This window comes from Dendrobates tinctorius, unplaced genomic scaffold (genome assembly GCF_039654945.1).
Source record: "Dendrobates tinctorius isolate UK_male_01 unplaced genomic scaffold, ASM3965494v1 ptg000424l, whole genome shotgun sequence".
In the NCBI taxonomy this organism is placed as follows: domain Eukaryota; kingdom Metazoa; phylum Chordata; class Amphibia; order Anura; family Dendrobatidae; genus Dendrobates; species Dendrobates tinctorius.
The window spans coordinates 1,124,626-1,412,983 of NW_027362088.1; the positions used below are offsets into that span (position 1 = coordinate 1,124,626).

General features: G+C 51.2%; 4 protein-coding genes and 1 long non-coding RNA gene across 6 annotated transcripts; 3 read left to right on the plus strand and 2 right to left on the minus strand.

Annotated features, from left to right (window-relative positions):
- The first annotated feature begins 11,342 nt into the window (after window positions 1-11,342).
- On the plus strand, window positions 11,343-28,936 carry CLDN7 (claudin 7). Its single transcript, XM_073564065.1, has 4 exons — window positions 11,343-11,599; window positions 27,545-27,709; window positions 27,786-27,870; window positions 28,186-28,936. The coding sequence occupies exons 1-4, from the start codon at window positions 11,377-11,379 to the stop codon at window positions 28,358-28,360; spliced, it is 648 nt and encodes a 215-aa protein (XP_073420166.1). The 5' UTR covers window positions 11,343-11,376; the 3' UTR covers window positions 28,361-28,936.
- A 33,157-nt stretch (window positions 28,937-62,093) lies between these two features.
- LOC141076760 (uncharacterized) lies at window positions 62,094-74,815 on the minus strand. Its single transcript, XM_073564052.1, has 3 exons — window positions 74,806-74,815; window positions 62,314-66,013; window positions 62,094-62,243 (listed from the first exon to the last, which is right to left on the minus strand). Exons 1-3 carry the CDS (start codon window positions 74,813-74,815, stop codon window positions 62,150-62,152), a joined length of 3,804 nt encoding a protein of 1,267 aa, XP_073420153.1. The 3' UTR covers window positions 62,094-62,149.
- ELP5 (elongator acetyltransferase complex subunit 5) lies at window positions 74,720-107,952 on the plus strand. Its single transcript, XM_073564066.1, has 8 exons — window positions 74,720-74,868; window positions 74,939-74,999; window positions 99,698-99,778; window positions 103,004-103,227; window positions 103,312-103,475; window positions 103,579-103,659; window positions 106,442-106,542; window positions 107,697-107,952. The coding sequence occupies exons 1-8, from the start codon at window positions 74,814-74,816 to the stop codon at window positions 107,803-107,805; spliced, it is 876 nt and encodes a 291-aa protein (XP_073420167.1). The 5' UTR covers window positions 74,720-74,813; the 3' UTR covers window positions 107,806-107,952.
- A 23,235-nt stretch (window positions 107,953-131,187) lies between these two features.
- Window positions 131,188-224,089, plus strand: CTDNEP1 (CTD nuclear envelope phosphatase 1). Of its 2 annotated transcripts, none has more exons than XM_073564072.1 (8): window positions 131,188-131,532; window positions 200,573-200,639; window positions 200,851-200,969; window positions 202,722-202,793; window positions 202,862-202,978; window positions 204,741-204,852; window positions 205,242-205,326; window positions 223,740-224,089. In XM_073564072.1, exons 1-8 carry the CDS (start codon window positions 131,218-131,220, stop codon window positions 223,798-223,800), a joined length of 948 nt encoding a protein of 315 aa, XP_073420173.1. In that variant the 5' UTR covers window positions 131,188-131,217; the 3' UTR covers window positions 223,801-224,089. The 2 variants fall into 2 exon arrangements, with proteins under 2 accessions (XP_073420173.1, XP_073420172.1); XM_073564071.1 differs by having other exon boundaries at window positions 131,194-131,541.
- LOC141076770 (uncharacterized) lies at window positions 154,463-158,260 on the minus strand. The gene is made up of 2 exons (XR_012227520.1): window positions 157,942-158,260; window positions 154,463-155,653 (listed from the first exon to the last, which is right to left on the minus strand). It is a non-coding gene; the product is annotated as an uncharacterized lncRNA (long non-coding RNA).
- Window positions 224,090-288,358: the final 64,269 nt, after the last annotated feature.

Genomic DNA, 288,358 nt, shown 5'->3' on the forward strand with positions numbered 1-288,358 from the left:
TGGGGCTCCAGCGGCATCAGCGCGCCGGAGCGCGCGAAGACCTCATCACCGTATCACCAACTGGGCCCAGCAACTTCTACGCCTAGAGATCGCCAACCCAAACTGCGAGGGACATCTGAACGGCTAAGTTGACTTTATAGTTTAAGGACCCATAGTCGGCCATTCCGCGGCCCTATAGTGACCGGCCGTTGCCGGGAGTAGTCGTGTTCTAACGGTGGTGTGTGCCTGTATAGAGCCCCTGCGAGGGCAACCACTGTTACCCCTTCTGTTTGCTGATCAGGCTGGGGCTGAGGAAAGCTCCCTCTTGCCCTATAAAGGTTAATACAAAAAACATCTACCGTCTTGCGACTCGTCACTGCATCCTGCGCACCTGCAAGTACCACACACCAACTGCGTCAAGGTCTGCATTTTGTCACGGAAGCGCATGACATACTCCACAACAGACACTTCTGAAGGGTTCTGCTCTTCTTCCCTGGATTCCCTCACCAACTCAAGGGGTCCACAGACTCGCCTGCCATACAGGAACTCGAAGGGGGAGAACCCGTCGAGACCTGCGGAACCCCTCGGTAAGCAAATAGCAGGTGTGGGAGGTACCGCTCCCAGTCGCGCCCTTGGGTCTCAACCAGCATTCTTAGCATGTGTTTGAGGGTACCGTTGAAGCACTCACACAAGCCATTGGTCTGTGAGTGATACGCATTCGATACCAGACACTTCACCTGTATTTTCTTACAGAGAGCCTCCATTAGGCAAGACATGAATTGAGTCCCCGTGAAGGAGGGACCTTGACGTCACTTCTGGCTGCCTCCAGCCAGGAGTTCTAGGCTGCTCTGCACTCAGATGCTAACCTGAAGACTTTGAGAAACCTCGCGGAGAAGCCCACCTCCAAGCCTGATAAGGAGAGGGTGTTCTGGGAACAATGGAGGTTGTACCGGGAGACAGTCCCCGGTAAATCCCAAAAGGAGCGGTTGAGGGAAAGACACCTGGTCATCCCCTACCAATTTAGGGGTGAGTTGTTACAGATTGCCCATGAACTTACACTTGGGGATCAGCAAAACTAAGGCCTGCCGCTCCTGTATCACCTGTCAAAGAGTGGGGAAGTCGGGGCCTGCCCCCAAAGCTCCCCTGATCTCTTTGCCCGTGATAGATAAGCCTTTCCAGAGGATCCCTGTGGACATTGTGGGACCACTCCACTTGCCATACCCGGCAGCTCTGGAAAGCTCTACATCCTTACTGTGGTAGACTGGTAGACTATGCTACCCGGTGGCAGTAGCTCTGTCCTCAGCTAGGGCGGATAAGGTGGCTGATGCCCTGTTGGCCATATTTTCAAGGGTAGGATTTCCCAGGGAGATGCTTACCGCTCAAGGGACCCAATTCATGTCTTGCCTAATGGAGGCTCTCTGTAAGAAAATGCAGGTGACGCACCTGGTATCGAGTGCGTATCACCCACAGACTAATGGTTTGTGTGAACACTTCAACGGTACCCTCAAACAGATGCTCCGCATACTGGTTGAGACCCAAGGGTGCGACTGGGAGCGGTACCTCCCACACCTGCTGTTCGCTTACAGAGAAGTTCCGCAGGCCTCGACCGGGTTCTCCCCTTTCAAGCTCCTGTATGGTAGATGAGTCCGGGGACCCCTTGGGTTGATAAGAGAATCCTGGGAAGATGAGCCAAACCCCACAGAAGTGTCCATCGTGGATTATGTCGTGCGCTTCCGTGACAAGATGCAGACCTTGACGCAGTTGGTGCATGACAACATGACGCTGGCTCAGGCTGACCAGAAGCACTGGTACGACCAGAACGCCCGGGAGCGGACCTACCAGGTGGGTCAAAAGGTGTGGGTGCTGGTCCCCGTACCAACGGATAAGCTTCAGGCAGCCTGGGAAGGCCCATACGTCGTCCACCAACAGCTCAACCCGGTCACCTACGTGGTCACGCTTGACCACGCTCGGGGTAGGCGCAAGGCCTTTCACGTCAACATGGTGCAGGCTCAGGCTGACCATAAGCACTGGTACGGCCAGAACGCCCGGGAGTGGACCTACCAGGTGGGTCAAACGGAGAAAAATGGAGACACCAATTGTTGCATAAATAGACACAATTTTATTAATTGCAAAAGGACATATATTGGGACGAGCCAAAAAAATAAAATAGTCACATAATGAGTGCAGATGGCGGGAGAATAATGACCATTACCCAGGAAAGAAAGGCCGGTATAGCCCTATTGTCAGTGACCCCTGGGCAGAGGCAGCTGAGGCCACATGCCACCAGAAATGTCAGGTAGCAATGCACATGGAAGGGGATAGGCACCCTGCCATACCAATGACAGATCGACCACCAGAAGGCAAAGAAAGGCCAGGCTCCCCCGTAATAATGACCCCAGGCCAGGCTCCTCCATGATACGGACCCCAGGCCAGGCGCCTCGTAATAACGACCCCAGGCCAGGCTCCTCCGTAATACGGACCCCAGGCCAGGCTCAGCACACAAATGTAGAGCTCCATAATACGGACCCCAGACCAGGCTCCTCCATGATATGGACCCCAGGCCAGGCTCAGCACACAAATGTACAGCTCCATAATACGGACCCCAGGCCAGGTGCCTCCGTAATAACGACCCCAGGCCAGGCTCCTCCATAATACAGACCCCAGACCATGCTCCTCCGTAACACGGACCCCATGCCAGGCTCCTCCATGATACGGACCCCAGGCCAGGCTCAGCACACAAATGTATAGCTCCATAATACGGACCCCAGGCCAGGCGCCTCCATAATAACGACCCCAGGCCAGGCTCCTCCGTAATACGGACCCCAAGCCAGGCTCCTCCGTAATACGGAACCCAGGCCAGGTTCAGCACACAAATGTACAACTCCATAATACGGACCTCAGGCCAGGCTACTCCGTCATAACGACCCCAGGCCAGTCTCCTCCGTAATACGAACCCCAGGCCAGGCTCAGCACACAAGTGTACAGCTCCATAATATGGACCCCAGACCAGGCTCCTCCATAATACGGACCCCAGACCAGGCTCCTCCATAATACGGACCCCAGACCAGGAGCCTAAGTAATATGGACCCCAGGCCAGGCTCCTCCATAATACGGACCCCAGACCATGCTCCTCCGCAATACGGACCCCAGACAAGGCTCCTCCATAATACGGACCCCAGGCCAGGCTCCTCCATAATACGGACCCCAGGCCAGGCTCCTCCATAATACGGACCCCAGGCCAGGCTCCTCCATAATACGGACCCCAGGCCAGGCTCCTCCATAATACGGACCCCAGGCCAGGCTCCTCCATAATACGGACCCCAGGCCAGGCTCCTGCATAATACGGACCCCAGGCCAGGCTCCTGCATAATACGGACCCCAGACCAGGTGCCTAAGTAATATGTACCCCAGGCCAGGCTCCTTCATAATATGGACCATAGGCCAGGCTCCTCCGTAATACGGACCCCAGACAAGGCTCCCGTCTAGTATATAACCTGTCCTCTTCATACATCCGCCCTAATCTCTTGAAAACTCCAACACATCGGTACCTGCAATGTTGTCATAGTGACCGGTGGCCGCAGTGGTTTCACAGTGATCGGTAGTTGCAGTGTTGTCACGGTGACCGGAGTGTTGTCACGGTGACCGAAGTGTTGTCACGGTGACCGGTGGCCATAGTGTTGTCATAGTGACCAGTGGTTGCAGTGTTATGACGGTGACCGGTGGCAGCAGTGTTGTCATGGTGACCGGTGGCCGTGGTGTTGTGACAGTGACCGGTGGCCGTGGTGTTGTGACAGTGACCGGTGGCAGCAGTGTTGTCATGGTGACCGGTGGTCGCGGTGTTGTCATGGTGACCGGTGGCAGCAGTGTTGTGACAGTGACCGGTGGCAGCAGTGTTGTGACGGTGACCGGTGGCAGTGGTGTTGTGACGGTGACCGGTGGCAGCAGTGTTGTGACGGTGACCGGTGGTCGCGGTGTTGTCATGGTGACCGGTGGCAGCAGCGCTGTGACGGTGACCGGTGGCCGCAGTGTTGTGACAGTGACCGGTGGCAGCAGTGTTGTGATGGTGACCGGTGGCAGCAGTGTTGTGACGGTGACCGGTGGCAGCAGTGTTGTCATGGTGACCGGTGGTCGCGGTGTTGTCATGGTGACCGGTGGCCGCAGTGTTGTGACGGTGACCGGTGGCAGCGGTGTTGTGACGGTGACCGGTGGCAGCAGTGTTGTGACGGTGACCGGTGGCCGCAGTGTTGTGACGGTGACCGGTGGCAGCAGTGTTGTGACAGTGACCGGTGGCAGCGGTGTTGTGACGGTGGCAGCGGTGTTGTGACGGTGACCGGTGGCAGCGGTGTTGTGACGGTGACCGGTGGCAGCGGTGTTGTGACGGTGACCGGTGGCAGCGGTGTTGTGACGGTGACCGGTGGCAGCGGTGTTGCGACGGTGACCGGTGGCAGCGGTGTTGTGACGGTGACCGGTGGCAGCGGTGTTGTGATGGTGACCGGTGGCAGCGGTGTTGTGATGGTGACCGGTGGCAGCAGTGTTGTGACCGGTGGCCGTGGTGTTGTGACAGTGACCGGTGGCCGCAGTGTTGTGACAGTGACCGGTGGCAGCAGTGTTGTGACAGTGACCGGTGGCCGCAGTGTTGTGACAGTGACCGGTGGCCGCAGTGTTGTGACCGGTGGCCGCAGTGTTGTGATGGTGACCGGTGGCTGCAGTGTTGTGACAGTGACCGGTGGCCGCAGTGTTGTGACAGTGACCGGTGGCAGCAGTGTTGTGACAGTGACCGGTGGCCGCAGTGTTGTGACAGTGACCGGTGGCAGCAGTGTTGTGACAGTGACCGGTGGCCGCAGTGTTGTGACCGGTGGCCGCAGTGTTGTGACAGTGTCCGGTGGCCGCAGTGTTGTGACAGTGACCGGTGGCAGCAGTGTTGTGACAGTGACCGGTGGCAGCGGTGTTGTGACGGTGACTGGTGGCAGCAGTGTTGTGATGGTGACCGGTGGCAGCAGTGTTGTGACAGTGACCGGTGGCAGCAGTGTTGTGACAGTGACCGGTGGCCGCAGTGTTGTGACCGGTGGCCGCAGTGTTGTGACAGTGACCGGTGGCCGTGGTGTTGTGACATTGACCGGTGGCAGCAGTGTTGTCATGGTGACCGGTGGTCGCGGTGTTGTCATGGTGACCGGTGGCCGCAGTGTTGTGACGGTGACCGGTGGCAGCAGTGTTGTGACGGTGACCGGTGGCAGCGGTGTTGTGACGGTGACCGGTGGCAGCTGTGTTGTGACGGTGACCGGTGGCCGCAGTGTTGTGACGGTGACCGGTGGCAGCAGTGTTGTGACGGTGACCGGTGGCAGCGGTGTTGTGACGGTGGCAGCGGTGTTGTGACGGTGACCGGTGGCAGCGGTGTTGTGACGGTGACCGGTGGCAGCGGTGTTGTGACGGTGACCGGTGGCAGCGGTGTTGTGACGGTGACCGGTGGCAGCAGTGTTGTGACGGTGACCGGTGGCCGCAGTGTTGTGTCAGTGACCGGTGGCAGCAGAGTTGTGACGGTGACCGGTGGCCGCAGTGTTGTGACAGTGACCGGTGGCAGCAGTGTTGTGACAGTGACCGGTGGCCGCAGTGTTGTGACAGTGACCGGTGGCAGCAGTGTTGTGACAGTGACCGGTGGCAGCGGTGTTGTGACAGTGACCGGTGGCAGCTGTGTTGTGACAGTGACCGGTGGCAGCGGTGTTGTGACAGTGACCGGTGGCCGCGGTGTTGTGACAGTGACCGGTGGCAGCAGTGTTGTGACAGTGACCGGTGGTCGCAGTGTTGTGACAGTGACCGGTGGCCGCAGTGTTGTGACGGTGACCGGTGGCAGCAGTGTTGTGACGGTGACCGGTGGCCGCAGTGTTGTGTCGGTGACCGGTGGCAGCAGTGTTGTGACAGTGACCGGTGGCCGCAGTGTTGTGACAGTGACCGGTGGCCGCAGTGTTGTGTCAGTGACCGGTGGCAGCAGTGTTGTGACAGTGACCGGTGGCAGCAGTGTTGTGACAGTGACCGGTGGCCGCAGTGTTGTGACAGTGACCGGTGGCAGCAGTGTTGTGACAGTGACCGGTGGCAGCAGTGTTGTGACAGTGACCGGTGGCAGCAGTGTTGTGACAGTGACCGGTGGCCGCAGTGTTGTGACAGTGACCGGTGGCCGCAGTGTTGTGTCAGTGACCGGTGGCAGCAGTGTTGTGACAGTGACCGGTGGCCGCAGTGTTGTGACAGTGACCGGTGGCAGCAGTGTTGTGACAGTGACCGGTGGCAGCAGTGTTGTGATAGTGACCGGTGGCCGCAGTGTTGTGACAGTGACCGGTGGCCGCAGTGTTGTGTCAGTGACCGGTGGCAGCAGTGTTGTGACAGTGACCGGTGGCAGCACTGTTGTGACAGTGACCGGTGGCCGCAGTGTTGTGACAGTGACCGGTGGCCGCAGTGTTGTGTCAGTGACCGGTGGCAGCAGTGTTGTGACGGTGACCGGTGGCCGCAGTGTTGTGTCGGTGACCGGTGGCAGCAGTGTTGTGACAGTGACCGGTGGCCGCAGTGTTGTGACAGTGACCGGTGGCCGCAGTGTTGTGTCAGTGACCGGTGGCCGCAGTGTTGTGTCAGTGACCGGTGGCAGCAGTGTTGTGACGGTGACCGGTGGCCGCAGTGTTGTGACGGTGACCGGTGGCCGCAGTGTTGTGACAGTGACCGGTGGCAGCAGTGTTGTGACAGTGACCGGTGGCCGCAGTGTTGTGACAGTGACCGGTGGCCGCAGTGTTGTGTCAGTGACCGGTGGCAGCAGTGTTGTGACGGTGACCGGTGGCCGCAGTGTTGTGTCGGTGACCGGTGGCCGCAGTGTTGTGACAGTGACCGGTGGCCGCGGTGTTGTGACAGTGACCGGTGGCAGCAGTGTTGTGACAGTGACCGGTGGCAGCAGTGTTGTGACAGTGACCGGTGGCAGCAGTGTTGTGACAGTGACCGGTGGCCGCAGTGTTGTGACAGTGACCGGTGGCCGCGGTGTTGTGAGGGTGACCGGTGGCCGCAGTGATGTGACGGTGACCGGTGGCAGCAGTGTTGTGACAGTGACCGGTGGCAGCAGTGTTGTGACCGGTGGCCGCAGTGTTGTGACAGTGACCGGTGGCCGCAGTGTTGTGACAGTGACCGGTGGCCGCAGTGTTGTGACAGTGACCGGTGGCAGCAGTGTTGTGACAGTGACCGGTGGCAGCAGTGTTGTGACAGTGACCGGTGGCCGCAGTGTTGTGACAGTGACCGGTGGCCGCAGTGTTGTGTCAGTGACCGGTGGCAGCAGTGTTGTGACAGTGACCGGTGGCAGCAGTGTTGTGACAGTGACCGGTGGCCGCAGTGTTGTGACAGTGACCGGTGGCCGCAGTGTTGTGACATTGACCGGTGGCCACAGTGTTGTGTCAGTGACCGGTGGCCGCAGTGTTGTGACAGTGACCGGTGGCAGCAGTGTTAGCAGTGTTGTGACAGTGACCGGTGGCCGCAGTGTTGTGTCAGTGACCGGTGGCAGCAGTGTTGTGACAGTGACCGGTGGCAGCAGTGTTGTGACAGTGACCGGTGGCCGCAGTGTTGTGACAGTGACCGGTGGCCGCAGTGTTGTGACAGTGACCGGTGGCCGCAGTGTTGTGTCAGTGACCGGTGGCCGCAGTGTTGTGACAGTGACCGGTGGCAGCAGTGTTGTGACGGTGACCGGTGGCAGCAGTGTTGTGACGGTGACCGGTGGCCGCAGGTTGTGACGGTGACCGGTGGCCGCAGTGTTGTGTCAGTGACCGGTGGCAGCAGTGTTGTGACGGTGACCGGTGGCAGCAGTGTTGTGACAGTGACCGGTGGCCGCAGTGTTGTGACAGTGACCGGTGGCCGCAGTGTTGTGACAGTGACCGGTGGCCACAGTGTTGTGACAGTGACCGGTGGCCGCAGTGTTGTGTCGGTGACCGGTGGCAGCAGTGTTGTGACAGTGACCGGTGGCCGCAGTGTTGTGTCAGTGACCGGTGGCCGCAGTGTTGTGACGGTGACCGGTGGCAGCAGTGTTGTGATGGTGACCGGTGGCAGCAGTGTTGTGACAGTGACCGGTGGCAGCAGTGTTGTGACAGTGACCGGTGGCCGCGGTGTTGTGACAGTGACCGGTGGCCGCAGTGTTGTGTCAGTGACCGGTGGCCGCAGTGTTGTGACAGTGACCGGTGGCAGCAGTGTTGTGACAGTGACCGGTGGCCGCAGTGTTGTGACAGTGACCGGTGGCAGCAGTGTTGTGACAGTGACCGGTGGCAGCAGTGTTGTGACAGTGACCGGTGGCCGCAGTGTTGTGACAGTGACCGGTGGCCGCGGTGTTGTGTCAGTGACCGGTGGCAGCAGTGTTGTGACAGTGACCGGTGGCAGCAGTGTTGTGACAGTGACCGGTGGCAGCAGTGTTGTCATGGTGACCGGTGGCCGCAGTGTTGTGACGGTGACCGGTGGCCGCAGTGTTGTGACAGTGACCGGTGGCAGCAGTGTTGTGACAGTGACCGGTGGCCGCAGTGTTGTGACAGTGACCGGTGGCAGCAGTGTTGTGACAGTGACCGGTGGCAGCAGTGTTGTGACAGTGACCGGTGGCCGCAGTGTTGTGACAGTGACCGGTGGCCGCAGTGTTGTGACAGTGACCGGTGGCAGCAGTGTTGTGACAGTGACCGGTGGCCGCAGTGTTGTGACAGTGACCGGTGGCCGCAGTGTTGTGTCAGTGACCGGTGGCAGCAGTGTTGTGACAGTGACCGGTGGCAGCAGTGTTGTGACAATGACCGGTGGCCGCAGTGTTGTGACAGTGACCGGTGGCCGCAGTGTTGTGACAGTGACCGGTGGCCGCAGTGTTGTGTCAGTGACCGGTGGCCGCAGTGTTGTGACAGTGACCGGTGGCCGCAGTGTTGTGTCAGTGACCGGTGGCCGCAGTGTTGTGACGGTGACCGGTGGCAGCAGTGTTGTGACGGTGACCGGTGGCAGCAGTGTTGTGACAGTGACCGGTGGCAGCAGTGTTGTGACAGTGACCGGTGGCCGCGGTGTTGTGACAGTGACCGGTGGCCGCAGTGTTGTGTCAGTGACCGGTGGCCGCAGTGTTGTGACAGTGACCGGTGGCAGCAGTGTTGTGACAGTGACCGGTGGCCGCAGTGTTGTGACAGTGACCGGTGGCAGCAGTGTTGTGACAGTGACCGGTGGCAGCAGTGTTGTGTCAGTGACCGGTGGCCGCAGTGTTGTGACAGTGACCGGTGGCCGCAGTGTTGTGACAGTGACCGGTGGCAGCAGTGTTGTGACAGTGACCGGTGGCAGCAGTGTTGTCACGGTGACCGGTGGCCGCAGTGTTGTGACAGTGACCGGTGGCCGCAGTGTTGTGACAGTGACCGGTGGCCGCAGTGTTGTGACAGTGACCGGTGGCCGCAGTGTTGTGACAGTGACCGGTGGCAGCAGTGTTGTGACAGTGACCGGTGGCCGCAGTGTTGTGTCGGTGACCGGTGGCCGCAGTGTTGTGACAGTGACCGGTGGCCGCAGTGTTGTGACAGTGACCGGTGGCCGCAGTGTTGTGACAGTGACCGGTGGCCGCAGTGTTGTGACAGTGACCGGTGGCAGCAGTGTTGTGACAGTGACCGGTGGCCGCAGTGTTGTGACAGTGACCGGTGGCAGCAGTGTTGTGACAGTGACCGGTGGCCGCAGTGTTGTGACAGTGACCGGTGGCCGCAGTGTTGTGACAGTGACCGGTGGCAGCAGTGTTGTGACAGTGACCGGTGGCCGCAGTGTTGTGACAGTGACCGGTGGCCGCAGTGTTGTGACAGTGACCGGTGGCAGCAGTGTTGTGACAGTGACCGGTGGCCGCAGTGTTGTGACAGTGACCGGTGGCCGCAGTGTTGTGACAGTGACCGGTGGCCGCAGTGTTGTGACAGTGACCGGTGGCAGCAGTGTTGTAACAGTGACCGGTGGCCGCAGTGTTGTGACAGTGACTGGTGGCCGCAGTGTTGTGACAGTGACCGGTGGCCGCAGTGTTGTGACAGTGACCGGTGGCCGCAGTGTTGTGACAGTGACCGGTGGCAGCAGTGTTGTGACAGTGACCGGTGGCCGCGGTGTTGTGACAGTGACCGGTGGCCGCAGTGTTGTGACAGTGACCGGTGGCCGCAGTGTTGTGACAGTGACCGGTGGCCGCAGTGTTGTGACAGTGACCGGTGGCAGCAGTGTTGTGACAGTGACCGGTGGCAGCGGTGTTGTGACAGTGACCGGTGGCCGCAGTGTTGTGACAGTGACCGGTGGCAGCAGTGTTGTGTCAGTGACCGGTGGCAGCAGTGTTGTGACAGTGACCGGTGGCCGCAGTGTTGTGACAGTGACCGGTGGCAGCAGTGTTGTGACAGTGACCGGTGGCCGCAGTGTTGTGACAGTGACCGGTGGCAGCGGTGTTGTGACAGTGACCGGTGGCCGCGGTGTTGTGACAGTGACCGGTGGCCGCAGTGTTGTGACAGTGACCGGTGGCCGCAGTGTTGTGACAGTGACCGGTGGCCGCAGTGTTGTGACAGTGACCGGTGGCAGCAGTGTTGTGACAGTGACCGGTGGCCGCAGTGTTGTGACAGTGACCGGTGGCCGCAGTGTTGTGACAGTGACCGGTGGCAGCAGTGTTGTGACAGTGACCGGTGGCAGCAGTGTTGTGACAGTGACCGGTGGCAGCGGTGTTGTGACAGTGACCGGTGGCCGCAGTGTTGTGACAGTGACCGGTGGCAGCAGTGTTGTGTCAGTGACCGGTGGCAGCAGTGTTGTGACAGTGACCGGTGGCCGCAGTGTTGTGACAGTGACCGGTGGCAGCAGTGTTGTGACAGTGACCGGTGGCCGCAGTGTTGTGACAGTGACCGGTGGCAGCGGTGTTGTGACAGTGACCGGTGGCCGCAGTGTTGTGACAGTGACCGGTGGCCGCAGTGTTGTGACAGTGACCGGTGGCCGCAGTGTTGTGACAGTGACCGGTGGCCGCAGTGTTGTGACAGTGACCGGTGGCAGCAGTGTTGTGACAGTGACCGGTGGCCGCAGTGTTGTCATGGTGACCGGTGGCCGCAGTGTTGTGTCAGTGACCGGTGGCCGCAGTGTTGTGTCAGTGACCGGTGGCCGCAGTGTTGTCATGGTGACCGGTGGCCGCAGTGTTGTGACAGTGACCGGTGGCAGCAGTGTTGTGTCAGTGACCGGTGGCCGCAGTGTTGTCATGGTGACCGGCTGATACCGGGGAGCAGGCCGCCGGTTTCCGTTCGCTTCAGCTCTCGGTGACGTCACGGTTTCTCTCTGCGGTCAGCACGCGGCTCTCTCGGTGACGTCAGCGGGGGCGGGGCGCGGTATATAAGGCCGCTCCTGGCGCAGGTGCGCTCAGTGCTCCTCTTCTCCTCCGCGGCGCAGGCGATGGCGAACTCCGGGCTGCAGATCTTGGGCTTCATGATGGCGCTGCTCGGCTGGATCGGGCTGGTCGCCGCCACCATCATGCCCCAGTGGCGGATGTCCTCGTACGCGGGCGACTCCATCATCACCGCCATCGCCATCTACCAGGGGCTGTGGATGAGCTGCGCCACCCAGAGCACCGGGCAGATCCAGTGCAAGGTGTACGACTCCATGCTGCAGCTGGACGGTGAGCGGGGGGGGTGAGCTGTACCTGTGTGCGGGGGGGATATACCCGGGGGGGGGGTGAGCTGTACCTGTGTGCGGGGGGGGATATACCCGGGGGGGGGGGTGAGCTGTACCTGTGTGCGGGGGGGATATACCGGGGGGGGGGGGGTGAGCTGTACCTGTGTGCGGGGGGGGGGGGGGGGATATACGCGTGGGGGGGGGGTGAGCTGTACCTGTGTGCGGGGGTGGGGATATACCCGGGGGGTGAGCTGTACCTGTGTGCGGGGGTGGGGATATACCCGGGGGGGTGGGGTGGGGATATACCCGGGGGGGGGGGGGGGGGTGAGCTGTACCTGTGTGCGGGGGTGGGGATATACCCGGGGGGGGGGGGGGTGAGCTGTACCTGTGTGCGGGGGTGGGGATATACCCGGGGGGTGAGCTGTACCTGTGTGCGGGGGTGGGGATATACCCGGGGGGGGGGGGGGGGTGAGCTGTACCTGTGTGCGGGGGTGGGGATATACCCGGGGGGGTGGGGTGGGGATATACCCGGGGGGGGGGTGAGCTGTACCTGTGTGCGGGGGTGGGGATATACCCGGGGGGGGGTGAGCTGTACCTGTGTGCGGGGGTGGGGATATACCCGGGGGGTGAGCTGTACCTGTGTGCGGGGGTGGGGATATACCCGGGGGGGTGGGGTGGGGATATACCCGGGGGGGGGGGGGGGGGTGAGCTGTACCTGTGTGCGGGGGTGGGGATATACCCGGGGGGGGGGGGGGTGAGCTGTACCTGTGTGCGGGGGTGGGGATATACCCGGGGGGTGAGCTGTACCTGTGTGCGGGGGTGGGGATATACCCGGGGGGGTGGGGTGGGGATATACCCGGGGGGGGGTGAGCTGTACCTGTGTGCGGGGGTGGGGATATACCTGGGGGGGGGGGTGAGCTGTACCTGTGTGCGGGGGTGGGGATATATCCGGGGGGGGCGTGAGCTGTACCTGTGTGCGGGGGTGGGGATATATCCGGGGGGGGCGTGAGCTGTACCTGTGTGCGGGGGTGGGGATATACCCGGGGGGGGCGTGAGCTGTACCTGTGTGCAGGGGGGTTATACCCGGGGGGGTGAGCTGTACCTGTGTGCGGGGGGGATATACCCGGGGGGGGGGTTATACCCGGGGGGGGTGAGCTGTACCTGTGTGCGGGGGGGAGATACCCGGGGGGGGTGAGCTGTACCTGTGTGCGGGGGGGAGATACCGGGGGGGGGATGAGCTGTACCTGTGTGTGGTGGGGGATATACCGGGGGGGGGGGGTCTGCTGTGCCAGTGTGCATACATGGGGTACGTCAGGGGTCTTGCTGCCCTCCGTTGGTTCCCTCTCCGGTGGCTGCACCTGCAGCAGGTGTGTGGGGGGGGTGCCGCCTTTTCCGCAGTTGCCCCTGGTGGGGGTGGAGGAGCTCTCTGGGAGCGGCCGTGTCCTTGTGGGGGGGGGTGAGCTGTACCTGTGTGCGGGGGTGGGGATATACCCGGGGGGTGAGCTGTACCTGTGTGCGGGGGTGGGGATATACCCGGGGGGGTGGGGTGGGGATATACCCGGGGGGGGGGGGGTGAGCTGTACCTGTGTGCGGGGGTGGGGATATACCCGGGGGGGTGGGGTGGGGATATACCCGGGGGGGGGGGTGAGCTGTACATGTGTGCGGGGGTGGGGATATACCCGGGGGGGGGTGAGCTGTACCTGTGTGCGGGGGTGGGGATATACCTGGGGGGGGGGTGAGCTGTACCTGTGTGCGGGGGTGGGGATATATCCGGGGGGGGCGTGAGCTGTACCTGTGTGCGGGGGTGGGGATATACCCGGGGGGGGCGTGAGCTGTACCTGTGTGCAGGGGGGTTATACCCGGGGGGGTGAGCTGTACCTATGTGCGGGGGGGGGGAGATACCGGGGGGGGTGAGCTGTACCTGTGTGCGGGGGGGATATACCGGGGGGGGGGGGTGAGCTGTACCTGTGTGCGGGGGGGATATACCCGGGGGGGGGGGGTTATACCCGGGGGGGGTGAGCTGTACCTGTGTGCGGGGGGGAGATACCGGGGGGGGGGATGAGCTGTACCTGTGTGCGGGGGGGATATACCCGGGGGGGTGTCTGCTGTACCTGTGTGTGGTGGGGGATATACCGGGGGGGGGGGGGGTCTGCTGTGCCGGTGTGCATACATGGGGTACGTCGGGGGTCTTGCTGCCCTCCGTTGGTTCCCTCTCCGGTGGCTGCACCTGCAGCAGGTGTGTGGGGGGGGGTGCCGCCTTTTCCGCAGTTGCCCCCGGTGGGGGTGGAGGAGCTCTCTGGGAGCGGCCGTGTCCTTGTGAAGGCTGAAACCTGTCAGACCGGTTGTGTAATGGAGCCTCCCCTCCCCCACTGGAACCAGAGCTGAGCTGGGACTGGTGTGGAAACCGCCGCTCCTCCGGTACCGGTGACCCTGGCAGCAGCCCTGGCCCACAGCGCGGTGGTGACACCTGCCAGCGAGCGCCCGTTTCTCCTTATCTCTGGCTGATAAGTCACAAGGATTGATAAGAGGTTATCTGAGGGCGCGATAAGTGTGCCGCTATATGGCGGAGGTGACTGTGCCGCTATATGGTTTTGATCAATAATTCTGCACAGAGCAGCGGCACCCGGCTGTGTGTGTAATATTGCTGTATAGCGGTGTCTGGCTGTGTGTGTAATATCGCTGTATAGCGGTGTCTGGCTGTGTGTGTAATATCGCTGTATAGCGGTGTCTGGCTGTGTGTGTAATATCGCTGTATAGCGGTGTCTGGCTGTGTGTAATATCGCTGTATAGTGGTGTCTGGCTGTGTGTGTAATATCGCTGTATAGTGGTGTCTGGCTGTGTGTGTAATATCGATGTATAGCGGTGTCTGGCTGTGTGTGTAATATCGCTGTATAGCGGTGTCTGGCTGTGTGTAATATCGCTGTATAGCGGTGTCTGGCTGTGTGTGTAATATCGCTGTATAGTGGTGTCTGGCTGTGTGTGTAATATCGCTGTATAGCGGTGTCTGGCTGTGTGTAATATCGCTGTATAGTGGTGTCTGGCTGTGTGTGTAATATCGCTGTATAGTGGTGTCTGGCTGTGTGTGTAATATTGCTGTATAGCGGTGTCTGGCTGTGTGTGTAATATCGCTGTATAGCGGTGTCTGGCTGTGTGTGTAGTATCGCTGTATAGCGGTGTCTGGCTGTGTGTGTAATATCGCTGTATAGCGGTGTCTGGCTGTGTGTGTAATATCGCTGTATAGTGGTGTCTGGCTGTGTGTGTAATATCGCTGTATAGTGGTGTCTGGCTGTGTGTGTAATATCGCTGTATAGCGGTGTCTGGCTGTGTGTGTAATATTGCTGTATAGTAGTGTCTGGCTGTGTGTGTAATATTGCTGTATAGTAGTGTCTGGCTGTGTGTGTAATATCGCTGTATAGTGGTGTCTGGCTGTGTGTGTAATATCGCTGTATAGTGGTGTCTGGCTGTGTGTGTAATATCGCTGTATAGCGGTGTCTGGCTGTGTGTAATATCGCTGTATAGTGGTGTCTGGCTGTGTGTGTAATATCGCTGTATAGTGGTGTCTGGCTGTGTGTGTAATATCGCTGTATAGCGGTGTCTGGCTGTGTGTGTAATATCGCTGTATAGTGGTGTCTGGCTGTGTGTGTAATATTGCTGTATAGTAGTGTCTGGCTGTGTGTGTAATATCGCTGTATAGTGGTGTCTGGCTGTGTGTGTAATATCGCTGTATAGTGGTGTCTGGCTGTGTGTGTAATATCGCTGTATAGTGGTGTCTGGCTGTGTGTGTAATATCGCTGTATAGCGGTGTCTGGCTGTGTGTAATATCGCTGTATAGCGGTGTCTGGCTGTGTGTGTAATATCGCTGTATAGTGGTGTCTGGCTGTGTGTAATATCGCTGTATAGCGGTGTCTGGCTGTGTGTGTAATATCGCTGTATAGTGGTGTCTGGCTGTGTGTGTAATATCGCTGTATAGCGGTGTCTGGCTGTGTGTGTAATATTGCTGTATAGTAGTGTCTGGCTGTGTGTGTAATATCGCTGTATAGTGGTGTCTGGCTGTGTGTGTAATATCGCTGTATAGTGGTGTCTGGCTGTGTGTAATATCGCTGTATAGTGGTGTCTGGCTGTGTGTGTAATATCGCTGTATAGTGGTGTCTGGCTGTGTGTGTAATATCGCTGTATAGTGGTGTCTGGCTGTGTGTGTAATATCGCTGTATAGTGGTGTCTGGCTGTGTGTAATATCGCTGTATAGCGGTGTCTGGCTGTGTGTAATATCGCTGTATAGCGGTGTCTGGCTGTGTGTAATATCGCTGTATAGTGGTGTCTGGCTGTGTGTGTAATATCGCTGTATAGTGGTGTCTGGCTGTGTGTGTAATATCGCTGTATAGTGGTGTCTGGCTGTGTGTGTAATATTGCTGTATAGCGGTGTCTGGCTGTGTGTAATATCGCTGTATAGCGGTGTCTGGCTGTGTGTAATATCGCTGTATAGCGGTGTCTGGCTGTGTGTAATATCGCTGTATAGTGGTGTCTGGCTGTGTGTGTAATATCGCTGTATAGTGGTGTCTGGCTGTGTGTGTAATATCGCTGTATAGTGGTGTCTGGCTGTGTGTGTAATATCGCTGTATAGCGGTGTCTGGCTGTGTGTAATATCGCTGTATAGTGGTGTCTGGCTGTGTGTAATATCGCTGTATAGCGGTGTCTGGCTGTGTGTAATATCGCTGTATAGCGGTGTCTGGCTGTGTGTAATATCGCTGTATAGTGGTGTCTGGCTGTGTGTAATATCGCTGTATAGTGGTGTCTGGCTGTGTGTAATATCGCTGTATAGCGGTGTCTGGCTGTGTGTAATATCGCTGTATAGTGGTGTCTGGCTGTGTGTAATATCGCTGTATAGTGCCTTGTTCTCATGACGCACCGCCATATAGATTATAACTTTTAATGTAGAAATAAATGTGATGTTTTATATCCTGAATTTGTTGTCGCTGGAGACTTCTGTTCTTCCTCTGTATCCTGTGAAGGTTGTAGTCGTCCTCCTCCTCTGGAGGGGATGGTGGTGTTGGTCCCTCTCCTGTGTTGATGGTGAGGGTTGTAGTCCTCCTCTGGAGGGGATGGTGGTGTTGATCCCTCTCCTGTGTTGATGATGAGGGTTGTAGTCCTCCTCTCTGGAGGGGATGGTGGTGTTGGTCCCTCTCCTGTGTTGATGATGAGGGTTGTAGTCCTCCTCTCTGGAGGGGATGGTGGTGTTGATCCCTCTCCTGTGTTGATGATGAGGGTTGTAGTCCTCCTCTCTGGAGGGGATGGTGGTGTTGGTCCCTCTCCTGTGTTGATGGTGAAGGTTGTAGTCCTCCTCTCTGGAGGGGATGGTGGTGTTGATCCCTCTCCTGTGTTGATGATGAGGGTTGTAGTCCTCCTCTGGAGGGGATGGTGGTGTTGGTCCCTCTCCTGTGTTGATGGTGAGGGTTGTAGTCCTCCTCTCTGGAGGGGATGGTGGTGTTGGTCTCTCTCCTGTGTTGATGGTGAGGGTTGTAGTCCTCCTCTCTGGAGGGGATGGTGGTGTTGATCCCTCTCCTGTGTTGATGATGAGGGTTGTAGTCCTCCTCCTCTGGAGGGGATGGTGGTGTTGGTCCCTCTCCTGTGTTGATGGTGAGGGTTGTAGTCCTCCTCCTCTGGAGGGGATGGTGGTGTTGGTCCCTCTCCTGTGTTGATGGTGAGGGTTGTAGTCCTCCTCCTCTGGAGGGGATGGTGGTGTTGGTCCTTCTCCTGTGATGGTGAGGGTTGTAGTCCTCCTCTGGAGGGGATGGTGGTGTTGGTCCCTCTCCTGTGTTGATGGTGAGGGTTGTAGTCCTCCTCCTCTGGAGGGGATGGTGGTGTTGGTCCCTCTCCTGTGTTGATGGTGAGGGTTGTGGGTTGTAGTCCTCCTCTCTGGAGGGGATGGTGGTGTTGATCCCTCTCCTGTGTTGATGATGAGGGTTGTAGTCCTCCTCTGGAGGGGATGGTGGTGTTGGTCCCTCTCCTGTGTTGATGGTGAGGGTTGTAGTCCTCCTCCTCTGGAGGGGATGGTGGTGTTGGTCCTTCTCCTGTGATGGTGAGGGTTGTAGTCCTCCTCTGGAGGGGATGGTGGTGTTGGTCCCTCTCCTGTGTTGATGGTGAGGGTTGTAGTCCTCCTCCTCTGGAGGGGATGGTGGTGTTGGTCCCTCTCCTGTGTTGATGGTGAGGGTTGTAGTCCTCCTCCTCTGGAGGGGATGGTGGTGTTGGTCCCTCTCCTGTGTTGATGGTGAGGGTTGTAGTCCTCCTCCTCTGGAGGGGATGGTGGTGTTGGTCCCTCTCCTGTGTTGATGGTGAGGGTTGTAGTCCTCCTCCTCTGGAGGGGATGGTGGTGTTGGTCCCTCTCCTGTGTTGATGGTGAGGGTTGTAGTCCTCTCTGGAGGGGATGGTGGTGTTGGTCCCTCTCCTGTGTTGATGGTGAGGGTTGTAGTCCTCCTCTGGAGGGGATGGTGGTGTTGGTCCTTCTCCTGTGATGGTGAGGGTTGTAGTCCTCCTCTGGAGGGGATGGTGGTGTTGGTCCCTCTCCTGTGTTGATGGTGAGGGTTGTAGTCCTCCTCCTCTGGAGGGGATGGTGGTGTTGGTCCCTCTCCTGTGTTGATGGTGAGGGTTGTAGTCCTCTCTGGAGGGGATGGTGGTGTTGGTCCCTCTCCTGTGTTGATGGTGAGGGTTGTAGTCCTCTCTGGAGGGGATGATGTGGAAGTTCCCTTGTGTAGGGGGGAGGGGAGGCTGACTCCAGTTTCTATGAAACTCCTCACCCTCCTCCTCCTCCTCCGAGACACCTGGGTGTGACACCGCACAGGGAAGTGTGGCCTCGTCCTCTCATGGGGCTGAGTCACCGCCATACAGTGTCCTGAGTGTCACAATGAGGGCAGCCAAAACTGGGGACTGCTGGGTATTGGGGGTTGTGGGAGACAGAGGGTGAAGGTAACCTGAACAGGGGGGCAGCTGCCGCCATGGGGGGGTGAGGGTGGTGATGACGGTTGATGCTGCGGTTGGGTGAGGCGGGTGACCCTGTACTGGAGGTCAGTGATGGAGGAAGGGGTCAGCTCTGCGGTGAGTGAGGAAGTTGGGCAGGGGGTTACTGCGATGGTGGGGCGGCTGGCCGGTGCCCCCGGGTGATGGTGGGGCGGCTGGCCGGTGCCCCTGGCGCTGGGAGAGGGTGCTGTAGTGAGGTTATACAGAAACTCCAGGTAGACGGCCACATACTTTCTCCTTGTAACAATTTTATTTCTATAGAGCCAACCTATTCTGCAGCAATTCTGGTTATAGAGGGGACTTGTACAGTCGCTAGACTTTACAGCATAACAATAGACACATAGATCACCAGATGCCGGAGGGGTGAGGGCCCCGATCACCAGATGCCGGAGGGGTGAGGGCCCCGCTGCTCACAAGCTTACAATCTATGAGGAAATGGAGGAGACTCGAAAGGTGAATGGTATCAATTGCTTTCATTGTTCGGATCAGCCATAATGTAAGAGTCGGGTGTTCCTGTTGCCGCATGAACCAGTTAACAGTCTAAATATGTAACGGTACAGACACAGAGGGCTAATAGATGCATAAAGCATGTGAGAACACGATGCGAGGAACCTGGTTATGGTAAAAATTCTGAATGGGCCACACAGGGATAGATTAGGGTAATGCATTGAGGTGGTAGGCCAGTCTGAGGAAAAGCCTTTTTGGGGCATGCTAAAAACTGTGGGGATTAATCGTATTAACCTGGGTAGTGCATTCCAAAGAATTGGTGCGGCATGTGAGAAGTCTTGGAGACGGGAGTGGGAGGTTCTTATTATTGAGGATGCTAACCTCAGGTCATCAGCAGAACTGAGGGCGCGGGTAGGGTGGTAGGCTGAGATGAGGGAGGAGATGTAGGGTGGTGCTGAGCCATGGAGGGCTTTGTGGGTGAGGGTAGTACATTTATATTCAATTCTGAAGTGGATGGGTAACCAGTGTAAAGACTGGCACAAGGTAGAGGTGTCGGTGTAATGGATGGGTAACCTGTGCAATGACTGGTGTTTTGTAGTATTGCAGGCGTGATGTCAGGAGTAGAGGTGTATAATTGGGTGTCATCAGCATAGATATGGTATTCCTCAGTCCACAAGTTCCCAATCTGAGATCAGTAGTTCCACTGCCCCCATACTAGGTGATGCCCACAGTCTCCCAACTTCTGGTTGGCCCACAGCTTTTGGCATCTCCAGCCAGTATAGTGTGCAGTCACAACCTGCTCCAGACGATGGATATCACGACCGTAGCTCATGCATACCCTCCAGACAATAAGATTTCTTTGTTGGTCCTCAATGCCCAAAGCTGCGCCCCCAGATTTGAGCCTGGCCCTTGGGAAACACTTCCCTCCCAAAGCTAACTGCATTGGTGGGGGGTCTCACATAGGCTAAGGGTACCGTTACGCATAGCGACGCTCCAGCGATCCCGACAACGATACGATCTGGTAAGAAACGCTGGTACCTCGCTACATGGACGCTAGTAAGCTGTCAAACAGTCAGATCTACTCAACGACGCAGCAACGATCCGGCGATCCGTATAACGACCTCGGCGGTCGTTGGGACCTTCTCATACAGCAGGGATTCTGAACTATTCCAGCCTGCGTCCCTGAGTTCTGTGTCGCCAACGAGGTCTGTCAAATACAGCGATGCGCGCTGGCCTGCGGGACGCCAACGATCAAAAAATGGCCCAGGACATTCGAGCATGGTCAGCGATATCCAGCGGGGGGCCGGTCGCCGCTATGTGTCATGTAACGAGATCGCTGGCGAGGTCGCTGTTGCATCACAATCTGTGACTCTTCAGCGATCTCGCTATGTGTGACAGGGCCTTAAGCCCCATCATCTGTGACGGCTCCCCTGGGTCTATCTCCATCCACACAATGGGCCTAAGGCTGGTAGAACAATGATTGCTTTACATTTACCTTTAGCAATCTCCTGTCTGGCCTTAGCTATACATAAGGGTCCCGTCACATTTAGCGATGCACCAGCGATCTCGACCACGATATGACACGGTCAGGATCGCTGGTGCATTGCTAAGTGGTCGCTAGTGAGCTGTCAAACAGGCAGATCTCGCGGGCGTTACCTGTCAGACGCGGCGATGAAGACATCCTCCCACCCGTGTCCATCGTCGGCACCACAGCAGGAAGCCGCCGACGAGAAATGGACCAGGCCGATCTCGCGTGATCAGCGATAACCAGTGGGGGAGCAGGTCGGAGGTAAGTATCATACATAGCGATATCGCTAGCAATCTCGCTTAGTGTGACGGGGCCTTAAGATCCGGCCTGCTCGTCTTCCTCTGACTGTCACTGAAACATTGATTCTTGAGGATGAACTGACGAGCAAGAGAATAATATCTAATAAAATACGACAATATCAATATAACCGGTTCTCTGTCCTGGAAAGTCTGCATCCCATAGAGCTGTGGACTCCACTCTACATTGGTACAATAGTCTTTAGTCTGTGGCCATCGCCTCACGCTTGGTATTGAGGCTTCTCCATGGGCGCGGCTCATGCAGGAGCTGTGGTTGCTGGGATCTGGACCCCCGGTCAGCATTGTGATGTGACAGGTGTGTGCATGCGGCGGTGTTCTCTGAGGAATGTGGACCTGGTGTCCTCTCTGGTGAGGAATGTCGGGGCTGTCGGGACACGTTCGGCTGTAGGGACATGGTGGTCCTGGGAGGAAGCTGGCTTGTGAGGCCTGAGCTCCTGTGAATATTCCCACCAGCATCGGCCATCACTTACCACTGACCTGATCCAGACACAACACAATCCTCGCACTGATCTGTCCCCCACCTACTCACCAATCAACTTCAGAGGTCGGTCCCCAGCCATTGATGCCCATCGCTTCCTGCCCATGGGCACTGAGGACTGGATGCCGATATGGTGGGTGGCGCTTAGGATCACATTGTGTTTTGCAGCCTGTCACGGGGTTCTTCTCTGGTATCACACAATCAACAGAGCAAGCGAAGAGTGAACAATTCCAAGACCTTTATTCAGGCAAAAATCCGAAAAGGTCCATATTCAGTCCACCACACAAAGGATAAGATAGTCCAGAATAAGAATGCAGTCCAGTATCAGGATAAAATGTCCAGGGATACGAGATTCCACAACTCTAGCACAGAGGATAAAATGGGTCCTTCTCTCTGAAATGCAGCCTTTTCACAATCTTGTCTCTATTGGAACTGACCTGTCCAGCTGCCGTTCTCCCCCCCCCCCCCCCCCACCCCCTTCCTTGTCCAGGGGTAGTCCAACAAGTTGCCTCCCAGAGGAGAACAAAGGGCCTTAGGGATTAATGCACTACAGGGGGTCATCAAGAGACAGATACAGTGAGGCTGTAGGCTTACAATGTAATAAGAAAAACACTATGAAAATAACTGGAATTGTTAAAAATAGGAATATTCAAAAAATGACATCCACATAACACATCAAACCATCACAACCTCTCCCGACCCCCCCCACCCCCCTATAATAAGTGAGCACGCCGTGAAGTCTACACAGACCTCTGGCCTGCTCACTTTAGTCCACATTGCTCAGTTATTTATAATTCCTTGTACAGTGGCAGGGGTAGGTCGGCCTGGGGAGCCTATGCTTCTTCTTGTCGAGACAGACCATCGGCGTTCTGGTGTTGTCTTCCCCGCTTGTATTGGATGGAGAAGCTGTAGGGTTGTAAGGACAAGCTCCACTGCAGCAATCTTCCATTGTCCCGATACGCGATTCAGCCATGTGAGGGGGTTGTGGTCTGTAACAATTGTAAAGTCTCTGCCATACAAGTAGGGCTGCAATTTTTTTAGCGCCCATACGATGGCAAGGCACTCCTTTTCAATAGTGGCATAGGCAACTTCCCGATCCAGTAGTTTCCGACTGGCAAAAGCAACAGGATGTTCTTCCCCGGCAGCGTTCACTTGGCTAAGTACTGCCCCAATCCCAAAGGTGGATGCATCTGTCTGCACGAGGAACCTGCGTTTATAATCCGGGGCAGCCAAGACAGGAGCAGTGACGAGGGCAGTCTTTAACGCTGAAAAGGCATCCTCGCATGCCGTCGTCCACGTCACATTCCTAGGCATGTTCTTGCGGGTCAGGTCGGTTAGGGGCTTGGCCAAGGTGCTGAAATTAGAAACAAATTTGCGATAGTAACCAGCAGTTCCTAAAAAACGCAAGTACCTGCTTTTTAGTCTGGGGTCTACACCAGTTGCTAATGGCTTCCACCTTGGCAGGCTCAGGCCTTAGTGTCCCACCCCCCTACTCTATGCCCGAGGTACTGCACCTCAGCCATCCCTATTTGGCACTTATCAGGGCGAATGGTCAGTCCTGCAGTAAGGATACAGTCCAGCACTATGCCCAAGTGTTTAAGATGTTCCTCCCAGGTTGTGCTAAAAATGGCGATGTCGTCTAAGTAAGCACAGGCAAAGTCCTGACATTGTTGTAACAGTCGATCCACCAGTCTCTGGAAAGTAGCGGGGGCAGTTATCCTAAAGGGCATTCTCAGGAACTCATAAAGCCCAAATGGAGCAATGGAGGCTGAGCGCTCCCGAGCGTCCTCCGTTAGGGGTATCTGCCAGTACCCCTTGCTCAAGTCTAACGTGGTCACAAATTGGGCACTGGCCAGACGATCCAATAGATCATCAATCCTGGGCATGGGATAAGCATCACTCTTGGTGGCATCATTTAGTCATCTGTAATCAACGCAGAATCGTGTTGTACCATCCTTCTTGGGGACCAGGACGACAGGAGAGGCCCAAGAACTGTGAGATGGCTGAATAACTCCCAGCTGTTTCATCTCCTCCAGTTCGTTCTTTATCATGCCTTGAACAGCCTCTGGAACCCGGTAGGCAGCGTGCTGGATGGGGCGTTGTCCGGGGGTTCCCACATGGTGGCTGGTGAGAGTAGTCTTCCCTGGCTTTGAGGAGAAAGCAGCAGCCCTCGGCCTTAGTACGGCGACAATATCGTCCTTTTGTATATCCGATATATGGGAGCCCAGGGGCACTTGTTCCAGTGATCCTCCCGCTTGGGCAACCTGGAGGAGATCTGGGAGATACTTGTCGGCGGTAGCACTAGGGGGGTGGCAGACAGCTAGAACAGGCAGAGATCGGTCGTGGTAGTCTTTCAGCATGTTAGTGTGGACGGTTTTCTGTCATCGACCACTAGAGTCCAGGGCAATAACAGTGTCATTAATTTTCTTGACAACCTGGTAAGGGCCTTCCCACACTGCTTGAAGCTTGTTGGCAGGGGAAGCAGTAATCATGAGCACTTGCTGTCCTTCCATAAATTCCCAGTTCCTGGCATTACGGTCATACCAGGTTTTTTGTCTGGACTGGGCCATTCGCTGATGTTCTTTAGCGAAGGTAGCTAGCTGGGCGAGACTGTCTCTGAGCTCTAGAACATAGGGAACGATGGGCATTCCGGTATCTGAGATGTCTCCCTCCAAATGTTCTTTCAGAAGAGTGAGAGGCCCACGGACCTTCCGGCTAAACAGTAGTTCGAAGGGAGAGAACCCTGTGGACTCTTGGGGAACCTCCCGATAGGCGAAGAGGAGATGTGGCAGGTACTTTTCCCAGTCTTTTTCAACATCAACAAAAGCCCTCAGCATATTTTTTAGGGTTCCCTTAAAGCGTTCACATAGTCCGTTGGTCTGCGGGTGGTATGGGGTGGTGCGAATGGCTCGAACACCACAGGTATGCCATAGGGACTGGACCAGATCTGACATGAACTGAGTGCCTTGATCTGACGATATTTCACTAGGAAACCCTACCCGGGTAAAGATGGTCACAAGGGCCTCCACTACCTTTACTGCTGTAATACTGACAGGGCCACAGCTTCAGGATACCTAGTGGTATAATCCACCACGGTCAGGATATATTTTTTCCCCTACCTGCTGGGGTGGGCCAGAGGACCTATGATGTCGACGGCTACACGTTGAAATAGTTCCTCAATTATGGACAGGGATTGCAGGGGTACCTTATGTCGAGCTCCTGGACAATGGGACAATGAGTTGCCTGGTCGTGTCAGGGTTGCCCTGGTCACTGCCCTTTGTTACACGATAATACAGTCTGTTTTCTCGAATGAAGCCATCCCCATTATCTCCCATGTGCCCAGTTTCTGCCTTTCGCCTAAGGGCTGCTAAGGTAGTGTCACCATCTATTTCTCTCCTAAACTCCTCTCTGTCCCAAGACTCTCCCAATGTAGTAGCAGCGAACGTATTGCTTACCGACTCTGATGCGGTTCGTGGTGGTTGCTCCCCGGTGGGGTCCGGATGACAGTGCTTGAAGGGCCTGTAGTCGGGTGACTGCTCCCACAAATTGGGGAGTTACAGTGCCAATGTCATTCCCAAGGAGGATATCTGCAGGAAGTCCTCCCATAACTCCAATCCAACACAGTGTGTTTCTCCACAACCATAATCCAAACGCACAGAAGCTCGCTGTATATATTTGCGGGCACCGCCTGCCAGGACAATGGGAATTCCCACGCCCTGGTAAATTGCCTCGGGTCGAACCACACGGGGGTCAGCGATAGTCAAGAATGCCCCCGTGTCTCTAAATCCTGACACTTTGTATCCATCAATAAAGACATCCTGCAGGTGGCGTTGCCGTTGCTCTGAGTAGCTAAAGGACAGAGGCTGGAGTCCGTACACTCCAGGAGGGGTATCTATGGTGCCGTGGTCCACTCTGGTGGGGGTGGTGGTAGCTCTTCCTCAGGTGTGGTGGAATGTGCAAGATGCACTGGACGAGGTGGGGCTCCCTCTGAATCTTGGAGGGACAGCCAGACTGCAAGTGTCCAGGTTGCCCACACCCATAACACCTTTGTGATACCCCCAGGTCGTGGTCGGAACTGTTGGGGCCTAGGATTGTGAGGCGTGATTGTCATCGGCTTGCGACTAGGTGAAAGGGCAGATATAATTGGAGAGGGGAGGGGCGCGGGAGCAGGCCGTGGTTCATTGTCCAGAAGCCTTCTCCATTGCAGCCGGATAGTAAGGGCTTCATCGGCCAGGGCTGCAGCTCTATCCACGGTACACGGCGTGCGCTCCCGGACCCATTCCCGTACCTCTGCAGGGCACTTGGCAAGAAATTGTTCTATAAGGAACGCCTGTATAACATCTTCCACAGTAAAGGCGTTTTCTGCTTCCAGCCATCTCCGACATGCCTCGGACATCTTATGTGCATACATCCTAAACGATCCCCCCCGTGGTGCATGGGAGGTCTCGGAACTTGGCCCTATATGAGTCTGGGGTGATAGCATGGTAATCCAGGATAGTCCGCTTTACAATGTTATAATCCCGATTCCGCAGTGCATCAATGGTTCGGTAAGCCTCCGCCAAGCTTCCGTTCTGGAGCCCCACTAACAAACGCATCCAGCTAGAGTGGGGCACCTCCATCACAGCACACTGCTGCTCAAAGTCTTTGAAGAACCCCTCCACATCTCCAGAAGCCTCATCAAATGGCTTAAACTCTGTCCGGGTGATCCGTACAGGCTCCCGGATTGTTGGGGTTACACTCCACATTGCGCTGCTCCATTGCTTCCTGTCTCCGCTGTGCCCGGCGGGCAGCCTCCTCCTTGTACTCCTGAGAGACACCGGGGCCCAGAACCGCCATCTCTTCATACCACACCAACCACTGGCTTTTCTGGATGGGGATCCCTGTCTCCAGTGCTCGTCCTTCAGACATCTCGGAGGAGGTGGCTGGGCTAGCGCCCACCAGTAGATCGATTAAGGCCTCTTTAGTCAGTCCCTGGTAGTTCAGGCCCAGGTCTCTGGCTCTCTCCTGTAAAATGCATACAGTCCAATTTCTGCACTCACTCTGTGGGTGGTTCTCCATTGGGTGACGCTCTGTTGATCCCACTGCTGCCATCAGTTGTCACGGGGTCCTTCTCTGGTATCACACAATCAACAGAGCAAGCAAAGAGTGAACAATTCCAAGACATTTATTCAGGCAAAAATACGAAAAGGTCCATATTCAGTCCACCACACAAAGGATAAGATAGTCCAGAATAAGAATGCAGTCCAGTATCAGGATAAAATGTCCAGGGAAACGAGATTCCACAACTCTAGCATCCAGAGGATAAAAATGGGTCCTTCTCTCTGAAATGCAGTCTTTACACCATCTTGTCTCTACCGGAACTGACCTGTCCAGCTGCCGTTCCCCATCCCTATTCCTTGTCCAGGGGTAGTCCAACAAGTTGCCTCCCAGAGGAGAACAAAAGGTCTTGGGGATTAATGCACTACAGGGGGTCATCAAGAGACAGATACAGTGAGGCTGTAGGCTTACAATGTAATAAGAAAAACACTATGAAACTAACTGGAATTGTTAAATAGGAATATACAAAAAATGACATCCACATAACATCACACCGCCCGTTCAACGCATAGCATTGACTGGCTGCGTTAACAGTATAGCATAACGTGATCGTGTTATGCTATACCCGCTAGCGCAGATGATTCATCTGCGCTAGCGGTGACGGAAACTCAGACACTGCAGCACGCGTCCGAGGCTCCGTCACTGAATGACGGCACATCGCGAGCGCATGCGCCACATAATGGAGGGGGTTAATGGCAGCGTTAACTGACTGCCTAAACGCAATGTGACCCCAGCCTAAATGTGCCATGATGGTGAATATTGAGCTTGGATATGCTGCCACACTACTGGTGGGCAAGGTTTGGAGGCTGTGCCATGGATTATTGTGAGAACAGACATGGCGGTTGGGCACAGTGTGACTACAGGGGTATGGCTATGTAATTGGGGAGCCCGGTACATGCCTGGATGTTGGGGGAGACCATGTAATGGAGGAGCTTTAGACACATGGTATGTAAGGTTGGATGAGATGGGAGCACGCCTGGGGTGGAGTTTGGGGGGCCGTTGGAATAGTCGAGTGATGGGTGAGCTGTATATTTGTGTGGATGTGTAACGTGACTTCCTCTGCCCTCACAGCTGCTCTCCAGGCCACACGAGCGCTCATGGTGGTCTCTATCGTGGTCGGCATCTTTGGTTTAGCGGTTTCAGCCACGGGTATGAAATGCACCAAATGTGGTGGTGACGACAAAGTGAAGAAGGCCCGGATTGCAATGACTGGTGGCTTTGTCTTCCTTCTGGCTGGTGAGTACCTAACCTTATGCCTGCTGGCCCTCTTGACCTTCTGCGAGCACCCTGACATTTCCATCTTGTCTTCCAGGTCTGGCTGCCCTCATCGCCTGCTCATGGTACGGCAATCAGATCATCCGGGACTTCTACAACCCTCTCACGCCAATCAACACAAAGTGAGTTCCTGCCACGTGACCTCGGTACATGGAGGATTAGCCTGATGGGTGACCAGTCCAAGTTAGAACATTTATTGGGGTCAATGGACTGAACTGGTTTCCAGGTCACCAAGATGTAGCCTGGTGTCACTGCTTGTAGGAGATGGTGGCAGCTTGTAGCACAGCTGTCCTGAGGGAGGGAATGGGCACACTGGTGGGTGGGTTACACTGGTGGCTGCAGCTTGTAGCATGGCTGTCCTGGGGGATGCTGGTGGCTGCGGCAACTGTATCTTTGTGGTCTTGGAGGCCTTGTCTGACCTCTCTCCTTTCTCGCAGGTACGAGTTTGGCGCGGGAGTGTTCCTTGGCTGGGCTGGCTCTCTCCTGGTAATTCTTGGTGGTGCACTCTTGTCCTGCTCATGTCCTCGCAAAAAGAATTACGGCAACCGCGGCTACCCCAAAGGTGGAGGTGCAAGAACCAAAGCCCCCTCAAGCGGCAAGGATTATGTGTGACCCTGTGGCAAGTGCCCGGCTCCTCTCCTAGGTTCCGTCACCGCTGCCACATGCTGCATTTCACATTGGCCTGCAGTGGGTGCCTCATCCTAACGTGGAGGAGACTATGGGTGGCCTTACTGCTCCCTCCACAACTAAAGACTTGCCCTGAACGTGGTTGTGCCGGGCGGGGGCCGCTGTGGCTCCAGGACCGGTGTTGCACCATTTTTTTTTTTTTTTTTTTTTTTTTTTTTTCACATCCCAGCCTCCGCAAGGTTGTTCTTGCAGTTTAACTTTATTGTATGTAATATTGGGGTGGGGGAGGGGGTAGAAGTTACTGTGAGGGTCCGCGCTCTCGTGGGTGGGGGGGTCGGTGCCTTATTGGTAGCAGTTACTATGAACGTCTGCGCTCTCGCAGGGGGTCGGTGCCTTATTGGTACACTTTGCTGTGAGGGTCTGTACTCTCGCAGGGGCCCGGTGCCTTATTGATGTTACTGTGAGGGTCCGTGCTCTTGTGGGGTAGGGGATCGGTGACTTATCTCCTTCTTACAAATTGTACTTTTTAATGTTTTTGTAAATAAATGTTTTGACTAGAAATGGCTGTGTCACGAGATGGATTTTTACGTAGGGCAATGGCCCGGCGTCTTAAGACGGTGGTACTCTCATCCATGGTGGTTTTTCCCCTGATCTCATCCCCTCCAGGGTGACATGTCTGGTCAGTGACTATGAGCTGATGTTCTCGTTCCAAGTTCATCCAAACACAATCTTAAATGGAGCCGATGCCTGGAGATTCCCACCCCACATGTGTGCCTCAGACCCCTGACACGTGACCTCCAATGGAGACCAGGTCTGGTGCCTCTGCCCAGTCATAAGTATTTGCTGACTTGTGTAGATGCTTGGACCTCACGGTATGGGGGGATCACTATATTGCCATTCCCCACCATGAGTCAGATGGTCCGTCTTTATTACCAGGGGTGATGCCTTCTGTAAGGGGGTGCCACGTCGCTGCAGTGGGGGCACCTGGTGTAGAGGGCTCAGGCCCTTAGTCTTTGCCTGGGAAGGTGTTTCTCCGGTACATCTTAGACCACCTCTTTGGAGAACTTTCTTGTATATTTTGGGGTCTCTAGGCCGGCTGTCACTACTGAGCTGCCTACATGCACATTCACACTGAGGTTTTTACACGGACTCTTCCAGTTTACAAAACAAAGTGTCTTAGAAGCTGGTTGTAGAACATGTAGTTCCTAAAGCAGATTCATTGTGTGGGTTACACAGTGGGGGGGCATCTGGCCAGCACCCAATTGTGCGAGTTCTCCCACTTATACAGATGAGAGCGGCCTGTAATTGACGTCATAGGTAGACCACAACTGAGAGACAAAATAAGAAAACAAATCCAGAAAATCACCTTGTCTGATTTGGGAAGATTTATTTTGCAAATTATGGTGGAAAATAAGTATTTGGTCACCTAAAAACATGCAGGATATCTGGCTCACAGACCAGTAACGTCTTCTTTAAGAGGCTCCTCTGTCCTACTTATGTATGTCATTGAGATGTGTGGGGGGGTGTGCGCATGTATAGAATTTTTTTTCATAGAGTTCCACATGGCGGAATAGCTGCTAAATCAATTGCCGGCTTCTGTAAAATCATTCCCCAACCCGACCTGAAATGACACATGGTTACATATTATAAACCATGTCATATCAACACAAATTATAGATGTCAGTGTTTAATCCATTTAGTAGTTTGTGTTTGGAAATCTAGGGGTTAAATTTAAAGCTATAATCGTGGGGAAAAAAAATTGTGTGGGCTTTCGTGCAATTTTCTCTGCCTTAAAGGGAAAGTCAGTGAGTGAGGGTAGATATTAATAGCCTAGAGAGGGACCATTGTTTTTGGCTCCAGCCACCCCAGGAAAGGTGCATCTATGAGATGCGCCTTTTCTGGCACTTACCCTCTCTATTCCCATGGCCTTTATTGGTGGCTCATGGGTTAATAATGGGTTAGTGACATTAAGCCGGGTTAATAATAACGAGGTGTCAATAAGATGCCTATCCATTATTAATCCTAGAATAAAGGTAAACACACTAATTACACATTTTAATGAAATACAAAGTTTTTGACAATTTATTCTGCCGATCCAAAAAACCCTTCTGTAAAAAAAAAAACACTATCCATAAATCTTCCCCCATTCAGTCAGGTCCCCCGCTGCAATCCAGCACAAGGGGTTAACTAGTTTACAACTGGGACCGATGCTAATGTGACCGACCACTGCAGAATGAATGAAATGTCTGTGCAGGCGCCCCAGCTGACCGGGGATGAACTAACCAGCGTGGGAAAGTTTCTGAACTATAAATATGTGTATATATCGATTCTAACATGTCTGTGTGATTTTACGGTACAGCGCACTGAATTGCCGGCTTTGAGGAAAAAAAAAAAATCTGTCAAAACGGATGGAAAAATTGATGCGCCGGATCCGCTGGCCAACGGATTGTGACTGATGGCAAAAAACTGATGTGTGACAGTAGCCTAGCACGGAGGCTCGGTATCACCAAGTATTCAGTGTTGAGCACAATGTCAGCGCCTCCCAGGTCCAGCAGCGTGGATGGGATTTATAGAATGCTCACCGGGTGTGTAAATCCATACCGTCGCTGTGTCCTGTGCCGCCGTTCACCGCACAATATCTGCATGTAGAAACCTCCGGTAATCGTGCAAGATCAACGAAGTCTTGTTTCAGCCGAACACCAATAAGCGGCTTTATGTAAGACACGACGCCAAAAACCACAGCAACGGAAATACAAGTAACCAGAAGGGGGTGAAAATCTGCAGTGTCTGAAACTCCCCAGATTCTTTTCAGGGGGCTGGACAACAATAAGGCACATGCGTTTACACATAAACAGCAAAGTGGAACAGACTTCGGCCCCAGAAAATGCATTTCAAGTGACACTGATTTCCTGCAGGGGTTAGTTACAATGGCCGGAGCATGTGTCTCCGAAAGAAGACTATGAATATTGGGGGTTTGGCTAAATCCGAAACTGTTGAGACATACGTTTTCAGTGTCAGACGAAATGGTGAAGAACATCCAAGTAACTGTAATCCCTGGCTATAGGCCACAAATCCATAGTGGCCAGATAACAACTGATAGAAGCCATGCCATGTTTGATCTCTGGGGAAAGGTAAAATCATGATGGCAAATATGGCAGTGATCTGGAACTTCTGCAGACGTCCAGAGTGGAGTTATCAACTTGCGATTTTAATAAAAATCTGAAGGGCTGAGGACGTCCCACAAGCTGGCATGCGTGAGATCATCATGGAAGGGTGGGTGCAACGCAGGTGCTAATAGAAGATCTAGCTGAATTATGATCTGTGTTCCTGTAGAGGGATATAAATCACGTAAGCTGATTGGACAGCTGTCTGCTGCCCTCTCAAAGATCACAGCGGGTGGATCTGTGCGACCTCCCTGGCTGCGATAACTGTGACCTAAATAATGCATCCATCACTTGCTTTCCATGACGTTTCCTTCTTGCTGATGCTGTTTCTATGGTCAGTGTATGTCGGTATTATCCGGTAGTTTGGTTTCGTTGTAGATGCAAGAAATATCTGGATTTCCATACCTGCCTCTTTCATGGGCCCCTAGGCATCATTGTGGGGTGTAGAAGACATTGGCATCATGGCGGAGCACGGAACATGCTGGTATCATTGTTGGATTCAGAAAGCATGAGCATCATGGTGCAGTCTGAAAAAAGCTGGTATCGTGTGTACAGAAGGCATCACCATCGTGGTGGGGTCCGGAAGGTGCTGGTATCATTGTGTGTACAGAAGGCATCACCATCGTGGTGGGATCCAGAAGATGCTGGTATCATTGTGTGTACAGAAGGCATCACCATCGTGGTGGGGTCCGGAAGGTGCTGGTATCATTGTGTGTACAGAAGGCATCACCATCGTGGTGGGATCCAGAAGATGCTGGTATCATTGTGTGTACAGAAGACATTGGCATAATTGTGGGATCCGGAAGATGCTGGTATCATTGTGTGGTCCAGAAGACATCGACATGGTGGTGGGGTACAGAAGACTTTGGTATAATTTTGTGTGCTGAAGACCTCACCATTGTGGTGGGGTCCGGATGATGCTGGTATGCACCCCCACAGTGATAAGACATCACCATCGTGGTGGGGTCCAGAAGATGCTCGTATCATTGTGGGGTGCAGAAGACATTGGCATCATGGAGTGGTCTTGAAGATGCTGGTATCATTGTGGGGTCCAGAAGACATCGGACTCATGGAGGGGTCCGGGAGGTGCCGGTATTACTGTGAAGTCGGTGGGACAATGGGGTCCAGTAAATGTCACCATTACCAAGGGCTCTGGGAGGTGTCACCATGTTGGGGAAGTTCTCCTCAAGCCTCTCTTGATCTCATACAGGGGTGCAGCAGTTTCGAGAGGGCATCTAAGAAGCAGGAAAATAAACAACCCTTAAGAGAACTACACGTCCTAAGCACGAAAAGACGTCACTACACTGCAGTAATATCATGGCACACGAATAGGCAATAGTGTAACGCCCTCTGGTGGCCAAACCATGAACTGCAGGATGCAGCATGGCTGATATGACTGAGATATAACGTGAGCTGTGGTGTGGAGGAGTGTGTACGGAGGAGCGGTGTAGAAGCGTATGTGTGGCGTGGAGGAGTGTGTACGGAGGAGCGGTGTAGAAGCGTATGTGTGGCGTGGAGGAGTGTGTACGGAGGAGCGGTGTAGAAGCGTATGTGTGGCGTGGAGGAGTGTGTACGGAGGAGCGGTGTAGAAGCGTATGTGTGGCGTGGAGGAGTGTGTACGGAGGAGCGGTGTAGAAGCGTATGTGTGGCGTGGAGGAGTGTGTACGGAGGAGCGGTGTAGAAGCGTATGTACGGAGGTGCGGCGTGGAGGAGTGTGTACGGAGGAGCGGTGTAGAAGCGTATGTACAGAGGTGCGGTGTGGAGGAGTGTGTACGGAGGAGCGGTGTAGAAGCGTATGTACGGAGGTGGAGACATGTACGGAGGTGCGACGTGGAGGAGTGGTGTAGAGACGTGTGGACGAAGGTGAGCTGTAAAGAAGCATGCAGAGAGGTGCGGTGTAGAAGCGTATGTACGGAGGTGCGGCGTGGAGGAGTATATACGGAGGTGCGGTGTAGAGATGTGTGGACGAAGGTGAGCTGTACAGAAGCATGCAGAGAGGTGCGGTGTAGAAGTGTATGTACGGTGGTGCGGTGTAGAAGTGTATGTACGGAGGTGCGGCGTGGAGGAGTGTGTACGGAGGTGCGGCGTGGATACGTGTGGATGAAGGTGAGCTGTAGAGAAGCATGCAGAGAGGTGCGGTGTAGAAGTGTATGTACGGTGGTGCGGTGTAGAAGTGTATGTACGGAGGTGCGGCGTGGAGGAGTGTGTACGGAGGTGCGGCGTGGAGGAGTGTGTACGGAGGTACGGCGTGGAGGAGTGTGTACGGAGGTGCGGCGTGGAGGAGTGTGGATGAAGGTGAGCTGTAGAGAAGCATGCAGAGAGGTGCGGTGTAGAAGCGTATGTACGGAGGTGCGGCGTGGAGGAGTGTGTACGGAGGTGCGGCGTGGAGGAGTGTGTACGGAGGTACGGCGTGGAGGAGTGTGTACGGAGGTGCGGCGTGGAGGAGTGTGTACGGAGGTGCGGCGTGGAGGAGTGTGTACGGAGGTACGGCGTGGAGGAGTGTGTACGGAGGTGCGGCGTGGAGGAGTGTGTACGGAGGTGCGGCGTGGAGGAGTGTGTACGGAGGTGCGGTGTAGAGGCTGTCACAAATTTGTCATGCATATAATCCCCATAACTTTTGTTTGGACTTTCAGTTCCTGTTAGGAACTTTGCCGCTCTCTGGTGCCCCCTTATCCTCAGGTCAGTCAGGGAACTGCACCTAGGATAAATAGTTGCTGGAAAGGCTGCCTTGTCGCGTACTGGCTATCGGGCGCTCTGCAGTGAAGGTGGTGTGTACACTACCGTTGAAAAGTTTAGGGTCACTTAGGAATTTCCTTTATTTTTTTTGTAATGAAGTTGCATATTACAAGTTACAATCGTTGCATTGAATTGTTAGAACATATTGAACCTGCTTATCACCTAAGCCTGAATAGAAGCAGAAATAAGCTTAACACATATAACGTCCTCCAACCCCCTTCCCGCCACCTTTTCATGGATCACACTGAGATCAGACGCCTTCTCTCCACCGGTTCCTCCATACAGCTCATGTAACACGTTTCAGTTTTCCCAGATTCACCCAAACCCTCTGACACCACTCCGAATCCACAAAGGCGCTCATGAAGGCTTGACGTTCTCTGGTGGTCAGGGACGTTTCTACACTCTCCATTTTATCTTTATTTCTGTCTGTTTCTCTTTTTCCCAAACATAAGACCGATGTTAACCCTTCCTTGGTCTCTTTTATCCCTGGGAGTGTTTCCGCTAGCCAGTGTCGCAGACGTCTTGTCACCATTGCAGTGGTGTGGAACAAGTCATCTCGCCGTCCCCCTCTTGTTTTACCCGTCGTACACAATGGATCTACTTCTACCCATATCCCACAGATCTTCAGTTACAGATCCTGGACTGTTAACCAGAGTTGTGTCCTGGGACGTGACCACAGTCCATGTTCTGTGTCTGTTTTGGGCATTGTACATTTTGGGCAGCTCGTCTGCCTATCAGGATTCTGCGGAGTCGGAGGTATATTGAAGCCACCTATTGTTTTGTGCATCATTCTGAACTATCTCTCCATTGTTCATTCCTTCTTACCAGTTCCCAGCCCCGCAGAATCTTATGCTCAAGTTCTTCCTCATGTATGTTTTTCCCATTTGTGAAATATTTTGCCCTTCCCTGAAGGGTGTGATATGTCCCTCAGCATCTCATATATTGAGGTGATAGATATTTCTCCAATGTCTTTGGTAGCCAAGTCCTCCCATATTTCTGAATCGATTTCCTCCCTCACATCCTGAAGGTCTAATACATAATGCTTTGGCTATATAACATCAGATGAAATCTCTGCAGCTCAGATTTGTCTATCGCTTCCAATCCCACCAACCAGCGGCCTTCTTGTAGATGTAGTAATAAATAATAATAATAATAATAATCTTTATTTATATAGCGCCAACATATTCCGCAGCGCTTTACAGTTTAACAGTTTCAAAACACAAGTCATAAGTAACAACGTTAACAATACAATAATTAAAGCAAAATAAGACGAAATAAGACGACCCTGCTCGTGAGAGCGTACAATCTACAATGAGGTGAGGGAGATACAAAGTACAGGGGCGTATATACAATGGTGTATGTACAATGATGGTCCAGCCATCTTGCGGGAGTGAAGGATGGATGGAGATAGTGAATGGGCTACACACGCACACTTACACAGAGAATGACTTTGATTAGTGAATGTGATAGGCCGCTCTGAACAGGTGTGTTTTGAGGGAGCACCTAAAACTATGCAAATTGTGGATAGTCCTGATTTCTTGGGGTAGAGCATTCCAGAGGATAGGAGCAGCACGGGAGAAGTCTTGGAGTCGGGAGTGGGAGGTACGGATTAGTGCAGAGGTTAGTCGAAAGTCGTTTGCAGAGCGCAGCGATCGGCTAGGCCGATAGACAGAAATGAGAGAAGAGATGTAAGGGGGTGCCGCACTGTGGAGAGCTTTGTGGGTGAGAACAAGTACTTTGAATTGGATCCTATAATGAATGGGCAGCCAATGTAAGGACTGGCGAAGAGTGGACGCGTCCGAGTACCGATTACCCAGATGGACGATCCTGGCTGCTGCATTAAGTATGCACTGGAGAGGGGATAGTCGAGTGACCGGGAGGCCAATTAATAGAGCGTTGCAGTAATCCAGGCGGGAGTGGATCAATGCTACACTAAGGGTTTTTGTTGTTTCCATAGTGAGAAAAGGGCGGATTCTAGAGATGTTCTTTAGGTGTAAGCGGCAAGAGCGGGCAAGAGATTGTATATGGGATGTAAAGGAGAGATTGGTGTCAAACATAACACCCAGACAGTAAGTCCCCTAGCGTCTGTATACCTTTCCCCAACCACTCTGTGTAGAATTTCTTTTCTTTTCCTAATCTAAAGGCAGGAGATGCCCAAGGATTCAGGTGTTTCGACACTCTCCACGACATGTTTAGTTTTTTCTTACTGCCTTCCATGTGGCAATGGTATCTGTACATATTACCGAATGTTTAATGTTTGGCGGTATGTGTGACAGCGGCGTATGTAGCAGCGCCGTCAGGTCCCACAAACCACAAAATTCCGTTTCCAATTTGTAGTCAGTATATCGCCCCGTTTTTTTAATCCAGTCTTTTACATTCCTCATTAAACACGATAAATTAAATCCCCTAATATTTGGCAATCCCGCGCCCCCTCCCTCCTTTGTGTGCATTACAGTTCTTATAGCCAGTCTCGGCCTTTTACCCCTCCAGATGAATTTAGAAAAGGCCCTGTTTAATCTGAGAACATCTGCGTGACTAACATTGGGATAGTTTGCATTGGGTACAGTAATCTCGCAGAGCTTGTCCTCTTGATTAGGTGGCAGCGGCCCAGCAGCGAGAGGGGCAGATTTCCCACCTCTCCAACTCCTTCTCTGCTTTGTCTGATAGGCTTATAATTGAGATCATAAATCTGTTTCGGCGTTCTCCCCAAATACATTCCCAAGTACTTTATAGATGTTGTCGCTTTCGGGATACCCCATTATATTACTCTCCTGGCCACGTTTTACCTCACTCCTCATGGACAGAATCTCACATTTAGACTTAAACGAAAGCCCGAGAATTTTCCAAACTTTTCAATTTCAAGCAGCAACATAGGGAGATCTTCCTCTGGGTTGTTCATGAACAGAATTATGTCATCTGCAAATAGGGCATTTTTGATTGTCTCATTTCCCACCTTTATCCCTTTGTAGGAACTGCAATCACTTAAATATCTCGACATAGGTTCTGTCGCCAAATTAAACAGTAAGGGGGACAGCGGCCACCCCTGCCTCGTTCCCTTTTCAGCTCGAAGGCATCTGAGAGAAACCCCGGCGTGTATACCCTTGATTTGGGATTCTGATATAGTTCCGCCAAAAACTGTCTAAACGGACCTACCAGATTTATTCTCTCCAACACTTGACCCAGCCATGGCCACCTCACATTATCGAACGCTTTTTCTGCGTCCAGTGTGACCATCGCTGGATCCTCTCCTTTATCCAGATGCTTCCCTCTAATCTTGTCTAGCAGTAACATGGCGTTCCTTATATTAGTAGCGGCTGATCTTCCCTTCACACAACCGGTTTGTTGCTTTGATATCAATCTAGGCAGTATCCTAGCCAGCCTGTCTGCCATTATCTTTGAGAGAAGTTTAACATCTTGGTTTATTAATGACATCGGTCTATATCTTTCCTTCCTCGCCATCACTGAAACCTGGCTCCCTCCCTCTGACACAGCCTCTCCAGCTGCGCTCTCCTATGGCGGACTCCATCTCTCTCACACCCCTCGCCCCAGCAATAAACGTGGTGGAGGAGTTGGCTTGCTCCTGTCTGATACCTGCTCCTTTACCCCAATTCCTCTGCCACCCTCCGCTACTCTTCCCTCGTTCGAGGTGCACTCCGTCCGCATCCATTCCCCCTCCAACCTCCAACTGGCTGTCATCTACCGCCCCCCAGAACTAGCCATCTCCACCTTTCTCGACCACTTCACCACCTGGCTACTCCATTTCCTTTCTGCTGACATCCCCGCCATCATCATGGGCGACTTCAACATCCCTATTGACACTTCCACTCTGGCTGCCTCTAAACTTCTATCGCTCACGGCTTCCCTCGGCCTCACTCAATGGTCCTCTGCGGCCACTCACAAAGATGGTCACACGCTGGACCTTATCTTCACCCGTCTCTGTTCCCTCACTAATCTCAATAACTCACCCCTCCCCCTGTCTGACCACAACCTACTGACATTCTCTTCCCTCTCCTCTCGCACTGAGCAACCCCCGCTCCATAATCTCGCTCACCCTCGCAGGAATCTCAAACACCTCAATTTACAATCACTCTCTGAATCCCTTCTCCCCCTTACAGACATAGCTTCCCTTCATGACACAGATGCTGCTGCCACCTTTTATAACACCACAATAACAGCAACACTTGATTCGGCCGCCCCCCTCATGCAGAGCAAAACTCAAACAATCAACAGGCAGCCCTGGCTGACCAGCCTGACCAAAGAACTGCGACGGGTTTCCAGGGCCGCTGAGCGGAGACAGAAAAGAACCCATTCTACTGAGCACTTCAGCGCATACAAGCAGTCCCTTGCCAGCTTTAAGTCCACGCTCTCTGCTGCAAAACAAACTTACTTCACATCTCTCATATCCTCCGTCTCATAACCCTAAACAGCTCTTCAACACTTTCAATTCTCTACTCCTTCCCACAGCACCTCCTCCCCCTCCTCTCATCTCTGCTGAAGACTTTGCCTCCTTCTTTAAGCAGAAGATCGACAAGATCAGACAAAACTTTGGCCCGCAGCCCCCATGCCCCTCTTAGCCGCTCAGCCCTGTTCTGCAAAAGCCAGCTTCTCCACCATGACAGAAGATCAGCTCTCCACCCTTCTGTCAAGATTACACCTCACCACTTGTGCCCTCGACCCACTCCTGTCCCACCTCATCCCTAACTTGGCCACAGTCCTCATCCCATCTCTAACACACCTTTTCAACCTTTCACTTACAAATGGTGTCTTTCCCTCATCCTTCAAACATACCTCAATCACACCCATCCTCAAAAAGCCCTCCATTGACCATCCTCTGTGTCTATCGCCCGATATCTCTTCTCCCTTATGCCTCAAAACTACTGGAACAGCATGTATATCTTGAACTGTCCTCCCACCTCTCCTCCTGTTCCCTCTTTGACCGGTTACAATCTGGCTTCCGACCGCATCACTCAACTGAAACTGCCCTAACTAAAGTCACTAACGACTTACTAACTGCCAAGAGCAAGCGACACTACTCTGTCCTCCTTCTCCTGGACCTGTCCTCTGCCTTCAACACCGTAGACCATTCCCTCCTGCTACAGACTCTCATCTCTTGGCATCACAGACTTGGCCCTATCCTGGATCTCATCATACCTAACGGACCGAACATTCACTGTCTCACTCTCACACACCACCTCCTCACCTCGCCCCCTGTCTGGTGGTGTTCCCCAAGGCTCTGTCCTAGGACCCCTACTATTCTCCATCTATACCTTCGGCTTGGGACAGCTCATAGAATCCCACGGTTTGCAGTACCACCTCTGCCGATGGACCCAGCCTCGCCTCCTTACTGAATGAAATCCCACAATGTGTCTGCTCTCTCAGCCTTCTTGTCTGCTCGCTTTCTCAAACTGAACATGGACAAAACAGAATTCATCATCTTTCCCCCATCTCACTCTACCCCTCATCTCACTCTACCCCTCCACCAGACCTATCCATCAATGTCAATGGCTGCTCTCTTTCCCCAGTCCTGCACGCTCGGTGCCTTGGGGTGATCCTCGACTCTGCGCTGTCTTTCAAACCACATATCCAAGCCCTCGCCTCATCCTGCCGCCTGAAATGCAAAAAATTTTCCTGGATCAGCTCATTCCTCAACCACGAAACCACAAAAACACTAGTGCATGCTCTTATCATCTCCCACCTCGACTACTGCAACCTCCTACTCTCAGGCCTCCCCTCTAGCACTCTGGCTCCGCTCCAGTCCATCCTACACTCTGTTGCCTGACTAATCCACCTGTCTCCCCGCTATTCCCCAGCCTCCCCCCTATGCCAGGACCCTTCACTGGCTTCCTATTGCCCAGAGGCTCCAATTCAAAACCCTAACCATGACATACAAAACCATCCACAACCTGTCTCCTCCATACATCTGTGACATGGTCTCTAGGTACCTACCCGCACACAACCTTCGATCATCTCAAGATCTCCTTCTCTACTCCCCCCTTATCTCTTCTTCCCACAACCGCATACAAGACTTCTCCCGTGCTTCCCCCATACTCTGGAACTCCCTACCGCAAGACATCAGACTCTCACCATCAACGGAAACCTTCACGAAGAACCTGAAGACCCACATGTTCCGACAAGCCTACAGCCTGCAATGATCCTCGGTCTCTGAACCACCGCACGACCTGCTCTACTATCTCCTACTGTATCCTCACCCATCCCTGTAGACTGTGAGCCCTCGCTGGCAGGGTCCCCTCTCCTTATGTACTTGTGTGTCCCTTGTCTTACACTTGTTATTAATCTTGTATATATTACACTTGTCTATATTTCCCCTTTTGACATGTAAAGCGCCATGGAATAAATGGCGCTATATAAATGCATAATAATAATAATATATCCGAAAGGGTTTTCCAAGTCCTCCCCTCCCTTTGGGAAAAGCTTTATGTAGGCCGTATTCATCCCTTCTGACATAGCTTCCCAAAATGTGATTATGTAAATCTTTAAGCGTGGGAACTATTTTCTCACTCAGCGCCTTATAAAATGAACCGTTAAAGCCATCGGGCCCTGGAGCCTTATTGGCCCCAGTCCTTTTATTGCCATACTGATTTCTTCCTCCGTCAGTTTAGGGATATCAGCTCTACCCAGCCATGTCTCCCCGCTACACCCTGATGGTCCTCATCCTTGTATAGCCTGGCATAGGATTTGCCAGCACTCTGTTTATCTCTTTGGGATTAGTCGGTCGTTGTCCTTTTTTATCTCTAATTGCCATTATAGATGTACCCACATATCTTCCCCTAGCCAGATTAGCCAGTGTTCTCCCTGCTTTGTCACCATACCGACTTCATTCTACCTCCCAGTGATTCCTATAGAATTGCTCTTTTTTCCGCCCATTCTTCGTTTTTGGCCGCATCCATTTGTCTTTATCCTCATCCAGTAGTGAGTTCTTCTACTTTGTATGGCTGCTCCTAACTTCGCTGTTAAGTGCTGCTCTTGTACTCGTTTTTTTGTTCTCTGCGTGTGAGCCATGATGTTTCCCCTTCACTGTTATAGTCTCGGGTCAGGTTTGTTCTCCTCATTGTACATTGTAAACTCTGTCCACCATTCCCCCATCCGTCTCACAAAATCCGGCTCTCGTCATGTTTCCTGGGAATCGCCATAGATAGTCCGGCCCTTTCTGATGTGCGTCAGCTAAGTCTAGAGATCTAGGACCATCATCAGATATCACCAGGTCCTCAATATTGAGATCACACATTTTGTGTAGTATCTGACACACAGAACATGTCTATTCTCCACCCTGTGGGCATGAGAGTAGTGTGAGATTCCCGCTCCATGGGGTGTGACGTTCTCCACGCCTCTCTCGGCTGTGAATTCGATGTCATATCTTCCACATAACCTTCTTCCCCCCTATATCTCTTCCCTCCTCCTGGATTTAATCTTATTAAGCTCCTTTCCTGTCCTCGTCCTCCTCATTAGTCTCCTCCTGTGATTATGCTGTTATCAGCCAGGAGTTGGTTCTGTGAGGACATAGAACATTTCTTCTGATTTATGTTCGGGGCGTATATATATTGTACGGGGTGATACTCTCACTATCTCTAATTTCAGACGGATGACCCTTCCCTCCTGCTCCATTTCTACGGATGAATCTCTGTGTGCCAATACTTTATGTATCAGTATTAGGACTCCTGCTTCTCTGTCTACCGAGCTAGAACCATAAACTTCTCCCACCCACAATGTCTGCATTCTAGAAAAGTCTTCTTTACCCAAGTGTGTCTCCTGGAGCGAGGCTATACAGTGGGGCAAAAAAGTATTTAGTCAGTCAGCAATAGTGCAAGTTCCACCACTTAAAAAGATGAGAGGCGTCTGTAATTTACATCATAGGTAGACCTCAACTATGGGAGACAAACTGAGAAAAAAAAATCCAGAAAATCACATTGTCGGTTTTTTTTTCATTTTATTTGCATATTATGGTGGAAAATAAGTATTTGGTCAGAAACAAAATTTCATCTCAATACTTTGTGATATATCCTTTGTTGGCAATGACAGAGGTCAAACGTTTTCTGTAAGTCTTCACAAGGTTGCCACACACTGTTGTTGGTATGTTGGCCCATTCCTCCATGCAGATCTCCTCTAGAGCAGTGATGTTTTGGGCTTTTCGCTTGGCAACACGGACTTTCAACTCCCTCCAAAGGTTTTCTATAGGGTTGAGATCTGGAGACTTGCTAGGCCACTCCAGGACCTTGAAATGCTTCTTACGAAGCCACTCCTTCGTTGCCCTGGCGGTGTGCTTTGGATCATTGTCATGTTGAAAGACCCAGCCAAGTTTCATCTTCAATGCCCTTGCTGATGGAAGGAGGTTTTCACTCAAAATCTCACGATACATGGCCCCATTCATTCTTTCATGTACCCGGATCAGTCGTCCTGGCCCCTTTGCAGAGAAACAGCACCAAAGCATGATGTTTCCACCACCATGCTTTACAGTAGGTATGGTGTTTGATGGATGCAACTCAGTATTCTTTTTCCTCCAAACACGACAAGTTGTGTTTCTACCAAACAGTTCCAGTTTGGTTTCATCAGACCATAGGACATTCTCCCAAAACTCCTCTGGATCATCCAAATGCTCTCTAGCAAACTTCAGACGGGCCCGGACATGTACAGGCTTAAGCAGTGGGACACGTCTGGCACTGCAGGATCTGAGTCCATGGTGGCGTAGTGTGTTACTTATGGTAGGCCTTGTTACATTGGTCCCAGCTCTCTGCAGTTCATTCACTAGGTCCCCCCGCGTGGTTCTGGGATTTTTGCTCACCGTTCTTGTGATCATTCTGACCCCACGGGGTGGGATTTTGCGTGGAGCCCCAGATGGAGGGAGATTATCAGTGGTCTTGTATGTCTTCCATTTTCTAATTATTGCTCCCACAGTTGATTTCTTCACTCCAAGCTGGTTGGCTATTGCAGATTCAGTCTTCCCAGCCTGGTGCAGGGCTACAATTTTGTTTCTGGTGTCCTTTGACAGCTCTTTGGTCTTCACCATAGTGGAGTTTGGAGTCAGACTGTATGAGGGTGTGCACAGGTGTCTTTTTATACTGATAACAAGTTTAAACAGGTGCCATTACTACAGGTAATGAGTGGAGGAAAGAGGAGACTCTTAAAGAAGAAGTTACAGGTCTGTGAGAGCCAGAAATCTTGATTGCTTGTTTCTGACCAAATACTTATTTTCCACCATAATATGCAAATAAAATGAAAAAAAAACAGACAATGTGATTTTCTGGATTTTTTTTTCTCAGTTTGTCTCCCATAGTTGAGGTCTACCTATGATGTAAATTACAGACGCCTCTCATCTTTTTAAGTGGTGGAACTTGCACTATTGCTGACTGACTAAATACTTTTTTGCCCCACTGTATCTGCTTTCAGTCTTCTCAGGTGGCGAAGTATCATCATCCTTTTATGTGCTGAGTGCAACCCTTTTACGTTCCATGTTATTAATCTAACCATTATTAATTGCACAATGGTTTCTCCTGTGAGGACGAGTGAAGCTTCTCCCTCTCAGGTATGGACGGCCAGTCAGTAATAAAATAGGACAATAGCGGTGGACTCATGAACTTTAACCTCCCCCCTTCTCATCTCACCCTCTCTCCATACAACAACCTCTTTGTTGACTCCTCTTTTTTCTGCCATTATCCAAACCAAGAGAGAAGCAATTTCCCGCCCGCCTATTATCCTGTATTTATCATGTTGTACCTATTTTATATCCATTCTCTATCTGAGCCCGGACCCTCATGTAACCTGGAAACTCCAAAATCTTAGATCAACATCTATTCCCCTTAATTTATCCTATCGATTTCCTAACATCTTAATATTCACAACCGTATTATCTTAAAGTCCTTCTCATCTCTCCTTTTTGAGGTCAGAGAGGTATAAAAATACTTCACTCCCACCCCCTTCATCCCCCCAAGCAGTATCCCCCAATGTGAACCCAGCATTTGTGTGATACTTCCCCCTGGAAGATATCTGAATTTAACACAAAATACTCCCCTCAGCATTCAATGAAGATCTTCTACCTGGTCTACACATCACATCTGGTCGTCATTATCCCAACTTCATATATGTCCATAAACCTGGAAGTCACAAATTCAGCCAGTATGATCAGCTCACAGACCAATTAAATCAGCACCCCAAAGTCTCCATTCAGTCCAACAGAACCTGTGAAAAGAAAGAAGATGGAAAAAATAGAAATAGAAGGGGGGGATCTCTCCACCAGCTGTCCTGTAGTCTTCCTTGAACATACAGAGTTCCGTCTGATAGTGACCCAGTCGGGTGAATATACCTGTGAATTTCTACGTTTTGTGCACCACCATGTGGCTCACAGATGATATCCCTTATTACTGTACGTCTTCCTATTTTAGGTGATTGGGAGTGTACGTAGTCTTTCTATAGCTCAACCTGGACCACAAAAATGTCTCCCTTCCATCTTCAGCTCTGTCTGTGCATCTGCTCCCTTGCAGCTCTGCCTGCTCTGCGTTCCCTAGCCACTCTGCCTGCTCCGCGTTCCCTAGCCGCTCTGCCTGCTCCGCGCTCCCTAGCCACTCTGCCTGCTCCGCGCTCCCTAGCCGCTCTGCCTGCTCCGCGCTCCCTAGCCACTCTGCCTGCTCCGCGCTTCCTAGCCGCTCTGCCTGCACCTGCAGCTCCGCCTGCTCCGCGCTCCTGCAGCTCCGCCTGCTCAGGCGGCTCCGCCTGCTCCGCACTCCTGCGGCTCTGCAGATTCCGCACTCCTGCGGCTCCGCCTGCTCCGCACTCCGGCGGCTCAGTTCCTAACCTGTTCCAACATATTCCACTCCTTCCTGCCTGTATCCATACCTGCACCTCCTGTGTGAACAGGTCCCATCCTGTTCCTTCATGCACCACACCTGCTTGCCCTGTGTCTCCAAGCCGTGCCTGCTTGCCCTGTGTCTCCAAGCCGTGCCTGCTTGCCCTGTGTCTCCAAGCCGTGCCTGCTTGCCCTGTGTCTCAGCCGTGCCCGCTTGCCCAGTGTCTCAGCCTGCCTGTTAGTCATACCTGTCCAAGTGACTTGTCCCCGAGTGGGATCAGCAGCCACAACCAGACACCACCCTGGAGTGGCACCTGACAGCTACCTGCCGCACAAGCCTGACCTCACCATCAGAGGCTCCAGTGAAGACCGAGGTAGCTGTCGTAGTCACGCCCCTTCCAGGGTAGTCTGGTTTGTGGCACAGTGGGGCCACAACCCCCCCGGCTCGCGCCATTCAGCCAAGGCGCGAGCGTGACTGTTTGCACAGGCCATGGTCCCCGCTGAGTCCCATGTCCTTCCGCCTGCAGAGCGTCATGAACTTGTATGCCAGTATGAGCAACCAGAGGAATTTGTTCCGTCCTGCGTGGTTCCGATTGTGGAGACCTCTGAACCAATCATCGTCTCCAATGCCCTCTACAATCAGCTCCTGGCCTACGAAGAGCACGACCCAGCAGACCCGCCTAGGTTCTATGGGGACCCTAAAGAGTGCCAAGGGTTCCTGAAAAAGTGCCTGCACTACATCCTGCAGAATGCAGCTTGTTTCCCCTCTGACCGGGTCAAGGTGGGATACATCATGTCCTAACTAGCTGGTGATGCCTGGATGTGGATCTGTCCCCTTTGGGAAGCAGGGGACCCTGTCGTCATGAGCCTGGGGGCCTTCCTGGTGGCCATCTAAAGTGTTCGACATACCTCGTCCAACTGCTCTTGAAAAGTCTTCCCCTCCTAGCTTCCAGAGACAGACCAGACAAGAGGAACCTGTGGGTGAATCATCTGAACCGCCTGTGACCGTCCCTGACACTCCTGTTCCACAGCCTGCCAAGTCGGCCTCCCGTGTAAGATCCAAGCGGTCTAAGAAAAAGCGGCTGGCAAGCCTGCAGCCACAATCAGGTCTGGTGAAGGAACATCCTGACTGTCTCTGTCCTGTGAAGCCAATGACTGTTTCTCTGTCTTCAGGGAGCTTTGGTGTGTATAAACCGACAGCCATACGGAGTCAGTGTGTGGTCTCTGTCGTACAGCTCCTGAAGCCGGCATGGGTGTTGTCTCGAGATAGCCGAGCCCTACTTGAGAACAGTCTAGTCCTGCAAGGACAGCTACAGCTCCAGGTCGGAGCCTTATACATGAGGAAGTTCATCTTCCACTTGCTGACTGGTATGCCTATGGGTCTTTCTGATCCAGAGATTCTAGTACCCGTTTATGTCTGGAGACCCAGCAGGGCACCACACTTGAAACAACCAAGTGACAAGAGGTGTCTGGTTCCCTTGCATCAGATTCAGTCAGCCAAATCGTCGTCTTTATCCAGTCTGCTGGTCGTCGAGTCTAGGGGTGATGACGCCTCCGAAGAGGGCGAAGCGGAGGTCTCCTCGTCACACGTCTCCAGCAATGATGCCAGTGATCTGCTCCCTAGAGCATCCCTGCCTCCTGATTGTCTTCCTCAGGATAAAGGGCTGAAGATGGATCCTGAGTGGATGCCCTCGGCTCCTCTATGGCCAGTGGGTGAAGGTCCCAAGATGGAGCATTACTCATCCTCTAACCTGAAAAAGGGGCCCCAGTTTTTTCTGAGTAACACCTTGAAATGGCTCCCTGTATGTATGCCTCCAGCTTCCATATGGCAGGTAGATGCAGAGGTGGGAACAGCGGCCTACGTATCTCCGTTGTTCACTCACCTGGAGGAGATCCAATTTTCTTTGGATAATGGGCTAAAAATGGACTCTGTGCAGGTGTCTTCAGTTTCTGGCTGGCCGGCTGATGTAGGGGCGAAGTCTGAAGCTGTCAGGGCCCCGCTTTTTGCCAGTCTGGAGGAAGAAGTCCTTGTACCCTCTGTGTTGGAAGCTATTGGGCACCAAGAAATTTGGCACTCTGGGATTCTTGATGACACACATACTCCACCCTACCTGAAGGATGTCGTGTCAACCTGGACTGTGTGTGGTCCCATACTACTTCAGGTCATTCTGGCAGGCTTGAGGAAGAGGGGCCGTAAAGGGGGGGGTACTGTAACAACCCTGCTGGCGTCACTGCATGGCCTCCCATCCCTCGCACATCAACTTACTCACTGCTCCGCGTCATGCTGTGAATTCTGTCTATTGCCAGCCCTGTGCTCTGTGCCTCTGCTCTCCATGTTTCCTGACTGTGTGTATAGGGGGGCGGCGCCAGGACTCTCTGGTTCTTATGCAGTCAGGGTGCACCTGGCTAATCTGTCCCTGACCAATCACCTAGAGCCCTTGACTATTTAGTTCGCCACACCCACTTAAACATTGCCTGTGCAATGTCTAATCTCAGTATCTTGCTGCTGAGGAAGCCAGGCCCTGTCCTGTGTATCTCCTCCTTCTCTGGAGGAATACTTCTTGTCTTGCTTTGTACCTTGTCTGCCTGCCAGGAGGCTGAATATCCGGGCCCTTGAGTCTTGGTCCCAGTACCTTGTCTGTACTCTGTCCTACCTTAGTCTCCCTTTCTCCTTGTCTGTGGCTTCCTTCCCTGCTGTGTCTTTCCTTGTGTCCTCCCTGTCTGTACATCCGCACCCTTGCAGCTCTGTCTGTGCATCTGCTCCCTTGCAGCTCTGCTCTCTTGCAGCTCTGCCTGCTCTGCTCTCTTGCAGCTCTGCCTGCTCGGCTCCCTAGCCGCTCCGCCTGCTCCGCGCTCCCTAGCCGCTCCGCCTGCTCCGCGCTCCCTAGCCGCTCCGCCTGCTCCGCACTCCTGCGACTCCGCCGCCTCCGCACTCCTGCGGCTCCGCACTCCTGCAGCTCCGCCTACTCAGCACTCCTGCGGCTCCGCACTCCTGCGGCTCCGCCTACTCAGCACTCCTGCGGCTCCGCCTACTCAGCACTCCTGCGGCTCAGTTCCTAACCTGTTCCAACATATTCCACTCCTTCCTGCTGGTATCCATACCTGCACCTCCTGTGTGAACAGGTCCAAACCTGTTCATGCACCACACCTGCTTGCCCTGTGTCTCCAAGCCGTGCCCGCTTGCCCAGTGCCTCCAAGCCGTGCCCGCTTGCCCAGTGCCTCCAAGCCGTGCCTGCTTGCCCAGTGTCTCAGCCTGCTTGTCACTCGCACCTGTCCAGGTGTCCTGTCCCCGAGTGGGATCAGCAGCCACAGCCAGACACCACCCTGGAGTGGCACCCGACAGCTACCTGCCGCACAAGCCTGACCTCACCATCAGAGGCTCCAGTGAAGACCAAGGTAGCTGCCGTAGTCACGCCCCTTCCAGGGTAGTCTGGTTTGTGGCACAGTGGGGCCACAACCTCCCGGCTCGCGCCATTCAGCCAAGGCGCGAGCGTGACAGATATCATTCAGCTGCTGTGTTTATTGTCTCTGGGAGGCCTATCATTTTCAGATTTCTTCTGCGTGACCTGTTCTCCAGATCCTCTAGTTTATCCGCAGTGTAGGAGGCTTGTTTCTTTAAGTCACTGACTTGTTTTTCTAGCTGAATAACTTTGTCCTCCGCCTCAGAGATTCTCTGCTCGGCTTCCTGCAGTTTCTGCTCCTGATGAGTCATCTTGCTTTGCAGCTCATTAGTGGTAGATTGGATCATGTCAGCCACTGCCTGCTTAAAGTCTTCAGCCAGGTATGATGCCATTTCTTTTGCTAGCTGTTTAAAGTTTAATGAGCCATGAGCATGTAGCTGTGTTTCCAGTGTGCCTCCTGTCTCCACTGTCTCCCCCTGGCTGAAATGTCCTTTCTCTGGGGCTTCCTCCTCCCGTTCTATCTCCTCATTCCTCATGTGCTTGCCCTGTTTGTGCCTGTGTCTCCGTCGCCATTACTGTGCTCCCACTCTGCAGGCCTCCTCCGACCTCCTCCTCCCTCTGCTCCTTCCGTGCGCCTCTCGCGACAAACCGATCCATGTTGCAGACGGTCCCGGATGGTCTCACGATTATCCCAGTACCTTTTGTGAGTCAGGGCTCTGTGTAAATGCAGAGTATTTGCGGCGGTCAGCAGGAGCTCCCTCACATGTGTCTGCACATGGCGGCGCCGGAATAGGAAGTTTCCTTATTTTTTAAAGAAAAGCAGTTTTTTCCAATGAAGCTGACATTAATTGATTCAGAAATACACTCTATACATTGTTACTGGGGTAAATGACTATTCCAGCTGCAAACGTCTGGTTTGTAATGCAATATCTTCATAGGTGTATAGAGGCCCATTTCCAACAACCATCACTCCAGTGTTCTTATGGTACTTTGTGTTTGCTAACTGTGTAAGAAGGCTAATGGATGGTTAGAATACCCTTGAAAACCCTTGTGCAAGTATGTTAGCACAGCTGATTAGAGAAGCTATAAACCTGACCTTCCTTTGAGCTAGTTGAGAATCTGCAGCATTACATTTGTTGGTTCCATTAAACTCTCAAAATGGCCAGAAGAAAAGAACTTTCATGTGAAACTCGACAGTCTATTCTTGGAAATGAAGGCTATTCCATGCGAGAAACTGCCAAGAAACTGAGGATTTCCTACAATGGTGTGTACTACTCCCTTCAGAGAGCACAAACAGGCTCTAACCAGAGTAGGAAGAGAAGTGCGAGGCCCTGCTGCACAACTGAGCAACAAGACATGTACAATCAGAGAAGTACATTAGTCTGTAATTTGAGAAATCGACGCCTCACAGGTCCAAACAAGTGTTTGGGAGAAAACACCATGTGCACAACTGCCGAGGTGGGTTCCCAAACCATATAACCAGGAGGACCAGGCTCGCGCTCTCCCTGCCATGTGTTAAGAGTCATCTGCCTCTTAGCAGTATATGAATTACAGGCTTCATAGGGACATTTACAAGACGCCCTCCGTTAACTACATTTAATATCTAAGCACGTAACTGATGAAGGTCTATACTGACCGAAACGTTTTCTGGTACTACAATAAATTGTTCCACTAAGCACTAAGTTGAGTGCCAGGTTTTCATTTTATCAAACAGGTGTTTGGATCACACAGAAGAACATTTGTGAGACGCAGAACAACTGAAAAGATGCTGGAAGAGTGCCTGACGCCATCTGTCAAGCATGGTGGAGGTAAAGTGATGGTTTGGGGTTGCTTTGGTGCTGGTAAAGTGGGAGATTTGTACAAGGTAAAAGGGATTTTGAATAAGGAAGACTATCACTCCATTTTGCAATGCCATGCCATACCCTGTGGACAGCGCTTGATTGGAGCCAATTTCATCCTACAACAGGACAATGACCCAAAGCACACCTCCAAATTATACCAGAACTATTTAGGGAATGTAATGGAGTGGCCAGCGCAGTCACCAGATGTCAACCCCATTGAGCTGTTGTGGGAGCAGCTTGACCGTATGGTACGCAAAAAGTGCCCATCATGCCAAACCAACTTGTGGGAGGGGCTTCTAGAAGCATGGGGTGAAATTTCCCCAGATTACCTCAGCAAATTAACTGCTAGAATGCCAAAGGTCTGCAATGCTGGAATTGCTGCAAAAGGAGCATTCTGTGACGAAAGCAAAGTTTGAAGGTAAAAATTATTATTTCAAATAAAAATATTTTTTTCCAACCTTGTCAATGTCTGGATGAGATTTTACATTCATTTATCAACTCACTTGATTAATAAAAGTCTGAGTTTTCATGGAAAGCACAAAATTGTCTGGGTGACCCCCAAATTTTGAACGGTAGTGTATATCCCCAGTCCCAGGCAGGGAATACACACATAAACCTCCGATCCGTCCCTGCCAAGGTTCTCCAATACCACCAGGATGCTTTGCTGCCACCAGTTCCTCTTTTGATACTAAAGCCTAATTTGGGTCAGTAACCAACTCAAGGTAGCGTGATTTGGTGCGGAGAACGTGTCGGTAGAGCAAAAGAATGAAGCTAGTAAATTTATAAGTTTACTCCAGGAAATAACGGCAGTGTTTATAAGAATACAAAAGATATTACAAAAGGAGACACAATACAGTATGTACAGTTAGAAAAAAAAGGGGTTAAAATAAGAAACTTACTACATCTCAGTCACTGGTATGATGACGTGTCGATAAAGGGTAGGAGAAGCTTCTCAAGGAAAAATGGTTAATCAAGCACGGCAAGTTGTTTAGCTGGCTCTCCGGGCATCTGACACCTCCACCAATTCAGCATTTCAGTTTTATGCTTTGCCCCAAAACCAATGGATTCCTCCCTAGCTGACCTCACATGGTGGGCTGTGTGGTTGCCCCCCCAGTTGTCACGGATTTATTATATCCCTCCAATTGTCATAAATTTATTATTAGTGGTCGTGAGTCATATAACCACCCACAACTTTGGTTTCCATCTTCAGTTCCGGTATTGGAACTTGCAGCTCTCTGGCGCCACCCTTATCCTCAGGTCAGTCAGGGAACTACACCTAGGATAAGTAGTCGCCAGAAAGGCTGACTTGCTGTGTACTAGTTATTGGGCACTCTGCAGTGAAAGTGGTATGCATGTCCCCAGACCCAGGGGAGGTAACACACACATAAAACCTCCGTTCCATTACTGCCAGAGTCTCCCAAATCCCCAGAACAATGTGCTGCCACCAGCTCCTCGTTCTACATAAAAATCAATATTAGGTCAGGAGCCAGCCCACACGGTAGCGTAAATTTTAGCGCAGGGAACGTGGAGATACGTATAGAGCAAGGAAAACAAAACTAGTAAATTTTATAGATTTACTCCAGAAAATATAGGCAGTGTTTACAAAAATATAAAATATGTTACAAATGAGACAAGTTACAGTATATACAGACAATTACAAAATAAAATGGATTAAAATATGAAACTTACATATCTCATTCAATGGCACGCCACGTGGAGGAGGGGGGCCTCCCCCAAGGGAAAATCGTCTATCAGCACAGCTTCCTAGTTGGTACCCCGGGCAAATGACAACTTCCTACTTGAGCCCCGTAGTCTTATGCCTTTCCCTGGGTGACCTCACTGGGTTGGCGGAGCTATGGAATGCACTCCCCTTTTGAAAGTTACTAACAAACTTCTGAGAGCTATAACTCCGGCTGCGAGGCTCACAGCTTACCGGCAGGAGTGTTTTTCTGACAAAATTAGCTTTCATTTAAGTCTAAACATGCTGTGGCTGTGTGGTATGGTTGGGTAGAAATCCATTTCTCGGATTCTGGTGGTCGCTGAAGTTTCAAAACCCACCTGTGGATAACTTTCCTTATGCAGATTACAAAAATATAGGTTTCCTACCTCTGAATATTCTGGGTTATTATATTTGATCTGAAATAGACAAAGGAACCATGTGCTTTTACACAAAGGCTGAGTTAGCTGATCACAAACCACATTCCCGAGGGAGGGGCAAGAGTGAGGTAGAATTACATGCAGGCAGAGAGAACTGCAGCTTTGGGCCTGGACAACACAAATGTAATGGGGGAAGGGCAGCAAGTCCTCTTACAAACCAAGGAGATGCAGCAGAAAGCACGGTATGTGTAATTGAAACCATGAAAAATGAATATTTTCCTGACACCTCCCCCTTTTAGACTGCGCTACAGAGGCAGGACCTCTTGATACTCCTCCATGCGCATCTCGACATGCTCGCCCCGGCGGGACAACCCATCTCCAATGCAATGCTCGCTGCCCTTTTTAGGGGGTCATGGTAAAGTCATACTGTTGGAGGGCAAGGCTCCAGCATAGCAACCTTCCGTTGGTACCAGACACATTGTGCAGCCAAGCTCATGGGGTTGTGTTGTGAGTTCATTTTCCCCTCCGTCACTGAGGCCTGGTGAACTCCCTATTCTAGTGAAGGAAGGTAGTGAGCCTGATTATCAGGCACCTGGGACTAATGAAGACGATTGGCTGAGTGGAGTCACTGACTGGATTTAAGGCAGCCTACGCCCTTTCTGCCCTGCGGGTGATTTCTCTGTGGACTCTTGGACACCAGTCTGATTCCTGCTCTCCTAAAGCTAAGTTTTCTGTTTTGCCTTTTTGCATCTAAGATTTGTTTTTGTTTTTCTTGCTTTTTGGATTCTGCCACTCCCTGCTGGAGTGTGCAGTGTTCCGTGAGCTCTGTCTTCTGAAGGTACCTGAGTGCTGATTTAGTTTTTGAAGCTTAGTTGCTTAGGGCCATTTTTATATCAGCTTGTTGGCTTTTTCTCTGATAGGGTTTTGGCAGATTTCAGACAGCAGCCTTCCTATCCGTTCCTATCTAGGTAGTTTTTGGGCCCCGTCTTTGCTCAGCCTGTCTTTCTGTCTGTGTAAGTGTTTTCATCTTGCTTCACCGTCATTATATGTGGGGGGCTGCCTATTGCTTTGGGGTCTGCTCTGGGGCAGTTAGATTTCCCCTTTCCTTCTTTAGGCCTATGTATCTCTCCGGCTGTGATCGAGGGGTCTAGGTCATCGTACGAACCCCCCACGGCTACTGCTAGTTGTGTTGATAGGTTCAGGGGTCTGCAATCCGATAGCTGCCAACTTCTCTGGTTTTCAGGACTTAGCTAGAATTTCTGTTTTTGCCTCCTACGGTGACTCAATCATAACAGAATCACCCGCCTAACCGCAGATCCTGGGGTACTCAATAGCAGGAAAGAATTGTGTTTAAAAAAAAAAAAAAAGTGTGTATTCTTTCCTCTATATCTCTGAGGCCGTAGTGGGAATTTTTTTTTTTTCTCTCAATGGAGATAAAGCAAGTGTCTGATCGTGTGGAGCAGCTCGCTGCTGAAGTGCGAGGAATTTCCGCCTACCTTGCTCGTTCACATGCTGTTGAACCAAAGATTCCTACACCTGATGTATTTTTTGGGGATCGATTTAAATTTTTGAGTTTCAAAAATAATTGTAAATTATTTTTTGCTTTGAAGCCTAACTCGTCAGGGAGCCCCGCGCAGCAGGTTAAAATTGTCATCTCTTTGCTGCGCGGCGATCCCCAGGATTGGGCGTTTTCTTTGAAACCAGATGACCCTATTCTGACTAATGTGAACGCATTTTTTCAAGCCTTGGGGTTGCTGTACGACGAACCTAATGCTATTGATCAGGCTGAAAAGACCCTGTTAGCATTGAACCAGGGTCGAGAATCTGCAGAGTTGTACTGTCAAAAGTTCCGAAAGTGGGCGGTCCTTACTACCTGGAATGATAGTTCGTAAAAGATACTATGGTGAGATTTCCTGTTCCCTCTGGTCTGGACGATTCTATGTCATTAGCCATTCAGGTTGATCGGCGTTTACGTGAACGCAGGATTACACGAGAGGTGTTGCCACCGGTTGAACAGACGTCTGAACCTATGCAATGTGATAGAGTTTTGTCTAAGGCGCAACGTCAGGAATTCAGAAGGCGTAATAAGTTGTGTTTTTTCTGTGGAGATGCCTCACATGTTATTTCTGTTTGTCCTAAACGTGAGAAACGCTTTGCACACACGTTTTCTGTTGGTGGGGTTCAGCCTAAGTTTCTTTTGGCGATTACTCTGATCTGTTCCCTGTCCACATTTTCCGCCAAGGCTTTTGTGGATTCGGGAGCAGCGCTAAACCTAATGGACTTGGATTTTGCTAAACGTTGTGGATTTCCGTTGACACTTCTGCAGATGCCTATCCCTTTAAGGGGGATTGATGCTACCCCTCTGGCTAAAAATAAACCTCAGTTTTGGACCCAGTTGGTCATGCGGGTCGCCCCAGACCACCAAGAAAATTGCAGATTTTTGGTGTTGCATGGTCTGCATGATGCCGTTGTTCTGGGGTTTCCCTGGTTGCAGATCCATAATCCAGTTTTGGATTGGAAGTCTGTGTCTGTGGTGAGTTGGGGTTGCCGGTGTACCTTTAGTGAGGCTCCGTTTTTTTCCACCTCTCCTCAGTCGCATGAGGTTCCTGACTATTTGGCGGACTACTATGATGTATTTAGTGAGAATGAGTCTGCGTCCTTGCCTCCTCATAGGAGTTATGACTGTGCAATTGAACTAAACCCGGGGTGTAAATTTCCTAAGGGTCGGCTCTTCAATTTATCTGTACCCGAGCACGAGGCTATGCGGTCCTATATTAAGGAGGCGTTGGAGAAGGGTCATATTAGACCATCCTCTTCACCCTTAGGTGCTGGTTTTTTTTTGTAGCCAAAAAGGATGGTTCTTTAAGGCCTTGTATTGATTATCGTGCCCTCAATAAAATTACTATTAAATATCAGTATCCGTTACCCCTGATCTCGGATCTATTCTCTAGAGTCAGAGGTGCTTGCTGGTTTACCAAGCTTGACCTCAGGGGGGCGTATAATCTTATCCGCATTAAGCAGGGGGATGAATGGAAGACGGCGTTTAATACTCCGGAGGGACATTTTGAGTACCTGGTGATGCCTTTTGGGCTCACTAATGCCCCTTCTGTCTTCCAGTGCTTCATGAACGATATTTTCCGAGACTTTGTCGATAAATTTTTGATTATCTATCTGGATGATATATTGATCTTCTCCAAGGATTGGGATTCTCATGTGGAACATGTTCGGACTGTGTTCCGGATCTTGAGAGAGAATTCTCTGTATGTCAAAGGATCAAAATGCCTTTTTGGAGTACAGAGAATTTCTTTTTTGGGATTTATTTTGTCTCCGTCAACTATTGAAATGGACCCGGCCAAGGTACAGGCCATTTATGATTGGGTTCAGCCCACTTCTTTGAAGGTCCTCCAGAAGTTTTTGGGTTTTGCTAATTTTTATCGGAAATTTATAGCAAAATTTTCTAGTATTGCCAAACCATTGACTGACCTGACCAGGAAGGGTGCGGATGTGTTGAATTGGTCTCCGGAGGCGGTTGCTTCCTTTCAGGAGCTGAAGCGAAGATTTACCTCCTCCCCGGTTCTGCGGCAACCTGATGTCTCTCTCCCGTTCCAGGTAGAGGTGGATGCTTCTGAGATTGGTGCAGGAGCGGTGTTGTCCCAAACGGATCCGGTAACATCTAAAATGAATCCCTGTGCTTTCTTTTCCCGTAAGTTCTCTTCATCTGAACGTAATTATGATGTGGGGAATCGGGAACTGTTGGCCATGAAATGGGCATTTGAGGAGTGGAGACATTGGTTGGAGGGAGCCAAACATCAAGTTGTGGTCCTCACTGACCACAAAAATTTGATTTACCTAGAGTCGGCTAAACGCTTGAACCCTAGACAGGCTAGGTGGGCCTTGTTTTTACACGTTTTGATTTTGTGGTCTCTTTCCTTCCTGGAACTAAGAATGTCAAGGCAGACGCCCTCTCTAGGGAGTTTCTTTGCTGATTCTCCTGTGGTGACCAAGCCTGCCACCATCTTAGGCGAAGGGGTAGTTCTTTCTGCCATCTCGCCCGATTTGAGACTTGCTCTGCAGGAGTTCCAGGACAAACCTGAGCATTGCCCCAGTGGAAAGTTGTATGTTCCTGACCAGTGGAAGAAGAGAGTGATGTCTGAAGTTCATTGCTCTGCATTGGCTGGTCATCCAGGTATTTTTGGTACTAGAGATCTGGTGAGTCGCTCTTTTTGGTGGCCCACCTTGTCTCATGATGTCAGGAATTTTGTGCAGTCCTGTGGGACTTGCTCCCGGTCTAAATCTTGTTCTCGCTCTAGTGGGTTGTTGATGCCTTTGCCGATCCCCAGGAGGCCATGGACCCATATTTCAATGGATTTCATCTCTGATATGCCGGTCTCTCAAAGAATGACTGTTATTTGGGTGATTTGTGATAGGTTCTCTAAGATGGTTCATCTTGTACCACTCCCTAAGTTGCCATCTTCCTCTGAGTTGGTGCCTCTGTTTTTGCAACAGGTGGTTCGCTTGCACGGGATTCCTGAGAACATTGTATCTGACAGAGGAGTTCAATTTGTGTCTAAATTTTGGAGGACGTTCTGTTCCAAGTTGGGAATTCAGTTGTCCTTCTCCTCTGCTTTTCACCCTCAGACCAATGGGCCGACAGAGAGAACAAACCAGACCTTGGAGTCGTATTTGAGATGTTTTATTTCCGCTGATCAGGATGATTGGGTTTCATTTTTGCCCTTGGCCGAATTTGCTTTAAATAATAGAGCTAGTTCTGCCACTTTGATGTCACCTTTTTTTTGTAACTTTGGTTTTCACCCTCGATTTTCTTCAGGGCAGGTGGAGCCTTCTGCCTGCCCAGGTGTTGACACTGTGGTGGAGAGAATGCACCAGATCTGGGACCAAGTGGTGGATAAGTTATCTCTCTCCCAGGAAAAGGCCCAGCGGTTTTCCAATCGACATAGGACCATTGGTCCCCAGTTTAAGAATGGTGATATGGTGTGGTTATCATCAAAAAATATTGCTATGAAGGTGGCTTCTCCGAAGTTTAAGCCTAGATTTATTGGACCTTACAAGATTTTGGAGTTTATTAATCCGGTCTCTTTTCGTTTGGCCCTTCCTGTCACATTTAAGATCCATAATGTGTTCCATAAGTCATTGTTGAAGAGGTTTGTTGAGCCGGTTGTGCCTGAGGTGGCACCTCCGGACCCTGTATTGGTTGAAGGTAACTTGAAATATGAGGTAGAGAAAATTCTGGATTCCCGTCTGGCTAGACGGAGACTCCAGTATTTGGTTAAGTGGAAGGGTTATGGTCAGGAGGATAATTCCTGGGTCTCTGCCTCTGATATTCATGCCAAAAGATTGGTGCGTGCCTTTCATCGGGCTCACCCTGATCGCCCTGGTGGCGTTGTCGAGGGTTCGGTGACCCCTCCTCAAGGGGGGGGTACTGTTGTGAGTTCATTTTCCCCTCCGTCACTGAGGCCTGGTGAACTCCCTATTCTAGTGAAGGTAGTGAGCCTGATTATCAGACACCTGGGACTAATGAAGACGACTGGCTGAGTGGAGTCACTGACTGGATTTAAGGCAGCCGACGCCCTTTCTGCCCTGCGGGTGATTCTCTGTGGACTCTTGGACACCAGTCTGATTCCTGTTCTCCTAAAGCTAAGTTTTCTGTTTTGCCTTTTTGCATCTAAGATTTGTTTTTGTTTTTCTTGCTTTTTGGATTCTGCCACTCCCTGCTGGAGTGTGCAGTGTTCCGTGAGCTCTGTCTTCTGAAGGTACCTGAGTGCTGATTTAGTTTTTGAAGCTTAGTTGCTTAGGGCCATTTTTATATCAGCTTGTTGGCTTTTTCTCTGATAGGGTTTTGGCAGATTGCAGACAGCAGCCTTCCTATCCGTTCCTATCTAGGTAGTTTTTGGGCCCCGTCTTTGCTCAGCCTGTCTTTCTGTCTGTGTTAGTGTTTTCATCTTGCTTCACCGTCATTATATGTGGGGGGCTGCCTATTGCTTTGGGGTCTGCTCTGGGGCAGTTAGATTTCCCCTTTCCTTCTTTAGGCCTATGTATCTCTCCGGCTGTGATCGAGGGGTCTAGGTCATCGTAGGAACCCCCCACGGCTACTGCTAGTTGTGTTGATAGGTTCAGGGGTCTGCAATCTGATAGTTGCCAACTTCTCTGGTTTTCAGGACTTAGCTAGAATTTCTGTTTTTGCCTCCTACGGTGACTCAATCATAACAGGGTTGTGGTCGGTCACCACAGTGAAGGTCCATCTGTACAGTTAGGGCTGCAAATGTTGCAGGGCCTAAATCATGGCCAGGAACTCCTCTATGGTGGAATAGGTCACTTCCCTCGACAGAAGCTTCCGGCTCAGGTACAACATGGGGTGCTATTGATTCCCCGAGTCGACCTGGCTGAGCACAGCACCAAGGCCAAACTCGCTGACGTCGGTCTGTACCAAGAACGGCCGACTGCTGTCACCTGTAGGCTGTCACCTGCCTGTAGCACAGGAGAGCTGCTTATGGCTGTTTTCAAAGCCCTAAAGGCCACCTCACAGTCGTCTGTCCAGTTGACTGTATGGGGTAGCTTTTTCCTGGTGAGGTCTGTCAAGGGCTTCGCAAGGCTGCTATAGTTTTGTACAAAGAGCCTATAGTACCCTGCAGTACCCAGGAAGGACATCACCTGCTTCTTGGTCCTGGGCGTGGGCCAGGAAGTGATAGCGTCAATTTCCGCAGGCTCTGGACTCATAGGACCCCCGCCTACCAGGTGCCCCAGGTAATGGACCTCTCTCATGCCCATCTGGCACTTTCCCAGCTTGATGGTCAGGCCTGCTTGGTGTATGCCCGAGCACCTCCTGAAAATGCTGAAGGTGTTCCTCCCAGTTGGATCTGAAGATGGCAATGTCATACAGGTACGCCAACGTACACCTCCCCTGTCCCTGAAGCAGGTAGTTGACCATCCGCTGGAATGTGGCAGGGGCATTCTTCATGCCAAAAGGCATGACCGTGGACTTGTATAGTCCGGACAGGGTGATAAAAGCTGATCTCTCCTGCGCCGCAGGGCTCAGGGGAATCTGTCAATATCCCCAATTCAGATCCAAAATGGATAGATAGTGCGTGCCGGCTAACCACTCAAGCAGCTCCTCGATGCATGGCATTGGGTGTGCATCAGAGGCTGTGATGGTGTTGAGCTCCCTGTAGTTCACACAGAACCGGGTGGTCCGATCCTTCTTTGGCACCAGGACTATAGGTGAGGCCCACGCGCTCTTGGACCATTGAATCACCTCCAGCTGCAACATCTCATCGATCTCCTGGCGCATGATGTGCTGCACCTTATCAGAGATCCAATAGGGTGTCCGCCTTAGGGGGGCATGATTCCCGGTGTCAACTTCATGGACCGCTACCTCAGTCCTTCCGTGTCGATTGGTAAACACAACCCAGAAGGGTCCCAGAGTGGGTCGCAGCTGCGACCACTGGGATGCGGATAGCAAGGTGCTTACCTCCACGTCCTCTATGGACCCACCGACCTTAGCTTGGGCCAGCACGTCCAGGAGGGGGTCTTTTTACCTGTCCTTGGGCAGGTTGCAGACCGGTAGGACGCAGGCTTCACATTCTTGATGAGCCTTCATCACATTAACGTGGAAGGCCTTGCGGCTACAACGAACGTGGTCAAGAGTGACCACTTAGGTGACTGGGTTGAGCTGCTGGTGTACGACGTACAGGCCTTCTCAAGGCTCCTGAAGCTTATCCTTTGGTACGGGGACCAGCACCCACACTGTTATGAATAGGTCACCGGGGAGGATGGCAGGAATAGGCTAGGCCACCAGGAAGCCAGAAAGGTTGGTAACTTAGCGGATTGCAGACCCCTAATCCTAACAGCACAACTAGCAGTAGCTGTGGCGCGTTCTTACGATGCCCTAGACGCCTCGGCACAGCCAGAGAACTAACTAAGCCTAAAGCAAGAAAGGTGAAATCTAAACTGCCCCGGAGTAGAACCCCAAAGGAATAGATAGCCCCCAAACATATTGTCAGTGAGACAAGATGAGTCACAAACAGACAGAAAATAGACTGAGCAAATAATGGGGCCCACACTGACTAGATAGGATAGGAAAGGAAAGACACTGTCTGCAATCACGCAAAAACCCTGAAAAATCCAACACGTCTGATGTACAAAAACACTGAGGTCTCACAACCTCTCCCCCACTATATCAGCATTCTGGTGAAACTGGCAGCAAAGCAAAAGAGACTAAAATATAACAGGGGACTAAACAAATTGACACAAGCTGCAACATATGGAGCGGGGTCCAGCACAGCCCCAGCAGGGCGCACAGCAAAGCAGAAAGAGGCAAAACCAGATCAGATGCAAAGGATTAGCAAATGAACAACTTAACTGAAAAATGCAGGATCAGGCAGGAGACAGCAGACCTCAGAATGCACAGGAAGAACTAATCACCAGCAACAACTGACGGAAGCCTGCTCACTTATATCCTCCCAATCAGTAACCCATGATTTCCAATCGTCGTCGTCAGGTGGCAGACTTCTATAAACCCGGCCAGCTCCACTACCCGCAATAACCACCAGAGGGAGCCCCGACTCAGAAGTCCGATCAAGAGAATTCACAACACCACACCTTCTGACCCACCTGGTCGGTCCGTTCCCAGGCGATCTGGTCGTACCAGTGCTTCTGGTCAGCCTGAGCCTGGACCATGTTGTCATGCAATAACTGCATCAAGGTTTGCATCTTGTCACGGAAGGGCATGACATACTCCACGATGAACACTTCTGAAGGGCTCGGCTCTTCTTCCCAAGGTTCCCTTAACAACCCAAGAGGCCCCCGGACTTGCCTGCTGTACAGGAGCTCGAAGGGGGAAAACCCCGTTGAGGCCTGCGGAACCTCTCGGTAAACAAATAGCAGGTGTGGGAGGTACCACTCCCAGTCACACCTTGGGTCTCAACCAGCATTCATAGCATCTGTTGGAGGATACCGATGAAGTGCTCACACAAGCAATTGGTTTGGGGGTGATGCGCCCTCGATACCAGACGCTTCATCTGTATTTCCTCACAGAGAACCTCCATTAGGCGAGACAAAAATTGAGTCCCCTGGTCGGTAAGCATCTCCTTGGGAAATCCTACTCGTGAAAAGATGGCCAACAGGGCATCCGCCACCTTATCCGCCCTAGTTGAGGACAGAGCCACTGCCTCCGGGTACCAGATAGCGTAGTCTACCACGGTGAGGATGTATTGCTTTCCAGAGCTGCTAGGTATGGCCAGTGGGCCCACAATGTCTACAGCAATCCTCTGGAAAGGCTCCTCTATAACTGTCAAAGAGATCAGGGGAGCCTTAAGAGCAGGCCCCGACTTCCCCACGCTGACAGGTGATACAGGAGCGGCAGTAGTTTGTTACATCTATCCCCAATTTCGGCCAATAGAAGTGTTGACGACGGGCCTTAGTTTTGCTGATTCCCAAGTGTCCAGCGAGTGGAATCTCATAGGCAATCTGTAACAACTCACCTCTAAATTGGTAGGGGACGACCAGCTGTCTTTCCCTCAACCACTCCTTTTGGAATTTACTGGGAACTGTCTCCCGGTACAACTTCCCTCGTTTCCAGAACACCCTCTCCTTATTAGTCTCGGAGGTGGACATCTCAGCGAGGTGTCACAAGGTCTCCAGGCTTGTTCAAAGGTCTCCTGTGAGGAGCGTAAGAAAGACAGGGAGAGGAGGATCATAGAGGCGGTGGGAGGAGCGTTCTCCCCTCATGCTCCGCCCCTGGTCACGTGTCCTCTCACCTCTGCACGGCGGCCACGATCAGGCTGTGCAGTACTCGGCGGCCGCTGATGGTGGCGCTGTCTGCGGAGAGAGGTGACAGAGTTACTGAGGCGCCGGGAGCGCAGAGCGGAGCTGGAGGCAGTGACGTCACCTGTCAGCAGTGTCAGCCCCCGGGCGGCGCCGCTCACCACTGCCGGTAACAACATGGCAGAGAGTCCACAGCCGGCCCAGCCCTGAGAGGTCACGTGATAGGAGTAAAGGGGTGGAGCCAGCAGGAGGGATGGAGATTGGCTGATGATAAGGATAAGTGATTGGAGGTCTGCTCCTCCTGTGTGTGTGATCGGAGGTCTGCTCCTCCTGTGTGTGTGTGTGATCGGAGGTCTGCTCCTCCTGTGTGTGTGATCGGAGGTCTGCTCCTCCTGTGTGTGTGTGTGATCGGAGGTCTGCTCCTCCTGTGTGTGTGTTATCGGAGGTCTGCTCCCCCTGTGTGTGTGTGATCGGAGGTCTGCTCCCCCTGTGTGTGTGTGATCGGAGGTCTGCTCCTCCTGTGTGTGTGTGATCGGAGGTCTGCTCCCCCTGTGTGTGTGTGATCGGAGGTCTGCTCCTCCTGTGTGTGTGTGATCGGAGGTCTGCTCCTCCTGTGTGTGTGTGATCGGAGGTCTGCTCCTCCTGTGTGTGTGATCGGAGGTCTGCTCCTCCTGTGTGTGTGTGATCGGAGGTCTGCTCCTCCTGTGTGTGTGTGATCGGAGGTCTGCTCCTCCTGTGTGTGTGTGATCGGAGGTCTGCTCCTCCTGTGTGTGTGTGATCGGAGGTCTGCTCCTCCTGTGTGTGTGTGATCGGAGGTCTGCTCCTCCTGTGTGTGTGTGATCGGAGGTCTGCTCCTCCTGTGTGTGTGTGTGATCGGAGGTCTGCTCCTCCTGTGTGTGTGTGATCGGAGGTCTGCTCCTCCTGTGTGTGTGTGATCGGAGGTCTGCTCCTCCTGTGTGTGTGTGATCGGAGGTCTGCTCCTCCTGTGTGTGTGTGATCGGAGGTCTGCTCCTCCTGTGTGTGTGTGATCGGAGGTCTGCTCCTCCTGTGTGTGTGTGATCGGAGGTCTGCTCCCGCTGTGTGTGTGTGATCGGAGGTCTGCTCCCGCTGTGTGTGTGTGATCGGAGGTCTGCTCCTCCTGTGTGTGTGTGATCGGAGGTCTGCTCCTCCTGTGTGTGTGTGATCGGAGGTCTGCTCCTCCTGTGTGTGTGTGATCGGAGGTCTGCTCCTCCTGTGTGTGTGTGATTGGAGGTCTGCTCCTCCTGTGTGTGTGTGATCGGAGGTCTGCTCCCCCTGTGTGTGATCGGAGGTCTGCTCCCGCTGTGTGTGTGTGATCGGAGGTCTGCTCCCCCTGTGTGTGTGTGATCGGAGGTCTGCTCCCCCTGTGTGTGTGTGATCGGAGGTCTGCTCCTCCTGTGTGTGTGATCGGAGGTCTGCTCCCGCTGTGTGTGTGTGATCGGAGGTCTGCTCCTCCTGTGTGTGTGTGATCGGAGGTCTGCTCCCCCTGTGTGTGTGTGATCGGAGGTCTGCTCCTCCTGTGTGTGTGATCGGAGGTCTGCTCCTCCTGTGTGTGTGTGATCGGAGGTCTGCTCCTCCTGTGTGTGTGTGATCGGAGGTCTGCTCCTCCTGTGTGTGTGTGATCGGAGGTCTGCTCCTCCTGTGTGTGTGTGATCGGAGGTCTGCTCCCCCTGTGTGTGATCGGAGGTCTGCTCCCGCTGTGTGTGTGTGATCGGAGGTCTGCTCCTCCTGTGTGTGTGTGATCGGAGGTATGCTCCTCCTGTGTGTGTGTGATCGGAGGTCTGCTCCTCCTGTGTGTGTGTGATCGGAGGTCTGCTCCTCCTGTGTGTGTGTGATCGGAGGTCTGCTCCTCCTGTGTGTGTGTGATTGGAGGTCTGCTCCTCCTGTGTGTGTGATCGGAGGTCTGCTCCTCCTGTGTGTGTGATCGGAGGTCTGCTCCTCCTGTGTGTGTGTGATCGGAGGTCTGCTCCTCCTGTGTGTGTGTGATCGGAGGTCTGCTCCTCCTGTGTGTGTGTGATCGGAGGTCTGCTCCTCCTGTGTGTGTGATCGGAGGTCTGCTCCTCCTGTGTGTGTGTGATCGGAGGTCTGCTCCTCCTGTGTGTGTGTGATCGGAGGTCTGCTCCTCCTGTGTGTGTGTGATCGGAGGTCTGCTCCTCCTGTGTGTGTGTGATCGGAGGTCTGCTCCTCCTGTGTGTGTGTGATTGGAGGTCTGCTCCTCCTGTGTGTGTGTGATCGGAGGTCTGCTCCCCCTGTGTGTGTGATCGGAGGTCTGCTCCTCCTGTGTGTGTGATCGGAGGTCTGCTCCCCCTGTGTGTGTGTGATCGGAGGTCTGCTCCCCCTGTGTGTGTGTGATCGGAGGTCTGCTCCTCCTGTGTGTGTGTGATCGGAGGTCTGCTCCTCCTGTGTGTGTGTGATCGGAGGTCTGCTCCTCCTGTGTGTGTGTGATCGGAGGTCTGCTCCTCCTGTGTGTGTGATCGGAGGTCTGCTCCCCCTGTGTGTGTGTGATCGGAGGTCTGCTCCCCCTGTGTGTGTGATCGGAGGTCTGCTCCTCCTGTGTGTGTGTGATCGGAGGTCTGCTCCTCCTGTGTGTGTGATCGGAGGTCTGCTCCTCCTGTGTGTGTGTGATCGGAGGTCTGCTCCTCCTGTGTGTGTGTGATCGGAGGTCTGCTCCTCCTGTGTGTGTGATCGGAGGTCTGCTCCCCCTGTGTGTGTGTGATCGGAGGTCTGCTCCCCCTGTGTGTGTGATCGGAGGTCTGCTCCTCCTGTGTGTGTGTGATCGGAGGTCTGCTCCTCCTGTGTGTGTGATCGGAGGTCTGCTCCCCCTGTGTGTGTGTGATCGGAGGTCTGCTCCTCCTGTGTGTGTGTGTGTGATCGGAGGTCTGCTCCTCCTGTGTGTGTGTGTGATCTGAGGTCTGCTCCTCCTATGTGTGTGATCGGAGGTCTGCTCCCCCTGTGTGTGTGTGATCGGAGGTCTGCTCCTCCTGTGTGTGTGTGTGTGATCGGAGGTCTGCTCCTCCTGTGTGTGATCTGAGGTCTGCTCCTCCTGTGTGTGTGATCGGAGGTCTGCTCCCCCTGTGTGTGTGTGATCGGAGGTCTGCTCCCCCTGTGTGTGTGTGATCGGAGGTCTGCTCCTCCTGTGTGTGTGTGATCGGAGGTCTGCTCCTCCTGTGTGTGTGTGATCGGAGGTCTGCTCCTCCTGTGTGATTGGAGGTCTGCTCCTCCTGTGTGTGTGATCGGAGGTCTGCTCCCCCTGTGTGTGTGTGATCGGAGGTCTGCTCCCCCTGTGTGTGTGATCGGAGGTCTGCTCCTCCTGTGTGTGTGTGATCGGAGGTCTGCTCCTCCTGTGTGTGTGATCGGAGGTCTGCTCCCCCTGTGTGTGTGTGATCGGAGGTCTGCTCCTCCTGTGTGTGTGTGATCGGAGGTCTGCTCCTCCTGTGTGTGTGTGATCGGAGGTCTGCTCCTCCTGTGTGTGTGATCGGAGGTCTGCTCCTCCTGTGTGTGTGTGTGATCGGAGGTCTGCTCCTCCTGTGTGTGTGTGTGTGATCGGAGGTCTGCTCCTCCTGTGTGTGTGTGTGATCGGAGGTCTGCTCCTCCTGTGTGTGTGTGATCGGAGGTCTGCTCCTCCTGTGTGTGTGATCGGAGGTCTGCTCCTCCTGTGTGTGTGATCGGAGGTCTGCTCCTCCTGTGTGTGTGTGATCGGAGGTCTGCTCCTCCTGTGTGTGTGTGATCGGAGGTCTGCTCCTCCTGTGTGTGTGTGATCGGAGGTCTGCTCCTCCTGTGTGTGTGTGATCGGAGGTCTGCTCCTCCTGTGTGTGTGTGATCGGAGGTCTGCTCCTCCTGTGTGTGTGTGATCGGAGGTCTGCTCCTCCTGTGTGTGTGTGATCGGAGGTCTGCTCCTCCTGTGTGTGTGTGATCGGAGGTCTGCTCCCCCTGTGTGTGTGATCGGAGGTCTGCTCCTCCTGTGTGTGTGATCGGAGGTCTGCTCCCCCTGTGTGTGTGTGATCGGAGGTCTGCTCCCCCTGTGTGTGATCGGAGGTCTGCTCCCCCTGTGTGTGTGTGATCGGAGGTCTGCTCCTCCTGTGTGTGTGTGATCGGAGGTCTGCTCCTCCTGTGTGTGTGATTGGAGGTCTGCTCCTCCTGTGTGTGTGATCGGAGGTCTGCTCCCCCTGTGTGTGTGTGATCGGAGGTCTGCTCCCCCTGTGTGTGTGATCGGAGGTCTGCTCCCCCTGTGTGTGTGATCGGAGGTCTGCTCCTCCTGTGTGTGTGATCGGAGGTCTGCTCCCCCTGTGTGTGTGTGATCGGAGGTCTGCTCCTCCTGTGTGTGTGTGATCGGAGGTCTGCTCCTCCTGTGTGTGTGTGATCGGAGGTCTGCTCCTCCTGTGTGTGTGTGATCGGAGGTCTGCTCCTCCTGTGTGTGTGATCGGAGGTCTGCTCCTCCTGTGTGTGTGATCGGAGGTCTGCTCCTCCTGTGTGTGTGATCGGAGGTCTGCTCCTCCTGTGTGTGTGTGATCGGAGGTCTGCTCCTCCTGTGTGTGTGATCGGAGGTCTGCTCCTCCTGTGTGTGTGTGATCGGAGGTCTGCTCCTCCTGTGTGTGTGATCGGAGGTCTGCTCCTCCTGTGTGTGTGATCGGAGGTCTGCTCCCCCTGTGTGTGTGTGATCGGAGGTCTGCTCCTCCTGTGTGTGTGTGATCGGAGGTCTGCTCCTCCTGTGTGTGTGTGATCGGAGGTCTGCTCCTCCTGTGTGTGTGTGATCGGAGGTCTGCTCCTCCTGTGTGTGTGATCGGAGGTCTGCTCCTCCTGTGTGTGTGTGATCGGAGGTCTGCTCCTCCTGTGTGTGTGTGATCGGAGGTCTGCTCCTCCTGTGTGTGTGATCGGAGGTCTGCTCCTCCTGTGTGTGTGTGATCGGAGGTCTGCTCCTCCTGTGTGTGTGTGATCGGAGGTCTGCTCCTCCTGTGTGTGTGATCGGAGGTCTGCTCCCCCTGTGTGTGTGTGATCGGAGGTCTGCTCCCCCTGTGTGTGTGTGATCGGAGGTCTGCTCCTCCTGTGTGTGTGTGATCGGAGGTCTGCTCCTCCTGTGTGTGTGATCGGAGGTCTGCTCCCCCTGTGTGTGTGTGATCGGAGGTCTGCTCCTCCTGTGTGTGTGATCGGAGGTCTGCTCCTCCTGTGTGTGTGATCGGAGGTCTGCTCCTCCTGTGTGTGTGATCGGAGGTCTGCTCCTCCTGTGTGTGTGTGTGATCGGAGGTCTGCTCCTCCTGTGTGTGTGTGATCGGAGGTCTGCTCCTCCTGTGTGTGTGATCGGAGGTCTGCTCCTCCTGTGTGTGTGATCGGAGGTCTGCTCCTCCTGTGTGTGTGATCGGAGGTCTGCTCCTCCTGTGTGTGTGTGTGATCGGAGGTCTGCTCCTCCTGTGTGTGTGTGATCGGAGGTCTGCTCCTCCTGTGTGTGTGATCGGAGGTCTGCTCCCCCTGTGTGTGTGTGATCGGAGGTCTGCTCCTCCTGTGTGTGTGTGATCGGAGGTCTGCTCCTCCTGTGTGTGTGATCGGAGGTCTGCTCCCCCTGTGTGTGTGTGATCGGAGGTCTGCTCCTCCTGTGTGTGTGTGATCGGAGGTCTGCTCCCCCTGTGTGTGTGTGATCGGAGGTCTGCTCCCCCTGTGTGTGTGTGATCGGAGGTCTGCTCCTCCTGTGTGTGTGATCGGAGGTCTGCTCCCCCTGTGTGTGTGTGATCGGAGGTCTGCTCCTCCTGTGTGTGTGTGATCGGAGGTCTGCTCCTCCTGTGTGTGTGTGATCGGAGGTCTGCTCCTCCTGTGTGTGTGTGATCGGAGGTCTGCTCCTCCTGTGTGTGTGTGATCGGAGGTCTGCTCCTCCTGTGTGTGTGATCGGAGGTCTGCTCCCCCTGTGTGTGTGTGATCGGAGGTCTGCTCCTCCTGTGTGTGTGATCGGAGGTCTGCTCCCCCTGTGTGTGTGTGATCGGAGGTCTGCTCCTCCTGTGTGTGTGTGATCGGAGGTCTGCTCCTCCTGTGTGTGTGTGATCGGAGGTCTGCTCCTCCTGTGTGTGTGTGATCGGAGGTCTGCTCCTCCTGTGTGTGTGTGATCGGAGGTCTGCTCCTCCTGTGTGTGTGTGATCGGAGGTCTGCTCCTCCTGTGTGTGTGATCGGAGGTCTGCTCCTCCTGTGTGTGTGTGATCGGAGGTCTGCTCCTCCTGTGTGTGTGATCGGAGGTCTGCTCCTCCTGTGTGTGTGTGATCGGAGGTCTGCTCCTCCTGTGTGTGTGATCGGAGGTCTGCTCCTCCTGTGTGTGTGTGATCGGAGGTCTGCTCCTCCTGTGTGTGTGATCGGAGGTCTGCTCCTCCTGTGTGTGTGATCGGAGGTCTGCTCCCCCTGTGTGTGTGATCGGAGGTCTGCTCCTCCTGTGTGTGTGTGTGTGATCGGAGGTCTGCTCCTCCTGTGTGTGTGATCGGAGGTCTGCTCCTCCTGTGTGTGTGTGATCGGAGGTCTGCTCCTCCTGTGTGTGTGTGATCGGAGGTCTGCTCCTCCTGTGTGTGTGATCGGAGGTCTGCTCCCCCTGTGTGTGTGATCGGAGGTCTGCTCCTCCTGTGTGTGTGTGATCGGAGGTCTGCTCCTCCTGTGTGTGTGTGTGTGATCGGAGGTCTGCTCCTCCTGTGTGTGTGATCGGAGGTCTGCTCCTCCTGTGTGTGTGATCGGAGGTCTGCTCCTCCTGTGTGTGTGTGATCGGAGGTCTGCTCCCCCTGTGTGTGTGTGATCGGAGGTCTGCTCCTCCTGTGTGTGTGTGATCGGAGGTCTGCTCCCCCTGTGTGTGTGTGATCGGAGGTCTGCTCCTCCTGTGTGTGTGTGATCGGAGGTCTGCTCCTCCTGTGTGTGTGTGATCGGAGGTCTGCTCCCCCTGTGTGTGTGATCGGAGGTCTGCTCCTCCTGTGTGTGTGTGATCGGAGGTCTGCTCCTCCTGTGTGTGTGATCTGAGGTCTGCTCCCCCTGTGTGTGTGATCGGAGGTCTGCTCCCCCTGTGTGTGTGTGATCGGAGGTCTGCTCCTCCTGTGTGTGTGATCGGAGGTCTGCTCCCCCTGTGTGTGTGTGATCGGAGGTCTGCTCCTCCTGTGTGTGTGATCGGAGGTCTGCTCCTCCTGTGTGTGTGATCGGAGGTCTGCTCCTCCTGTGTGTGTGATCGGAGGTCTGCTCCTCCTGTGTGTGTGATCGGAGGTCTGCTCCTCCTGTGTGTGTGTGATCGGAGGTCTGCTCCTCCTGTGTGTGTGATCGGAGGTCTGCTCCCCCTGTGTGTGTGTGATCGGAGGTCTGCTCCTCCTGTGTGTGTGATCGGAGGTCTGCTCCTCCTGTGTGTGTGATCGGAGGTCTGCTCCTCCTGTGTGTGTGATCGGAGGTCTGCTCCTCCTGTGTGTGTGATCGGAGGTCTGCTCCTCCTGTGTGTGTGTGATTGGAGGTCTGCTCCCCCTGTGTGTGTGTGATCGGAGGTCTGCTCCTCCTGTGTGTGTGTGATCGGAGGTCTGCTCCCCCTGTGTGTGTGTGATCGGAGGTCTGCTCCTCCTGTGTGTGTGTGATCGGAGGTCTGCTCCCCCTGTGTGTGTGTGATCGGAGGTCTGCTCCTCCTGTGTGTGTGTGATCGGAGGTCTGCTCCTCCTGTGTGTGTGTGATCGGAGGTCTGCTCCTCCTGTGTGTGTGTGATCGGAGGTCTGCTCCCCCTGTGTGTGTGTGATCGGAGGTCTGCTCCTCCTGTGTGTGTGTGATCGGAGGTCTGCTCCCCCTGTGTGTGTGTGATCGGAGGTCTGCTCCCCCTGTGTGTGTGTGATCGGAGGTCTGCTCCCCCTGTGTGTGTGTGATCGGAGGTCTGCTCCTCCTGTGTGTGTGATCGGAGGTCTGCTCCTCCTGTGTGTGTGATCGGAGGTCGGCTCCTCCTGTGTGTGTGATCGGAGGTCTGCTCCTCCTGTGTGTGTGATCGGAGGTCTGCTCCTCCTGTGTGTGTGATCGGAGGTCTGCTCCCCCTGTGTGTGTGTGATCGGAGGTCTGCTCCTCCTGTGTGTGTGTGATCGGAGGTCTGCTCCCCCTGTGTGTGTGTGATCGGAGGTCTGCTCCTCCTGTGTGTGTGTGATCGGAGGTCTGCTCCCCCTGTGTGTGTGTGATCGGAGGTCTGCTCCTCCTGTGTGTGTGTGATCGGAGGTCTGCTCCTCCTGTGTGTGTGTGATCGGAGGTCTGCTCCTCCTGTGTGTGTGATCGGAGGTCTGCTCCCCCTGTGTGTGTGTGATCGGAGGTCTGCTCCTCCTGTGTGTGTGATCGGAGGTCTGCTCCTCCTGTGTGTGTGTGATCGGAGGTCTGCTCCTCCTGTGTGTGTGTGATCGGAGGTCTGCTCCTCCTGTGTGTGTGTGATCGGAGGTCTGCTCCTCCTGTGTGTGTGTGATCGGAGGTCTGCTCCTCCTGTGTGTGTGATCGGAGGTCTGCTCCCCCTGTGTGTGTGTGATCGGAGGTCTGCTCCTCCTGTGTGTGTGTGATCGGAGGTCTGCTCCTCCTGTGTGTGTGTGATCGGAGGTCTGCTCCTCCTGTGTGTGTGTGATCGGAGGTCTGCTCCTCCTGTGTGTGTGTGATCGGAGGTCTGCTCCTCCTGTGTGTGTGTGATCGGAGGTCTGCTCCTCCTGTGTGTGTGTGATTGGAGGTCTGCTCCTCCTGTGTGTGTGTGATCGGAGGTCTGCTCCCCCTGTGTGTGTGTGATCGGAGGTCTGCTCCTCCTGTGTGTGTGTGATCGGAGGTCTGCTCCTCCTGTGTGTGTGTGATCGGAGGTCTGCTCCTCCTGTGTGTGTGTGATTGGAGGTCTGCTCCTCCTGTGTGTGTGTGATTGGAGGTCTGCTCCCCCTGTGTGTGTGTGATCGGAGGTCTGCTCCTCCTGTGTGTGTGATCGGAGGTCTGCTCCCGCTGTGTGTGTGTGATCGGAGGTCTGCTCCTCCTGTGTGTGTGTGATCGGAGGTCTGCTCCTCCTGTGTGTGTGTGATCGGAGGTCTGCTCCTCCTGTGTGTGTGTGATCGGAGGTCTGCTCCTCCTGTGTGTGTGTGATCGGAGGTCTGCTCCTCCTGTGTGTGTGTGATCGGAGGTCTGCTCCTCCTGTGTGTGTGTGATCGGAGGTCTGCTCCTCCTGTGTGTGTGTGATCGGAGGTCTGCTCCTCCTGTGTGTGTGTGATCGGAGGTCTGCTCCTCCTGTGTGTGTGTGATTGGAGGTCTGCTCCCCCTGTGTGTGTGTGATCGGAGGTCTGCTCCTCCTGTGTGTGTGTGATCGGAGGTCTGCTCCTCCTGTGTGTGTGTGATCGGAGGTCTGCTCCTCCTGTGTGTGTGTGATTGGAGGTCTGCTCCTCCTGTGTGTGTGTGATTGGAGGTCTGCTCCTCCTGTGTGTGTGATCGGAGGTCTGCTCCTCCTGTGTGTGTGTGATCGGAGGTCTGCTCCTCCTGTGTGTGTGTGATCGGAGGTCTGCTCCTCCTGTGTGTGTGATCGGAGGTCTGCTCCCGCTGTGTGTGTGTGATCGGAGGTCTGCTCCCGCTGTGTGTGTGTGATCGGAGGTCTGCTCCTCCTGTGTGTGTGTGATCGGAGGTCTGCTCCTCCTGTGTGTGTGTGATCGGAGGTCTGCTCCTCCTGTGTGTGTGTGATCGGAGGTCTGCTCCTCCTGTGTGTGTGTGATCGGAGGTCTGCTCCTCCTGTGTGTGTGTGATCGGAGGTCTGCTCCTCCTGTGTGTGTGTGATCGGAGGTCTGCTCCTCCTGTGTGTGTGTGATCGGAGGTCTGCTCCTCCTGTGTGTGTGTGATCGGAGGTCTGCTCCCGCTGTGTGTGTGTGATCGGAGGTCTGCTCCCGCTGTGTGTGTGTGATCGGAGGTCTGCTCCTCCTGTGTGTGTGTGATCGGAGGTCTGCTCCTCCTGTGTGTGTGTGATCGGAGGTCTGCTCCTCCTGTGTGTGTGTGATCGGAGGTCTGCTCCTCCTGTGTGTGTGTGATTGGAGGTCTGCTCCTCCTGTGTGTGTGTGATCGGAGGTCTGCTCCCCCTGTGTGTGATCGGAGGTCTGCTCCCGCTGTGTGTGTGTGATCGGAGGTCTGCTCCCCCTGTGTGTGTGTGATCGGAGGTCTGCTCCCCCTGTGTGTGTGTGATCGGAGGTCTGCTCCTCCTGTGTGTGTGATCGGAGGTCTGCTCCCGCTGTGTGTGTGTGATCGGAGGTCTGCTCCTCCTGTGTGTGTGTGATCGGAGGTCTGCTCCCCCTGTGTGTGTGTGATCGGAGGTCTGCTCCTCCTGTGTGTGTGATCGGAGGTCTGCTCCTCCTGTGTGTGTGTGATCGGAGGTCTGCTCCTCCTGTGTGTGTGTGATCGGAGGTCTGCTCCTCCTGTGTGTGTGTGATCGGAGGTCTGCTCCTCCTGTGTGTGTGTGATCGGAGGTCTGCTCCCCCTGTGTGTGATCGGAGGTCTGCTCCCGCTGTGTGTGTGTGATCGGAGGTCTGCTCCCGCTGTGTGTGTGTGATCGGAGGTCTGCTCCTCCTGTGTGTGTGTGATCGGAGGTCTGCTCCTCCTGTGTGTGTGTGATCGGAGGTCTGCTCCTCCTGTGTGTGTGTGATCGGAGGTCTGCTCCTCCTGTGTGTGTGTGATCGGAGGTCTGCTCCCCCTGTGTGTGTGTGATCGGAGGTCTGCTCCTCCTGTGTGTGTGTGATCGGAGGTCTGCTCCTCCTGTGTGTGTGTGATCGGAGGTCTGCTCCTCCTGTGTGTGTGTGATCGGAGGTCTGCTCCTCCTGTGTGTGTGTGATCGGAGGTCTGCTCCTCCTGTGTGTGTGTGATCGGAGGTCTGCTCCTCCTGTGTGTGTGATCGGAGGTCTGCTCCCGCTGTGTGTGTGTGATCGGAGGTCTGCTCCCCCTGTGTGTGTGTGATCGGAGGTCTGCTCCTCCTGTGTGTGTGTGATCGGAGGTCTGCTCCTCCTGTGTGTGTGATCGGAGGTCTGCTCCTCCTGTGTGTGTGTGATCGGAGGTCTGCTCCTCCTGTGTGTGTGATCGGAGGTCTGCTCCTCCTGTGTGTGTGTGATCGGAGGTCTGCTCCTCCTGTGTGTGTGTGATCGGAGGTCTGCTCCTCCTGTGTGTGTGTGATCGGAGGTCTGCTCCTCCTGTGTGTGTGTGATCGGAGGTCTGCTCCTCCTGTGTGTGTGTGATCGGAGGTCTGCTCCTCCTGTGTGTGTGTGTGATCGGAGGTCTGCTCCCCCTGTGTGTGTGTGATCGGAGGTCTGCTCCTCCTGTGTGTGTGTGTGATCGGAGGTCTGCTCCTCCTGTGTGTGTGTGTGATCGGAGGTCTGCTCCCCCTGTGTGTGTGTGATCGGAGGTCTGCTCCTCCTGTGTGTGTGTGATCGGAGGTCTGCTCCTCCTGTGTGTGTGTGATCGGAGGTCTGCTCCTCCTGTGTGTGTGTGATCGGAGGTCTGCTCCTCCTGTGTGTGTGTGATCGGAGGTCTGCTCCTCCTGTGTGTGTGTGATCGGAGGTCTGCTCCTCCTGTGTGTGTGTGTGATCGGAGGTCTGCTCCTCCTGTGTGTGTGATCGGAGGTCTGCTCCTCCTGTGTGTGTGTGATCGGAGGTCTGCTCCTCCTGTGTGTGTGTGATCGGAGGTCTGCTCCTCCTGTGTGTGTGTGATCGGAGGTCTGCTCCTCCTGTGTGTGTGATCGGAGGTCTGCTCCTCCTGTGTGTGTGTGTGTGATCGGAGGTCTGCTCCTCCTGTGTGTGTGTGATCGGAGGTCTGCTCCTCCTGTGTGTGTGTGATCGGAGGTCTGCTCCTCCTGTGTGTGTGTGATCGGAGGTCTGCTCCTCCTGTGTGTGTGTGATCGGAGGTCTGCTCCTCCTGTGTGTGTGTGATCGGAGGTCTGCTCCTCCTGTGTGTGTGATCGGAGGTCTGCTCCTCCTGTGTGTGTGTGATCGGAGGTCTGCTCCTCCTGTGTGTGTGTGATCGGAGGTCTGCTCCTCCTGTGTGTGTGATCGGAGGTCTGCTCCCCCTGTGTGTGTGTGATCGGAGGTCTGCTCCTCCTGTGTTTGTGTGATCGGAGGTCTGCTCCCCCTGTGTGTGTGATCGGAGGTCTGCTCCTCCTGTGTGTGTGATCGGAGGTCTGCTCCTCCTGTGTGTGTGATCGGAGGTCTGCTCCCCCTGTGTGTGTGTGATCGGAGGTCTGCTCCTCCTGTGTGTGTGATCGGAGGTCTGCTCCTCCTGTGTGTGTGTGATCGGAGGTCTGCTCCTCCTGTGTGTGTGTGATCGGAGGTCTGCTCCTCCTGTGTGTGTGATCGGAGGTCTGCTCCTCCTGTGTGTGTGATCGGAGGTCTGCTCCTCCTGTGTGTGTGATCGGAGGTCTGCTCCTCCTGTGTGTGTGATCGGAGGTCTGCTCCTCCTGTGTGTGTGTGATCGGAGGTCTGCTCCTCCTGTGTGTGTGTGATCGGAGGTCTGCTCCTCCTGTGTGTGTGATCGGAGGTCTGCTCCCCCTGTGTGTGTGTGATCGGAGGTCACATCAGCCAATCTCCATCCCTCCTGCTGGCTCCACCCCTTTACTCCTATCACGTGACCTCTCAGGGCAGGGCCGGCTGTGGACTCTCCGCCATGTTGTTACCGGCAGTGGTGAGCGGCGCCGCCCGGGGGCTGACACTGCTGACAGGTGACGTCACTGCCTCCAGCTCCGCTCTGCGCTCCTGGCGCCTCAGTAACTCTGTCACCTCTCTCCGCAGACAGCGCCACCATCAGCGGCCGCCGAGTACTGCACAGCCTGATCGTGGCCGCCGTGCAGAGGTGAGAGGACACGTGACCAGGGGCGGAGCATGAGGGGAGAACGCTCCTCCCACCGCCTCTATGATCCTCCTCCTCCCTGTCTTTCTTACTCTCCTCCTCCCTGTCTTTCTTCCTCTCCTCCTCTCCCTGTCTTTCTTACTCTCCTCCTCCCTGTCTTTCTTACGCTCCTCCTCTCCCTGTCTTTCTTCCTCTCCTCCTCTCCCTGTCTTTCTTACTCTCCTCCTCTCCCTGTCTTTCTTCCTCTCCTCCTCTCCCTGTCTTTCTTACTCTCCTCCTCCTCCCTGTCTTTCTTACTCTCCTCCTCCCTGTCTTTCTTACTCTCCTCCTCTCCCTGTCTTTCTTACTCTCCTCCTCTCCCTGTCTTTCTTACTCTCCTCCTCTCCCTGTCTTTCTTACTCTCCTCCTCTCCCTGTCTTTCTTACTCTCCTCCTCCCTGTCTTTCTTACTCTCCTCCTCTCCCTGTCTTTCTTACTCTCCTCCTCTCCCTGTCTTTCTTACTCTCCTCCTCTCCCTGTCTTTCTTACTCTCCTCCTCTCCCTGTCTTTCTTACTCTCCTCCTCTCCCTGTCTTTCTTACTCTCCTCCTCTCCCTGTCTTTCTTCCTCTCCTCCTCTCCCTGTCTTTCTTACTCTCCTCCTCCTCCCTGTCTTTCTTACTCTCCTCCTCCCTGTCTTTCTTACTCTCCTCCTCTCCCTGTCTTTCTTACTCTCCTCCTCTCCCTGTCTTTCTTACTCTCCTCCTCTCCCTGTCTTTCTTACTCTCCTCCTCTCCCTGTCTTTCTTACTCTCCTCCTCCCTGTCTTTCTTACACTCCTCCTCTCCCTGTCTTTCTTACTCTCCTCCTCTCCCTGTCTTTCTTACTCTCCTCCTCTCCCTGTCTTTCTTACTCTCCTCCTCCCTGTCTTTCTTACTCTCCTCCTCTCCATCTTTCTTACTCTCCTCCTCCCTGTCTTTCTTACTCTCCTCCTCCCTGTCTTTCTTACTCTCCTCCTCTCCCTGTCTTTCTTACTCTCCTCCTCTCCCTGTCTTTCTTACTCTCCTCCTCCCTGTCTTTCTTACTCTCCTCCTCTCCATCTTTCTTACTCTCCTCCTCCCTGTCTTTCTTACGCTCCTCCTCTCCCTGTCTTTCTTCCTCTCCTCCTCTCCCTGTCTTTCTTACTCTCCTCCTCTCCCTGTCTTTCTTACTCTCCTCCTCCCTGTCTTTCTTACTCTCCTCCTCCCTGTCTTTCTTACTCTCCTCCTCTCCGTCTTTCTTACTCTCCTCCTCCCTGTCTTTCTTACGCTCCTCCTCTCCCTGTCTTTCTTACGCTCCTCCTCTCCCTGTCTTTCTTACTCTCCTCCTCTCCCTGTCTTTCTTACTCTCCTCCTCCCTGTCTTTCTTACGCTCCTCCTCTCCGTCTTTCTTACGCTCCTCCTCCCTGTCTTTCTTACTCTCCTCCTCTCCCTGTCTTTCTTACGCTCCTCCTCCCTGTCTTTCTGACGCTCCTCCTCCCTGTCTTTCTTACGCTCCTCCTCCTCCCTGTCTTTCTTACACTCCTCCTCTCCCTGTCTTTCTTACTCTCCTCCTCCCCCTGTCTTTCTTACGCTCCTTCTCCTCCCTGTCTTTCTTACTCTCCTCCTCCTCCCTGTCTTTCTTACTATCCTCCTCTCCCTGTCTTTCTTACTCTCCTCCTCTCCGTCTTTCTTACTCTCCTCCTCCCTGTCTTTCTTACGCGCCTCCTCTCCGTCTTTCTTACTCGCCTCCTCCCTGTCTTTCTTACGCTCCTCCTCTCCGTCTTTCTTACTCTCCTCCTCCCTGTCTTTCTTACGCTCCTCTTCTCCCTGTCTTTCTTACGCTGCTCCTCTCCGTCTTTCTTACGCTGCTCCTCTCCGTCTTTCTTACGCTGCTCCTCTCCGTCTTTCTTACGCTCCTCCTCTCCCTGTCTTTCTTACGCTCCTCCTCCTCCCTGTCTTTCTTACTCTCCTCCTCCTCCCTGTCTTTCTTACTCTCCTCCTCTCCCTGTCTTTCTTACTCTCCTCCTCTCCGTCTTTCTTACTCTCCTCCTCCCTGTCTTTCTTATGCTCCTCTTCTCCCTGTCTTTCTTACGCTGCTCCTCTCCATCTTTCTTACGCTCCTCCTCTCCCTGTCTTTCTTACGCTCCTCCTCTCCCTGTCTTTCTTACGCTCCTCCTCTCCCTGTCTTTCTTACGCTCCTCCTTTCCCTGTCTTTCTTACGCTCCTCCTCTCCCTGTCTTTCTTACGCTCCTCCTCTCCGTCTTTCTTACTCTCCTCCTCCCTGTCTTTCTTACGCTCCTCCTCCCTGTCTTTCTTACGCTCCTCCTCCTCCCTGTCTTTCTTACGCTCCTCCTCCTCCCTGTCTTTCTTACGCTCCTCCTCTCCCTGTCTTTCTTACTCTCCTCCTCCCCCTGTCTTTCTTACGCTCCTCCTCCTCCCTGTCTTTCTTACGCTCCTCCTCCTCCCTGTCTTTCTTACGCTCCTCCTCCTCCCTGTCTTTGTTACTCTCCTCCTCCCTGCCTTTCTTACTCTCCTCCTCCTCCCTGCCTTTCTTACGCTCCTCCTCTCCCTGTCTTTCTTACGCACCTCCTCCCTGCCTTTCTTACTCTCCTCCTCCTCCGTCTTTCTTATTCTCCTCCTCCTCCCTGTCTTTCTTACGCTCCTCCTCCCTGCCTTTCTTACTCTCCTCCTCCTCCCTGTCTTTCTTACTCTCCTCCTCCTCCCTGTCTTTCTTACTCTCCTCCTCCCTGCCTTTCTTACGCACCTCCTACCTGCCTTTCTTACTCTCCTCCTCCTCCGTCTTTCTTACTCTCCTCCTCCTCCCTGTCTTTCTTACGCTCCTCCTCCCTTCCTTTCTTACTCTCCTCCTCCGTCTTTCTTACGCTCCTCCTCCCTGCCTTTCTTACTCTCCTCCTCCTCCCTACCTTTCTTACGCTCCTCCTCTCCCTGTCTTTCTTACGCTCCTCCTCTCCCTGTCTTTCTTACGCTCCTCCTCTCCCTCTTTCTTACGCTCCTCTTCTCCCTGTCTTTCTTCCTCTCCTCCTCCTCCCTGCCTTTCTTAAGCTCCACTTCCCTGTCTTTCTTACTCTCCTCCTCTCCCTGTCTTTCTTCCTCTCCTCCTCCTCCCTGTCTTTCTTACGCTCCTCCTCTCCCTGTCTTTCTTACTCTCCTCCTCCTCCCTGTCTTTCTTACGCTCCTCCTCCCTGTCTTTCTTACGCTCCTCCTCTCCGTCTTTCTTACGCTCCTCCTCCCTGTCTTTCTTACGCTCCTCCTCCCTGTCTTTCTTACGCTCCTCCTCCCTGTCTTTCTTACTCTCCTCCTCTCCCTGTCTTTCTTACTCTCCTCCTCTCCGTCTTTCTTACGCTCCTTTTCTTACGCTCCTCTTCTCCCTGTCTTTCTTCCTCTCCTCCTCCTCCCTGCCTTTCTTACGCTCCTCCTCCCTGTCTTTCTTACGCTGCTCCTATCCCTGCCTTTCTTACGCTCCTCCTCCTCCCTGTCTTTCTTACGCTCTTCCTCCTCCCTGTCTTTCTTACGCTCCTCCTCCATCTTTCTTACGCTCCTCCTCTCCCTGCCTTTCTTACGCTCCTCCTCCGTCTTTCTTACGCTCCTCCTCTCCGTCTTTCTTACGCTCCTCCTCTCCCTGTCTTTCTTACGCTCCTCCTCCCCCTGCCTTTCTTACGCTCCTCCTCTCCCTGCCTTTCTTACGCTCCTCCTCTCCGTCTTTCTTACGCTCCTCCTCCCTGTCTTTCTTACGCTCCTCCTCCCTGCCTTTCTTACACTCCTCCTCTCCCTGCCTTTCTTACGCTCCTCCTCTCCCTGCCTTTCTTACGCTCCTCCTCTCTGTCTTTCTTACGCTCCTCCTCTCCCTGTCTTTCTTACGCTCCTCCTCCCTGTCTTTCTTACGCTCCTCCTCCCCTGCCTTTCTTACGCTCCTCCTCTCCCTGCCTTTCTTACGCTCCTCCTCTCCCTGCCTTTCTTACTCTCCTCCTCCTCCGTCTTTCTTACGCTCCTCCTCTCCCTGCCTTTCTTACTCTCCTCTTCTCCCTGTCTTTCTTACGCTCCTCCTCCCTGTCTTTCTTACGCTCCTCCTCCCTGTCTTTCTCACTTTCCTCCTCTCCCTGTCTTTCTTACTCTCCTCCTCCCTGTCTTTCTTACGCTCCTCCTCTCCCTGTCTTTCTTACGCTCCTCCTCCCTGTCTTTCTTACGCTCCTCTTCTCCGTCTTTCTTATGCTCCTCCTCCCTGTCTTTCTTATGCTCCTCCTCCCTGTCTTTCTTACGCTCCTCCTCCCTGTCTTTCTTACGCTCCTCCTCCCTGTGTTTCTTACGCTCCTCCTCCCTGTCTCTTACTCTCCTCCTCTCCCTGTCTTTCTTACTCTCCTCCTCTCCGTCTTTCTTACGCTCCTCTTCTCCGTCTTTCTTCCTCTCCTCCTCCTCCCTGCCTTTCTTACGATCCTCCTCCCTGGCTTTCTTACGCTGCTCCTCTCCCTGCCTTTCTTACGCTCCTCCTCCCTGTCTTTCTTACTCTCCTCCTCTCCCTGTCTTTCTTACTCTCCTCCTCTCCGTCTTTCTTACGCTCCTCTTCTCCGTCTTTCTTCCTCTCCTCCTCCTCCTCCGTCTTTCTTACGCTCCTCCCTGTCTTTCTTACTCTCCTCCTCTCCCTGTCTTTCTTACTCTCCTCCTCTCCGTCTTTCTTACTCTCCTCCTCTCCCTGTCTTTCTTACTCTCCTCCTCTCCGTCTTTCTTACTCTCCTCCTCTCCCTGTCTTTCTTACGCTCCTCCTCTCCCTGTCTTTCTTACGCTGCTCCTCTCCGTCTTTCTTACGCTCCTCCTCCGTCATTCTTACTCTCCTCCTCTCCCTGTCTTTCTAACTCTCCTCCTCTCCCTGTCTTTCTTACGCTCCTCCTCTCCCTGTCTTTCTTACGCTCCTCCTCCGTCTTTCTTACTCTCCTCCTCTCCCTGTCTTTCTTACTCTCCTCCTCTCCCTGTCTTTCTTACTCTCCTCCTCTCCGTCTTTCTTACGCTCCTCTTCTCCCTGTCTTTCTTACGCTCCTCCTCCTCCCTGTCTTTCTTACGCTCCTCCTCTCCCTGTCTTTCTTACGCTCCTCCTCCCCCTGCCTTTCTTACGCTCCTCCTCTCCCTGCCTTTCTTACGCTCCTCCTCTCCCTGTCTTTCTTACGCTCCTCCTCCCTGTCTTTCTTACGCTCCTCCTCCCTGCCTTTCTTACGCTCCTCCTCTCCGTGCCTTTCTTACTCTCCTCCTCTCCCTGTCTTTCTTATGCTCCTCCTCTCCCTGCCTTTCTTACGCTCCTCCTCCCTGTCTTTCTTACGCTCCTCCTCCCCCTGCCTTTCTTACGCTCCTCCTCTCCCTGCCTTTCTTACTCTCCTCCTCCTCCCTGTCTTTCTTACGCTCCTCCTCCCTGTCTTTCTTACGCTCCTCCTCTCCGTCTTTCTTATTCTCCTCCTCTCCCTGTCTTTCTTTCGCTCCTCTTCTCCGTCTTTCTTATGCTCCTCCTCCCTGTCTTTCTTATGCTCCTCCTCCCTGTCTTTCTTACGCTCCTCCTCCCTGTCTTTCTTACGCTCCTCCTCCCTGTGTTTCTTAAGCTCCTCCTCCCTGTCTTTCTTACTCTCCTCCTCTCCCTGTCTTTCTTACTCTCCTCCTCTCCGTCTTTCTTACGCTCCTCTTCTCCGTCTTTCTTCCTCTCCTCCTCCTCCCTGCCTTTCTTACGATCCTCCTCCCTGGCTTTCTTACGCTGCTCCTCTCCCTGCCTTTCTTACGCTCCTCCTCCCTGTCTTTCTTACTCTCCTCCTCTCCCTGTCTTTCTTACTCTCCTCCTCTCCGTCTTTCTTACGCTCCTCTTCTCCGTCTTTCTTCCTCTCCTCCTCCTCCTCCGTCTTTCTTACGCTCCTCCCTGTCTTTCTTACTCTCCTCCTCTCCCTGTCTTTCTTACTCTCCTCCTCTCCGTCTTTCTTACTCTCCTCCTCTCCCTGTCTTTCTTACTCTCCTCCTCTCCGTCTTTCTTACTCTCCTCCTCTCCCTGTCTTTCTTACGCTCCTCCTCTCCCTGTCTTTCTTACGCTGCTCCTCTCCGTCTTTCTTACGCTCCTCCTCCGTCATTCTTACTCTCCTCCTCTCCCTCTTTCTAACTCTCCTCCTCTCCCTGTCTTTCTTACGCTCCTCCTCTCCCTGTCTTTCTTACGCTCCTCCTCCGTCTTTCTTACTCTCCTCCTCTCCCTGTCTTTCTTACTCTCCTCCTCTCCCTGTCTTTCTTACTCTCCTCCTCTCCGTCTTTCTTACGCTCCTCTTCTCCCTGTCTTTCTTACGCTCCTCCTCCTCCCTGTCTTTCTTACGCTCCTCCTCTCCCTGTCTTTCTTACGCTCCTCCTCCCCCTGCCTTTCTTATGCTCCTCCTCTCCCTGCCTTTCTTACGCTCCTCCTCTCCCTGTCTTTCTTACGCTCCTCCTCCCTGTCTTTCTTACGCTCCTCCTCCCTGCCTTTCTTACGCTCCTCCTCTCCCTGCCTTTCTTACTCTCCTCCTCTCCCTGTCTTTCTTATGCTCCTCCTCTCCCTGCCTTTCTTACGCTCCTCCTCCCTGTCTTTCTTACGTTCCTCCTCTCCCTGCCTTTCTTACGCTCCTCCTCTCCCTGCCTTTCTTACTCTCCTCCTCTCCGTCTTTCTTACGCTCCTCCTCTCCCTGTCTTTCTTACGCTCCTCCTCTCCGTCTTTCTTCCTCTCCTCCTCCTCCCTGCCTTTCTTAAGCTCCACTTCCCTTTCTTTCTTACTCTCCTCCTCTCCCTGTCTTTCTTCCTCTCCTCCTCCTCCCTGTCTTTCTTACGCTCCTCCTCTCCCTGTCTTTCTTACTCTCCTCCTCCCTGTCTTTCTTACGCTCCTCCTCCCTGTCTTTCTTACGCTCCTCCTCTCTGTCTTTCTTACGCTCCTCCTCCCTGTCTTTCTTACGCTCCTCCTCCCTGTCTTTCTTACTCTCCTCCTCTTTGTCTTTCTTACTCTCCTCCTCTCCGTCTTTCTTACGCTCCTCTTCTCCCTGTCTTTCTTCCTCTCCTCCTCCTCCCTGCCTTTCTTACGCTCCTCCTCCCTGTCTTTCTTACGCTGCTCCTCTCCCTGCCTTTCTTACGCTCCTCCCTGTCTTTCTTACTCTCCTCCTCCGTCTTTCTTACTCTCCTCCTCCCCGTCTTTCTTACACTCCTCCTCCTCCCGGTCTTTCTTACGCTCCTCCTCTCCCTGTCTTTCTTACTCTCCTCCTCCCTGCCTTTCTTACGCTCCTCCTCCCGGTCTTTCTTACGCTCCTCCTCCCGGTCTTTCTTACGCTCCTCCTCCGTCTTTCTTACGCTCCTCCTCCCTGTCTTTCTTACGCTCCTCCTCCTCCGTCTTTCTTACGCTCCTCCTCCTCCGTCTTTCTTACGCTCCTCCTCTCCCTCCCTGCCTTTCTTACGCTCCTCTTCCCTGTCTTTCTTACTCTCCTCCTCTCCGTCTTTCTTACTCTCCTCCTCTCCGTCTTTCTTACGCTCCTCTTCTCCCTGTCTTTCTTCCTCTCCTCCTCCTCCCTGCCTTTCTTACGCTCCTCCTCCCTGCCTTTCTTACGCTGCTCCTCTCCCTGCCTTTCTTACCCTCCTCCCTGTCTTTCTTACTCTCCTCCTTCGTCTTTCTTACTCTCCTCCTCCCTGTCTTTCTTACACTCCTCCTCCTCCCGGTCTTTCTTACGCTCCTCCTCTCCCTGTCTTTCTTACTCTCCTCCTCCCTGCCTTTCTTACGCTCCTCCTCCCGGTCTTTCTTACGCTCCTCCTCCGTCTTTCTTACGCTCCTCCTCCTCCGTCTTTCTTACGCTCCTCCTCTCCCTCCCTTTCTTACGCTCCTCCTCCTCCCTGTCTTTCTTACACTCCTCCTCTCCCTGTCTTTCTTACGCTCCTCTTCTCCCTGTCTTTCTTACACTCCTCCTCCCCCTGCCTTTCTTACACTCCTCCCCCTGCCTTTCTTACGCTCCTCCTCCCCGTCTTTCTTACGCTCCTCCTCCCTGTTTTTCTTACGCTCCTCCTCCCTGCCTTTCTTACGCTCCTCCTCTCCCTGCCTTTCTTACTCTCCTCCTCCTCCCTGCCTTTCTTACGCTCCTCCTCTCCCTGTCTTTCTTACGCACCTCCTCTCCCTGTCTTTCTTACGCACCTCCTCTCCCTGTCTTTCTTACGCTCCTCCTCTCCCTATCTTTCTTGCACTCCTCCTCCCTGTGTTTCTTACGCTCCTCCTCTCCCTGTATTTCTTACGCTCCTCCTCTCCCTGTCTTTCTTACTCTCCTCCTCCGTCTTTCTTACTCTCCTCCTCCCTGTCTTTCTTACTCTCCTCCTCCCTGTCTTTCTTACTCTCCTCCTCCCTGTCTTTCTTACACTCCTCCTCCTCCCGGTCTTTCTTACGCTCCTCCTCTCCCTGTCTTTCTTACTCTCCTCCTCCCTGCCTTTCTTACGCTCCTCCTCCCTGTCTTTCTTACGCTCCTCCTCCGTCTTTCTTACGCTCCTCCCTGTCTTTCTTACGCTCCTCCCTGTCTTTCTTACGCTCCTCCTCCGTCTTTCTTACGCTCCTCCTCTCCCTCCCTGCCTTTCTTACGCTCCTCCTCTCCCTCCCTGCCTTTCTTACACTCCTCCTCTCCCTGTCTTTCTTACGCTCCTCTTCTCCCTGTCTTTCTTACACTCCTCCTCCCCCTGCCTTTCTTACGCTCCTCCTCCCTGTCTTTCTTACGCTCCTCCTCCCTGCCTTTCTTACGCTCCTCCTCTCCCTGCCTTTCTTACTCTCCTCCTCTCCCTGTCTTTCTTACGCTCCTCCTCTCCCTGTCTTTCTTACGCTCCTCCTCTCCCTGTCTTTCTTACGCTCCTCCTCTCCCTGTCTTTCTTACGCTCCTCCTCCCCCTGCCTTTCTTATGCTCCTCCTCTCCCTGCCTTTCTTACGCTCCTCCTCCCTATTGTTCTTACGCTCCTCCTCCCTGCCTTTCTTACGCTCCTCCTCTCCCTGCCTTTCTTACTCTCCTCCTCCTCCCCCTGCCTTTCTTACTCTCCTCCTCCTCCGTCTTTCTTACGCTCCTCCTCTCCCTGTCTTTCTTACGCTCCTCTCCCTGTCTTTCTTACGCTCCTCCTCTGTCTTTCTTACGCTCCTCCTCCCTGTCTTTCTTACTCTCCTCCTCTCCCTGCCTTTCTTACGCTCCTCCTCTCCCTGCCTTTCTTACTCTCCTCCTCTCCCTGTCTTTCTTACGCTCCTCCTCCCTGTCTTTCTTACTCTCCTCCTCTCCCTGCCTTTCTTACGCTCCTCCTCTCCGTCTTTCTTACGCTCCTCCTCCTCCCTTTCTTACGCTCCTCCTCCCTGTCTTTCTTACGCTCCTCCTCTCCCTGCCTTTCTTACGCTCCTCCTCTCCCTGCCTTTCTTACGCTCCTCCTCTCCCTGTCTTTCTTACACTCCTCCTCTCCCTGTCTTTCTTAAGCTCCTCCTCTCCGTCTTTCTTACTCTCCTCCTCTCCGTCTTTCTTACGCTCCTCTTCTCCGTCTTTCTTCCTCTCCTCCTCCTCCCTACCTTTCTTACGCTCCTCCTCCCTGTCTTTCTTACGCTGCTCCTCTCCCTGCCTTTCTTACGCTCCTCCTCCCTGTCTTTCTTACTCTCCTCCTCTCCCTGTCTTTCTTCCTCTCCTCCTCCTCCCTGTCTTTCTTACGCTCCTCCTCCCTGTCTTTCTTACGCTCCTCCTCTCCGTCTTTCTTACGCTCCTCCTCTCCCTGTCTTTCTTACGCTCCTCCTCTCCCTGTCTTTCTTACGCTCCTCCTCTCCCTGTCTTTCTTACGCTCCTCCTCCCTGTCTTTCTTACGCTCCTCCTCTCCGTCTTTCTTACGCTCCTCCTCTCCCTGTCTTTCTTACGCTCCTCCTCTCCCTGTCTTTCTTACGCTCCTCCTCTCCCTGTCTTTCTTACGCTCCTCCTCCCTGTCTTTCTTACTCTCCTCCTCTCCCTGCCTTTCTTACGCTCCTCCTCTCCCTGCCTTTCTTACTCTCCTCCTCTCCCTGTCTTTCTAACGCTCCTCTTCTCCCTGTCTTTCTTCCTCTCCTCCTCCCTGGCTTTCTTACGCTGCTCCTCTCCCTGCCTTTCTTACGCTCCTCCTCCGTCTTTCTTACGCTCCTTCTCTCCCTGCCTTTCTTACTCTCCTCCTCCTCCCCCTGCCTTTCTTACTCTCCTCCTCCGTCTTTCTTACGCTCCTCCTCTCCCTGTCTTTCTTACGCTCCTCCTCTCCGTCTTTCTTACATTCCTCCTCCCTGTCTTTCTTACGCTCCTCCTCCCTGTCTTTCTTACGCTCCTCCTCTCCCTGCCTTTCTTACGCTCCTCCTCTCCCTGTCTTTCTTACGCTCCTCCTCCCTGTCTTTCTTACTCTCCTCCTCTCCCTGCCTTTCTTACGCTCCTCCTCTCCCTGTCTTTCTTACTCTCCTCCTCCTCCCTGTCTTTCTTACGCTCCTCCTCCGTCTTTCTTACGCTCCTCCTCCCTGTCTTTCTTACGCTCCTCCTCTCCCTGCCTTTCTTACGCTCCTCCTCTCCCTGCCTTTCTTACACTCCTCCTCTCCGTCTTTCTTACTCTCCTCCTCCTCCGTCTTTCTTACGCTCCTCCTCCCTGTCTTTCTTGCGCTCCTCCTCCCTGCCTTTCTTACTCTCCTCCTCCTCCCTGCCTTTCTTACGCTCCTCCTCTCCCTGTCTTTCTTACGCACCTCCTCTCCCTGTCTTTCTTACGCTCCTCCTCTCCGTCTTTCTTACTCTCCTCCTCTCCGTCTTTCTTACTCTCCTCCTCTCCGTCTTTCTTACTCTCCTCCTCTCCGTCTTTCTAACGCTCCTCTTCTCCCTGTCTTTCTTCCTCTCCTCCTCCCTGGCTTTCTTACGCTCCTCCTCCCTGTCTTTCTTACGCTGCTCCTCTCCCTGCCTTTCTTACGCTCCTCCCTGTCTTTCTTACTCTCCTCCTCCGTCATTCTTACTCTCCTCCTCTCCCTCTTTCTAACTCTCCTCCTCTCCCTGTCTTTCTTACGCTCCTCCTCTCCCTGTCTTTCTTACGCTCCTCCTCTCCCTGTCTTACGCTCCTCCTCTCCCTGTCTTTCTTACTCTCCTCCTCTCCCTGTCTTTCTTACTCTCCTCCTCTCCGTCTTTCTTACGCTCCTCTTCTCCCTGTCTTTCTTACGCTCCTCCTCCTCCCTGTCTTTCTTACGCTCCTCCTCTCCCTGTCTTTCTTACGCTCCTCCTCCCCCTGCCTTTCTTATGCTCCTCCTCTCCCTGCCTTTCTTACGCTCCTCCTCTCCCTGTCTTTCTTACGCTCCTCCTCCCTGTCTTTCTTACGCTCCTCCTCCCTGCCTTTCTTACGCTCCTCCTCTCCCTGCCTTTCTTACTCTCCTCCTCTCCCTGTCTTTCTTATGCTCCTCCTCTCCCTGCCTTTCTTACGCTCCTCCTCCCTGTCTTTCTTACGCTCCTCCTCTCCGTCTTTCTTATTCTCCTCCTCTCCCTGTCTTTCTTTCGCTCCTCTTCTCCGTCTTTCTTATGCTCCTCCTCCCTGTCTTTCTTATGCTCCTCCTCCCTGTCTTTCTTACGCTCCTCCTCCCTGTCTTTCTTACGCTCCTCCTCCCTGTGTTTCTTACGCTCCTCCTCCCTGTCTTTCTTACTCTCCTCCTCTCCCTGTCTTTCTTACTCTCCTCCTCTCCGTCTTTCTTACGCTCCTCTTCTCCGTCTTTCTTCCTCTCCTCCTCCTCCCTGCCTTTCTTACGATCCTCCTCCCTGGCTTTCTTACGCTGCTCCTCTCCCTGCCTTTCTTACGCTCCTCCTCCCTGTCTTTCTTACTCTCCTCCTCTCCCTGTCTTTCTTACTCTCCTCCTCTCCCTGTCTTTCTTACTCTCCTCCTCTCCGTCTTTCTTACGCTCCTCTTCTCCGTCTTTCTTCCTCTCCTCCTCCTCCTCCGTCTTTCTTACGCTCCTCCCTGTCTTTCTTACTCTCCTCCTCTCCCTGTCTTTCTTACTCTCCTCCTCTCCGTCTTTCTTACTCTCCTCCTCTCCCTGTCTTTCTTACTCTCCTCCTCTCCGTCTTTCTTACTCTCCTCCTCTCCCTGTCTTTCTTACGCTCCTCCTCTCCCTGTCTTTCTTACGCTGCTCCTCTCCGTCTTTCTTACGCTCCTCCTCCGTCATTCTTACTCTCCTCCTCTCCCTCTTTCTAACTCTCCTCCTCTCCCTGTCTTTCTTACGCTCCTCCTCTCCCTGTCTTTCTTACGCTCCTCCTCCGTCTTTCTTACTCTCCTCCTCTCCCTGTCTTTCTTACTCTCCTCCTCTCCCTGTCTTTCTTACTCTCCTCCTCTCCCTGTCTTTCTTACTCTCCTCCTCTCCGTCTTTCTTACGCTCCTCTTCTCCCTGTCTTTCTTACGCTCCTCCTCCTCCCTGTCTTTCTTACGCTCCTCCTCTCCCTGTCTTTCTTACGCTCCTCCTCCCCCTGCCTTTCTTATGCTCCTCCTCTCCCTGCCTTTCTTACGCTCCTCCTCTCCCTGTCTTTCTTACGCTCCTCCTCCCTGTCTTTCTTACGCTCCTCCTCCCTGCCTTTCTTACGCTCCTCCTCTCCCTGCCTTTCTTACTCTCCTCCTCTCCCTGTCTTTCTTATGCTCCTCCTCTCCCTGCCTTTCTTACGCTCCTCCTCCCTGTCTTTCTTACGTTCCTCCTCTCCCTGCCTTTCTTACGCTCCTCCTCTCCCTGCCTTTCTTACTCTCCTCCTCTCCGTCTTTCTTACGCTCCTCCTCTCCCTGTCTTTCTTACGCTCCTCCTCTCCGTCTTTCTTCCTCTCCTCCTCCTCCCTGCCTTTCTTAAGCTCCACTTCCCTTTCTTTCTTACTCTCCTCCTCTCCCTGTCTTTCTTCCTCTCCTCCTCCTCCCTGTCTTTCTTACGCTCCTCCTCTCCCTGTCTTTCTTACTCTCCTCCTCCCTGTCTTTCTTACGCTCCTCCTCCCTGTCTTTCTTACGCTCCTCCTCTCTGTCTTTCTTACGCTCCTCCTCCCTGTCTTTCTTACGCTCCTCCTCCCTGTCTTTCTTACTCTCCTCCTCTTTGTCTTTCTTACTCTCCTCCTCTCCGTCTTTCTTACGCTCCTCTTCTCCCTGTCTTTCTTCCTCTCCTCCTCCTCCCTGCCTTTCTTACGCTCCTCCTCCCTGTCTTTCTTACGCTGCTCCTCTCCCTGCCTTTCTTACACTCCTCCCTGTCTTTCTTACTCTCCTCCTCCGTCTTTCTTACTCTCCTCCTCCCTGTCTTTCTTACACTCCTCCTCCTCCCGGTCTTTCTTACGCTCCTCCTCTCCCTGTCTTTCTTACTCTCCTCCTCCCTGCCTTTCTTACGCTCCTCCTCCCGGTCTTTCTTACGCTCCTCCTCCCGGTCTTTCTTACGCTCCTCCTCCGTCTTTCTTACGCTCCTCCTCCCTGTCTTTCTTACGCTCCTCCTCCTCCGTCTTTCTTACGCTCCTCCTCCTCCGTCTTTCTTACGCTCCTCCTCTCCCTCCCTGCCTTTCTTACGCTCCTCTTCCCTGTCTTTCTTACTCTCCTCCTCTCCGTCTTTCTTACTCTCCTCCTCTCCGTCTTTCTTACGCTCCTCTTCTCCCTGTCTTTCTTCCTCTCCTCCTCCTCCCTGCCTTTCTTACGCTCCTCCTCCCTGCCTTTCTTACGCTGCTCCTCTCCCTGCCTTTCTTACCCTCCTCCCTGTCTTTCTTACTCTCCTCCTTCGTCTTTCTTACTCTCCTCCTCCCTGTCTTTCTTACACTCCTCCTCCTCCCGGTCTTTCTTACGCTCCTCCTCTCCCTGTCTTTCTTACTCTCCTCCTCCCTGCCTTTCTTACGCTCCTCCTCCCGGTCTTTCTTACGCTCCTCCTCCGTCTTTCTTACGCTCCTCCTCCTCCGTCTTTCTTACGCTCCTCCTCTCCCTCCCTTTCTTACGCTCCTCCTCCTCCCTGTCTTTCTTACACTCCTCCTCTCCCTGTCTTTCTTACGCTCCTCTTCTCCCTGTCTTTCTTACACTCCTCCTCCCCCTGCCTTTCTTACACTCCTCCCCCTGCCTTTCTTACGCTCCTCCTCCCCGTCTTTCTTACGCTCCTCCTCCCTGTTTTTCTTACGCTCCTCCTCCCTGCCTTTCTTACGCTCCTCCTCTCCCTGCCTTTCTTACTCTCCTCCTCCTCCCTGCCTTTCTTACGCTCCTCCTCTCCCTGTCTTTCTTACGCACCTCCTCTCCCTGTCTTTCTTACGCACCTCCTCTCCCTGTCTTTCTTACGCTCCTCCTCTCCCTGTCTTTCTTACACTCCTCCTCCCTGTGTTTCTTACGCTCCTCCTCTCCCTGTATTTCTTACGCTCCTCCTCTCCCTGTCTTTCTTACTCTCCTCCTCCGTCTTTCTTGCTCTCCTCCTCCCTGTCTTTCTTACTCTCCTCCTCCCTGTCTTTCTTACTCTCCTCCTCCCTGTCTTTCTTACACTCCTCCTCCTCCCGGTCTTTCTTACGCTCCTCCTCTCCCTGTCTTTCTTACTCTCCTCCTCCCTGCCTTTCTTACGCTCCTCCTCCCTGTCTTTCTTACGCTCCTCCTCCGTCTTTCTTACGCTCCTCCCTGTCTTTCTTACGCTCCTCCCTGTCTTTCTTACGCTCCTCCTCCGTCTTTCTTACGCTCCTCCTCTCCCTCCCTGCCTTTCTTACGCTCCTCCTCTCCCTCCCTGCCTTTCTTACACTCCTCCTCTCCCTGTCTTTCTTACGCTCCTCTTCTCCCTGTCTTTCTTACACTCCTCCTCCCCCTGCCTTTCTTACGCTCCTCCTCCCTGTCTTTCTTACGCTCCTCCTCCCTGCCTTTCTTACGCTCCTCCTCTCCCTGCCTTTCTTACTCTCCTCCTCTCCCTGTCTTTCTTACGCTCCTCCTCTCCCTGTCTTTCTTACGCTCCTCCTCTCCCTGTCTTTCTTACGCTCCTCCTCTCCCTGTCTTTCTTACGCTCCTCCTCTCCCTGTCTTTCTTACGCTCCTCCTCCCCCTGCCTTTCTTATGCTCCTCCTCTCCCTGCCTTTCTTACGCTCCTCCTCCCTATTGTTCTTACGCTCCTCCTCCCTGCCTTTCTTACGCTCCTCCTCTCCCTGCCTTTCTTACTCTCCTCCTCCTCCCCCTGCCTTTCTTACTCTCCTCCTCCTCCGTCTTTCTTACGCTCCTCCTCTCCCTGTCTTTCTTACGCTCCTCTCCCTGTCTTTCTTACGCTCCTCCTCTGTCTTTCTTACGCTCCTCCTCCCTGTCTTTCTTACTCTCCTCCTCTCCCTGCCTTTCTTACGCTCCTCCTCTCCCTGCCTTTCTTACTCTCCTCCTCTCCCTGTCTTTCTTACGCTCCTCCTCCCTGTCTTTCTTACTCTCCTCCTCTCCCTGCCTTTCTTACGCTCCTCCTCTCCCTGTCTTTCTTACTCTCCTCCTCCTCCCTTTCTTACGCTCCTCCTCCCTGTCTTTCTTACGCTCCTCCTCTCCCTGCCTTTCTTACGCTCCTCCTCTCCCTGCCTTTCTTACGCTCCTCCTCTCCCTGTCTTTCTTACACTCCTCCTCTCCCTGTCTTTCTTAAGCTCCTCCTCTCCGTCTTTCTTACTCTCCTCCTCTCCGTCTTTCTTACGCTCCTCTTCTCCGTCTTTCTTCCTCTCCTCCTCCTCCCTACCTTTCTTACGCTCCTCCTCCCTGTCTTTCTTACGCTGCTCCTCTCCCTGCCTTTCTTACGCTCCTCCTCCCTGTCTTTCTTACTCTCCTCCTCTCCCTGTCTTTCTTCCTCTCCTCCTCCTCCCTGTCTTTCTTACGCTCCTCCTCCCTGTCTTTCTTACGCTCCTCCTCTCCGTCTTTCTTACGCTCCTCCTCTCCCTGTCTTTCTTACGCTCCTCCTCTCCCTGTCTTTCTTACGCTCCTCCTCCCTGTCTTTCTTACTCTCCTCCTCTCCCTGCCTTTCTTACGCTCCTCCTCTCCCTGCCTTTCTTACTCTCCTCCTCTCCCTGTCTTTCTAACGCTCCTCTTCTCCCTGTCTTTCTTCCTCTCCTCCTCCCTGGCTTTCTTACGCTGCTCCTCTCCCTGCCTTTCTTACGCTCCTCCTCCGTCTTTCTTACGCTCCTTCTCTCCCTGCCTTTCTTACTCTCCTCCTCCTCCCCCTGCCTTTCTTACTCTCCTCCTCCGTCTTTCTTACGCTCCTCCTCTCCCTGTCTTTCTTACGCTCCTCCTCTCCGTCTTTCTTACATTCCTCCTCCCTGTCTTTCTTACGCTCCTCCTCCCTGTCTTTCTTACGCTCCTCCTCTCCCTGCCTTTCTTACGCTCCTCCTCTCCCTGTCTTTCTTACGCTCCTCCTCCCTGTCTTTCTTACTCTCCTCCTCTCCCTGCCTTTCTTACGCTCCTCCTCTCCCTGTCTTTCTTACTCTCCTCCTCCTCCCTGTCTTTCTTACGCTCCTCCTCCGTCTTTCTTACGCTCCTCCTCCCTGTCTTTCTTACGCTCCTCCTCTCCCTGCCTTTCTTACGCTCCTCCTCTCCCTGCCTTTCTTACACTCCTCCTCTCCGTCTTTCTTACTCTCCTCCTCCTCCGTCTTTCTTACGCTCCTCCTCCCTGTCTTTCTTGCGCTCCTCCTCCCTGCCTTTCTTACTCTCCTCCTCCTCCCTGCCTTTCTTACGCTCCTCCTCTCCCTGTCTTTCTTACGCACCTCCTCTCCCTGTCTTTCTTACGCTCCTCCTCTCCGTCTTTCTTACTCTCCTCCTCTCCGTCTTTCTTACTCTCCTCCTCTCCGTCTTTCTTACTCTCCTCCTCTCCGTCTTTCTAACGCTCCTCTTCTCCCTGTCTTTCTTCCTCTCCTCCTCCCTGGCTTTCTTACGCTCCTCCTCCCTGTCTTTCTTACGCTGCTCCTCTCCCTGCCTTTCTTACGCTCCTCCCTGTCTTTCTTACTCTCCTCCTCCGTCATTCTTACTCTCCTCCTCTCCCTCTTTCTAACTCTCCTCCTCTCCCTGTCTTTCTTACGCTCCTCCTCTCCCTGTCTTTCTTACGCTCCTCCTCTCCCTGTCTTACTCTCCTCCTCTCCCTGTCTTTCTTACTCTCCTCCTCTCCCTGTCTTTCTTACTCTCCTCCTCTCCGTCTTTCTTACGCTCCTCTTCTCCCTGTCTTTCTTACGCTCCTCCTCCTCCCTGTCTTTCTTACGCTCCTCCTCTCCCTGTCTTTCTTACGCTCCTCCTCCCCCTGCCTTTCTTATGCTCCTCCTCTCCCTGCCTTTCTTACGCTCCTCCTCTCCCTGTCTTTCTTACGCTCCTCCTCCCTGTCTTTCTTACGCTCCTCCTCCCTGCCTTTCTTACGCTCCTCCTCTCCCTGCCTTTCTTACTCTCCTCCTCTCCCTGTCTTTCTTATGCTCCTCCTCTCCCTGCCTTTCTTACGCTCCTCCTCCCTGTCTTTCTTACGTTCCTCCTCTCCCTGCCTTTCTTACGCTCCTCCTCTCCCTGCCTTTCTTACTCTCCTCCTCTCCGTCTTTCTTACGCTCCTCCTCTCCCTGTCTTTCTTACGCTCCTCCTCTCCGTCTTACTTCCTCTCCTCCTCCTCCCTGCCTTTCTTAAGCTCCACTTCCCTTTCTTTCTTACTCTCCTCCTCTCCCTGTCTTTCTTCCTCTCCTCCTCCTCCCTGTCTTTCTTACGCTCCTCCTCTCCCTGTCTTTCTTACTCTCCTCCTCCCTGTCTTTCTTACGCTCCTCCTCCCTGTCTTTCTTACTCTCCTCCTCTTTGTCTTTCTTACTCTCCTCCTCTCCGTCTTTCTTACGCTCCTCTTCTCCCTGTCTTTCTTCCTCTCCTCCTCCTCCCTGCCTTTCTTACGCTCCTCCTCCCTGTCTTTCTTACGCTGCTCCTCTCCCTGCCTTTCTTACGCTCCTCCCTGTCTTTCTTACTCTCCTCCTCCGTCTTTCTTACTCTCCTCCTCCCTGTCTTTCTTACACTCCTCCTCCTCCCGGTCTTTCTTACGCTCCTCCTCTCCCTGTCTTTCTTACTCTCCTCCTCCCTGCCTTTCTTACGCTCCTCCTCCCGGTCTTTCTTACGCTCCTCCTCCCGGTCTTTCTTACGCTCCTCCTCCGTCTTTCTTACGCTCCTCCTCCCTGTCTTTCTTACGCTCCTCCTCCTCCGTCTTTCTTACGCTCCTCCTCCTCCGTCTTTCTTACGCTCCTCCTCTCCCTCCCTGCCTTTCTTACGCTCCTCTTCCCTGTCTTTCTTACTCTCCTCCTCTCCGTCTTTCTTACTCTCCTCCTCTCCGTCTTTCTTACGCTCCTCTTCTCCCTGTCTTTCTTCCTCTCCTCCTCCTCCCTGCCTTTCTTACGCTCCTCCTCCCTGCCTTTCTTACGCTGCTCCTCTCCCTGCCTTTCTTACCCTCCTCCCTGTCTTTCTTACTCTCCTCCTTCGTCTTTCTTACTCTCCTCCTCCCTGTCTTTCTTACACTCCTCCTCCTCCCGGTCTTTCTTACGCTCCTCCTCTCCCTGTCTTTCTTAATCTCCTCCTCCCTGCCTTTCTTACGCTCCTCCTCCCGGTCTTTCTTACGCTCCTCCTCCGTCTTTCTTACGCTCCTCCTCCTCCGTCTTTCTTACGCTCCTCCTCTCCCTCCCTTTCTTACGCTCCTCCTCCTCCCTGTCTTTCTTACACTCCTCCTCTCCCTGTCTTTCTTACGCTCCTCTTCTCCCTGTCTTTCTTACACTCCTCCTCCCCCTGCCTTTCTTACACTCCTCCCCCTGCCTTTCTTATGCTCCTCCTCCCCGTCTTTCTTACGCTCCTCCTCCCTGTTTTTCTTACGCTCCTCCTCCCTGCCTTTCTTACGCTCCTCCTCTCCCTGCCTTTCTTACTCTCCTCCTCCTCCCTGCCTTTCTTACGCTCCTCCTCTCCCTGTCTTTCTTACGCACCTCCTCTCCCTGTCTTTCTTACGCACCTCCTCTCCCTGTCTTTCTTACGCTCCTCCTCTCCCTGTCTTTCTTACACTCCTCCTCCCTGTGTTTCTTACGCTCCTCCTCTCCCTGTATTTCTTACGCTCCTCCTCTCCCTGTCTTTCTTACTCTCCTCCTCCGTCTTTCTTACTCTCCTCCTCCCTGTCTTTCTTACTCTCCTCCTCCCTGTCTTTCTTACTCTCCTCCTCCCTGTCTTTCTTACACTCCTCCTCCTCCCGGTCTTTCTTACGCTCCTCCTCTCCCTGTCTTTCTTACTCTCCTCCTCCCTGCCTTTCTTACGCTCCTCCTCCCTGTCTTTCTTACGCTCCTCCTCCGTCTTTCTTACGCTCCTCCCTGTCTTTCTTACGCTCCTCCCTGTCTTTCTTACGCTCCTCCTCCGTCTTTCTTACGCTCCTCCTCTCCCTCCCTGCCTTTCTTACGCTCCTCCTCTCCCTCCCTGCCTTTCTTACACTCCTCCTCTCCCTGTCTTTCTTACGCTCCTCTTCTCCCTGTCTTTCTTACACTCCTCCTCCCCCTGCCTTTCTTACGCTCCTCCTCCCTGTCTTTCTTACGCTCCTCCTCCCTGCCTTTCTTACGCTCCTCCTCTCCCTGCCTTTCTTACTCTCCTCCTCTCCCTGTCTTTCTTACGCTCCTCCTCTCCCTGTCTTTCTTACGCTCCTCCTCTCCCTGTCTTTCTTACGCTCCTCCTCTCCCTGTCTTTCTTACGCTCCTCCTCTCCCTGTCTTTCTTACGCTCCTCCTCCCCCTGCCTTTCTTATGCTCCTCCTCTCCCTGCCTTTCTTACGCTCCTCCTCCCTATTGTTCTTACGCTCCTCCTCCCTGCCTTTCTTACGCTCCTCCTCTCCCTGCCTTTCTTACTCTCCTCCTCCTCCCCCTGCCTTTCTTACTCTCCTCCTCCTCCGTCTTTCTTACGCTCCTCCTCTCCCTGTCTTTCTTACGCTCCTCTCCCTGTCTTTCTTACGCTCCTCCTCTGTCTTTCTTACGCTCCTCCTCCCTGTCTTTCTTACTCTCCTCCTCTCCCTGCCTTTCTTACGCTCCTCCTCTCCCTGCCTTTCTTACTCTCCTCCTCTCCCTGTCTTTCTTACGCTCCTCCTCCCTGTCTTTCTTACTCTCCTCCTCTCCCTGCCTTTCTTACGCTCCTCCTCTCCCTGTCTTTCTTACTCTCCTCCTCCTCCCTTTCTTACGCTCCTCCTCCCTGTCTTTCTTACGCTCCTCCTCTCCCTGCCTTTCTTACGCTCCTCCTCTCCCTGCCTTTCTTACACTCCTCCTCTCCCTGTCTTTCTTAAGCTCCTCCTCTCCGTCTTTCTTACTCTCCTCCTCTCCGTCTTTCTTACGCTCCTCTTCTCCGTCTTTCTTCCTCTCCTCCTCCTCCCTACCTTTCTTACGCTCCTCCTCCCTGTCTTTCTTACGCTGCTCCTCTCCCTGCCTTTCTTACGCTCCTCCTCCCTGTCTTTCTTACTCTCCTCCTCTCCCTGTCTTTCTTCCTCTCCTCCTCCTCCCTGTCTTTCTTACGCTCCTCCTCCCTGTCTTTCTTACGCTCCTCCTCTCCGTCTTTCTTACGCTCCTCCTCTCCCTGTCTTTCTTACGCTCCTCCTCCCTGTCTTTCTTACTCTCCTCCTCTCCCTGTCTTTCTAACGCTCCTCTTCTCCCTGTCTTTCTTCCTCTCCTCCTCCCTGGCTTTCTTACGCTGCTCCTCTCCCTGCCTTTCTTACGCTCCTCCTCCGTCTTTCTTACGCTCCTTCTCTCCCTGCCTTTCTTACTCTCCTCCTCCTCCCCCTGCCTTTCTTACTCTCCTCCTCCGTCTTTCTTACGCTCCTCCTCTCCCTGTCTTTCTTACGCTCCTCCTCTCCGTCTTTCTTACATTCCTCCTCCCTGTCTTTCTTACGCTCCTCCTCCCTGTCTTTCTTACTCTCCTCCTCTCCCTGCCTTTCTTACGCTCCTCCTCTCCCTGTCTTTCTTACGCTCCTCCTCCCTGTCTTTCTTACTCTCCTCCTCTCCCTGCCTTTCTTACGCTCCTCCTCTCCCTGTCTTTCTTACTCTCCTCCTCCTCCCTGTCTTTCTTACGCTCCTCCTCCGTCTTTCTTACGCTCCTCCTCCCTGTCTTTCTTACGCTCCTCCTCTCCCTGCCTTTCTTACGCTCCTCCTCTCCCTGCCTTTCTTACACTCCTCCTCTCCGTCTTTCTTACTCTCCTCCTCCTCCGTCTTTCTTACGCTCCTCCTCCCTGTCTTTCTTGCGCTCCTCCTCCCTGCCTTTCTTACTCTCCTCCTCCTCCCTGCCTTTCTTACGCTCCTCCTCTCCCTGTCTTTCTTACGCACCTCCTCTCCCTGTCTTTCTTACGCTCCTCCTCTCCGTCTTTCTTACTCTCCTCCTCTCCGTCTTTCTTACTCTCCTCCTCTCCGTCTTTCTTACTCTCCTCCTCTCCGTCTTTCTAACGCTCCTCTTCTCCCTGTCTTTCTTCCTCTCCTCCTCCCTGGCTTTCTTACGCTGCTCCTCTCCCTGCCTTTCTTACGCTCCTCCTCCCTGTCTTTCTTACGCTCCTCCTCTCCCTGCCTTTTTTACTCTCCTCCTCCTCCCCCTGCCTTTCTTACTCTCCTCCTCCCCCGTCTTTCTTACGCTCTTCCTCTCCGTCTTTCTTACGCTCCTCCTCTCCGTCTTTCTTACGCTCCTCCTCCCTGTCTTTCTTACGCTCCTCCTCCCTGTCTTTCTTACTCTCCTCCTCTCCCTGCCTTTCTTACGCTCCTCCTCTCCCTGCCTTTCTTACTCTCCTCCTCTCCCTGTCTTTCTTACGCTCCTCCTCCCTGTCTTTCTTACGCTCCTCCTCCGTCTTTCTTACTCTCCTCCTCTCCCTGCCTTTCTTACGCTCCTCCTCTCCCTGTCTTTCTTACTCTCCTCCTCCTCCCTTTCTTACGCTCCTCCTCCCTGTCTTTCTTACGCTCCTCCTCTCCCTGCCTTTCTTACGCTCCTCCTCTCCCTGCCTTTCTTACGCTCCTCCTCTCCCTGCCTTTCTTACTCTCCTCCTCCTCCGTCTTTCTTACTCTCCTCCTCCTCCGTCTTTCTTACGCTCCTCCTCCCTGTCTTTCTTGCGCTCCTCCTCCCTGCCTTTCTTACTCTCCTCCTCCTCCCTGCCTTTCTTACGCTCCTCCTCTCTCTGTCTTTCTTACGCACCTCCTCTCCGTCTTTCTTACGCTCCTCCTCTCCGTCTTTCTTACTCTCCTCCTCTCCGTCTTTCTTACGCTCCTCTTCTCCCTGTCTTTCTTCCTCTCCTCCTCCTCCCTACCTTTCTTACGCTCCTCCTCCCTGTCTTTCTTACGCTGCTCCTCTCCCTGCCTTTCTTACGCTCCTCCTCCCTGTCTTTCTTACGCTCCTCCTCTCCGTCTTTCTTACGCTCCTCCTCTCCGTCTTTCTTACGCTCCTCCTCTCCCTGTCTTTCTTACTCTCCTCCTCCGTCTTTCTTATGCTCCTCCTCCCTGTCTTTCTTACGCTCCTCCTCTCCCTGTCTTTCTTACGCTCCTCCTCCCTGTCTTTCTTGCGCTCCTCCTCCCTGCCTTTCTTACGCTCCTCCTCCCTGTCTTTCTTACTCTCCTCCTCTCCCTGTCTTTCTTACTCTCCTCCTCTCCGTCTTTCTAACGCTCCTCTTCTCCCTGTCTTTCTTCCTCTCCTCCTCCTCCCTGCCTTTCTTACGCTCCTCCTCCCTGGCTTTCTTACGCTGCTCCTCTCCCTGCCTTTCTTACGCTCCTCCTCCCTGTCTTTCTTTCTCTCCTCCTCTCCGTCTTTCTTACGCTCCTCTTCTCTGTCTTTCTTCCTCTCCTCCTCCTCCTCCCTGTCTTTCTTACTCTCCTCCTCTCCCTGTCTTTCTTACTCTCCTCCTCTCCGTCTTTCTTACACTCCTCTTCTCCCTGTCTTTCTTACTCTCCTCCTCTCCGTCTTTCTTACGCTCCTCCTCTCCCTGTCTTTCTTACGCTCCTCCTCTCCCTGTCTTTCTTACGCTCCTCCTCTCCCTGTCTTTCTTACGCTGCTCCTCTCCGTCTTTCTTACTCTCCTCCTCTCCGTCTTTCTTACGCTCCTCCTCTCCCTGTCTTTCTTACGCTCCTCCTCTCCCTGTCTTTCTTACGCTCCTCCTCTCCCTGTCTTTCTTACGCTCCTCCTCTCCCTGTCTTTCTTACGCTCCTCCTCCGTCTTTCTTACGCTCCTCCTCCGTCTTTCTTACTCTCCTCCTCTCCCTGTCTTTCTTACGCTCCTCCTCCGTCTTTCTTACGCTCCTCCTCCTCCCTGTCTTTCTTACGCTCCTCCTCCTCCCTGTCTGTCTTACGCTCCTCCTCCCTGCCTTTGTTACTCTCCTCCTCCCTGCCTTTCTTACTCTCCTCCTCCTCCCTGCCTTTCTTACGCTCCTCCTCTCCCTGTCTTTCTTACGCTGCTCCTCTCCGTCTTTCTTACTCTCCTCCTCTCCGTCTTTCTTACGCTCCTCCTCTCCCTGTCTTTCTTACGCTCCTCCTCTCCCTGTCTTTCTTACGCTCCTCCTCTCCCTGTCTTTCTTACGCTCCTCCTCTCCCTGTCTTTCTTACGCTCCTCCTCTCCCTGTCTTTCTTACGCTCCTCCTCCGTCTTTCTTACGCTCCTCCTCCGTCTTTCTTACTCTCCTCCTCTCCCTGTCTTTCTTACGCTCCTCCTCCGTCTTTCTTACGCTCCTCCTCCTCCCTGTCTTTCTTACGCTCCTCCTCCTCCCTGTCTGTCTTACGCTCCTCCTCCCTGCCTTTGTTACTCTCCTCCTCCCTGCCTTTCTTACTCTCCTCCTCCTCCCTGCCTTTCTTACGCTCCTCCTCTCCCTGTCTTTCTTACGCACCTCCTCCCTGCCTTTCTTACTCTCCTCCTCCTCCGTCTTTCTTACTCTCCTCCTCCGTCTTTCTTACGCTCCTCCTCCCTGCCTTTCTTACTCTCCTCCTCCATCTTTCTTACGCTCCTCCTCCCTGCCTTTCTTACTCTCCTCCTCCTCCCTGTCTTTCTTACGCACCTCCTCTCCCTGTCTTTCTTACGCACCTCCTCTCTGTCTTTCTTACGCGCCTCTTCTCCCTGTCTTTCTTACGCTCCTCCTCTCCGTCTTTCTTACGCTCCTCCTCTCCGTCTTTCTTACGCTCCTCTTCTCCCTTTCTTCCTCTCCTCCTCCTCCCTGCCTTTCTTACGCTCCTCCTCCGTCTTTCTTACTCTCCTCTCCGTCTTTCTTACTCTCCTCCTCTCCGTCTTTCTTCCTCTCCTCCTCCTCCCTGTCTTTCTTACTCTCCTCCTCTCCCTGTCTTTCTTACTCTCCTCCTCCCTGTCTTTCTTTCGCTCCTCCTCTCCCTGTCTTTCTTACGCTCCTTCTTGCTCCCTGTCTCTTTCGCTCCGCTTCTTCCCTGCCTCTCTTATGTTCCTCCTCCTTGTTTCCCTAGCGCTCCTCATCGCTGCTCCTCTCTCCCCTTTCTCTCTGGACATGCTGTGTAGCAGACATTCTCCCGGGCTGCATTGTGTTCCCACATCCTTAGTCGCAGCGTTTCAGCTGTGTCCCCCAAGTGGGCTGTCACCCGCCAGATTGTTGTCCTCTTCTTTCCTGGCTATCGCTGTAGCTGTCTAAGACACCATTCACTACTGATGGCACAGGAAGCACGAGCGCTCCGTGGCGGGGGATTATCTGGGGAGTGGCGGCATCAGAGCACTGGTACCATGGCGCATGGGAGCTGAGTTACATTCTCACGTGTTACTTCGGTTTGTGTTGTTATAGGGCTGAACGAGTCCATGTCTTCACTTATGAAACTCCTGAAGAAGAGTTCCTGGAAGGTTTACCACAGGAGATATCATCCAGGTGAGCGGCCTCACCATCAATGGCCAAGAGGAGGACATAGCTGAGGGAGGGAGAGGGAAGGATGAGAGGCAGGGGAGTGGGGAAGGAAGAGATGAGGTTGGGGGAGTGGGAAGGGAAAAGATTACGTCGGGGGAGTGGGGAAGGAAGAGATGAGGTCTGGGGAGTGGGAAAGGAAGAGATGAGGTTCAGGGGAGTGGGGAAGGAAGAGATGAGGTCGGGGGAGTGGGGAAGGAAGAGATGAGGTTTGGGGGAGTGGGGAAGGAAGTGATGAGGTGTGGGGAAGGAAGAGATGAGGTCGGGGGAGTGGTGAAGGAAGAGATGAGGTCCAGGGAGTGGGGAAGGTCGAAGAAGTGGGGAAGGAAGAGATCAGGGGAGTGGGGAAGGAAGAGATGAGGTTGGGAGAGTGGGGAAGGAGGTCGGGAGAGTCGGGAAGGAAGATATGAGTTCGGGGGAGTGGGGAAGGAAGAGATGAGGTTTGGGGGAGTGGGGAAGGAAGAGATGAGGTCTGGGAGTGGGGAAGGAAGAGATGAGGTTTGGGGGAGTGGGGAAGGAAGAGATGAGTGGGGAAGGAAGAGATGAGGTCTGGGAGTGGGAAAGGAAGAGATGAGGTTGGGGGAGTGGGGAAGAGATGAGGTCTGGGAGTGGGAAAGGAAGAGATGAGGTTCAGGGGAGTGGGGAAGGAAGAGATGAGGTTCAGGGGAGTGAGGAAGGAAGAGATGAGGTCGGGGGAGTGAGGAAGGAAGAGATGAGGTCGGGGGAGTGAGGAAGGAAGAGATGAGGTCGGGGGAGTGAGGAAGGAAGAGATGAGGTCCAGGGAGTGGGGAAGGTCGAAGGAGTGGGGAAGGAAGAGATGAGTTCGGGGGAGTGGGGAAGGAAGAGATGAGGTTTGGGGAGTGGGGAAGGAAGAGATGAGGTTTGGGGAGTGGGGAAGGAAGAGATGAGGTCCAGGGAGTGGGGAAGGAAGAGATGAGGTCCAGGGAGTGGGGAATGTCGAAGAAGGGGGGAAGGAATAGATGAGGTCCAGGGAGTGGGGAAGGGGGAAGGAAGAGATGAGGTTGGGGGAGTGGGGAAGGAGGTCAGGAGAGTGGGGAAGGAAGAGATGAGGTCTGGGAGTGGGAAAGGAAGAGATGAGGTTCAGGGGAGTGGGGAAGGAAGAGATGAGGTCGGGGGAGTGAGGAAGGAAGAGATGAGGTCGGGGGAGTGAGGAAGGAAGAGATGAGGTCGGGGGAGTGAGGAAGGAAGAGATGAGGTCCGGGGAGTGGGGAAGGAAGAGATGAGGTCCAGGGAGTGGGGAAGGTCGAAGGAGTGGGGAAGGAAGAGATGAGTTCGGGGGAGTGGGGAAGGAAGAGATGAGGTTTGGGGAGTGGGGAAGGAAGAGATTAGGTCGGGGGAGTGGTGAAGGAAGAGATGAGGTCCAGGGAGTGGGGAATGTCGAAGAAGGGGGGAAGGAATAGATGAGGTCCAGGGAGTGGGGAAGGGGGAAGGAAGAGATGAGGTTGGGGGAGTGGGGAAGGAGGTCAGGAGAGTGGGGAAGGAAGAGATGAGTTCGGGGGAGTGGGGAAGGAAGAGATGAGGTTTGGGGGAGTGGGGAAGGAAGAGATGAGGTTTGGGGGAGTGGGGAAGGAAGAGATGAGGTTTGGGGGAGTGGGGAAGGAAGAGATGAGGTTTGGGGGAGTGGGGAAGGAAGAGATGAAGTCCAGGGAGTGGGGAAGGTCGAAGAAGTGGGGAAGAAAGAGATCAGGGGAGTGGGGAAGGAAGAGATGAGTTCGGGAGAGTGGGGAAGGAAGAGATGAGTTCGGGGGAGTGGGGAAGGAAGAGATGAGGTCGGAGAGGTGGTAAGGGAATGGGGAAGGAGGAAAGGAGGTGAGCTGAGTCGGGAAAGAGGACAGGTGGTCGAGGGAGTGGGGAAGGAGGAGAGGCAGTCAGGGCGTGGGGAAGGAGGGGAGGCAGTCAGGAGAGTGGGGAAGGAGGAGAGGAGGCAGGGAAATTGTGAAGGAGGAGAGGAGGCAGGGGGAGTGGGGAAGTAGGAGAGAAGGCAGGGGAATGGGGAAGGAGAGGAAATGGGAAAGGAGGAGAGGAGATCAGAGAAGTGAAAAGAGTTAAGGAGATGTGAGGAAGGAGGGGAGGAGGCAGGGGAATGGGGAAAGAGGGCAGGAGTGAGAATGGGGAAGGAGGGGAGGCAAGGGAATGGGGATTGGGGAAGGAGGAGAGGAGATGGAGGAAGTGGGGATGGAGGAGAGGCGGTCGGGGGAGTGGGGAAGGAGGAGAGGTGGTCGGGAGAGTGGGGACGGAGGAGAGGAGGTCGGAGGAGTGGGGAACGAGGTGAGGATATCTGAGGACAGGTGGTCGGGGAGTGGGGAACGAGTAGAGGCGGATGGAGGAGTGGGGAACAAGGAGAGGCGGCCGGGGGGTGGGGAATGAGAAGAGGCGGTTGGAGGAGTGGGGAACAAGGAGAGGCGGTCGGGGAAGTGGGGAACGAGGAGAGGCGGTCAGGGGAGTGGGGAATGAGGAGAGGCGGTCAGGGGAGTGGGGAACAACGAAAGGGGTTGGGAGTGGGGAAGGAAGAGAGGAGGCAGGGGAATGGGGAAATTGGAGGAGGGGGAGTTGTAAAGGAGGGGGAGTGGGGATGGAGGATAGGAGGTCGAGGGAGTAGGAGAGAAGGCAGGGGAATAGAGGAGGAAAAAGGGGAGAAGGGGAAGTTGTAAAGGAGAGTGTCTGGGAAGGAGGAGAGGAGATCGAGGGAGTGAGGAACGAGATCTGAGGAGTGGGGAAGGAGGGGAGGAGGCAAGGGAAAGAGAAGAGATTGAGGTAATGGTGAAGGAGAAGAGATTGAGGTAGTGGTGAAGAGGAGGTCCGGGAAGTGGGGAAGGAGGAAAGAAGGTGGTAATGGGAAGTTGTAAAGGATGGGGCATGGGGAAGGAGGAGGGGAGGCAGGAGAATGGGGAAGGAGGCAAGAAGGCAGGGGAAAAGGGAGGAGAGTGAGTTGTAAAGGAAGGTGAGTGGGGAAGGAGGAGAGAAGGTCAGGGGAATGGAGAAGGAAGACAGATGGTTGAATGAATGGGGAAGGAGAAATGGAGGCAGGGGAATGGGGAAGGAGAAAAGGAGGCAGGAGAAAGGTGAGGAGGGGGAGTTGGGAAGGAGGAGAGGACAGTGGTGATGGCTTTGGGCTCAGTGTAAGGTGACCGCACGCTGTCTTTGTGTGACCTATGTCTTCCTCCTCCTCAGCCTCACACTCCATGATGGATTCTCCAACCCTCTGAGCTGGGAGACAACGCCTCCTTCTCTGACTCTGCGCGACCTCTCCGTACAGGGGATACGGCAGCAGGTGGGTGATGCCGGCGGCCCCCTCACCATTGTCCTGGACTCTCTGAGCTGGATCCTGGCACGATGTCCGCTTACCAGTGTCTGCCGCCTGTTGCGAGAGCTGAGTGCACCGCGGAGCGAGCCAGGTGAGAGCGCCATGGCTGATGTCACATGACAGCGATGGCAGCCGGTGTAGAACAGGTAAGTGATGATTGTGCTGACACTCACAGGCGACACGTGTGTTGTGGCGCTGCTCCACGCTGACCTGCATGACCCTGCCGTCCTGCCATCTGTCCGTCTGCTTGCTGACACCGACATCCACCTCACTGACCCTGGAGGGAAGGCGACAGCTACCGTCACCCACCGCAATCCGAGTGGCCGAGTGGTCACCCATGTAAGTGCTACACGTGGCTCATCCCTAGGAGGACAGGGTAATGTGCACCGGTCTCTAGTGCCCTCTGGTGTCTGCCAGCGGTGATATCAGCTTTGTGCTGCAGGTGCAAAGTTTCCAGGTGCGGGACGACTTCTCTCTGGACACAGATAGTGAAGATGGAAGAGAACCAGAGCATGGAGCACAGGTGCAGTCACGGGGAGGAGGGCGGGAGTGTAGGTGGTAGAAGGAGAACAGGAAAGGAGGTGGTGGGGAGGAAACCGGGAGTGGAAGTGGTAGGGAGGAGGCCGGGAGTGTGGGGGGGGTCCAGGAAAAGAGGTAGTAGGGAGTTTGTGAGGGGGGGGTGGAGGCCTGGAGTCTAGGTGGTAGGGAGGAGGAGGACAGGAGTGTGGGGAGAGGATGCCTGGAGTGGAGGTGCTGGTAGAAGGCTGAGAGTGAGGGTAGGAGGCCAGGAGTGAAGGAGTAGACCAGGAGTGGAGGTTGGTAGGGAGGAGGCAGGAAATGGGGGGGAGGAGGCCAGTAGTGGGTGTGGAGGTGGTATTGAGGAGGCTGAGTGGAAGGAGGAGGGCAGGAGTGGGTGTGGAGGTGGTAGGGAGGAGGCTGAGAGTAGGGGAAGGAGACCAGGAGTGGAGGTGGTAGGGAGGAGGCTTTGAGTGGGGGAAGACCAGTAGTGGAGGTGGTAGGGAGGAGGCCAGGAGTGGAGGTGGTAGGGAGAAGGCTGAGAGTGGGGGGAGGCCAGTAGTGGAGGTGGTAGAGAGGAGGCTGAGAGTGCATCTGGGAGTGGGAGGAGGAGGTCAGGAGTGGAGGTGTCTGGGAGTGGGGGAGGAGACCAGGAATGGAGGTGGTAGGGAGGAGGCCAGGAGTAGGGGATGGTAGAGAGGAGGAGGTCAGGAGTGGGGGGGTGGAGGCCAGTGTGGAGTTGGTAGGGAGGAGGCTCAGAATCAGTGGAGGAGGCCAGGAGTGGAGTTGGTAGGGAGGAGGCTGAGAGTGGGGGGAGGCCAGGAGTGGAGGGTGGTGGGGAGGAGGCTGGGAGAGGGGGGTGGTAGGGAGGAGGCTGGGAGTGGGGGAGGAGGCCAGGGGTGGGGGTGGTAGGGAGGAGGCTGCGAATGGGGGAGGAGGCCAGGAGTGGGGGTAGTAGGGGGGAGGCTGCGAGTGGGGGAGGCCAGGAGGGGGGGTAGTAGGGAGGAGGCTGGGAGTGGGGGAGGAGGCCAAGACTAGGGGTAGTAAGGAGGAACCCAGGAGTGGGGGAGGAGGCCAGCAGTGGGGGAGGAGTCGGGGAGAAGGCCGGGAGTCGGGGGTAGGGAGGAGGCTGGGAGTGGGGGTAGTAAGGAGGAGGCTGGCAGTGGGGGGAGGAGGCCGGGAGTGGGGGGTAGTAGGGAGGAGGCTGGGAGTGGGGGAGGAGGCCAGGACTAGGAGTAGTAGGGAGGAGGCTGGGAGTGGGGGAGGAGGCTGGTAGTCGGGGAGGTGGCCAGGAGTGGAGGGTAGTAGGGAGGCCGGAAGTGGGGGGTAGAGGGGAGGAGGCTGGGAGTGGGGGAGGAGGCCAGGAGTAGGGGAGGAGGCCAGGAGTGGAGATGGTAGGGAGGAGGCCAGGAGTGGAGGTAGTAGGGAGGAGGCTAGGAGTGGGGGAGGAGGCTAGGAGTGGAGGTGGTAGGGAGGAGGCTAGGAGTGGAGGTGGTAGGGAGGAGGCCAGGAGTGGAAGTGGTAGGGAGGAGGCCGGGAGTGGGGGAAGAGGCCAGGAGTGGAGATGGTAGGGAGGAGGCCAGGAGTGGAGAGTAGTAGGGAGGAGGCTGGGAGTGGGGGAGGCCGGGAGTGGGGGGAAGTAGGGAGGAGGCTGGCAGTGGTGGGGAGGAGGCCAGGACTGGGGGAGGTGGCCAGGAGTGGGGGGTAGTAGGGAGGAGGCTGGGAGTGGGGGAGGAGGCCAGGAGTGGAGATGGTAGGGAGGAGGCCAGGAGTGGAGGTAGTAGGGAGGAGGCCAGGAGTGGGGGAGGAGGCCAGGAGTGGGGGTGGTAGGGAGGAGGCCAGGAGTGGAGGTAGTAGGGAGGAGGCTGGGAGTGCGGGAGGAGGCTAGGAGTGGAGGCGGTAGGGAGGAGGCCAGGAGTGGAGGCAGTAGGGAGGAGGCTGGGAGTGCAGGAGGAGGCTAGGAGTGGAGGTGGTAGGGAGGAGGCCAGGAGTGGAGGTAGTAGGGAGGAGGCCAGGAGTGGGGGAAGAGGCCAGGAGTGGAGATGGTAGGGATGAGGCCAGGAGTGGAGGGTAGTGGGGAGGAGGCTGGGAGTGGGGGTAGTAGGGAGCAGGCTGGCAGTGGTGGGGGGAGGCCAGGACTGGGGGAGGTGGCCAGGAGTGGGGGGTAGTAGGGAGGAGGCTGGGAGTGGGGGAGGAGGCTGGGAGTGGGGGAGGAGGCCGGAAGTGGGGGGTAGAAGGGAGGAGGCCAGGAGTGGAGATGGTAGGGAGGAGGCCAGGAGTGGAGGTAGTAGGGAGGAGGCTAGGAGTGGGGGAGGAGGCTAGGAGTGGAGGTGGTAGGGAGGAGGCTAGGAGTGGAGGTGGTAGGGAGGCCAGGAGTGGAGGTAGTAGGGAGGAAGCTGGGAGTGCGGGAGGAGGCTGGGAGTGGAGGTGGTAGGGAGGAGGCCAGGAGTGGAGGTAGTAGGGAGGAGGCCGGGAGTGGGGGAGGAGGCCAGGAGTGGGGGGGAGGAGGCGGCCAGGAGTGGGGGAGGAGGCTAGGAGTGGAGGTGGTAGGGAGGAGGCCAAGAGTGAAGGTAGTAGGGAGGAGGCTAGGAGTGGAGGTGGTAGGAAGGAGGCTGGGAATGGGGGAGGAGGCTAGGAGTGGAGGTGGTAGGGAGGAGGACAGGAGTGGAGGTAGTAGGGAGGAGGCTGGGAGTGGGGAGGAGGCCGGGAGTGGGGGAGGAGGCCAGGAGTGGGGGGTGCTAGGGATGACTGGCCGGCAGATGAGCGGATGTCTTCCCCCGTCTCCTCAGGTGGACCCCACAATCAACCTAACATTTAATCTGCGTCTCTCTGAAGACGAGCGTGCAGGAAGAGAGTCTGCGACCCTGCCGTACACATTCACTGACAGCAAGTAAGGCGCGTGCATGTGTAATGGGGGGGGGGCGTGTGTGATGGGGACACTGTGCGTGTGTCCTTGCTCAGGACAGCTGATAAGTTACTGATCGCAGGGGTCTTGACCACCGAGACCCGCACTGATAGGCAAAACCTGCCGGCCATTGCACTGTCCCTGTTGGGAGATACAAGATGGAGCGGCCTTCGCTCTGTGGGGCTGCTGGATAATGCCACGCACAGTGGCCCTGTAGTAAATGATGGGAGCAGCGGCCGTATCCTGACGAGGAGAAACATTCCCTGTTCTGCCGATCGATGCAGTCTCATCTGTCAGACCCCATCATGAACACATTAGCCTACAGCGAAGGGGCAGACCCCTTTTATTGTGACCCTTGGGGTTGCTTTAATCTTACAGGGTGGACCTCATAGGATTGTGTACCCCTGATATACAATGTGTGTATTATGCCCCACCCCTGATTACATCACATAGGTATTATGCACCGCCCAATGGTGTGGCCCACCCCCGAGTACATTACAGGCGGTGTGCCGCACCCCCGAGCACAGGACGGGCGGTGCGGCCCGCTCCGGGGTACAGGACAGGCGGTGCGGCCCGCTCCGGGGTACAGGACAGGCGGTGCGGCCCGCTCCGGGGTACAGGACAGGCGGTGCGGCCCGCTCCGGGGTACAGGACAGGCGGTGCGGCCCGCTCCGGGGTACAGGACAGGCGGTGCGGCCCGCTCCGGGGTACAGGACAGGCGGTGCGGCCCGCTCCGGGGTACAGGACAGGCGGTGCGGCCCGCCCCGGGGTACAGGACAGGCGGTGCGGCCCGCCCCGGGGTACAGGACAGGCAGTGCGGCCCGCCCCGGGGTACAGGACAGGCGGTGCGGCCCGCCTCGGAGTACAGTACAGGCGGTGCGGCCCGCTTCGGAGTACAGTACAGGCGGTGTGGCCCGCTGCGGCCTGCTGCGGAGTACAGTACAGGCGGTGTGGCCCGCTGCGGAGTACAGTACAGGCGGTGTGGCCCGCTTCGGAGTACAGTACAGGCGGTGTGGCCAGCTGCGGAGTACAGTACAGGCGGTGTGGCCCGCTCCGGAGTCCATTACGGGCACGCACCACCACCCCCGAGTACATCCCACACAGGCTGGTCGGTAATTGCACTCCTCCTCTCTCTGCAGGAAGCTTTCTCTCCTTCACTCCTCGTCCGGATCTGCCAGGATCTTCTATGATCCAGATCCATCTGATGCTGCGGATGATGAGGATCCTGACGATGACCTGGATGTGTGATGCCTGCTATGCCCACCCCTCGAGTCTCCTCATCCAAGGCTTCTGATATCGCTGGAGATTGGGGTACCCCTGGGGGTCGCCTCACACCTCTGGCAGCTCTGAACACCTGCTGCATCCTGTATATATGTAAATAAAGATGTAATTCTGCCCCGTGTGTGATATGTGGGGCATGGGAGATGTCACATGATCAGACACCAGGCTCTTCCTATACTGACTGACCCAAAACCCCCCCATCACCTTCCGCGTGGGTATTATGTGGTGGGGAGGGGAGATATCACATGATCAGATACTGACCCCCATCCTATGCTACGTCTACAGGCCAGATGGCTGCTCTCACAGAGTGGATTACGGGGTCAGAGCTGAGTCTACAGCCGGACGGCCACTCACAGGGTAGGTTAAGGTGTCAGAGCTGAGTCTCCAGTTCGAGCCAGGCAGCTGCTCTCACAGAGTGGGTTACGGGGTCAGAGCCGAGTCTACGGGTCGGACGGTCGCTCTCAGAGTGGGGTACAGGGTCAGAGCCGAGTCTACGAGCCAGACAGCTGCTCTCACAGAGTGGGTTTCGGGGTCAGAGTCAAGTCTACGAGCCAGACGGCCACTCACAGAGCAGGGTACGGGGTCAGAGCCGAGTCTACGGGTCAGATGGCTGCTCTCACAGAGTGGGGTACGGGGTCAGAGCCGAGTCTACAGGTCGGATGGCTGCTCTCACAGAGTGGGTTACGGGGTCAGAGTCGAGTCTACGAGCCAGACAGCTGCTCTCACAGTGTGGGGTACGGGGTCAGAGCCGAGTCTACAGGTCGGATGGCTGCTCTCACAGAGTGGGTTACGGGGTCAGAGTCGAGTCTACGAGCCAGACAGCTGCTCTCACAGAGTGGGTTACGGGGTCAGAGCCGAGTCTACAGGCCGGACGGCTGCTCTCACAGAGTGGGGTACGGTGTCAGAGCCGAATCTACAGGCCGGAGGACAGCTGCTCTCACAGAGTGGGGTACGGGGTCAGAGTCGAGTCTACGAGCCAGACAGCTGCTCTCACAGTGTGGGGTACGGGGTCAGAGCCGAGTCTACAGGTCGGATGGCTGCTCTCACAGAGTGGGTTACGGGGTCAGAGCCGAGTCTACAGGCCAGACGGCTGCTCTCACAGAGTGGGGTACGGGGTCAGAGTCAAGTCTACAGGCCAGACGGCTGCTCTCACAGAGTGGGGTACGGGGTCAGAGCAGAGTCTACCGGTCGGACGGTCGCTCTCACAGAGTGGGTTACGGGGTCAGAGCCGAGTCTACAGGTCGGATGGCTGCTCTCACAGAGTGGGGTACGGGGTCAGAGTCAAGTCTACAGGCCAGACGGCTGCTCTCACAGAGTGGGTTACGGGGTCAGAGACGAGTCTACCGGTCGGACGGTCGCTCTCACAGAGTGGGGTACGGGGTCAGAGTCGAGTCTACAGGCCGGATGGCTGCTCTCAGAGTGGGGTACAGGGTCAGTCAAGTCTACAGGCCGGACGGCTGCTCTCACAGAGTGGGGTACGGGGTCAAAGTCAAGTCTACAGGCCGGACGGCTGCTCTCACAGAGTGGTGTTGTGAGTTCATTCTCTGGTTCACCAGTTGTGAGTTCTCCTTCCAGACTCCCTCTGGTGGTAACAGGAGGTAGTGAGGCTAATTTGATCGGTGGAGATCTGCCACCTGAGGATGAGGATTGGACCTCAGGAGTCTCAGATTGGATTTAAGACAGCCGACGCCCTATTCAGTTGCTGGTGATTCCTTCTGGCTTGTCAGCTCTTGGTTTTCAGCTCTGTTCCAGTCATCTAAAGATAAGTTTTTCTGCTAATGTTCACACTTGATTTTGTTGGTCTATTCAGTTTTTTGTGTGGTCAGCCAGTCCCGGCTGGGGGCTGTGCTGAATTTCCACTCTTATTTATCAGTATTTTGCCAATTTGCTTTTTGTCCCTTACTAGTTTGGTCTCTTTTTGCTCTGTCTCAGAATATTTCAGAGTGCTGATATAGTGGGAGAAGTCTAGTGACTTCAGGGTTAATTTTGCTATCAGAAGTGTTGGACATTATTTTTGTAGGGTTTTTTGCAGGTTGCAGACAGTGTCTTTCCTTTCCTTTCTAGTTAGTTTGGGCCCCATCGTTTGCTCAGCCTATTTTCCTGCCTGTGTTTGTGCCTTCATCTTGTTTCACCATCAATACATGTGTGGGGGCTGTCTATTCCTTTGGGGTCTGCTCTGGGGCAGTTAGTTTTCCCCTTTTCATGCTTCAGGCTTATTTAGTCCTCCGGCTGTGAAGAAGCGTCTAGGAACATCGTAGGTACGCTCCACGGCTGCTGCTAGTTGTGTGGTAAGATCAGGGATCTGCAATCTGCATAAACCTTTCTGGTTTTCTGTGACTTAGCTTGTTTTGCTTTTTTCTCCTCGGTGACCCATTCATAACAGAATCACCAGCCATACTGAAGATTCTAGGGTACTCAAAAGCAGGAAAAAGTTGTTAAAAAAAATCCTCCTACGGCCCCAGAGAAAAAGAGGAAAAAATATATTAAAAAAAAATTGACACTTTTTTTTTTTTCCTAATGGAGATTAAGCAATTGTCTGATCGTGTGGAGCAGCTGGCTGCTGAAGTGCGGGGAATTTCCACCTATCTCGCTCATTCACATGCTGCTGAACCTAAGATCCCTACTCCTGATGTGTGTTCTGGGGATCGGTCTAAATTTATGAATTTTAAGAATAATTGTAAATTATTTCTGGCCTTGAAGCCTAACTCATCGGGGAGCTCTGTGCAGCAGGTTAAAATTGTCATCTCCTTGCTGCGCGGCGATCACCAGGATTGGGCTTTTTCTCTGACACCTGAAGATCCTATTCTGACTATTGTGGATGCATTTTTTTCAAGCCTTGGGGTTATTGTATGATGAACCTAATGCTGTTGATCAAGCTGAGAGAACCCTGTTGGCATTAAACCAGGGTCAGGATCCTGCAGAGCTGTACTGTCAAAAATTCCGAAAGTGGGCGTGTGATGGTGTGATATGCTATGTGGATGTCATTTTTTGTATATTCCTATTTTTCTATTTCAGTTATTTTCATAGTGTTTTTCTTATTACATTGTAAGTCTACAGCCTCAATGTATCTGTCTCTTGATGACCCCCCTGTAGTGCATTAATCCCTAAGGCCCTTTGTTCTCCTCTGGGAGGCCTGGAAACTGACCCAACTTGTTTGACTACCCCTGGACAAGGAAGGGGGTGGGGAGAACAGCAGCTGGACAACTCAGTTCCGGTGTGGACAGGATCGTGTACAGATAGCACTTCAGAGAGAGAAGGACCCATTTTATCCTCTGGTGCTAAAGTTTTGGAATCTCGTTTCCCTGGACATTTTATCAAGGTTAGATTTCAGAAAGGCAGATTTTAAGGGATTCAGAAAGAGAATTGGAGGGATCCAATGGCTGGATATCCTTAAAGACAAAAATGTCCAGGAAGGATGGGAAATCTTGAAAAATGAAATTCTCAAAGCACAGTTGTTAACAATTCCGAAAAGAGGGAAGAATAGGAAGCATTTAAGGAAACCAGGATGGATGAACACAGAACTTAAGCACATGCTAAAAAGGAAGAAAAAAATGTTTATAAAATGGAAAAAGGGAGGCATATCTAAAGAAGAATATAATGCTGTCTGCAGAACCTGCAGGGCACAAATCAGATTATCTAAAGCTGAAAATGAATTGAGGCTTGCAAGAGATGTCAAAAGCAATAATAAAGGATTTTGGGGATATGTCAAAAGTAAAAGAAAAGTCAAAGATGCTATAGGATTTTTACAGGATGAAATGGTAAGACAGGATGTTGAGAAGGCTGAACTTTTAAATTCCTATTTTGCATCTGTTTTCTCTCAGAAAGGAAATGTAACATCAACTGTTCTTCACTGTCCTATTAAGGGAATAGAAAAATCCAGGATATCTATAAACAGAAAGATAGTAAGGAAACACTTAGCTAACCTAAATGAATTCAAGTCTCCAGGTCCAGATGAATTACACCCCAGAGTACTGAAGGAGATAGCAGAAGAAATTTTTGAACCCCTCTCCATAATCTTTGAAAATTCTTGGAGAACAGGAGAAGTGCCGGAAGACTGGAGAAGAGCAAATGTTGTTCCTATCTTCAAAAAGGGGAAGAAGGTGGACCCAGGGAATTATAGGCCGATGAGTCTGACTTCTATACCAGGAAAGATCTTTGAACAAATTATTAAACAACATGTATGTCAGTACCTGGATAAGAATAAAGTGATTAAACAGAGTCAGCATGGGTTTGTAACTAATAAGTCATGTCAGACTAACTTAATTTCCTTCTATGACGGAATCACTGATTGGGTGGATCAAGGAAATGCTGTAGATATAGTATATCTTGACTTCAGCAAAGCATTTGACAAAGTCTCTCATACAATCCTTATTGAAAAAATGACTAAGTATGGAATGGACAAGGCAACTGTTAGGTGGATTCATAACTGGCTTAGTGATCGGACCCAAAGAGTGGTCGTAAATGGCTGCACATCCAGTTGGAAGAATGTCTCAAGTGGGGTACCACAGGGCTCTGTCCTGGGCCCTGTATTGTTCAACATCTTTATCAACGATTTAGATGAAGGAATTGAGGGTAAACTGATTAAATTTGCTGATGACACAAAGCTAGGAGGGATAGCTAATACTAGAGAAGAGAGAGAGAGGATTCAAAAAGATTTAAATAAACTGGAGAAGTGGGCAGCAACTAACAGAATGGTTTTTAACAGGGAGAAATGCAAAGTACTACATCTGGGCAATAAAAATGAAAAAAGCATACATAGAATGGGAGGAATAGGGCTAAGTGACAGCACATGTGAAAAAGACTTGGGTATACTAATAGATCACAGACTGAATATGAGTCAACAGTGTGATGCAGCAGCAAAAAAGGCAAATGCAATTCTAGGATGTATTAACAGAAGCATACAGTCTAGATCACGTGAAGTCATTATTTCCCTCTACTCCTCTTTGGTCAGACCTCATCTGGAATATTGTGTCCAGTTTTGGGCACCACATTTTAAAAAAGACATCAACAAACTGGAGCAAGTTCAGAAAAGAGCGACCAGAATGGTGACCGGTCTGCAAACCCTGTCTTATGAGGAAAGGTTGCAGGATTTGGGAATGTTTAGTTTGCAAAAGAGAAGACTGAGAGGAGACTTAATAGCTGTCTACAAATATCTAAAGGGCTGTCACATTGTAGAAGGATCAACTTTATTCTCATTTGCACAAGGAAAGACTAGAAGCAATGGGATGAAACTGAATGGGAAGAGACACAGATTAGATATTAGAAAAAACTTTTTGACAGTTAGAGTGATCAATGAGTGGAACAGGCTGCCACGAGAAGTGGTGAGTTCTCCTTCAATGGAAGTCTTCAAACAGAGGCTGGACAGACATCTGACTGGGATGATTTAGCGAATCCTGCTTTGAGCAGGGGGTTGGACCAGATGGCCCAGGAGGTCCCTTCCAACTCTACGATTCTATGATTCTATGATACTGGACTGCATTCTTATTCTGGACTATCTTATCCTTTGTGTGGTGGATTGAATATGGACCTTTTCGTATTTTTGCCTGAATAAAGGTCTTGGAATTGTTCACTCTTCGCTTGCTCTGTTGATTGTGTGATACCAGAGAAGGACCCCGTGACAACTGGTGGCAGCAGTGGGATCAACAGAGCCTAACCCAATGGAGTACCACCCACAGAGTACAGAAATTGGACTGTATGCATTTTACAGGAGAGAGCCAGAGACCTGAGCCTGAACTACCAGGGACTGACTAAAGAGGCCTTAATCGATCTACTGGTGGGCGCTAGCCCGGCCACCTCCTCCCAGATGTCTGAAGGACGAGCACTGGAGACAGGGATCCCCATCCAGAAAAGCCAGTGGTTGGTGTGGTATGAAGAGATGGCGGTTCTGGGCCCCGGCGTCTCTCAGGAGTACAAGGAGGATGCTGCCCGCCGGGCACAGCGGAGACAGGAAGCAATGGAGCTTGAAAAAGGGAGTAACGCAATGTGGAGTGTAACCCCAACAATTCGGGAGCCTGTACGGATCACCCGGACAGAGTTTAAGCCATTTGATGAGGCTTCTGGAGATGTGGAGGGGTTCTTCAAAGACTTGGAGCAGCAGTGTACTGTGATGGAGGTGCCCCACTCTAGCTGGATGCGTTTGTTAGTGGGGCTCCTGAATGGAAGCTTGGCGGAGGCTTACCGAACCATTGATGCACTGCGGAATCGGGATTATAACATTGTAAAGCGGACTATCCTGGATTACCATGCTATCACCCCAGACTCATATAGGGCCAAGTTCCGAGACCTCCCATGCACCACGGGGGGGGATCATTTAGGATGTATGCACATAAGATGTCCGAGGCATGTAGGAGATGGCTGGAAGCAGAAAACGCCTTTACTGTGGAAGATGTTATACAGGCGTTCCTTATAGAACAATTTCTTGCCAAGTGCCCTGCAGAGGTACAGGAATGTGTCCGGGAGCGCACGCCGTGTACCGTGGATAGAGCTGCAGCCCTGGCCGATGAAGCCCTTACTATCCGGCCACAATGGAGGAGGCTTCTGGACAATGAACCACGGCCTGCTCCCACGCCCCGTCCCCCTCCAATTATATCTGCTCTTCCACCTAGTCGCAAGCCGATGACAATCACGCCTCACAATCCTAGGCCCCAACAGTTCCGACCACGACCTGGGGGTATCACAGAGAGGTGTTATGGGTGTGGGCAACCTGGACATTTGCAGTCTGGCTGTCCCTCCAGGATTCGGATGGAGCCCCACGCAGCCCCACCTCGTCCAGTGCATCTTGTACATTCCAGCACACCTGAGGAAGAGCTACCACCCCCCCCACCAGAGTGGACCACCGACCACGGCACCATAGATACCCCTCCTGGAGTGTACGGATTCCGGCCTCTGTCCTTTAGCTACTCAGAGCAACGGCAATGCCACCTGCAGGATGTCTTTATTGATGGATACAAAGCGTCAGGATTTAGAGACACGGGGGCATTCTTGACTATCGCTGACCCCCGTGTGGTTCGACCCGAGGCAATTTACCAGGGTCCGGGAATTCCCATTGTCCTGGCGGGCGGTGCCCGCAAATATATACAGCGAGCTTCTGTGCGTTTGGATTATGGTTGTGGAGAAAAACTGTGTTGGATTGGAGTTATGGGAGGACTTCCTGATGAAGGGGGCATGAGACCCCTGAAACGCGTAGAATAAAACCACTGCAATCATACAGCACTCTCCTGGAATTTGTCTAAAGCGGCAGCGCGGAATATAGCTACAAACTCCCTTGAGAACGACATTGGGGAGTTACAGTGCCAATTTGTGGGAGCAGTCACCCGACTACAGGCCCTTCAAGCACTACGTCATCCGGACCCCACCGGGGAGCAACCACCACGAACCGCATCAGAGTCGGTAAGCAATACGTTCGCTGCTACTACATTGGGAGAGTCTTGGGACAGAGAGGAGTTTAGGAGAGAAATAGAGGGTGACACTACCTTAGCAGCCCTTAGGCGAAAGGCAGAAACTGGGCACATGGGAGATAATGGGGATGGCTTCACACGAGAAAACGGACTATTATCGTGTAACAAAGGGCAGTGACCAGGGCAACCCTGACGCAACGACCAGGCAACTCATTGTCCCTCAGAAGTACAGGGCACAGCTACTTCAACTGGCCCATGACATCCCCTTGGCTGGGCATCAAGGGAGAAAAAGGACTGAAAAGAGACTCACCCAAAGTTTTTACTGGCCGGGCGTCTCGCAGTCGGTAGCGCATTATTGCCGCACCTGTGATGTGTGCCAGCGAATGCGGCATCCAGGAGCTCGACATAAGGTACCCCTGCAATCCCTGCCCATAATTGAGGAACCATTTCAACGTGTAGCCGTCGACATCATAGGTCCTCTGGCCCACCCCAGGTCAGGGAAAAAATATATCCTGACCGTGGTGGATTATGCCACTAGGTATCCTGAAGCTGTGGCCCTGTCCAGTATTACAGCAGTAAAGGTAGCCGAGGCCCTTGTTACCATCTTTACCCAGGTAGGGTTTCCTTGGGAAATATTGTCGGATCAAGGCACTCAGTTCATGTCAGATCTGGTCCAGTCCCTATGGCATACCTGTGGTGTTCGAGCCATTCGCACCACCCCATACCACCCGCAGACCAACGGACTATGAACGCTTTAATGGAACCCTAAAAAATATGCTGAGGGCTTTTGTTGACGTTGAAAAAGACTGGGAAAAGTACCTGCTACATCTCTTCGCCTATCGGGAGGTTCCCCAAGAGTCCACAGGGTTCTCTCCCTTCGAACTACTGTTTAGCCGGAAGGTCCGTGGGCCTCTCACTCTTCTGAAAGAACATTTGGAGGGAGACATCTCAGATACCGGAATGCCCATCGTTCCCTATGTTCTAGAGCTCAGAGACCGTCTCGCGCAGCTAGCTACCTTCGCTAAAGAACATTAGCGAATGGCCCAGTCCAGACAAAAAACCTGGTATGACCGTAATGCCAGGAACCGGGAATTTATGGAAGGACAGCAAGTGCTCATGATTACTGCTTCCCCTGCCAACAAGCTTCAAGCAGTGTGGGAAGGCCCTTATCAGGCTGTCAAGAAAATTAATGACACTATGTTATTGCCCTGGACTCGTGGTCGACGACAGAAAACCGTCCACATTAACATGCTGAAAGACTACCACGACCGATCTCTGCCTGTTCTAGCTGTCTGACACCCCCCCTAGTGATACCGCCGACGAGTATCTCCCAGATCTCCAAGTTGCCCAAGCGGGAGGATCACTGGAACAAGTTCCCCTGGGCTCCCATTTATCGGATATACAAACGGACGATATTGTCGCCGTACTAAGGCCGAGGGCTGCTGCTTTCTCCTCAAAGCCGGGGAAGACTACTCTCACCAGTCATCATGTGGAAACCCCCGGACAACGCCCCATCCAGCAGGCTGCCTACCGGGTTCCAGAGGCTGTTCAAGGCATGATAAAGAACGAACTGGAGGAGATGAAACAGCTGGGAGTTATTCAGCCATCTCACAGTTCTTGGGCCTCTCCTGTCGTCCTGGTCCCCAAGAAGGATGGTACAACACGATTCTGCGTTGATTACAGATGACTAAATGATGCCACCAAGAGTGATGCTTATCCTATGCCCAGGATTGATGATCTATTGGATCGTCTGGCCAGTGCCCAATTTGTGACCACGTTAGACTTGAGCAAGGGGTACTGGCAGATACCCCTAACGGAGGACGCTCGGGAGCGCTCAGCCTTCATTACTCCATTTGGGCTTTATGAGTTCCTGGGAATGCCCTTTGGGATGAAAACTGCCCCCGCTACTTTCCAGAGACTGGTGGATCGACTGTTACAACAATGTCAGGACTTTGCCTGTGCTAACTTAGACGACATTGCCATTTTTAGCACAACCTGGGAGAAACATCTTAAACACTTGGGCATAGTGCTGGACTGTATCCTTACTGCAGGACTGACCATTCGCCCTGATAAGTGCCAAATAGCGATGGCTGAGGTGCAGTACCTCGGGCATAGAGTAGGGGGTGGGACACCAAGGCCAGAGCCTGCCAAGGTGGAAGCCATTAGCAACTAGTGTAGACCCCAGATTAAAAAGCAGGTACTTGCGTTTTTAGGAACTGATGGTTACTATCGCAAATTTGTTTCGATTTTCAGCACCTTGGCAAAGCCCCTAACCGACCTGACCCGCAAGAACATGCCTAGGAATGTGACGTGGACGCCTGCATGCGAGGATGCCTTTTCAGCGTTAAAGACTGCCCTCGTCACTGCTCCTGTCTTGGCTGCCCCGGATTATAAACGCAGGTTCCTCGTGCAGACAGATGCATCAACCTTTGGGATTGGGGCAGTACTTAGCCAAGTGAATGCCGCTGGAGAAGAACATCCTGTTGCTTTTGCCAGTCGGAAACTACTGGATCGGGAAGTTGCCTATGCCACTATTGAAAAGGAGTGCCTTACCATCATATGGGCGCTAAAAAAATTGCAGCCCTACTTGTATGGCAGAGACTTCACAATTGTTACAGGCCACAACCCCCTCACATGGCTGAATCGCGTATCGGGACAATGGAAGATTGCTGCAGTGGAGCTTGTCCTTACAACCCTACTGCTTCTCCATCCAATACAAGCGGGGAAGCCAACACCAGAATGCTGATGGACTGTCTCGACAAGAAGAACCATAGGCTCCCCAGGCCAACCTACCCCTGCCACTGTACAAGGAACTATAAATAACAGCAATGAGGACTAAAGTGAGCAGGCCAGAGGTCTGTGTAGACTTCACGGCGTGCTCACTTATTATAGGGGGGTGGGGGGGGTCGGGAGAGGTTGTGATGGTGTGATATGTTATGTGGATGTCATTTTTTGTATATTCCTATTTTTAACAATTCCAGTTATTTTCAGTGTTTTTCTTATTACATTGTAAGTCTACAGCCTCACTGTATCTGTCTCTTGATGACCCCCTGTAGTGCATTAATCCCTAAGGCCTTTTGTTCTCCTCTGGGAGGCAACTTGTTTGACTACCCCTGGACAAGGAAGGGGGTGGGGGGAAGAACGGCAGCTGGACAAGTCAGTTCCAGTAGAGACAAGATGGTGAAAAGCCTGCATTTCAGAGAGAAGGACCCATTTTTATCCTCTGGTGCTAGAGTGTTTTGGAATCTCATTTCCCTGGACATTTTATCCTGATACTGGACTGCATTCTTATTCTGGACTATCTTATCCTTTGTGTGGTGGACTGAATATGGACCTTTTCGGATTTTTGCCTGAATAAAGGTCTTGGAATTGTTCACTCTTCGCTAGCTCTGTTGATTGTGTGATACCAGAGAAGTACCCCGTGACAGGGACGGACACATTATCACTATATAACGCGGGGGACGGACACATTATCACTATATAACGCGGGGGACGGACACATTATGACTATATAACGCGGGGGACGGACACATTATGACTATATAACGCGGGGGACGGACACATTATCACTATATAACGCGGGGGACGGACACATTATCACTATATAACGCGGGGGACGGACACATTATCACTATATAACGCGGGGGACGGACACATTATCACTATATAACGCGGGGGACGGACACATTATCACTATATAACGCGGGGGACGGACACATTATGACTATATAACACGGGGGACGGACACATTATGACTATATAACACGGGGGACGGACACATTATCACTATATAACGCGGGGGACGGACACATTATCACTATATAACGCGGGGGACGGACACATTATCACTATATAACGCGGGGGACGGACACATTATCACTATATAACGCGGGGGACGGACACATTATCACTATATAACGCGGGGGACGGACACATTATCACTATATAACGCGGGGGACGGACACATTATCCCTATATAACACGGGGACGGACACATTATCACTATATAACACGGGGGACGGACACATTATCACTATATAACACGGGGACGGACACATTATCACTATATAACGCGGGGACGGACACATTATCACTATATAACGCGGGGACGGACACATTATCACTATATAACACGGGGGACGGACACATTATCACTATATAACGCTGGGACGGACACATTATCACTATATAACGCGGGGGACGGACACATTATCACTATATAACGCGGGGGACGGACACATTATCACTATATAACGCTGGGACGGACACATTATCACTATATAACGCGGGGGACGGACACATTATCACTATATAACGCGGGGGACGGACACATTATCACTATATAACACGGGGACGGACACATTATCACTATATAACACGGGGGACGGACACATTATCACTATATAACACGGGGGACGGACACATTATCACTATATAACACGGGGGACGGACACATTATCACTATATAACGCGGGGGACGGACACATTATCACTATATAACGCGGGGGACGGACACATTATCACTATATAACACGGGGGACGGACACATTATCACTATATAACACGGGGGACGGACACATTATCACTATATAACGCGGGGACGGACACATTATCACTATATAACGCGGGGGACGGACACATTATCACTATATAACGCGGGGACGGACACATTATCACTATATAACGCGGGGACGGACACATCACTATATAACGCGGGGACGGACACATTATCACTATATAACGCGGGGGACGGACACATTATCACTATATAACGCGGGGACGGACACATTATCACTATATGGAATGGACAAGGCAACTGTTAGGTGGATTCATAACTGGCTTAGTGATCGGACCCAAAGAGTGGTCGTAAATGGCTGCACATCCAATTGGAAGAATGTCTCAAGTGGGGTACCACAGGGCTCTGTCCTGGGCCCTGTATTGTTCAACATCTTTATCAACGATTTAGATGAAGGAATTGAGGGTAATCTGATTAAATTTGCTGATGACACAAAGCTAGGAGGGATAGCTAATACTAGAGAAGAGAGAGAGAGAGAGGAATCAAAAAGATTTAAATAAACTGGAGAAGTGGGCAGCAACTAACAGAATGGTTTTTAACAGGGAGAAATGCAAAGTACTACATCTGGGCAATAAAAATGAAAAAAGCATATACAGAATGGGAGGAATAGGGCTAAGTGACAGCACATGTGAAAAAGACTTGGGTATACTAATAGATCACAGACTGAATATGAGTCAACAGTGTGATGCAGCAGCAAAAAAGGCAAATGCAATTCTAGGATGTATTAACAGAAGCATACAGTCTAGATCACGTGAAGTCATTATTTCCCTCTACTCCTCTTTGGTCAGACCTCATCTGGAATATTGTGTCCAGTTTTGGGCACCACATTTTAAAAAAGACATCAACAAACTGGAGCAAGTTCAGAAAAGAGCGACCAGAATGGTGACCGGTCTGCAAACCCTGTCTTATGAGGAAAGGTTGCAGGATTTGGGAATGTTTAGTTTGCAAAAGAGAAGACTGAGAGGAGACTTAATAGCTGTCTACAAATATCTAAAGGGCTGTCACATTGTAGAAGGATCAACTTTATTCTCATTTGCACAAGGAAAGACTAGAAGCAATGGGATGAAACTAAAGGGGAGGAGACACAGATTAGATATTAGAAAAAACTTTTTGACAGTTAGAGTGATCAATGAGAGGAACAGGCTGCCACGAGAAGTGGTAAGTTCTCCTTCAATGGAAGTCTTCAAACAGAGGCTGGACAGACATCTGACTGGGATGATTTAGCGAATCCTGCTTTGAGCAGGGGGTTGGACCAGATGGCCCAGGAGGTCCCTTCCAACTCTAACGATTCTATGATAACGCGGGGGACGGACACATTATCACTATATAACACGGGGGACGGACACATCACTATATAACGCGGGGGACGGACACATTATCACTATATAAGGCTGGTTTCACACTTGCGGTTTTTTTCGCGGTATTTTAGCGCTAAATAGCGCATGCGTTTTTTTCCTATACTTTGCATGGGATGCACTTATGTGCGCATACACATGCGTTTCTACGCGTTTTTCCGCGCATGCGTTTTTTTGCGGTATGCGCTCGGGCGCACAAAATGCAACCTGTTGCATTTTTTGGGCGTCCGACTTGCCTCAAAAAAAACGCATGCGCGCGCAATGCGTTTTTTTACAGCAAGACACCCATTATAAGTCTATGGTGAGCATATGTGCGCATTGGCATGCTTATGTATGCGTTTTTTTTGCACATGCGTTTTTTTTTTACCATTAGTTTAGACAATGGAATTTAGGGGTTTGGGTTAGAGTTAGGGGTAGTTAAGGGGGTTTAGGGTTAGGGTTAGGATCAGGGTATGGTTTGGTTAAGGGTTAGGGTCAGGGTTAGGGTATGGTTTGGTTAAGGGTTAGGGTCAGGGTTAGGGTCAGGGTATGGTTTGGTTAAGGGTCAGGGTTAGGTTTAGGATCAGGGTATGGTTTGGTTAAGGGTTAGGGTTAGGGTCAGGGTTAGGGTTAGGATCAGGGTATGGTTTGGTTAAGGGTTAGGGTTAGGGTATGGTTTGGTTAAGGGTATGGTTTGGTTAAGGGTTAGGGTCAGGGTTAGTAAAGTCATGGTTTGGGTTAGTGTGAGGGGCCACCTAATGTTGGAAAAAAACGCAAACGCGGTAAAAACACACTAAAAACGCATACAAACGCATAAAAACGCTACGTTTTTTTCATGCATGCTCATAAAAATGCTTGAAAAAAACGCAGCATCTGTATGCGTTTGTATGCGTTTTTTCAATGCGTTTTTTTGCGGGAAAAACGCGCTGCAAAAAAAAGCAAGTGTGAAACTAGCCTTACGCGGGGACGGACACATTATCACTATATAACACGGGGGACGGACACATTATCACTATATAACACGGGGGACGGACACATTATCACTATATAACACGGGGACGGACACATTATCACTATATAACGCGGGGGACGGACACATTATCACTATATAACACGTGGACGGACACATTATCACTATATAACACGGGGGACGGACACATTATCACTATATAACGCGGGGACGGACACATTATCACTATATAACACGGGGGACGGACACATTATCACTATATAACACGTGGACGGACACATTATCACTATATAACACGGGGGACGGACACATTATCACTATATAACACGGGGGACGGACACATTATCACTATATAACACGGGGGACGGACACATTATCACTATATAACACGGGGGACGGACACATTATCACTATATAACACGGGGACGGACACATTATCACTATATAACGCGGGGGACGGACACATTATCACTATATAACGCGGGGACGGACACATTATCACTATATAACACGGGGGACGGACACATTATCACTATATAACGCGGGGGACGGACACATTATCACTAAATAACACGGGGGACGGACACATTATTACTATATAACACGGGGGACGGACACATTATCACTATATAACACGGGGGACGGACACATTATCACTATATAACACGGGGGACGGACACATTATCACTATATAACACGGGGGACGGACACATTATCACTATATAACACGGGGGACGGACACATTATCACTATATAACACGGGGGACGGACACATTATCACTATATAACACGGGGGACGGACACATTATCACTATATAACGCGGGGACGGACACATTATCACTATATAACGCGGGGACGGACACATTATCACTATATAACGCGGGGGACGGACACATTATCACTATATACCGCGGGGACGGGCACATTATCACTATATAACACGGGGACGGACACATTATCACTATATAACACGGGGGACGGACACATTATCACTATATAACGCGGGGGACGGACACATTATCACTATATAACGCGGGGGACGGACACATTATCACTATATAACGCGGGGGACGGACACATTATCACTATATAACGCGGGGACGGACACATTATCACTATATAACACGTGGACGGACACATTATCACTATATAACGCGGGGACGGACACATTATCACTATATAACACGGGGGACGGACACATTATCACTATATAACACGGGGGACGGACACATTATCGCTATATAACACGGGGGACGGACACATTATCGCTATATAACGCGGGGGACGGACACATTATCACTATATAACGCGGGGGACGGACACATTATCACTATATAACGCGGGGAAGGACACACATTACTCCAAAGACATACTGATAGGGAATTTAGATTGTGAGCCCCCATCGGGGACAGTGATGAAAATGTGTGCAAAACTGTAAAGCGCTACAGAATATGTTAGCGCTATATAAAAATAAAGATTATTATTATTATTATCACTATATAACACGGGGACGGACACATTATCACTATATAACGCGGGGGACGGACACATTATCACTATATAACACGGGGACGGACACATTATCACTATATAACGCGGGACACATTATCACTATATAACGCGGGGGACGGACACATTATCACTATATAACGCGGGGGACGGACACATTATCACTATATAACGCGGGGGACGGACACATTATCACTATATAACGCGGGGGACGGACACATTATCACTATATAACGCGGGGGACGGACACATTATCACTATATAACACGTGGACGGACACATTATCACTATATAACACGGGGGACGGACACATTATCACTATATAACACGTGGACGGACACATTATCACTATATAACGCGGGGGACGGACACATTATCACTATATAACACGTGGACGGACACATTATCACTATATAACGCGGAGGACGGACACATTATCACTATATAACACGGGGGACGGACACATTATCACTATATAACGCGGAGGACGCGTTATATAGTGATAATGTGTCCGTCCCCCGCGTTATATAGTGATAATGTGTCCGTCCACGTGTTATATAGTGATAATGTGTCCGTCCCCCGTGTTATATAGTGATAATGTGTCCGTCCACGCGTTATATAGTGATAATGTGTCCGTCCCCCGCGTTATATAGTGATAATATGTCCGTCCCCGCGTTATATAGTGATAATGTGTCCGTCCCCCCGCGTTATATAGTGATAATGTGTCCGTCCACGTGTTATATAGTGATAATGTGTCCGTCCCCCCGCGTTATATAGTGATAATGTGTCCGTCCCCCCGCGTTATATAGTGATAATGTGTCCGTCCACGTGTTATATAGTGATAATGTGTCCGTCCCCCCGCGTTATATAGTGATAATGTGTCCGTCCCCCCGTGTTATATAGTGATAATGTGTCCGTCCCCCGTGTTATATAGTGATAATGTGTCCGTCCCCGTGTTATATAGTGATAATGTGTCCGTCCCCCGCGTTATATAGTGATAATGTGTCCGTCCCCCGCGTTATATAGTGATAATGTGTCCGTCCCCCGCGTTATATAGTGATAATGTGTCCGTCCCCCGTGTTATATAGTGATAATGTGTCCGTCCCCCGTGTTATATAGTGATAATGTGTCCGTCCCCCGTGTTATATAGTGATAATGTGTCCGTCCCCCGCGTTATATAGTGATAATGTGTCCGTCCCCCCGCGTTATATAGTGATAATGTGTCCGTCCCCCCGCGTTATATAGTGATAATGTGTCCGTCCCCCGTGTTATATAGTGATAATGTGTCCGTCCCCCGTGTTATATAGTGATAATGTGTCCGTCCCCGTGTTATATAGTGATAATGTGTCCGTCCCCGCGTTATATAGTGATAATGTGTCCGTCCCCGCGTTATATAGTGATAATGTGTCCGTCCCCCGCGTTATATAGTGATAATGTGTCCGTCCCCGCGTTATATAGTGATAATGTGTCCGTCCACGTGTTATATAGTGATAATGTGTCCGTCCCCCGCGTTATATAGTGATAATGTGTCCGTCCCCCGCGTTATATAGTGATAATGTGTCCGTCCACGTGTTATATAGTGATAATGTGTCCGTCCCCCGCGTTATATAGTGATAATGTGTCCGTCCCCCGCGTTATATAGTGATAATGTGTCCGTCCCCGCGTTATATAGTGATAATGTGTCCGTCCACGCGTTATTTAGTGATAATGTGTCCGTCCCCGCGTTATATAGTGATAATGTGTCCGTCCACGTGTTATATAGTGATAATGTGTCCGTCCCCCGCGTTATATAGTGATAATGTGTCCGTCCCCCGCGTTATATAGTGATAATGTGTCCGTCCCCCGTGTTATATAGTGATAATGTGTCCGTCCCCCGTGTTATATAGTGATAATGTGTCCGTCCCCGTGTTATATAGTGATAATGTGTCCGTCCCCCGCGTTATATAGTGATAATGTGTCCGTCCCCCGCGTTATATAGTGATAATGTGTCCGTCCCCCGCGTTATATAGTGATAATGTGTCCGTCCCCCGCGTTATATAGTGATAATGTGTCCGTCCCCCGTGTTATATAGTGATAATGTGTCCGTCCACGCGTTATATAGTGATAATGTGTCCGTCCCCGCGTTATATAGTGATAATGTGTCCGTCCCCCGCGTTATATAGTGATAATGTGTCCGTCCCCCGCGTTATATAGTGATAATGTGTCCGTCCCCGTGTTATATAGTGATAATGTGTCCGTCCCCCGTGTTATATAGTGATAATGTGTCCGTCCACGTGTTATATAGTGATAATGTGTCCGTCCACGTGTTATATAGTGATAATGTGTCCGTCCCCCGCGTTATATAGTGATAATGTGTCCGTCCCCCGTGTTATATAGTGATAATGTGTCCGTCCCCCGTGTTACATAGTGATAATGTGTCCGTCCATGTGTTATATAGTGATAATGTGTCCGTCCCCCGTGTTATATAGTGATAATGTGTCCGTCCCCCGTGTTATATAGTGATAATGTGTCCGTCCCCCGTGTTATATAGTGATAATGTGTCCGTCCCCCGTGTTATATAGTGATAATGTGTCCGTCCACGTGTTATATAGTGATAATGTGTCCGTCCACGCGTTATATAGTGATAATGTGTCCGTCCCCGCGTTATATAGTGATAATGTGTCCGTCCCCGCGTTATATAGTGATAATGTGTCCGTCCCCGCGTTATATAGTGATAATGTGTCCGTCCCCGCGTTATATAGTGATAATGTGTCCGTCCCCCGCGTTATATAGTGATAATGTGTCCGTCCCCGCGTTATATAGTGATAATGTGTCCGTCCCCGTGTTATATAGTGATAATGTGTCCGTCCCCGCGTTATATAGTGATAATGTGTCCGTCCCCCGCGTTATATAGTGATAATGTGTCCGTCCCCCGCGTTATATAGTGATAATGTGTCCGTCCCCCGCGTTATATAGTGATAATGTGTCCGTCCCCCGCGTTATATAGTGATAATGTGTCCGTCCCCGCGTTATATAGTGATAATGTGTCCGTCCCCGCGTTATATAGTGATAATGTGTCCGTCCCCGCGTTATATAGTGATAATGTGTCCGTCCCCGCGTTATATAGTGATAATGTGTCCGTCCCCGCGTTATATAGTGATAATGTGTCCGTCCCCCGCGTTATATAGTGATAATGTGTCCGTCCCCCGCGTTATATAGTGATAATGTGTCCGTCCCCCGCGTTATATAGTGATAATGTGTCCGTCCCCCGTGTTATATAGTGATAATGTGTCCGTCCCCCGCGTTATATAGTGATAATGTGTCCGTCCCCCGCGTTATATAGTGATAATGTGTCCGTCCACGTGTTATATAGTGATAATGTGTCCGTCCCCCGTGTTATATAGTGATAATGTGTCCGTCCACGTGTTATATAGTGATAATGTGTCCGTCCCCCGCGTTATATAGTGATAATGTGGACGGACACATTATCACTATATAACGCGGGGGGACGGACACATTATCACTATATAACGCGGGGGGACGGACACATTATCACTATATAACACGGGGGACGGACACATTATCACTATATAACACGGGGACGGACACATTATCACTATATAACGCGGGGACGGACACATTATCACTATATAACGCGGGGACGGACACATTATCACTATATAACGCGGAGGACGGACACATTATCACTATATAACACGGGGACGGACACATTATCACTATATAACACGGGGACGGACACATTATCACTATATAACACGGGGACGGACACATTATCACTATATAACACGGGGACGGACACATTATCACTATATAACACGTGGACGGACACATTATCACTATATAACGCGGGGACGGACACATTATCACTATATAACGCGGGGACGGACACATTATCACTATATAACGCGGGGACGGACACATTATCACTATATAACGCGGGGACGGACACATTATCACTATATAACACGGGGACGGACACATTATCACTATATAACGCGGGGACGGACACATTATCACTATATAACGCGGGGACGGACACATTATCACTATATAACGCGGGGACGGACACATTATCACTATATAACGCGGAGGACGGACACATTATCACTATATAACGCGGAGGACGGACACATTATCACTATATAACGCGGGGACGGACACATTATCACTATATAACGCGGAGGACGGACACATTATCACTATATAACGCGGGGACGGACACATTATCACTATATAACGCGGGGGACGGACACATTATCACTATATAACACGGGGGACGGACACATTATCACTATATAACGCGGGGGACGGACACATTATCACTATATAACGCGGGGGACGGACACATTATCACTATATAACGCGGGGACGGACACATTATCACTATATAACGCGGGGACGGACACATTATCACTATATAACGCGGGGGACGGACACATTATCACTATATAACGCGGGGGACGGACACATTATCACTATATAACGCGGGGACGGACACATTATCACTATATAACGCGGAGGACGGACACATTATCACTATATAACACGTGGACGGACACATTATCACTATATAACGCGGGGACGGACACATTATCACTATATAACGCGGGGACGGACACATTATCACTATATAACGCGGGGACGGACACATTATCACTATATAACGCGGGGGACGGACACATTATCACTATATAACGCGGGGGACGGACACATTATCACTATATAACGCGGGGACGGACACATTATCACTATATAACGCGGAGGACGGACACATTATCACTATATAACACGTGGACGGACACATTATCACTATATAACGCGGGGACGGACACATTATCACTATATAACGCGGGGACGGACACATTATCACTATATAACGCGGGGGACGGACACATTATCACTATATAACGCGTGGACGGACACATTATCACTATATAACGCGGGGACGGACACATTATCACTATATAACGCGGGGGACGGACACATTATCACTATATAACGCGGGGACGGACACATTATCACTATATAACGCGGGGACGGACACATTATCACTATATAACACGGGGGACGGACACATTATCACTATATAACACGGGGACGGACACATTATCACTATATAACACGGGGGACGGACACATTATCACTATATAACACGGGGACGGACACATTATCACTATATAACACGGGGGACGGACACATTATCACTATATAACGCGGGGACGGACACATTATCACTATATAACACGTGGACGGACACATTATCACTATATAACGCGGGGGACGGACACATTATCACTATATAACACGGGGGACGGACACATTATCACTATATAACACGTGGACGGACACATTATCACTATATAACACGGGGGACGGACACATTATCACTATATAACACGGGGACGGACACATTATCACTATATAACACGTGGACGGACACATTATCACTATATAACGCGGGGGACGGACACATTATCACTATATAACACGTGGACGGACACATTATCACTATATAACGCGGGGACGGACACATTATCACTATATAACACGGGGGACGGACACATTATCACTATATAACACGGGGACGGACACATTATCACTATATAACACGGGGGACGGACACATTATCACTATATAACGCGGGGACGGACACATTATCACTATATAACACGGGGGACGGACACATTATCACTATATAACACGGGGACGGACACATTATCACTATATAACGCGGGGACGGACACATTATCACTATATAACGCGGGGACGGACACATTATCACTATATAACGCGGGGACGGACACATTATCACTATATAACACGGGGGACGGACACATTATCACTATATAACACGGGGGACGGACACATTATCACTATATAACACGGGGGACGGACACATTATCACTATATAACGCGGGGACGGACACATTATCACTATATAACGCGGAGGACGGACACATTATCACTATATAACGCGGGGGACGGACACATTATCACTATATAACGCGGGGGACGGACACATTATCACTATATAACGCGGGGGACGGACACATTATCACTATATAACGCGGGGACGAACACATTATCACTATATAACACGGGGGACGGACACATTATCACTATATAACACGGGGGACGGACACATTATCACTATATAACACGGGGGACGGACACATTATCATTATATAACACGGGGACGGACACATTATCACTATATAACACGGGGGACGGACACATTATCATTATATAACACGGGGACGGACACATTATCACTATATAACGCGGGGGACGGACACATTATCACTATATAACGCGGGGACGGACACATTATCACTATATAACACGGGGGACGGACACATTATCACTATATAACACGGGGGACGGACACATTATCACTATATAACACGGGGGACGGACACATTATCATTATATAACGCGGGGACGGACACATTATCACTATATAACACGGGGGACGGACACATTATCACTATATAACACGGGGGACGGACACATTATCACTATATAACACGGGGGACGGACACATTATCACTATATAACACGGGGGACGGACACATTATCACTATATAACACGGGGGACGGACACATTATCACTATATAACGCGGGGACGGACACATTATCACTATATAACAGGGGGACGGACACATTATCACTATATAACGCGGGGACGGACACATTATCACTATATAACACGTGGACGGACACATTATCACTATATAACACGGGGGACGGACACATTATCACTATATAACACGGGGGACGGACACATTATCACTATATAACACGGGGGACGGACACATTATCACTATATAACACGGGGGACGGACACATTATCACTATATAACACGGGGGACGGACACATTATCACTATATAACACGGGGGACGGACACATTATCACTATATAACACGGGGGACGGACACATTATCATTATATAACACGGGGACGGACACATTATCACTATATAACACGGGGGACGGACACATTATCATTATATAACACGGGGACGGACACATTATCACTATATAACGCGGGGGACGGACACATTATCACTATATAACGCGGGGACGGACACATTATCACTATATAACACGGGGGACGGACACATTATCACTATATAACACGGGGGACGGACACATTATCACTATATAACACGGGGGACGGACACATTATCACTATATAACGCGGGGACGGACACATTATCACTATATAACAGGGGGACGGACACATTATCACTATATAACGCGGGGACGGACACATTATCACTATATAACACGTGGACGGACACATTATCACTATATAACACGGGGGACGGACACATTATCACTATATAACACGGGGGACGGACACATTATCACTATATAACACGGGGGACGGACACATTTTCCTCACATATAGACATTTCTGTCAGGAGACATGCTGCTCTCCCGCACACCTCCGGCTGTACAGTTTTGTTCCCGCTGCACATAATCTTTATATACGCGGAGGAGTCAAGTTAAAGACAGGGCGCATGCGTGCTAAAACGAAGACGCCTCCGATAAAGGGACGCATGCGCATCACACATCCTGGAGAGCATGCTCCGTACAGTGTCGTGTGTTTCGCGCAGTCGCAATGAGAAGCCGGCAGTGAATCCGCGCAGGCGCAGTGGTGACGTGTCCGGAGCGGAAGTGACGCGGGCGCTCAGCCATGGCGGCTGTCAGACGGCTCCGCGGCGGTCCTGTGGCCGCAATGTGAGAGGAGGACGCGGCCTCCCTCCGCCCGCTGCCCAAGCCGGACCCCTCACCTGCTCGCCCGGGATGATGCGGGCTCCGGGACTGCTCGGCCTGCGAGGATTCCTGGCGTTCACGGCCAAACTGTGGAGCTTCCTGCTGTATCTGCTGAGGAGACAGGTCCGCACCGTGAGTATCCGCCGCAGGGAGCCCCGGGCCGAGAGCGTGGGGAGCAGCGACATGCGAGAGCGCCGAGCGTGGGGAGCAGCGACATGCGAGAGCGTGGGGAGCGGCGAGCGCGTGGGGAGCAGCGACATACGAGAGCGGCGAGAGCGTGGGGAGCTGCGAGAGCGTGGGGAGCAGCGACATGCGAGAGCGCCGAGCGTGGGGAGCAGCGACATACGAGAGCGTGGGGAGCGGCGAGCGCGTGGGGAGCAGCGACATACGAGAGCGGCGAGAGCGTGGGGAGCTGCGAGAGCGTGGGGAGCAGCGACATACGAGAGCGTGGGGAGCATCGAGCGAGTGGGGAACAGCGACATGCGAGAGCGCCGAGCGTGGGGAGCGGCGAGAGCGTGGGGAGCTGCGAGAGCGTGGGGAGCAGCGACATGCGAGAGCGCCGAGCGCGTGGGGAGCAGCGACATGCGAGAGCGCCGAGCGCGTGGGGAGCAGCGACATGCGAGAGCGCCGAGCGCGTGGGGAGCAGCGACATGCGAGAGAGCCGAGCGCGTGGGGAGCAGCGACATGCGAGAGCGCCGAGCGCGTGGGGAGCAGCGACATGCGAGAGCGCCGAGCGCGTGGGGAGCAGCGACATGCGAGAGCGCCGAGCGCGTGGGGAGCAGCGACATGCGAGAGCGCCGAGCGCGTGGGGAGCAGCGACATGCGAGAGCGCCGAGCGCGTGGGGAGCAGCGACATGCGAGAGCGCCGAGCGCGTGGGGAGCAGCGACATGCGAGAGCGCCGAGCGCGTGGGGAGCAGCGACATGCGAGAGCGCCGAGCGCGTGGGGAGCAGCGACATGCGAGAGCGCCGAGCGCGTGGGGAGCAGCGACATGCGAGAGCGCCGAGCGCGTGGGGAGCAGCGACATGCGAGAGCGCCGAGCGCGTGGGGAGCAGCGACATGCGAGAGCGCCGAGCGCGTGGGGAGCAGCGACATGCGAGAGCGCCGAGCGCGTGGGGAGCAGCGACATGCGAGAGCGCCGAGCGCGTGGGGAGCAGCGACATGCGAGAGCGCCGAGCGCGTGGGGAGCAGCGACATGCGAGAGCGCCGAGCGCGTGGGGAGCAGCGACATGCGAGAGCGCCGAGCGCGTGGGGAGCAGCGACATGCGAGAGCGCCGAGCGCGTGGGGAGCAGCGACATGCGAGAGCGCCGAGCGCGTGGGGAGCAGCGACATGCGAGAGCGCCGAGCGCGTGGGGAGCAGCGACATGCGAGAGCGCCGAGCGCCTGGGGAGCAGCGACATGCGAGAGCGCCGAGCGCGTGGGGATCAGCGACCTATGAGAGCGCCGAGCGTGGGGATCAGCGACCTATGAGAGCGCCGAGCGTGGGGATCAGCGACCTATGAGAGCGCCGAGCGTGGGGATCAGCGACCTATGAGAGCGCCGAGCGTGGGGATCAGCGACCTATGAGAGCGCCGAGCGTGGGGATCAGCGACCTATGAGAGCGCCGAGCGTGGGGATCAGCGACCTATGAGAGCGCCGAGCGTGGGGATCAGCGACCTATGAGAGCGCCGAGCGTGGGGATCAGCGACCTATGAGAGCGCCGAGCGTGGGGATCAGCGACCTATGAGAGCGCCGAGCGTGGGGATCAGCGACCTATGAGAGCGCCGAGCGTGGGGATCAGCGACCTATGAGAGCGCCGAGCGTGGGGATCAGCGACCTATGAGAGCGCCGAGCGTGGGGATCAGCGACCTATGAGAGCGCCGAGCGTGGGGATCAGCGACCTACGAGAGCGCCGAGCGTGGGGATCAGCGACCTACGAGAGCGCCGAGCGTGGGGATCAGCGACCTACGAGAGCGCCGAGCGTGGGGATCAGCGACCTACGAGAGCGCCGAGCGTGGGGATCAGCGACCTACGAGAGCGCCGAGCGTGGGGATCAGCGACCTACGAGAGCGCCGAGCGTGGGGATCAGCGACCTACGAGAGCGCCGAGCGTGGGGAGCAGCGAGATGCGAGAGCGCCGAGCGTGGGGAGCAGCGAGATGCGAGAGCGCCGAGCGTGGGGAGCAGCGAGAGCGCCGAGCGTGGGGAGCAGCGACATGCGAGAGCGCCGAGCGTGGGGAGCAGCGACATGCGAGAGAGCCGAGCGTGGGGAGCAGCGACATGCGAGAGCGCCGAGCGTGGGGAGCAGCGACATGCGAGAGCGCCGAGCGTGGGAAATGTTACCTGCGAGAATGAAATGAAAGCGGAAAGTCTGAACTTCAACTGCATCTGTATTTTATTGTTTAAAATTCATTGTGGTAATGTCTAGAACCAAAATTAGAAAAATGTTCTCTGTCCAAATATATATGGACCTAACTGTATAGTGTATGACGACCGGGGGCGGTGTGTGTGTATATAGTGTATAGTGACCGGGGGGCGGTGTGTGTATATAGTGTATAATGACCGGGGGGCAGTGTGTGTATATAGTGTATAGTGACCGGGGGCGGTGTGTGTGTATATAGTGTATAGTGACCGGGGGCGGTGTGTGTATATAGTGTATAATGACCGGGGGGCGGTGTGTGTGTATATAGTGTATAGTGACCGGGGGCGGTGTGTGTGTGTATATAGTGTATAGTGACCGGGGGCGGTGTGTGTGTATATAGTGTATAGTGACCGGGGGCGGTGTGTGTATATAGTGTATAGTGACCGTGGGCGGTGTGTGTGTATATAGTGTATAGTGACCGGGGGCGGTGTGTGTGTATATAGTGTATAGTGACCGGGGGCGGTGTGTGTGTATATAGTGTATAGTGACCGGGGGGCGGTGTGTGTATATAGTGTATAATGACCGGGGGGCGGTGTGTGTGTATATAGTGTATAGTGACCGGGGGCGGTGTGTGTGTATATAGTGTATAATGACCGGGGGCGGTGTGTGTGTATATAGTGTATAATGACCGGGGGCGGTGTGTGTGTATATAGTGTATAGTGACCGGGGGCGGTGTGTGTATATTGTGTATAATGACCGGGGGCGGTGTGTGTGTATATAGTGTATAGTGACCGGGGGGCGGTGTGTGTGTGTGTGTGTATATAGTGTATAATGACCGGGGGCGGTGTGTGTGTATATAGTGTATAATGACCGGGGGCGGTGTGTGTGTATATAGTGTATAGTGACCGGGGGCGGTGTGTGTGTATATAGTGTATAGTGACCGGGGGGCGGTGTGTGTGTGTGTATATAGTGTATAGTGACCGGGTGCGGTGTGTATATAGTGTATAATGACCGGGGGCGGTGTGTGTGTATATAGTGTATAGTGACCGGGGGCGGTGTGTGTGTGTATATAGTGACCGGGGGCGGTGTGTGTGTGAGTGTGTGTATATAGTGTATAATGACCGGGGGCGGTGTGTGTGTATATAGTGTATAATGACCGTGGGCGGTGTGTGTATATAGTGTATAGTAACCGTGGGGGGTGTATATAGTGTATAGTGACCGGGGGCGGTGTGTGTGTATAGTGTATAATGACCGGGGGCGGAGTGTGTATATAGTGTATAGTGACCGGGGGCGGTGTGTGTGTATATAGTGTATAGTGACCGGGGGGCGGTGTGTGTATATATTGTATAGTGACCGGGGGCGGTGTGTGTGTGTATATAGTATATAGTGACCGGGGGCGGTGTGTGTGTGTATATAGTGTATAGTGACCGGGGGCGGTGTGTGTGTATATAGTGTATAGTGACCGGGGGCGGTGTGTGTGTGTATATAGTGTATAGTGACCGGGGGCGGTGTGTGTGTGTATATAGTGTATAGTGACCGGGGGCGGTGTGTGTGTGTGTGTGTGTGTGTGTATATAGTGTATAATGACCGGGGGCGGTGTGTGTATATAGTGTATAGTAACCGGGGGGGGGGGGGGGTATATAGTGTATAGTAACCGTGGGGGGTGTATATAGTGTATAGTGACCGGGGGCGGTGTGTGTGTGTGTGTATAGTATATAATGACCGGGGGCGGTGTGTGTGTTTATAGTGTATAATGACTGGGGGCGGTGTGTGTATATAGTGTATAATGACCGGGGGCGGTGTGTGTGTTTATAGTGTATAATGACCGGGGGCGGTGTGTGTGTATATAGTGTATAGTGACAGGGTGCGGTGTGTGTATATAGTGTATAATGACCGGGGGGCGGTGTGTGTGTATATAGTGTATAGTGACCGGGGGCGGTGTGTGTGTATATAGTGTATAATGACCGGGGGCGGTGTGTGTGTATATAGTGTATAGTGACCGGGGGCGGGGTGTGTATAGTGACCGGGGGGCGGTGTGTGTGTATATAGTGTATAGTAACCGGGGGGGTGTGTGTGTATATAGTGTATAATGACCGGGGGCGGTGTGTGTGTATATAGTGTATAATGACCGGGGGCGGTGTGTGTATATAGTGTATAGTAACCGTGGGGTGTGTATATAGTGTATAGTAACCGTGGGGGGTGTATATAGTGTATAGTGACCGGGGGCGGTGTGTGTGTGTATATAGTGTATAGTGACCGGGGGCGGTGTGTGTGTATATAGTGTATAGTGACCGGGGGGCGGTGTGTGTGTGTATATAGTGTATAGTGACCGGGGGGCGGTGTGTGTGTGTATATAGTGTATAGTGACCGGGGGCGGTGTGTGTGTGTATATAGTGTATAGTGACCGGGGGGCGGTGTGTGTGTGTATATAGTGTATAGTGACCGGGGGCGGTGTGTGTGTGTATATAGTGTATAGTGACCGGGGGCGGTGTGTGTGTATATAGTGTATAGTGACCGGGGGCGGTGTGTGTGTATATAGTGTATAGTGACCGGGGGCGGTGTGTGTGTGTATATAGTGTATAGTGACCGGGGGCGGTGTGTGTGTGTGTGTATATAGTGTATAATGACCGGGGGCGGTGTGTGTATATAGTGTATAGTAACCGGGGGGGGGGGTATATAGTGTATAGTAACCGTGGGGGGTGTATATAGTGTATAGTGACCGGGGGCGGTGTGTGTGTATGTAGTGTATAATGACCGGGGGCGGTGTGTGTATATAGTGTATAGTGACCGGGGGCGGTGTGTGTATATAGTGTATAATGACCGGGGGGCGGTGTGTGTGTATATAGTGTATAGTGACCGGGGGGCGGTGTGTGTGTATATAGTGTATAATGACCGGGGGCGGTGTGTGTGTATATAGTGTATAGTGACCGGGGGCGGTGTGTGTGTATATAGTGTATAGTGACCGGGGGCGGTGTGTGTGTATATAGTGTATAGTGACCGGGGGCGGTGTGTGTGTGTGTGTATATAGTGTATAGTGACCGGGGGCGGTGTGTGTGTATATAGTGTATAGTGACCGGGGGCGGTGTGTGTGTGTGTGTATATAGTGTATAGTGACCGGGGGCGGTGTGTGTGTGTGTATATAGTGTATAATGACCGGAGTGCGGTGTGTATATAGTGTATAGTGACAGGGTGCGGTGTGTGTGAGTGTATAGTGACCAGGGGGCGGTGTGTGTATCTAGTGTATAGTAACCGGGGGGCGGTGTGTGTGTATATAGTGTATAGTGACCGGAGGGCGGTGTGAGTATATAGTGACCGGGGGAGGTGTATGTGTATATAGTGTATAATGACCGGGGGCGGTGTGTGTATATAGTGTATAGTGACCGGGGGGCGGTGTGTGTATATAGTGTATAGTGACCGGGGGCGGTGTGTGTGTATATAGTGTATAGTGACCGGGGGCGGTGTGTGTGTGTATATAGTGTATAGTAACCGGGGGCGGTGTGTGTGTGTATATAGTGTATAGTGACCGGGGGCGGTGTGTGTGTGTATATAGTGTATAGTGACCGGGGGCGGTGTGTGTATATAGTGTATAGTGACCGGAGGGCGGTGTGTGTATATAGTGTATAGTGACAGGGTGCGGTGTGTGTGTGTATATAGTGTATAGTGACCGGGGGCGGTGTGCGTGTGTATATAGTGTATAGTGACCGGAGGGCGGTGTGTGTATATAGTGTATAGTGACCGGGGGCGGTGTGTGTGTGTGTATATAGTGTATAGTGACCGGGGGCGGTGTGTGTGTGTATATAGTGTATAGTAACCGGAGGGGCGGTGTGTGTATATAGTGTATAGTGACCGGAGGGCGGTGTGTGTATATAGTGTATAGTAACCGGGGGGCGGTGTGTATCTAGTGTATAGTAACCGGGGGGCGGTGTGTGTGTATATAGTGTATAGTGACCGGGGGGCGGTGTGTGTATATAGTCTATAATGACCGGGGGGGCGGTGTGTGTATATAGTGTATAATGACCGGGGGGCGGTGTGTGTATATAGTGTATAATGACCAGGGGGCGGTGTGTGTATATAGTGTATAGTGACCGGGGGGCGGTGTGTGTGTATATAGTGTGTAATGACCGGGGGGCGGTGTGTGTATATAGTGTATAATGACCGGGGGTGGTGTGTGTGAGTGTATAGTGACCGGGAGCAGTGTGTGTATATAGTGTAAGTGACCGGGGGCGGTGTGTGTGTATATAGTGTATAGTGACCGGGGGGGGTGTATAATGACAGGGGGCGGTGTGTGTATAGTGTATAATGACCGGGGGCGGTGTGTATATAGTGTATAGTGACCGGGGGGGGTGTATAATGACAGGGGGCGGTGTGTGTATAGTGTATAATGACCGGGGGCGGTGTGTATATAGTGTATAGTGACCGGGGGCGGTGTGTGTGTATATAGTCTATAATGACCGGGGGGCGGTGTGTGTATATAGTGTATAATGACCGGGGGGCGGTGTGTGTATATAGTCTATAATGACCGGGGGGCGGTGTGTGTGTATATAGTGTATAGTGACCGGGGGGGCGGTGTGTGTGTATATAGTGTGTAATGACCGGGGGGCGGTGTGTGTATATAGTGTATAATGACCGGGGGCGGTTTGTGTGTATATAGTGTATAGTGACCGGGGGTGGTGTGTGTGAGTGTATAGTGACCGGGAGCAGTGTGTGTATATAGTGTAAGTGACCGGGGGCGGTGTGTGTGTATATAGTGTATAGTAACCGGGGGGGGGGGATGTGTGTGTATATAGTGTATAGTAACCGGGGGCGGTGTGTGTGCATATAGTGTATAGTGACCTGGGGCGGTGTGTGTGTATATACTGTATAATGACCGGGGGCGGTGTGTTTGTATTTAGTGTATAATGACCGGGGGGGGGGGGGTGTATCAGGGCTGTGGAGTCGGAGTCGGTGCTCATTTTGGTGGAGTTGGAGTCGGTATAAAATGGACCGACTCCGACTCCTAAAATATATAATAAATTGGGTGCAGTAATTCAATGCAGAATATGCTGAATATTTTTTCATAGGAGTTTGGGAAAGTTATGAAATGTCCTATAAATGGCTGTTATATTCCTGATCTAAGGCTACATTCACACACAGCGTTTTTCCTGTGTTTTTTGAGGATATGTTTTTCAGCTGCAAAAGCAGATCATCTTTTTAAAAAACTGCATCACCTGAAAGGTTTTTGAGCTCATAGATAATGTTTTCAATAGCAAAAGCAGATTAGAAATCTGCTCTATCTATATATCCATTTATCCATATCTGTCTATCCATATCGTATCTGTACCAAAAAGAATGAAAACCGGGTAGTACACCAATATATATTCTGTTCTATCTAAACATCTTGATTATTGGATCATAAAAATGATTAAATGTCTGAGGTTCACATTGTACTACAATAAATTTTTCACTTAAATATAAGCAATATGTGTCGGAGTCGGAGTCGTGGAGTCGGAGTCGGTGTAAGGGAAATTGAGGAGTCGGAGTCGCAGGTTTGGCTTACCGACTCCACAGCCCTGGTGTGTATATAGTGTATAGTGACCAGGGGGGGGGGTGTATATAGTGTATAGTGACCGGGGGGGGGGTGTGTATAGTGACCGGGGGCGGTGTGTGTGTATATAGTGTATAATGACCGGGGGGCGGTTTGTGTGTGTATAGTGTATAGTGACCGGGGGCGGTGTGTGTGTATATAGTGTATAATGACCGGGGGGCGGTGTGTGTGTATATAGTGTATAGTGACCGGGGGCGGTGTGTGTGTATATAGTGTATGGTAACCGGGGGCGGTGTGTGTATATATAGTGTATAGTGACCGGGGGCGGTGTGTGTGTATATAGTGTATAATGACCGGGGGGGCGGTGTGTGTGTATATAGTGTATAGTGACCGGGGGCGGTGTGTGTGTGTATATAGTGTATGGTAACCGGGGGCGGTGTGTGTATATAGTGTATAGTGACCGGGGGCGGTGTGTGTGTGTATATAGTGTATAGTGACCGGGGGGCGGTGTGTGTGTATATAGTGTATAGTGACCGGGGGCGGTGAGTGTATATAGCGTATAGTGACCGGGGGCGGTGTGTGTGTATATAGTGTATAGTGACCGGGGGGGGTGTGTGTGTATAGTGTATGGTAACCGGGGGGCGGTTACCATATAATGTATACTATACCTGGGGCGGTGTATAATGACCGGGGGGGGGGGGGGGTGTGTGTATAGTGACCGGGGGCGGTGTGTGTATATAGTGTATAATGACCGGGGGGCGGTGTGTGTGTATATAGTGTATAATGACCGGGGGGGCGGTGTGTGTGTATATAGTGACCGGGGGCGGTGTGTGTGTATATAGTGTATAGTGACCGGGAGCGGTGTGTGTGTATATAGTGTATAGTGACCGGGGGCGGTGTGTGTGTGTATATAGTGTATGGTAACCGGGGGCGGTGTGTGTATATATAGTGTATAGTGACTGGGAGCGGTGTGTGTGTATATAGTGTATAGTAACCGGGGGCGGTGTGTGTATATATAGTGTATAGTGACCGGGGGCGGTGTGTGTGTATATAGTGTATAGTGACCGGGTGCGGGGTGTGTGTGTATAGTGACCGGGGGCGGTGTGTGTGTATATAGTGTATAGTGACCGGGGGCGGTGTGTGTGTATATAGTGTATGGTAACCGGGGGCGGTGTGTTTATATATAGTGTATAGTGACCGGGGGCGGTGTGTGTGTATATAGTGTATAGTGACCGGGGGCGGTGTGTGTGTATATAGTGTATAGTGACCGGGGGCGGTGTGTGTGTATATAGTGTATAGTGACCGGGGGCGGTGTGTGTGTATATAGTGTATAGTGACCGGGGGCGGTGTGTGTGTATATAGTGTATAGTGACCGGGGGCGGTGTGTGTGTATATAGTGTATAGTGACCGGGAGCGGTGTGTGTATATAGTGTATAGTGACCGGGGGGCGTTGTGTGTGTATATAATGTATAGTAACCGGGGGGGATGTGTGTGTATATAGTGTACAGTAACCGGGGGCGGTGTGTGTATATAGTGTATAGTAACCGGGGGTGGTGTGTGTGTGTGTATATAGTGTATAGTGACCGGGAGCGGTGTGTGTGTATATAGTGTATAGTAACCGGGGGCGGTGTGTGTATATATAGTGTATAGTGACCGGGGGCGGTGTGTGTATATAGTGTATAGTGACCGGGGGCGGTGTGTGTGTATATAGTGTATAGTGACCGGGGGCGGTGTGTGTGTATATAGTGTATAGTGACCTGGGGCGGTGTGTGTGTATATAGTGTATAGTGACCGGGGGCGGTGTGTGTGTATATAGTGTATAGTGACCGGGGGGCGGTGTGTGTATATATAGTGTATAGTGACCGGGGGCGGTGTGTGTGTATATAGTGTATAGTGACCGGGGGCGGTGTCTGTGTATATAGTGTATAGTGACCGGGGGGCGGTGTGTGTATATATAGTGTATAGTGACCGGGGGCGGTGTGTGTGTATAGTGACCGGGGGCGGTGTGTGTGTATATAGTGTATAGTGACCGGGGGCGGTGTGTGTGTATATAGTGTATAGTGACCGGGGGCGGTGTGTGTGTATATAGTGTATAGTGACCGGGGGCGGTGTGTGTGTATATAGTGTATAGTGACCGGGGGCGGTGTGTGTGTATATAGTGTATAGTGACCGGGGGCGGTGTGTGTGTATATAGTGTATAGTGACCGGGGGGCGTTGTGTGTGTATATAGTGTATAGTAACCGGGGGGGGATGTGTGTGTATATAGTGTACAGTAACCGGGGGCGGTGTGTGTATATAGTGTATAGTGACCGGGGGTGGTGTGTGTGTGTGTATATAGTGTATAGTGACCGGGGGTGGTGTGTGTGTATATAGTGTATAGTGACCGGGGGCGGTGTGTGTATATAGTGTATAATGACCGGGGGGCGGGGTGTGTGTGTATAATGACCGGGGGCGGTGTGTGTGTATATAGTGTATAGTGACCGGGGGGCGGTGTGTGTATATAGTGTATAGTGACCGGGGGTGGTGTGTGTGTATATAGTGACCGGGGGTGGTGTGTGTGTATATAGTGTATACTGACCGGGGGTGGTGTGTGTGTGTGTATATAGTGTATAGTGACCGGGGGGGGCGGTGTGTGTATATAGTGTATAATGACCGGGGGGCGGTGTGTGTATATAGTGTATAATGACCGGGGGGCGGTGTGTGTATATAGTGTATAATGACCGGGGGGCGGTGTGTGTGTATGTAGTGTATAATGACCGGGGGGCGGTGTGTGTATATAATATGTATAATGACCGGAGGGCGGTGTGTGTGTATATAGTGTATAATGACCGGGGGCGGTGTCTGTGTATAGTGTATATTAACCGGGGGGGGGGGGGGGGGGGTGTATAGTGTATAATGACCGGGGGCGGTGTGTGTGTGTATAGTGTATAATGACCGGAGACGGTGTGTGTGTGTGTGTGTATAGTGTATAATGACCGGGGGCGGTGTGTGTATATATAGTGTATAGTGACCGGGGGCGGTGTGTGTGTATAGTGTATATTGACCAGAGGGCGGTGTGTGTGTATATAGTGTATAATGACCGGGGGCGGGGTGTGTGTATATAGTGTATAGTGACCGGGGGCGGTGTGTGTGTATATAGTGTATAGTGACCGGGGGCGGTGTGTGTGTATATAGTGTATAGTGACCGGGGGCGGTGTGTGTGTATATAGTGACCGGGGGCGGTGTGTGTGTATATAGTGTATAGCGACCAGAGGGCGGTGTGTGTGTGTATATAGTATATAAAGACCGGGGGCGGTGTGTGTATATAGTGTATAGTAACCGTGGGGCGTGTATATAGTGTATAGTGACCGGGGGCGGTGTGTGTGTGTGTGTGTGTGTGTATATAGTGTATAGTGACCGGGGGCGGTGTGTGTGTGTGTGTGTGTATATAGTGTATAATGACCGGGGGCGGTGTGTGTATATAATGTATAGTAACCAGGGGGTGTGTGTGTGTATATAGTGTATAGTAACAGTGGGGGGTGTATATAGTGTATAGTGACCGGGGGCGGTGTGTGTGTGTGTATAGTGTATAATGACCGGGGGCGGTGTGTGTGTTTATAGTGTATAATGACCGGGGGCGGTGTGTGTATATAGTGTATAGTGACCGGGGGCGGTGTGTGTGTGTATATAGTGTATAATGACCGGGGGCGGTGTGTGTGTATATAGTGTATAGTGACCGGGGGCGGTGTGTGTGTATATAGTGTATAATGACCGGGGGCGGTGTGTGTGTATATAGTGTATAGTGACCGGGGGCGGTGTGTGTGTATATAGTGTATAATGACCGGGGGCGGTGTGTGTATATAGTGTATAGTGACCGGGGGCGGTGTGTGTGTGTATATAGTGTATAATGACCGGGGGCGGTGTGTGTGTATATAGTGTATAGTGACCGGGGGCGGTGTGTGTGTATATAGTGTATAATGACCGGGGGCGGTGTGTGTGTGTATATAGTGTATAGTGACCGGGGGCGGTGTGTGTGTATATAGTGTATAGTGACCGGGGGCGGTGTGTGTGTTTATAGTGTATAATGACCGGGGGCGGTGTGTGTGTGTATATAGTGTATAATGACCGGGGACGGTGTGTGTATATAGTGTATAATGACCGGGGGCGGTGTGTGTGTGTGTATATAGTGTATAGTGACCGGGGGCGGTGTGTGTGTATATAGTGTATAGTAACCGGGGGGGTGTATATAGTGTATAGTAACCGTGGGGGGGTGTATAGTGACCGGGGGCGGTGTGTGTGTGTGTGTATATAGTGTATAGTGACCGGGGGGCGGTGTGTGTATATAGTGTATAATGACCGGGGGGCGGTGTGTGTGTATATAGTGTATAATGACCGGGGGGGCGGTGTGTGTGTGTATATAGTGTATAATGACCGGGGACGGTTTGTGTGTATATAGTGTATAATGACCGGGGGCGGTGTGTGTATATAGTGTATAATGACCGGGGGCGGTGTGTGTGTATATAGTGTATAATGACCGGGGGGCGGTGTGTGTATATATTATGTATAATGACCGGAGGGCGGTGTGTGTATATAGTGTATAATGACCGGGGCGGTGTCTGTGTATAATGACCGGGGGCGGTGTATGTGTATATAGTGTATAATGACCGGGGGCGGTGTATGTGTATATAGTGTATAATGACCGGGGGCGGTGTGTGTGTGTATATAGTGTATAGTGACCGGGGGGCGGTGTGTGTATATAGTGTATAGTGACCGGGGGCGGTGTGTGTGTGTATAGTGACCGGGGGGCGGTGTGTGTATATAGTGTATAGTAACCGTGTGTGTGTGTGTATATAGTGTATAGTAACCGGGGGGGGGGGGTGTATATAGTGTATAGTGACCGTGGGCGGTGTGTGTATATAGTGTATAATGACCGGGGGGCGGTGTGTGTATATAGTGTATAATGACCGGGGGGCGGTGTGTGTGTATATAGTGTATAATGACCGGGGGCGGTTTGTGTGTATATAGTGTATAGTGACCGGGGGGTGGTGTGTGTGTGTGTATAGTGTATAATGACCGGGGGCGGTGTGTGTGTATATAGTGTATAGTGACCGGGAGCAGTGTGTGTATATAGTGTATAGTGACCGGGGGCGGTGTGTGTGTATATAGTGTATAGTGACCGGGGGCGGTGTGTGTGTGTATATAGTGTATAGTAACCGGGGGGGCGGTGTGTGTATATAGTGTATAATGACCGGGGGGCGGTGTGTGTATATAGTGTATAGTGACCGGGGGCGGTGTGTGTGTATATAGTGTATAGTAATCGGGGGGGCGGTGTGTGTATATAGTGTATAATGACCGGGGGGCGGTGTGTGTATATAGTGTATAGTGACAGGGGGCGGTGTGTGTGTATATAGTGTATAATGACCGGGGGCGGTGTGTGTGTATATAGTGTATAGTAACCGGGGGGGGTGTGTGTGTATATAGTGTATAGTGACCGGGGGCGGTGTGTGTGTATATAGTGTATAGTGACCGGGGGCGGTGTGTGTGTGTGTATATAGTGTATAGTAACCGGGGGGGCGGTGTGTGTATATAGTGTATAATGACCGGGGGGCGGTGTGTGTATATAGTGTATAGTGACCGGGGGCGGTGTGTGTGTGTATATAGTGTATAGTAACCGGGGGGGCGGTGTGTGTATATAGTGTATAATGACCGGGGGGCGGTGTGTGTATATAGTGTATAGTGACAGGGGGCGGTGTGTGTGTATATAGTGTATAATGACCGGGGGGCGGTGTGTGTATATAGTGTATAGTAACCGGGGGGGGGGGTGTATATAGTGTATAGTAACCGGGGGGGGGTGTGTATATAGTGTATAGTAACCGGGGGGGGGGGGGGTGTATATAGTGTATAATGACCGGGGGCGGAGTGTGTATATATAGTGTATAGTGACCGGGGGCGGTGTGTGTGTATATAGTGTATAATGACCGGGTGGCGGTGTGTGTATATAGTGTATAATGACCGGGGGGCGGTGTGTGTGTGTGTATATAGTGTATAGTAACCGGGGGGCGATGTGTGTATATAGTGTATAATGACCGGGTGGCGGTGTGTGTATATAGTGTATAGTAACCAGGGGGTGTGTGTGTATATAGTGTATAATGACCGGGGGCGGTGTGTGTATATAGTGTATAGTAACCGGGGGGTGTGTGTGTATATAGTGTATAATGACCGGGGGCGGTGTGTGTATATAGTGTATAGTAACCGGGGGGGGGTGTGTGTATATAGTGTATAGTAACCGGGGGGCGGTGTGTGTATATAGTGTATAATGACCGGGGGCGGTGTGTGTATATAGTGTATAGTAACCGGGGGGTGTGTGTGTATATAGTGTATAATGACCGGGGGCGGAGTGTGTATATAGTGTATAGTAACCGGGGGGTGTGTGTGTATATAGTGTATAATGACCGGGGGCGGTGTGTGTATATAGTGTATAGTAACCGGGGGGTGTGTGTGTATATAGTGTATAATGACTGGGGGGCGGTGTGTGTATATAGTGTATAGTAACCGGGGGGTGTGTGTGTATATAGTGTATAATGACCGGGGGCGGAGTGTGTATATATAGTGTATAGTGACCGGGGGGGTCTATATAGTGTATAATGACCGGGTGGTGGCGGTGTGTGTGTATATAGTGTATAGTAACCGGGGGGGGGGGTGTATATAGTGCATAGTAACCGGGGGGTGTGTGTGTATATAGTGTATAATGACTGGGGGGCGGTGTGTGTATATAGTGTATAGTAACCGGGGGGTGTGTGTGTATATAGTGTATAATGACCGGGGGCGGAGTGTGTATATATAGTGTATAGTGACCGGGGGGGTGTATATAGTGTATAATGACCGGGTGGTGGCGGTGTGTGTGTATATAGTGTATAGTAACCGGGGGGGGGGGTGTATATAGTGTATAGTAACCGGGGGCGGTGTGTGTGTATATAGTGTATAGTGACCTGGGGCGGTGTGTGTATATAGTGTATAATGACCGGGGGCGGTGTGTGTATATAGTGTATAATCACCGGGGGGGGGGGTGTATCAGGGCTGTGGAGTCGGAGTCGGTGCTCATTTTGGTGGAGTTGGAGTCGGTATAAAATGGAGCGACTCCGACTCCTAAAATATATAATAAATTGGGTACAGTAATTCAATGCAGAATGTGCTGAATATTTTTTCATAGGAGTTTGGGAAAGTTATGAAATGTCCTATAAATGACTGTTGTATTCCTGATCTAAGGCTACATTCACACACAGCGTTTCTCCTGTGTTTTTTGAGGATATGTTTTTCAGCTGCAAAAGCAGATCATCTTTTTAAAAAACTGCATCACCTGAAAGGTTTTTGAGCTCATAGATAATGTTTTCAATAGCAAAAGCAGATTAGAAATCTGCTCTATCCATTTATCCATATCTGTCTATCCAAATCGTATCTGTACCAAAAAGAATGAAAACCGGGTAGTACACCAATATATATTCTGTTCTATCTAAACATCTTGATTATTGGATCATAAAAATGATTAAATGTCTGAGGTTCACATTGTACTACAATAAATTTTTCACTTAAATATAAGCAATATGTGTGGGAGTCTTGGAGTCGGAGTCGTGGAGTTGGAGTCGGAGTCGGTGTAAGGGAAATTGAGGACTCGGAGTCGCAGGTTTGGCTTACCGACTCCACAGCCCTGGTGTGTATATAGTGTATAGTGACCGGGGGGGGGGGGGGGGGTGTATATAGTGTATAGTGACCGGGGGCGGTGTGTGTGTATATAGTGTATAATGACCGGGGGGCGGTGTGTGTATATAGTGTATGGTAACCGGGGGCGGTGTGTGTATATATAGTGTATAGTGACCGGGGGCGGTGTGTGTGTATATAGTGTATAATGACCGGGGGGCGGTGTGTGTGTATATAGTGTATAGTGACCGGGGGCGGTGTGTGTGTATATAGTGTATAGTGACCGGGGGCGGTGTGTGTGTATATAGTGTATAGTGACCGGGGGCGGTGTGTGTGTATATAGTGTATAGTGACCGGGGGCGGTGTGTGTGTATATAGTGTATAGTGACCGGGAGCGGTGTGTGTGTGTATATAGTGTATAGTGACCGGGGGGGCGGTGTGTGTGTGTATAGTGACCGGGGGGCGGTGTGTGTGTATATAGTGTATAGTGACCGGAGGCGGTGTGTGTGTATATAGTGTATAGTGACCGGGGGGCGGTGTGTGTGTATATAGTGTATAGTGACCGGGGGGCGGTGTGTGTGTATATAGTGTATAGTGACCGGGGGCGGTGTGTGTGTATATAGTGTATAGTGACCGGGGGCGGTGTGTGTGTGTATAGTGTATAGTGACCGGGGGGGGGTGTGTGTATAGTGTATGGTAACCGGGGGGCGGTTACCATATAATGTATACTATACCTGGGGCGGTGTATAATGACCGGGGGGTGTGTGTGTATATAGTGTATAATGACCGGGGGGCGGTGTGTGTGTATATAGTGTATAGTGACCGGGGGCGGTGTGTGTGTATATAGTGTATAGTGACCGGGAGCGGTGTGTGTGTGTATATAGTGTATAGTGACCGGGGGGGCGGTGTGTGTGTGTATAGTGACCGGGGGGCGGTGTGTGTGTATATAGTGTATAGTGACCGGGGGCGGTGTGTGTGTATATAGTGTATAGTGACCGGGGGGCGGTGTGTGTGTATATAGTGTATAGTGACCGGGGGCGGTGTGTGTGTATATAGTGTATAGTGACCGGGGGCGGTGTGTGTGTATATAGTGTATAGTGACCGGGGGGGGGGTGTGTGTGTATAGTGTATGGTAACCGGGGGGCGGTTACCATATAATGTATACTATACCTGGGGCGGTGTATAATGACCGGGGGGGGTGTGTGTATATAGTGTATAATGACCGGGGGGCGGTGTGTGTGTATATAGTGTTTAGTGACCGGGGGCGGTGTGTGTGTATATAGTGTATAGTGACCGGGGGCGGTGTGTGTGTATATAGTGTATAGTGACCGGGGGCGGTGTGTGTGTATATAGTGTATGGTAACCGGGGGCGGTGTGTGTGTGTATATAGTGTATAGTGACCGGGGGCGGTGTGTGTGTATATATAGTGTATAGTGACCGGGAGCGGTGTGTGTGTATATAGTGTATAGTAACCGGGGGCGGTGTGTGTATATATAGTGTATAGTGACCGGGGGCGGTGTGTGTGTATATAGTGTATAGTGACCGGGTGCGGTGTGTGTGTATATAGTGTATAGTGACCGGGGGCGGTGTGTGTGTATATAGTGTATAGTGACCGGGGGCGGTGTGTGTGTATATAGTGTATAGTGACCGGGAGCGGTGTGTGTATATATAGTGTATAGTGACCGGGGGCGGTGTGTGTATATAGTGTATAGTGACCGGGTGCGGTGTGTGTGTATATAGTGTATGGTAACCGGGGGCGGTGTGTGTGTATATAGTGTATAGTGACCGGGAGCGGTGTGTGTGTATATAGTGTATAGTGACCGGGGGCGGTGTGTGTATATATAGTGTATAGTGACCGGGGGCGGTGTGTGTGTATATAGTGTATAGTGACCGGGGGCGGTGTGTGTATATAGTGTATAGTGACCGGGGGCGGTGTGTGTGTATATAGTGTATAGTGACCGGGGGCGGTGTGTGTATATATAGTGTATAGTGACCGGGGGCGGTGTGTGTGTATATAGTGTATAATCACCGGGGGGCGGTGTGTGTGTATATAGTGTATAGTGACCGGGGGCGGTGTGTGTGTATATAGTGTATAGTGACCGGGGGCGGTGTGTGTATATAGTGTATAGTAACCGGGGGCGGTGTGTGTGTATATAGTGTATAATGACCGGGGGCGGTGTGTGTGTATTTAGTGTATAGTGACCGGGGGCGGTGTGTGTGTATATAGTGTATAATGACCGGGGGGTGTGTATATAGTGTATAGTGACCGGGGGCGGTGTGTGTGTATATAGTGTATAATGACCGTGGGGTGTGTATATAGTGTATAGTAACCGGGGGCGGTGTGTGTATATATAGTGTATAGTGACCGGGGGCGGTGTGTGTGTATATAGTGTATAGTGACCGGGTGCGGTGTGTGTGTATATAGTGTATAGTGACCGGGGGCGGTGTGTGTGTATATAGTGTATAGTGACCGGGGGCGGTGTGTGTGTATATAGTGTATAGTGACCGGGGGCGGTGTGTGTGTATATAGTGTATAGTGACCGGGAGCGGTGTGTGTGTATATAGTGTATAGTGACCGGGGACGGTGTGTGTGTATATAGTGTATAGTGACCGGGGGCGGTGTGTGTATATATAGTGTATAGTGACCGGGGGAGGTGTGTGTGTATATAGTGTATAGTGACCGGGGGCGGTGTGTGTGTATATAGTGTATAGTGACCGGGGGCGGTGTGTGTGTATATAGTGTATAGTGACCGGGGGCGGTGTGTGTGTATATAGTGTATAGTGACAGGGGGCGGTGTGTGTATATAGTGTATAGTGACCGGGGCGGTGTGTGTGTATATAGTGTATAGTGACCGGGGGAGATGTGTGTGTGTGTATATAGTGTATAGTGACCGGGGGCGATGTGTGTGTATATAGTGTATAGTGACCGGGGGGCGGTGTGTGTATATAGTGTATAGTGACCGGGGGCGATGTGTGTGTATATAGTGTATAGTGACCGGGGGCGGTGTGTGTGTATATAGTGTATAGTGACCGGGGGGCGGTGTGTGTATGTAGTGTATAGTGACCGGGGGGCGGTGTGTGTGTATATAGTGTATAGTGACCGGGGGGGGGGGATGTGTGTGTATATAGTGTAAAGTAACCGGGGGCGGTGTGTGTATATAGTGTATGGTAACCGGGGGGGTGGATGTGTGTGTATATAGTCTATAGTAACCGGGGGCGGTGTGTGTATATAGTGTATAGTAACCGGGGGCGGTGTGTGTGTATATAGTGTATAATGACCGGGGGCGGTGTGTGTGTATATAGTGTATAGTGACCGGGGGCGGTGTGTGTGTATATAGTGTATAGTGACCGGGGGCGGTGTGTGTGTTTATAGTGTATAATGACCGGGGGGCGGTGTGTGTGTGTGTATATAGTGTATAGTGACGGGGGGCGGTGTGTGTGTGTATATAGTGTATAGTGACCGGGGGCGGTGTGTGTGTATATAGTGTATAGTGACCGGGAGCGGGGTGTGTGTATATAGTGTATAGTGACCGGGGGCGGTGTGTGTGTATATAGTGTATAGTGACCGGGGGCGGTGTGTGTGTATATAGTGTATAGTGACCGGGAGCGGGGTGTGTGTATATAGTGTATAGTGACCGGGGGCGGTGTGTGTGTATATAGTGTATGGTAACCGGGGGCGGTGTGTGTATATATATATATATATATAGTGTATACTGACCGGGAGCGGTGTGTGTATATAGTGTATAGTAACCGGGGGCGGTGTGTGTATATATAGTGTATAGTGACCGGGGGCGGTGTGTGTGTATATAGTGTATAGTAACCGGGGGGGGTGGTTGTATATAGTGTATAATGACAGGGGGCGGTGTGTGTGTATAGTGTATAATGACCGGGGGCGGTGTGTGTGTGTATATAGTGTATAGTGACCGGGAGGCGGTGTGTGTGTATATATTGTATAGTGACCGGGGGCGGTGTGTGTGTATAGTGTATAATGACCGGGGGCGGTGTGTGTGTATAGTGTATAATGACCGGGGGCGGTGTGTGTGTGTATATATTGTATAGTGACCGGGAGGCGGTGTGTGTGTATATAGTGTATAGTGACCGGGAGGCGGTGTGTGTGTGTATATAGTGTATAGTGACCGGGGGGCAGTGTGTATTTATATAGTGTATAGTAACCGGGGGGGGGTGTATATAATGTTTTGTGGGCGGTGTGTGTATATAGTGTATAGTAACTGGGGGGGTGTGTGTATATAGTGTATAGTGACCGGGGGGCGGTGTGTGTATATAGTGTATAATGACCGGGGGGCGGTGTGTGTATATAGTGTATAGTGACCGGTGGGCGGTGTGTGTGTGTATAATGACCGGTGGCGGTGTGTGTATATAATGTATAGTGACCGGGGGCGGTGTGTGTGTATAATGACCGGGGGCGGTGTGTATATATAGTGTATAGTGACCGGGGGGGCGGTGTGTGTGTGTGTATAATGACCGGGGGCGGTCTGTGTATATAATGTATAGTGACCGGGGGGCGGTGTGTGTGTGTATGATGACCGGGGGCGGTGTGTGTATATAGTGTATAGTGACCGGTGGGCGGTGTGTGTATATAATGTTTTGTGACCGGGGGGCGGTGTGTCTATATAGTGTATAGTGACCAAGGGCGGTGTGTGTGTATATAGTGTATAGTAACCGGGGGGGTGTGTGTGTATATAGTGTATAGTAACCGGGGGGGGGGTGTATATACACCGGTCACTATATACACACACACCACCCCCGGTCACTATACACTATATACACACACACCACCCCCGGTCACTATACACTATATACACACACCGCCCCCGGTCACTATACACTATATACACACACCGCCCCCGGTCGCTATACACTATATACACCCCCCCCCGGTTACTATATAGTGTATAGTGACCGGGGGTGGTGTGTGTGTGTGTGTATATAGTGTATAGTGACCGGGGGTGGTGTGTGTATATAGTGTATAGTGACCGGGGGCGGTGTGTGTATATAGTGTATAATGACCGGGGGGCGGGGTGTGTGTGTATAATGACCGGGGGCGGTGTGTGTGTATATAGTGTATAGTGACCGGGGGGCGGTGTGTGTATATAGTGTATAGTGACCGGGGGTGGTGTGTGTGTATATAGTGACCGGGGGTGGTGTGTGTGTATATAGTGTATACTGACCGGGGGTGGTGTGTGTATATATAGTGTATAGTGACCGGGGGGGCGGTGTGTGTATATAGTGTATAGTGACCGGGGGGGCGGTGTGTGTATATAGTGTATAATGACCGGGGGGCGGTGTGTGTATATAGTGTATAATGACCGGGGGGCGGTGTGTGTATATAGTGTATAATGACCAGGGGGCGGTGTGTGTATATAGTGTATAATGACCGGGGGGGGGCGGTGTGTGTATATAGTGTATAATGACCGGGGGGCGGTGTGTGTATATAGTGTATAATGACCAGGGGGCGGTGTGTGTATATAGTGTATAATGACCGGGGGGCGGTGTGTGTATATAGTGTATAATGACCGGGGGGCGGTGTGTGTGTATATAGTGTATAATGACCGGGGGTGTGTGTGTATATAGTGTATAATGACCGGGGGTGTGTGTGTGTATATAGTGTATAATGACCGGGGGGCGGTGTGTGTGTATATAGTGTATAATGACCGGGGGGCGGTGTGTGTGTATATAGTGTATAATGACCGGGGGGCGGTGTGTGTGTATATAGTGTATAATGACCGGGGGGCGGTGTGTGTATATATTATGTATAATGACCGGGGGGCGGTGTGTGTATATATTATGTATAATGACCGGAGGGCGGTGTGTGTGTATATAGTGTATAATGACCGGAGGGCGGTGTGTGTGTATATAGTGTATAATGACCGGGGGCGGTGTGTGTATATAGTGTATAGTAACCGGGGGGGGGGTGTATAGTGTATAATGACCGGGGGCGGTGTGTGTATAGTGTATAATGACCGGAGACGTTGTGTGTGTGTGTGTATAGTGTATAGTGACCGGGTGCGGTGTGTGTATATATAGTGTATAGTGACCGGGGGCGGTGTGTGTGTATATAGTGTATAGTGACCGGGGGCGGTGTGTGTATATAGTGTATATTGACCAGGGGGCGGTGTGTGTGTATATAGTGTATAATGACCGGGGGCGGTGTGTGTGTGTATATAGTGTATAGTGACCGGGGGCGGTGTGTGTGTATAGAGTGTATAGTGACCGGGGGAGGTGTGTGTGTATATAGTGTATAGCGACCAGAGGGCGGTGTGTGTGTATATAGTGTATAGTGACCAGGGGGCGGTGTGTGTGTATATAGTGTATAATGACCGGGGGCGGTGTGTGTATATAGTGTATAGTAACCGTGGGGCGTGTATATAGTGTATAGTGACCGGGGGCGGTGTGTGTGTGTATATAGTGTATAGTGACCGGGGGCGGGGTGTGTGTATATAGTGTATAATGACCGGGGGCGGTGTGTGTATATAATGTATAGTAACCGGGGGGGGGGTGTATATAGTATATAGTAACCGTGGGGGGTGTATATAGTGTATAGTGACCGGGGGCGGTGTGTGTGTATATAGTGTATAGTGACCGGGGGCGGTGTGTGTGTATATAGTGTATAATGACCGGGGGGCGGTGTGTGTGTGTGTATAGTGTATAGTGACCGGGGGCGGTGTGTGTGTTTATAGTGTATAATGACCGGGGGCGGTCTGTGTGTATATAGTGTATAGTGACCGGGGGCGGTGTGTGTGTTTATAGTGTATAATGACCGGGGGCGGTGTGTGTGTATATAGTGTATAGTGACCGGGGGCGGTGTGTGTGTTTATAGTGTATAATGACCGGGGGCGGTGTGTGTATATAGTGTATAATGACCGGGGGCGGTGTGTGTGTGTGTATATAGTGTATAGTGACCGGGGGCGGTGTGTGTGTATATAGTGTATAATGACCGGGGGCGGTGTGTGTGTATATAGTGTATAGTAACCGTGGGGGGTGTATAGTGACCGGGGGCGGTGTGTGTGTGTATATAGTGTATAGTGACCGGGGGGCGGTGTGTGTGTGTATATAGTGTATAGTGACCGGGGGCGGTGTGTGTGTATATAGTGTATAGTGACCGGGGGGCGGTGTGTGTGTGTATATAGTGTATAGTGACCGGGGGCGGTGTGTGTGTATATATAGTGTATAATGACCGGGGGCGGTGTGTGTGTATATAGTGTATAGTAACCGTGGGGGGTGTATAGTGACCGGGGGCGGTGTGTGTGTGTATATAGTGTATAGTGACCGGGGGCGGTGTGTGTATATAGTGTATAATGACCGGGTGGCGGTGTGTGTGTATATAGTGTATAATGACCGGGGACGGTTTGTGTGTATATAGTGTATAATGACCGGGGGCGGTGTGTGTATATAGTGTATAATGACCGGGGGCGGTGTGTGTGTATATAGTGTATAATGACCGGGGGGCGGTGTGACGGGAGTATTCTCCAGAGCAAGGAGGGACAACAGGCCTGGGAATAATCCAACAGATTTATTGACCAAAAAAAACAGGAACAACACGAAGGTAATTTGCAGAGTCCCAAAATAAGTCCACAGGAAACTGATTCGGGGGCACCTCCCGACAATCCTTGTGCCAGATCACAAAACCATAGTCCTTTAAGAGTCCCAGAAATCCACCACGATCACACAGAGGCCGAAGCTTCCTCAGACAGCCTCGTCCTTCTCTTTTAGCATCCAACTCACATCTGATCTTAAAGCAAGAATGTATTGTCAGGGCTCCTGGGATCAGTCCATCTGAAGGGGGGTAGGGGTCACACCTACTATTCAATGGTTTGGTCCATCAGAAGATTCTAGAAATGTAAGGGCTCCACTTAGTCTACAGGATGTGTATTGTAGGTTATCTTCTGCTTAGGAAAACAATAGCCAAAGTTCCACTAGCTGTTGACACAAGCCTAAATTAGATTATGGTCCAGGTACATCACAAGACATTGCAAAGTATTGGGGGAAGGAGACATGGTTAATTTACAGCAAATGAACCAGAGGAAAGTTAAATGACATATTATACAAAATACAGGACAGGGCAAGACTGCAAATCATGACAATCCCTTCCCCTCCCAATTTGTGTACGTACTAGGGACCTCTACAGGTCACTGGTTAAGTACACACAGGCATGGCTGACAGGACTCAGGGCTCCTCTTGCCTGGACAGTCCATCTGCATTTTGGTGTTGGCTGCCTCTTCTATACTGTATGGTAAAGTTATAGGGCTGCAGTGCCAGGCTCCATCGTAGTAAGCGTCCATTGTCCCCAGAGACTCTGTTCAGCCAGGTGAGGGGATTGTGATCAGTAATGACAGTGAATTCTCGTCCATACAGATACGGCCTTAGTTTCCTAAGGGCCCACACTACAGCCAGACATTCTTTTTCAACAGTTGCATAGGCCACTTCTCGGTCCAGCAGTTTCCGGCTGAGGTAGGCAATGGGGTGCTCGTCCCCAGCTGCATTCACCTGGCTGAGGACAGCTCCCAGTCCATAAGCAGAGGCGTCCGTCTGCACAATGAATCTCCTCTTGTAGTCTGGAGCAGCCAGAACAGGGTCACAGACCAGAGCGTCCTTCAGCTGGTTAAAAGCCTCATCACAGGCTGGAGTCCAGATCACCAGCCGGGGCATCGTTTTCTTGGTCAGGTCGGTAAGAGGCTTGGCCACAGTGCTGAAATGAGAAACAAATTTTCGGTAATAACTGGCAGTGCCCAAAAAAGCCATAACTTGTTTCTTAGTTTGGGGTACAGGCCAGTCTCTAATAGCCTGGATTTTGGCAGGTTCGGGACGGAGCTTCCCTCCTCCTACTCTATGCCCTAGGTACTGGACTTCACCCATCCCCAATTGGCATTTATCTGGTCGAATGGTTAGGCCTGCTGCAAGAAGCAGGTCAAGAATAACGGCTACTTGGTTCAGATGTTCCTCCCACGTCTGGCTGAAGATAGCGATATCATCCAAGTTGGCACAAGCAAAGTCACCACATCCCCGGAGGATCTGGTCCACCATTCTCTGGAAGGTGGCCGGGGCATTCTTCATTCCAAAGGGCATATTTAGGAATTCATACAGACCAAAGGGGGTTATAAAAGCGGACTGTTCTCTCCCCTCCTCCGTCAGAGGGATTTGCCAGTATCCCTTACTGAGATCAAAGATAGTGACATATCGGGATCCAGCCAGTCGGTCTAGAAGTTCGTCAATACGAGGCATTGGGTTAGGATCACTGACGGTATGGTCGTTTAGTCGTCGATAGTCCACACAAAATCGAGTACTCCCATCCTTCTTGGGTACTAACACCACAGGAGAGGCCCAAGGGCTATGGGAGGCCTGGATTACCCCAAGCTGTAGCATCTCCTCCAGTTCGTGCTGCATGGTGTTTCGAACTGATTCAGGTACCCGGTAAGGAGCCTGTTGTATGGGACGGATGCCCTGAGTGTCCACATGATGTTGGGTGACGGTGGTTCGACCTGGTTGGGATGAGAAAGCAGCACGTCTCTGTTGAAGCACTCCCAGCATCTGGTTTTTCTGTAAGGAATCCAGGTGATCTCCCAGAGGAACCTGTTCCACAGTGGATGGGGCTCTCGCTGCTTCCACAAGATCAGGTAGGGAGTCCTCATCCTCTTGACCGTCCTCTGAAGCTAGCCGACAGCTTGCTATCATTGGAAGGGTCCGGTCATGGTACTCCTTAATCATATTCACATGGACAGTCTTTTGTCTTAGCCCCTGATCATCTAAAGCAAGAAGGTAATTGGTGTCATTCAGTTTTCTGAGAACCCGGAAGGGACCCTCCCATGTTGTCTGCAGTTTATTCTGCCGATGGGGAACAATCATTAAGACCTGTTGTCCTTCTACAAACTCCCGGTAGCGTGCTTTACGGTCATACCATGTCTTCTGTCTGGTTTGAGCCATCCGCACATGACTCTGGGCAAAACTAGCAAGTTGGGCCAGGGTTTCTTGCAGCTTTAGGACATAAGGGACAACAGGGGCCCCTGTATCTTCAACTTGCCCCTCCCAGTATTCCTTGAGCAGGGTTAAGGGTCCTCGGACCTTTCTTCCAAAGAGTAGTTCAAAGGGGGAGAACCCAGTGGACTCCTGGGGAACTTCCCGATAGGCAAACAAGAGATGGGGTAGGTACTTCTCCCAGTTTGAATCTCTGTCAGTGAAGGCCCTCAGCATATTCTTCAGAGTGCCATTAAATCGTTCACAAAGTCCATTTGTTTGGGGATGATACGGGGTCGTGCGGATCGCTCGTACTCCACAGGTGCGCCACAGACACTGGACCAGCTCTGACATGAACTGGGAGCCTTGGTCCGACAAGATCTCACTGGGAAATCCTACTCTGGTGAAAATGGTAACCAGGGCCTCGGCCACCTTGGCTGCAGAAATACTTGACAAGGCCACCGCTTCTGGATATCGGGTGGCATAGTCCACAACAGTGAGAATGTACTGCTTTCCAGATTTACTTGGTTTAGCCAGAGGTCCAATGATATCAACAGCTACTCTTTGAAAGGGTTCTTCTATTATAGGGAGCGGTTGCAGGGGTGCCTTTGGGTGATCTCCGGGTCGCCCTCTACGCTGACATATGTCGCAAGTTCGGCAGAAATGCGCCACTGCTTGGGAAATCCCAGGCCAATAGAAAGATTGAGTCAATCGCCTCTCGGTGCGGGTTTTGCCTTGATGGCCAGCAGTAGGAATATCATGAGCAAGGTGTAATAGGGGAATTCTGTATTTCTGAGGAACAATCAGCTGTTTGCTATAAGTCCAGGGCTTATCTAGGGAGTCGGCATTGGTAACCCGATACAGAAGTCCATTTTCTCTGATAATTCTTTCTCCATTCTCCCCTAGCTGCCCTATTTCAGCTCGAGCTCTAAAACTAGCTAGGGTGGGGTCAGTCTCCACTTCTTGTCTAAACTGAACTTTATCCCAGGTAACATTCATATTATCCCCACAAGAAGAATCACTCACCGGCTGTGACGGCAGTTCTGGTGGCCTCATTTCCATGGATGGGTTGTACACGTCCACATTTGCTGCTCTCTTGGCTTGACTTCGGGTTACCGCACCGACAAAGTGGCAATGAAGATTCCCCACATCATTTCCTAGAAGAACGTCTGCAGGGAGGCCGCTCATCACACCGACCATGCATTGTTTGGCCCCAAAGCCATAATCCAGGGTCACACTCGCTCTTGGAATATATCTCTGGGTACCTCCAGCCAATTCAATGGCAATTCCTGGTCCCTTTTGAATTGCTTCTGGTTGAATTACTCGGGGATCGGCTATGGTGAGAAAAGCCCCAGTGTCACGGAAGCCAACAACTTTTTGACCATCCAGCACGACCTCCTGTAGATGTTTGTGCTGAAGATCAGAAGAACAGGTGGCTGGGGCTCGCACCCCATAGACTCCTGGTAGGGAAGCCAGGATATCAGAGTCACTTGGCAAGTCATCAGGCACTGAATCCATCTCTTCTCCAGGTGAGGGGGTCTGTAGATAATGAACAGGCAAAGGCGGTCTGTAGGTGTTCTGCCTCCGTACACCTGGACATTGGAATTGCATATGCCCGGGCTGCCCACATCCATAGCATCTGCGCTCTGGGATTCTTCCTCCACGTCGTAGTCCCAAAGGTGGAGCAGGAGTAATGCGAGGCACAGTCACACGAAGGTCACCATGAGTTGATGGTCTAGTGGGATGGTGAATATTGGAGGCAGAAGGACCAGGGGCCGCCAGCGTTGGGGGGCTGGTAGTGTTTTTCTCCCTGAGTAGTAATTTTTTCCACTGAGGCTTGATGGTGAGAGCCTCATCAGCTAGAGCTGCAGCTTCCTCCACTGTTGCTGGTCTCCTTTCACGCACCCATTCCCGGATCTCAGCGGGGCACTTAAAATAAAACTGCTCTTTTAGGATGACCTGCAGGAACGTTTCCCAGGTTATAGCCTCCTCTGCCTCCAGCCAGCGATGACATATATGTTTGAGTTTGTGAGCATACATCTTGAAGGACACTTCCTCATCACAGGCTAAAGTACGGAACTGAGTCCTGTAAGTGTCTGGGGTCACAGCATAATGTTCTAGAATAGTCTGTTTAATCTCCGCATACTCACAGTTCAACCGAGGGTCCATAGCTCTATAGGCTGCGGCAGCTCCACCCTCTAAGAGCCCCACAAGATGTCGGACGCGCTCCCTTTCCGGGACTTCCATTAATCGACACTGATGCTCAAAGTCCAGGAAGAAGCCCTCAATGTCACCGGAAGCCTCATTAAACGGCTTGAAGTCTTTGCGGGACACTCTGGGGAGTTCCCTCATGGGGGATGCTGTGGGTACAGTCTGTCTGGAGCTTCTCGCTGCCTCCAAAGTGATCTCCCTCTCCAGCATTGCCCTCTCCTCCATCCTGCGCTGCCTCTCCTTGGCTGTGCGCATGACCTCCCTCTTATCTTCTATGGTAGCCTCTTCTCCCAGCAAGGCCATCTCCTCCTCGTACCACACAACCCACTGACTTTTTTGGGTATTTACCTCCGACTGCCGCCTTTCCTCTCTTTGCTGTGAGGATCCTTCCTCAGCATCATCTTGCAGGTGAACTGCTTCCAAAGCCTCAATCAGCTGCTCCTTGGAGAGTCCCTTGTAGCTGACTCCCAGTTCACGGGCCTTTGTTTGTAGGTTCACCGCAGTCCAGTTCTTGTACTCTGCGGTGCTGGTTCCAGATGTTGATGGGCCGTTGTCCTCCATTCCTTCTGCTCTGATCCCACCGCTGCCACCAGTTTGTGACGGGAGTATTCTCCAGAGCAAGGAGGGACAACAGGCCTGGGAATAATCCAACAGATTTATTGACCAAAAAAACAGGAACAACACGAAGGTAATTTGCAGAGTCCCAAAATAAGTCCACAGGAAACTGATTCGGGGGCACCTCCCGACAATCCTTGTGCCAGATCACAAAACCATAGTCCTTTAAGAGTCCCAGAAATCCACCACGATCACACAGAGGCCGAAGCTTCCTCAGACAGCCTCGTCCTTCTCTTTTAGCATCCAACTCACATCTGATCTTAAAGCAAGAATGTATTGTCAGGGCTCCTGGGATCAGTCCATCTGAAGGGGGGTAGGGGTCACACCTACTATTCAATGGTTTGGTCCATCAGAAGATTCTAGAAATGTAAGGGCTCCACTTAGTCTACAGGATGTGTATTGTAGGTTATCTTCTGCTTAGGAAAACAATAGCCAAAGTTCCACTAGCTGTTGACACAAGCCTAAATTAGATTATGGTCCAGGTACATCACAAGACATTGCAAGTATTGGGGGAAGGAGACATGGTTAATTTACAGCAAATGAACCAGAGGAAAGTTAAATGACATATTATACAAAATACAGGACAGGGCAAGACTGCAAATCATGACAGGCGGTGTGTGTATATATTATGTATAATGACCGGAGGGCGGTGTGTGTATATAGTGTATAATGACCGGGGCGGTGTCTGTGTATAGTGTATAATGACCGGGGGCGGTGTGTGTGTATATAGTGTATAATGACCGGGGGCGGTGTGTGTATATAGTGTATAGTAAACGGGGGGGGGGGGTGTATAGTGTATAATGACCGGGGGGCGGTGTGTGTGTATATAGTGTATAGTAACGGGGGGGGGGGGTGTATATAGTGTATAGTAACCGGGGGGGTGTGTATATAGTGTATAGTAACCGGGGGGGGTGTATATATAGTGTATAGTGACCGGGGGGCGGTGTGTGTGTATATAGTGTATAGTAACCGGGGGCGGTGTGTGTATATAGTGTATAATAACCGGGGGGGCGGTGTGTGTGTATATAGTGTATAGTGACCGGGGGCGGTGTGTGTGTATATAGTGTATAGTGACCGGGGGCGGTGTGTGTGTATATAGTGTATAGTGACCGGGGGCGGTGTGTGTGTATATAGTGTATAGTGACCGGGGGCGGTGTGTGTGTATATAGTGTATAATGACTGGGGGTGGTGTGTGTGTATATAGTGTATAGTGACCGGGGGCGGTGTGTGTGTGTATATAGTGTATAATGACCGGGGGTGGTGTGTGTGTGTATATAGTGACCGGGGGCGGTGTGTGTGTATATAGTGTATAGTGACCGGGGGCGGTGTGTGTGTATATAGTGTATAATGACCGGGGGCGGTGTGTGTATATAGTGTATAGTGACCGGGGGCGGTGTGTGTGTATATAGTGTATAATGACCGGGGGTGGTGTGTGTGTGTATATAGTGACCGGGGGCGGTGTGTGTATATAGTGTATAATGACTGGGGGTGGTGTGTGTGTATATAGTGTATAGTGACCGGGGGTGGTGTGTGTGTATATAGTGTATAGTGACCGGGGGCGGTGTGTGTGTATATAGTGTATAGTGACCGGGACGCGGTGTGTGTGTGTGTATATAGTGTATAGTGACCGGGGGGCGGTGTGTGTATATAGTGTATAATGACCAGGGGGTGGTGTGTGTGTAGTGTATAATGACCGGGGGCGGTGTGTGTGTATATAGTGTATAATGACCTTGGGGCCGGTGTGTGTATATAGTGTATAGTGACCGGGGGCGGTGTGTGTATATAGTGTATAGTGACCGGGGGGCGGTGTGTGTTTATATAGTGTATAGTAACCGGGGGGGGGGGTGTATATAATGTTTTGTGACCGGTGGACGGTGTGTGTATATAGTGTATAGTAACCGGGGGTGTGTGTGTATATAGTGTATAGTGACCGGGGGGCGGTGTGTGTATATAGTGTATAATGACCGGGGGTGTGTGTATATAGTGTATAGTGACCGGTGGGCGGTGTGTGTGTGTGTATAATGACCGGGGGAGGTGTGTGTATATTGTGTATAGTGACCGGGGGGCGGTGTGTGTGTGTGTATAATGACCGGGGGCGGTGTGTGTATATAGTGTATAGTGACCGGTGGGCGGTGTGTGTATATAATGTTTTGTGACCGGGGGGCGGTGTGTGTTTATAGTGTATAATGACCGGGGGCGGTGTGTGTGTATATAGTGTATAGTGACCGAGGGCGGTGTGTGTATATAGTGTTTAGTGACCGGGGGGCGGTGTGTGTATATAGTGTATGGTGACCGGGGGCGGTGTGTGTGTATATAGTGTATAATGACCGGGGGGGCGGTGTGTGTGTATATAGTGCATAGTGACCGGGGGGCGGTGTGTGTGTGTATATAGTGTATAATGACCGTGGGGCGGTGTGTGTGTATATAGTGTATAGTGACCGAGGGCGGTGTGTGTATATAGTGTATAGTGACCGGGGGGGGGGGGGGTGTATATAGTGTATAGTGACCGGGGGCGGTGTGTGTGTGTTTATAGTGTATAATGACCGGGGGCGGTGTGTGTATATAGTGTATAGTAACCGGGGGGAGGTGTATATAGTGTATAGTGACCGGGGGAGGTGTGTGTGTATATAGTGTATAGTGACCGGGGGCGGTGTGTCTGTATATAGTGTATAGTGACCGGGGGCGGTGTGTGTGTATATAGTGTATAGTGACCGGGGGCGGTGTGTGTGTATATAGTGTATAGTGACTGGGGGTGGTGTGTGTGTATATAGTGTATAATGACTGGGGGTGGTGTGTGTATATAGTGTATAGTGACCGGGGGCGGTGTGTGTGTATATAGTGTATAGTGACCGGGGGCGGTGTGTGTGTATATAGTGTATAGTGACCGGGGGCGGTGTGTGTGTATATAGTGTATAATGACCGGGTGTGGTGTGTGTGTGCATATAGTGTATAGTGACCGGGGGCGGTGTGTGTATATAGTGTATAGTGACCGGGGGCGGTGTGTGTGTATATAGTGTATAATGACTGGGGGTGGTGTGTGTATATAGTGTATAATGACTGGGGGTGGTGTGTGTGTATATAGTGCATAATGACTGGGGGTGGTGTGTGTGTATATAGTGTATAATGACTGGGGGTGGTGTGTGTGTATATAGTGTATAGTGACCGGGGGCGGTGTGTGTGTATATAGTGTATAGTGACCGGGGGGGGTGTATAATGACAGGGGGCGGTGTGTGTATAGTGTATAATGACCGGGGGCGGTGTGTGTATATAGTGTATAGTGACCGGGACGCGGTGTGTGTATATAGTGTATTGTGACCGGGGGGCGGTGTGTGTGTATATAGTGTATAATGACCAGGGGGCGGTGTGTGTGTAGTGTATAATGACCGGGGGCGGTGTGTGTGTATATAGTGTATAATGACCTTGGGGGCGGTGTGTGTATATAGTGTATAGTGACCGGGGGGGGTGTGTATATATAGTGTATAGTGACCGGGGGGCGGTGTGTGTGTATATAGTGTATAATGACCGGGGGTGTGTGTATATAGTGTATAGTGACCGGTGGGCGGTGTGTGTGTATATAATGACCGGGGGCGGTGTGTGTGTATAGTGTATAGTGACCGGGGGGCGGTGTGTGTGTGTATAATGACCGGGGGCGGTGTGTGTATATAGTGTATAGTGACCGGTGGGCGTTGTGTGTTTATAATATTTTGTGACCGGGGGGCGGTGTGTGTATATAGTGTATAGTGACCGGGGGCGGTGTGTGTGTATATAGTGTATAGTGACCGGGGGCGGTGTGTGTGTATATAGTGTATAGTGACCGGGGGCGGTGTGTGTGTATATAGTGTATAGTGACCGGGGGCGGTGTGTGTGTGTATATAGTGTATAGTGACCGGGGGCGGTGTGTGTGTATATAGTGTATAGTGACCGGGGGGGTGTATAATGACAGGGGGCGGTGTGTGTATAGTGTATAATGACCGGGGGCGGTGTGTGTGTATATAGTGTATAGTGACCGGGGGCGGTGTGTGTGTATATAGTGTATAGTGACCGGGGGCGGTGTGTGTGTGTATATAGTGTATAGTGACCGGGGGCGGTGTGTGTGTATATAGTGTATAGTGACCGGGGGCGGTGTGTGTATAGTGTATAATGACCGGGGGCGGTGTGTGTGTATATAGTGTATAGTGACCGGGACGCGGTGTGTGTATATAGTGTATAGTGACCGGGGGGCGGTGTGTGTATATAGTGTATAATGACCAGGGGGCGGTGTGTGTGTAGTGTATAATGACCGGGGGCGGTGTGTGTGTATATAGTGTATAATGACCTTGGGGGCGGTGTGTGTATATAGTGTATAATGACCGGGACGCGGTGTGTGTATATAGTGTATAGTGACCGGGGGGCGGTGTGTGTATATAGTGTATAATGACAGGGGGCGGTGTGTGTATAGTGTATAATGACAGGGGGCGGTGTGTGTATAGTGTATAATGACCGGGGGCGGTGTGTGTGTATATAGTGTATAGTGACCGGGACGCGGTGTGTGTATATAGTGTATAGTGACCGGGGGGCGGTGTGTGTGTAGTGTATAATGACCGGGGGCGGTGTGTGTGTATATAGTGTATAATGACCTTGGGGGCGGTGTGTGTATATAGTGTATAGTGACCGGGGGCGCGGTGTGTGTATATAGTGTATAGTGACCGGGACGCGGTGTGTGTATATAGTGTATAGTGACCGGGGGGCGGTGTGTGTGTATATAGTGTATAATGACCAGGGGGCGGTGTGTGTGTAGTGTATAATGACCGGGGGCGGTGTGTGTGTATATAGTGTATAATGACCTTGGGGGCGGTGTGTGTATATAGTGTATAGTGACCGGGGGGGGTGTGTATATATAGTGTATAGTGACCGGGGGGCGGTGTGTGTGTATATAGTGTATAATGACCGGGGGTGTGTGTATATAGTGTATAGTGACCGGTGGGCGGTGTGTGTGTATATAATGACCGGGGGCGGTGTGTGTGTATAGTGTATAGTGACCGGGGGGCGGTGTGTGTGTGTATAATGACCGGGGGCGGTGTGTGTATATAGTGTATAGTGACCGGTGGGCGTTGTGTGTTTATAATATTTTGTGACCGGGGGGCGGTGTGTGTATATAGTGTATAGTGACCGGGGGCGGTGTGTGTGTATATAGTGTATAGTGACCGGGGGCGGTGTGTGTGTATATAGTGTATAGTGACCGGGGGCGGTGTGTGTGTATATAGTGTATAGTGACCGGGGGCGGTGTGTGTGTATATAGTGTATAGTGACCGGGGGCGGTGTGTGTGTATATAGTGTATAGTGACCGGGGGCGGTGTGTGTGTATATAGTGTATAGTGACCGGGGGCGGTGTGTGTGTGTATATAGTGTATAATGACTGGGGGTGGTGTGTGTGTGTATATAGTGTATAGTGACCGGGGGCGGTGTGTGTGTATATAGTGTATAGTGACCGGGGGCGGTGTGTGTGTATATAGTGTATAGTGACCGGGGGGGGTGTATAATGACAGGGGGCGGTGTGTGTATAGTGTATAATGACCGGGGGCGGTGTGTGTGTATATAGTGTATAGTGACCGGGGGCGGTGTGTGTGTATATAGTGTATAGTGACCGGGGGCGGTGTGTGTGTATATATAGTGTATAGTGACCGGGGGCGGTGTGTGTGTATATAGTGTATAGTGACCGGGGGCGGTGTGTGTATAGTGTATAATGACCGGGGGCGGTGTGTGTGTATATAGTGTATAGTGACCGGGACGCGGTGTGTGTATATAGTGTATAGTGACCGGGGGGCGGTGTGTGTATATAGTGTATAATGACAGGGGGCGGTGTGTGTATAGTGTATAATGACAGGGGGCGGTGTGTGTATAGTGTATAATGACCGGGGGCGGTGTGTGTGTATATAGTGTATAGTGACCGGGACGCGGTGTGTGTATATAGTCTATAGTGACCGGGGGGCGGTGTGTGTATATAGTGTATAATGACCAGGGGGCGGTGTGTGTGTAGTGTATAATGACCGGGGGCGGTGTGTGTGTATATAGTGTATAATGACCTTGGGGGCGGTGTGTGTATATAGTGTATAGTGACCGGGGGCGCGGTGTGTGTATATAGTGTATAGTGACCGGGACGCGGTGTGTGTATATAGTGTATAGTGACCGGGGGGCGGTGTGTGTATATAGTGTATAATGACCAGGGGGCGGTGTGTGTGTAGTGTATAATGACCGGGGGCGGTGTGTGTGTATATAGTGTATAATGACCTTGGGGGCGGTGTGTGTATATAGTGTATAGTGACCGGGGGGCGGTGTGTGTATATAGTGTATAATGACAGGGGGCGGTGTGTGTATAGTGTATAATGACCGGGGGCGGTGTGTGTGTGTATATAGTGTATAGTGACCGGGACGCGGTGTGTGTATATAGTGTATAGTGACCGGGGGCGGTGTGTGTATATAGTGTATAATGACCAGGGGGCGGTGTGTGTGTAGTGTATAATGACCGGGGGCGGTGTGTGTGTATATAGTGTATAATGACCTTGGGGGCGGTGTGTGTATATAGTGTATAGTGACCGGGGGCGGTGTGTGTTTATATAGTGTATAGTAACTGGGGGGGTGTGTATATAGTGTATAGTGACCGGGGGGCGGTGTGTGTATATAGTGTATAATGACCGGGGGTGTGTGTATATAGTGACCGGTGGGCGGTGTGTGTGTGTATAATGACCGGGGGCGGTGTGTGTATATAGTGTATAGTGACCGGGGGGCGGTGTGTGTGTGTATAATGACCGGGGGCGGTGTGTGTATATAGTGTATAGTGACCGGTGGGCGGTGTGTGTGTATATAGTGTATAGTGACCGGGGGCGGTGTGTGTATATAGTGTATAATGACCGGGGGGCGGTGTGTGTATATAGTGTATAGTGACCGGGGGCGGTGTGTGTGTATATAGTGTATAATGACCGGGGGGGGGCGGTGTGTGTGTATATAGTGTATAGTGACCGAGGGCGGTGTGTGTATATAGTGTATAGTGACCGGGGGGGGTGTATATAGTGTATAGTGACCGTGGGCGGTGTGTGTATATAATGTTTTGTGACCGGGGGGCGGTGTGTGTGTATATAGTGTATAGTGACCGGGGGCGGTGTGTGTATATAGTGTATAATGACCGGGGGGCGGTGTGTGTATATAGTGTATAGTGACCGGGGGCAGTGTGTGTGTATATAGTGTATAATGACCGGGGGGGGGCGGTGTGTGTGTATATAGTGTATAGTGACCGAGGGCGGTGTGTGTATATAGTGTATAGTGACCGGGGGGGGTGTATATAGTGTATAGTGACCGTGGGCGGTGTGTGTGTGTGTATAGTGTAAAATGACCGGGGGCGGTGTGTGTGTGTCTATAGTGTATAATGACCGGGGGCGGTGTGTGTATATAGTGTATAGTAACGGGGGGGGGGGGTGTATATAGTGTATAGTAACCGTGGGGGGTGTATATAGTGTATAGTGACCGGGGGAGGTGTGTATATAGTGTATAGTGACCGGGGGCGGTGTGTGTGTATATAGTGTATAGTGACCGGGGGCGGTGTGTGTGTGTATATAGTGTATAGTGACCGGGGGCGGTGTGTGTATATAGTGTATAGTGACCGGGGGCGGTGTGTGTGTGTATATAGTGTATAGTGACCGGGGTCGGTGTGTGTGTATATAGTGTATAATGACCGGGGGCGGTGTGTGTATATAGTGTATAGTAACCGGGGGGGGTGTATATAGTGTATAGTGACCGCGGGCGGTGTGTGTATATAGTGTATAGTAACCGTGGGGGATGTGTGTATATAGTGTATAGTGACCGGGGGCGGTGTGTGTATATAGTGTATAGTGACCGGGGGCGGTGTGTGTGTATATAGTGTATAGTGACCGGGGGCGGTGTGTGTGTATATAGTGTATAGTGACCGGGGGCGGTGTGTGTATATAGTGTATAATGACCGGGGGCGGTGTGTGTGTATATAGTGTATAGTGACCGGGGGGAGGTGTGTGTGTATTTAGTGTATAATGACCGGGGGCGGTGTGTGTATATAGTGTATAGTGACCGGGGGGAGGTGTGTGTGTGTATATAGTGTATAGTGACCGGGGGCGGTGTGTGTATATAGTGTATAGTAACCGGGGGTGTGTGTGTATATAGTGTATAGTGACCGGGGGGAGGTGTGTGTGTATATAGTGTATAGTGACCGGGGGGAGGTGTGTGTGTATATAGTGTATAGTGACCGGGGGCGGTGTGTGTGTATATAGTGTATAGTGACCGGGGGGAGGTGTGTGTGTATATAGTGTATAGTGACCGGGGGCGGTGTGTGTATATAGTGTATAGTAACCGTGGGGGGTGTATATAGTGTATAGTAACTGGGGGGGTGTGTATATAGTGTATAGTAACCGTGGGGGGTGTATATAGTGTATAGTGACCGGGGGCAGTGTGTGTGTGTATAGTGACCGGAGGCGGTGTGTGTGTATATAGTGTATAATGATCGGGGGCGGTGTGTGTATATAGTGTATAGTAACCTGGGGGGGTGTGTATATAGTGTATAGTAACCGTGGGGGGTGTATATAGTGTATAGTGACCGGGGGCGGTGTGTGTGTATATAGTTTATAGTGACCGGGGGCGGTGTGTGTATATAGTGTATAGTGACCGGGGGCGGTGTGTGTGTGTATAGTGACCGGGGGCGGTGTGTGTATATAGTGTATAATGACCGGGGGCGGTGTGTGTATATAGTGTATAATGACCGGGGGGCGGTGTGTGTATATAGTGTATAGTGACCGGGGGTGGTGTGTGTGTATATAGTTTATAGTGACCGGGGGCGGTGTGTGTGTATATAGTGTATAGTGACCGGGGGCGGTGTGTGTGTATATAGTGTATAGTGACCGGGGGCGGTGTGTGTGTATATAGTGTATAATGACCGGGGGCGGTGTGTGTATATAGTGTATAATGACCGGGGGGCGGTGTGTGTATATAGTGTATAATGACCGGGGGGCGGTGTGTGTATATAGTGTATAATGACCGGGGGCGGTGTGTGTGTATATAGTGTATAATGACTGGGGGGCGATGTGTGTGTATATAGTGTATAATGACGGGGGGGAGGTGTGTGTTTATATAGTGTATAATGACCGGGGGGGGGGGGCGGTGTGTGTATATGACCGGGGGGCGGTGTGTGTGTATATAGTGTATAATGACCGGGGGGCGGTGTGTGTATATAGTGTATAATGACCGGGGGGCGGTGTGTGTATATAGTGTATAATGGCCGGGGTCGGTGCGTGTATATAGTGTATAATGACCGGGGGCGGTGTGTGTATATAGTGTATAATGGCCGGGGTCGGTGCGTGTATATAGTGTATAATGAACGGGGGGCGGTGTGTGTAATGTACAATGACCGGGGGGGGCGGTGTGTGTATATAGTGTATAATGGCCGGGGTCGGTGCGTGTATATAGTGTACAGTGACCGGGGGGGCGGTGCGTGTATATAGTGTATAGTGATCGGGGGGGCGGTGTGTGTATATAGTGTATAGTGACCGGGGGGCGGTGTGTGTGTGTATATAGTGTATAGTGACCGGGGGCGGTGTTTGTGTATATAGTGTATAATCACCGGGGTCGGTGCGTGTATATAGTGTATAGTGACCGGGGGGGCGGTGTGTGTATATAGTGTATAGTGACCGGGGGGCGGTGTGTGTGTGTATATAGTGTATAGTGACCGGGGGCGGTGTTTGTGTATATAGTGTATAATGGCCGAGGTCGGTGCGTGTATATAGTGTATAGTGACCGGTGGGCGGTGTGTGTATATAGTGTATAGTGACCGGGGGCGGTGTGTGTGTATATAGTGTATAGTAACCGGGGGCCGTGTGTGTGTGTATATAGTGTATAGTGACCGGGGGTGGTGTGTGTGTGTGTGTGTGTGTGTATATTTATAGTGTATAGTGACCGGGGGCGGTGTGTGTATGTAGTGTATAATGTCCGGGGGCGCTGTGTGTGTATATAGTGTATAGTGACACTGGGCGGTGTGTGTGTATATAGTATATAATGACCGGGGGGCGGTGTGTGTGTTTAGTGTATAGTGACCCGGGGTGGTGTGTGTGTGTATAGTGTGTAATGACCGGAGGGTGGTGTGTGTGTATAGTGACTGGGGGCGGTGTTTGTGTATATAGTGTATAGTGACCGGGGGGGCGGTGTGTGTGTATATAGTGTGTAATGACCGGTGGGCGGTGTGTGTGTATATAGTGTATAATGGCCGGGGTCGGTGCGTGTATGTAGTGTATAATGACCGGGGGTGCTGTGTGTGTATATAGTGTATAATGACGGGGGGGAGGTGTGTGTTTATATAGTGTATAATGACCGGGGGGGGGGGGGGGCGGTGTGTGTATATAGTGTATAGTGACCGGGGGGGGGCGGTGTGTGTATATAGTGTATAGTGACCGCGGGGCAGTGTGTGTATATAGTGTATAATGACCAGGGGGCGGTGTGTGTGTAGTGTATAATGACCGGGGGCGGTGTGTGTGTATATAGTGTATAATGACCTTGGGGGCGGTGTGTGTATATAGTGTATAATGACCGGGACGCGGTGTGTGTATATAGTGTATAGTGACCGGGGGGCGGTGTGTGTATATAGTGTATAATGACAGGGGGCGGTGTGTGTATAGTGTATAATGACAGGGGGCGGTGTGTGTATAGTGTATAATGACCGGGGGCGGTGTGTGTGTATATAGTGTATAGTGACCGGGACGCGGTGTGTGTGTATATAGTGTATAGTGACCGGGGGGCGGTGTGTGTATATAGTGTATAATGACCAGGGGGCGGTGTGTGTGTAGTGTATAATGACCGGGGGCGGTGTGTGTGTATATAGTGTATAATGACCTTGGGGGCGGTGTGTGTATATAGTGTATAGTGACCGGGGGCGCGGTGTGTGTATATAGTGTATAGTGACCGGGACGCGGTGTGTGTATATAGTGTATAGTGACCGGGGGGCGGTGTGTGTGTATATAGTGTATAATGACCAGGGGGCGGTGTGTGTGTAGTGTATAATGACCGGGGGCGGTGTGTGTGTATATAGTGTATAATGACCTTGGGGGCGGTGTGTGTATATAGTGTATAGTGACCGGGGGGGGTGTGTATATATAGTGTATAGTGACCGGGGGGCGGTGTGTGTGTATATAGTGTATAATGACCGGGGGTGTGTGTATATAGTGTATAGTGACCGGTGGGCGGTGTGTGTGTATATAATGACCGGGGGCGGTGTGTGTGTATAGTGTATAGTGACCGGGGGGCGGTGTGTGTGTGTATAATGACCGGGGGCGGTGTGTGTATATAGTGTATAGTGACCGGTGGGCGTTGTGTGTTTATAATATTTTGTGACCGGGGGGCGGTGTGTGTATATAGTGTATAGTGACCGGGGGCGGTGTGTGTGTATATAGTGTATAGTGACCGGGGGCGGTGTGTGTGTATATAGTGTATAGTGACCGGGGGCGGTGTGTGTGTATATAGTGTATAGTGACCGGGGGCGGTGTGTGTGTATATAGTGTATAGTGACCGGGGGCGGTGTGTGTGTATATAGTGTATAGTGACCGGGGGCGGTGTGTGTGTGTATATAGTGTATAATGACTGGGGGTGGTGTGTGTGTGTATATAGTGTATAGTGACCGGGGGCGGTGTGTGTGTATATAGTGTATAGTGACCGGGGGCGGTGTGTGTGTATATAGTGTATAGTGACCGGGGGGGGTGTATAATGACAGGGGGCGGTGTGTGTATAGTGTATAATGACCGGGGGCGGTGTGTGTGTATATAGTGTATAGTGACCGGGGGCGGTGTGTGTGTATATAGTGTATAGTGACCGGGGGCGGTGTGTGTGTTTATATAGTGTATAGTGACCGGGGGCGGTGTGTGTGTATATAGTGTATAGTGACCGGGGGGCGGTGTGTGTATAGTGTATAATGACCGGGGGCGGTGTGTGTGTATATAGTGTATAGTGACCGGGACGCGGTGTGTGTATATAGTGTATAGTGACCGGGGGGCGGTGTGTGTATATAGTGTATAATGACAGGGGGCGGTGTGTGTATAGTGTATAATGACAGGGGGCGGTGTGTGTATAGTGTATAATGACCGGGGGCGGTGTGTGTGTATATAGTGTATAGTGACCGGGACGCGGTGTGTGTATATAGTCTATAGTGACCGGGGGGCGGTGTGTGTATATAGTGTATAATGACCAGGGGGCGGTGTGTGTGTAGTGTATAATGACCGGGGGCGGTGTGTGTGTATATAGTGTATAATGACCTTGGGGGCGGTGTGTGTATATAGTGTATAGTGACCGGGGGCGCGGTGTGTGTATATAGTGTATAGTGACCGGGACGCGGTGTGTGTATATAGTGTATAGTGACCGGGGGGCGGTGTGTGTATATAGTGTATAATGACCAGGGGGCGGTGTGTGTGTAGTGTATAATGACCGGGGGCGGTGTGTGTGTATATAGTGTATAATGACCTTGGGGGCGGTGTGTGTATATAGTGTATAGTGACCGGGGGGCGGTGTGTGTATATAGTGTATAATGACAGGGGGCGGTGTGTGTATAGTGTATAATGACCGGGGGCGGTGTGTGTGTGTATATAGTGTATAGTGACCGGGACGCGGTGTGTGTATATAGTGTATAGTGACCGGGGGCGGTGTGTGTATATAGTGTATAATGACCAGGGGGCGGTGTGTGTGTAGTGTATAATGACCGGGGGCGGTGTGTGTGTATATAGTGTATAATGACCTTGGGGGCGGTGTGTGTATATAGTGTATAGTGACCGGGGGCGGTGTGTGTTTATATAGTGTATAGTAACTGGGGGGGTGTGTATATAGTGTATAGTGACCGGGGGGCGGTGTGTGTATATAGTGTATAATGACCGGGGGTGTGTGTATATAGTGTATAGTGACCGGTGGGCGGTGTGTGTGTGTATAATGACCGGGGGCGGTGTGTGTATATAGTGTATAGTGACCGGGGGGCGGTGTGTGTGTGTATAATGACCGGGGGCGGTGTGTGTATATAGTGTATAGTGACCGGTGGGCGGTGTGTGTGTATATAGTGTATAGTGACCGGGGGCGGTGTGTGTATATAGTGTATAATGACCGGGGGGCGGTGTGTGTATATAGTGTATAGTGACCGGGGGCGGTGTGTGTGTATATAGTGTATAATGACCGGGGGGGGGCGGTGTGTGTATATAGTGTATAGTGACCGAGGGCGGTGTGTGTATATAGTGTATAGTGACCGGGGGGGGTGTATATAGTGTATAGTGACCGTGGGCGGTGTGTGTATATAATGTTTTGTGACCGGGGGGCGGTGTGTGTGTATATAGTGTATAGTGACCGGGGGCGGTGTGTGTATATAGTGTATAATGACCGGGGGGCGGTGTGTGTATATAGTGTATAGTGACCGGGGGCAGTGTGTGTGTATATAGTGTATAATGACCGGGTGGGGCGGTGTGTGTGTATATAGTGTATAGTGACCGAGGGCGGTGTGTGTATATAGTGTATAGTGACCGGGGGGGGTGTATATAGTGTATAGTGACCGTGGGCGGTGTGTGTGTGTGTATAGTGTAAAATGACCGGGGGCGGTGTGTGTGTGTCTATAGTGTATAATGACCGGGGGCGGTGTGTGTATATAGTGTATAGTAACGGGGGGGGGGGGGGTGTATATAGTGTATAGTAACCGTGGGGGGTGTATATAGTGTATAGTGACCGGGGGAGGTGTGTATATAGTGTATAGTGACCGGGGGCGGTGTGTGTGTATATAGTGTATAGTGACCGGGGGCGGTGTGTGTGTGTATATAGTGTATAGTGACCGGGGGCGGTGTGTGTATATAGTGTATAGTGACCGGGGGCGGTGTGTGTGTGTATATAGTGTATAGTGACCGGGGTCGGTGTGTGTGTATATAGTGTATAATGACCGGGGGCGGTGTGTGTATATAGTGTATAGTAACCGGGGGGGGTGTATATAGTGTATAGTGACCGCGGGCGGTGTGTGTATATAGTGTATAGTAACCGTGGGGGATGTGTGTATATAGTGTATAGTGACCGGGGGCGGTGTGTGTGTATATAGTGTATAGTGACCGGGGGCGGTGTGTGTGTATATAGTGTATAGTGACCGGGGGCGGTGTGTGTATATAGTGTATAATGACCGGGGGCGGTGTGTGTGTATATAGTGTATAGTGACCGGGGGGAGGTGTGTGTGTATTTAGTGTATAATGACCGGGGGCGGTGTGTGTATATAGTGTATAATGACCGGGGGCGGTGTGTGTGTATATAGTGTATAGTGACCGGGGGGAGGTGTGTGTGTATTTAGTGTATAATGACCGGGGGCGGTGTGTGTATATAGTGTATAGTGACCGGGGGGAGGTGTGTGTGTGTATATAGTGTATAGTGACCGGGGGCGGTGTGTGTATATAGTGTATAGTAACCGGGGGGTGTGTGTATATAGTGTATAGTGACCGGGGGGAGGTGTGTGTGTATATAGTGTATAGTGACCGGGGGGAGGTGTGTGTGTATATAGTGTATAGTGACCGGGGGCGGTGTGTGTGTATATAGTGTATAGTGACCGGGGGGAGGTGTGTGTGTATATAGTGTATAGTGACCGGGGGCGGTGTGTGTATATAGTGTATAGTAACCGTGGGGGGTGTATATAGTGTATAGTAACTGGGGGGGTGTGTATATAGTGTATAGTAACCGTGGGGGGTGTATATAGTGTATAGTGACCGGGGGCAGTGTGTGTGTGTATAGTGACCGGAGGCGGTGTGTGTGTATATAGTGTATAATGATCGGGGGCGGTGTGTGTATATAGTGTATAGTAACCTGGGGGGGTGTGTATATAGTGTATAGTAACCGTGGGGGGTGTATATAGTGTATAGTGACCGGGGGCGGTGTGTGTGTATATAGTTTATAGTGACCGGGGGCGGTGTGTGTATATAGTGTATAGTGACCGGGAGCGGTGTGTGTGTGTATAGTGACCGGGGGCGGTGTGTGTATATAGTGTATAATGACCGGGGGCGGTGTGTGTATATAGTGTATAATGACCGGGGGGCGGTGTGTGTATATAGTGTATAGTGACCGGGGGTGGTGTGTGTGTATATAGTTTATAGTGACCGGGGGCGGTGTGTGTGTATATAGTGTATAGTGACCGGGGGCGGTGTGTGTGTATATAGTGTATAGTGACCGGGGGCGGTGTGTGTGTATATAGTGTATAATGACCGGGGGCGGTGTGTGTATATAGTGTATAATGACCGGGGGGCGGTGTGTGTATATAGTGTATAATGACCGGGGGGCGGTGTGTGTATATAGTGTATAATGACCGGGGGCGGTGTGTGTGTATATAGTGTATAATGACTGGGGGGCGATGTGTGTGTATATAGTGTATAATGACCGGGGGGGGGGGGGGCGGTGTGTGTATATGACCGGGGGGCGGTGTGTGTGTATATAGTGTATAATGACCGGGGGGCGGTGTGTGTATATAGTGTATAATGACCGGGGGGCGGTGTGTGTATATAGTGTATAATGGCCGGGGTCGGTGCGTGTATATAGTGTATAATGACCGGGGGCGGTGTGTGTATATAGTGTATAATGGCCGGGGTCGGTGCGTGTATATAGTGTATAATGAACGGGGGGCGGTGTGTGTAATGTACAATGACCGGGGGGGGCGGTGTGTGTATATAGTGTATAATGGCCGGGGTCGGTGCGTGTATATAGTGTACAGTGACCGGGGGGGCGGTGCGTGTATATAGTGTATAGTGACCGGGGGGGCGGTGTGTGTATATAGTGTATAGTGACCGGGGGGCGGTGTGTGTGTGTATATAGTGTATAGTGACCGGGGGCGGTGTTTGTGTATATAGTGTATAATCACCGGGGTCGGTGCGTGTGTATAGTGACCGGGGGGGCGGTGTGTGTATATAGTGTATAGTGACCGGGGGGCGGTGTGTGTGTGTATATAGTGTATAGTGACCGGGGGCGGTGTTTGTGTATATAGTGTATAATGGCCGAGGTCGGTGCGTGTATATAGTGTATAGTGACCGGTGGGCGGTGTGTGTATATAGTGTATAGTGACCGGGGGCGGTGTGTGTGTATATAGTGTATAGTAACCGGGGGCCGTGTGTGTGTGTATATAGTGTATAGTGACCGGGGGTGGTGTGTGTGTGTGTGTGTGTGTGTGTGTATATATATAGTGTATAGTGACCGGGGGCGGTGTGTGTATGTAGTGTATAATGACCGGGGGCGCTGTGTGTGTATATAGTGTATAGTGACACTGGGCGGTGTGTGTGTATATAGTATATAATGACCGGGGGGCGGTGTGTGTGTTTAGTGTATAGTGACCCGGGGTGGTGTGTGTGTGTATAGTGTGTAATGACCGGAGGGTGGTGTGTGTGTATAGTGACTGGGGGCGGTGTTTGTGTATATAGTGTATAGTGACCGGGGGGGCGGTGTGTGTGTATATAGTGTGTAATGACCGGTGGGCGGTGTGTGTGTATATAGTGTATAATGGCCGGGGTCGGTGCGTGTATGTAGTGTATAATGACCGGGGGTGCTGTGTGTGTATATAGTGTATAATGACGGGGGGGAGGTGTGTGTTTATATAGTGTATAATGACCGGGGGGGGGGGGGGCGGTGTGTGTATATAGTGTATAGTGACCGGGGGGGGGCGGTGTGTGTATATAGTGTATAGTGACCGCGGGGCAGTGTGTGTATATAGTGTATAATGACCGGGGGGCGGTGTGTGTGTATATAGTGTATAATGACCGGGGGGCGGTGTGTGTATATAGTGTATAATGACCGGGGGGCGGTGTGTGTATATAGTGTATAATGGCCGGGGTCGGTGCGTGTATATAGTGTATAATGACCGGGGGCGGTGTGTGTATATAGTGTATAATGGCCGGGGTCGGTGCGTGTATATAGTGTATAATGATCGGGGGGCGGTGTGTGTAATGTACAATGACCGGGGGGGGCGGTGTGTGTATATAGTGTATAATGGCCGGGGTCGGTGCGTGTATATAGTGTATAGTGACCGGGGGGGCGGTGCGTGTATATAGTGTATAGTGACCGGGGGGGCGGTGTGTGTATATAGTGTATAGTGACCGGGGGGCGGTGTGTGTGTGTATATAGTGTATAGTGACCGGGGGGCGGTGTGTGTGTGTATATAGTGTATAGTGACCGGGGGCGGTGTTTGTGTATATAGTGTATAATCACCGGGGTCGGTGCGTGTATATAGTGTATAGTGACCGGGGGGGCGGTGTGTGTATATAGTGTATAGTGACCGGGGGGCGGTGTGTGTGTGTATATAGTGTATAGTGACCGGGGGCGGTGTTTGTGTATATAGTGTATAATGGCCGGGGTCGGTGCGTGTATATAGTGTATAGTGACCGGTGGGCGGTGTGTGTATATAGTGTATAGTGACCGGGGGCGGTGTGTGTGTATATAGTGTATAGTAACCGGGGGCCGTGTGTGTGTGTATATAGTGTATAGTGACCGGGGGTGGTGTGTGTGTGTGTGTGTGTGTGTGTATATATAGTGTATAGTGACCGGGGGCGGTGTGTGTATGTAGTGTATAATGACCGGGGGCGCTGTGTGTGTATATAGTGTATAGTGACACTGGGCGGTGTGTGTGTATATAGTATATAATGACCGGGGGGCGGTGTGTGTGTTTAGTGTATAGTGACCCGGGGTGGTGTGTGTGTGTATAGTGTGTAATGACCGGAGGGTGGTGTGTGTGTATAGTGACTGGGGGCGGTGTTTGTGTATATAGTGTATAGTGACCGGGGGGGCGGTGTGTGTGTATATAGTGTGTAATGACCGGTGGGCGGTGTGTGTGTATATAGTGTATAATGGCCGGGGTCGGTGAGTGTATATAGTGTATAATGGCCGGGGTCGGTGCGTGTATATAGTGTATAATGAACGGGGGGCGGTGTTTGTAATGTACAATGACCGGGGGGGGGCGGTGTGTGTATATAGTGTATAATGACTGGGGGGCGGTGTGTGTATATAGTGTATAGTGACCGGGGGGCGGTGTGTGTGTATATAGTGTATAGTGACCGGGGGTCGGTTCGTGTATATAGTGTATAGTGACCGGGGGGCGGTGTGTGTGTATATAGTGTATAGTGACCGGGGGTGGTGTGTGTGTATAGTGTATAATGACTGGGGGGCGGTGTGTGTATATAGTGTATAGTGACCGGGGGGCGGTGTGTGTGTATATAGTGTATAGTGACCGGGGGTCGGTTCGTGTATATAGTGTATAGTGACCGGGGGGCGGTGTGTGTGTATATAGTGTATAGTGACCGGGGGCGGTGTGTGTGTATAGTGTATAATGACCGGAGGGTGGTGTTTGTGTTTATAGTGTATAGTGACCGGGGGGGTGGTGTGTGTGTATATAGTTTATAATGGCCGGGGTCGGTGCGTGTATATAGTGTATAGTGACCGGGGGCGGTGTGTGTGTATATAGTGTATAGTGACCGGGGGCGGTGTGTGTGTGTATATAGTGTATAGTGACCGGGGGCGGTGTGTGTGTGTGTATATAGTGTATAGTGACCGGGGGCGGTGTGTGTGTGTATATAGTGTATAGTGACCGGGGGCGGTGTGTGTGTGTATATAGTGTATAGTGACCGGGGTCGGTGTGTGTGTATATAGTGTATAATGACCGGGGGCGGTGTGTGTATATAGTGTATAGTAACCGGGGGGGGGGGTGTATATAGTGTATAGTGACCGCGGGCGGTGTGTGTATATAGTGTATAGTAACCGTGGGGGATGTGTGTATATAGTGTATAGTGACCGGGGGCGGTGTGTGTGTATATAGTGTATAGTAACCGTGGGGGGTGTATATAGTGTATAGTGACCGGGGGCAGTGTGTGTGTGTATAGTGACCGGAGGCGGTGTGTGTGTATATATTGTATAATGATCGGGGGCGGTGTGTGTATATAGTGTATAGCAACCTGGGGGGGGTGTGTATATAGTGTATAGTAACCGTGGGGGGTGTATATAGTGTATAGTGACCGGGGGCGGTGTGTGTGTATATAGTTTATAGTGACCGGGGGCGGTGTGTGTGTATATAGTGTATAGTGACCGGGGGCGGTGTGTGTGTATATAGTGTATAGTGACCGGGGGCGGTGTGTGTGTATATAGTGTATAATGACCGGGGGAGGTGTGTGTATATAGTGTATAATGACCGGGGGGCGGTGTGTGTATATAGTGTATAATGACCGGGGGGCGGTGTGTGTATATAGTGTATAATGACCGGGGGCGGTGTGTGTGTATATAGTGTATAATGACTGGGGGGCGATGTGTGTGTATATAGTGTATAATGACGGGGGGGAGGTGTGTGTTTATATAGTGTATAATGACCGGGGGGGGGGGGGCGGTGTGTGTATATAGTTATAGTGACCGGGGGGGGGGGGCGGTGTGTGTATATAGTGTATAGTGACCGCGGGGCAGTGTGTGTATATAGTGTATAATGACCGGGGGGCGGTGTGTGTGTATATAGTGTATAATGACCGGGGGGCGGTGTGTATATAGTGTATAATGACCGGGGGGCGGTGTGTGTATATAGTGTATAATGGCCGGGGTCGGTGCGTGTATATAGTGTATAATGACCGGGGGCGGTGTGTGTATATAGTGTATAATGGCCGGGGTCGGTGCGTGTATATAGTGTATAATGAACTGGGGGCGGTGTGTGTAATGTACAATGACCGGGGGGGGGCGGTGTGTGTATATAGTGTATAATGGCCGGGGTCGGTGCGTGTATATAGTGTATAGTGACCGGGGGGGCGGTGCGTGTATATAGTGTATAGTGACCGGGGGGGCGGTGTGTGTATATAGTGTATAGTGACCGGGGGGCGGTGTGTGTGTGTATATAGTGTATAGTGACCGGGGGCGGTGTTTGTGTATATAGTGTATAATGGCCGGGGTCGGTGCGTGTATATAGTGTATAGTGACCGGTGGGCGGTGTGTGTATATAGTGTATAGTGACCGGGGGCGGTGTGTGTGTATATAGTGTATAGTAACCGGGGGCCGTGTGTGTGTGTATATAGTGTATAGTGACCGGGGGTGGTGTGTGTGTGTGTGTGTGTGTGTGTATATATAGTGTATAGTGACCGGGGGCGGTGTGTGTATGTAGTGTATAATGACCGGGGGCGCTGTGTGTGTATATAGTGTATAGTGACACTGGGCGGTGTGTGTGTATATAGTATATAATGACCGGGGGGCGGTGTGTGTGTTTAGTGTATAGTGACCCGGGGTGGTGTGTGTGTGTATAGTGTGTAATGACCGGAGGGTGGTGTGTGTGTATAGTGACTGGGGGCGGTGTTTGTGTATATAGTGTATAGTGACCGGGGGGGGCGGTGTGTGTGTATATAGTGTGTAATGACCGGTGGGCGGTGTGTGTGTATATAGTGTATAATGGCCGGGGTTTGTGAGTGTATATAGTGTATAATGGCCGGGGTCGGTGCGTGTATATAGTGTATAGTGACCGGGGGTCGGTGTTTGTAATGTACAATGACCGGGGGGGGGGCGGTGTGTGTATATAGTGTATAATGACTGGGGGGCGGTGTGTGTATATAGTGTATAGTGACCGGGGGGCGGTTCGTGTATATAGTGTATAGTGACCAGGGGGCGGTGTGTGTGTATATAGTGTATAGTGACCGGGGGTGGTGTGTGTATAGTGTATAATGACCGGGGGGGTGGTGTGTGTGTATATAGTGTATAATGGCCGGGGTCGGTGTGTGTATATAGTGTATAGTGACCGGGGGGCGGTGTGTGTGTATATAGTGTATAGTGACCGGGGGGCGGTGTGTGTATATATAGTGTATAGTGACCGGGGGGCGGTGTGTGTATATAGTGTATAGTGACCGGGGGGCGGTGTGTGTGTATATAGTGTATAATCACCGGGGGCAGTGTGTGTGTATATAGTGTATAGTGACCGGGGGGCGGTGTGTGTATATATAGTGTATAGTGACCGAGGGGCGGTGTGTGTATATAGTGTATAGTGACCGGGGGGCGGTGTGTGTGTATATAGTGTATAGTGACCGGGGGGCGGTGTGTGTGTATATAGTGTATAGTGACCGGGGGGCGGTGTGTGTGTATATAGTGTATAGTGACCGGGGGGCGGTGTGTGTGTATATAGTGTATAGTGACCGGGGGGCGGTGTGTGTGTATATAGTGTATAGTGACCGGGGGGCGGTGTGTGTGTATATAGTGTATAGTGACCGGGGGGCGGTGTGTGTGTGTATATAGTGTATAGTGACCGGGGGGCGGTGTGTGTGTATATAGTGTATGGTGACCGGGGGCGGTGTTTGTGTATAGTGTATAGTGACCGGGGGGCGGTGTGTGTGTATATATAGTGTATAGTGACCGGGGGGCGGTGTGTGTATATAGTGTATAGTGACCGGGGGGCGGTGTGTGTGTATATAGTGTATAGTGACCGGGGGGCGATGTGTGTGTATATAGTGTATAGTGACCGGGGGGCGGTGTGTGTGTATATAGTGTATAGTGACCGGGGGGCGGTGTGTGTGTATATAGTGTATAATGACCGGGGGCGGTGTGTGTGTATATAGTGTATGGTGACCGGGGGCGGTGTTTGTGTATATAGTGTATAATCACCGGGGGCAGTGTGTGTGTATATAGTGTATAGTAACCGGGGGCGGTGTGTGTGTGTATATAGTGTATAGTGACCGGGGGTGGTGTGTGTGTATATAGTGTATAGTGACCGGGGGTGGTGTGTGTGTATATAGTGTATAGTAACCGGGGGCGGTGTGTGTGTGTGTGTGTATATAGTGTATAGTAACCGGGGGCGGTGTGTGTGTGTGTGTGTGTGTGTATATAGTGTATAGTGACCGGGGGCGGTGTGTGTGTATATAGTGTATAGTGACCGGGGGCGGTGTGTGTGTATATAGTGTATAATGACCGGGGGCGGGGTGTGTGTATATAGTGTTTAGTGACTGGGGGCGGTGTGTGTGTATATAGTGTATAGTGACCGGGCGTGGTGTGTGTGTGTATATAGTGTGTAATGACCGGAGGGTGGTGTGTGTGTATAGTGACTGGGGGCGGTGTTTGTGTATATAGTGTATAGTGACCGGGGGGGCGGTGTGTGTGTATATAGTGTGTAATGACCGGTGGGCGGTGTGTGTGTATATAGTGTATAATGACCGGGGGGCGGTGTGTGTATATAGTGTATAATGACCTGGGGGGGGGGTGTATATAGTGTATAGTGACCGGGGGCGGTGTGTGTGTATATAGTGTATAGTGACCGGGGGGATGTGTGTATATAGTGTATAATGACCGGGGGCGGTGTGTGTATATAGTGTATAGTAACCGGGGGGATGTGTGTATATAGTGTATAATGACCGGGGGCGGTGTGTGTGTATAGTGTATAGTAACAGGGGGGATGTGTGTATATAGTGTATAGTAACCGGGGGCGGTGTGTGTGTATAGTGTATAGTAACAGGGGGGATGTGTGTATATAGTGTATAGTAACCGGGGGGGGGGTGTGTGTGTATAGTGTATAGTAACCGGGGGGGGGTGTGTGTGTATAGTGTATAGTAACCGGGGGCGGTGTGTGTGTATATAGTGTATAGTAACCGGGGGGATGTGTGTATATAGTGTATAGTAACCGGGGGGATGTGTGTATATAGTGTATAGTAACCGGGGGCGGTGTGTGTGTATAGTGTATAGTAACAGGGGGGATGTGTGTATATAGTGTATAGTAACCGGTAACCGGGGGGGGGGTGTGTGTGTATAGTGTATAGTAACCGGGGGGGGGTGTGTGTGTATAGTGTATAGTAACCGGGGGCGGTGTGTGTGTATATAGTGTATAGTAACCGGGGGGGGGTGTGTGTATATAGTGTATAGTAACCGGGGGGGGGTGTGTGTGTATAGTGTATAGTAACCGGGGGGGGGTGTGTGTGTATAGTGTATAGTAACCGGGGGCGGTGTGTGTGTATATAGTGTATAGTAACCGGGGGCGGTGTGTGTATATAGTGTATAGTAACCGGGGGGATGTGTGTATATAGTGTATAGTAACCGGGGGCGGTGTGTGTGTATAGTGTATAGTAACAGGGGGGATGTGTGTATATAGTGTATAGTAACCGGGGGGGGGGTGTGTGTGTATAGTGTATAGTAACCGGGGGGGGGGTGTGTGTATAGTGTATAGTAACCGGGGGGGGGTGTGTGTGTATAGTGTATAGTAACCGGGGGCGGTGTGTATGTGTATAGTGTATAGTAACAGGGGGGATGTGTGTATATAGTGTATAGTAACCGGGGGGGGGGTGTGTGTGTATAGTGTATAGTAACCGGGGGGGGGTGTGTGTGTATAGTGTATAGTAACCGGGGGCGGTGTGTGTGTATATAGTGTATAGTAACCGGGGGCGGTGTGTGTATATAGTGTATAGTAACCGGGGGGATGTGTGTATATAGTGTATAGTAACCGGGGGCGGTGTGTGTGTATAGTGTATAGTAACAGGGGGGATGTGTGTATATAGTGTATAGTAACCGGGGGGGGGGTGTGTGTGTATAGTGTATAGTAACCGGGGGGGGGTGTGTGTGTATAGTGTATAGTAACCGGGGGCGGTGTGTGTGTATATAGTGTATAGTAACCGGGGGGGGGTGTGTGTGTATAGTGTATAGTAACCGGGGGCGGTGTGTATGTGTATAGTGTATAGTAACCGGGGGGATGTGTGTATATAGTGTATAATGACCGGGGGCGGTGTGTGTGTATAGTGTATAGTAACCGGGGGCGGTGTGTGTGTATATAGTGTATAATGACCTGGGGGGATGTGTGTATATAGTGTATAATGACCGGGGGCGGTGTGTGTGTATAGTGTATAGTAACCGGGGGCGGTGTGTGTATATAGTGTATAGTAACCGGGGGGATGTGTGTATATAGTGTATAGTAACCGGGGGGGGGGGGTGTGTGTATAGTGTATAGTAACCGGGGGCGGTGTGTATGTGTATAGTGTATAGTAACCGGGGGCGGTGTGTATATAGTGTATAGTGACCGGGGGCGGTGTGTGTGTGTATAGTGACCGGAGGCGGTGTGTGTGTATATATTGTATAATGATCGGGGGCGGTGTGTGTGTATATAGTGTATAGTGACCGGGGGCGGTGTGTGTGTGTGTGTATATAGTGTATAGTGACCGGGGGCGGTGTGTGTGTGTGTATATAGTGTATAGTGACCGGGGGCGGTGTGTGTGTGTGTATATAGTGTATAATGACCGGGGGGGGCGGTGTGTGTGTGTGTATATATAGAGCATAGTGATCGGGGGCGTTGTGTGTGTATGTGTGTGTGTGTGTGTATGTATATATATATATATATATATATATATATATATATATATATATATATATATATATATATATATATATATATATATATATATATATATACACACACACACACTCACTGGCCACTTTATTAGGTACACCTGTCCAACTGTGTGTTAAGACTTAATTTCTAATCAGCCAATCACATGGCGGCAACTCAGTGCATTTAGGCATGTAGACATGGTCAAGACAATCTCCTGCAGTTCAAACCGAGCATCAGTATGGGGAAGAAAGGTGATTTGAGTGCCTTTGAACGTGGCATGATTGTTGGTGCCAGAAGGGCTGGTCTGAGAATTTCAGAAACTGCTGATCTACTGGGATTTTCACGCACAACCATCTCTAGGGTTTACAGAGAATGGTCCGAAAAAGAAAAAAAAACCAGTGAGCGGCAGTTCTGTGGCCGGAAATGCCTTGTTGATGCCAGAGGTCAGAGGAGAATGGGCATACTGGTTCGAGCTGATAGAAAGGCAACAGTGACTCAAATTGCCACCCGTTACAACCAAGGTAGGCAGAAGAGCATCTCTGAACGCACAGTGCGTCGAACTTTGAGGCAGATGGGCTACAGCAGCAGAAGACCACACCGGGTACCACTCCTCTCAGCTAAGAACAGGAAACTGAGGCTACAATTTGCACAAGCTCATCGAAATTGGACAGTAGAAGATTGGAAAAACGTTGCCTGGTCTGATGAGTCTCGATTTCTGCTGCGACATTCGGATGGTAGGGTCAGAATTTGGCGTAAACAACATGAAAGCATGGATCCATCCTGCCTTGTATCAACGGTTCAGGCTGGTGGTGGTGGTGTCATGGTGTGGGGAATTTTTTCTGGGCACTCTTTGGGCCCCTTGGTACCAATTGAGCATCGTTGCAACGCCACAGCCTACCTGAGTATTGTTGCTGACCATGTCCATCCCTTTATGACCACAATGTACCCAACATCTGATGGCTACTTTCAGCAGGATAATGCGCCATGTCATAAAGCTCGAATCATCTCAGATTGGTTTCTTGAACATGACAATGAGTTCACTGTACTCAAATGGCCTCCTCAGTCACCAGATCTCAATCCAATAGAGCATCTTTGGGATGAGGTGGAACGGGAGATTCGCATCAGGGATGTGCAGCCGACAAATCTGCGCCAACTGTGTGATGCCATCATGTCAATATGGTCCAAAATCTCTGAGGAATGCTTCCAGCACCTTGTTGAATCTCTGCCACGAAGAATTGAGGCAGTTCTGAAGGCAAAAGGGGGTCCAACCCCTTACTAGCATGGTGTACCTAATAAAGTGGCCAGTGAGTGTATGTATATATATATATATATATATATATATATATATGTGTATATATATATATATATATATATATATATATATATATACACTCACTGGCCACTTTATTAGGTACACCTGTCCAACTGTGTGTTAAGACTTAATTTCTAATCAGCCAATCACATGGCGGCAACTCAGTGCATTTAGGCATGTAGACATGGTCAAGACAATCTCCTGCAGTTCAAACCGAGCATCAGTATGGGGAAGAAAGGTGATTTGAGTGCCTTTGAACGTGGCATGATTGTTGGTGCCAGAAGGGCTGGTCTGAGTATTTCAGAAACTGCTGATCTACTGGGATTTTCACGGACAACCATCTCTAGGGTTTACAGAGAATGGTCCGAAAAAGAAAAAAAATCCAGTGAGCGGCAGTTCTGTGGCCGGAAATGCCATGTTGATGCCAGAGGTCAGAGGAGAATGGGCAGACTGGTTCGAGCTGATAGAAAGGCAACAGTGACTCAAATTGCCACCCGTTACAACCAAGGTAGGCAGAAGAGCATCTCTGAACGCACAGTGCGTCGAACTTTGAGGCAGATGGGCTACAGCAGCAGAAGACCACACTGGGTACCACTCCTCTCAGCTAAGAACAGGAAACTGAGGCTACAATTTGCACAAGCTCATCGAAATTGGACAGTAGAAGATTGGAAAAACGTTGCCTGGTCTGATGAGTCTCGATTTCTGCTGCGACATTCGGATGGTAGGGTCAGAATTTGGCGTAAACAACATGAAAGCATGGATCCATCCTGCCTTGTATCAACGGTTCAGGCTGGTGGTGGTGGTGTCATGGTGTGGGGAATTTTTTCTGGGCACTCTTTGGGCCCCTTGGTACCAATTGAGCATCGTTGCAACGCCACAGCCTACCTGAGTATTGTTGCTGACCATGTCCATCCCTTTATGACCACAATGTACCCAACATCTGATGGCTACTTTCAGCAGGATAATGCGCCATGTCATAAAGCTCGAATCATCTCAGATTGGTTTCTTGAACATGACAATGAGTTTACTGTACTCAAATGGCCTCCTCAGTCACCAGATCTCAATCCAATAGAGCATCTTTGGGATGTGGTGGAACGGGAGATTCGCATCAGGGATGTGCAGCCGACAAATCTGCGCCAACTGTGTGATGCCATCATGTCAATATGGTCCAAAATCTCTGAGGAATGCTTCCAGCACCTTGTTGAATCTCTGCCACGAAGAATTGAGGCAGTTCTGAAGGCAAAAGGGGGTCCAACCCCTTACTAGCATGGTGTACCTAATAAAGTGGCCAGTGAGTGTATATATAGTATAATGACCCCTTGCGGCCCTCCAATGAAATGCCTCCCCACACCATTTCTGACCCACTGCCAAATTGGTTGTGCTGAAGGATGTTGCTGGCAGCAGATCGCTCTCCACGGCGTCTCCAGACTCGTCTGTCACGTGCTCAGTGTGAACCTTCTTTCATCTGTGAGGAGCACAGGGCGCCAGTTGCGAATTTACCAAATGCCAAGCGTCCTGCACGGTGTTCGGCTGAGAGCACAACTCCCATTTGTGGAGGTCCTGCTCCTGGGTTGCTGCCCTCCTACGGCCCCCTCCAGGTCTCTTGGTGTACTGGCCTGTCTTCTGGTAGTGCCTCCAGCCTCTGCACACTACGCTGACAGACACAGCAAGCTTTCTTGCCACAGCTCACACTGATGTGCCATCCTGGATGAGCTGCACTACCTGAGCCACTTGTGTGGGTTGTAGAGTCCGTCTCATGCTACCATGAGTGTGAAAGCACAACCAACATTCAAAAGTGACCAAAACATCAGCCAGAAAGCATTGGTACTGAGATGTGGTCTGTGGTCCCCACCTGCAGAACCCTCCTTTACTGAGGGTGTTTTGATAATTGCCAATAATTTCCATCTGTCGTCTATTCCATTTGCACAGCAGCATATGAAATTGATGGTCAGTCAGTGTTGCTTCCTAAGTGGACAGTTTGATCTCACAGAAGTTTGATTTACTTGGAGTTCTGTTGTTTAAGTGTTCCCTTTATTTTCTTGACCAGTGTGTGTGTGTGTGTGTGTGTGTGTGTGTGTATATATATATATATATATATATATATATATATATCTCTATATCATAGTGTGCACTGGATGAAATGCCGCACAGGAGATCTGATCGGCCGTGGTGGTGTTTGTGACGGACTCAGCTCCTGTTGAGCCCATTTTCCTTTTTAGAGTGGACCCTCTGGGCCACCCACCCACCTAGGGCGAGTTGATCTAGTGAGAACCCACCCCCTGTACAGGCAGTGTCAGGGGCAAGACCAAGGGGGTGAGCCACCACGGCAGCTGGACCAGACGGCCGGCTCAAGGAGACACTATTGAGTGTCTGACAACAGGACGGACAGGATACCAAAGATAAAGCGAAGTCACACAGTTTCTTCCTCAAACGTGGATTCACACTTTATTCAGGTGCAAGGCATAACAGGGAATCAGGTGCAGGGCACAAACAGTGAAACACGGCAGGATGCGTGCAAGGGCACGCCAAATGTTCCAGGCATAACACGTGCACGAAAACATACCAGAGTCTAGGACAGGATACGTGATAGGGATCCACAAGAGTTCCTAGAAGGGATGCATGCTAGGACACGCCAGGATCCAAGACGGGGTGCGATGGCATCGGACTCCGGACTACTGGCAACGACCGACAGGGTCCCGGCATCAGGCTGCGGACGACAGCTCCGGACATCAGGCCGCAGTCATCTGGTTCCGGACCTCTGGCAACGGTCGTCAGGTTTCGGGAATCCGGCAGGCAAGCCAAGGTTCAAGGCAGGGTGTGTGCTTGAAGCCACGCCAGGGTTCAAGGCAGGGTGCGTGCTTGAAGCCACGCCAGGGTTCAAGGCAGGGTGCGTGCTTGAAGCCACGCCAGGGTTCAAGGCAGGGTGCGTGCTTGAAGCCACGCCAGGGTTCAAGGCAGGGTGCGTGCTTGAAGCCACGCCAGGGTTCAAGGCAGGGTGCGTGCTTGGAGACACGCCAGGGTTCAAGGCAGGGTGCGTGCTTGGAGACACGCCAAAGCACAAGGTAAGACAGAGTGCATGTGTAGAGACACGCCAAGGCACAAGGTCACAAGGCAGAGTCCTGCGTGTGCAGAGAGGCACGCCAGGGACAGGATTCCAGGACAGGGTTAGGGCCTGTGCGTGCAAGAGGGCACGACAGGGGACATGGCAAAGCCTGTGCGTACTTTTACAGAAGCATGGGGAGGTATGCCATGGGCAGGTGAGGGCCTGCGCGTGCTTTAGAGAGCACGCAGCGCACAGTGCGGAAACGGCGTGAAGTGCAAGGGAGCACAGAGGGCACGGCTGGGGCACTGGCTAGCTGATCGGGCTGCGGCACTGACAGACGGGCAAGACTCCAGCGAACCCGGCTGAGGCATGGCAGGCGACACAGCTGTCACCGACCGAGCATGGCTGAGGCACAAGCAGGCGGGCACGGCTAGGGCGGGCACGGCTGAGGCACAAACAGGAGGCTAGGAAGGCCAGGCGCATGCAAAGGGCACACGAAGAAACAGAGCAAGGGAAGACAAGACGAGAAACAAGGCAGAGCTTAAGCAGAGTACGGAACCAGGGACGGAAGCATAGGCAGAAACACGGAATCAAGAACAGAGCAAGAACAGAGCTAGCAGCGGAGCGTAGGCCGGAGCCCAGAGCCAGGCCAAGGGAGAACCTTGGGACTAGACATGGAAAAGAGCACGAAAGGAAAGAAAGGAGGGATGGTGCGTGTGCCAGGGAGCACTACAGAGCACCATAGGAGAGAGCGAGGCAGAGCAAGCAAAGACAGAGACCATAGGGAGGCACAAGGCAGAGCAAGGCAAGGTACGGAACAAGGCATAGCGAAAACAGGCAAGGCAGAGAATAACAGAAGGACTACAAGTCCAAGCAGGACAAGGACCAACATGGCACAACAGACAAACATAAGACAAGGCACGGGACAAGAGATGGAGTACGAGCACGGAGGGTGTGCAGAGACGCACGACAGAGCAGAGTGCAAGGCCACAGAATAGAGGGAGCGCCCCACAGACCAAGCAGCCATGCAGGGACACGACACAATACTCAGGCACTGAGCATAGGAAGGGGCGGCCTGATATAGGGCACAGCACCTCCTCTTCCAGGTCAGGACCAGAGGAGCACTTCCTAGTTCAGATCCACAGGATAACAGAGCACAGTCACATGACCAGAGTTCCAGACATGACGAGACGACTGCAGATCCAGTGCTGAAACCTAGACAGGTCACATGATCAGAGTTCTAGACATGAGATGATTGCAGAACCTGACAGAGCAGGATCCAGGAAACACAAGGTTTCAGACATGAGATGATTGCAGAACCACAGTGCAGGATCTTAGGAAGGACACATGATCAGAGATTCTAGACATGACGAGAAGATCACAGAACCAGACAGTGCAGAAATGCAGGCATCCTGCAGCCCAACAGTCACAAGGTAAGTGTGCACACAGCTCCAGGGATCACACATGATAGCAGACATGATATGCGCGTGCACACCGCTCCAGGGGTTCATGAGGCAAAACAAACATGGCAGACATGACAGTGATTCTGGCGACGTGTGAGTGAGAGACATGCGCAGTAGACTGTGATGAAGGCCAGAGGTGGCTGATGGCTGCTCCATGTGTGCGGTGGACTCCTGAGTTCAGGGAGTGTTTTTGTGTACATAGCTTTTTGTAAGCACTTTATGCACAGTGCACTTTATGTAACGGAGGATATTACGTAGTCACTGTATATGATATATAAATGTGAATTAATATGTGATATCACATTTGTAAATTGATTGGAGCACTTTAAAAAAAATACACATATATATATATATATATATATATAATATATGCACAGTTGTATTAGATTCACCGCTTGATAAAGGCTCTGCATGAGCCGAAACGTCGCCAACCAACACACTTTTTCTACACTCTTAAAAAGGAGTGCTGCCTTCAGTTTTTTTGTGTGTATACACACAAGTACACCCATATCTATCTCTCTAAGAGCGCACGGCAGGGTTTTATAAAAATCCGCTTTTCTCCATGTCTGGCGGCCATTCCTCCATTTCAGTGTCAGCTGAATTCCATCCAGAGTCCACCTCATTCTACTTATTGTGCTTCTGATTAGGTGATCACCTGAACCGAATCTTATCTAACGAAGGAAAGTATAAAAACCCTGCTGTGGGGTTCACAATCCTCCTGCAGTAGGACAAGCTGGACGGCAAAACAAGTGCTAGTAATATCCCAAAAGTAATAGGAATGAAAAAATAACTTATAACCATACCAAAGGAGGTGAAAAGAAAAGTCTTGAGTGAGGAAAGAAGGGCTCAATTCTGGCTTTCCTAGCAGAGGGATACTGTGAGCGCCATGTCGCCTCCATCCTTAACATTTCTAAGACAGCAGTCCATTACAACAAGGTCAAGCAGCAGATATTGGGGACAACAAAGCTACAGATTGGTAGAGGGAGAAAATGACTCTCCACTGACCGGGATGACCATCATCTTATTCAAATGTCATTCAGGAACCGCAGGATGACATCAAGTGACCTACAAAAGGAATGGCAAATGACAGCTGGGGTGAAGTGCACAGCAAAAACAGTTGGTAACCGGCTCCTAGAGGCAGGGCTCAAGTCATGTAAAGCTAGAAAAAAGCCTTTCATCAATGAGAAGGAGAGCCAGGCTGAAGTTTACCAGAGACCATAAGGATTGGACCATAGAGGACTGGAGTAAGATAATCTTCTGTGATGAGTCTAATTTTCAGCTTTGACCAACACCTGGTCATCTAATGGTTAGACGGAGACCTGGAGAGGCGTACAAGCCACAGTGTCTTGCACCCACTGTGAAATTTGGTGGAGGATCGGTGATGATCTGGGGAGGCTTCAGCAAGGCTGGAATTGGGCAGGTTAATCTTTGTGAAGGATGTATGAATCAAGCCACATACAAGGTTATCCTGGAAAAACAGCTGATTCCTTCTGCTCAGGCAATGTTCCCCAACTCTGAGGACAATGCGCCATGCCACACAGCTAGGTCACTCAATGTGTGGATGAAGGACCACCACATCCAATCCCTGTCATGGCCGCCCAATCTCCAGACCTGAACCCCACTGAGAACCTCTGGAATGTAATCAAGAGGAAGATGGAGAGTCACAAGCCATCAGACAAAGAACAACTGCTGACATATGTGTTACGTGTTACAGAACCACTCAGCACCCAGAATATGTTGTGCAGTTATATGTATGTATAATAGGTTCTATGTGAGATGCATGTCCCTAATGCATCAGCCCACAGGCTGCACCCGTGGGCAGAGGGGACACGATATTCTCCTTTTGTCCGCCTTGCCCCCACCTTTGTAATTCCCACAGTAAACATCGGCAGGCTCCGGTCACCTGCGGCTTTTGTAATGTATGTCTGGCCTGCCACTTTTCTATTGGCCGGCTCTCTGTATCTGTGTGATATATTCTGTGTCCTGTGAGTAAAGTGTTGTCAGACTGGACATACATGGAGAAGCAGTGATCTTTTATATGCGCCCATGTAACCAAGGAATTCCAGCCAGCGTCATTCATTCAGACTCCAGCCAACGCAGAGCGGACGTCCGAAAACACGGGGTGGTACTGAAAGAGGTACCCCAGCTTGGTAGACCCTGTTACACTGGTGGCAGACAGCGGGATATGATAGCCCTTCCACAGGAGGAAAGGAATGAATGGAAAATAAACTGTGTTCCAAATTATTATGCAAAAAGAGTTTCGGAGTGATAAGGTTAGAGGTTTTTTTGTCCTTTACACTCATTGCTGGTGATGTGTGTCAGGGCTCTTTATATCACTGAAAGCAATTGCAGATACCTGTGCAGATTAGTTTGGCCGGTGTGTCCAAATAAAGGCAAGACTACTGAAGAAGGCTGTTCCACATTATTAAGCAGCCGACATTTTTTGCCAAAATGGGAAAGAAAAAGGATGTGTCGGCTGCTGAGAAGCAACAAATTGTGGAGTATTTAGGTAAAGGCATGACTACAATCAACATTGCCAAGACACTTCATCGTGATTATCGCACAATCAAGAAGTATGTCGCTGATTCCCAGCACACACGTGTGCGTCCTGATGAGGAAAAATTGAGGACTCTTTCCAACACGCAATTGCGTCAGGTTAAAAGAGCAGCTGCAAAAATGCCTTGTCATAGCAGCAGACAAGTTTTAAAGCTGCTGGTGCCTCCAACGTCCCCCGAACAACAAGATGCAGGGTCCTTCAGAGGTTTGCAGCTGTGCGTAAGCCATCCTGTCCACCACCTCTATCCACTGCACACAAGCAGAAGCGGCTCCAGTGGCCAAACGAGACATGAAGACTGATGAGTGCCGTGCAACGCTCGATGGTCCAGATGGATGGAGTGGAGGATGGCTGGTTGATGGACACCCCATGAAAACACGGCTAAGGCGCCCACAAGGAGGAGGTGGAGTAATGTTTTGGGCTGGAGTCATGGGGAGAGAGATTGTCGACCCCTTTAGGATTCCTGAAGGGGTAAAGATGAACTCCATAATCTATGTGGAGTTTCTAAAACAGCACTTCCTGCCATGGTTCAAGAGGAAGAACCTGCTTTCCGCAGCCAGATCATTGTCATGCCTGATAATGCAGCGTCTCCTGCTGCAAATAACACATCTGCATCTCTGGCTGCTATGGGCATAAGAGAGGAGAAACTTATGGCGTGGCCACCATCTTCCCCTGACCTCAACCCCATGGAGAACCTCTGGAGCATCATCACAAGGAGCGTCTATGATGGCGGGAGGCAGCTCACATCTAAGCAACAGCTCTGGGAGGGGATTCTGTCCACAGGCAAAACAACTGAAGCACAAACCATCCAAAAACTGACAAATTCACTGGACGAGAGAGTTCAGAAGCTTCTTTCCAACAAGGGTCCTATGTGCAAATGTAACATCACCGAGAAGAAAGTTCTGACTTGAAAACTGTTTGATTTCATTTTGTAATAAGCTGATAATGCTGATAACTTCACAATTCACCATTGTTTTGTTCAAAATAAAATTAAAAAGGTTGAAAACTCTGCTGCGCATAATAATTTGGAACATGCATTTTGAGTGTTTATTTGTAAAAATATACTGTTTTCATAGGCAGTTTGTTCAAAAACATTGCAATTATACTAGAATATTAGAGGACTGGAAAATAACAATCACTGCAATTCATAGAGGTAATTTACAGAAAATAGGAGGAAATATTTTTTGCATAATAATTTGGAACACAGTGTAACTACCAGAAGTTAAAGAGGACTACATTAAAATATCTGGTGGAAGCCAGAGGGTTGATCGCCAGCAACAAAACAAAAGCGGATTTGATAGCCATCATGAAACACGACAGTGCAGCGCCCCCAATGTGAATGTGGAGGAGACCGAATTCCAGAGGGAGGTAAAGAACAGACTGGCGTTCTATGGCCCAAACCCTGCAGTAGAGATCATATGAGAGGTGATGGCTGATGTGTGTACTGATCTGAAGGAAAAGATGGCCGAGCAGACCAGGATAGAGCTAGCCAAGATGGAGATGGCAGAGCGGACAAAAGTGGAGCTGTCCAAGATGGAGATGGCAGAGCGGAGAGAGGAGAGTCAGCGAGCAGGGGGAGCTCTGGCCTTCGATCATGTACCTTCAACAGTAAGCCACAAAAAGATCCAGTATAATGCTTTCCGACAGTTGGGGGAGGCAGAGGAAGACATTGATGGCTTTCTGCAGGACTTTGAGCGGCAGTGTGCCCTTCATCAAGTGAAGCCGGAGGAACGGGTTCAGATTCTGGCCAGCAAGCTGACAGGCCGGGCAGCGGACGCCTATCGCACGGTACCTGATGAGGACTGTATGGACTATGAGCGGATCAAAGAAGTGATCTTGGCCCGGTATGCGCTGACACCAGAGGCCTACCGCCAAAATTTCTGCGAACTTATAAAACGCGTAACCGATACCCACGCTGAATGGGCCTGTAAATTACGGCGGTCACTGCTACAGTTGGTACAAGGGAGCCAAGCAACCACTAAGGAGGACGTTCTCCAGCTCTTCCTGTTAGAACGATTCTTTAATGGACTAATCCCCGAGACACAGGAATGGCTTCGGGACAGGCGGCCAACGACTCTTGAGGAAGCCGCTCGTCTGGCCGATGAACATCATGATGCCAGGAGGCCGCAGTTGTCCGGATTAAAGGTGGTCACTAGGGGCCCGCCCATGGACCTGGAGGGCCCCGAACCACCGAAGATTGTAGGGGGACCAGCTAGAAACCCGGCCTACCACAGTCACCCTGGGGCGCGATGCCACACCTGTCAGCTGGGCCACCTGCAAAGACAATGTCCCAACCGGACTCAGCATACCCAGTGGCCGAAGGCAGGAACAGCTACCTTCAGCCGGGCTGCTGTACACTGCTACCAAGGCGAAGCTGACCCGGCATTGGGGGCTACGACTAACCAAGGGGTGGAAGAGATGGAGGAAGTGCTGCATGAAGTAGACCCCATGCAGGCAGCCCGGGCAGGTAATCAACAACAGCATCGACAGGTCGTGTGGGTTAATGGGAAACGTATGCAGGGACTAAGAGATTCCGGGGCAACTTTGACCCTTGTGAAGCCTCATCTCGTCTGGGACCAAGAGAAGACTGACCGGACAGTGGCAGTCCGTGTAGCAGGGGGAGCTATACATCGACTACCCACTGCCAGGATTCACCTGAACTGGGGAGTCGGAGATGGCCTTGTTGAGGTCGGCTTGATGGAGAATTTGCCTGCAGACGTCTTGCTGGGAAATGACTTGGGGCCCATGTTGTCTGCATTCTCGGTGGCCCCTCTGACTGAGACCTATCCTGTGACCACCCGGAGACCAGCTCGAGCTGCGGAGGCGGAATCACACTCAGAGGAGGCCCAGGTAAGACATCCCAGCCCTGCACGTATTCCCATAGACACACATTTCTTGGGCCACCCCAGATGAATTTAAGAGGGAGTTACTTGAGGATCCTTCATTAGAGGGATATCGTGGGAAGGCACAGGAGGGGAGACGAGTACTGGAAGGGGAACAGTTTGTATGGAAGCAGGGACTCCTCTACTGGATCACAGAGCAGCACCACACAGGGACGAGCCCCACTATAAAACGACAGCTGGTAGTTCCCAAGAAGTATAGGCAGGAGTTACTGCGAATCTTTCATGATATACCCTTGGCCGGGCACTTCGGCGTCAGTCGCACCAGACATCGTCTGACACAAAACTTCTTTTGCCCGGGGGTAACCTATGATGTTCGTCAGTACTGCCAGACCTGTGACAGTTGTCAGCGCATTGGCAAGAGGGGGGATCAATGCAAGGCCAAATTACGCCCCCTCCCCATTGTGGAGGAACCATTTAGCCGAGTAGCGGTCGATCTGATAGGGCCATTAGCCAAACCCAGTCCGTCCGGGAAAAAGTATATATTGACAGTGGTAGATTATGCCACACGGTATCCAGAGGCAGTTGCGTTACCTAACATACTGGCAGAGACGGTGGCGGCCGCCCTGCTCCAGGTTTTCTCACGGGTTGGATTTCCCCGGGAGATTATCTCGGACCAGGGTACCCAGTTTACAGCAGAGGTGACCAACCAACTGTGGAAGCTGTGCGGTGTAAAGTCCATTAGAAGAGCCCCGTACCACCCGCAAACCAATGGGTTGTGTGAACGCTTTAACGGGACATTAAAACAGCTCATTGGGACTTTTACCAGGACCTACAGGGACTGGGAGAAATTCTTGCCACACCTCCTGTTTGCCTATCGGGTTCCCCGTTCGAGCTGGTATACGGGAGAGGGGTAAGGGGACCCCTAGACTTAGTGCTGGAACACTGGGAAGGGGAGGGCCTCATAGAAGGGGTACCTATTGTACCCGATGTGCTGGAATTCCGGGACCGCCTACAGGAGCTGACCCAGGTTGTACGTGAGAACCTGCAGGCGACACAGCGGCGCCAGCGCGTGTGGTACGATCGGAGGGCCAGAGAGCGCACTTTGGAAATAGGACAGAAGGTCCTGGTGTTAGAGCCCACTAAGCAGAATAAGTTTCAAGCTGCATGGCAGGGGCCCTACCAGGTAGTGGGGAAAATAGCCGACGCAACCTATAATGTCGCCGATTGCAACGACCCCAGGGTTATCCGCATGTTCCACGTGAATATGCTGAAGCCCTACCGGGAGCGCCCTGAAGAGGTAGTGGCCATCTGTGCACCTGAAGCAGAGGATTTAGCCAGACTTCCCTTGCCGGATGTCTTAGGGGAAAGGACTCAGTCTAAAACATGGGACCAGGTACACGGGTGAAGACCTAGGCCCCCGGGAGAGACAACAGGCGGAGGCGTTGTTGAGGCTGCGACAGAGGATGTTTTCAGAGAGACCGGGGTACACTCGCCTGGCGCAACACAAGGTTGAGACCCAGGATCAGAACCCCCCCCTGCGACAGAACCCCTTCCGCGTCCCTGAGTCTGTACGAGAGGGGATGCGACAAGAGATACTGCGTTTAGGGGTCATTGAAGAGTCAGTCCCTGGGCATCCCCCGTAGTGTTAGTGCTCAAGAAGGATGAGACTACACGGTTTTGTGTAGACTATCGTAGGCTCAATGAGAAAACAGTGACGGATGCATACCCCATGCCGCGTGTGGATGAGTTGTTAGACCGGCTGGCGGGGGCAAAGTATTTGACCACCATCGATCTATGCAAAGGCTACTGGCAGATTCCCCTTAGTCCTGACGCTATTCCCAAGTCTGCATTTGTCACCCCGTTCGGCTTATTCCAGTTTCAAGTTATGCCATTCGGGATGAAGAATGCCCCGGCGACCTTCCAAAGGCTGGCTGACCGGCTTCTGGATGGTCTCCAGGACTATGCTTGTGCCTACCTGGACGACATCGCCATCTACAGTGCGACATGGGAAGAGCATCTAAATCACCTAGAGACAGTATTGGACAGGATCCACCAGGCCGGAATCACCCTTAACCTAAACAAGAGTCACGTGGGCAAAGCAGAGGTTCAGTATTTAGGACATTGGGTGGGAAGTGGGAAACAGTGACCAGAACCAGCCAAGATTGAGACCATTGCCAAATGGCCCATCCCACGCACTAAAACCCAGGTCATGGCGTTTCTAGGGACAGCGGGGTATTACAGGAAATTTGTTCCCAATTACAGCAGCGTAGCCAAGCCCCTCACTGATTTGACCCGTAAGAACCAACCCCGCCAGGTAACCTGGACCTCAGAGTGTGAGGAAGCCTTCCGCCAACTAAAGGACGCCCTCACCAATACCCCTGTATTGGCTGCACCCGATCCAACGAAACGTTTCCTTGTTCACACAGACGCTTCTATGTTTGGATTGGGGGCAGTACTGAGCCAAGTCGGGCCGGACGGCCAAGAACACCCGGTAGCTTACCTGAGTCGTAAACTACTGACCCGTGAAGTAAACTATGCGGCCATCGAGAAGAAATGCCTGGCGGTAGTATGGGCACTCAAGAAGTTGCAACCATATTTGTATGGACGACAGTTTTCCCTCCTAATGGACCATAATCCCCTAGTCTGGCTTAATCGGGTCTCCGGAGACAACGCCATATTGCTGCGGTGGAGTTTAGCCCTACAACCTCTGGACTTCACCATCCACCACAGACCCGGCAAACAAAATGGTAACGCCGATGGACTAAGTCGACAAACGGAACTTGTACCAACCCCATAAACTTCGGTCATCCCCAAACCGATCCGTTGAGGATCAGACTTTGTATGCCAATCGCGTCGCTGAAAAGGGGAGCCGTGTTACAGAGCTACTCAGCACCCAGAGTATGTTTTGCAGTTATATGTATGTATAATAGGTTCTATGTGAGATGCATGTCCCTAATGCATCAGCCCACAGGCTGCGCCCCTGGGCAGAGGGGACACGATATTCTCCTTTTGTCCGGCTTCCCCCCACCTTTGTAATTCCCACAGTAAACATCGGCAGGCTCCGGCCACCTGTGGCTTTTGTAATGCATGTCTGGCCTGCCGCTTTTCTATTGGCCGGCCCTCTGTATCTGTGTGATATATTGTGTCCTGTGAGTAAAGTGTTGTCAGACTGGAAATACATGGAGAAGCAGTGATCTTTTATATGCGCCTATGTAACCAAGGAATTCCAGCCAGCATCATTCATTCATACTCCAGCCAACGCAGAGCGGACCTCCGAAAACACGGGGTGGTACTGAGAGAGGTACCCCAGCTTGGGTAGACCCCATTACACTGACATTATGCGATTCCCCTATTCATTATGTACAGTGTAGTGCCCTCCGCTTGTATATACGGAGCAGTGAGTACTGACACTATACGACTACCCTATACATTATATACAGTATAGTGTCCTCTTGTATATACGGAGCAATGAGTACTGATATTATACGATTCCCCTATACATTATATACAGTATATAGTGTCCTCTTGTATATACGGAGTGGTGAGTACTGACATTATACGATTACCCTATACATTATATACAGTATAGTGTCCTCTTGTATATCCTGAGCGGTGAGTACTGACATTATACGATTCCCCTATACATTATATACAGTATAGTGTCCTCTTGTATATACGGAGCAGTGAGTACTGACATTGCACGATTACCCTATACATTATATACAGTATAGTGTCCTCTTGTATATACGGAGCAGTGAGCACTGACATTGCACGATTACCCTATACATTATATACAGTATAGTGTCCTCCTCTTGTATATCCTGAGCGGTGAGTACCGACATTATACGATTCCGCTATACATTATATACAGTATAGTGTCCTCTTGTATATACGGAGCAGTGAGTACTGACATTGTACGATTACCCTATACATTATATACAGTATAGTGTCCTCCTCTTGTCAGTACTCACTGCTCCGTATATACAAGAGGAGGACACTATACTGTATATAATAGGGTAATCGTGCAATGTCAGTACTCACTGCTCCATATATACATTATACGACTACCCTATACATTATATACAGTATAGTGTCCTCTTGTATATCCTGAGCAGTGAGTACTGACATTATACGATTCCGCCATACATTATATACAGTATAGTGTCCTCTTGTATATACGGAGCAGTGAGTACTGACATTGCACGATTACCCTATATATTATATACAGTATAGTGTCCTCCTCTTGTCAGTACTCACTGCTCCGTATATACAAGAGGAGGACCCTATACTGTATATAATATATAGGGTAATCGTGCAATGTCAGTACTCACCGCTCCGTATATACATTATACGACTACCCTATACATTATATACAGTATAGTGTCCTCTTGTATATACGGAGCGGTGAGTACTGACATTATACGATTACCCTATACATTATATACAGTATAGTGTCATCCTCTTGTATATATGGAGCGGTGAGTTCTGACATACGATTACCCTATACATTATATACAGTTTAGTGTCCTCTTGTATGTACGGAGCGGTGAGTACTGACATTATACGATTACCCTATACATTATTTACAGTATAGTATCCTCCCCTTGTATATACGGAGTGGTGAGTTCTGATATACGATTCCCCTATACATTATATACAGTATAGTGTCCTCCCCTTGTATATACGGAGCGGTGAGTACTGACATTATACGATTACCCTATACATTATTTACAGTATAGTATCCTCCCCTTGTATATACGGAGCGGTGAGTACTGACATTATACGATTACCCTATACATTATTTACAGTATAGTGTCCGCCTCTTGTATATACGGAGTGGTGAGTTCTGATATACGATTACCCTATACATTATATACAGTATAGTGTCCTCCCCTTGTATATACGGAGCGGTGAGTACTGACATTATACGATTACCCTATACATTATTTACAGTATAGTGTCCTCCTCTTGTATATACGGAGCGGTGAGTTCTGATATTATACGATTCCCCTATACATTATAGTGTCCTCCCCTTGTTTATACGGAGCAGTGAGTACTGACATTATACGATTACCCTATACATTATATACAGTTATAGTGTCCTCCCCATGTATATACAGAGCGATGAGTGCTGCCATGTGATTGTCCCATATATTCCTCTCCTTTACAGTATAATGTGTACATTGTCTGGAGTCTTGTTCTCTCCCGTACGCACGTAGTTTCTTGGGGATTCTTTCATTCGTTCTCTGTCCTGCTGCTGCTTGTCTCATGTGCTTCCTGCTTTTCCTCCACAGGTCATCCAGTATCAGACAGTCAGATATGACGTCCTCCCTCTTGCTCCTTCCTCCAGGAATCGCCTCAGTAAGTATTGATTCTTATCCGAGTCATCCAGGCTGCGCTCTGGCGCTGCGGACTGCCTGGAGGGGGCACTACTGATCCCTCTACCCAATGTTGTACATTTTGGCTGCAAAATTGTGGCAGCCTTTTTCTCTGCACTCCATACCCCACCATGTACTTCACATGATGTGTGTTGTAGTACCTCTGCTTTGAATTGCTTGTCTTTGTGTTTCAGACCAGGTGAAGAAGAAGGTCCTAGTCTTGGACTTAGACGAGACCTTGATACATTCTCATCATGATGGGGTATTACGACCAACTGTCCGTCCAGGGACACCTCCTGATTTTATATTAAAGGTGAGTAGTATGCTGCCCCTTGTGTGGATGCCTCACTCGCTTGGCAGTCGCCCGCCCTCTCAGCACATGCTCACCATCCGTCCGCCTGCTCCGCTCTGTGCCCACCCGGTACTCGCTCGGCACTGCACTTTCCCACCCACTCTGCGCTCCCCCCACACGATCTGTGCTCGCTCGGCACTGCACTCTCCCTCCCACTCTACGCTCCCTGCCCTTTTTGTGCCTGTCACTTGCCCACACGATCTGTGCACGCTCGGCACTGCACTCTCCAGCACACTCTGCACTCCCCCACCTTACCCGATCTGTGCCTGGCACTTGCCCACACGATCTGTGCTCGCTCGGCACTGCACTCTCCTACACACTCTGCACTCCCCCACCTTACCCGATCTGTGCTTGGCACTCGCCCACCCGATCTGTGCTTGCTCGGCACTGCACTCTCCTACACACTCTGCACTTCCCCACCTTACCCGATCTGTGCCTGGCACTTGCCCACACGAAAGGGTGCTCGCTCGGCACTGCACTCTCCTACACACTCTGCACTCCCCCACCTTACCCAATCTGTGCCTGGCACTTGCCAACACGATCTGTGCTCACTCGGCACTGCAGTCTCCTACACACTCTGCACTCCCCCACCTTACCCGATCTGTGCTTGGCACTCGCCCACCCGATCTGTGCTCGCTCGGCCTGCTCTCTCCTACACACTCTGCACTCCCCCACCTTACCCGATCTGTGCTTGGCACTCGCCCACCCGATCTGTGCTCGCTCGGCACTGCACTCTCCTACACACTCTGCACTCCCCCACCTTACCCGATCTGTGCTTGGCACTTGCCCACACGATCTGTGCTCGCTCGGCACTGCACTCCCCCACCTTACCCGATCTGTGCCTGGCACTTGCCAACATGATCTGTGCTCGCTCGGCACTGCACTCTCCTACACACTCTGCACTTCCCCACCTTACCCGATCTGTGCTTGGCACTTGCCCACACGATCTGTGCTCGCTCGGCACTGAACTCCCCCACCTTACCCGATCTGTGCCTGGCACTTGCCCACACGATCTTTGCTCGCTCGGCCCTGCACTCTCCTACACACTCTGCACTTCCCCACCTTACCCGATCTGTGCTTGGCACTCGCCCACACGATCTGTGCTCGCTCGGCACTGCACTCTCCTACACACTCTGCACTCCCCCACCTTACCCGATCTGTGCCTGGCACTTGCCCACACGAAAGGGTGCTCGCTCGGCACTGCACTCTCCTACATACTCTGCACTCCCCCACCTTACCCGATCTGTGCCTGGCACTTGCCCACACGATCTGTGCTCGCTCGGCACTGCACTCTCCTACACACTCTGCACTCCCCCACCTTACCCGATCTGTGCTCGCTCGGCACTGCACACTCTGCACTCCCCCACCTTACCCGATCTGTGCTCGCTCGGCACTGCACTCTCCTACACACTCTGCACTTCCCCACCTTACCCGATCTGTGCCTGGCACTCGCCAACACGATCTGTGCTCGCTCGGCACTGCACTCTCCTACACACTCTGCACTCCCCCACCTTACCCGATCTGTGCTCGCTCGGCACTGCACTCTCCTACACACTCTGCACTTCCCCACCTTACCCGATCTGTGCCTGGCACTCGCCCACACGAAAGGGTGCTCGCTCGGCACTGCACTCTCCTACACACTCTGCACTCGCTCGGCGCCTGTCCAGTGCTTGCCCACATGCTCAGCACTCACCATCTCGCGTCTTTTCACAGGTCGTTATAGATAAACATCCAGTGAGGTTCTTTGTACATAAGCGGCCACACGTGGACTTCTTCCTGGAAGTGGTAAGTAGAGTCTGAAGACCCTATTGTTTTCTGCTCCTCCACGAGTAGTAATGGTGACTTCTCTGCAGGTCAGTCAGTGGTACGAGCTTGTGGTGTTCACAGCCAGTATGGAGATCTATGGGTCGGCAGTGGCTGATAAACTGGACAATAACCGGGGCGTCCTAAGGAGACGCTTCTACAGACAGGTGAGCCACAAGCGGATCGACTAGGGTATGTGGTAATACTCCTGGGGAAGAGCGTCATCACTGACCCCACTACTGCGCCCCATCACCAGCTGTGGCATCTAGTAACAGGTCTGGGGGGGGTCTGTGATTGTACTATCCCCCCCACCACCACCACATTAGACCAGCTTAGATATGTGGTGATAGTCCGGGTATTATAATCACTGACCCCACTACTCCCCACCACCAGCTGTCATATCTAGTAACAGGTCTAGGGGGTCTGTGATTGGACTCCCTCCACTAGACCAGCTGAGATATGTAATGATAGTCCTGGGGGATCATCACTGACCCTAATACTGCCCACCACCAGCTCTGGTATGTAGTAATAATTAGACGGGAGTTTTCATCACTAGCACCACGGCTGCCACTCTCCACCACCAGCTGGGATTTATCCTGATATTCTAAAGGAATCTCAGCATTGTCCCTTACGACGGAAGAAGCCAACAACACCGCACTTTCCTCTTCTCAGTTACTCTCTTAAAAGAGAATGTGGAAACCACAGAAATTGCGACCAAAGATCCCAAGTAATTAAATGTTCACCAATGTAAATATAAACACCCCCTGTACATTGTATGCCTCCTGACATATACATATACAATATAGATCTGTGTATCTAGATAATAGTGTTTTCCTTCTGTTTTGACAGTGACTCCTGTGCGTTTTTCTGCACTGCGGCACTTTGTTTTGCTTTTTGCACATGTCCCCCATTTGTCCAATTCTGTCCTTTTTTCAATAAAGATGTGAATTAACATTTAATTACTTGGGATCTTTGGTCGCAATTTCTGTGGTTTCCACATTCTCTTTTAGTGTATATCAGCGATTGATCTTTGTTGGTCCAGTAATAATAGCATCTGGGTATTGTGATATGATATACAGGATGCTGGTATACACCTTTGCTATAGTGATCTGTCAGTTGCTCTCCAGGGTATAAGCTCAGTGGGTTCCGCTTCCTCTCACTCTGTCTTTCGTCTGCCTCTCCCTCTTTTTCTTTCATCTGTCTTTCTCTTTTTTTCTTTCGTCTGCCTCTTCCTTTTTGTCTTTCGTCTGCCTCTCCCGCTTTGTCTTTCGTCTGCCTCTCCCGCTTTGTCTTTCGTCTGCCTCTCCCGCTTTGTCTTTCGTCTGCCTCTCCCTCTTTTACTTTCGTCTGCTTCTCCCTCTTTTACTTTCGTCTGCCTCTCCCTCTTTTACTTTCGTCTGCCTCTCCCTCTTTTACTTTCGTCTGCCTCTCCCTCTTTTACTTTCGTCTGCCTCTCCCTCTTTTACTTTCGTCTGCTTCTCCCTCTTTTACTTTCGTCTGCTTCTCCCTCTTTTACTTTCGTCTGCCTCTCCCTCTTTTACTTTCGTCTGCCTCTCCCTCTTTTACTTTCGTCTGCCTCTCTTTTACTTTCGTCTGCCTCTCTTTTACTTTCGTCTGCCTCTCTTTTACTTTCGTCTGCCTCTCCCTCTTTTTCTTTCGTCTGCCTCTCCCTCTTTTTCTTTCGTCTGCCTCTCCCTCTTTTTCTTTCGTCTGCCTCTCCCTCTTTTTCTTTCGTCTGCCTCTCCCTCTTTTTCTTTCGTCTGCCTCTCCCTCTTTTTCTTTCGTCTGCCTCTCCCTCTTTTTCTTTCGTCTGCCTCTCCCTCTTTTTCTTTCGTCTGCCTCTCCCTCTTTTTCTTTCGTCTGCCTCTCCCGCTTTGACTTTCGTCTGCCTCTCCCGGATCAGTGAGTAAGCTCTCTCTCTCTCCTCAGCATTGCACGCTGGAGCTGGGCAGTTATATTAAAGACCTCTCTGTGGTTCACAGTGACCTGTCAAGTGTTGTAATTTTGGACAACTCTCCAGGAGCGTACCGCAGTCATCCAGGTACCGTGATCAGTATGTGTACTCGCATATCCATATCCCATCATGTTACATAAACTGCCAACTGCGGATCTCGCGTCCTGTCCGTCTCCTCTGGCGCACTGCCAACCGCGCAGCTCACGTCCTGTCAACTCCCCTGACGCGCTGCCTACCTCGGAGCTCGCGTCCTGCCGTCTCCCATGGCGCGCTGCCATCCACGTAGCTCGCATCATGTCTCCCCTGGCCTGCTCCCATCTGCGGAGCTCACGTCCTGTCGTCTCCCCATGCGCGCTGCCAACCGTGGAACTCGCGTACTGTCTCTCCATTTGCGCTGCCAACCACGGAACTCGCATCCCAACTTCTCCCCATGCGTGTTGCCAAGCACTGAGCCATTATTCTTCCGTCTCTTGCAGATAATGCGATTCCAATCAAGTCGTGGTTTAGTGATCCCAGCGACACGGCTCTTCTGAATCTGCTTCCCATGCTGGATGCCTTAAGGTGGGTGTGGTGAGCCCGAGGCTGTGACACGTGGTTGGTGTCTGGGCCATTGATGTGAAGGGAAGGCTGTGACATGGGGGGAGGGGAAGGCTGTGACGCGTGGGGGGGACGGCCGTGACGCGTGGTTGGTGTCGGGCCAGTGATGTGAGGGGAGGCTGTGACGAGCAGGTGGTCTGGGCCAGTGATGTCACAGCCTTCCCCTGACACGTGGGGAGGAGGCTGTGACGTGTAGTTGGTGTCGGGCCAGTGATGTGAGGGGAGGCTGTGACATGTGGTTGGTGTCGGGCCAGTGATGTGAGGGGAGGCTGTGACGTGTGGTTGGTGTCTGGCCAGTGATGTGAGGGGAGGCTGTGACACGTGGTTGGTGTCTGGGCCAGTGATGTGAGGGGAGGCTGTGACACGTGGTTGGTGTCTGGCCAGTGATGTGAGGGGAGGCTGTGACACGTGGTTGGTGTCTGGGCCAGTGATGTGAGGGGAGGCTGTGACACGTGGTTGGTGTCTGGGCCAGTGATGTGAGGGGAGGCTGTGACACGTGGTTGGTGTCTGGGCCAGTGATGTGAGGTGAGGCTGTGACGCGTGGTTGGTGTCTGGGCTAGTGATGTGAGGGGAGGCTGTGACGCGTGGTTGATGTCTGGGCCAGTGATGTGAGGTGAGGCTGTGACGCGTGGTTGGTGTCGGGCCAGTGATGTGGGGGGAGGCTGTGACACGTGGTTGGTGTCTGGGCCAGTGATGTGAGGTGAGGCTGTGACGCGTGGTTGGTGTCTGGGCTAGTGATGTGAGGGGAGGCTGTGACGTGTGGTTGGTGTCTGGCCAGTGATGTGAGGGGAGGCTGTGATACTTGGTGTCTGGGCCAGTGATGTGAGGGGAGGCTGTGACACGTGGTTGGTGTCTGGGCCAGTGATGTGAGGGGAGGCTGTGACACGTGGTTGGTGTCTGGGCCAGTGATGTGAGGTGAGGATGTGACACGTGGTTGGTGTCTGGGCTAGTGATGTGAGGGGAGGCTGTGACGCGTGGTTGGTGTCTGGGCCAGTGATGTGAGGGGAGGCTGTGACGCGTGGTTGGTGTCTGGGCCAGTGATGTGAGGGGAGGCTGTGACGCGTGGTTGGTGTCTGGGCCAGTGATGTGAGGGGAGGCTGTGACTCGTGGTTGGTGTCTGGGCCAGTGATGTGAGGGGAGGCTGTGACACGTGGTTGGTGTCTGGGCCAGTGATGTGAGGTGAGGCTGTGACGCGTGGTTGGTGTCTGGGCTAGTGATGTGAGGGGAGGCTGTGACGTGTGGTTGGTGTCTGGCCAGTGATGTGAGGGGAGGCTGTGATACTTGGTGTCTGGGCCAGTGATGTGAGGGGAGGCTGTGACACGTGGTTGGTGTCTGGGCCAGTGATGTGAGGGGAGGCTGTGACACGTGGTTGGTGTCTGGGCCAGTGATGTGAGGTGAGGATGTGACACGTGGTTGGTGTCTGGGCTAGTGATGTGAGGGGAGGCTGTGACGCGTGGTTGGTGTCTGGGCCAGTGATGTGAGGGGAGGCTGTGACGCGTGGTTGGTGTCTGGGCCAGTGATGTGAGGGGAGGCTGTGACGCGTGGTTGGTGTCTGGGCCAGTGATGTGAGGGGAGGCTGTGACTCGTGGTTGGTGTCTGGGCCAGTGATGTGAGGGGAGGCTGTGACACGTGGTTGGTGTCTGGGCCAGTGATGTGAGGGGAGGCTATGACACGTGGTTGGTGTCTGGCCAGTGATGGAGGGAGGCTGTGACACGTGGTTGGTGTCTGGGCCAGTGATGTGAGGGGAGGCTATGACACGTGGTTGGTGTCTGGCCAGTGATGTGAGGGGAGGCTGTGACGAGCAGGTGGTCTGGGCCAGTGATGTCACAGCCTTCCCCTGACACGTGGGGAGGAGGCTGTGACATGTGGTTGGTGTCTGGCCAGTGATGTGAGGTGAGACTGTGACACGTGGTTGGTGTCTGGGCCAGTGATGTGAGGGGAGGCTGTGACATGTGGTTGGTGTCTGGCCAGTGATGTGAAGGGAGGCTGACACGTGGTTGGTGTCTGGGCCAGTGATGTGAGGGGAGGCTGTGACGCGTGGTTGGTGTCTGGGCAGTGATGTGAGGGGAGGCTGTGACACGTGGTTGGTGTCTGGGCCAGTGATGTGAGGGGAGGCTGTGACGCGTGGTTGGTGTCGGACCAGTGATGTGAGGGGAGGCTGTGACTCGTGGTTGGTGTCGGACCAGTGATGTGAGGGGAGGCTGTGACACGTGGTTGGTGTCTGGGCCAGTGATGTGAGGGGAGGCTGTGACGTGTGGTTGGTGTCTGGCCAGTGATGTGAGGGGAGGCTGTGACTCGTGGTTGGTGTCGGACCAGTGATGTGAGGGGAGGCTGTGACACGTGGTTGGTGTCTGGGCCAGTGATGTGAGGGGAGGCTGTGACGCGTGGTTGGTGTCAGGCCAGTGATGTGAGGGGAGGCTGTGACGCGTGGTTGGTGTCGGACCAGTGATGTGAGGGGAGGCTGTGACGCGTGGTTGGTGTTGGACCAGTGATGTGAGGGGAGGCTGTGACACGTGGTTGGTGTCTGGGCCAGTGATGTGAGGGGAGGCTGTGACGCGTGGTTGGTGTGTGGGTCAGTGATGTGAGGGAAAGGCTGTGACACGTGGTTGGTGTCTGGGCCAGTGATGTGAGGGGAGGCTGTGACGCGTGGTTGGTGTCGGACCAGTGATGTGAGGGGAGGCTGTGACACGTGGTTGGTGTCGGGCCAGTGATGTGAGGGGAGGCTGTGACGCGTGGCTGGTGTCGGACCAGTGATGTGAGGGGAGGCTGTGACACGTGGTTGGTGTCTGGGCCAGTGATGTGAGGGAAAGGCTGTGACGCGTGGTTAATGTCTGGGCCAGTGATGTGAGGGAAAGGCTGTGACGCGTGGTTGGTGTCAGACCAGTGATGTGAGGGGAGGCTGTCACGCGTGGTTGGTGTCTGGGCCAGTGATGTGAGGGGAGGCTGTGACGCGTGGTTGGTGTCTGGCCAGTGAGGGGAGGCTGTGACGTGTGGTTGGTGTCGGGCCAGTGATGTGAGGGGAGGCTGTGACGTGTGGTTGGTGTCTGGGCCAGTGATGTGAGGGGAGGCTGTGATGCGTGGTTGGTGTCGGGCCAGTGATGTGAGGGGAGGCTGTGACGCGTGGTTGGTGTCGGGCCAGTGATGTGAGGGGAGGCTGTGACGTGTGGTTGGTGTCTGGGCCAGTGATGTGAGGGGAGGCTGTGATGCGTGGTTGGTGTCGGGCCAGTGATGTGAGGGGAGGCTGTGACGCGTGGTTGGTGTCTGGGTCAGTGATGTGAGGGGAGGCTGTGACGCGTGGTTGGTGTCTGGGCCAAGTGATGTGAGGGGAGGCTGTGATGCGTGGTTGGTGTCGGGCCAGTGATGTGAGGGGAGGCTGTGATGCGTGGTTGGTGTCTGGGTCAGTGATGTGAGGGGAGGCTGTGACGCGTGGTTGGTGTCTGGGCCAGTGATGTGAGGGGAGGCTGTGATGCGTGGTTGGTGTCGGGCCAGTGATGTGAGGGGAGGCTGTGACGCGTGGTTGGTGTCTGGGCCAGTGATGTGAGGGGAGGCCGTGATGCGTGGTTGGTGTTGGGCCAGTGATGTGAGGGGAGGCTGTGACGCGTGGTTGGTGTCTGGGCCAGTGATGTGAGGGGAGGCTGTGACGCGTGGTTGGTGTCTGGGCCAGTGATGTGAGGGGAGGCCGTGACGCGTGGTTGGTGTCGGGCCAGTGATGTGATGGGAGGCTGTGACGCGTGGTTGGTGTCTGGGCCAATGATTTGATGGGAGGCTGTGACGCGTGGTTGGTGTCGGGCCAGTGATGTGAGGGGAGGCTGTGACACGTGGTTGGTGTCGGGCCAGTGATGTGAGGGGAGGCTGTGACGCGTGGTTGGTGTCTGGGCCAGTGATGTGAGGGGAGGCTGTGATGCGTGGTTGGTGTCTGGCCCAACTATCCAGACATTTGTTGGGAATCTCTCTCAGGCAAAACTAACAGGTCAAGGAAATTCTTATCCTCTCTTGCTGACAACTTTATCTTCCAAAAGGTAAGGGAGAAAACAAGGGGAACTGCTACCTTGGATCTAATCCTTATAAACAGGGAGGAAATGGTTGAGGAGGTAAAAGTGGCTGGGACCCTAGGAGGTAGCGACCATGCTATTTTAGAATTTTGGATAACTAGAGGCGGAAGACCTGTGAAGACTCGGACGTCAAGGTTAGATTTCAGAAAGGCAGATTTTAAGGGATTCAGAAAGAGAATTGGAGGGATCCAATGGCTGGATATCCTTAAAGACAAAAATGTCCAGGAAGGATGGGAAATCTTGAAAAATGAATTTCTCAAAGCACAGTTGTTAACAATTCCGAAAAGAGGGAAGAATAGGAAGCATTTAAGGAAACCAGGATGGATGAACACAGAACTTAAGCACATGCTAAAAAGGAAGAAAAAAATGTTTATAAAATGGAAAGAGGGAGGCATATCTAAAGAAGAATATAATGCTGTCTGCAGAACCTGCAGGGCACAAATCAGATTAGCTAAAGCTGAAAATGAATTGAGGCTTGCAAGAGATGTCAAAAGCAATAATTAAGGATTTTGGGGATATGTCAAAAGTAAAAGAAAAGTCAAAGATGCTATAGGATTTTTACAGGATGAAAATGATGAAATGGTAAGACAGGATGTTGAGAAGGCTGAACTTTTAAATTCCTATTTTGCATCTGTTTTCTCTCAGAAAGGAAATGTAACATCAACTGTTATTCACTGTCCTATTAAGGGAATAGAAGAATCCAGGATATCTATAAACAGAAAGATAGTGAGGAAACACTTAGCTAACCTAAATGAATTCAAGTCTCCAGGTCCAGATGAATTACACCCCAAAGTACTGAAGGAGATAGAAGAAATTTTTGAACCCCTCTCCATAATCTTTGAAAATTCTTGGAGAACAGGAGAAGTGCCAGAAGACTGGAGAAGAGCAAATGTTGTTCCTATGTTCAAAAAGGGAAAGAAGGTGGACCCAGGCAACTATAGGCCGGTGAGTCTGACTTCTATACCAGGAAAGATCTTTGAACAAATTATTAAACAACATGTATGTCAATGCCTGGATAAGAATGAAGTGATTAAACAGAGTCAGCATGGGTTTGTAGCTAATAAGTCATGTCAGACTAACTTAATTTCCTTCTATGACGGTATCACTGATTGGGTGGATCAAGGAAATGCTGTAGATATAGTATATCTTGACTTCAGCAAAGCATTTGACAAAGCCTCTCATACAATCCTTATTGAAAAAATGACTAAGTATGGAATGGACAAGGCAACTGTTAGGTGGATTCATAACTGGCTTAGTGATCGGACCCAAAGAGTGGTCATAAATGGCTGCACATCCAGTTGGAAGAATGTCTCAAGTGGGGTACCACAGGGCTCTGTCCTGGGCCCTGTATTGTTCAACATCTTTATCAACGATTTAGATGAAGGAATTGAGGGTAAACTGATTAAATTTGCTGATGACACAAAGCTAGGAGGGATAGCTAATACTAGAGAAGAGAGAGAGAGGATTCAAAAAGATATAAATAAACTGGAGAAGTGGGCAGCAACTAACAGAATGGTTTTTAACAGGGAGAAATGCAAAGTACTACATCTGGGCAATAAAAATGAAAAAAGCATATATAGAATGGGAGGAATAGGGCTAAGTGACAGCACATGTGAAAAAGACTTGGGTATACTAATAGATCACAGACTGAATATGAGTCAACAGTGTGATGCAGCAGTAAAAAAGGCAAATGCAATTCTAGGATGTATTAACAGAAGCATACAGTCTAGATCACGTGAAGTCATTATTTCCCTCTACTCCTCTTTGGTCAGACCTCATCTGGAATATTGTGTCCAGTTTTGGGCACCACATTTTAAAAAAGACATCAACAAACTGGAGCAAGTTCAGAAAAGAGCGACCAGAATGGTGACCGGTCTGCAAACCCTGTCTTATGAGGAAAGGTTGCAGGATTTGGGAATGTTTAGTTTGCAAAAGAGAAGACTGAGAGGAGACTTAATAGCTGTCTACAAATATCTAAAGGGCTGTCACATTGTAGAAGGATCAACTTTATTCTCATTTGCACAAGGAAAGACTAGAAGCAATGGGATGAAACTGAATGGGAGGAGACACAGATTAGATATTAGAAAAAACTTTTTGACAGTTAGAGTGATCAATGAGTGGAACAAGCTGCCACGAGAAGTGGTGAGTTCTCCTTCAATGGAAGTCTTCAAACAGAGGCTGGACAGACATCTGACTGGGATGATTTAGCGAATCCTGCTTTGAGCAGGGGGTTGGACCAGATGGCCCAGGAGGTCCCTTCCAACTCTACCATTCTATGATTCTATGTGAGGGGAGGCTGTGACGTGTGGTTGGTGTCTGGGCCAGTGATGTGAGGGGAGGCTGTGACGCGTGGTTGGTGTCTGGGCCAGTGATATAAGGGGAGGCTGTGACACGTGGTTTGTGTCTGGGCCAGTGATGTGAGGGGAGGCTGTGACGCGTGGTTGGTGTCTGGGCCAGTGATGTGAGGGGAGGCTGTGACGCGTGGTTGGTGTCTGGGCCAGTGATGTGAGGGGAGGCTGTGATGCGTGGTTGGTGTCTGGCCAGTGATGTGAGGGGAGGCTGTGACGTGTGGTTGGTGTCTGGGCCAGTGATATAAGGGGAGGCTGTGATGCGTGGTTGGTGTCTGGGCCAGTGATGAGGGGAGGCTGTGACACGTGGTTGGTGTCGGGCCAGTGATGTGAGGGGAGGCTGTGACGCGTGGTTGGTGTCTGGGCCAGTGATGTGAGGGGAGGCTGTGACGCGTGGTTGGTGTCGGGCCATTGATGTGAGGGGAGGCTGTGACGCGTGGTTGGTGTCGGGCCAGTGATGTGAGGGGAGGCTGTGACGCGTGGCTGGTGTCGGACCAGTGATGTGAGGGGAGGCTGTGACACGTGGTTGGTGTCTGGGCCAGTGATGTGAGGGAAAGGCTGTGACGCGTGGTTGGTGTCAGACCAGTGATGTGAGGGGAGGCTGTGACGCGTGGTTGGTGTCTGGGCCAGTGATGTGAGGGAAAGGCTGTGACGCGTGGTTGGTGTCAGACCAGTGATGTGAGGGGAGGCTGTCACGCGTGGTTGGTGTCTGGGCCAGTGATGTGAGGGGAGGCTGTGACGCGTGGTTGGTGTCTGGCCAGTGAGGGGAGGCTGTGACGTGTGGTTGGTGTCGGGCCAGTGATGTGAGGGGAGGCTGTGACGTGTGGTTGGTGTCTGGGCCAGTGATGTGAGGGGAGGCTGTGATGCGTGGTTGGTGTCGGGCCAGTGATGTGAGGGGAGGCTGTGACGCGTGGTTGGTGTCTGGGTCAGTGATGTGAGGGGAGGCTGTGACGCGTGGTTGGTGTCTGGGCCAGTGATGTGAGGGGAGGCTGTGATGCGTGGTTGGTGTCGGGCCAGTGATGTGAGGGGAGGCTGTGATGCGTGGTTGGTGTCTGGGTCAGTGATGTGAGGGGAGGCTGTGACGCGTGGTTGGTGTCTGGGCCAGTGATGTGAGGGGAGGCTGTGATGCGTGGTTGGTGTCGGGCCAGTGATGTGAGGGGAGGCTGTGACGCGTGGTTGGTGTCTGGGCAAGTGATGTGAGGGGAGGCCGTGATGCGTGGTTGGTGTTGGGCCAGTGATGTGAGGGGAGGCCGTGACGCGTGGTTGGTGTCGGGCCAGTGATGTGATGGGAGGCTGTGACGCGTGGTTGGTGTCTGGGCCAGTGATGTGAGGGGAGGCTGTGATGCGTGGTTGGTGTCTGGGCCAGTGATGTGAGGGGAGGCTGTGACGTGTGGTTGGTGTCTGGCCAGTGATGTGAGGGGAGGCTGTGATGCGTGGTTGGTGTCTGGGCCAGTGATGTGAGGGGAGGCTGTGATGCGTGGTTGGTGTCTGGCCAGTGATGTGAGGGGAGGCTGTGACGTGTGGTTGGTGTCTGGGCCAGTGATATAAGGGGAGGCTGTGATGCGTGGTTGGTGTCTGGGCCAGTGATGAGGGGAGGCTGTGACACGTGGTTGGTGTCGGGCCAGTGATGTGAGGGGAGGCTGTGATGCGTGGTTGGTGTCGGGCCAGTGATGTGAGGGGAGGCTGTGACGCGTGGTTGGTGTCTGGGTCAGTGATGTGAGGGGAGGCTGTGACGCGTGGCTGGTGTCTGGGCCAGTGATGTGAGGGGAGGCTGTGATGCGTGGTTGGTGTCGGGCCAGTGATGTGAGGGGAGGCTGTGATGCGTGGTTGGTGTCTGGGTCAGTGATGTGAGGGGAGGCTGTGACGCGTGGTTGGTGTCTGGGCCAGTGATGTGAGGGGAGGCTGTGATGCGTGGTTGGTGTCGGGCCAGTGATGTGAGGGGAGGCTGTGACGCGTGGTTGGTGTCTGGGCAAGTGATGTGAGGGGAGGCCGTGATGCGTGGTTGGTGTTGGGCCAGTGATGTGAGGGGAGGCTGTGACGCATGGTTGGTGTCTGGGCCAGTGATGTGAGGGGAGGCCGTGACGCGTGGTTGGTGTCGGGCCAGTGATGTGATGGGAGGCTGTGACGCGTGGTTGGTGTCTGGGCCAGTGATGTGAGGGGAGGCTGTGACGCGTGGTTGGTGTCTGGGCCAGTGATGTGAGGGGAGGCTGTGATGCGTGGTTGGTGTCTGGCCAGTGATGTAAGGGGAGGCTGTGACGTGTGGTTGGTGTCTGGGCCAGTGATATAAGGGGAGGCTGTGATGCGTGGTTGGTGTCTGGGCCAGTGATGAGGGGAGGCTGTGACACGTGGTTGGTGTCGGGCCAGTGATGTGAGGGGAGGCTGTGACGCGTGGTTGGTGTCTGGGCCAGTGATGTGAGGGGAGGCTGTGACGCGTGGTTGGTGTCGGGCCATTGATGTGAGGGGAGGCTGTGACGCGTGGTTGGTGTCGGGCCAGTGATGTGAGGGGAGGCTGTGACGCGTGGCTGGTGTCGGACCAGTGATGTGAGGGGAGGCTGTGACACGTGGTTGGTGTCTGGGCCAGTGATGTGAGGGAAAGGCTGTGACGCGTGGTTGGTGTCTGGGCCAGTGATGTGAGGGAAAGGCTGTGACGCGTGGTTGGTGTCAGACCAGTGATGTGAGGGGAGGCTGTCACGCGTGGTTGGTGTCTGGGCCAGTGATGTGAGGGGAGGCTGTGACGCGTGGTTGGTGTCTGGCCAGTGAGGGGAGGCTGTGACGTGTGGTTGGTGTCGGGCCAGTGATGTGAGGGGAGGCTGTGACGTGTGGTTGGTGTCTGGGCCAGTGATGTGAGGGGAGGCTGTGATGCGTGGTTGGTGTCGGGCCAGTGATGTGAGGGGAGGCTGTGACGCGTGGTTGGTGTCTGGGTCAGTGATGTGAGGGGAGGCTGTGACGCGTGGTTGGTGTCTGGGCCAGTGATGTGAGGGGAGGCTGTGATGCGTGGTTGGTGTCGGGCCAGTGATGTGAGGGGAGGCTGTGATGCGTGGTTGGTGTCTGGGTCAGTGATGTGAGGGGAGGCTGTGACGCGTGGTTGGTGTCTGGGCCAGTGATGTGAGGGGAGGCTGTGATGCGTGGTTGGTGTCGGGCCAGTGATGTGAGGGGAGGCTGTGACGCGTGGTTGGTGTCTGGGCAAGTGATGTGAGGGGAGGCCGTGATGCGTGGTTGGTGTTGGGCCAGTGATGTGAGGGGAGGCTGTGACGCGTGGTTGGTGTCTGGGCCAGTGATGTGAGGGGAGGCCGTGACGCGTGGTTGGTGTCGGGCCAGTGATGTGATGGGAGGCTGTGACGCGTGGTTGGTGTCTGGGCCAATGATTTGATGGGAGGCTGTGACGCGTGGTTGGTGTCGGGCCAGTGATGTGAGGGGAGGCTGTGATGCGTGGTTGGTGTCTGGCCCAACTATCCAGACATTTGTTGGGAATCTCTCTCAGGCAAAACTAACAGGTCAAGGAAATTCTTATCCTCTCTTGCTGACAACTTTATCTTCCAAAAGGTAAGGGAGAAAACAAGGGGAACTGCTACCTTGGATCTAATCCTTATAAACAGGGAGGAAATGGTTGAGGAGGTAAAAGTGGCTGGGACCCTAGGAGGTAGCGACCATGCTATTTTAGAATTTTGGATAACTAGAGGCGGAAGACCTGTGAAGACTCGGACGTCAAGGTTAGATTTCAGAAAGGCAGATTTTAAGGGATTCAGAAAGAGAATTGGAGGGATCCAATGGCTGGATATCCTTAAAGACAAAAATGTCCAGGAAGGATGGGAAATCTTGAAAAATGAATTTCTCAAAGCACAGTTGTTAACAATTCCGAAAAGAGGGAAGAATAGGAAGCATTTAAGGAAACCAGGATGGATGAACACAGAACTTAAGCACATGCTAAAAAGGAAGAAAAAAATGTTTATAAAATGGAAAGAGGGAGGCATATCTAAAGAAGAATATAATGCTGTCTGCAGAACCTGCAGGGCACAAATCAGATTAGCTAAAGCTGAAAATGAATTGAGGCTTGCAAGAGATGTCAAAAGCAATAATAAAGGATTTTGGGGATATGTCAAAAGTAAAAGAAAAGTCAAAGATGCTATAGGATTTTTACAGGATGAAAATGATGAAATGGTAAGACAGGATGTTGAGAAGGCTGAACTTTTAAATTCCTATTTTGCATCTGTTTTCTCTCAGAAAGGAAATGTAACATCAACTGTTATTCACTGTCCTATTAAGGGAATAGAAGAATCCAGGATATCTATAAACAGAAAGATAGTGAGGAAACACTTAGCTAACCTAAATGAATTCAAGTCTCCAGGTCCAGATGAATTACACCCCAGAGTACTGAAGGAGATAGAAGAAATTTTTGAACCCCTCTCCATAATCTTTGAAAATTCTTGGAGAACAGGAGAAGTGCCAGAAGACTGGAGAAGAGCAAATGTTGTTCCTATGTTCAAAAAGGGGAAGAAGGTGGACCCAGGCAACTATAGGCCGGTGAGTCTGACTTCTATACCAGGAAAGATCTTTGAACAAATTATTAAACAACATGTATGTCAATGCCTGGATAAGAATGAAGTGATTAAACAGAGTCAGCATGGGTTTGTAGCTAATAAGTCATGTCAGACTAACTTAATTTCCTTCTATGACGGTATCACTGATTGGGTGGATCAAGGAAATGCTGTAGATATAGTATATCTTGACTTCAGCAAAGCATTTGACAAAGCCTCTCATACAATCCTTATTGAAAAAATGACTAAGTATGGAATGGACAAGGCAACTGTTAGGTGGATTCATAACTGGCTTAGTGATCGGACCCAAAGAGTGGTCATAAATGGCTGCACATCCAGTTGGAAGAATGTCTCAAGTGGGGTACCACAGGGCTCTGTCCTGGGCCCTGTATTGTTCAACATCTTTATCAACGATTTAGATGAAGGAATTGAGGGTAAACTGATTAAATTTGCTGATGACACAAAGCTAGGAGGGATAGCTAATACTAGAGAAGAGAGAGAGAGGATTCAAAAAGATATAAATAAACTGGAGAAGTGGACAGCAACTAACAGAATGGTTTTTAACAGGGAGAAATGCAAAGTACTACATCTGGGCAATAAAAATGAAAAAAGCATATATAGAATGGGAGGAATAGGGCTAAGTGACAGCACATGTGAAAAAGACTTGGGTATACTAATAGATCACAGACTGAATATGAGTCAACAGTGTGATGCAGCAGTAAAAAAGGCAAATGCAATTCTAGGATGTATTAACAGAAGCATACAGTCTAGATCACGTGAAGTCATTATTTCCCTCTACTCCTCTTTGGTCAGACCTCATCTGGAATATTGTGTCCAGTTTTGGGCACCACATTTTAAAAAAGACATCAACAAACTGGAGCAAGTTCAGAAAAGAGCGACCAGAATGGTGACCGGTCTGCAAACCCTGTCTTATGAGGAAAGGTTGCAGGATTTGGGAATGTTTAGTTTGCAAAAGAGAAGACTGAGAGGAGACTTAATAGCTGTCTACAAATATCTAAAGGGCTGTCACATTGTAGAAGGATCAACTTTATTCTCATTTGCACAAGGAAAGACTAGAAGCAATGGGATGAAACTGAATGGGAGGAGACACAGATTAGATATTAGAAAAAACTTTTTGACAGTTAGAGTGATCAATGAGTGGAACAAGCTGCCACGAGAAGTGGTGAGTTCTCCTTCAATGGAAGTCTTCAAACAGAGGCTGGACAGACATCTGACTGGGATGATTTAGCGAATCCTGCTTTGAGCAGGGGGTTGGACCAGATGGCCCAGGAGGTCCCTTCCAACTCTACCATTCTATGATTCTATGTGAGGGGAGGCTGTGACGTGTGGTTGGTGTCTGGGCCAGTGATGTGAGGGGAGGCTGTGACGCGTGGTTGGTGTCTGGGCCAGTGATATAAGGGGAGGCTGTGACACGTGGTTTGTGTCTGGGCCAGTGATGTGAGGGGAGGCTGTGACGCGTGGTTGGTGTCTGGGCCAGTGATGTGAGGAGAGGCTGTGACGCGTGGTTGGTGTCTGGGCCAGTGATGTGAGGGGAGGCTGTGACGTGTGGTTGGTGTCTGGGCCAGTGATATAAGGGGAGGCTGTGATGCGTGGTTGGTGTCTGGGCCAGTGATGTGAGGGGAGGCTGTGACACGTGGTTGGTGTCGGGCCAGTGATGTGAGGGGAGGCTGTGACGCGTGGTTGGTGTCGGGCCAGTGATGTGAGAGGAGGCTGTGACGCGTGGTTGTTGTCGGGCCAGTGATGTGAGGGGAGGCTGTGACGCGTGGTTGGTGTCTGGGCCAGTGATGTGAGGGGAGGCTGTGACGCGTGGTTGGTGTCTGGCCAGTGATGTGAGGGGAGGCTGTGACGAGCAGGTGGTCTGGGCCAGTGAGGTCACAGCCTTCCCCTGACACATGGGGAGGAGGCTGTGACGCGTAGTTGTTGCCTGGTCCAGTGATGTGAGGGGAGGCTGTGACACTTGGTTGGTGTCTGGCCAGTGATGTGAGGGGAGGCGCTGATGCGTGGTTGGTGTATGGCCAGTGATGTGAGGGGAGGCTGTGACACGTGGTTGGTGTCTGGCCAGCGATGTGAGGGGAGGCTGTGACGCGTGGTTAGTGTCTTGGCCAGTGATGTGAGGGGAGGCTGTGACACATGGTGTCTAGCCAGTGATGTGAGGGGAGGCGCTGATGCGTGGTTGGTGTCTGGCCAGTGATGTGAGGGGAGGCTGTGACACGTGGTTGGTGTCTGGCCAGCGATGTGAGGGGAGGCTGTGACGCGTGGTTAGTGTCTGGGCCAGTGATGTGAGGGGAGGCTGTGACACATGGTTGGTGTCTGGCCAGTGATGTGAGGGGAGGCGCTGATGCGTGGTTGGTGTATGGCCAGTGATGTGAGGGGAGGCTGTGACACGTGGTTGGTGTCTGGCCAGCGATGTGAGGGGAGGCTGTGACGCGTGGTTAGTGTCTGGGCCAGTGATGTGAGGGGAGGCTGTGACACGTGGTTGGTGTCTGGGCCAGCGATGTGAGGGGAGGCTGTGACGCGTGGTTCGTGTCTGGGCCAGCGATGTGAGGGGAGGCTGTGACGCGTGCTTGGTGTCTGGGCCAGCGATGTGAGGGGAGGCTGTGACGTGTGGTTTGTGTCTGGGTCAGTGATATGAGGGGAGGCTGTGACGCGTGGTTGGTGTCTCGGCCAGCGATGTGAGGGGAGGCTGTGACGCGTGGTTGGTGTCTGGGCCAGTGATGTGAGGGGAGGCTGTGACACGTGGTTGGTGTCTGGCCAGTGATGTGAGGGGTGGCTGTGACGCGTGGTTGGTTCTGGGTCAGTGATGTGAGGGGAGGCTGTGACGCGTGGTTGGTGTCTGGGCCAGTGATGTGAGGGGAGGCTGTGACGCGTGGTTGGTGTCTGGGCCAGTGATGTGAGGGGAGGCTGTGACGTGTGGTTGGTGTCTAGCCAGTGATGTGAGGGGAGGCTGTGACGCGTGGTTTGTGTATGGGCCAGTGATGTGAGGGGAGGCTGTGACGCGTGGTTGGTGTCTAGCCAGTGATGTGAGGGGAGGCTGTGACGTGTGGTTGGTGTCTAGCCAGTGATGTGAGGGGAGGCTGTGACGCGTGGTTGGTGTCTGGCCAGTGATGTGAGGGGAGGCTGTGACGCGTGGTTGGTGTCTGGCCAGTGATGTGATGTGAGGGGAGGCTGTGACACGTGGTTGGTGTCTGGGCCAGTGATGTGAGGGGAGGCTGTGATGCGTGGTTGGTGTCTTGGCCAGTGATGTTAGCGGAGGCTGTGATGCGTGGTTGGTGTCTGGCCAGTGATGTGAGGAGAGGCTGTGACGCGTGGTTTGTGTCTGGGCCAGTGATGTGAGGGGAGGCTGTGATGCGTGGTTGGTGTCTGGGCCAGTGATGTGAGGGGAGGCTGTGATGCGTGGTTGGTGTCTTGGCCAGTGATGTGAGGGGAGGCTGTGATGCGTGGTTGGTGTCTGGGCCAGTGATGTGAGGGGAGGCTGTGACGCTTGGTTTGTGTCTGGGCCAGTGATGTGAGGGGAGGCTGTGACGCGTGGTTGGTGTCGGGCCAGTGATGTGAGGGGAGGCTGTGACGCGTGGTTGGTGTCTGGGCCAGTGATGTGAGGGGAGGCTGTGACGCATGGTTGGCGTCGGGCCAGTGATGTGAGGGGAGGCTGTGACGAGCAGGTGGTCTGGGCCAGTGATGTCACAGCCTTCCCCTGACACGTGGGGAGGAGGCTGTGACGCTTGGTTGGTGCCTGGTCCAGTGATGTGAGGGGAGGCTGTGACACGTGGTTGGTGTCTGGGTCAGTGATGTGAGGGGAGGCTGTGACACGTGGTTGGTGTCTGGCCAGTGATGTGAGGGGAGGCTGTGACGCGTAGTTGGTGTCTGGGCCACTGATGTGAGGGGAGGCTGTGACGCGTGGTTGGTGTCTTGCCAGTGATGTGAGGGGAGGCTGTGACGCGTGGTTGGTGTCTGGGCCAGTGATGAGGGGAGGCTGTGACGTGTGGTTTGTGTCTGGGCCAGTGATGTGAGGGGAAGCTGTGACACGTGGTTGGTGTCTGGCCAGTGATGTGAGGGGAAGCTGTGACACGTGGTTGGTGTCTGGCCAGTGATGTGAGGGGAATCTGTGACACGTGGTTGGTGTCTGGCCAGTGATGTGAGGGGAGGCTGTGACGCGTGGTTGGTGTCTGGGCCAGTGATGTGAGGGGAGGCTGTGACTCGTGGTTGGTGTCTGGGCCAGTGATGTGAGGGGAGGCTGTGACACGTGGTTGGTGTCGGGCCAGTGATGTGAGGGGAGGCTGTGACGCGTGGTTGGTGTCGGGCCAGTGATGTGAGGGGAGGCTGTGACGCGTGGTTGGTGTCTGGGCCAGTGATGTGAGGGGAGGCTGTGACGCATGGTTGGCGTCGGGCCAGTGATGTGAGGGGAGGCTGTGACGAGCAGGTGGTCTGGGCCAGTGATGTCACAGCCTTCCCCTGACACTTGGGGAGGAGGCTGTGACGCTTGGTTGGTGCCTGGTCCAGTGATGTGAGGGGAGGCTGTGACACGTGGTTGGTGTCTGGGTCAGTGATGTGAGGGGAGGCTGTGACACGTGGTTGGTGTCTGGCCAGTGATGTGAGGGGAGGCTGTGACGCGTAGTTGGTGTCTGGGCCAGTGATGTGAGGGGAGGCTGTGACGCGTGGTTGGTGTCTTGCCAGTGATGTGAGGGGAGGCTGTGACGCGTGGTTGGTGTCTGGGCCAGTGATGAGGGGAGGCTGTGACGTGTGGTTTGTGTCTGGGCCAGTGATGTGAGGGGAAGCTGTGACACGTGGTTGGTGTCTGGCCAGTGATGTGAGGGGAAGCTGTGACACGTGGTTGGTGTCTGGCCAGTGATGTGAGGGGAGGCTGTGACGCGTGGTTGGTGTCTGGGCCAGTGATGTGAGGGGAGGCTGTGACTCGTGGTTGGTGTCTGGGCCAGTGATGTGAGGGGAGGCTGTGACACGTGGTTGGTGTCGGGCCAGTGATGTGAGGGGAGGCTGTGACGCGTGGTTGGTGTCGGGCCAGTGATGTGAGGGGAGGCTGTGACGCGTGGTTGATGTCTGGGCCAGTGATGTGAGGGGAGGCTGTGACGCGTGGTTGGCGTCGGGCCAGTGATGTGAGGGGAGGCTGTGACGAGCAGGTGGTCTGGGCCAGTGATGTGAGGGGAGGCTGTGACGAGCAGGTGGTCTGGGCCAGTGATGTCACAGCCTTCCCCTGACACGTGGGGAGGAGGGTGTGACGCGTGGTTGGTGCCTGGTCCAGTGATGTGAGGGGAGGCTGTGACACGTGATTGGTGTCTGGGCCAGTGATGTGATGTGAGGGGAGGCTATGAAACGTGGTTGGTGTCTGGCCAATGATGTGAGGGGAGGCTGTGACGTGTGGTTTGTGTCTGGGTCAGTGATGTGAGGGGAGGCTGTGACACGTGGTTGGTGTCTGGCCAATGATGTGAGGGGAGGCTGTGACGCGTCGTTGGTGTCTGGGTCAGTGATGTGAGGGGAGGCTGTGATGCGTGGTTGGTGTCTGGGTCAGTGATGTGAGGGGAGGCTGTGATGCGTGGTTGGTGTCAGGGCCAGTGATGTGAGGGGAGGCTGTGCCGCGTGGTTGGTGTCTGGCCAGTGATGTGAGGGGAGGCTGTGACACGTGGTTGGTGTCTGGCCAGTGATGTGAGGGGAGGCTGTGACGCGTGGTTGGTGTCTGGGCCAGTGATGTGAGGGGAGGCCGTGATGCGTGGTTGGTGTCGGGCCAGTGATGTGAGGGGAGGCTGTGACGTGGTTGGTGTCGGGCCAGTGATGTGAGGGGAGGCTGTGACGCGTGGTTGGTGTCTGGGCCAGTGATGTGAGGGGAGGCTGTGACGCGTGGTTGGTGTCGGGCCAGTGATGTGAGGGGAGGCTGTGACGCGTGGTTGGTGTCTGGGCCAGTGATGTGAGGGGAGGCCGTGATGCGTGGTTGGTGTCGGGCCAGTGATGTGAGGGGAGGCTGTGACGCGTGGTTGGTGTCTGGGCCAGTGATGTGAGGGGAGGCTGTGATGTGAGGGGAGGCTGTGACACGTGGTTGGTGTCTGGGCCAGCGATGTGAGGGGAGGCTGTGACGCGTGGTTCGTGTCTGGGCCAGTGATGTGAGGGGAGGCCGTGATGCGTGGTTGGTGTCGGGCCAGTGATGTGAGGGGAGGCTGTGACACGTGGTTGGTGTCGGGCCAGTGATGTGAGGGGAGGCTGTGACGCGTGGTTGGTGTCTGGGCCAGTGATGTGAGGGGAGGCTGTGACACGTGGTTGGTGTTGGGCCAGTGATGTGAGGGGAGGCTGTGACACGTGGTTGGTGTCGGGCCAGTGATGTGAGGGGAGGCTGTGACGCGTGGTTGGTGTCTGGGCCAGTGATGTGAGGGGAGGCCGTGATGCGTGGTTGGTGTCGGGCCAGTGATGTGAGGGGAGGCTGTGAAGCGTGGTTGGTGTCTGGGCCAGTGATGTGAGGGGAGGCTGTGATGTGATGTGAGGGGAGGCTGTGACGCGTGGTTCGTGTCTGGGCCAGCGATATGAGGGGAGGCTGTGATGCGTGGTTGGTGTCTGGGCCAGCGATGTGAGGGGAGGCTGTGACGCGTGGTTGGTGTCTGGGCCAGCGATGTGAGGGGAGGCTGTGACGTGTGGTTTGTGTCTGGGTCAGTGATGTGAGGGGAGGCTGTGACGCTTGGTTGGTGTCTGGGCCATCGATGTGAGGGGAGGCTGTGACGCGTGGTTGGTGTCTGGGCCAGTGATGTGAGGGGAGGCTGTGACGCGTGGTTGGTGTCAGGCCAGTGATGTGAGGGGAGGCTGTGACACGTGGTTGGTGTCGGGCCAGTGATGTGAGGGGAGGCTGTGACGCGTGGTTGGTGTCTGGGCCAGTGATGTGAGGGGAGGCTGTGACGCGTGGTTGGTATCAGGCCAGTGATGTGAGGGGAGGCTGTGACACGTGGTTGGTGTCGGGCCAGTGATGTGAGGGGAGGCTGTGACGCGTGGTTGGTGTCTGGGCCAGTGATGTGAGGGGAGGCTGTGACGCGTGGTTGGCGGCGGGCCAGTGATGTGAGGGGAGGCTGTGACGAGCAGGTGGTCTGGGCCAGTGATGTCACAGCCTTCCCCTGACACGTGGGGAGGAGGCTGTGACGCGTGGTTGGTGCCTGGTCCAGTGATGTGAGGGGAGGCTGTGACGCGTGGTTGGTGCCTGGTCCAGTGATGTGAGGGGAGGCTGTGACGTGTGGTTTGTGTCTGGGTCAGTGACGTGAGGGGAGGCTGTGACGTGTGGTTTGTGTCTGGGTCAGTGATGTGAGGGGAGGCTGTGACGCGTGGTTGGTGTTGGGCCAGTGATGTGGAGGGAGGGGAGGCTGTGACATGTGGGGTCTGTGATGTGTGTGGGAATGGAGCTATTGCGGTCCGTCTGACTTCTCTTTTTTTCCCGCCAGGTTCACGGCTGACGTCCGCTCTGTTCTAAGTCGCAATCTTCACCAGCATCGGCTGTGGTGACGACGAGCCCCCGTGACCCCCTCTGCTGATGGTACTCTGCCCCCTCATCAACTCCCCCTCTGCCTTACTCCCTCCGGCTGCAGACAGAGACTGTACACCCCAGTAATGAGGACGGGCCGTGCAGAGCTCCCTCCTCTCTACCTCTAGGACACGGATCGCGGGGGAAGAGTGATGCCACAGACTCTGCTCCCATCCACCCCTTTTTTTCAGGGGCTGGTGCATACTTGGGGACACCCGGGGGGCTGGTTTTTAATTGTAGACTTTCTTGTATAAAGAGAATTATTTGAAACCTTCTGTGTGGTGGATTGTGAGGGTAAGCAGCTCCTGTGGGAGGTATTTACTGGGGCAGGGGCTGGTGCAGGGATTGCTTGGTAAGTAAGTGCAACCATCAGAAGCTGCTCTCCATGCCCAGTATTTTGGTGACTGGTCCATTTGTATCTGCCCTGAAGGCATCTGCACTGCCCTGGGGGATATGCCCCCACTGTGGGATCTCGGAAAGAAATGTTTATACTGCACGATTTACTGCGGAGCGGTGCCAAATCCTTCACATGAAAACCTTGTAAGTACTGCCTGCACAGGGCGCTTCATGTACATACATATGCATTGGATTCTGCAGACACCGCTAACGGGAGCTCCATCTATACAGAGATACATAAGAGCCTGTCTGCAGCTGCCACTAGGGGGAGTTCCCTGTATACAGATACATAAGATCCTGTCTGTAGTCACCAGTAGGGGGAGCTCCCTGTATACAGAGACACATGACAAGATCCTGTCTGCAGCCACCACTAGGGCGAGCTCTCTGTAAACAGAGACATGTGACAAGATCCTGTCTGCAGCCACCACTAGGGGGAGCTCCCTGTAAACAGACACATGACAAGATCCTGTCTGCAGCCACCACTAGGGGGAGCTCCCTGTAAACAGAGACACGTGATAAGATCCTGATTGCAGCCACCACTAGGGGGAGCTCCCTGTATACAGATATATATAAGATCCTGTCTGCAGCCACCACTAGGGGGAGCTCCCTGTAAACAGACACATGACAAGATCCTGTCTGCAGCCACCACTAGGGGGAGCTCCCTGTAAACAGAGACACGTGATAAGATCCTGACTGCAGCCACCACTAGGGGGAGCTCCCTGTATACAGATATATAAGATCCTGCCTGCAGCCACCACTAGGGGGCGCTCCCTGTATATTGACACATAAGATCCTGTCTGAAGCCACCACTAGGGGGAGCTCCCTGTATACAGAGATACATAAGATCCTGTCTGCAGCCACCACTCGGGGGAGCTCCATGTATACAGGGATACATGATAAGATCGTGAATGCAGCCCCCACTCGGGGGAGCTCCCTGTACAGTCATGGCCAAAAGTTTAGAGAATGACACAAATATTAATTTTTACAAAGTCTACTGCTTCATTTTTTCTAATGGCAATTTGCATATACTCCAGAATGTTATAAAGAGTGATCAGCTTAACAGCAATTACTTGCAAAGTCAATATTTGCCTAGAAAATTATCTTTATCCCCCAAAACACATTTCAACATCATTGCAGCCCTGCCTTAAAAGGACCAGCTAACATCGTTTCAGTGATTGCTCCATTAACACAGGTGTGGGTGTTGATGAGGACAGGGCTGGAGATCAATCTGTCATGATTAAGTAAGAATGACACCTCTGGACACTTTAAAAGGAGGTTGGTGCTTGGCATTATTGTTTCTCTTCTGTTAACCATGGTTATCTCTAAAGAAACACGTGCAGTCATCATTGCACTGCACAAAAATGGCCTAACAGGGAAGAGTATCGCAGCTAGAAAGATTGCACCTCAGTCAACAATCTATCGCATCATCAAGAACTTCAAGGAGAGAGGTTCCCTTGTTGCCAAAAAGGCTCCAGGGCACCCAAGAAAGACCAGCAAGCGCCAGGACCGTCTCTAAAAAGTGTTTCAGCTGCGGGATTGGGCTACCAGCAGTGCAGAGCTTGCTCAGGAATGGCAGCAGGCAGGTGTGAGTGCATCTGCACGCACTGTGAGGCGGAGACTCTTGGAGCAAGGTCTGGTCTCAAGGAGGGCAGCAAAGAAGCCACTTCTCTCCAGAAAAAACATCATGGACAGACTGATATTCTGCAAGATGTACAGGGAGTGGACTGCTGAGGACTGGGGTAAAGTCATTTTCTCTGATGAATCCCCTTTTCGATTGGGACATCTGGCAAACGGCTTATTCGGAGAAGACCAGGTGAGCGCTACCACCAGTCTTGTCTCATGCCAACTGTCAAGCATCCTGAAACCATTCATGTGTGGGGTGGCTTCTCAGCCAAGGGAATGGGCTCTCTCAGTCTTGCCTAAAAACACAGCCATGAATAAAGAATGGTACCAGAATGTCCTCCGAGAGCAACTTCTCCCAACCGTCCAAGAGCAGTTTGGCGATCAACAATGCCTTTTTCAACATGATGGAGCACCTTGCCATAAAGCAAAGGTGATAACTAAATGGCTCAGGGAACAAAACATAGAGATTTTGGGACCATGGCCTGGAAACTCCCCAGATCTTAATCCCATTGAGAACTTGTGGTCAATCATCAAGAGACGGGTGGACAAACAAAAACCTTCAAATTCAGACAAAATAAAAGCATTGATTTTGCAAGAATGGACTGCTATCAGTCAGGATTTGATCCAGAAGTTGATTGAGAGCATGCCAGGGAGAATTGCTGAGGTCCTGAAGAAGAAGGGTCAACACTGCAAATATTGACTTGCTGCATTAACTCATTCTAACTGTCAATATAACCTTTTGTTACTCATAATATGATTGCAATTATATTTCTGTATGTGATAAAAACATCTGACAAACACACATAAAAACCAGAGGCCAGCAGATCATGTGAAAATATAATATTTGTGTCATTCTCAAAACTTTTGGCCATGACTGTATACAGAGATACATAAGATACTGCCTGCACCCACCACTAGGGGGAGCTCCCTGTATACAGAGATACATGAGAAGATCCTGCCTGCAGCCACCACTAGGGGGAGCCCCCTGTATATAGAGATACATGATAACATCCTGTCTGCAGCCACCACTAGGGGGAGCTCCCTATTTACAGAGATACATGATAAGATCCTGTCTGCAGCCACCACTAGGGGGAGCTCCCTGTATAGAGAGATACATGATAAGATCCTGTCTGCAGCCACCACTAGGGGAAGCTCCCTCTTTAGGCTGGTTTCACATTTGCGTTAAAACAACGCTGCGCCCTGCGTCGTTAAGCCCCGAGCCGGCTCCCTGCCCGCCCCATCCGGGATAACCGCCTACTTTCGCATTTGCACGCATGCGATCGGCGCACCCTATCTTTAGCATAGGGTGCGCAGATCATGCGCTGCCAGTGTGAAAGTACCGTGCTGCGCACTTTTGACGGTGCGCCGTGCGCGCCGAAATGCAGCATGTTGAATTTCGGTGCGCACGGCGCACTGTCAAAAGTGCGCAGCACGCTACTTTCACACTGGCAGCGCATGATCTGCGCACCCTATGCTAAAGATAGGGTGCGCCGATCGCATGCGTGCAAATGCGAAAGTAGGCGGTGATCCCGGATGGGGCGGGCAGGGAGCCGGCTCGGGGCTGGGCTTAACGACGCAGGGCGCAGCGTTTTAACGCAAATGTGAAACCAGCCTTACAGAGATATATGATAAGATCCTGTCTGCAGCTACCACTAGGTGGAGCTCCCTATATACAGAGATACATAAGATCCTGCCTGCAGCCACCACTAGGAGGAGCTCCCTGTATACAGAGATGCATGATGAGATCTTGTCTGCAGCCACCAATAGGGGGAGCTCCCTGTATACAGAGCTACATGATAAGATCCTGTCTGCAGCCACCACTAGGGGGAGCTCCCTGTATATAGAAATACATGATAAGATCCTGCGTGCAGTAACCACTAGTGGAAGCTCCCTTTATATAGAGATACTAGCTGAAGAGCCTGGCGCTGCCCGGGCATAGTAACTAACTGTGGTTAGTTATAGCAAATTATAATTATCCTTCATCCCATAGGCCCGTGCCCATATACCCATCATACATATCCTCCATCCCATAGTCCAGCGCCCATATACCCATTATACATATTCTCCATCCCATAGTCCCATGCCCATATACCCATCACACATATCCTCCATCCCATAATCCCATGCCCATATACTTCCATCATATTCGCCATCCCATAGTCGAGTGCCCATATACTCATCATACATATCCTCCATCCCATAGTCCCGTGCCCATATACCCATCATACATATCCTCCATCCCATAGTCCCATGCCCATATACCCATCACACATCCTCCATCCCATAGTCCCATGCCCATAAACTTCCATCATACATATTCGCATCCCATAGTCGAGTGCCCATATACCCATCACACATCCTTCATCTCATAGTCCCGTGCCCATATACCCATCATACATATCCTCCATCCCATAGTCCCGTGCCCATATACCCATCATACATATGCTCCATCCCATAGTCCCATGCCCATAAACCCATCATACATATCCACCATCCCATAGTCCAGTGCCCATATACCCATCATACACATCCTCCATCCCATAGTCCAGTGCCCATATACCCATCACACATCCCCCATCCCATAGTCCCATTCCCATATACCCATCATACATATCCTCCATTCCATAGTCGAGTGCCCATATACCCATCACACATCCTCCATCCCATAGTCCCGTGCCCATATACCCATCATACATATTCTCCATCCCATAGTCCCATGCCCATGTACCCATCATACATATCCTCCATCCCATAGACCCGTGCCCATATACCCATCATACATATTCTCCATTCCATAGTCCCGTGCCCATATACCCATCACACATATCCTCCATCCCATAGTCGAGTACCCATATATCCATCACACATCCTCCATCCCATAGTCCCGTGCCCAAATACCCATCATACATATCCTCTATCCCATAGTCCCGTGCCCATATATCCATCACACATCCTCCATCCCATAGTCTCGTGCCCATATACCCATCATACATATCCTCCATCCCATAGTCCCGAGCACATATACCCATCACACATCCTCCATCCCATAGTCCCGTGCCCATATACCCGTCATACATATCCTCCATCCCATAGTCCCGTGCCCATATACCCATCATACATATCCTCCATCCCATAGTCGAGTGCCCATATACCCATCATACATATCCTCCATCCCATAGTCCAGTGCCCACAAACCCATCACACATCTTCCATCCCATAGTCCCGTGCCCATATACCCATCACACATCTTCCATCCCATAGTCCCATGCCCATATACCCATCATACATATTCTCCATCCCATAGTCCCATGCCCATATACCCATCATACATATTCTCCATCCCATAGTCCCATGCCCATATACTTCCATCATACATATTCGCCATCCCATAGTCCAGTGCCCATATACCCATCACACATCCTCCATCCCATAGTCCCATGCTCATATACTTCCATCATACATAATCGCCATCCCATAGTCGAGTGCCTATATACCCATCAAACATCCTTCATCTCATAGTCCCGTGCCCATATACCCATCACACATCCTCCATCCCATAGTCCCATGCCCATATACCCATCATACATATTCTCCATCCCATAGTCCCGTGCCCATATACCCATCACACATATCCTCCATCTCATAGTCGAGTGCCCATATATCCATCACACATCCTCAATCCCATAGTCCCGTGCCCATATACCCATCACACATCCTCCATCCCATAGTCCCGTGCCCATATACCCATCATACATATTCTCCATCCCATAGTCCCGTGCCCATATACCCATCATACATATCCTCCATCCCATAGTCCCGTGGCTATATACCCATCACACATCCTCCATCCCATAGTCCCGTGCCCATATACCCATCATACATATTCTCCATTCCATAGTCCCGTGCCCATATACCCATCATACATATCCTCCATCCTATAGTCCCGTGCCCATATACCCATCATACATATCCTCCATCCCATAGTCCCGTGCCCATATACCCATCATACATATCCTCCATCCCATAGTCCCATGCCCATATACCCATCACACATCCTCCATCCCATAGTCCCGTGCCCATATACCCATCACACATATCCGCCATCTCATAGTCCCGTGCCCATATATCCATCACACATATCCTCCATCCCATAGTCCCGTGCCCATATACCCATCATACATATCCTCCTTCCCATAGTCCCGTGTCCATATACTCATCACACATCCTCCATCCCAGTCCCGTGCCCATATACCCATCATACATATCCTCCATCCCGTAGTCCCATGCCCATATACCCATCACACATATCCGCCATCTCATAGTCCCGTGCCCATATATCCATCACACATATCCTCCATCCCATAGTCCCGTGCCCATATACCCATCATACATATCCTCCTTCCCATAGTCCCGTGTCCATATACTCATCACACATCCTCCATCCCATAGTCCCGTGCCCATATACCCATCATACATATCCTCCATCCCATAGTCCCGTGCCCATATACCCATCACACATCCTCCATCCCATAGTCCCGTGCCCATATACCCATCACACATATCCGCCATCCCATAGTCCCGTGCCCATATACCCATCATACATATCCTCCATCCCATAGTCCCGTGCCCATATACCCATCATACATATCCTCCTTCCCATAGTCCCGTGTCCATATACTCATCACACATCCTCCATCCCATAGTCCCGTGCCCATATACCTATCATACATATCCTCCATCCCATAGTCCCGTTCCCATATACCCATCATACATATTCGCCATCTCATAGTCCCGTGCCCATATACCCGTCATACATATCCTCCATCCCATAGTCCCGTGCCCATATACCCATCATACATATCCTCCATCCCATAGTCCCGTGCCCATATACCCATCATACATATTCGCCATCTCATAGTCCCGTGCCCATATACCCGTCATACATATTCGCCATCTCATAGTCCCGTGCCCATATACCCATCATACATATTCGCCATCTCATAGTCCCGTGCCCATATACCCATCATACATATTCGCCATCCCATAGTCCCGTGCCCATATACCCATCATACATATCCTCCATCCCATAGTCCCGTGCCCATATACCCATCATACATATCCGCCATCCCATAGTCCCGTGCCCATATACCCATCATACATATTCGCCATCTCATAGTCCCGTGCCCATATACCCATCATACATATCCTCCATCCCATAGTCCCGTGCCCATATACCCATCATACATATCCGCCATCCCATAGTCCCGTGCCCATATACCCATCATACATATCCGCCATCCCATAGTCCCGTGCCCATATACCCATCATACATATCCTCCATCTCATAGTCCCGTGCCCATATACTCATCATACATATCCTCCATCCCATAGTCCCGTGCCCATATACCCATCATACATATCCTCCATCTCATAGTCCCGTGCCCATATACTCATCATACATATCCTCCATCCCATAGTCCCATGCCCATATACCCATCATACATATCCTCCATCCCATAGTTCCATGCCCATATACCCATCATACATATCCTCCATCCCATAGTTCCATGCCCATATACCCATCATACATATCCTCCATCCCATAGTCCCGTGCCCATATACCCATCATACATATCCTCCATCCCATAGTCCCGTGCCCATATACTCATCATACATATCCTCCATCTCATAGTCCCGTGCCCATATACTCATCATACATATCCTCCATCCCATAGTCCCGTGCCCATATACCCATCATACATATCCTCCATCCCATAGTCCCGTGCCCATATACCCATCATACATATCCTCCATCTCATAGTCCCGTGCCCATATACTCATCATACATATCCTCCATCCCATAGTCCCGTGCCCATATACCCATCATACATATCCTCCATCTCATAGTCCCGTGCCCATATACTCATCATACATATCCTCCATCCCATAGTCCCATGCCCATATACCCATCATACATATCCTCCATCCCATAGTCCCGTGCCCATATACCCATCATACATATCCTCCATCCCATAGTCCCATGCCCATATACCCATCATACACATCCTCCATCCCATAGTCCAGTGCCCGTATGAAAGAGTGCGTTGTACCTCAGTGTTGGAAAAGTTCCACAATTATCCCTGTCCCCAAGAAAGTGGGATCCTCTGAGTTGAACGACTATAGACTAGTATCACTCACATTTGTAGCTATGAAAGTCTTCGAAAGAATTATGATGTCCCACCTGATAAAATTCACGCAGAAGCTATGGGACCCGCTTCAGTTTGCCTATAAGGAGAATCGTTCGGCAAACGACACTGTCAATCTGGCACTGAAGTACATTTTGGATCATACAGATGAGCGGCACTCATATGTCCGGATTCTTTTCATGGACTTTAGCTCAGCGTTCAATACCATTGATCTGAATTTACTTCATAAGAAGATGGTAGCTCTTGGAGTCCCTCTCAACTTATGCTTGTGGATTTATAACTTCCTGACAGCCAGGATACAGAGTGTAAAAGTTGGACCATTCACTTCGGACACTTTGGTCACAAATAGAGTTGAGCGACTTTTGTTTTTTTATGGTCGAGTTTCGTTTCGTGAAACCCGACTTTTCCAAAAGTCGGGTCGAGCAAGATCGGCCGATTATAGGGAAAAGTCGGGGTCGTCCCGAAACACGAAACCCAATGTAAGTCAATGGGGAATAAAAGTCGGCAGTGAGAGGAGGACAGGAAACACACCTACAGTGCCCATTTGAATGCCAAAAGCATCAATTCTTCTTACTTAAGCTTGTCAACCTTAATTAACTTCATAATACAAGTTACGCACTGAAAAATGGGGGTTATTTGGCTAAAGTTGTGGGGGGGGGGGGAGGGCTGGCTCCAGGTTTTCATGTGCCCTGGGCGAAAGAGCGCCCCCTTAACACATAATACCACAACTCATCATGCTCCGATACGGCAGAGAAATAGCGGTATAGTACAATGAAAAATACCTCACTTTTTACATCTCATGACGAGGCCCATCTATTTCTCCATACAGAATCATTGGTCCCATATAATGTTTGAAACAGTATATGATGAGCTCCACATAATGCTACAGTATATGTTGGTCCCCATGGATGAAGCTCCACTGTCTTATGGGCCCAAATAATGCTCCAAACATAATGGGCCCCATTTCTACTGCTCTAGTGTATAATGGGCCCTGTAAATGCTGCTCCAGTGTCTGATGTCCACCTTTGGAATGTTCCAGTGTATGGTGGGCCCCATCTATCATTCTCCAGAGTATAGTGCTCCCCAAAAATTGCTGTCCCAACATTGAAAACAATCAAATAAGTCTCCTCGCTAGGGAATCCCTGTACTAGTCTGGACTCCTCGTCGTCCCCATCTTCCATCTCACTGCACAGTATTTCAACCTTGCAAGTGCTGTGATCCTGAGCAAGCAGGGGGGGCCCACTCGTTGGCGACGGCACTGGCACAGGGCCCCTGATAGTACGGTGGTGTGTCTGATGGTGGGTGGGCCGAACCTGCACTTTCATCTGCAGCTTCCTCTTTGTCACCGTGTAAGATGGAACTGTATATGGGAAGGGTAACCTGGGTTTCATCAGGGTCAGATTCAGGCCGTGTAGCCTGCGAGGGGAATGTAGTGGTCTGGGTCAATGTACCAGCAGATTCATCGAGCAGTGGCTGGGCATCAGTGCACTTGTGTCGCCCCCAGGAGTACGGTCGCCACAGTGGCATTACCTTCCTCCTAGGGAGCAAATAAAAGGGGATATAGTGGGAGACCAATCAAAATTGTATAGTTGGTACATACACCACCCCAGACTATATTATAGCAAAAAAGGACAGTCATAAACCCAATCGGAAATAAACAGACAACACATGACCATAGTCCAGTCAATAAAAAAATATATATATTTTATTAGATAATACCATAAAAACAAGGTTAATTCATAAATAGGCAAAGCATCAAGTATACATAATCATCTAGTTAGAAATTGAAGGGTCAACTAACCATAATCTTGAAAAGAGGTTACATATATGTGTAGGATCCCATACATCAAAAAATATTAAAAATAAATTATTTAATTGACGTGACCACTAAAAATAGTGTACAGAATCATGATATGTTCATGAACCAACAGTGTTACATAAAAAAAAAAAAATATATAGGCTCAGACGGTGTTAGGCCCAGTATGGATTGCACGTGATTGCACAAAGGTTAGAAAGGGTACCGTATCCCCGGATAACATGTATGGATAGCATACACATTCAAAATATATGTCTGTACATCAGGAGGCAGGCTCAGACAGTGTTAGGCCCAGTATGGATTGCACAAAGGTGAGAAAGGGTACCGTATCCCCGGATAACATGTATGGATAGCGTACACATTCAAAATATATGTCTGTATATCAGGAGGCAGGCTCAGACGGTGTCAGGCCCAGTATGGATTGCACGTGATTGCACAAAGGTTAGAAAGGGTTCCGTATCCCCAGATAACATGTGTGGATAGCATACACATTCAAAATATATGTCTATACATCAGGAGGCAGGCTCAGACGGTGTCAGGCACAGTATGGATTGCACGTGATTGCACAAAGGTGAGAAAGGGTACCGTATCCCCGGATAACATGTGTGGATAGCATACACATTCAAAATATATGTCTATACATCAGGAGGCAGGCTCAGACGGTGTCAGGCACAGTATGGATTTGACGGCCCAGACTACACAGCGGAGGAGCAGGGAGAGGTAAAGATTGCAAATGCTGGAGCCCTGCCCAAGCAAGGGGGGCCCACTCGTGGGCGTCGGTACTGGCACTGGGCCCCTCAAAGTACGACGGTGTGTCTGACGGCGGGTGTGCACCACCACCATCAGAGACACTTGATTGCACTATGAGGGACCCTGTGCCAGTGCCCGCGCCCAAGAGTCGGCCTACCCACCTGTCCAGGGCAACGGCACTCGCACGGTGTCGTGCGCTAGGTGGTGACCCCGGCCATGGGGGGGGAGGCAGCACAGTTAGGGAGTTTTAGAAAGTGGCATATGTTGATGTTGGACATTCAGCTGATGCAAAAGGCGAAATAGGTCAAGTCCCAGGAAGAGGTGGACCAAAGCAAGCCATTTTTCTGTCACCCTATGTGTCATCAGGGGAAGGTGGGACAAAATCCTTGGAAACCCATGCATGGTTCATTTTAATGAAAGTTAGATCATCCACATTTTGGGTTGACAGACGGGTCCTTTTTTCTGTCAGGATTGATCCAGCTGCACTGAAGACTCTTTCCGATAGCACACTTGCAGCTGGGCAAGCGAGCTCCTGTAAGGCATATTGGGCCAATTCAGGCCAGGTGTCCAGTTTAGCGGCCCAATAGTCAAAGGGGAATGACCTGTGCGGGAGAACATCGATATGGGAGGAAAAGTAGTTTGTAACCATAGTTGACAACTGCTGTCTCCTGTCACTTTCCATCGATGCAGTATTACCAGTTGTGTGAGCGGTACTTGAAAAATCAGTCCACAACATTGTTATGAAACCCGTCTCCAACGCCACTTCTGCTGTGTGCACCACCAACACCTCTGCCAAGCTGCCCCCGGCCCGTACGGCTCGTGTGAGAACCATCACCGCTGCTGTGTGCTGGGAATGCCTCAAGCAACCGATTTACCAGAGTTGCTTGTTTATTAGCCAATATTAGGTCAAGGTTCTCCTGTGGCATGATGTTTTGTAATTTGCCTTTATAGCGTGGATCCAGGATGCTGGCCAACCAGTAGTCGTCATCGTTCATCATTTTGGCAATGCGGGGGTCCCTTTTTAGGATCTGCAAGGCATAATCTGACATGTGGGCCAATGTTCCCGGTGTCAATGATGCACTGCGAGTGCTGGGTGGAGGAGCACTTTCTGGCAAATCCACATCCCTCCAGTCACGCACAAACCCTGTACCAGACCTTGCCACGCCAACATTTTCACTTGCCCCACGAGATGCATCCTCCTCCCCTAAGTAATCATCCCCATCATCATCCTCCTCCTCCTCTTCTTCCTCCAACTCGTCCAGGAGAGGTCCCTGAGCAGACAATGGCTGAATGTGATCAAGGATTCCCTCCTCCTCTTCCTCCTCATCAACATTGGCTGCAGACGCCTGCTCCTTAAGGTGCGTCAAAGTTTGCATGAGCAGACGCATAAGTGGGATGCTCATGCTTAGGATGGCGTCGTCTGCGCTTACCAGCCGTGTGCATTCCTCAAAACACTGAAGGACTTTACAGAGGTCTTTCAGCTTCGACCACTGCACACCTGTCAACTCCATGTCTGCTCTCAAAGTGCCTGGCCGTGTATCCTCCCACAAATGCATTATGGCCTGCCTCTGCTCGCACAGCCGCTCCACCATGTGCAGGGTGGAGTTCCACCTTGTTGCAATGTCGATAATGAGGCGGTGGTTGGGAAGGTGGAGCAATCGCTGCAGCTTCTGCATACGAATGGAGTGTACAGGCGACCGGCGGATGTGAGCGCACAGTCTTCGCACCTTCTGGAGCAGGGCTGTTAACTCCGGATAATTTTTGAGGAAGCACTGCACCACCAGGTTCAAGGTGTGAGCCAAGCAAGGTATGTGGCTGAGTTTTGAAAGGGCTATGGCTGCCACAAAATTACGGCCCTTATCACTAACTACCTTGCCTGCCTCAAGATGTACACTGCCCAGCCATGACTCAGTTTGTCACTTCAAGTACTCGGCCAGCACCTCGGCGGTGTGTCTGTCGCCCAAACACATCATCTGCAACACAGCCTGCTGACGCTTTCCACTAGCTGCTCGATAGGGGGACACCTCGTGTGCAACAGTGGCAGCTGCAGATGGAGTGCTCGTACGACTGCGCTCTGTGGACGAGCTTTCGCTTCTGGAGGAGGAGGAGGAGGAGGAGGAGGGTCGAACGCCTACAGCCAACTGTTTCCTATACCGTGGGCTAGGCAGCACTGTCCCACCACCGCTGTCCCCTGTGGACCCTGCATCCACCACATTAACCCAGTGCGCAGTGATGGACACGTAACGGCCCTGGCCATGCCGACTGGACCATGCATCAGTTGTGAGGTGCACCTTTCCACTCACTGACTGCTTGAGTGCATGGACAATGCGGTCTTTCACATGATGGTGGAGGGCTGGGATGGCTTTGCGAGAGAAGAAGTGGCGACTGGGTAGGTCATAGCGTGGTACTGCATAGGCCATGAGTTCGCGGAAAGCTGTGCTTTCCACCAACCGATAGGGCATCATCTCAAACGAGATTAGTTTGGCAATGTGGGCGTTCAAACCCAGTGTACGCGGATGAGAGACTGAGTACTTTCTTGACCTACTCATAGTGTCTGGGAGGGTGAGCTGGACTTGAGAGCTGCATATGGTGGAAGTAGCGGTGGACAGGGCGGACTGAGAGAGGGTTGATGATGGTGATGAAGTTGGTGTTCTTTCTGATGGCCTAGAATCAGTCTTTCGTTGATATAACAGTGGGATTTCTTGACTGCTGTGGCCTTGCAACGACACCTCAACATTTGCTGCTGTGCTAACCGGTGGGCTTACAGTGGGGGAAACAATGTAGCGTTGCTGACTACCTTCTTTGTGATCAGTTGCACATGTGGCACTTGAGGTTTGGTGTTGTGTCCACGCTTGCAAGTGCATGCTGGTTAAATGTCTAAGCATGCAACTGGTATTCAAATTTTTCAGATTTTTCCCTCGGCTAAAGGTCTTTGCGCACTTCTTACAGATAACCTTGGCCTGATCATGAGGATTTTGTTCAAAAAAGTGCCACACTGCACTCTTCCTACTTTGGCAGACATTTTGCGGCCTAGCACGCTGTGATATTTTGACCCTCTGGACAAGCTGTCCAGCAACTCTTTTGATGTTTGGAACCTGTCTTTGGAGTGCTCCGGGCCTGCCAGATAACAGCTGTTGCGATGTCGATGTCTGCTGTGGATGCTCCTCATCTGAGCTATTGTAAGCAGCACCCTCTTCCCCCAATGGATGCCAATCTGGGTCAACAACTGGGTCATCCATCACCTCCTCTTCTATGTCATGTGCACCTTCCTCTGTGTCACCGTGTATGGTGGTATAGTGTGCGGGAAGGGGCACCTGAGTCTCATCAGGGTCATAATCTGGCTCTGTACACTGCGAGCACAATGTAGTGCTCTGAGTGAATGTACCAGCAGAATCATCCATCAGCGGCTGGCACTGATGCACAGCCGCTGATGGATGATTCTGCTGGTACATTCACTCAGAGCACTCCATGTCAGATTCATCTTGGCCTGGGTAATTCACCATTTCACTTGATAATCCAGGCATGGTATGTGAAAACAGCTCCATGGAGTAATCAGTAGTATGGCCTGCGTCATCCTTCAATCTTGGTTGTGGTGGAGGACACAAGGAAAGGTGTGGTTCATGAACATGAGCCTCCAATGACGACTCAGTGCTTTTACTTTTTACAACTGAAGAAGAGGAGGCGATAGAGCTGGAGGCTGAGTCAGCAATGTAAGACAAAACTTTTCCTGATGCTCTGGCGTTAAAAGCGGTTTGCCAACTCCTAGAAAACTAAGCCTTCGAGGCCTTATGTAGCCAGACGATGACGCAGGCTCAACACCTCCTGCATTCGGTCCTATTTTGCTTTTGCCACTACCATCAGATCCAGCACCAACACCATCATTACCAGCTGCCAACCCCCGCCCAATTCCACGGCCTCTTCCACCAGCCTTCCTCATTTTTGGTAGAAATGTAGACAAAATCCAACAAACTATATAGTAATGTAAAACAAGGTACAAGGTGTCTATACGACAGAGGAGATTTAGATTTTCTGCAGACACTAGTGGACACTGGACACTTTTGGATTGTGTGAGGCCCACTGAATATCAGAGCGCTATGTCACAGGCTCGATGGCACAGGTGTGAAAAAAGTGACTACAGGATAAGGGAGATTTTGAATTTCTGTGAGATTTTGAATTTCTGCAGACACTTGTGGACACTGGACACTTGGATTGTGTGAGGCCCACTGAATATCACAGCGCTATGTCACAGGCTCGATGGCACAGGTGTGAAAAAAGTGACTACACTATAAGGGAGATTTAGATTTTCTGCAGACACTTGTGGACACTGGACACTTGGATTGTGTGAGGCCCACTGAATATCACAGCGCTATGTCACAGGCTCGATGCAGCAGGTGTGAAAAAAGTGACTACAGGATAAGGGAGATTTTGAATTTCTGCAGACACTTGTGGACACTGGACACTTGGATTGTGTGAGGCCCACTGAATATCACAGCGCTATGTCACAGGCTCGATGGCACAGGTGTGAAAAAAGTGACTACAGGATAAGGGAGATTTTGAATTTCTGTGAGATTTTGAATTTCTGCAGACACTTGTGGACACTGGACACTTGGATTGTGTGAGGCCCACTGAATATCACAGTGCTATGTCACAGGCTCGATGGCACAGGTGTGAAAAAAGTGACTACAGGATAAGGGAGATTTTGAATTTCTGCAGACACTTGTGGACACTGGACACTTGGATTGTGTGAGGCCCACTGAATATCAGAGCGCTATGTCACAGGCTCGATGCAGCAGGTGTGAAAAAGTGACTACAGGATAAGGGAGATTTTGAATTTCTGCAGACACTTGTAGACACTGGACACTTTTGGATTGTGTGAGGCCCACTGAATATCAGAGCGCTATGTCACAGGCTCGATGGCACAGGTGTGAAAAAAGTGAATTGTAAAATTGGGCAGAATAGGAATCTCCCTAGAGTGTAGGTCTGTAAGAACGGAACAAGTTCTCCACAGTGACACACAGATAGCTTCACTGTGGCTGTGATAACAGCCGTTACACGGTACTGTGTGAGGAGTGTACACCGCTGTATGGTGTGAATAAATGCACGCTCAGTACCTTAGCAGGACAAAAAAAAATTGGGATTGCTTTTAAAAAAGCAGTTTGCAGAGCAGTGGGTAAACAGCAATGCAGCTGTCAGGAAGCCTTAGAAGGCAGCCTAACAACCAACACCACTGATACACCACTATATAGCCTCCCCTTGCACTGCACACACAGTGACTGGTGTGTTGTACAGGCAAAATCGCTAGCAGCAGAAGCAGTTTTTTTGTCTTCTTCCCTGCCTAACGCTCTCCCTACAGAATCAGCAGCAACCTCTCCCTATGCTAAGATCGGCAGAAGTAAGATGGCGGTCGGCGTGCACGCCCTTTTATAACCCCTGTGACGCCTACCAAAGCAAGCCAATCACTTGCATGCCCTTCTGAAAGATGGTGGTGACCCCTGCCTATGTCATCACGTTGCCCACAGTGTCCGTGGATCCTGATTGGCTGAAAAAGAGCGCTAAACAAACTTTTGAAACGCGACTTTGGCACGTAAGTCGCCGACCTCGTGGCCGACCTCATCCTAGGGTCGGGTTTCGTTTCATGAAACCCGGCTTTGCCAAAAGTCGGCGACTTTTGAAATTGTTCGACCCGTTTCGCTCAACTCTAGTCACAAACATCGGGGCACCTCAGGGGTGTGTTTTGTCCCCGTTACTGTTTTCTCTCTATACGAATGATTGCATCTCTTCAGCAGACTCAGTAAAAATCTTGAAATTTGCTGATGATATGACACTGATCAGTCTCATCAGGGGAAATGCTGAAGACTTGTATCGGAGTGAGGTGGAAAGAATATGTGACTGGTGTAAAGCCAATAATCTTGTTCTCAACACTAAAAAAACTACTGAGATGGTTGTGGATTTTAGGAAAGATCAACATGAGATACTTCCAATCTACATCCATGACGAAGTGGTTCTTAGGGTCACAGAGACCAAATTCCTTGGTGTTATCATCTCTCATGATCTTAAATGGGGGAAAAACGTGGATGCTGTTATAAGAAAAGCACAACAGAGGATGTTCTTCCTGCGTCAGCTGAAAAGATATGGTTTGTCTAAGAATCTGCTGATCTTATTCTTTAATGCTGTCATCAGATCTGTGATTTGTTCCTCTCTGATAGTCTGGTATGGGGGAGCCACTGCGCATGACAAACTCCGCTTACAAAGGACTTTCAGAACAGCAGAGAGAATTATAGGTTCCCCCCTGCCTAAAATCCAGGATCTTTATGATAAGAGTATTCGATCCCACGCATTGAAAATTTCATCCGATCCCTCTCACCCGGGATACTCCTCATTCCAACTACTCCCTTCAGGACGTCGCTTCAGAGTCCCCAAATGCAGCACCAACCGCCATATGAACAGCTTCTATCCACTCTCTGTTCAACAATTAAATCGTCATGTGTAGACTATATACTGTATCTGTCTTGTTAGATGTTACTTGTTGTATCTGTTGTTATATATTATGTTGCCTCTTTGCCACAAAGAATTCCTTGTATATATGTAATATGTACTTGGCGATAATAAATTTGATTGATTGATTGATTGATTTGATTGATATACATATCAATCCCATAGTCAAGTGCCCATATACCCATCATACATATCCTCCATCCCATAGTTCAGCGCCCATATACCCATCACACATCCTCCATCCCATAGTCCCATGCCCATATACCCATCATACATATCCTCCATCCCATAGTCGAGTGCCCATATACCCATCACACATATCCTCCATCCCATAGTCCAGTGCCCATATACCCATCACACACATCCTCCATCCCATAGTCCAGTGCCCATATACCCATCATACATATCCTCCATCCCATAGTCCAGTGCCCATATACCCATCACACATATCCTCCATCCCATAGTCCAGTGCCCATATACTCATCATACATATCCTCCATCCCATAGTCCAGTGCCCATATACCCATCATACATATCCTCCATCCCATAGTCCAGTGCCCATATACCCATCACACATCTTCCATCCCATAGCCCCATGCCCATATACCCATCATACATATCCTCCATCCCATAGTCGAGTGCCCATATACCCATCACACATCTTCCATCCCATAGCCCCATGCCCATATACCCATCATACATATTCTCCATCCCATAGTCCAGTGCCCATATACCCATCATACATATTCTCCATCCCATAGTCCAGTGCCCATATACCCATCATACATATTCTCCATCCCATAGTCCAGTGCCCATATACCCATCACACACATCCTCCATCCCATAGTCCAGTGCCCATATACCCATCATACATATCCTCCATCCCATAGTTCAGCGCCCATATACCCATCACACATCCTCCATCCCATAGTCCCATGCCCATATACCCATCATACATATCCTCCATCCCATAGTCGAGTGCCCATATACCCATCACACATATCCTCCATCCCATAGTCCAGTGCCCATATACCCATCACACACATCCTCCATCCCATAGTCCAGTGCCCATATACCCATCATACATATCCTCCATCCCATAGTCCAGTGCCCATATACCCATCACACATATCCTCCATCCCATAGTCCAGTGCCCATATACTCATCATACATATCCTCCATCCCATAGTCCAGTGCCCATATACCCATCATACATATCCTCCATCCCATAGTCCAGTGCCCATATACCCATCACACATCTTCCATCCCATAGCCCCATGCCCATATACCCATCATACATATCCTCCATCCCATAGTCGAGTGCCCATATACCCATCACACATCTTCCATCCCATAGCCCCATGCCCATATACCCATCATACATATTCTCCATCCCATAGTCCAGTGCCCATATACCCATCATACATATTCTCCATCCCATAGTCCAGTGCCCATATACCCATCATACATATTCTCCATCCCATAGTCCAGTGCCCATATACCCATCACACACATCCTCCATCCCATAGTCCAGTGCCCATATACCCATCATACATATCCTCCATCCCATAGTCCAGTGCCCATATACCCATAACACATATCCTGCATCCCATAGTCCAGTGCCCATATACCCATCATACATATCCTCCATCCCATAGTCCAGTGCCCATATACCCATCATACATATCCTCCATCCCATAGTCCAGTGCCCATATACCCATCACACATCTTCCATCCCATAGCCCCATGCCCATATACCCATCATACATATCCTCCATCCCATAGTCGAGTGCCCATATACCCATCACACATCTTCCATCCCATAGCCCCATGCCCATATACCCATCATACATATTCTCCATCCCATAGTCCAGTGCCCATATACCCATCATACATATTCTCCATCCCATAGTCCCGTGCCCATATACCCGTCATACATCCTCCATCCCATAGTCCCGTGCCCATATACCCATCATACATATCCTCCATCCCATAGTCCCGTGCCCATATACCCATCATACATATTCTCCATCCCATAGTCCAGTGCCCATATACCCATCATACATAATCTCCATCCCATAGTCCAGTGCCCATATACCCATCATACATATTCTCCATCCCATAGTCCCATGCCCATATACCCATCATACATATTCTCCATCCCATAGTCCAGTGCCCATATACCCATCATACATATTCTCCATCCCATAGTCCCGTGCCCATATACCCATCATACATATTCTCCATCCCATAGTCCCATGCCCATATACCCATCATACATATCCTCCATCCCATAGTCCCATGCCCATATACCCATCATACATATTCTCCATCCCATAGTCCAGTGCCCATATACCCATCATACATATGGGAACGCTCGCTCTGTCTGCAACAAGCTTTCCTACATCCATGATCTTTTTGTTACTACCAAACTCTCCTTCCTCGCCATCACCGAAACCTGGCTCACCCCTTCTGACACAGCCTCTCCTGCTGCACTTTCGTATGGCGGCTTCCACCTTTCTCACACCCCCCGCCCCAGCAGCAAACATGGTGGAGGAGTTGGTTTTCTCCTGTCAGATACCTGCTCCTTCACCCCAATCCCACTGCCACCCTCTGTTACCCTCCCTTCCTTTGAGGTGCACTCTGTGCGCATCTACTCCCCCTCCAACCTCCAACTGGCTGTCATCTACCGCCCCCCAGGGCCAGCCACCACCTTCTTTGACCACTTCACCACCTGGTTACTTCATTTCCTTTCCGCGGACATCCCTACTATCATCATGGGCGACTTCAACATCCCCATTGACACTTCCCTCTCAGCTGCCACTAAACTTCTATCTCTCACTTCCTCCTTCGGCCTCACTCAATGGTCTTCTACAGCCACCCACAAAGATGGCCACACACTGGACCTCATCTTCACCCGCCTCTGCTCCCTATCTAACCTCTCTAACTCACCTCTTCCTCTCTCTGACCACAACCTGCTCACATTCTCCTCCCTCTTCACTCCATGTCTACAATCCCCACCCCACAAACTTTCACACCCTCGCAGGAATCTTAAACACCTTGACCTACACTCATTCTCCGAATCCCTCCTCCCTCTTACAGATATAAGTTCCTTACACAATGCGGATGACGCTGCCGCTCTATATAACACCACAATAGCTGTAGCTTTGGAATCCGCTGCCCCACTTACACATACCAAAACTCGCAAAATCAACAGACAGCCCTGGCACACCAGCCTGACCAAAGAGCTGAGGCGAGCTTCCAGGGCTGCTGAGCGCAGATGGAAAAGATCCCACTCCAACGAGCATTTCATCGCATTCAAACAGTCCCTCACTACTTTCAAGACCACACTCGCCACAGCTAAACAAACCTACTTCTCATCTCTCATATCCTCCCTGTCTCACAACCCTAAACAGTTATTCAACACCTTCAATTCTCTCCTCCGCCCCCCAGCACCTCCTCCCTCCCCACTCATCTCAGCTGAAGACTTTGCCTCATTTTTCAAGCAGAAAATTGATAACATCAGGGACAGTTTTGGTCAACAACCCCCAGAGCCCTTCCTCCCGACTTCCCAGCCCTCCACCTTCAAAACCAACTTCTCCACCATTACAGAAGATCGACTCTCCACTCTACTCTCAAGATCACATCTCACCACCTGTGCACTCGACCCGATCCCATCCCACTTCATCCCAAACCTCACCACAGTCTTCATCCCAACCCTAACCCATCTCTTCAACCTATCACTAACAACTGGTGTTTTCCCCTCAAGCTTTAAACATGCCTCCATCACACCTATCCTCAAAAAGCCCTCTCTTGACCCATCCTCTGTATCTAGCTATCGCCCTATATCACTTCTCCCATACGCCTCCAAGCTACTGGAACAACACGTCTACCTTGAACTGTCCTCCCATCTCTCTTCTTGCTCCCTCTTCGACCGCTTACAATCTGGCTTCCGGTCACACCACTCCACTGAAACTGCCCTTACTAAGGTCACCAATGACCTCTTAACTGCCAAGAGCAAGCGACACTACTCTGTCCTCCTCCTCCTGGACCTGTCGGCTGCCTTTGACACAGTGGACCATTCCCTATTATTACAGACCCTCTCATCCCTCGGCATCACAGACTTGGCCCTCTCCTGGATCTCATCATACCTAACAGACCGGACATTCAGCGTCTCCCACTCACACACCACCTCCTCACCTCGCCCCCTATCTGTCGGAGTCCCACAAGGTTCAGTCCTAGGGCCCCTGCTGTTCTCTATTTACACCTTTGGCCTGGGACAGCTCATAGAATCTCATGGCTTTCAGTATCATCTCTATGCTGATGACACACAGATCTACATCTCTGGACCAGATATCACCTCCCTACTAACCAGAATCCCTCAATGTCTGTCCACTATTTCATCCTTCTTCTCCACTAGATATCTGAAACTCAACATGGACAAAACAGAATTCATCATCTTTCCCCCATCTCACGTGACCCCCCCTACGAACCTATCAATTACAGTAAATGACTGCCCACTCTCCCCAGTCCCACAAGCTCGCTGCCTCGGAGTAATCCTTGATGCTGATCTCTCCTTCAAACCACATATCCAAACCCTTTCCACTTCCTGCCGACTTCAACTCAAAAATATTTCACGCATCCGTTCATTCCTCACCCAAGAATCTGCAAAAACCCTAGTCCATGCCCTCATCATCTCTCGCCTTGACTACTGCAACCTCATGCTCTGCGGCCTCCCCTCAAACACTCTCGCACCCCTCCAATCTATTCTAAACTCTGCTGCCCGACTAATCCACCTGTCCCCCCGCTATTCCCCAGCTTCTCCCCTCTGTCAATCCCTTCACTGGCTCCCAATTGCCCAGAGACTCCATTACAAAACCCTAACCATGACATACAAAGCCATCCACAACTTGTCTCCTCCATACATCTGTGACCTCGTCTCCCGGTACTTTCCTGCACGCAACCTCCGATCCTCACAAGATCTCCTTCTCTACTCCCCTCTTATCTCCTCTTCCCACAATCGCATACAAGATTTCTCTCGCGCATCACCCCTACTCTGGAACTCTCTACCACAACATATCAGACTCTCACCTACCATCGAAACCTTCAAAAAGAGCCTGAAGACCCACCTCTTCCGACAAGCCTATAACCTGCAGTAACCACCGATCGACCAAACCGCTGCACGACCAGCTCTACCCTCGCCTACTGTATTATCACCCATCCCTTGAAGATTGTGAGCCCTCGCGGGCAGGGTCCTCTCTCCTCCTGTACCAGTTATGACTTGTATTGTTTAAGATTATTGTACTTGTTTTTATGTATACCCCCCTCACATGTAAAGCGCCATGGAATAAATGGCGCTATAACAATAAATAATAATAATAATAATACATATCCTCCATCCCATAGTCCCATGCCCATATACCCATCATACATATTCTCCATCCCATAGTCCAGTGCCCATATACCCATCATACATATTCTCCATCCCATAGTCCCGTGCCCATATACCCATCATACATATCCTCCATCCCATAGTCCCGTGCCCATATACCCATCATACATATCCTCCATCCCATAGTCCCGTGCCCATATACCCATCATACATATTCTCCATCCCATAGTCCAGTGCCCATATACCCATCATACATATTCTCCATCCCATAGTCCCGTGCCCATATACCCATCATACATATCCTCCATCCCATAGTCCCATGCTCATATACCCGTCATACATATCCTCCATCCCATAGTCCCATGCCCATATACCTGTCATACATATCCTCCATCCCATAGTCCAGTGCCCATATACCCATCATACATATCCTCCATCCCATAGTCCCGTGCCCATATACCCATCATACATATTCTCCATCCCATAGTCCAGTGCCCATATACCCATCATACATATTCTCCATCCCATAGTCCCATGCTCATATACCCGTCATACATATCCTCCATCCCATAGTCCCATGCCCATATACCTGTCATACATATCCTCCATCCCATAGCCCAGTGCCCATATACCCATCATACATATCCTCCATCCCATAGTCCCGTGCCCATATACCCATCATACATATTCTCCATCCCATAGTCCCGTGCCCATATACCCATCATACATATCCTCCATCCCATAGTCCCATGCCCATATACCCATCATACATATTCTCCATCCCATAGTCCAGTGCCCATATACCCATCATACATATTCTCCATCCCATAGTCCCGTGCCCATATACCCATCATACATATCCTCCATCCCATAGTCCCATGCTCATATACCCGTCATACATATCCTCCATCCCATAGTCCCATGCCCATATACCTGTCATACATATCCTCCATCCCATAGTCCAGTGCCCATATACCCATCATACATATTCTACATCCCATAGTCCCGTGCCCATATACCCATCATACATATTCTCCATCCCATAGTCCCGTGCCCATATACCCATCATACATATTCTCCATCCCATAGTCCCGTGCCCATATACCCATCATACATATTCTCCATCCCATAGTCCCGTGCCCATATACCCATCATACATATCCTCCATCCCATAGTCCCGTGCCCATATACCCATCATACATATCCTCCATCCCATAGTCCCATGCCCATATACCCATCATACATATTCTCCATCCCATAGTCCTGTGCCCATATACCCATCATACATATCCTCCATCCCATAGTCCCGTGCCCATATACCCATCATACATATTCTCCATCCCATAGTCCCATGCCCATATACCCATCATACATATCCTCCATCCCATAGTCCCGTGCCCATATACCCATCATACACATCCTCCATCCCATAGTCCCGTGCCCATATACCCATCATACATATCCTCCATCCCATAGTCCCATGCCCATATACCCATCATACATATCCTCCATCCCATAGTCCCGTGCCCATATACCCATCATACATATTCTCCATCCCATAGTCCCGTGCCCATATACCCATCATACATATCCTCCATCCCATAGTCCCATGCCCATATACCCATCATACATATTCTCCATCCCATAGTCCTGTGCCCATATACCCATCATACATATCCTCCATCCCATAGTCCCGTGCCCATATACCCATCATACATATTCTCCATCCCATAGTCCCGTGCCCATATACCCATCACACATCCTCCATCCCATAGTCCCATGCCCATATACCCATCATACATATCCTCCATCCCATAGTCCCATGCCCATATACCCATCATAAATATTCTCCATCCCATAGTCCTGTGCCCATATACCCATCATACATATCCTCCATCCCATAGTCCCGTGCCCATATACCCATCATACATATTCTCCATCCCATAGTCCCGTGCCCATATACCCATCACACATCCTCCATCCCATAATCCCATGCCCATATACCCATCATACATATCCTCCATCCCATAGTCCCGTGCCCATATACCCATCATACATATTCTCCATCCCATAGTCCCGTGCCCATATACCCATCACACATCCTCCATCCCATAGTCCTGTGCCCATATACCCATCATACATATCCTCCATCCCATAGTCCCATGCCCATATACCCATCATACATATCCTCCATCCCATAGTCCCGTGCCCATATACCCATCATACATATCCTCCATCCCATAGTCCCGTGCCCATATACCCGTCATACATATCCTCCATCCCGTAGTCCCATGCCCATATACCCATCATACATATCCTCCATCCCATAGTCCCATGCCCATATACCCATCACACATCCTCCATCCCATAGTCCCGTGCCCATATACCCATCATACATATTCTTCATCCCATAGTCCCATGCCCATATACCCATCATACATATCCTCCATCCCATAGTCCCATGCCCATATACCCATCATACATATCCTCCATCCCATAGTCCCGTGCCCATATACCCATCACACATCCTCCATCCCATAGTCCTGTGCCCATATACCCATCATACATATCCTCCATCCCATAGTCCCATGCCCATATACCCATCATACATATCCTCCATCCCATAGTCCCGTGCCCATATACTCATCATACATATCCTCCATCCCATAGTCCCGTGCCCATATACCCGTCATACATATCCTCCATCCCGTAGTCCCATGCCCATATACCCATCATACATATCCTCCATCCCATAGTCCCGTGCCCATATACCCATCACACATCCTCCATCCCATAGTCCCATGCCCATATACCCATCATACATATTCTTCATCCCATAGTCCCATGCCCATATACCCATCATACATATCCTCCATCCCATAGTCCCATGCCCATATACCCATCATACATATCCTCCATCCCATAGTCCCATGCCCATATACCCATCATACATATCCTCCATCCCATAGTCCCGTGCCCATATACCCGTCATACATATCCTCCATCCCGTAGTCCCGTGACCATATACCCATCACACATCCTCCATCCCATAGTCCCATGCCCATATACCCATCATACATATTCTTCATCCCATAGTCCCATGCCCATATACCCATCATACATATCCTCCATCCCATAGTCCCGTGCCCATATACCCATCACACATCCTCCATCCCATAGTCCCATGCCCATATACCCATCATACATATTCTTCGTCCCATGCCCATATACCCATCATACATATCCTCCATCCCATAGTCCCATGCCCATATACCCATCATACATATCCTCCATCCCATCGTCCCGTGCCCATATACCCATCATACATATCCTCCATCCCATAGTCCCGTGCCCATATACCCATCATACATATTCTCCATCCCATAGTCCCGTGCCCATATACCCATCATACATATCCTCCATCCCATAGTCCCGTGCCCATATACCCATCACACATCCTCCATCCCATAGTCCCATGCCCATATACCCATCATACATATTCTTCATCCCATAGTCCCATGCCCATATACCCATCATACATATCCTCCATCCCATAGTCCCATGCCCATATACCCATCATACATATCCTCCATCCCATAGTCCCGTGTCCATATACCCATCATACATATCCTCCATCCCATAGTCCCGTGCCCATATACCCATCATACATATCCTCCATCCCATAGTCCCGTGCCCATATACCCATCATACATATCCTCCATCCCATAGTCCCGTGCCCATATACCCATCATACATATTCTCCATCCCATAGTCCCATGCCCATATACCCATCATACACATCCTCCATCCCATAGTCCCGTGCCCATATACCCATCATACATATCCTCCATCCCATAGTCCCATGCCCATATACCCATCATACACATCCTCCATCCCGTAGTCCCATGCCCATATACCCATCATACATATCCTCCATCCCATAGTCCCGTGCCCATATACCCGTCATACATATCCTCCATCCCGTAGTCCCGTGCCCATATACCCATCACACATCCTCCATCCCATAGTCCCATGCCCATATACCCATCATACATATTCTTCATCCCATAGTCCCATGCCCATATACCCATCATACATATCCTCCATCCCATAGTCCCGTGCCCATATACCCATCACACATCCTCCATCCCATAGTCCCATGCCCATATACCCATCATACATATTCTTCATCCCATAGTCCCATGCCCATATACCCATCATACATATCCTCCATCCCATAGTCCCATGCCCATATACCCATCATACATATCCTCCATCCCATAGTCCCGTGCCCATATACCCATCATACATATCCTCCATCCCATAGTTCCATGCCCATATACCCATCATACATATTCTCCATCCCATAGTCCCGTGCCCATATACCCATCATACATATCCTCCATCCCATAGTCCCGTGCCCATATACCCATCACACATCCTCCATCCCATAGTCCCATGCCCATATACCCATCATACATATTCTTCATCCCATAGTCCCATGCCCATATACCCATCATACATATCCTCCATCCCATAGTCCCATGCCCATATACCCATCATACATATCCTCCATCCCATAGTCCCGTGCCCATATACCCATCATACATATCCTCCATCCCATAGTCCCGTGCCCATATACCCATCATACATATCCTCCATCCCATAGTCCCGTGCCCATATAACAATAAATAATAATAATAATAATAATACCCATCATACATATCCTCCATCCCATAGTCCCGTGCCCATATACCCATCACACATCCTCCATCCCATAGTCCCATGCCCATATACCCATCATACATATTCTTCATCCCATAGTCCCATGCCCATATACCCATCATACACATCCTCCATCCCATAGTCCCATGCCCATATACCCATCATACATATCCTCCATCCCATAGTCCCATGCCCATATACCCATCATACATATCCTCCATCCCATAGTCCCGTGCCCATATACCCATCATACATATCCTCCATCCCATAGTCCCGTGCCCATATACCCGTCATACATATCCTCCATCCCGTAGTCCCATGCCCATATACCCATCATACATATCCTCCATCCCATAGTCCCGTGCCCATATACCCATCACACATCCTCCATCCCATAGTCCCATGCCCATATACCCATCATACATATTCTTCATCCCATAGTCCCATGCCCATATACCCATCATACATATCCTCCATCCCATAGTCCCATGCCCATATACCCATCATACATATCCTCCATCCCATAGTCCCATGCCCATATACCCATCATACATATCCTCCATCCCATAGTCCCGTGCCCATATACCCGTCATACATATCCTCCATCCCGTAGTCCCGTGACCATATACCCATCACACATCCTCCATCCCATAGTCCCATGCCCATATACCCATCATACATATTCTTCATCCCATAGTCCCATGCCCATATACCCATCATACATATCCTCCATCCCATAGTCCCGTGCCCATATACCCATCATACATATCCTCCATCCCATAGTCCCGTGCCCATATACCCATCATACATATTCTTCATCCCATAGTCCCATGCCCATATACCCATCATACATATCCTCCATCCCATAGTCCCATGCCCATATACCCATCATACATATCCTCCATCCCATAGTCCCGTGCCCATATACCCATCATACATATCCTCCATCCCATAGTCCCGTGCCCATATACCCATCATACATATTCTCCATCCCATAGTCCCGTGCCCATATACCCATCATACATATCCTCCATCCCATAGTCCCGTGCCCATATACCCATCACACATCCTCCATCCCATAGTCCCATGCCCATATACCCATCATACATATTCTTCATCCCATAGTCCCATGCCCATATACCCATCATACATATCCTCCATCCCATAGTCCCATGCCCATATACCCATCATACATATCCTCCATCCCATAGTCCCGTGCCCATATACCCATCATACATATCCTCCATCCCATAGTCCCGTGCCCATATACCCATCATACATATCCTCCATCCCATAGTCCCGTGCCCATATACCCATCATACATATCCTCCATCCCATAGTCCCGTGCCCATATACCCATCATACATATTCTCCATCCCATAGTCCCATGCCCATATACCCATCATACACATCCTCCATCCCATAGTCCCGTGCCCATATACCCATCATACATATCCTCCATCCCATAGTCCCGTGCCCATATACCCATCATACACATCCTCCATCCCGTAGTCCCATGCCCATATACCCATCATACATATCCTCCATCCCATAGTCCCGTGCCCATATACCCGTCATACATATCCTCCATCCCGTAGTCCCGTGCCCATATACCAATCACACATCCTCCATCCCATAGTCCCATGCCCATATACCCATCATACATATTCTTCATCCCATAGTCCCATGCCCATATACCCATCATACATATCCTCCATCCCATAGTCCCGTGCCCATATACCCATCACACATCCTCCATCCCATAGTCCCATGCCCATATACCCATCATACATATTCTTCATCCCATAGTCCCGTGCCCATATACCCATCATACATATCCTCCATCCCATAGTCCCATGCCCATATACCCATCATACATATCCTCCATCCCATAGTCCCGTGCCCATATACCCATCATACATATCCTCCATCCCATAGTCCCATGCCCATATACCCATCATACATATCCTCCATCCCATAGTCCCGTGCCCATATACCCATCATACATATCCTCCATCCCATAGTCCCGTGCCCATATACCCATCATACATATTCTTCATCCCATAGTCCCGTGCCCATATACCCATCATACATATCCTCCATCCCATAGTCCCATGCCCATATACCCATCATACATATCCTCCATCCCATAGTCCCATGCCCATATACCCATCATACATATCCTCCATCCCATAGTCCCATGCCCATATACCCATCATACATATCCTCCATCCCATAGTCCCGTGCCCATATACCCATCACACATCCTCCATCCCATAGTCCCATGCCCATATACCCATCATACATATTCTTCATCCCATAGTCCCGTGCCCATATACCCATCATACATATCCTCCATCCCATAGTCCCATGCCCATATACCCATCATACATATCCTCCATCCCATAGTCCCGTGCCCATATACCCATCATACATATCCTCCATCCCATAGTCCCATGCCCATATACCCATCATACATATCCTCCATCCCATAGTCCCATGCCCATATACCCATCATACATATCCTCCATCCCATAGTCCCGTGCCCATATACCCATCATACATATCCTCCATCCCATAGTCCCATGCCCATATACCCATCATACATATTCTCCATCCCATAGTCCCGTGCCCATATACCCATCATACATATCCTCCATCCCATAGTCCCATGCCCATATACCCATCATACATATCCTCCATCCCATAGTCCCGTGCCCATATACCCATCATACATATCCTCCATCCCATAGTTCCGTGCCCATATACCCATCATACATATTCTCCATCCCATAGTCCCGTGCCCATATACCCATCATACATATCCTCCATCCCATAGTCCCGTGCCCATATACCCATCACACATCCTCCATCCCATAGTCCCATGCCCATATACCCATCATACATATTCTTCATCCCATAGTCCCATGCCCATATACCCATCATACATATCCTCCATCCCATAGTCCCATGCCCATATACCCATCATACATATCCTTCATCCCATAGTCCCGTGCCCATATACCCATCATACATATCCTCCATCCCATAGTCCCGTGCCCATATACCCATCATACATATCCTCCATCCCATAGTCCCGTGCCCATATAACAATAAATAATAATAATAATACCCATCATACATATCCTCCATCCCATAGTCCCGTGCCCATATACCCATCACACATCCTCCATCCCATAGTCCCATGCCCATATACCCATCATACATATTCTTCATCCCATAGTCCCATGCCCATATACCCATCATACACATCCTCCATCCCATAGTCCCATGCCCATATACCCATCATACATATCCTCCATCCCATAGTCCCATGCCCATATACCCATCATACATATCCTCCATCCCATAGTCCCGTGCCCATATACCCATCATACATATCCTCCATCCCATAGTCCCGTGCCCATATACCCATCATACATATCCTCCATCCCATAGTCCCGTGCCCATATAACAATAAATAATAATAATAATAATAATACCCATCATACATATCCTCCATCCCATAGTCCCGTGCCCATATACCCATCACACATCCTCCATCCCATAGTCCCATGCCCATATACCCATCATACATATTCTTCATCCCATAGTCCCATGCCCATATACCCATCATACATATCCTCCATCCCATAGTCCCATGCCCATATACCCATCATACATATCCTCCATCCCATAGTCCCGTGCCCATATACCCATCATACATATCCTCCATCCCATAGTCCCGTGCCCATATACCCATCATACATATTCTCCATCCCATAGTCCCGTGCCCATATACCCATCATACATATCCTCCATCCCATAGTCCCGTGCCCATATACCCATCACACATCCTCCATCCCATAGTCCCATGCCCATATACCCATCATACATATTCTTCATCCCATAGTCCCATGCCCATATACCCATCATACATATCCTCCATCCCATAGTCCCATGCCCATATACCCATCATACATATCCTCCATCCCATAGTCCCGTGCCCATATACCCATCATACATATCCTCCATCCCATAGTCCCGTGCCCATATACCCATCATACATATCCTCCATCCCATAGTCCCGTGCCCATATACCCATCATACATATCCTCCATCCCATAGTCCCGTGCCCATATACCCATCATACATATTCTCCATCCCATAGTCCCATGGCCATATACCCATCATACACATCCTCCATCCCATAGTCCCGTGCCCATATACCCATCATACATATCCTCCATCCCATAGTCCCATGCCCATATACCCATCATACATATCCTCCATCCCATAGTCCCGTGCCCATATACCCATCATACATATCCTCCATCCCATAGTCCCGTGCCCATATACCCATCATACATATTCTCCATCCCATAGTCCCATGCCCATATACCCATCATACACATCCTCCATCCCATAGTCCCATGCCCATATACCCATCATACATATCCTCCATCCCATAGTCCCATGCCCATATACCCATCATACATATCCTCCATCCCATAGTCCCGTGCCCATATACCCATCACACATATCCTCCATCCCATAGTCCCATGCCCATATACCCATCATACATATCCTCCATCCCATAGTCCCATGCCCATATACCCATCATACATATCCTCCATCCCATAGTCCCGTGCCCATATACCCATCATACATATCCTCCATCCCATAGTCCCGTGCCCATATACCCATCATACATATCCTCCATCCCATAGTCTCATGCCCATATACCCATCATACATATCCTCCATCCCATAGTCCCGTGCCCATATACCCATCATACATATTCTCCATCCCATAGTCCCATGCCCATATACCCATCACACATATCCTCCATCCCATAGTCCCATGCCCATATACCCATCACACATATCCTCCATCCCATAGTCCCATGCCCATATACCCATCACACATATCCTCCATCCCATAGTCCCGTGCCCATATACCCATCATACACATCCTCCATCCCATAGTCCCGTGCCCATATACCCATCATACATATCCTCCATCCCATAGTCCCATGCCCATATACCCATCATACATATCCTCCATCCCATAGTCCCGTGCCCATATACCCATCATACATATCCTTCATCCCATAGTCCCATGCCCATATACCCATCATACATATCCTCCATCCCATAGTCCCGTGCCCATATACCCATCATACATATCCTCCATCCCATAGTCCCATGCCCATATACCCATCATACATATCCTCCATCCCGTAGTCCCGTGCCCATATACCCATCATACACATCCTCCATCCCATAGTCCCGTGCCCATATACCCATCATACATATCCTCCATCCCATAGTCCCGTGCCCATATACCCATCATACATCCTCCATCCCATAGTCCCGTGCCCATATACCCATCATACATATCCTCCATCCCATAGTCCCGTGCCCATATACCCATCATACATATCCTCCATCCCATAGTCCCATGCCCATATACCCATCATACATATCCTCCATCCCATAGTCCAGTGCCCATATACCCATCATACATATCCTCCATCCCATAGTGCCGTGCCCATATACCCATCATACATATCCTCCATCCCATAGTCCCATGCCCATATACCCATCATACATATCCTCCATCCCATAGTCCCGTGCCCATATACCCATCATACATATCCTCCATCCCATAGTCCCGTGCCCATATACCCATCATACATATCCTCCATCCCATAGTCCCGTGCCCATATACCCATCATACATATCCTCCATCCCATAGTCCCGTGCCCATATACCCATCATACATATTCTCCATCCCATAGTCCCATGGCCATATACCCATCATACACATCCTCCATCCCATAGTCCCGTGCCCATATACCCATCATACATATCCTCCATCCCATAGTCCCATGCCCATATACCCATCATACATATCCTCCATCCCATAGTCCCGTGCCCATATACCCATCATACATATCCTCCATCCCATAGTCCCGTGCCCATATACCCATCATACATATTCTCCATCCCATAGTCCCATGCCCATATACCCATCATACACATCCTCCATCCCATAGTCCCATGCCCATATACCCATCATACATATCCTCCATCCCATAGTCCCATGCCCATATACCCATCATACATATCCTCCATCCCATAGTCCCGTGCCCATATACCCATCATACATATCCTCCATCCCATAGTCCCATGCCCATATACCCATCATACATATCCTCCATCCCATAGTCCCGTGCCCATATACCCATCATACATATCCTCCATCCCATAGTCCCGTGCCCATATACCCATCATACATATTCTCCATCCCATAGTCCCATGCCCATATACCCATCATACACATCCTCCATCCCATAGTCCCGTGCCCATATACCCATCATACATATCCTCCATCCCATAGTCCCATGCCCATATACCCATCATACATATTCTCCATCCCATAGTCCCGTGCCCATATACCCATCATACATATCCTCCATCCCATAGTCCCGTGCCCATATACCCATCATACATATCCTCCATCCCATAGTCCCATGCCCATATACCCATCATACATATCCTCCATCACATAGTCCCGTGCCCATATACCCATCATACATATTCTCCATCCCATAGTCCCATGCCCATATACCCATCACACATATCCTCCATCCCATAGTCCCATGCCCATATACCCATCACACATATCCTCCATCCCATAGTCCCATGCCCATATACCCATCACACATATCCTCCATCCCATAGTCCCGTGCCCATATACCCATCATACACATCCTCCATCCCATAGTCCCGTGCCCATATACCCATCATACATATCCTCCATCCCATAGTCCCATGCCCATATACCCATCATACATATCCTCCATCCCATAGTCCCGTGCCCATATACCCATCATACATATCCTTCATCCCATAGTCCCATGCCCATATACCCATCATACATATCCTCCATCCCATAGTCCCGTGCCCATATACCCATCATACATATCCTCCATCCCATAGTCCCATGCCCATATACCCATCATACATATCCTCCATCCCGTAGTCCCGTGCCCATATACCCATCATACACATCCTCCATCCCATAGTCCCGTGCCCATATACCCATCATACATATCCTCCATCCCATAGTCCCGTGCCCATATACCAATCATACATCCTCCATCCCATAGTCCAGTGCCCATATACCCATCATACATATCCTCCATCCCATAGTCCCGTGCCCATATACCCATCATACATATCCTCCATCCCATAGTCCCATGCCCATATACCCATCATACATATCCTCCATCCCATAGTCCCGTGCCCATATACCCATCATACATATCCTCCATCCCATAGTCCCGTGCCCATATACCCATCATACATATCCTCCATCCCATAGTCCCATGCCCATATACCCATCATACATATCCTCCATCCCATAGTCCAGTGCCCATATACCCATCATACATATCCTCCATCCCATAGTGCCGTGCCCATATACCCATCATACATATCCTCCATCCCATAGTCCCGTGCCCATATACCCATCATACATATCCTCCATCCCATAGTCCCATGCCCATATACCCATCATACATATCCTCCATCCCATAGTCCCGTGCCCATATACCCATCATACATATCCTCCATCCCATAGTCCCGTGCCCATATACCCATCATACATATCCTCCATCCCATAGTCCCATGCCCATATACCCATCATACATATCCTCCATCCCATAGTCCAGTGCCCATATACCCATCATACATATCCTCCATCCCATAGTGCCGTGCCCATATACCCATCATACATATCCTCCATCCCATAGTCCAGTGCCCATATACCCATCATACATATCCTCCATCCCATAGTCCCATGCCCATATACCCATCATACATATCCTCCATCCCATAGTCCCGTGCCCATATACCCATCATACATATCCTCCATCCCATAGTCCCGTGCCCATATACCCATCATACATATCCTCCATCCCATAGTCCCGTGCCCATATACCCATCATACATATCCTCCATCCCATAGTCCCGTGCCCATATACCCATCATACACATCCTCCATCCCATAGTCCCATGCCCATATACCCATCATACATATCCTCCATCCCATAGTGCCGTGCCCATATACCCATCATACATATCCTCCATCCCATAGTCCCGTGCCCATATACCCATCATACACATCCTCCATCCCATAGTCCCATGCCCATATACCCATCATACATATCCTCCATCCCATAGTCCCGTGCCCATATACCCATCATACATATCCTCCATCCCATAGTCCCGTGCCCATATACCCATCATACATATCCTCCATCCCATAGTCCCGTGCCCATATACCCATCATACACATCCTCCATCCCATAGTCCAGTGCCCATATACCCATCATACATATCCTCCATCCCATAGTGCCGTGCCCATATACCCATCATACATATCCTCCATCCCATAGTCCCGTGCCCATATACCCATCATACACATCCTCCATCCCATAGTCCAGTGCCCATATACCCATCATACATATCCTCCATCCCATAGTGCCGTGCCCATATACCCATCATACACATTCTCCATCCCATAGTCCCGTGCCCATATACTCATCATACATATCCACCATCCCATAGTCCCATGCCCATATACCCATCATACATATCCTCCATCCCATAGTCCCGTGCCCATATACTCATCATACATATCCACCATCCCATAGTCCCATGCCCATATACCCATCATACATATCCTCCATCCCATAGTCCAGTGCCCATATACCCATCACACATATCCTCCATCCCATAGTCCCGTGCCCATATACTCATCATACACATCCTCCATCCCATAGTCCCGTGCCCATATACTCATCATACATATCCACCATCCCATAGTCCCATGCCCATATACCCATCATACATATCCTCCATCCCATAGTCCAGTGCCCATATACCCATCACACATATCCTCCATCCCATAGTCCCGTGCCCATATACCCATCATACACATCCTCCATCCCATAGTCCCGTGCCCATATACTCATCATACATATCCACCATCCCATAGTCCCATGCCCATATACCCATCATACATATCCTCCATCCCATAGTCCAGTGCCCATATACCCATCACACATATCCTCCATCCCATAGTGCCGTGCCCATATACCCATCATACACATCCTCCATCCCATAGTCCCGTGCCCATATACTCATCATACATATCCACCATCCCATAGTCCCATGCCCATATACCCATCATACATATCCTCCATCCCATAGTCCCGTGCCCATATACCCATCATACATATCCTCCATCCCATAGTCCCGTGCCCATATACCCATCATACATATCCTCCATCCCATAGTCCCGTGCCCATATACCCATCATACATATCCTCCATCCCATAGTCCCATGCCCATATACCCATCATACATATCATCCATCCCATAGTCCAGTGCCCATATACCCATCACACATATCCTCCATCCCATAGTCCCGTGCCCATATACTCATCATACACATCCTCCATCCCATAGTCCCGTGCCCATATACTCATCATACATATCCACCATCCCATAGTCCCATGCCCATATACCCATCATACATATCCTCCATCCCATAGTCCAGTGCCCATATACCCATCACACATATCCACCATCCCATAGTCCCATGCCCATATACCCATCATACATATCCTCCATCCCATAGTCCAGTGCCCATATACCCATCACACATATCCTCCATCCCATAGTCCCGTGCCCATATACTCATCATACACATCCTCCATCCCATAGTCCCGTGCCCATATACTCATCATACATATCCACCATCCCATAGTCCCATGCCCATATACCCATCATACATATCCTCCATCCCATAGTCCCGTGCCCATATACCCATCATACATATCCACCATCCCATAGTCCCATGCCCATATACCCATCATACATATCCTCCATCCCATAGTCCAGTGCCCATATACCCATCACACATATCCTCCATCCCATAGTCCCGTGCCCATATACTCATCATACACATCCTCCATCCCATAGTCCCGTGCCCATATACTCATCATACATATCCACCATCCCATAGTCCCATGCCCATATACCCATCATACATATCCTCCATCCCATAGTCCAGTGCCCATATACCCATCACACATATCCTCCATCCCATAGTCCCGTGCCCATATACCCATCATACACATCCTCCATCCCATAGTCCCGTGCCCATATACTCATCATACATATCCACCATCCCATAGTCCCATGCCCATATACCCATCATACATATCCTCCATCCCATAGTCCAGTGCCCATATACCCATCACACATATCCTCCATCCCATAGTGCCGTGCCCATATACCCATCATACACATCCTCCATCCCATAGTCCCGTGCCCATATACTCATCATACATATCCACCATCCCATAGTCCCATGCCCATATACCCATCATACATATCCTCCATCCCATAGTCCCGTGCCCATATACCCATCATACATATCCTCCATCCCATAGTCCCGTGCCCATATACCCATCATACATATCCTCCATCCCATAGTCCCGTGCCCATATACCCATCATACACATCCTCCATCCCATAGTCCAGTGCCCATATACCCATCATACACATCCTCCATCCCATAGTCCCGTGCCCATATACTCATCATACATATCCACCATCCCATAGTCCCATGCCCATATACCCATCATACATATCCTCCATCCCATAGTCCCGTGCCCATATACCCATCATACATATCCTCCATCCCATAGTCCCGTGCCCATATACCCATCATACATATCCTCCATCCCATAGTCCCGTGCCCATATACCCATCACACATATCCTCCATCCCATAGTCCCGTGCCCATATACCCATCATACACATCCTCCATCCCATAGTCCCGTGCCCATATACTCATCATACATATCCACCATCCCATAGTCCCATGCCCATATACCCATCATACATATCCTCCATCCCATAGTCCCGTGCCCATATACCCATCATACATATCCTCCATCCCATAGTCCCGTGCCCATATACCCATCACACATATCCTCCATCCCATAGTGCCGTGCCCATATACCCATCATACACATCCTCCATCCCATAGTCCCGTGCCCATATACTCATCATACATATCCACCATCCCATAGTCCCATGCCCATATACCCATCATACATATCCTCCATCCCATAGTCCCGTGCCCATATACCCATCATACATATCCTCCATCCCATAGTCCCGTGCCCATATACCCATCATACATATCCTCCATCCCATAGTCCCGTGCCCATATACCCATCATACACATCCTCCATCCCATAGTCCAGTGCCCATATACCCATCATACATATCCTCCATCCAGCGTCGGACTGGCCCACCGGGGAACCGGAGGATTCTCCGGTGGGCCCTGGCATCTGGTGGGCCCTGGCACCAGCAGGCATACAGGGCCAGCAGTTGCCTAGGGCCCCCGCTGCTCCAGGGGCCCCCAGCCAGTGGTGTGTCGCACACCATGCAGCTGCTATGGGGGCCCCTGCCAGCGGAGCAGCAGCGGGTCTCAGGAGGCAGGAGCCCCTGTCCCCGCTGCTAAAGAGAAATGAATATTCACTGCGAAGCATATCATTTCACAGTCTCCACCCCCAGAGGCCCCGCCCCCAGCCCAGTAAGCTGCTCTGCATCAGGGCCGGCGCCGCCCTCAGTCCTCTCTGCTCCTGGCTCACAGCCAGTGGGCGATGACGTCACTACATCACTCACCCGCTGTGTGTCTGGCAGAGGGGGCAGCTCCTGACACTGAGGCCGGGATCAGCGTGGGAGCGAGGAGGAGAGGTGAGTATTGTGGTTTGTTTGTTTTTATATCTCTCGCTCTCTCTATATATCTCTTATATCTATCTATCTTTCTATCTCTATCTATTATCTATATCTATTTCTATATCTATCTCTATATCTATCTCTATATCTATCTCTATATCTATCTCTATCTCTATCTCTATATCTATCTATCTCTATATCTACCTATCTCTATATCTTTCTATCTTACTCTATCTCTATATCTATCTGTTATCTCTATATTTATTATCTATCTTTATCTATCTCTATCTATTATCTATATCTATATCTATCTCTCTATCTATTTATCGATCTCTGTATCTATATCTCTCTATATCTACCGCTCTCTCTATATCTATCTATCTCTATATCTATCTCTATCTAACACTATATCTCTATATCTATCTATCTCTATATCTCATTATCTATCTATCTCTATCTCTCTCTCTTTATCTATCTATCTATTGATCTATCCATCTATCTCTATATCTCTCTCTATATCTGTCTATCTTTCTAACTCTATATCTATCTATCTCTATACATATCTCTATATCTAGCTATTATCTCTATATCTATCTCTATATCTATCTATCTATCTATCTCTATATCTATTATCTCTATATCTATCTATATATGTCTATATTATTATTATTATTATATCTGTATATCTCTATCTATATATCTATCTCTATATCTTTCTATCTATAGCTATCTATCTATCTCTCTATCTATCTATCTATCTATCTATCTATCTATCCATTATCTATTTTCTATCTATCTCTATATCTATCTACCTATCGATCTATCTATCTATCTATATTTCTTTCTATATCTATCTTTATATCTATCTTTATATCTATCTCTATCTATCTCTATGAATCTTTCTATCTATATCTATCCATTATCTACTATCTATCTCTATATCTATCTATTTCTACATCTATCTTTCTATCTATATCTATCTAACTCTATATCTATATATCTATATAGCATTATACCCTATGAGGGGGCAGCATTATACCCTATGAGGAGGGCAGTATTATACCCTATGAGGGGGGCAGCATTATACCCTATGAGGGGGCAGCATTATACCCTATGAGGGGGCAGTATTATACCCTATGAGGAGGGCAGTATTATACCCTATGAGGGGGCAGTATTATACCCTATGAGGGGGCAGCATTATACCCTATGAGGAGGCAGCATTATACCCTATGAGGAGGGCAGCATTATACCCTATGAGGAGGGCAGCATTATACCCTATGAGGAGGCAGCATTATACCCTATGAGGAGGGCAGCATTATACCCTATGAGGAGGCAGCATTATACCCTATGAGGAGGCAGTATTATACCCTATGAGGAGGCAGTATTATACCCTATGAGGAGGGCAGCATTATACCCTATGAGGAGGCAGCATTATACCCTATGAGGGGGCAGCATTATTCCCTATGAGGAGGCAGCATTATACCCTATGAGGAGGCAGTATTATACCCTATGAGGGGGCAGCATTATTCCCTATGAGGAGGCAGCATTATACCCTATGAGGGGGCAGCATTATACCCTATGAGGAGGCAGCATTATACCCTATGAGGAGGCAGTATTATACCCTATGAGGGGGGCAGCATTATACCCTATGAGGAGGCAGCATTATACCCTATGAGGGGGCAGCATTATTCCCTATGAGGGGGCAGCATTATACCCTATGAGGAGGCAGCATTATACCCTATGAGGGGGGCAGTATTATACCCTATGAGGGGGCAGTATTATACCCTATGAGGAGGGCAGCATTATACCCTATGAGGAGGCAGCATTATACCCTATGAGGGGGCAGCATTATTCCCTATGAGGAGGCAGCATTATACCCTATGAGGAGGCAGCATTATACCCTATGAGGAGGCAGCATTATACCCTATGAGGAGGCAGTATTATACCCTATGAGGGGGGCAGCATTATACCCTATGAGGAGGCAGCATTATACCCTATGAGGGGGCAGCATTATTCCCTATGAGGGGGCAGCATTATACCCTATGAGGAGGCAGCATTATACCCTATGAGGGGGGCAGTATTATACCCTATGAGGGGGCAGTATTATACCCTATGAGGAGGGCAGCATTATACCCTATGAGGAGGCAGCATTATACCCTATGAGGAGGCAGCATTATACCCTATGAGGGGGGCAGTATTATACCCTATGAGGAGGCAGCATTATACCCTATGAGGAGGCAGTATTATACCCTATGAGGAGGCAGCATTATACCCTATGAGGAGGCAGTATTATACCCTATGAGGGGGCAGCATTATTCCCTATGAGGAGGCAGCATTATACCCTATGAGGGGGCAGCATTATACCCTATGAGGAGGCAGCATTATTCCCTATGAGGAGGGCAGCATTATACCCTATGAGGAGGCAGCATTATACCCTATGAGGAGGGCAGCATTATACCCTATGAGGAGGGCAGCATTATACCCTATGAGGAGGCAGCATTATACCCTATGAGGAGGGCAGCATTATACCCTATGAGGAGGCAGCATTATACCCTATGAGGGGGCAGTATTATACCCTATGAGGAGGGCAGCATTATACCCTATGAGGAGGCAGCATTATACCCTATGAGGAGGCAGCATTATACCCTATGAGGGGGCAGTATTATACCCTATGAGGGGGCAGTATTATACCCTATGAGGAGGGCAGCATTATACCCTATGAGGAGGCAGCATTATACCCTATGAGGAGGGCAGCATTATACCCTATGAGGGGGGCAGCATTATACCCTATGAGGGGGGCAGTATTATACCCTATGAGGGGGGCAGCATTATACCCTATGAGGGGGGCAGCATTATACCCTATGAGGGGGGCAGCATTATACCCTATGAGGAGGCAGCATTATACCCTATGAGGGGGGCAGTATTATACCCTATGAGGGGGGCAGCATTATACCCTATGAGGAGGCAGCATTATACCCTATGAGGGGGGCAGTATTATACCCTATGAGGGGGGCAGCATTATACCCTATGAGGGGGGCAGCATTATACCCTATGAGGGGGGCAGCATTATACCCTATGAGGAGGCAGCATTATACCCTATGAGGGGGGCAGTATTATACCCTATGAGGGGGCAGTATTATACCCTATGAGGAGGGCAGCATTATACCCTATGAGGAGGCAGCATTATACCCTATGAGGAGGGCAGCATTATACCCTATGAGGGGGGCAGCATTATACCCTATGAGGGGGGCAGCATTATACCCTATGAGGAGGCAGCATTATACCCTATGAGGGGGGCAGTATTATACCCTATGAGGGGGGCAGCATTATACCCTATGAGGGGGGCAGCATTATACCCTATGAGGGGGGCAGCATTATACCCTATGAGGAGGCAGCATTATACCCTATGAGGGGGGCAGTATTATACCCTATGAGGGGGCAGTATTATACCCTATGAGGAGGGCAGCATTATACCCTATGAGGAGGCAGCATTATACCCTATGAGGAGGCAGCATTATACCCTATGAGGAGGCAGTATTATACCCTATGAGGAGGCAGCATTATACCCTATGAGGAGGCAGCATTATACCCTATGAGGAGGGCAGCATTATACCCTATGAGGAGGCAGCATTATACCCTATGAGGAGGCAGCATTATACCCTATGAGGAGGCAGCATTATACCCTATGAGGAGGCAGTATTATACCCTATGAGGAGGCAGTATTATACCCTATGAGGAGGGCAGCATTATACCCTATGAGGAGGCAGCATTATACCCTATGAGGGGGCAGTATTATACCCTATGAGGAGGCAGCATTATACCCTATGAGGAGGCAGCATTATACCCTATGAGGGGGCAGTATTATACCCTATGAGGAGGGCAGCATTATACCCTATGAGGAGGGCAGCATTATACCCTATGAGGAGGGCAGCATTATACCCTATGAGGAGGGCAGCATTATACCCTATGAGGAGGGCAGCATTATACCCTATGAGGGGGCAGTATTATACCCTATGAGGGGGCAGTATTATACCCTATGAGGAGGGCAGCATTATACCCTATGAGGAGGGCAGCATTATACCCTATGAGGAGGCAGCATTATACCCTATGAGGAGGGCAGCATTATACCCTATGAGGAGGCAGCATTATACCCTATGAGGAGGCAGTATTATACCCTATGAGGAGGCAGTATTATACCCTATGAGGAGGGCAGCATTATACCCTATGAGGAGGCAGCATTATACCCTATGAGGGGGCAGTATTATACCCTATGAGGAGGCAGCATTATACCCTATGAGGAGGCAGCATTATACCCTATGAGGGGGCAGTATTATACCCTATGAGGAGGGCAGCATTATACCCTATGAGGAGGGCAGCATTATACCCTATGAGGAGGGCAGCATTATACCCTATGAGGAGGGCAGCATTATACCCTATGAGGAGGGCAGCATTATACCCTATGAGGGGGCAGTATTATACCCTATGAGGGGGCAGTATTATACCCTATGAGGAGGGCAGCATTATACCCTATGAGGAGGGCAGCATTATACCCTATGAGGAGGCAGCATTATACCCTATGAGGAGGGCAGCATTATACCCTATGAGGAGGCAGCATTATACCCTATGAGGGGGCAGTATTATACCCTATGAGGAGGGCAGCATTATACCCTATGAGGAGGCAGCATTATACCCTATGAGGGGGCAGTATTATACCCTATGAGGAGGGCAGCATTATACCCTATGAGGAGGGCAGCATTATACCCTATGAGGAGGGCAGCATTATACCCTATGAGGAGGGCAGCATTATACCCTATGAGGAGGGCAGCATTATACCCTATGAGGGGGCAGTATTATACCCTATGAGGGGGCAGTATTATACCCTATGAGGAGGGCAGCATTATACCCTATGAGGAGGGCAGCATTATACCCTATGAGGAGGCAGCATTATACCCTATGAGGAGGGCAGCATTATACCCTATGAGGAGGCAGCATTATACCCTATGAGGGGGCAGTATTATACCCTATGAGGAGGCAGCATTATACCCTATGAGGAGGCAGCATTATACCCTATGAGGAGGCAGCATTATACCCTATGAGGGGGTGCATTATACCCTATGAGGGGGGCAGCATTATACCCTATGAGGAGGCTGCATTATACCCTATGAGGAGGCTGCATTATACCCTATGAGGAGGCAGCATTATACCCTATGAGGGGGTGCATTATACCCTATGAGGGGGGCAGCATTATACCCTATGAGGAGGGCAGCATTATACCCTATGAGGAGGCAGCATTATACCCTATGAGGAGGCAGCATTATACCCTATGAGGAGGCAGCATTATACCCTATGAGGGGGGCAGCATTATACCCTATGAGGGGGGCAGCATTATTCCCTATGAGGAGGCAGCATTATACCCTATGAGGAGGCAGCATTATACCCTATGAGGAGGCAGCATTATACCCTATGAGGGGGGCAGTATTATACCCTATGAGGAGGCAGCATTATACCCTATGAGGGGGGCAGCATTATACCCTATGAGGAGGCAGCATTATACCCTATGAGGAGGCAGCATTATTCCCTATGAGGAGGCAGCATTATACCCTATGAGGGGGGCAGTATTATACCCTATGAGGAGGCAGCATTATACCCTATGAGGGGGGCAGCATTATACCCTATGAGGAGGCAGCATTATACCCTATGAGGGGGGCAGCATTATACCCTATGAGGGGGGCAGCATTATTCCCTATGAGGAGGCAGCATTATACCCTATGAGGAGGCAGCATTATACCCTATGAGGAGGCAGCATTATACCCTATGAGGGGGGCAGCATTATACCCTATGAGGGGGGCAGCATTATTCCCTATGAGGAGGCAGCATTATACCCTATGAGGGGGGCAGCATTATACCCTATGAGGGGGCAGCATTATACCCTATGAGGAGGGCAGCATTATTCCCTATGAGGAGGCAGCATTATACCCTATGAGGAGGGCAGCATTATACCCTAAGAGGAGGCAGTATTATACCCTATGAGGAGGGCAGCATTATTCCCTATGAGGAGGCAGCATTATACCCTATGAGGAGGGCAGCATTATACCCTATGAGGAGGCAGCATTATACCCTATGAGGGGGTGCATTATACCCTATGAGGGGGGCAGCATTATACCCTATGAGGAGGCTGCATTATACCCTATGAGGAGGCTGCATTATACCCTATGAGGAGGCAGCATTATACCCTATGAGGAGGCTGCATTATACCCTATGAGGAGGGCAGCATTATACCCTATGAGGGGGGCAGCATTATACCCTATGAGGAGGCTGCATTATACCCTATGAGGAGGCTGCATTATACCCTATGAGGAGGCAGCATTATACCCTATGAGGGGGCAGCATTATACCCTATGAGGAGGGCAGCATTATACCCTATGAGGAGGCAGCATTATACCCTATGAGGAGGCAGCATTATACCCTATGAGGAGGGCAGCATTATACCCTATGAGGGGGGCAGCATTATACCCTATGAGGAGGCAGCATTATACCCTATGAGGAGGCAGCATTATACCCTATGAGGAGGCAGCATTATACCCTATGAGGAGGCAGCATTATACCCTATGAGGAGGCAGCATTATACCCTATGAGGAGGCAGCATTATACCCTATGAGGAGGGCAGCATTATACCCTATGAGGAGGCAGCATTATACCCTATGAGGAGGGCAGCATTATACCCTATGAGGGGGCAGCATTATACCCTATGAGGAGGCAGCATTATACCCTATGAGGAGGGCAGTATTATACCCTATGAGGGGGGCAGCATTATACCCTATGAGGAGGGCAGCATTATACCCTATGAGGAGGCAGCATTATACCCTATGAGGAGGCAGCATTATACCCTATGAGGAGGCAGCATTATACCCTATGAGGAGGCAGCATTATACCCTATGAGGAGGCAGCATTATACCCTATGAGGAGGCAGCATTATACCCTATGAGGAGGGCAGCATTATACCCTATGAGGAGGCAGTATTATACCCTATGAGGAGGCAGCATTATACCCTATGAGGAGGTGCATTATACCCTATGAGGAGGCAGCATTATACCCTATGAGGAGGCAGTATTATACCCTATGAGGGGGGCAGTATTATTCCCTATGAGGAGGCAGCATTATACCCTATGAGGAGGCAGCATTATACCCTATGAGGAGGGCAGCATTATACCCTATGAGGAGGCAGCATTATACCCTATGAGGAGGGCAGCATTATACCCTATGAGGAGGCAGCATTATACCCTATGAGGAGGCAGTATTATACCCTATGAGGGGGCAGTATTATACCCTATGAGGGGGGCAGCATTATACCCTATGAGGAGGCAGCATTATACCCTATGAGGAGGGCAGCATTATACCCTATGAGGAGGCAGCATTATACCCTATGAGGAGGCAGTATTATACCCTATGAGGAGGCAGTATTATACCCTATGAGGAGGGCAGCATTATACCCTATGAGGGGGCAGTATTATACCCTATGAGGAGGCAGCATTATACCCTATGAGGAGGGCAGCATTATACCCTATGAGGGGGGCAGCATTATACCCTATGAGGAGGCAGCATTATACCCTATGAGGAGGGCAGCATTATACCCTATGAGGAGGCAGCATTATACCCTATGAGGGGGCAGCATTATACCCTATGAGGAGGGCAGCATTATACCCTATGAGGAGGGCAGCATTATACCCTATGAGGAGGCAGCATTATACCCTATGAGGAGGCAGCATTATACCATATGAGGAGGCAGCATTATACCCTATGAGGAGGCAGCATTATTCCCTATGAGGGGGCAGCATTATACCCTATGAGGAGGCAGCATTATTCCCTATGAGGGGGCAGCATTATACCCTATGAGGAGGCAGCATTATACCCTATGAGGAGGCAGCATTATACCCTATGAGGAGGGCAGCATTATACCCTATGAGGAGGCAGCATTATACCCTATGAGGGGGCAGCATTATACCCTATGAGGGGGGCAGCATTATACCCTATGAGGAGGCAGCATTATACCCTATGAGGGGGGCAGCATTATTCCCTATGAGGAGGGCAGCATTATACCCTATGAGGAGGGCAGCATTATACCCTATGAGGAGGCAGCATTATACCCTATGAGGGGGCAGCATTATACCCTATGAGGAGGGCAGTATTATACCCTATGAGGAGGCAGCATTATTCCCTATGAGGGGGCAGCATTATACCCTATGAGGAGGCAGCATTATACCCTATGAGGAGGCAGCATTATACCCTATGAGGGGGCAGCATTATACCCTATGAGGAGGGCAGTATTATACCCTATGAGGAGGCAGCATTATTCCCTATGAGGGGGCAGCATTATACCCTATGAGGAGGCAGCATTATACCCTATGAGGAGGCAGTATTATTCCCTATGAGGAGGCAGCATTATACCCTATGAGGAGGCAGCATTATTCCCTATGAGGGGGGCAGCATTATACCCTATGAGGGGGGCAGTATTATACCCTATGAGGGGGTGCATTATACCCTATGAGGAGGCAGCATTATTCCCTATGAGGGGGGCAGTATTATACCCTATGAGGGGGCAGCATTATACCCTATGAGGGGGGCAGCATTATACCCTATGAGGAGGCAGCATTATACCCTATGAGGAGGCAGCATTATACCCTATGAGGAGGGCAGTATTATACCCTATGAGGAGGCAGCATTATTCCCTATGAGGGGGCAGCATTATACCCTATGAGGAGGGCAGCATTATACCCTATGAGGAGGCAGTATTATTCCCTATGAGGAGGCAGCATTATACCCTATGAGGAGGCAGCATTATTCCCTATGAGGGGGGCAGCATTATACCCTATGAGGAGGCAGTATTATACCCTATGAGGAGGCAGTATTATACCCTATGAGGAGGCAGCATTATACCCTATGAGGGGGCAGCATTATACCCTATGAGGAGGGCAGCATTATACCCTATGAGGAGGCAGCATTATACCCTATGAGGAGGCAGCATTATACCCTATGAGGAGGCAGCATTATACCCTATGAGGAGGGCAGTATTATACCCTATGAGGAGGCAGCATTATACCCTATGAGGAGGCAGCATTATACCCTATGAGGAGGCAGTATTATACCCTATGAGGAGGCAGCATTATACCCTATGAGGGGGCAGCATTATACCCTATGAGGAGGCAGCATTATACCCTATGAGGAGGCAGCATTATACCCTATGAGGAGGCAGTATTATACCCTATGAGGAGGCAGCATTATACCCTATGAGGAGGCAGTATTATACCCTATGAGGAGGCAGTATTATACCCTATGAGGAGGCAGCATTATACCCTATGAGGAGGCAGCATTATACCCTATGAGGAGGCAGTATTATTCCCTATGAGGAGGCAGCATTATACCCTATGAGGAGGCAGCATTATTCCCTATGAGGGGGGCAGCATTATACCCTATGAGGGGGGCAGTATTATACCCTATGAGGGGGTGCATTATACCCTATGAGGAGGCAGCATTATTCCCTATGAGGGGGGCAGTATTATACCCTATGAGGGGGCAGCATTATACCCTATGAGGGGGGCAGTATTATACCCTATGAGGAGGCAGCATTATTCCCTATGAGGAGGCAGCATTATACCCTATGAGGGGGGCAGTATTATACCCTATGAGGGGGCAGCATTATTCCCTATGAGGGGGGCAGTATTATACCCTATGAGGGGGCAGTATTATACCCTATGAGGGGGGCAGTATTATACCCTATGAGGGGGCAGCATTATTCCCTATGAGGGGGGCAGTATTATACCCTATGAGGGGGCAGCATTATTCCCTATGAGGAGGCAGCATTGTTCCCTATGAGGGGGGCAGTATTATACCCTATGAGGGGGCAGCATTATACCCTATGAGGGGGGCAGCATTATACCCTATGAGGGGGGCAGCATTATACCCTATGAGGAGGCAGCATTATACTCTATGAGGAGGCAGCATTATACCCTATGAGGAGGCAGCATTATACCCTATGAGGAGGGCAGCATTATACCCTATGAGGGGGGCAGTATTATACCCTATGAGGGGGGCAGTATTATACCCTATGAGGAGGGCAGCATTATACCCTATGAGGGGGGCAGCATTATTCCCTATGAGGGGGGCAGTATTATACCCTATGAGGGGGCAGCATTATACCCTATGAGGGGGGCAGCATTATACCCTATGAGGGGGGCAGCATTATACCCTATGAGGAGGCAGCATTATACCCTATGAGGGGGGCAGCATTATACCCTATGAGGAGGCAGCATTATTCCCTATGAGGGGGCAGCATTATTCCCTATGAGGAGGCAGCATTATTCCCTATGAGGAGGCAGCATTATTCCCTATGAGGGGGGCAGTATTATATTCTATGAGATGGCTGCATTATATTCTATGAGATGGCTGCAATATACTATGTGAGGGGGCTGCTTTATATTCTATGAGGGGGCTACCCCAACTCCTGCTACATAATTAAGACATGTACAACGTTATATTATACCCGGATATTAGCGTGTTTTACCGCATAATTGGTGGTCTGGTATTTAACTCTATGCAGCTACATAGTGGGCCCCAAGAATGATTTTCTCTGGTGGGCCCAAGGTGTTCCAGTCCGACGCTGCCTCCATCCCATAGTCCCATGCCCATATACCCATCATACATATCCTCCATCCCATAGTCCCGTGCCCATATACCCATCATACATATCCTCCATCCCATAGTCCCATTCCCATATACCCATCATACATATCCTCCATCCCATAGTCCCGTGCCCATATACCCATCATACATATCCTCCATCCCATAGTCCCATGCCCATATACCCATCATACATATCCTCCATCCCATAGACCCGTGCCCATATACCCATCATACATATTCTCAATCCCATAGTCCCATGCCCATTTACCCATCATACATATTCTCGATCCCATAGTCCCATGCCCATATACCCATCATACATATTCTCCATCCCATAGTCCCGTGTCCATATACCTATCATACATATTCTCCATCCCATAGTCCCATGCCCATATACCCATCATACATATTCTCCATCCCATAGTCCCGTGTCCATATACCCATCATACATATCCACCATCCCATAGTCCCATGCCCATTTACCCATCATACATATTCTCCATCCCATAGTCCCATGCCCATATACCCATCATACATATTCTCCATCCCATAGTCCCGTGTCCATATACCCATCATACATATCCTCCATCCCATAGTCCAGTGCCCATATACCCATCATACATATCCTCCATCCCATAGTCCCGTGCCCATATACCCATCATACATATTCTCCATCCCATAGTCCCATGCCCATTTACCCATCATACATATTCTCCATCCCATAGTCCCATGCCCATATACCCATTATACATATTCTCCATCCCATAGTCCAGTGCCCATATACCCATCATACACATCCTCCATCCCATAGTCCCGTGCCCATATACCCATCATACATATTCTCCATCCCATAGTCCCGTGTCCATATACCCATCATACATATCCTCCATCCCATAGTCCCGTGTCCATATACCCATCATACATATTCTCCATCCCATAGTCCCGTGTCCATATACCCATCATACATATCCTCCATCCCATAGTCCAGTGCCCATATACCCATCATACACATCCTCCATCCCATAGTCCCATGCCCATATACCCATCATACATATTCTCCATCCCATAGTCCCATGCCCATATACCCATCATACATATTCTCCATCCCATAGTCCCGTGTCCATATACCCATCATACATATCCTCCATCCCATAGTCCAGTGCCCATATACCCATCATACATATCCTCCATCCCATAGTCCCGTGCCCATATACCCATCATACATATTCTCCATCCCATAGTCCCATGCCCATATACCCATTATACATATTCTCCATCCCATAGTCCAGTGCCCATATACCCATCATACACATCCTCCATCCCATAGTCCCGTGCCCATATACCCATCACACATATCCTCCATCCCATAGTCCCGTGCCCATATACCCATCACAGATATCTTCCATCCCATAGTCCCGTGCCCATATACCCATCATACATATCCTCCATCCCATAGTCCCGTGTCCATATACCCATCATACATATTCTCCATCCCATAGTCCCATGCCCATATACCCATCATACATATCCTCCATCCCATAGTCCCGTGCCCATATACCCATCACACATATCTTCCATCCCATAGTCCCGTGCCCATATACCCATCATACATATCCTCCATCCCATAGTCCCATGCCCATATACCCATCATACATATTCTCCATCCCATAGTCCCGTGCCCATATACCCATCATACATATTCTCCATCCCATAGTCCCGTGCCCATATACCCATCATACACATCCTCCATCCCATAGTCCCGTGCCCATATACCCATCATACATATTCTCCATCCCATAGTCCCGTGCCCATATACCCATCATACACATCCTCCATCCCATAGTCCCGTGCCCATATACCCATCACACATATCCTCCATCCCATAGTCCCGTGCCCATATACCCATCACACATATCCTCCATCCCATAGTCCCGTGCCCATATACCCATCATACATATCTTCCATCCCATAGTCCCGTGCCCATATACCCATCACACATATCCTCCATCCCATAGTCCCGTGCCCATATACCCATCACACATATCTTCCATCCCATAGTCCCGTGCCCATATACCCATCATACATATCCTCCATCCCATAGTCCCATGCCCATATACCCATCATACATATTCTCCATCCCATAGTCCCGTGCCCATATACCCATCATACATATTCTCCATCCCATAGTCCCGTGCCCATATACCCATTATACATATTCTCCATCCCATAGTCCAGTGCCCATATACCCATCATACACATCCTCCATCCCATAGTCCCGTGCCCATATACCCATCATACATATTCTCCATCCCATAGTCCCGTGCCCATATACCCATCATACACATCCTCCATCCCATAGTCCCGTGCCCATATACCCATCATACATATTCTCCATCCCATAGTCCCGTGCCCATATACCCATCATACACATCCTCCATCCCATAGTCCCATTCCCATATACCCATCACACATCCTCCATCCCATAGTCCCATGCCCATATACCCATCACACATATCCTCCATCCCATAGTCCCGTGCCCATATACCCATCACACATATCTTCCATCCCATAGTCCCATGCCCATATACCCATCATACATATCCTCCATCCCATAGTCCCGTGCCCATATACCCATCATACATATTCTCCATCCCATAGTCCCATGCCCATATACCCATCACACATATCCTCCATCCCATAGTCCCGTGCCCATATACCCATCACACATATCTTCCATCCCATAGTCCCATGCCCATATACCCATCATACATATCCTCCATCCCATAGTCCCGTGCCCATATACCCATCATACATATTCTCCATCCCATAGTCCCATGCCCATATACCCATCACACATATCCTCCATCCCATAGTCCCGTGCCCATATACCCATCACACATATCTTCCATCCCATAGTCCCATGCCCATATACCCATCATACATATTCTCCATCCCATAGTTCCATGCCCATATACCCATCATACATATTCTCCATCCCATAGTCCCATGCCCATATACCCATCATACAAATCCTCCATCCCATAGTCCCGTGCCCATATACCTATCATACATATCCTCCATCCCATAGTTCCATGCCCATATACCCATCATACACATCCTCCTTCCCATAGTTCCATGCCCATATACCCATCATACATATTCTCCATCCCATAGTCCCATGCCCATATACCCATCATACAAATCCTCCATCCCATAGTTCCATGCCCATATACCCATCATACATATTCTCCATCCCATAGTCCCATGCCCATATACCCATCATACATATCCTCCATCCCATAGTCCCGTGCCCATATACCCATCATACACATCCTCCATCCCATAGTTCCATGCCCATATACCCATCATACATATCCTCCATCCCATAGTCCCGTGCCCATATACCCATCATACAAATCCTCCATCCCATAGTTCCATGCCCATATACCCATCATACATATTCTCCATCCCATAGTCCCATGCCCATATACCCATCACACATATCCTCCATCCCATAGTCCCGTGCCCATATACCCATCATACAAATCCTCCATCCCATAGTCCCATGCCCATATACCCATCATACATATCCTCCATCCCATAGTCCCATGCCCATATACCCATTATACATATTCTCCATCCCATAGTCCCGTGCCCATATACCCATCATACACATCCTCCATCCCATAGTCCCGTGCCCATATACCCATCATACAAATCCTCCATCCCATAGTCCCATGCCCATATACCCATCATACAAATCCTCCATCCCATAGTCCCATGCCCATATACCCATCATACATATCCTCCATCCCATAGTCCCATGCCCATATACCCATTATACATATTCTCCATCCCATAGTCCCGTGCCCATATACCCATCATACATATTCTCCATCCCATAGTCCCATGCCCATATACCCATCATACACATCCTCCATCCCATAGTCCCGTGCCCATATACCCATCATACATATTCTCCATCCCATAGTCCCGTGCCCATATACCCATCATACACATCCTCCATCCCATAGTCCCATGCCCATATACCCATCACACATCCTCCATCCCATAGTCCCATGCCCATATACCCATCACACATATCCTCCATCCCATAGTCCCGTGCCCATGTACCCATCACACATATCTTCCATCCCATAGTCCCATGCCCATAAACCCATCATACATATCCTCCATCCCATAGTCCCGTGCCCATATACCCATCATACATATTCTCCATCCCATAGTCCCGTGTCCATATACCTATCATACACATCCTCCATCCCATAGTCCCGTGCCCATATACCCATCATACATATTCTCCATCCCATAGTCCCGTGTCCATATACCTATCATACACATCCTCCATCCCATAGTCCCGTGCCCATATACCCATCATACATATTCTCCATCCCATAGTCCCGTGTCCATATACCTATCATACACATCCTCCATCCCATAGTCCCGTGTCCATATACCTATCATACATATCCTCCATCCCATAGTCCCATGCCCATATACCTATCATACATATTCTCCATCCCATAGTTCCATGCCCATATACCCATCATACATATTCTTCATCCCATAGTCCCATGCCCATATACCCATCACACATATCCTCCATCCCATAGTCCCATGCCCATATACCTATCATACATATTCTCCATCCCATAGTTCCATGCCCATATACCCATCATACATATTCTCCATCCCATAGTCCCATGCCCATATACCCATCATACATATCCTCCATCCCATAGTCCCGTGCCCATATACCCATCATACACATCCTCCATCCCATAGTCCCATGCCCATATACCCATCATACATATTCTCCATCCCATAGTCCCGTGCCCATATACCCATCATACATATTCTCCATCCCATAGTCCCGTGCCCATATACCCATCACACATCCTTCATCTCATAGTCCCGTGCCCATGTACCCATCATACATATCCTCCATCCCATAGTCCCGTGCCCATATACCCATCATACATATTCTCCATCCCATAGTCCCATTCCCATATACCCATCATACATATTCTCCATCCCATAGTCCCGTGCCCATATACCCATCATACATATTCTCCATCCCATAGTCCCGTGCCCATATACCCATCATACATATCCTCCATCCCATAGTCCCATGCCCATATACCCATCATACATATTCTCCATCCCATAGTCCCGTGCCCATATACCCATCATACATATTCTCCATCCCATAGTCCCATGCCCATATTCCCATCATACACATCCTCCATCCCATAGTCCCGTGCCCATATTCCCATCATACACATCCTCCATCCCATAGTCCCGTGCCCATATACCCATCATACATATCCTCCATCCCATAGTCCCATGCCCATATACCCATCATACATATTCTCCATCCCATAGTCCCGTGCCCATATACCCATCATACATATTCTCCATCCCATAGTCCCATGCCCATATTCCCATCATACACATCCTCCATCCCATAGTCCCGTGCCCATATACCCATCATACATATTCTCCATCCCATAGTCCCGTGCTCATATACCCATCATACACATCCTCCATCCCATAGTCCCATGCCCATATACCCATCATACATATCCTCCATCCCATAGTCCCGTGCTCATATACCCATCACACATCCTCCATCCCATAGTCCCATGCCCATATACCCATCACACATATCCTCCATCCCATAGTCCCGTGCCCATATACCCATCACACATATCCTCCATCCCATAGTCCTGTGCCCATATACCCATCATACATATTCTCCATCCCATAGTCCCATACCCATATACCCATCATACACATCCTCCATCCCATAGTCCCATGCCCATATACCCATCACACATCCTCCATCCCATAGTCCCATGCCCATATACCCATCATACATATCCTCCATCCCATAGTCCCGTGCCCATATACCCATCATACATATTCTCCATCCCATAGTCCCGTGTCCATATACCTATCATACATATTCTCCATCCCATAGTTCCATGCCCATATACCCATCATACATATTCTTCATCCCATAGTCCCATGCCCATATACCCATCACACATATCCTCCATCCCATAGTCCCGTGCCCATATACCTATCATACATATTCTCCATCCCATAGTTCCATGCCCATATACCCATCATACATATTCTCCATCCCATAGTCCCATGCCCATATACCCATCATACATATCCTCCATCCCATAGTCCCGTGCCCATATTCCCATCATACACATCCTCCATCCCATAGTCCCATGCCCATATACCCATCATACATATTCTCCATCCCATAGTCCCGTGCCCATATACCCATCATACATATCCTCCATCCCATAGTCCCATGCCCATATACCCATCATACATATTCTCCATCCCATAGTCCCGTGCCCATATACCCATCACACATCCTCCATCCCATAGTCCCGTGCCCATATACCCATCATACATATTCTCCATCCCATAGTCCCTTGCCCATATACCCATCATACATATTCTCCATCCCATAGTCCCATTCCCATATACCCATCATACATATTCTCCATCCCATAGTCCCGTGCCCATATACCCATCATACATATTCTCCATCCCATAGTCCCGTGCCCATATACCCATCATACATATCCTCCATCCCATAGTCCCATGCCCATATACCCATCATACATATTCTCCATCCCATAGTCCCGTGCCCATATACCCATCATACATATTCTCCATCCCATAGTCCCATGCCCATATACCCATCATACATATTCTCCATTCCATAGTCCCATGCCCATATACCCATCATACATATCCTCCATCCCATAGTCCCGTGCCCATATACCCATCATACATATTCTCCATCCCATAGTCCCGTGCTCATATACCCATCATACACATCCTCCATCCCATAGTCCCATGCCCATATACCCATCATACATATCCTCCATCCCATAGTCCCGTGCTCATATACCCATCACACATCCTCCATCCCATAGTCCCATGCCCATATACCCATCACACATATCCTCCATCCCATAGTCCCGTGCCCATATACCCATCATACATATCCTCCATCCCATAGTCCCGTGCCCATATACCCATCACACATATCCTCCATCCCATAGTCCCGTGCCCATATACCCATCATACATATCCTCCATCCCATAGTCCCGTGCTCATATACCCATCACACATCCTCCATCCCATAGTCCCATGCCCATATACCCATCACACATATCCTCCATCCCATAGTCCCGTGCCCATATACCCATCACACATATCCTCCATCCCATAGTCCCATGCCCATATACCCATCACACATATCCTCCATCCCATAGTCCCGTGCCCATATACCCATCATACATATTCTCCATCCCATAGTCCCATACCCATATACCCATCATACACATCCTCCATCCCATAGTCCCGTGCCCATATACCCATCATACATATTCTCCATCCCATAGTCCCGTGCCCATATACCCATCATACATATTCTCCATCCCATAGTCCCATGCCCATATACCCATCATACATATCCTCCATCCCATAGTCCCATGCCCATATACCCATCATACACATCCTCCATCCCATAGTTCCATGCCCATATACCCATCATACATATCCTCCATCCCATAGTCCCGTGCCCATATACCCATCATACAAATCCTCCATCCCATAGTTCCATGCCCATATACCCATCATACATATTCTCCATCCCATAGTCCCATGCCCATATACCCATCACACATATCCTCCATCCCATAGTCCCGTGCCCATATACCTATCATACATATTCTCCATCCCATAGTTCCATGCCCATATACCCATCATACAAATCCTCCATCCCATAGTCCCATGCCCATATACCCATCATACATATCCTCCATCCCATAGTCCCATGCCCATATACCCATTATACATATTCTCCATCCCATAGTCCCGTGCCCATATACCCATCATACATATTCTCCATCCCATAGTCCCATGCCCATATACCCATCATACATATCCTCCATCCCATAGTCCCGTGCCCATATACCCATCATACATATTCTCCATCCCATAGTCCCGTGCCCATATACCCATCATACACATCCTCCATCCCATAGTCCCATGCCCATATACCCATCACACATCCTCCATCCCATAGTCCCATGCCCATATACCCATCATACATATCCTCCATCCCATAGTCCCGTGCCCATATACCCATCATACATATTCTCCATCCCATAGTCCCGTGTCCATATACCTATCATACATATTCTCCATCCCATAGTTCCATGCCCATATACCCATCATACATATCCTCCATCCCATAGTCCCGTGCCCATATACCTATCATACATATTCTCCATCCCATAGTCCCATGCCCATATACCCATCACACATATCCTCCATCCCATAGTCCCGTGCCCATATACCTATCATACATATTCTCCATCCCATAGTTCCATGCCCATATACCCATCATACAAATCCTCCATCCCATAGTCCCATGCCCATATACCCATCATACATATCCTCCATCCCATAGTCCCATGCCCATATACCCATTATACATATTCTCCATCCCATAGTCCCGTGCCCATATACCCATCATACATATTCTCCATCCCATAGTCCCATGCCCATATACCCATCATACATATCCTCCATCCCATAGTCCCGTGCCCATATACCCATCATACATATTCTCCATCCCATAGTCCCGTGCCCATATACCCATCATACACATCCTCCATCCCATAGTCCCATGCCCATATACCCATCACACATCCTCCATCCCATAGTCCCATGCCCATATACCCATCATACATATCCTCCATCCCATAGTCCCGTGCCCATATACCCATCATACATATTCTCCATCCCATAGTCCCGTGTCCATATACCTATCATACATATTCTCCATCCCATAGTTCCATGCCCATATACCCATCATACATATCCTCCATCCCATAGTCCAGTGCCCATATACCCGTCATACATATTCTCCATCCCATAGTCCCATGCCCATATACCCATCACACATATCCTCCATCCCATAGTCCCGTGCCCATATACCTATCATACATATTCTCCATCCCATAGTTCCATGCCCATATACCCATCATACATATTCTCCATCCCATAGTCCCATGCCCATATACCCATCATACATATCCTCCATCCCATAGTCCAGTGCCCATATACCCATCATACACATCCTCCATCCCATAGTCCCATGCCCATATACCCATCATACATATTCTCCATCCCATAGTCCCGTGCCCATATACCCATCATACATATCCTCCATCCCATAGTCCCATGCCCATATACCCATCATACATATTCTCCATCCCATAGTCCCGTGCCCATATACCCATCATACATATTCTCCATCCCATAGTCCCATGCCCATATACCCATCATACATATTCTCCATCCCATAGTCCCGTGCCCATATACCCATCATACATATTCTCCATCCCATAGTCCCGTGCCCATATACCCATCACACATCCTCCATCCCATAGTCCCATGCCCATATTCCCATCATACACATCCTCCATCCCATAGTCCCGTGCCCATATACCCATCATACATATTCTCCATCCCATAGTCCCATGCCCATATTCCCATCATACACATCCTCCATCCCATAGTCCCGTGCCCATATACCCATCATACATATTCTCCATCCCATAGTCCCGTGCTCATATACCCATCATACACATCCTCCATCCCATAGTCCCATGCCCATATACCCATCATACATATCCTCCATCCCATAGTCCCGTGCTCATATACCCATCACACATCCTCCATCCCATAGTCCCATGCCCATATACCCATCACACATATCCTCCATCCCATAGTCCCGTGCCCATATACCCATCACACATATCCTCCATCCCATAGTCCTGTGCCCATATACCCATCATACATATTCTCCATCCCATAGTCCCATACCCATATACCCATCATACACATCCTCCATCCCATAGTCCCGTGCCCATATACCCATCATACATATTCTCCATCCCATAGTCCCGTGCCCATATACCCATCATACATATTCTCCATCCCATAGTCCCGTGCCCATATACCCATCATACATATTCTCCATCCCATAGTCCCGTGCCCATATACCCATCATACATATCCTCCATCTCATAGTCCCGTGCCCATATACCCATCATACATATTCTCCATCCCATAGTCCCATGCCCATATACCCATCATACATATCCTCCATCTCATAGTCCCGTGCCCATATACCCATCATACATATTCTCCATCCCATAGTCCCATGCCCATATACCCATCATACATATCCTCCATCTCATAGTCCCGTGCCCATATACCCATCATACATATCCTCCATCCCATAGTCCCGTGCCCATATACCCATCACACATATCCTCCATCCCATAGTCCCATGCCCATATACCCATCACACATATCCTCCATCCCATAGTCCCGTTCCCATATACCCATCACACATATCCTCCATCCCATAGTCCCGTGCCCATATACCCATCATACATATTCTCCATCCCATAGTCCCATGCCCATATACCCATCATACATATCCTCCATCTCATAGTCCCGTGCCCATATACCCATCATACATATCCTCCATCCCATAGTCCCGTGCCCATATACCCATCATACATATCTTCCATCCCATAGTCCCATGCCCATATACCCATCACACATATCCTCCATCCCATAGTCCCGTGCCCATATACCCATCATACATATTCTCCATCCCATAGTCCCGTGCCCATATACCCATCATACATCCTCCATCCCATAGTCCCGTTCCCATATACCCATCACACATCCTCCATCCCATAGTCCCATGCCCATATACCCATCATACATATCCTCCATCCCATAGTCCCGTGCCCATATACCCATCATACATATTCTCCATCCCATAGTCCCGTGCCCATATACCCATCATACATATCCTCCATCTCATAGTCCCATGCCCATATACCCATCATACATATCCTCCATCTCATAGTCCCATGCCCATATACCCATCATACATATCCTCTATCCCATAGTCCCATGCCCATTTACCTATCATACATAACCTCCATCCCATAGTCCCATGCCCATATACCCATCATACATATCCTCCATCCCATAGTCACGTGCCCATATACCCATCATACATATCCTCCATCCCATAGTCCCATGCCCATATACCCATCATACATATCCTCTATCCCATAGTCCCATGCCCATATACCCATCATACACATCCTCCATCCCATAGTCCCATGCCCATATACCCATCATACATATCCTCCATCCCATAGTCCCATGCCCATATACCCATCATACACATCCTCCATCCCATAGTTCCATGCCCATATACCCATCATACATATCCTCCATCCCATAGTCCCGTGCCCATATACCCATCATACATATTCTCCATCCCATAGTCCCATGCCCATATACCCATCACACATATCCTCCATCCCATAGTCCCGTGCCCATATACCTATTATACATATTCTCCATCCCATAGTTCCATGCCCATATACCCATCATACAAATCCTCCATCCCATAGTCCCATGCCCATATACCCATCATACATATCCTCCATCCCATAGTCCCATGCCCATATACCCATTATACATATTCTCCATCCCATAGTCCCATGCCCATATACCCATCATACATATTCTCCATCCCATAGTCCCATGCCCATATACCCATCATACACATCCTCCATCCCATAGTTCCATGCCCATATACCCATCATACATATCCTCCATCCCATAGTCCCGTGCCCATATACCCATCATACATATTCTCCATCCCATAGTCCCATGCCCATATACCCATCACACATATCCTCCATCCCATAGTCCCGTGCCCATATACCTATTATACATATTCTCCATCCCATAGTTCCATGCCCATATACCCATCATACAAATCCTCCATCCCATAGTCCCATGCCCATATACCCATCATACATATCCTCCATCCCATAGTCCCATGCCCATATACCCATTATACATATTCTCCATCCCATAGTCCCATGCCCATATACCCATCATACATATCCTCCATCCCATAGTCCCGTGCCCATATACCCATCATACATATTCTCCATCCCATAGTCCCGTGCCCATATACCCATCATACATATCCTCCATCCCATAGTCCCGTGCCCATATACCCATCATACATCCTCCATCCCATAGTCCCATGCCCATATACCCATCACACATATCCTCCATCCCATAGTCCCATGCCCATATACCCATCACACATATCCTCCATCCCATAGTCCCATGCCCATATACCCATCATACATATCCTCCATCCCATAGTCCCGTGCCCATATACCCATCATACATCCTCCATCCCATAGTCCCATGCCCATATACCCATCATACATATCCTCCATCCCATAGTCCCATGCCCATATACCCATCATACACATCCTCCATCCCATAGTTCCATGCCCATATACCCATCATACATATCCTCCATCCCATAGTCCCGTGCCCATATACCCATCATACAAATCCTCCATCCCATAGTTCCATGCCCATATACCCATCATACATATTCTCCATCCCATAGTCCCATGCCCATATACCCATCACACATATCCTCCATCCCATAGTCCCGTGCCCATATACCTATTATACATATTCTCCATCCCATAGTTCCATGCCCATATACCCATCATACAAATCCTCCATCCCATAGTCCCATGCCCATATACCCATCATACATATCCTCCATCCCATAGTCCCATGCCCATATACCCATTATACATATTCTCCATCCCATAGTCCCATGCCCATATACCCATCATACATATTCTCCATCCCATAGTCCCATGCCCATATACCCATCATACACATCCTCCATCCCATAGTCCCGTGCCCATATACCCATCATACATATTCTCCATCCCATAGTCCCATGCCCATATACCCATCATACATATTCTCCATCCCATAGTCCCATGCCCATATACCCATCATACACATCCTCCATCCCATAGTCCCGTGCCCATATACCCATCATACATATTCTCCATCCCATAGTCCCGTGCCCATATACCCATCATACACATCCTCCATCCCATAGTCCCATGCCCATATACCCATCACACATCCTCCATCCCATAGTCCCATGCCCATATACCCATCATACATATCCTCCATCCCATAGTCCCGTGCCCATATACCCATCATACATATTCTCCATCCCATAGTCCCGTGTCCATATACCTATCATACATATTCTCCTTCCCATAGTTCCATGCCCATATACCCATCATACATATTCTCCATCCCATAGTCCCATGCCCATATACCCATCACACATATCCTCCATCCCATAGTCCCGTGCCCATATACCTATCATACATATTCTCCATCCCATAGTTCCATGCCCATATACCCATCATACATATTCTCCATCCCATAGTCCCATGCCCATATACCCATCATACATATCCTCCATCCCATAGTCCCGTGCCCATATACCCATCATACACATCCTCCATCCCATAGTCCCATGCCCATATACCCATCATACATATTCTCCATCCCATAGTCCCGTGCCCATATACCCATCATACATATCCTCCATCCCATAGTCCCATGCCCATATACCCATCATACATATTCTCCATCCCATAGTCCCGTGCCCACATACCCATCATACATATTCTCCATCCCATAGTCCCATGCCCATATACCCATCATACATATTCTCCATCCCATAGTCCCGTGCCCATATACCCATCATACATATTCTCCATCCCATAGTCCCGTGCCCATATACCCATCATACATATCCTCCATCCCATAGTCCCATGCCCATATACCCATCATACATATTCTCTATCCCATAGTCCCGTGCCCATATACCCATCATACATATTCTCCATCCCATAGTCCCATGCCCATATTCCCATCATACACATCCTCCATCCCATAGTCCCGTGCCCATATACCCATCATACATATCCTCCATCCCATAGTCCCGTGCTCATATACCCATCACACATCCTCCATCCCATAGTCCCATGCCCATATACCCATCACACATATCCTCCATCCCATAGTCCCGTGCCCATATACCCATCACACATATCCTCCATCCCATAGTCCCATGCCCATATACCCATCACACATATCCTCCATCCCATAGTCCCGTGCCCATATACCCATCACACATATCCTCCATCCCATAGTCCCGTGCCCATATACCCATCATACATATTCTCCATCCCATAGTCCCATGCCCATATACCCATCATACATATCCTCCATCTCATAGTCCCGTGCCCATATACCCATCATACATATCCTCCATCCCATAGTCCCGTGCCCATATACCCATCATACATATCCTCCATCCCATAGTCCCATGCCCATATACCCATCACACATATCCTCCATCCCATAGTCCCGTGCCCATATACCCATCATACATATTCTCCATCCCATAGTCCCGTGCCCATATACCCATCATACATCCTCCATCCCATAGTCCCGTTCCCATATACCCATCACACATCCTCCATCCCATAGTCCCATGCCCATATACCCATCATACATATCCTCCATCCCATAGTCCCGTGCCCA

Excerpts from the sequence above, each read along its gene's own strand:
- CTDNEP1 (XM_073564071.1), top strand. The coding sequence starts at position 131,218 with ATGCTCCGTACAGTGTCGTGTGTTTCGCGCAGTCGCAATGAGAAGCCG. Across the intron at positions 131,542-200,572 it reads TGAGGAGACAGGTCCGCACC|GTCATCCAGTATCAGACAGT; the intron begins GTGAGTATCCGC and ends TTTCCTCCACAG. Across the intron at positions 202,794-202,861 it reads TGGACTTCTTCCTGGAAGTG|GTCAGTCAGTGGTACGAGCT; the intron begins GTAAGTAGAGTC and ends ACTTCTCTGCAG.
- CLDN7 (XM_073564065.1), top strand. The coding sequence starts at position 11,377 with ATGGCGAACTCCGGGCTGCAGATCTTGGGCTTCATGATGGCGCTGCTC. Across the intron at positions 11,600-27,544 it reads CTCCATGCTGCAGCTGGACG|CTGCTCTCCAGGCCACACGA; the intron begins GTGAGCGGGGGG and ends CTGCCCTCACAG. Across the intron at positions 27,871-28,185 it reads CTCACGCCAATCAACACAAA|GTACGAGTTTGGCGCGGGAG; the intron begins GTGAGTTCCTGC and ends CCTTTCTCGCAG.
- ELP5 (XM_073564066.1), top strand. The coding sequence starts at position 74,814 with ATGTTGTTACCGGCAGTGGTGAGCGGCGCCGCCCGGGGGCTGACACTG. Across the intron at positions 103,228-103,311 it reads TGCACCGCGGAGCGAGCCAG|GCGACACGTGTGTTGTGGCG; the intron begins GTGAGAGCGCCA and ends TGACACTCACAG. Across the intron at positions 106,543-107,696 it reads TACACATTCACTGACAGCAA|GAAGCTTTCTCTCCTTCACT; the intron begins GTAAGGCGCGTG and ends CTCTCTCTGCAG.
- LOC141076760 (XM_073564052.1), bottom strand. Across the intron at positions 62,244-62,313 it reads GGGGCTGACACTGCTGACAG|ACAGCGCCACCATCAGCGGC; the intron begins GTGACGTCACTG and ends CTCTCTCCGCAG.